At 46.9% G+C, this 260,809-nt stretch overlaps 15 protein-coding genes and 1 pseudogene across 23 annotated transcripts; 8 read left to right on the top strand and 8 right to left on the bottom strand.

Moving 5' to 3' along the window:
• Positions 1–7,076: 7,076 nt before the first annotated feature.
• On the bottom strand, positions 7,077–32,972 carry LOC308417256 (RNA-binding protein 14). Of its 5 annotated transcripts, none has more exons than XM_080912427.1 (4): positions 15,588–16,265; positions 14,368–14,790; positions 9,418–10,097; positions 7,077–7,639 (listed from the first exon to the last, which is right to left on the bottom strand). In XM_080912427.1, the coding sequence occupies exons 2-3, from the start codon at positions 14,777–14,779 to the stop codon at positions 9,424–9,426; spliced, it is 1,086 nt and encodes a 361-aa protein (XP_080768553.1). In that variant the 5' UTR covers positions 14,780–14,790; positions 15,588–16,265; the 3' UTR covers positions 7,077–7,639; positions 9,418–9,423. The 5 variants fall into 5 exon arrangements, with proteins under 5 accessions (XP_080768553.1, XP_080768552.1, XP_080768554.1 ...); XM_080912426.1 differs by having other exon boundaries at positions 15,731–16,265; XM_080912428.1 differs by lacking the exon at positions 9,418–10,097 and having other exon boundaries at positions 15,731–16,265.
• A 6,056-nt stretch (positions 32,973–39,028) lies between these two features.
• CCS (copper chaperone for superoxide dismutase) lies at positions 39,029–57,062 on the bottom strand. 2 transcript variants are annotated; one of them, XM_080911514.1, is made up of 8 exons: positions 56,943–57,062; positions 56,614–56,686; positions 46,255–46,392; positions 45,435–45,612; positions 44,917–44,977; positions 39,706–39,783; positions 39,532–39,635; positions 39,029–39,432 (listed from the first exon to the last, which is right to left on the bottom strand). In XM_080911514.1, exons 1-8 carry the CDS (start codon positions 56,979–56,981, stop codon positions 39,279–39,281), a joined length of 825 nt encoding a protein of 274 aa, XP_080767640.1. In that variant the 5' UTR covers positions 56,982–57,062; the 3' UTR covers positions 39,029–39,278. The 2 variants fall into 2 exon arrangements, with proteins under 2 accessions (XP_080767640.1, XP_080767641.1); XM_080911515.1 differs by having other exon boundaries at positions 56,614–56,680; positions 56,939–57,001.
• A 174-nt stretch (positions 57,063–57,236) lies between these two features.
• On the top strand, positions 57,237–59,798 carry CCDC87 (coiled-coil domain containing 87; the record flags this gene model as incomplete). Its single annotated transcript, XM_080912960.1, has 1 exon — positions 57,237–59,798. The coding sequence occupies one exon, from the start codon at positions 57,237–57,239 to the stop codon at positions 59,796–59,798; it is 2,562 nt and encodes an 853-aa protein (XP_080769086.1).
• A 12,364-nt stretch (positions 59,799–72,162) lies between these two features.
• Positions 72,163–76,525, top strand: CTSF (cathepsin F). 2 transcript variants are annotated; one of them, XM_080913168.1, is made up of 14 exons: positions 72,163–72,462; positions 72,639–72,737; positions 73,007–73,091; positions 73,184–73,245; positions 73,488–73,563; positions 73,644–73,757; positions 73,843–73,988; positions 74,072–74,168; positions 74,248–74,328; positions 75,046–75,165; positions 75,245–75,309; positions 75,403–75,493; positions 75,886–75,944; positions 76,216–76,525. In XM_080913168.1, the coding sequence occupies exons 1-14, from the start codon at positions 72,244–72,246 to the stop codon at positions 76,300–76,302; spliced, it is 1,401 nt and encodes a 466-aa protein (XP_080769294.1). In that variant the 5' UTR covers positions 72,163–72,243; the 3' UTR covers positions 76,303–76,525. The 2 variants fall into 2 exon arrangements, with proteins under 2 accessions (XP_080769294.1, XP_080769295.1); XM_080913169.1 differs by having other exon boundaries at positions 76,024–76,525.
• Positions 76,526–76,830: 305 nt separating this feature from the next.
• ACTN3 (actinin alpha 3) lies at positions 76,831–91,465 on the bottom strand. Its single transcript, XM_080912826.1, has 20 exons — positions 91,278–91,465; positions 86,651–86,765; positions 86,292–86,411; positions 85,891–85,977; positions 85,716–85,803; positions 85,273–85,351; positions 85,108–85,189; positions 84,123–84,208; positions 83,703–83,795; positions 82,900–83,130; positions 82,628–82,775; positions 80,771–80,921; positions 79,975–80,224; positions 79,568–79,750; positions 79,036–79,170; positions 78,768–78,947; positions 77,901–78,047; positions 77,747–77,812; positions 77,196–77,354; positions 76,831–77,114 (listed from the first exon to the last, which is right to left on the bottom strand). Exons 1-20 carry the CDS (start codon positions 91,413–91,415, stop codon positions 76,956–76,958), a joined length of 2,697 nt encoding a protein of 898 aa, XP_080768952.1. The 5' UTR covers positions 91,416–91,465; the 3' UTR covers positions 76,831–76,955.
• Positions 91,466–92,307: 842 nt separating this feature from the next.
• Positions 92,308–98,566, top strand: ZDHHC24 (zDHHC palmitoyltransferase 24; the record flags this gene model as incomplete). The annotated part of the gene is made up of 3 exons (XM_080911654.1): positions 92,308–92,588; positions 93,660–93,937; positions 97,035–98,566. 3 exons carry the CDS (start codon positions 92,308–92,310, stop codon positions 97,328–97,330), a joined length of 855 nt encoding a protein of 284 aa, XP_080767780.1. The 3' UTR covers positions 97,331–98,566.
• A 5,093-nt stretch (positions 98,567–103,659) lies between these two features.
• Positions 103,660–117,432, bottom strand: BBS1 (Bardet-Biedl syndrome 1; the record flags this gene model as incomplete). The annotated part of the gene is made up of 17 exons (XM_080912035.1): positions 103,660–104,268; positions 104,511–104,597; positions 105,206–105,340; positions 106,059–106,192; positions 106,507–106,665; positions 107,149–107,218; positions 108,797–108,955; positions 109,093–109,213; positions 110,178–110,284; positions 111,451–111,582; positions 113,533–113,605; positions 113,705–113,743; positions 113,837–113,883; positions 114,401–114,673; positions 116,868–116,902; positions 117,004–117,080; positions 117,386–117,432. 17 exons carry the CDS (start codon positions 117,430–117,432, stop codon positions 104,182–104,184), a joined length of 1,782 nt encoding a protein of 593 aa, XP_080768161.1. The 3' UTR covers positions 103,660–104,181.
• A 639-nt stretch (positions 117,433–118,071) lies between these two features.
• On the bottom strand, positions 118,072–139,261 carry DPP3 (dipeptidyl peptidase 3). The gene is made up of 18 exons (XM_080911426.1): positions 139,224–139,261; positions 137,802–138,076; positions 135,628–135,717; positions 135,000–135,137; positions 134,251–134,325; positions 133,337–133,430; positions 129,945–130,075; positions 129,719–129,849; positions 129,583–129,641; positions 128,661–128,855; positions 128,389–128,501; positions 127,945–128,037; positions 126,618–126,680; positions 126,397–126,521; positions 126,168–126,288; positions 124,357–124,536; positions 120,865–121,027; positions 118,072–118,632 (listed from the first exon to the last, which is right to left on the bottom strand). The coding sequence occupies exons 2-18, from the start codon at positions 138,069–138,071 to the stop codon at positions 118,457–118,459; spliced, it is 2,217 nt and encodes a 738-aa protein (XP_080767552.1). The 5' UTR covers positions 138,072–138,076; positions 139,224–139,261; the 3' UTR covers positions 118,072–118,456.
• A 4,006-nt stretch (positions 139,262–143,267) lies between these two features.
• Positions 143,268–152,276, bottom strand: PELI3 (pellino E3 ubiquitin protein ligase family member 3; the record flags this gene model as incomplete). 2 transcript variants are annotated; one of them, XM_080911488.1, is made up of 6 exons in its annotated part: positions 143,268–143,837; positions 145,290–145,478; positions 145,743–145,937; positions 147,197–147,298; positions 149,181–149,310; positions 152,128–152,276. In XM_080911488.1, 6 exons carry the CDS (start codon positions 152,274–152,276, stop codon positions 143,268–143,270), a joined length of 1,335 nt encoding a protein of 444 aa, XP_080767614.1. The 2 variants fall into 2 exon arrangements, with proteins under 2 accessions (XP_080767614.1, XP_080767615.1); XM_080911489.1 differs by lacking the exon at positions 147,197–147,298.
• Positions 152,277–167,423: 15,147 nt separating this feature from the next.
• On the top strand, positions 167,424–170,110 carry MRPL11 (mitochondrial ribosomal protein L11). The gene is made up of 5 exons (XM_080912728.1): positions 167,424–167,608; positions 167,947–168,042; positions 168,416–168,509; positions 168,594–168,753; positions 169,862–170,110. The coding sequence occupies exons 1-5, from the start codon at positions 167,486–167,488 to the stop codon at positions 169,965–169,967; spliced, it is 579 nt and encodes a 192-aa protein (XP_080768854.1). The 5' UTR covers positions 167,424–167,485; the 3' UTR covers positions 169,968–170,110.
• A 10,799-nt stretch (positions 170,111–180,909) lies between these two features.
• Positions 180,910–185,639, bottom strand: NPAS4 (neuronal PAS domain protein 4; the record flags this gene model as incomplete). The annotated part of the gene is made up of 8 exons (XM_080911672.1): positions 180,910–180,938; positions 181,574–183,003; positions 183,135–183,270; positions 183,597–183,706; positions 183,894–184,167; positions 184,278–184,380; positions 184,557–184,708; positions 185,465–185,639. The coding sequence occupies 8 exons, from the start codon at positions 185,637–185,639 to the stop codon at positions 180,910–180,912; spliced, it is 2,409 nt and encodes an 802-aa protein (XP_080767798.1).
• Positions 185,640–200,833: 15,194 nt separating this feature from the next.
• Positions 200,834–201,636, bottom strand: LOC308416892 (leucine-rich repeat-containing protein 3B-like; annotated as a pseudogene). The gene has a single exon. The product of its transcript is annotated as a leucine-rich repeat-containing protein 3B-like (transcript).
• Positions 201,637–220,503: 18,867 nt separating this feature from the next.
• Positions 220,504–228,630, top strand: SLC29A2 (solute carrier family 29 member 2). Its single transcript, XM_080912462.1, has 12 exons — positions 220,504–221,737; positions 221,966–222,047; positions 223,251–223,411; positions 223,561–223,700; positions 224,183–224,317; positions 224,511–224,608; positions 224,778–224,862; positions 225,645–225,787; positions 226,028–226,136; positions 226,220–226,305; positions 227,015–227,214; positions 227,664–228,630. The coding sequence occupies exons 1-12, from the start codon at positions 221,709–221,711 to the stop codon at positions 227,773–227,775; spliced, it is 1,380 nt and encodes a 459-aa protein (XP_080768588.1). The 5' UTR covers positions 220,504–221,708; the 3' UTR covers positions 227,776–228,630.
• A 7,737-nt stretch (positions 228,631–236,367) lies between these two features.
• On the top strand, positions 236,368–237,935 carry B4GAT1 (beta-1,4-glucuronyltransferase 1; the record flags this gene model as incomplete). The annotated part of the gene is made up of 2 exons (XM_080911825.1): positions 236,368–237,496; positions 237,744–237,935. The coding sequence occupies exons 1-2, from the start codon at positions 236,441–236,443 to the stop codon at positions 237,933–237,935; spliced, it is 1,248 nt and encodes a 415-aa protein (XP_080767951.1). The 5' UTR covers positions 236,368–236,440.
• A 2,205-nt stretch (positions 237,936–240,140) lies between these two features.
• On the top strand, positions 240,141–246,411 carry BRMS1 (BRMS1 transcriptional repressor and anoikis regulator). The gene is made up of 10 exons (XM_080912959.1): positions 240,141–240,266; positions 242,369–242,577; positions 242,675–242,765; positions 242,919–243,046; positions 243,200–243,279; positions 243,363–243,459; positions 243,943–244,035; positions 244,996–245,111; positions 245,512–245,551; positions 245,930–246,411. Exons 2-10 carry the CDS (start codon positions 242,409–242,411, stop codon positions 245,935–245,937), a joined length of 822 nt encoding a protein of 273 aa, XP_080769085.1. The 5' UTR covers positions 240,141–240,266; positions 242,369–242,408; the 3' UTR covers positions 245,938–246,411.
• Positions 246,412–247,906: 1,495 nt separating this feature from the next.
• Positions 247,907–253,018, top strand: RIN1 (Ras and Rab interactor 1). Its single transcript, XM_080913296.1, has 8 exons — positions 247,907–248,002; positions 248,092–248,164; positions 248,308–248,366; positions 248,502–249,242; positions 249,472–249,777; positions 250,089–250,220; positions 250,355–250,506; positions 251,317–253,018. Exons 2-8 carry the CDS (start codon positions 248,118–248,120, stop codon positions 251,764–251,766), a joined length of 1,887 nt encoding a protein of 628 aa, XP_080769422.1. The 5' UTR covers positions 247,907–248,002; positions 248,092–248,117; the 3' UTR covers positions 251,767–253,018.
• Positions 253,019–260,809: the final 7,791 nt, after the last annotated feature.

Raw genomic sequence — 260,809 nt, 5'->3', positions numbered from 1 at the left:
TATAGCCTGAAGAGATGGTACATACCTTTAATCCCACACTCAGGAGGCAAGAAGGTAGGAGAATTTCTATAGGTTTGAGACCAGCCTGATCTACACAGTGAGCTTTATGACAATTAGAACTGTATAAAGACCCTGTAATCACCACCAACAAGAAAAAGTTAAATTTAAAAAGCACTGGCTGCTTTTACAGAGGAATCAGGGAATCTGACAAACTCTTTGGGCCACCATGGGCACTTCACACACATGGCATATAGACATGCAGATAAAACATAACAGTTTGCAAGGAAGCTCATCATTTAAGGGATAGTTTCCATAAAACATTTACTACCATTTATTTTATGTGTTCCAGGAAATAAAGTGGGGTTGTAAGGGTTGAAACTCAGCAGTAGAAACTTGGATATATGAGGTATACAGCAGAGAATTTTCTGTCTGAGATTTATAAGAATGATCAATGAGTAAGCAAAAAAAATTAAGTACCACAAACTACACAGTCTAAGAAAACTGGTAGCCTTTAAACACAGTCAAATGTCACAGGAGGGTTCAAGCTATACATAAAAACACTGACTTGGAGACTGTAAAAAAAGCTAAGGGTGAACTCTCCAACATATATTCCTGGGACCCCCCAACCCCAGGAAATACATATTTGAGAATGGAGATCAGTCTATTGAATTGCAGTCTCTTGACATAGGGAATGGTAAAACAGTAAAAGGTGAATGTCCAATGTTTAAAAAGGTCAGTGAGATGAACCAGCAGGTAAAAGTACCTGTCACACAAGCCACATGATCTGAGTTCAATCTTTAGAACACACAAGGCAGGACAAAACCAGACCCCCAGGACCTGTCTTCAGACCTCCACGCCTGCACCATTTATACCCCTCCCCGCTCCTCTCCTCTCTCATACATGTAAATAGATGTAGGATGTTTAAAAGACCAAGTGCACAGAGTTATCAACAATCGTAGTTTTGAACAAACAACACCTGGACATGCCATCATACCCATCCAGTGTCAACACTGTCTGAAACACTTCAGCTCTAAGTCCAGACTATTGTGTCTTATGAATTACAGTGCTTTTATGCCTTCATAGAGACACAGTGGTTAATAGAGAAAATGGGCTTTTAATACCTGGCTTATATTGTGCTAGCCTGTTTCCCTCTACAAATGGTTGTTTTGAATTGATGGCTTGAGTTACAGTTTTTAAAACTGATTAAGTAAATGAATTATGGCTTAGGTTTAGGAAAAGTTTTTCTAACAATTTTCTAAAAATTTTTTCTAACAATTGAAATAGCCCCAGTGGTGTCATTTTGTTTTCTGTATTTATACAAAATAGTTAATATATTCATATTCAGCACTGACAGTTAAGAAATCAAAATAGCAAGTAACTGAATTAATATTTAATACTGTTGTTTCACACTTGAATTTTTATGTTAAACATAAAACACATAAAAAACCACAGAACAGGGAGATGGCTCTGCATAGCTAAAATTCCAGCATTCCTACAGCAGAAGAGAGGTGAGCTTGAGGGAGCATCAGAGCAAGCTAGTGCCATGTGCACACCCACAGACATGACAGAAATATATGCAGGCAGGCTAAGAACTATAAAATAAGCACATCTATCTCATCAGCATGCAAATATGCTCACCCATAGTAAACAGACTTATACTTATCTTTATATATCCACATGGTAAGAAATTGTCACCAAAAACAAGGAAAATGTTTAAGTATCCCTGATCTAGATTAATTCACTTTTCTACCTTTATGTGTGTGTAAAATAATTTCAAAGATACAACAGAGAAGGGGGGGAGGCGCACAAAACCATAGCAGCTTCACTGCCTAAAAACTTATCTTTCTTTTCATCTTTTCACCAAGTGAGTTAGGCCTGGTTATGCAGCTCTGTAATTCAAGTTACTCCAAGAGCCTTAGGAGGACTTCGAGTTCATGTCCAGGATAAGTAATTTGCATAAGCATGTGCAGTGACCTACACTTAATCCCCAGACCAGAAAAAAGAAAGCTCAAACTTACTGCTGAAAACAAATCCCTTATCAGGATTACCTAGAGGACTGACAGATCCAAATGCAAAAAGAAAAGGAATCTACCATGTTTTAAAACATCAGTGTAGTGTGCATGAAACAGAATAGTTACCCAGAACTCTCTACTCAGGCATCTATTTTCCTGTCATTCTAAATTTTTGCTAAATTTTATTAAAAATAATTGGACTTCTTTTACTATAAAAGCACAGACATATATATAGTCATTGCTTAAGTTCTCCTCATCCTCTGAACTATAATACACTATAAAACAATGAATACATTCTAACTCACAATTTTATTTACTATGTTCACTTCCTTAATATAAAGCTTATTTGGATGAGGGAAGCTTCCATTACTCTTGGTGGTGAAGACAACATGTAAGACAAACAGGATAGGAAATAATACAGTCTTTTAAAATAAAAAACGGCATGGCTTAGTACAAAACTAACTTTGCATTGGTAGAAATAGAAGCTGGATGAAAATAAGTTTTAAGAGAAAACTGAAGCAAGGAGCTTAGCAAGTAAAGGCACTTGCCATTAATCCTGACAACTTGAGTTCCATCCCCAGGACTCATATGGGATAACCAACTCTTACAAGATGTCCTCCTCTGACCTCCACATGCATCTCTCTCTCTCTCTCTCTCTCTCTCTCACCCACACACACACACACACACACAGTAAAAAAATAAAAAATTAAAAGCAAAAACTGGCTAGCAAACAATGGAAAAGGTTTTACAACAAATAAGTGGAATTAACAAAATTAACTGGTAAGGAAAATATGACCAAACTTTCTCTCTACATGAAGATGACACAATGAAATAATACTGATACACAGGAAAAGAGGAGGAGGCCCAAATATGTGAGTAGAGTGGCCTTATTAAGACTAGCTAATGGGGGCTGGAGAGATGGCTCAGTGGTTAAGAACACTGACTGCTCTTCCCAAGGTCACACACAATTCCCTAGCTATATTGTAGCTATGTGTGTGCTGTGTATGAATGTCAAAGTGTAAATACATGAAGGTCAGAGGACAACTTTCAGTAGCTAATTCTCTCCTTCCACCAAAGGTTCTGGGCATTAAGCTCAAGTTGTCAGTTTTAACTCACTTAAACAGTTCACTACATATTTAAAACCTTTCAACTAAGTAGTCATTTGGAAATCAAACTCTGCTACTCACCTCACACTGCATATCAAGTAAATTTAAAAAGCGGGAATAGAAAGAAGACTCAAGAATTAAACAATTACTGTTCTTGCAGATGACCTGGGGTTTCATTCCCAACATCCCTGTGGTAGCTTACAACGGCTAGTAACTAGATTTAGGGGATACAATACCATCTTTTTCAAGACTTAAGGATAACAGCATGCACATGGTGCACTTTAGATATACATACACAAAAATGTTAAAATGCAAAAAGGGGATCTGGAGAGATGACTCAAGTGGTTAGCACTTGGTGCTCTTGTAGAGGAGCTAGCAACCACGCAGTAGCTCACAATCATCTGTAACTCCAGTTCCAGGGAATCTGATGCCTTTCTTCTAACCTGAATGAAGTAGGCATGAACATGGTACATAAACATACATGCAGGCAAAGCACTCATGTACATAAAACAAAGAGTATTCTTATATTCAAGTGCAAAAAACTTACAATCCAAGACAAAACACTGGTTACCCAAAAAGGCTCAAAACCCAGGTATATTTTTAAACTTCCTTACCTGAAAAATTATGAAGTATCAAAAAGCTTTCATCCATACCCAAGTCATACACACCAATTTATAAACAAGATGGAAGTTTAGACATGAAAAGATAAAAAAGCTAAGCATGCCCACACAGGCCTGTGACTCCTAGCACTTCAGAGACTTAAGCAGGAAGATTACAAGGTTAGCCTGGTTTAAATAGCAAGTTAAGGATAAGCCACAGACAGAGGGAGACCATGTCTCAAAAAACTAAAAGGGGGAAAAGTGGGTGGCATACTCCTACAATCCCAGTACTTCACCAGCAGAAACAAGCTTGCACTTTTAGGCTAGACTGAACTGGACTACATGGTAAGAAACAAAACTCTTTGTCAAATAACCAAAAATACCTAACACTTATCAGTTGGATTTTGAAAATTTTGTTTTATAACATATAAGAATGTTTTAAAAGCAGATGCAGAGGCAAGTAGATCTTAGGAAGTCTGAGGCCAGCCTGGTCCACTTGGCAAATTCCAAGACAGCCAGAGAGCTACATAGAAGAACTGTCTCAAATAGCATACAACCCACACACAGACGCTACTGCAGGCCTGCAAGCCCTTCACAGCCTGATGGATCAGTACTCTCAACTCCAGGTGCATCATGTATGGCGTGTCAGCCTTTACTTTCTCTCCTGTTGGCAGAGTTTTTCAAACTGAATATGCCAAAAAGACCTTCAATTAAAAGATAGTGTGACCATTTCAGTCACCCAGTCTCCTTCCAAGGATAGACCAAATCTCTGTATACCCAAGATTGGAGGGCATGTGGGAAGGGGGAGAGGCAACTAAGGAGGCAAAGTGAGTCAGGTTTGCTGCCCTTATTGACACACAGGGTAAAAAGGGATGATCAGTGGAGTCCAAGGGCCAGCTCACAGATGCTCATTATGCTAGTGAACGAAGGAATAGAAGAGTTCAAAGGAAAATGTGTTTACTATTAAAACAGAATTAGCAGGTCACTCATGCCAGTGCTACCCCTGTCTACTCACACACCAGTGCAGCCTCATGGAATGCTCACTCACTCACTTGAAATAACAGACTAAAATAATTTCAAACCACTATAATGCTGGAAATCATAGTATATGTTAGCCTCTAACTCTGGTTCTTTAACCTGTAGATCACGACTCATTTGTGTTAGAAGAACCTTCCCTTTCACAGGGGCCTCATGACACTAGCAAAATTAGTTATGAAGCAGCAACAAAAATAATTTTTTTGGTTGAGGGTCATCACAACATTGGAAACTGAAAAAGGTTTCAGCATTAAGAATGTTGAAAAACCACACTGCTCTAACTGGTTACATAATTACCAATATAACCTGGGACTCCTGCTTCCACCTCCCCAGTTGTGGACCACCTAAGTACACTACTATATCAGTAGTTTTGCAAGAGCTAGAGATTAGGCCCAGGGCTTCGAGCATGCTGAATATGTTATCAACATAGCTACATCAGCAGCTCCAACTCATCATTTCCAATTTACTGTTTCCCACTGCACTTTATAGTTTTCCAGCATGTCAGTGAGTAGAATTTTGTTTGAACCACATGATGTAATATGGTCAGTCCTTGAATTCTGAATCACTTCAATTTTCAAGTGCTGCTGAGATTACAACAGTATGCCATCATATTCAGCCAACAGCTTTTTCTATGTGCATATGTATGTATGCCAGAGTTATAAGCATGTGGATGTTAAGAGGACACAGTGTAGAAGTTGTTTCTCCACTAAGTGGGTTCCAAGTCATGAGCTTTGCCAACAAGCACCTTCTATCTGAAGCAGACATAGTAAGAGTTCAAAACCAGTCTGGGTACATAAGTAGCAAAAGCATATTTTTTATTTAAGAAAAAGCTCTGATCCAACCCACACTGAGTGATGAAAACATTGCTAAGATGTTAAAGGAACTAGGGACCACCTGACAGACATGGTAAGAAATCACCAAGGTCTATTCTAACATGTCAATAAAAACAATCCATTTAGACAGGATGTTCCATCTGATAAACAATTTTATCTTATTTTTGAGGTTGGGTCTCACTATGCAGCTCTTACTCTTCAGGAACTCAAAACTCAATCTGTAGACCAGGCTGGCCTTGAACTCAAGAGATCTGTCTGTCTCTGCTTTGCAAATGCTTTAGCACAAAAAAGAAAAGAAAAAAATATATATATATACCACCACACCCAGATCTAAGTGCTAAGAGCTAAAAACAAAGCCTGGTTGGTGTATCTTTTATTTCTCCTTCTCACCCTAATCCCCTTAAAAGCTCTAAAATTCCCAGCACCTGGGAATTTGAATATTCCCAGGATACCGTATATGAAAGTATCCTCAAGCCTGTTGAATCAACAAATATTAAGTCTCTATCTTCTGAGACTGTGCCACTCCCAACCATCACATCAAGAAATTGTGCTAAAACTCCAAGTGTACAACGTAATTACATCTATCCTTTAAAGAAAGAGGAACCAACATAGGTATGAACCTCTCCAAGATAGTGGCAAAGAAAACCAACTCGGCCAGAAAGGAAAAATTTGGTTAGAAAAAATTTCCTGGAAAGATTGAAGAACACACATGCATCACCTAGCACAGTATCTCACACTACAAAAAAAATTACCTTTGTCCACAGAGAGCTGTCACAATCCCAGCCATCTATAAATTAAAATGAGTCAATGAGACAGACAGAAGCAGCTAATAGAAAACCTCGAAGTCGCCCAAGACAAGAGCAACTCTTTCATCTCTATCTATCATCTTTATGTCCTTTTATCCTGGCATAACATGGGTATCCAGTAGTGGCCAAGTAAATGATGGCCTTTCATGTTAAAACATGAAAGACAAATTGCTTTTAATAAAAACATGACACTAAGACAGTTGCTCCTCACTGCATTCAAATACTTGTCCTCACTGTTGATAGACTCGGTAAGTTTATCAAGAACTTATAAAGGAGCTGCTGTGCTCTTTACACCTCATCTAAAGGCATGAAGTACAAGCTAAGGGATGCTTGTTGAACTACTCATGTAGTTTCTTGATTTAGCAGAAATATACAAATGGTGAAATGCATCATGAGGTAGTTCTGGCCTATAGAGTAGCTAAATATACTCTGATGGGAGCCATACCTTCATTTTCCCAAAGATGAAAGCTACCTCTTCTTCCTGAAAGTAAGTCAAGGGAGACATGTTTACTGAGAGGTAACACAGATGCAAGTACACATAATGATTATTTCTCCAGCAAGTGAAGAGTTACAGTTCTAAACCACTAGTTAACTGGCTTTATAACAAAAATAGAGCAGTAGGAAATGTCTTCATTGATAAAGAAGCCTACCTGAGTTCTGTATCTTTTTTTATTTTGTACCTAAAGTCATCTACCATTTTAAAAAGCAAAATTTAAAAACCTCTGCAGGGTTAGCCAAAGCTAAGTAGCTTAAACTTTAAACACTCCCCCACCTTCTGTTCACAGTACAAATAAACAAAGAACCCAAAAACAAGCCCAAAGAAGAACTTTCTCAAAGCACACATACCCTAATTTGGAAAACCATTTATTTCACTGGAAAGTGCTCCAAATTTCTAAGTCTAGTCTTTGGGCCAAAAAAGAAAATGGGAGCAGTGATTCTCATCAAGGTCACTCCCAAATCCAATACCCACTGCAGTCAGGAGACAGCACAGCCCCAGCAGTGTCTGTATAGGAGGCATGCTGGGAGAACAGAACTCGAATGGGAAGCTACAGAAGAATAAACAGGAGAACAGGAAACTGAGCAGGAGAGAGAATAGGAAAGAGAAAGAACTTAACAAAGTAAATTAAGGTCCATGGTTCCTGAGGGACTGAATGCTCAGAGCCGAGAACGTCCCGGAGATGGGGTACCACGAAGGGTGTATTCTCATGCACAACCGCAGCTTGGAATTTCAGCCCACACACATCCCACCTGAAAGAGAGCACAGTACAGGGGCTTTACAGCAAAGCTCAAAAGGGCTTTCCCACTTAGAACTTCAAAGAACATCTTACAAAGTCATACCTTGAAACTCACTTTTGCTTGTACCCTTCCCTAGTATCAATAATTTCTAAAAAAAATGAGAACAGCTTGAAGGTCAGAGAATCATTGGGGAGGCTAAAGAGTCCCCAACAAAGGCCTTTCTCCAAATTAAATAGCAAATCTTTCATGATAGTAGGAAGTCATTCTATTACTTTCAATGTTAACATTATCAGCATTCCCAAAATAAGGTAATTCCACAAACTCATCAGAGAACAGAAAACAAACAAACAAACAAACAAAAAACAAAAACAAAAAACAACAAAGTTCCAATTAGCCTCTGGAGTGAAAAGCCAGCAAACAATATGTTTCAATGTAAGAATTACTGCCAAGGACACTGGACATGTTTGAAGGTTTATACATCAACTCTTAAAAGAAGGTGTAAGCTACATCAAGTCACTTAAGTTGTGACTTCCACCACAATCCTAGTCAGTGAAACCAGTCATTTCCTATTCAATGGACCTAGGTAAGCTACATACCTTCTGCCTCAATATGAAAGATGACAAAGTATCTGAACCATAAGACTAAAGATCTATGGCAATATCAGGGACACAGTAAGGCTACTTAAAACTAAAAGAAAATTACCCCAAGTACAACAGCAATCTCAAAAAAAAAAAAAGAGCCTGAACCAAAGCTGACAAGAAGCATCAAAAGAGAATATAGTCAAAACAGAAGCACTACCATGGTGGTGCACACCTATAATTTCAGCACTCAAGACTGTGTTCAAGGCCAGGTTATCCTACAAACTTAGACCTAGTCATGGTCATGGTAAAATGGACACAGATGAAGTTGTTGAGTAATGTCCTTAACTAGTAAGATGAGGGAGTGATGTGCTCATGGTATCATGGTAAAGTTCCTAATCCTAGATTGCAACACTACCAAAGAATATAAATACAGGTGTGCATGCACTTATATTGCCATATTACCTTAAGTGGAAGATATGGAATCCAGGTTCAAAAATTTAAAACCTGAATAAAATAAGAAGCTACAACACAAGAGAATAAAAGATAACAAAAGCAGACTCTTAAGGACATAAAGCTGCACTGAGCAGCGAATTGGACTCTGAAGTTCACGCCAGATTCCTTACTCTTTAAGAAGTGTTTCCTACTTTCTGCCTCAACTTAGCACTAAGTTCTTTAAATGCCTAAGACTAAGAAACCTTTGAGAATATAAGAATATATTCTTCAAGATTAAGATGATGCCATTTTGTAGATCTTCATAGGACTTGAACAATAATAAGTTACAAACTTTATATTAGTGGTCAGACCCTCTCACAGCATAATGGATCACAGCAACTTGAAAAAACTAATTTCGCACGACTAAGAAATTCAACAGACTCTGAGAAGCAGTGTACCTAAGTCTGAATGTCTGGATCCCAGATCAAATAACCAATATGCAGGTTTGACCCAAGATTCATCAGTATACCATTGTTTGTTCTTCCAGACACAATTACAATGAGAACAACCCCCACTGCACTATTAAAAGCCCTGGAAAAAATAAGCAGGAGAGCAAAAGATGTTTATCTCAAACTTAGCACTTAAAAGGATTTGCCTATAAACTGAACCATGCTAGTAACCTCACCCTAGCCCTGCAGTAGCAAGCAAAGCAGCCTAATGGGAACCCTCTGGGCCACAGGAGGGATGGCAAAACCAGATGACACCCCCCACTCTCACCTCACTTTAAAAGGCTGAGTACCGCGCCCGATCCGCATACTGCTCCCGCTCATACCGGGCCATGTCGTACAGCGAATTCCGAGCAGCTGCTGAAGGTTGGGACAACTCACTGTCATGCCCGTAACCGTAGCCCTCTCCAACAGTGGGGACTGGGCCTGTAGCGCGACGCAGGGGGCTCCGATCCCGCCCGTAATATGAAGTAGAAGCTGCAGTACAAGCAGCAGCAGCAGCTGCTGCTGCAGCAGCTCCTGAAGGCGGCAACAGATGTCTATTGTAGGGATCAAGAGAGGTGGAGGTGAGGTGACTGGCCATGGCTGTGTTCTGGACTTGTGGCAGCTGGGACAAAGTCTGCTCTGCATAGTTATTATATGCAGAGGCAGCTGCAGCTGCCACTGCCTCATAGGACCGGGCAGCACGGCAGCGCTTGTAGTAGGCATCGAGCGCTCCGTAAGTGTTGTTGTAATACAATGAATCCCCATAACTCATGGTGTAAGGCGTACGCACTGCTCCATATTGCTCATTATATTGCTCGGTCAAGTCTGCCACGCGGCCCGAACGATCTACTGGACACTCTTTGGACCAGTGCCCCTCTTTCCCGCACCGATAGCAGCCGCTCTGGTCTCCCATCCCGGGCGCAGTCCTAAGCCGGCTGGTGGACAACTGCACGTGCATTCGTTTGCCTTGAAGAAACAGACGCAAGAAGGGTTGCTATCACAAAGTAATAGCCCAAAACCCTACCCCAGCCACTGGTCACCTAAACAACTCTTAATGTATGTGGCAAATTGACAAAGACGTTCTTTGGGGGAGGGGGAAGCCCAAAATGTTGACTTGGCATAAATGACCTGATTTCAAGCAAAGGTCAAGCAGATGAAGAAGAAATATTATAACCTCTGACACCAGCTTGCTAAGGATTCTCCTCCTACCCAGAAAAGAAATTTCATCCACTGCAGACTGTAAAATACTCATCCCAGTGGCCCCATACAAAAGGAACTCAAGCTAGAGTGCTCCAATCTCTCAACTTCTATATCAAGACTATAGAATCCCATTAAACAGGAAAAAGTTGTGAGCCAATGTACCCCAAAATCAAGAGATTCTAAAGTTACCATCTCTTAAGAATGATCAGGATTTGTTCCAAAGCTGAGCCTGGGAGCAAGTTCCAAGCTAGATCTTTAGAATAACCATGAATTAAGGAAGTCTGGGGACACAAGATAAAGTTGAAGTAGTCTTCTTTTTAAACTGTTCTCCCTCATCTGATAATCATCCCAATAGGGATTCTCCAAAATTTGACTCTCCAAGTCAGAGATCAAAAGAAAACAGGAGACTGTCAACACATACACACATAGGAAGTGTATTTTAATAAAAGAGGACAAGAAAGGTACAAAGAATAACCAACAACAATGGTAAGTGAAATAAACTGCTCAGAGTAGCAGAATTAAAGTGCTTTCTCATATAAGAGAAGATGAAAAAAGCTTGACATGGTGGCACATGCCTTACTCCTAGCACTCTGAAGGCTGAGCTTAGAGGATGGTTAAGCTTGAACCCAATTTAACTTATAGCCTGTCTCAAAAACCAAGAATGTGAAATTCTAAGAATGTGCTCCAAATACAACCTTTATTTGAAAATAACAATTGGCATTTTGGAAATGAAAAAATAGTTCTAAAGGTCATAATAAAAAACTTTCAGGATAAAAGTTAAAACTAAATTCTTAATCTTTCACCTAAAATTTTTCTACTAATCATGTCAACCAATTTACTGGCAAATAAATTGAAAAGGGATCTAAGTCCATCAAAATTTTCACAATGTAATGAATGACATACAATGTACCAAACACCCATCTTAAAAGAGGTGAACAGAGAAGGGGCTTAAAAGATGGCACAGAAGATCACTCACTGGATGCTCATCCAGAGAAGCCTGGTTCTAACCCCTGCATTCACACAGATCACAGCCTCCTGTAATTCATTTCTAGGAGACCTGATATTCTCTTCGGACAACACAGTGCCAGGCACAAATGTGGTGCAAGTACATACATGCAGGCACTGATTACAAAATAAAAATCATTTTCAAAAAAGGTGACAAGAGTCAGGCAGTGGTGGCACATACCTTTAATCTCAGCACCTGGAAGGCAGAGGCAGAAATATCTTGAGTTCAAGGCCAGCCAGGTCTACAGAATGAGTTCCAGGGCAGCCAGGACTACACAAAGAAGCCCAGTTTGGGGGGGGGGGGGGGACAGTGACTAGGAAGGTGGGTTCTCTAGCAGAAAAAGTGGTAAACATAATCTCTCATGCAAAATCAAAATTAAATTCTAAAAATTAGAAAAGGGAGTAGAGTAACAAAATACAAAGCCAGTAAATCTCAATAAATTTAGGCTGCAGATCATCAAAAGAAGATAATCAGTATGTACAAACAATAACAACTACCCTGGCATTTGCCCAGGAGACTACTTTTTAGTACATAACAAATTAGAGAAGAGGCATGCAAGCAAGAAACCAACAGACACATTTAAGACATGAAAGTATTTGATCTAATAATTTGTGGATTCTGGTATCCAAAACAGGAACTAAATCTTTTAAATCTAAAACTAATTTTATTTCAAGTAGGCAAACAAAAAAAGAAAATATACCAAATTATAATACACTGAAAAGGAAAAAGATCAGCCAGGTAAATAACATTATTCAACATAAAGGTTTAATCAATTATTTAGAAATGAAATTAATGCTAAGGGTTTGAGGGACACACACTTAAAAGAGGCTGGAGGCAGGAAAATGGCTTGAGCCTAGGAGTTTAAGGACAACTTCGGTAATAAAATGAGGAAAGAAGGGGAGATTGTTTCCAGAGTGTCTCACTTACTAGCATGTAGAATGCCCTGGGCTCATCCATCTGATACCACTTTCTAAAAATGTACTAAGGGAAATATTGCAAAATTAGCCAGACATAGGTAGACATCAGAGTCAGAGTCTCAGACACACAAGAACACTTGCCCTCAAACACACCAGTGTACCCCCTTTATATATGGAACTGCCACCAGCACACACTTCTTTTGTGACTAAAGTGATGAAAAGTCTCCAAAAATTAGGTGTCATGCCACAGCCCTCCACAAAGGCAGTCTTTGCTTCCAATTAAAGTTGTTGACAAAATAACTCTCAGCTTGCCAATTAAAAGAGGAAAGCAAACTAGACCTGAGAGACCTGTGACATTTTTAATAATACAAAACAATGCCCATGACACAGGGCACTTGTCACATGGGGGTGGGGGAGTCAGACTCTCAGAAACATACAATTTAAGTAAAATGAGCAAAGACCGCAGTAAAGCACTGTTCAAAAGTAGTACTGAAGAAAGAACTCACCATCACTTCTATCAAAACAGCCAGAACCCAGGGTCTCTACACACCTTGTGTACATATACACACCAGACACATAAAGTTATATACCTGATTTTAAAAAGAAGAAATACAATTATAGATCTAATAGGGTGACCCAGCAGTTAAGAGTACTTCCTGCTCTTCCAAAGGACCTAGTTCAATTCCTAGCACCAGTACATGGCTCACAACCATCTGACTCTAGTTCCAGGGGATCTGAAACCCCTTTTTCCTGACCTCTAGAGGCCATAAACATAAATATTTCAAATCTGTGTGTGTGTATTTTTCTTCTTCTTACATAGTTACAGGACTATGCTGTGATCTGCATGTTCAAAAACTGTTTTTGATTTTTGGAAACTAAAATGATAAAAGGAGTTGAACAAAGTTCAGCGATCAATTCAACCAATTTTTTTGTTGGTAGTGTTTTGCTTTGCTGTGTTTTTTGGTTTTCTTGAGACAGGTTTCTTTGTGTAGTTTTGGTTGTACTAGAACTAGCTCTGTAGACCAGGCTGGCCTCAATCCACCTGCCTCTGCCTCACAAGTGCTGGGACTGATTAAAGGCATTTGCCACCACCAGCCAGCTTCAACAGTCTTCTTAAATGACACTCTTTAACAAGAAAGTTTTAACCTTAAATCGAAATACCTTCTAAATCAAATGATAACGCACATCAACAAACACCCAAGCAGCCCTCCAGACATAAAAACAATTTGGCTAACCAGTACTCCATGGTAACACCTAAAGTAGTCCAAGATGTCTAAATCAACTGCCCCTATATGCACATGAAACTGAAAGACACACCATTATCTCTCCAAATCCCAATGCCTCCTCCCTATATTCTTTAAAAAAAAAAAAAAATTCTAAGTGGTTTTCAAATGTAACTCCTTGGTACAAATGTACATCAAAATCAAATACAGCCACAACTTTCAAAGCTCATTATTTTTACTAAAAATAACGAAGACAAGAGGGTAATAAACTCAACCCAGAATCCTGTCCCTAAAGTGTCATTTTCTCCTGACCTTCCTCTATCAAGTACAACACAGTGGTGATGCTGTGCTGAGCCAATAAAGCCAGAGTAAAGCACTTTGCAATGTGCTCAAACACCAAAAGCGGAGGGGTTGGGGGGAGGGAACAGCAAAGGAAGTCTTCAGAGAAAGGATTTCAAAACAGGCTCAAAACCTTAAAAGGGTCAACATGAAAACCAATGTTTTACCCGCCTCTAGATCATCATTCTCCATTTTACAAAATTTATCACACATTTCTTGTATTATTTCTGAAGGCGGCACAAAAAAAGAGGTTGAGGGTCAATGAACTTCATTCAAGGAGTAAAAAAGCCCTTGTCACCTAACTTCCTGAGTTCCATCCATGGGACCCACATGGTAGGACAGAACAAACTCACCCAAACTTTCCCATGACCTCTACATGTATGCATGCTGACGAACACACACAAAAATAAATGAATAAACAAAAGCTTTTGTTCAAATGACCCATCCTTCACCAGCCAGCAAAATCCTTCCATCCTAATTCCTTCCTTTTCTCATCCAATCCGTTCTTAATATCCTTGTACTCAGCACTCTACCAAAAGAGAGTGATTCACCTTGAAACTCTGTGTTGTCAAGGCCCCTGATGGCCTCCACCGCATCCTCTGCCCGCTCCATGTGTACAAAGGCATAATCTTTCACGATGTCACATTCGATGACAGGGCCATACTCCTCAAACTTGGCCCGAAGCTCTTGGTTGGTACAAGTGGGGCTGATGTTGCCCACATGTAACTTGGTTGAAGCTTTGCTCTTATTCTTGCTGGCTTCCACATTGATGTTCACTCCGTGCAGCTTGTAGTGGTGCAGGTTGCGTATGGCATCCTCAGCGGCCGTCTTGTCCTCTATGTGCACAAAGCCATAGTTCTTAATGATGTCACATTCCAGCACCTTCCCGTACTGCTCGAAGAGTGAGCGGATCTCCTGCTCTGTGGCCTCCCGGGGCAGATTTCCGATGAACAGCTTCACCATCTCCACACAGCCTGCAAGTAAAGAAACAAGATTTTTAAGGGAAGACCTCAAGTCCATAAAAACTATTTGGAAAAAAAAGGAGGGGGGGGGGCAACTCAAATAAATAACAGAGTTCCAAAAGTTTTCTACAGCCATGCTCTTACATCTCCAAACAATAACGAATGGGGAGTTCAACAAAAGCCTGCTTCTATTCCTCACAATAAGTTCTATAAAAGAGGAAAACTCTAACAAGGCAGACTTTTGTAGACAAAGGGGATTTTGTGGTGCAGTACATTACAGGCAAGTATTCTGCCAGTTACACATCCTCTACCTCTGACAAAAAAGCAATATGCTGTTAAGTTTTGAGCATAAATAAAAAGCTACAGATACTGATAATTTCTACCGACTGTGATGACATTAGAAAACAAGATTCTAACTACTAGACTTGCTAATCACTTCAAATTAGCTATTCCTCTCTTAGCAACCATTTCCAGGAAAGTGGGCCTTACAGTAACTACGTTCAGGAATTTCACTTGGAGTAGTAAATGCTGGGTCAACCAGATAAAAATCATGGGAAATATAAAAAATGCTCGAGTAAGAAAATCCTTTTGGGGAAATGTTATTACAGGCTCCTACAGAAAAACTGGTCAAAGATGGGTGCTACAGTTTGGTAAAGAGAGAACAATGACCTGGGGCATGAAATCTAAGAGTTATCTAGGCAGAAACCCCAAAGTAGGAGATTGAGCAAAGCAGAAGTTAAGGTGGACAAAAGAAGGGTATTCTGGAGGGTAGGGGATGGGGACTTGGAAGAAGGCTGCTTCAGGCTTACCACACTAAGTCGCGGACCGATGTCGGCTCTCAGGGACGGGTGCGCAGGCTGCGACCCCACTAGGACAGCCCTGATGCCCAAGGGAATCAGGTAAGTTTTTAAACAGAGCAAAGAACACAGTAGAAGAACGTGTAGTCTCTCACCGCATGGAAATCTGCAGGTCCTCCTCCTCCTTGCAGCGCAGACAGCTCTGACAAAAACGCTAAAATGGCGGCGACCACAGCAGTGACTCTGGGTAGAAAGAGGGGTGAACCTACCCACCGGATTGGCCGTTCGGTAAAGTAAAAGGCTGGCGTTCCCGGAGATCCTCTTCCTGATTGGTTACCCGGAACGCCAATTACCTGAGAGGCCAGGAAGAGGTGGAAACGTCAGTAACCCGGGAGCTTTTATATGAAAGCCAATGAGCACCCAGCCTAGTGAAACAGAAGCCACTGATTGGGCAAGAGGTCCATCTGAGGGAGGAGCTACAAACGCGGAATTCTTCGAAGCGCTGCCAGCCATTAGGCAGAATGAGCAAGGAGCCTCACTTTGGCAGTCTGTAGCTTTGTGACTCCAATTTTGTTAAGCTTTCATATTTTGCTACTTAACACGTGCACACCCTTACAGGATTCAACTCCCCTATCCATGATCCACACCTCTCTCCAACTGAGCGCCACCACGCCCTGCAACGTGGATGCTGCAGCCAATCCCCTAAACAGACGACCCACAATAAATTGCCAAGCTCCCGCCCCTACTTAAAATTCAACCCCCACTTGGGCAACTTCCAATCTATTCCTAAATCCCAAACTTATTCCAAAACTAAAAATATCTGTAGGTAATATAAAAACTCTTAAAACAGTCAGGATCCAGCTCCGACAACGATATAATGGCCAGACAATAGGCTCATCAGAGACCTAGGAGGCACTGAGGTTAAAGTTCCCTCTAGGAAACAGCCTCCCACATCCCCCAAAAGTGTACAACATGGAGAATGAAAATTGACTCCCACACCAACCTCACCCCACCAAGAGAAGAACCAAAAAAGAAAACAAAAAACGGGAACAGCAAAAGTTTGGTTTTGTTTGGTTTTATTGGGCGCCAATAGCCAAAACTGTAAGTTTAAAACTCCCTAAAACTGACCTTGGAAAAAAAGGCTTTGTCACAATCAGCTGTAAACAAGTACAAACAAACATTCTTCACATGGTCCAATTCCCTCATCACATTTTTCTCACCCACTGGCTGCTTCATATAATTCCATACTCATTGAGCAAGTGATTTTTAGTCATGACCCTTTGCAAAGCAGCTTTTGAAGATGGAGATCAAAGGGAAAGGTGCTGAATGGAGAACTTAAACGTGAACAGGCGGAAAGCAGGGGAACTTCATGAGAACAGGATGTGAAATAACAAATAGAGCATACTACCACCCAAAACTGCCACAAAAGAAAAAAAGAAAGCCTACCAAAATAAAAGGCAGAAGACAGAAAATAAGCTACTAGGTTCAGTAGCAGAAAATTAGGCAATAATTTAAGGCTGGAAAATAGGTCTCTTACAAAGTCACAATATGACATTAAATATGGCCACGGCTCATTTCATTTTGGTGCACCTGAGACTAAGTAAATGCCACCTGAGATCAGTAATAAAAATTCTACTGTCCTCCACAGGCCCTTTCTGAAGGGATCTAACATGTATAACCACAACTCAATATGCATAGGGTACAGAGATTCTTCTCTCAGTTTAATTGTGCCAAAATTCTGGGGGAGAGGAGTTGTGACAGCAAACAAGACCAAAAACATCACTCCACTGAACTAGAATCTCTGCAAGTTTGAAGATTAAGAGACTGGTAACAATTCAAGAAATCACAATTCCTGCCAGTGTGCAAACATCAAGACCACCAGACCTCACTCTATGACCAACCTCAAAATCGAAATCCCTGGTTTAAAAATTACAGGTAAACCAGACAATTCCAGCACTTACATTAAATGCCAGACTAGCCTGTATAGTGTGACTTGGTATAAAATGGGGAGGGGAATTCAAGCTTGTTTGTGGACTAACAAATCTACCCATTCCAGGTTCTTGCTACATTCTCAATCAGCCCTCCAGATAGACTGGCTTTATTACCTTTACCTATTTATAATAGAATATTCTTTCTTCAAAATTTTTACTGGCCAATCCATTAACAAGTAATTACTACCACTTGGAATTCTATCTTGTTCATTTTCTGTATTATATGGCCCCAATGTTGGAACTACCCTGGTAACATGAAAGACACTCAAATACTTGTTAACTAAGAAACTAATGTATGAGATAACTTTCTAATAACCACAAGGGAGGGATTGAATTTTCAGTAACACAGGTAGGTATGCTGCTGGCTGAAAAGGTTATATGCTCAATAAGGGCACTGCCTAAACTGTGGGGTCCTTTGTTTAAAATCCCAGTACTAAGGAAAAAATTATTGGTAACATACTCTTATCCCCTATATCAGCAACTTTCCAATCTCTTCAAAACAAAAAGCTGTTAAGCAAGTCAAAGGTGATTTTTATCATAACTGACAAAAGGTAGCAAAATGAAGCCTTGGGTAAAACGGTTCTATAGCTTGTGTCTTCATATTGATGTCTATTTACCCAAATATAGGTTATTCACAACTATACAAACTTGGTGTTTTCACTTTTAAAAAAATTAAGCCACCTAATTCAAATTATCTTACCCCATGACACCACAGACTGAGCCCCTCACTATCCTGAAATATTTTTAAAAATCACCTTGCCTGTCAGGGGTAGGGATGTAACTTAGTAACAGAATGACTACCTAGCAAGGAGCTGGGTTTGTTACCCAGCAACATGACAAAAAAATTCCTAGATGCCTCTTGTTTGACCTCAAACTCATGATCTTTCTGCCTCAGCTTTTATTGTGCTAAGTAAGAATATAGGCATGGACTAACACATTTATCTAGTAATTTACACTTCTAATGAAAAACTGGCTTTCGGTACAGTAATGAGTTACAAGTCTGATAAAGGTTCAAATTTAAAGCCAGTATCCTTCAAGGATGGTCACAAGGAATCAAAAGGATAACCCCAAACAAGTGTGCCTACCCCAACCCCACTGCAGTCATGCCGCTTCAGTCCCCTTACGTTCAGACTTCTCTCCTGGTAGTGTAAACTTTACTTTAGGTAAGCAAAGAATGTGATCCTAAAGGAGGAGCACCAAAATTGGTGTGACCTAGGAAATTAAATAAGGCTATGCACTACTCATAGCAAAAATTCAGATTTTAATGTATGTGCTGCATTCATGCCTGTATCCCAAGTCCTTTGAATAACTAAGTACTTCACCAGGTCATCTTGGTGTTCCCAGATCTAATGTGTATATGTGTACCTGAGTGAATTTATGCGCACCATGTACAGGGTCTGCAGAGGGCACTGGATGCTCTAAAACTGGAATTAAGGGCTGTTGTGAAAACTAAACCCAGAAGCAGAAAGCACTCTAAACCAACGAGCCATCTCCGTAGTTCTGAGATTTAATACCTGACTATAAAAATATCACTTGCCAGGTGCTCATTCACCCCATCCAACATGACTATGGAATAATAACAAGAGGGGTAACATATAAAAATGACTTTTATCCAGGCAGTGGTGGCCCACACCTTTAATCCCAGCATTTGGGAGGCAGATCTCTTAGCTGGAGGATGGCCTAGTCTACAGAGTTAAGTTCCAGGACAGACAGGGCTACACAGAGAAACCCTGTCTGGGGGCCTGGAGATGGGGTGCTTTTTTTTGGTAATAAAAGTATCCCCTCTTTACAATTCTGAGTCCACTGATATAAAAAAAATATTTTTAAGCAATACTTAGAACCATGATCTTTGTCAGATAAAGAACTAAGGATACAATCCAACTGGCAGAGTGCTCCCTAACAAATGTGAGTCCCTAGAGTCATTCAAATCATGAGCACCACAATAACTGGGCATGGTGGTATTGCAAATAATACCAGTACTTGGGATGTATAAAGACAGAAAGATCTAATTTCAAAGTCATTTTCAGCTACATATGGAGTTGGGAGAAGAACCTGACACAGAAGACCTTATCTTAATAAAATAAAAGAAAGAAAAGGCTGACTGATTATGGTAGTGCATACCTTTAATTTAATGAGACAGGCAGGCAAGCAGCTGAGTATGAGGTCAGCCTGATCTACATACTGAATTCCAGGCCAGCCACTGCTACCTATCGATATCCTATCTCAAATTTAAAAAGAAATGCTAGTTGACAAAATGAGGCAGTAGACATGTTAATCATCTCACAGCTAAGAGACAGCAGAGAGCCTGCATTCAAATCAGTAAAGCAGAGAGAGGTAAGTCTTACTAAAGAATTCTCAAGTTTTTCTGCTAGGTTAACAAAACCAAGCTCTCCCAGTATTGCCATCTCAAGCTTCTCACATAGTTTTAAATGATTCACAGAATTAAACCTGAAATCAATTTTAAGGATTTTTCTTCAGAAAACTCTCATTTAACATCATTTTAAAATAGAATTTAGATAAATATTTAGCTTCCCATGTGCTATCTTCTTTATTATCCAAACTTCTATAAGAACATTAGTCCACCCAAGAGTGGAGGCTTACACCTTTAATTCCAGCACTAGGAAAGAAGTGGGCAGATCTCTGATCTATGAAGTAAATTCCCAGATCATCAGTACTGTTACAGACGCAGTGACCGTGTCCTCAGCATGGCTCTGTGCACCCATGCCACTCTGTTGCTCAATGACTTGGCTTGTTAGGACAAAATGCCTGAAGAACCAACAGATGTGCAGGGACTGACATAGCTGGGGGATGGGAAGGTGTGTGTAGATAGAACTAGAAACGCAGCACCTCTAAGACTGGCTCCTCAATGATAGTCTCATTATCTCTATTGCAAGAAACGGAGCTGCAGGCCACCAAAATAATTTTTTAAAAAAGCCAACCCTCAGAAGAGAGCAGACTGACAAGGCTAGAAACCCCTATACAGTATTGTTCCAGAAATAAACAAACCAACAACTTCTCCAATATGGCCAAGGTATACAATATGGCCATCTATGTAGAATGACCTGAAGACACATTGAAAGCACGGTTCCCTAAAGCACTCATTGCATTTCTGTCCTCCCGTTCACCAAACCCATCTTCCCCAAGTTGTTAAAAACTTGAAATTCAGAAATCTATTAAAAAGCAAAGTATGAGTGGTTTATAGAATTAACACAGTTGGGTTATTTAAATAAAAAGATGTTTTTAAACAATCTGCAAGAGAAAAAAAGTGCCAAGTGGTTTCTCTGTAGCTTCTGGCTTGAGTGAGAACCCCAAGGGCTGAGGCAACAAGGCATGCTGTCTACAGATGGCAGACAATTAGAATGATCCAATAGGCCAAACCACTTGGAAGAGTTTGAGCTGCAATAAAGATCAACAACACTGGTTTTGGGAGCAGAGGGATTTGGTTTGTTTGGTGGTGGTGCTTGGCCTTTTTTTTTTTTTTTTTTTTTTTTTCCGGGAACCATGGTACTGCAAAGGAAAGTGACAAAGGAATATTGCAAATACAAAGGCCACAATCTCAGCCTACATTCAACCCTCTATTTCCCCAGTCACACCAAGCCTGTAACTTGGCCCTCAAGTCATTCTAGCAGCACAGAGAAGTATCAAGAAACCTACCCCCCCCATTCTACCCCGTCCTGCAAAAGAATGAAAATGAGCAGCAAAGCACCTGAAGGCGAGGCGATGAGCAGAAAGAGAAGCAAATAAAAGATCTGACCCTACACAGCCTGAGATTTAACCCACTTAATCACAAGGAAGAACTCGAAATCTTGAGGCATTTTTACATGATGGGCAGAAGGAAGAAGACATCTGGGGCAAGTACTGTCACAGACAAGTTCATCTGAAGCCAATGAAGGAGGCATATATAACCCACCCAATCAACTTGTCAGCTGCGTGCACATGCACACACACATGCATGCACCAATCTCTCACACCCTCCCTTTTGCTAAGGCATCTTCCTTCAGCAAGGTCCAAAAGTATCTCTAAAGCATCGTTCCCCAAGGACTGTCAGGTTCCAGTTATCCTTCCACTTAGCCAGTCTTCTTTCATTTACCCACCAAGTTCATGCCTCCATCTTATCCCTGGTTCAAACTACCCAGGTCTTCCACCTTAAAAGTATAAAAAGAATTCTGGATTCTTCACCCAATCATGGCATCCCTACTTAATAATGTTTGCACCCCGACCCCTTCTCAAGAAAATGTCTATTGTAACACCTTAAAATATAAACTCAGCAAGAAGACATCCAAAACCCATTAATAAATGCAGACAGGGAAAAGGAGTCTCAGGTGCTGTGATGACTGAGCTTGGCAGGACACAGGAAGGATGCTCCATGGTGAAGTTCAACAGGCGAAGTACCAGGATTGGCCAGAACAACCAATATGCTTCAAATTCCCTTTGCCCCTCATTTCTCCAACCACAGGGGAACACCAGATAGTGGTATCACTCCTACCCCATTACAGCTCCTTTCCCAGTTCCCAGGCTCAACACTCCCTCAAGCCCACTGCCCAAAGGATTCATTAGCTCTGTAAACACCAGCAGCCCATTACCCATCCCAGCCAGATCTCAGCCAGAACCATCCTGCTGGACTGTAGTTTTTTTGTTTTGTTTTTCCTGATTTGGGAAAAAATCAGGGACACTGGTCAAACATAAGCAAAGAAAATGGGCATTGTTTACTAAATTTTGATGTGATCAACTAAAATTGTTGCTGAGAAAGTCCAACCACTTGGTCTGAACTCTCCAGTCCCAAAGATGGCATGCTATTTAAGACGATAATAAACTTAATCCCACTGGTTACCAGGAAACCATTCCAATCCCCACATTCAAGCACCTTTCCACACCCAGCCTGGGTCTTCAGGCTGCCTTTCTTCTAGCTGTAATGTCTTCCTGGATGTCAAACTGGCTCACCTGACAGTGCAATCAAGACAATGACAACCAGGTTTCCAAACCACGAATCGCCCCAAGTTTTATTTGCAGTCCATACAAAAGAGAGGAAAAAAAATTAAGATTTCTAACACCACCTACTTGGGGAGATAGGGAATTGGGACTATGCCAGTCACCATCAGCTAAAACATCAGTGGTAAGCAGGGATTTGGACACATACCAACTGACTGTCCCAACAGGATCTCAGTCAACAGTCTCTACAGAAGGACAGTCAGGGCCCCCGGACTGCTGGCATAGCTGGACACACAGGAAATGGTTAAAGTAACCCTTTCCTGGCCTCCCTCACATCTAAAAAGAAAAACGCGCCGCCTGACCTCAGCTGTAGGTTGTATCACCTCCAAACAACCTTAAGTATCGCGCACAAAAATAAAAGGGAGCCAGGAAAAAAATTAAAATATAAAAGAAATTCCCATTCTGGGGAGATGGCTGGGTAGAGGAAAAACCGCAGATCTAAAGCCAGTAGCAAGATGTGCTGCTGAGGCAAAGAAACAAAGCAGGTTACTGCCAAACACAAAAGGGTCCTCTCCTGGGGAAGGCCCACATGATAGAGGGAGGGAATCAAAAGCCACCATTGGGAGAGGTATGAGAGAGGGTGGTGATAACCTGGGTCTACACCCTACCCTACCTCTTCCTCTCTCTCCCTTCCTGTGGTGCCCCATCCCCAGGATAGCCCTACATGCGGCGCTGGTAGCCAGAGTGCATCTGAGCTGCCCGCAGGTAATCATTATAGGAGCCCGAATAGCGTGCGTAATCGGAATGGGCATCGGGCAGGCGACGGTAATCCAGCGAGGACTTTGTCGGCGAGCGGCGGAACGAAAGCTGCGACTCTGATAAACGGCGGTAATCAGAGAGCTCGGCTAAACGCCGGTCGGAACCATACCTAGTCGAGAGAAGAAGACAGTTGGTGAATGAGACAGTTGAGGGGAGGGCTCCAGGTAGGCCTAGGGGAGATGCCATTGGGGACAGGGAGGGTATACCAGATTTGTCTCAAAAAGTTTGGTTTCCCTGTAAGAAGGCTCATTATCCTATCCAGGCCAAGAACTCAAACCTGGGTTCTTCAAGTCAGTGGGAAACCAAGCCCTCTGCTGAAGCTCTCCCTTCCAAACCAGCCAAGGTGAATTCTGGTCTACATTCCCAGTCTATCCCCATTCATGGGCCCTGTACAAAAAGACCTTGGTTTATCAACAGAACGACGGACGAAAGTAGGGTCCCCAACTTCCAGGGTGGACGCACCCCATAAGCATGCCTTCAGCCAGTGAGTGCCAAAAGGACTACTTTCTTTCACATCCGTCCCACCAAAACCAGAACAAGGGAATGAGTTTAAGGATCCTTCAGACAGTGGGGGAAAAAAATCTATGAGCCAATCCTGCAAAAAGTGGCTCCACTGATTCATCAGGCTATCCTAGAATGGTGATGTTCTTGGTATCACCCCAGGCTGAGCACTATGCTCCACCTGAATCCCGATGACCAGAAATGTCAGACACTCACCCTCATGACCTTTGGACATCCCACAGAAGACCAAAGGAGGGGCCAATGGCTCCTGTTTCCCTCCCATGCCAACCTCAGCCCCTTGCCCTAAGCCCCAGCTGGGGGCTGAGGCAGGGGGGGCATACAGTACCTTTTCGACATGGCGACAGCCTTTTTGTAGGGATCGTCGTAGCTGGCCCGGGGTGGGGAGAGGCGGGTACGCTCATAGGGCGGTGGGGTGCTGTTGGCGTTGGCAACGGCCCCCTGGGACATAGACAGGTAGGCTGCTGACGGCTGGCCTGTCCCATCGTAGGCACTGCCCGGCTGGCCACGGTAGGAGGCAGCAGCCTGGGGATGCTGCTGGGCAGCATAGGAAGCAGCCAATGAGGCTGATGACTGAGTGCGGTAAGGGGCTGCCAGGGTGGCAGAAGGCTGAGCCCCATAGGCGGCTGCTGCACCATAGGAGCCAGTGGCCGCGGCAGCAGACTGAGCTCCATATGAACCTGACAGGCCCATAGATGCTTGAGCCCCATAACTATTCAGCTGGGTCTGAACAACTGGTTGAGCCCCATAGGAACCGGCCATTGGGGTAGTGGCTTGTGCAGCATAGGCAGCTGGCTGGCTAGCATAGGCAGCAGCTGTGGCTGGTTGTGCCACATAAGCAGCTGGCTGGGAAGAATAAGAAGCAGCCTGCTGTGCAGCATATGGGGCAGACTGGGCACTATAAGAGGCTGAGGGCTGGGCACTGTAAGATGCTGCCTGGGCTCCATAAGCTAGTGAGGAGGCTGCAGACTGGGCACCATAGGAGGCTGCTTGAGCCCCATAGGAACCTAGGGAAGAAGCTGCTCCCTGTGTGTTATAGGAAGAAGCAGCCGCACGAACTCCATATGAAGAGGCAGCCTGGGCGCCGTAAGATGGCTGGTTACCATAAGAAGCAAGGGAGGAGCCCTGAGCCCCATAGGAGTTAAGCGAAGAAGCTGCAGCTGCCTGACCCCCATAGGTGGAAAGGGCTGAGGCTGAGGGCTGAACTCCACCATATGGGCCAAGCGAGGAAGCTGCAGCAGACTGGGAACTAGGACTAGCCAGCTGACCCCTGTATGGGGCCCCAAGGGAGACAGAGGGCTGAGCACGGTAAGAAGCTGCCTGGGCTGTCATGGGCTGAGTCCGATAGCCGACACCTAAAGAGGCAGAAGGCTGGGCCCTATATGCAGCTCCCAGAGACACTGAGGGTTGGGCCCGGTAGGTGGCTGGCTGGGCCGTCAGAGGAGCCACATAAGAGGCTCGAGGAGGTGAACGGCGCAGGGGGCTGCGGTCGCGACCAAAGAATGGTGGTGTGGGCTGACGGGCTTGCCCATCAAAGCCACCAGTGCTGTTGCCAAAAGCCTGCTGGTAGTCGAAGGTGGCTGAGAAGCCACCAGTTCCAGGGAATGCTGTATCCCCAGCCCCTGGTTTCTTGGTCTTGTCCCCAGACTGGATAGCCAGGGCAGGCCCCTTCTTCTGCCCCTTGGTTGAGAGTTCCACGTTGATGCGCTTGCCCTTCACTTCTTTGCCGTTGAGCTGCGCGATGGCGGCTTTGGCATCTGCTTCCTTCTCCATGTGAACAAACGCGTAGTCTGATAAAGCAGCAGACAGAGGGTTAGCAATTAGGGGGGCAGGGCATGCTACCTGTTGGGTCCCAAACTGGACACACAACAGCACCCAGCTGTTGCCAGCTACATCCAGGTCTCTCTAAACCCTCCACTATGTGAGTATGCCATGAGGTGTGACTGGTGTGTAAAAAACTTTTGACTGCTTCAAGCAGTCACCTTTAACCTTGGCATCTCTTCCCCTGTCACCTCAACCAACTTTCTGGTGAGAAAAGGAAAAAGCAAAGATGATCTACAACTCAGGATAACAATCTTCACAGCTTCTATAAATTGTAAACCAGCAAGCACATAGAAAGTATCCCTATATGACTCACTCAGTTATCTCAACTTGAGCACATCTAATACTGCCCACTGCTCACCTCTGAAGCGAAGAGCTTAACCACTAGAAACCACTTGCATTTTGCCATGACTCACTTCTCAGTCAAGGTGCAATTTAGTAAAAGCAGAGTGACTATAAGAAGCGTTCACAAATCCCTCCAAAGTAGCCTTCCCTTCCAAATCACTATCCAGCTTTCAGTCACTTTCGTACACAGGAAGTCTCAACAACCGTGTGAAGAGAAGACCATTGTCTTCTCTTTCAGGCAACCATGGTCAATGTTTTTATGTGGCTTGCTGTAAATCCATTAATGCCACAACCAAAGCCCAGGTAGCTCCTCCATGCCCATTTGTTTCATCAGTTTTTACCCTGAAAAGTCCACGAACAAGCTTGTGTAATATGACTCAAAATGTTAACTTGGACAGAAGCTAGAACCTGTGAGTGTCAGTAAGATAAGAGAAGAGATATAAGCCCATATTACTTCCTATAGTTCCTCTTTAAGGGGTAGAATACCTTCCCCTTAGAAGACTGTTTACTGTTTTTTCAGGTTTACCATAAGTGGCAAAGTACCATAAGTGGCAGGAAGTAACACAGGAAGACCTCACACATGCTAGTTCATGACTGAGTAATACGACCTATCTAGGCTCTCTCATTAAAGACCCAAGTAAGCTGTGTTAGGAGAAAGTCAAAGACAGGTTATTGATCTGAGAATTCTGACTACCTACAACACACAGGGAAACTTTAAGGGAAGAAATTTTTGGTAACATCCACACCACAAACTATAATGCCATCAGCAGGATCTAAAGAGCAATGATAGGAACTGGTCTTGAGAAATAAGGCTCTGCACTTAATTTTGGACCTGTGGCATCCAAGAGCTAGGATCCAATCTTTGTCATATCAATTTAAGAAATATAAAGTTATCTAGATGAAATTACTAAGGCCCCATTTTTATAAAAACAGAATATTGGAAAGGACACCCAAACACCTCCAAACAAGTACCCTACTTTTAGGACTTTTATTCTGAAATGTCTTATCTGAGCTGTTCCTATACAAGTCATCTTCAGCATTTGAAGACAATGCAACATCCAAAGATAAAAAAGACAAAAGCCAAGTGCAGTATCATGTAAATGATCCTGGGCTAGAAACTAAAAGGCCCAGCTTTATTAGATCCATTCACCACTGACTATTTAAGTGACCTTAGAGAACTTTCCATTTATTTCCTCACTGGAGAAATGTATCCTACCAACCACCTCAAGTTAAAGGGCCAAGTAAGACGACAGACATAAATGCCTAGTGAGGTGTAAATGGATACAGGGTGGTGGTTCTTCAAACCTAAACTAACCACAAGTTTATTTCCCTAGAAAATATTATTGTTAATCTCTAATAAAACATGCCACATTATAACCTGAAAGCTGCTCACCATGCTAAAAGGACAAAATAGACAAGAGTTGGGTCAGCAGTAGTAAAGAGCCCTGGTTCTCTTATACAGGATCCAGGCTTGGGTCTCAGCACCCATAGGGAGGCTCACAACCACTTATATAACTCTAATTCCCAAAGATCACTCATTTCTGACCTATGTAGGCACATATATGCAGGCAGAAATTCATACACATAAAATAATCTACTTTTCGTGGGGAGGGAAGGTTTGAGACAGGCTCTCACTATGTAGCTCTCTGTCTGTCCTATAATTCAGTATGCAGACCAGGCTGATCTCCAAATCACAGATTCTCCTACCTCTGCCTTCCAAGTAAATACTGGATATAGGTGTGGAGCACTATGCCTGGCTTTAAAAAAAAAAAAACAAAAAAGAGTGAATGCCAAGTTTGATGCTCCTAGTTCAACAAAATATAGTCTCCAATGACCCCAATTTTGAAAGGTAAAACATTCATCTAGCCATGGGACATTTCAATTGTCCTTTTGATTGCTGTCTAAGTTGCATCAGCTAAAAATAGCAGATATGGTCTAAAACTTCTTTAAAAACAGAGAGACCAGAGACCAAGAATAGTAAAGCTTGCCTACAACCCCAGCACTCAGGAGGTGAGGCAGATAGAAGATGAGTTAGAGACCAGCAAGAGCTACAAAGTGAGGCACTGCCTCAAAATAAATAAGTAAATGTTTTTTTAAAGGCTAAACTTGACCTCAACCAGGAGAACGTAAAGACAAACAGAAACATCCACTCAAAATGAAAACATCAAGATTAGATAGATGGGGCAGGAAGGTAACGTAGAGATAAACACTATGAAGAACAAAGGAACTTTATTTTTTTCTTGATTTTTTTCCTCCCTCACTATATTATCTCTGGCTGTCCTAGAAATGAATATATACAGATCTAACAAGACTAGCCTCCAACTCACATAGAGATGCCTGCCTGACTCACAAATGCTGAAATTAAAAGGCATGTAATGGGAGCTGCAGATGGCTTAGTGGTTAAGGGTATGCACTGTACTCTCAACTCCCTATAAATCCAAGAGACAGACCTAATCTCCTCTAGTTCTAGACTCCACATATACACATAGTATAAATCAATCAATCAATCAATCAAATCAATCAATGTACCACCAAGACCATCCACCTGTTTATCATTCTGTTCAAAAATGAGCTAGGAAAAACACCTAACAAAAATTTCAATAGGTTTACAAGAGAAATTAGATATCCCACCTACACCTTATACCTGGTTTAGAGTTTAAAAACCAAGTGCTACCCAGCACATGGTAGAATCAGGAGAAAAGACAAGGGGGACAAACCTAGATTACTCAGCAAGGCCCTGTCTCTAGAAGAAAAAAAAAATTTTAAATAAGTGGTGAGCTGGCTCTTTGTTTAAGAACACTAGCTGTTCTTCCAGGTCCTGAGTTCAATTTCCAGCACCCACTTGATGGCTCACAACCATCTATAAATGAGTCCTCTTTTGGCATGAGTTGTACGTATAGACAGAGCACCCCTACATTTTAAAAAATACATAATTAAAACAAGTGGCAAATCAGAAAATTAAGATTTAGGAACTGGCTGATCATAGTGGCGTACATCTTTAATCCCAGCATTTGTGGAACTCTGTGAGTTTGTGGACAGTGAATTCAAGACAGCCAGTGATATACAGTGAGACCCTGTCTCAAAAGGGGGAGGGAGGGACCACAGCAACAATGAAAAGAGATTTAATAACTGGATAGTGTATGTATTACAGGATAAGGCCCTTGGTTTGACTGCACTACGACCACCACAAAAAATAAATAAATAAAAGCAAGGGAGGGAGGAGGAAGGGGGGGGAAGAAAAGAGGAACAGTACTTTCAAGTAAGTAATTCAAATGCCTACCTAAATGAGCTCTAATGAGGGAAGGCCTCTGATACAAATATAGTCATTTTCTACCAGAAGGTTGAGTTTCCAGCCTAATATTAGAAGGAAGTGTGAGCTGGGCATGGCGGTTTACACCTGAAATACCAGCTTCTAAGTGGTAGAGTCAACTGAGATCAGGACTTCAAGGACATCCTCCGCTACATAGCAAGTTCAAAACCAGCCTGGACTGTTTAAGACACTGTTTCAAAAAGGGAAGGAAGACTGGAAAGATGCAGCCTTTGAGAACACCTGCAGCTGTGATAAAGAATCCAGAATCAGTTCCTAGCACTCAACCACGTGGCTCACAACCAACCCCCCATTTTCAGGATATCAGACCTCTTCTGACCTCTGAGCAACAAGCATACATGCAATACACATACATAACATAAATGCAGGCACTCATAACTTAAACTAGATCTAAAGTGTGTGTGAGAGAGAGCACACGCACATGTGCTCACATGTTAGAAGTCCAGGGAGTCTTCTAAGTTACCTAGTTGATGACCTAAGCAAGTCTCATAGCAGTAAGTAGCCAAACTCAGACCTGTCAAAGACACTCAAAAGCCAGCTGACTAATGGAACAATGAAGAACCAGAGTGTAAAGAACTCCAAAGACCCATCTGCCTGGAGAACGGCTTCAGAGAAACCACTACATCAGGAATAGTAAGCCAGGCCCAGCAATGTCACATTCCTTAATCTCTGCATTAGGGAGGCAGAAGCAGGCGATCTCTTAATTTCCTGGGCAGCCAGGGCTACACCAATAAACACTGTCTCAAAGATAGATAGATAGGTAGGTAGGTAGACAGACAGACAAGTATTTTTCAGGACCATCTATGGTGTTATGGCTCCACAATCACTTCACCAACAAGACTAAGAGAATACCAAAAGTTTTCCCAAACGAAGACTAAATACTTTTAAATTAACAAAGCTGTATACAGAAAGAATAGCTGTTGCTCCCCCCAAGTGTTATTTTTCTTTTTTGATATTCCCTTGAAACCTGTATGATTACTGAAACTGTTCTTCTTTGAATATCCAATAGTATATAGCTGTGGAGAATAGTTATCATTGTTGCTATGGAGATTTTTGTTCTACAGATCATACCAAAGTGAAAGTAGCCAAGCAACTATGTGTTTTCCCTGTGAAATAAAGCAGAGCTAGCCATCCTGTTTAAGATCAAGCTTCTGCACTTTTCAAAGACCTGACAGCCTCAACCAAATGCCCATCTTTAGCCTCCCCTCCCAAAAATGAGTAAGCTATTTATAGAATCAGAGCCAGTCTCTTCTACTCCACTTCCAACTTAAAAGCATCAGTAGAAGCATATTCAAATCTCACTAAATCTCTTGTATCAAAGGATAGTCTGTATCATATCAGCCTAGAGTTCTGCTATGTTTTCAAAAGGGGGAAAAATTCACAGCCTTCTCTCACAGGGAATCAAACTAGAGTTCTACATCTCATGTGACATTATTCCCAACCACCGCCCTGTCACTTACTGCCAGTTTCAAACAAATTGAAGCAAATCTCTGACCTACCATCTCAGAAAGTTTACTGACCCATGCAAATTCCAATGTGGTCTGTCCCCTGAGGTACTGATTTCTACTCCCACTCTACTAGCCAGACTACCTAAGAACTACAAAAGAAACTAAATAGGTCAATTAAACTCAAGACTCATAAAAACTCATATATCCCAGACTTTAGCTGACCAAGTACCCAATCTGAGACCTTCCCCACTCTTTTACTCTAAACAGAGCAAAAACTCATAAATCACACAACTTGCTCAAAGTTTGAAATAAAGTCAGATTCCAGATATGACCTGAATTGAGGAAAACAGAACACAGTATTAAGGCAGAATAAAACTTTTGATCCTATTAATGCACACCCTATGTCCCTTCACATACCCCCCTCCTTGAAAAGACAAGGAATGGCCCAAGAGATGTGACTTTCCAGGACAGCAAATGAACCCTTGGATGAGAATGAACAAGCGCCTATACCCACATTTAGTTCCTGTCCTCAAAGTTTATAGAGCACGAAGCAGATATGAATTCAACAACAGCAGAAGTAGGAAATAAACAGGGCCTCACTCCCGGGGTACATTGTTGAAAATGACAGGGCAAAGTTAACTCTGATCAGTAAAACCCACACTGGTCTGGATGTCCCAAAAAATCTTGCCAACACAAAAAACAAAACAAACAAACAAACAAAAAAAAAAAACCAAGCAAGTATTTAGATAAAACCCCAACCTATGAAAATCAATAGGGTCTGAAAAAGACACATTTCCTCAAAGAAAAAGAAAACTAGTGAGCTATTCTAATAATTATTCAAACAATAAAAAGTACTAACTGAATAATGTTGTTAAGTTTAATAGAAGCCTCACAAGCCCCTCTCACATCCCCTCCCCAAGGCCAGAGTATACTCCTTTGCAATCCCACCGCTGTGCCCAGAGGTACCAGTTTAGCAACTAAAGGCTACCTGCGAAAAGGATTAATAGCCCCCTTTCATATGCAAAATAAAAAAAGAAAACCAAGCTTCCACTTGGAAAGACGTAAAACCGAACACAAATTGGGGAATGGGGAGGGAGATAGATAAAAACCGAACACAAATTGGGGAATGGGGGGGGGGGGGGAGAGATAGAATTAAAAAGCACAAAACCGCCAAGGCTAACCCATCAAATACTGAAAGGCCAAAGGAGTTCGGAAGAGGCCCCTCCCATACCCACAAACAGATCCAATCCAGACAAAATACTAAAAGACCGAGCCCGAGAAACCATCAAGGGCCCCCGCTACCTTCCGCTCGTCCGGAGGTTACCCCAGAGCGGCCTTGGGGCTTTAACCCAACCTTTTTCCCTTTCTCCTTGATCTGACCAATATCTGGAGAAGAGGTGGGGAAGTGGCGAAATTTTCCCCGCTCCATAATCCGGCTGGTGCCCTTTCCTTCCTAATTTCATTTAGGTGAAAGGCTCATGCAACCAGGAAAAGGCGCCTCCCCCCAGCCTGGACACTCGCAAATCTCTGGCGCGTCCCCAGCCTGGCGGCTACGGGTTGCAGTAGCCACTGCAACCGCCCAGAGCCAACTCCTCCCACTTGATGAATGCTGCTAAGACCGCAGGGAAGAAGGGTGGCTCTAACCAACTCGCCCCAGGCACCTTAGACCCAGCTCCAGCACACTTCCCCACCGTGCCCAACCCTGAGGACCAACCCCTGGGCGAGGGGCGTGGCTAACAGGCAGAGAGTACCGCGCGTGTCCCCTCCCCCGAGCGCGCTCCCGCGTTACCTTTTACCACGTCACACTCGATGACGCGTCCACGGCGCTCGAAGAGGCTGCGCAATTCCTGGCTTGTGCATGCAGCCGATACATTGCCCACGAAAATCTTCCAAGTGTTCAGGGGCCTCGGGCGCGACATCTCCACCACGAGCGCGCGACCTGGACGCAGCTCGTGGCCATGTAGGGCCTCGATGGCGCGCACCGCGCCAGCGTTCTCGCGCATGTGCACGAAGGCAAACTGTTTCATGACGGCGCAGCTCATGACCGTGCCATAGGGCGCAAAGAGGGCTGCCAGCTCCTCCGGCGTCGTATCCGCCCCATCGACATTACCCACAAAGATCTTCATTTTGCCGCCGCAACCACCTTCTCGGAGAGACGAGACCTCTCCTACAGCGACAGGCAAAACGTCCGAACGACCCGCAGTCCTCCACAGGAATGGCTGGCGAGCGAGAACCCCGCCGCGCAGGCGCTCTAACCTAGCCAATTGGAGGCTGCATCGCGCGAGGATAGCAGCCAATCAAAGAGGTTGAGAACAGATGTCCTTTGACGCAGCCAATCCCAGAGGGCCTGCAGCCCCTTGTTAGCGGAGGGGGTAGAAAAGGCGTAGAGGCGCGCGACCAACCGCCACCATCGGGGGGAGGGGAAAGGAGGGCTGGGGACTGGGGAGCGCGGTCGGGCTGAGTCTGCAGAGGCCTAGACGGAAGAGCTCCTGGCTCGGGTGTGGCGAGCCGGCGGGGCCCCAAGGAAAACTTTGTCCTCTAAGGAAGTTGGAGCTCCCTCAACCAAACCCCGAGTGTTGTGGTGGCAGCCTGAGTGTCTGCGGTAAGCCGCGCCCTGGAGCAACCAGGACAAACCCCTTTAGTGTGGAATTGACCCCCGACCCTACATGCTTGGCGACCGGCGGGGACCAGAGAGGCGCCCCCTCTGGAAAAGCCAGTTATTCGTTCTTTCCAAGACACATTACTTAGACTATCTTAGGCTCTGGAGGATTTTGCAGACAGTGAATACTGAGAGCGCCTGTTTCAACCTAATGGAATTTCGAGAATTACGGAGGTGATCGTTTATTGCATGCAAGAAGTTTAACACAATATAATGTTCCATAAAATAGAAGAGCAGTAATTCTGAGAAAGGCAAAAGTTGGATTTTTAAAAAATACGAGGAGGGGGACAGAGTGGTGGGCACGCTTTTAATCCCAGCACCCTGGAAGCAAACACAGGAGGATTTTTTTCGAGGCCAGCCGGGTCTATATAGTGAATTCCAGAATAGCCAGGGATATATAGAGACCCTGTCTTTAAAAAACAACAACAACAAAAACATAGAAGGGCTGCTCACTGATTAAGAGTTTGCTGCTTTTCCAGAGAACTTGAGTTCAATTCCCAGCACCCACATGGGGGCTTACAACCGGCTAATTCCAGTTCCAGGGGAACTGGCCATTGCACATACGTATGTGGTGCACAGAGAAACAAGCAAAACACCCATACATATAAAATAACTTTAAATTTAAAAACTAAAATATGTAAAAAGGACAAAGCAGCCCACTCCTGTATTCACAGCTTTAAGAGGCAGAAGGATCAGAAGTTGAAAGTCATCCCAGATTGCCTTGGATATGTGAGACCTTATGTCAAATAAATAAATAAATAACCTTGGGAAGGGGTCACTTGAGTCTTGGCGGGTTTCTTTTAATGTTTTATGTATATGAATGTTTGCCTGTATACCACGTGCACTCAGTGCCTGTAGAAGCCAGAAGGGGGCGTCAGATCCCCTGGTGTTTGTAAGCCGCCATGTGGGTGCTGGAACTCAAACCCGTGCCCTGTACTCTTAACTGCTGAGACATCTCTCTATCCCCCTAATAGGTATGTTCATGTGAGCACCTCTTTCCTTCATGGAAAGCATTTTACAATTAAGAGGAACAGCTCCACAACAAAGATGAATATATAACATAAGTGAATCGCCTGTGCTTTCAAGTATATTTACATTGTACAAGCAGAAGCACCATCGGTCACCTGTAACTCTGTGCCTATTAAAACACCTAATCCCTATTTATCCTCTCTCTCCGGTTCCTTGAAACCAACATTTAACTTTCCATAAATTTTAGTGTTTTGGGTACTTCACAGAAGTAAATTATACAAATATTTGTCTTCGAGCTTCACGTTGTAGTTTATCAAGACTCCCTTTCTTTTTAAGACAGAATATTCTATTGCATGCACAACACATTTTCTTCATCCATTTCTCCAGGAGTGGGCACTTTGGTTGTGTTGGAACTGCAGCCATTGTGGATAATGTTGCTAGAACATGAGTGTACAAATATCCTTTGAGGGCCAATAAGATGTCTCCAGTTGGTAAGGGTGCTTACTATCAATCTGATGACCTAATTTTGCTCATGCACATAAAATCAAAAAATTGTAAGCAAAATTGTTTTGAATAAGTGTATAGTTTGTTGTTGATATTTAAATTTAATACTTATTTTATGTACCTTTTATATAAGGGAAAGAAAGGGGGCAAAGAAAGCCCTGCTTTAAGTACCCTTTAAAGGCCAGTGAAGTATCTGAGTTGATATGGATGCTTGCAACCTGTCTGATGACTTGAGTTTACTTCCCAAGACCAAAATGGTGGAAGGAAAGAACTAATTCGTGTTGTTTTTGAAATCCTACAAACAGTTCCCTCCCACACACATACAAATAGATGATACATATATAAATACACATACACACAGTGTTTAAACCCCTGCCTCCTAGATCACAGGTGTGTCCAAGACTTTACCCAAGTTAGGTATGGCCATGTGACACACTCTGGTCAATGAAAGTCAGACATGCTGTTTGTCCTGTCAGGCATAAATTTAAAAGGCTATGGCTTTTTGACTAAGGTTTCTGCCATCCAGGATTACTTCAGTAGACAGAGCCTTCACCTTCATACTGAGCCTAGCATGGGCTGTGCAAACACCTAACCATTATATCCTTTAAAAGAAAAATGCTAATTGAGTGGTTTCATTGCCATTTTACCACTGCTAGTGCTTTCCAAAGTGGGCAATACAATTAAATTCAATGTATTTAGTAAGAATGTTTTGTTTCTAAATGAGATAAACTGGGTTTTACATAGTATTGAGGTTTGGTCTGTTACTATGTATTATAATGCTAAATTCTGTATCCCAAGACTAGTTGCCTCAAGAGGAGAGAATTCTCTGGTACACCAGGTTTTGTTGTGCAAATCTTGCTCTTTAATTTAAAACTATTGGTTGAATAAAGATGTCTACTGGAGAGTAGGCAGAGATTTGGCTCCAGAGTTTGGGGATTTGAGGCAGATACCATGAGTAGATAAGGAAGAAGAAAGAAGGCACAGTGGTGTGAGGGTTTGTGTATGCTTGGCCCAGGGAATGGCACCATTAAGAAGTGTAGTCTTGTTGGAGTAGGTATGGCCTTGTTGGAGTAGGTGTATCACTGTGGGCATAGGCTTTAAGACCCTCATCCTAGCTACCTGGAAGCCAGTCTTCCACTAGCAGCCTTCGGATGAAGATGTAAAGCTCTCAGTTCTTCCTGTACCATGTCTGCCTGGATGCTGCCATGCTCCCACCTGGAAGATAATGAATGGACTGAACCTGTAAGCCAGCCCAATGAAATGTCCTTAATAAGACTTGCCTTGGTCATGGTGTCCGTTCACAAGAGTAAAACCCTAAGACACATGGGGGTAGGTGGATTATGAGCACATAGCAAGGAGGGCTGACTTGATGGAGTAGAAGCAGCCCAAGTGGAAAATGGCAAGTAATATCTCAGGATTACTGACAGAAAAGTAGACAATAGCATAGAACACTAATATCTGCCCAGCTCTAGTATTTTAAGGCTTATTATCAATATAAAAGTTTTGTCTATTTATTTGGAAACTAAATGATCAAAGTAACCAAATTATTAACTGTAACACACAGATTCAGCCAACCACAGATTAATAACATTTAAGAAGAGTGGGTGGGAATAATGTAAATAGAGTACTTGTGTGAAATTCTCAAAAACCAAATGTGAAAAAAAAAATCCTCAGGAAAAAAAAAAGTAAAAATATATGCTAACATTTATATACAAAAGCATCCATTTTATTGGGTGTGATATTAAAGAAAAGTTTCTTAAACTGTAAGTCAAACCTTATATGAGGTCATGTAACTTAATTTAGGGGTAGATCCAGAAATGTTGGCCAGAGGGAAAAGTTTCTAAAAATGCGATGGTCAAAAAGTCAGCTCAAAACCATGAGTCAGACTGAGAGTTCTGGCACACACCTTTTCTCCCTGTGCTTGGGAGTAGAGGCAAGTATGTATCTGAGTTTGAGCCCAGCCTGGTCTACATAGCAAGTTCTTGGCTAGCTAAGGCTACATAGTAAGATCCTGTCTCCAATATTAAAGGGCATACATAGGCTCAATGCAAATAAATATCTTGCCATTTTATATACACACTTGAGCATCCATGAATTTTAATAACTTCCTAGGGTCCTGAATGGGAACCATGTGGATACTGGGAAATTAATCATTACTGTAAATTAAATGCATGTTTCAGCTACATTTAGTAGGTAACTTTACTCAGAAGGGTAACCATAAATGAGAGCATGTAAATGTCCAGAAAGTGGGGAAAGAGATCTTGGGCCCTAAGCTTTACAAGATTGGCTCCCTGGACCCAAGGAGAGATGGAAAACAATCAGCAGAGCAGCTAGAAGGAACAGGCCTGACACTACCAGCAGCCTTGAAGCAGGAGAAAGGCAGGATCTGGGAACTGGGAATAGAGCCAGGAGGTTCTAAGTCAAGGCCAACTGTAAACCACTGCCCAGCTCAAAGCAAAAGGAACAAAGTCTATAGTCTGGCAGCTCATGCAATCATAAAAGCTGCTTTGTCAAGGGTAGACAAGCCTGATGTGCTCCAGGAAATGCTGTTGGGGACAGAACAGATTGAGTAGGAATGCTGGATCTAAGACCCACATGCTATTTCTTAGCAGCCATCTGCCAAGAGTGGATTTTGTTGGGAGTTTCTCCAGTGCTCCATGTAGCCTCAGGAGCTGGGATTAAAGGCATATACCACCACTGCACTGAGACCCCATCTCTAAACCAAAGTATACTGGGGGGTAGAAATAGAAATATATTTTAGTAATCTGAAATGTATATAATATATAATAATATATAATATAAATAATATGTAATAAAAGGGCCAGTGAGATGGTTCAGTGGGTAAAGGCACTTGCCACAAAAATTTGGCAACAAGAGTTAGATTCATTTAAAGATAGAAGGAAAAGAACCAACTCCACAAAGTTATCCTCTGACCTCTACGTACATGCCTTGTCACAAGTGCACACAATAGTAAAAATAGCAATATACAATAATGCACAGCATATTGTAACATTTATATATGTGTGTGTAAAAATATTATAACCAGAGATTTATTCATGATCTTTTTTCTAACCAAATAAAAAATGTTTTATGAAAAAAATTATTAAGTTAATTGAGAGTTAAGATGAGGGCTGGAGAGATAGCTCAGCAGTTAAAAACACTGGCTGCTCTTCCAGAGGCCCTGATTTCAATTCCAAGCACAACATGGAAGCTCACAATTACCTACAATGGGATCCAATGCCCTCTTCTCTTGTGCAGACATACGTGCATACAAAGCACTCATACACATAAGATTCATAAACAAAAAAGTAAAAGGATCTGGAGAGATAGCAATGACTAAAGCTTGAAAACCTAGGTTTGGATTCCCAGCATCCATATAAATGTTGAGTAGTCATGGTGACTACAACTTGAGAGATGGAAATAGGAGTTTTGTGAAACAAACTGGCTTACCCGAATAAACTATCTCTGGGTTCAAATGACAGACCCTGCTTCAATATTTAAGGTAGAAAACAACTGAGAAAGACACTAGATGTCAACTCCCCTCCACATGCATGCAAATACACATGCAAACCCGAATGCATACAGCCATGCACAACACATACACACAGAACAACTCGAGGAAAATTAAGTTTTTTAAAGGGAGGGACATGCATTGCAGGGGGACATAAGTGTACCTCTTGAATCCCAAGACAGGAAACAACTGGCTATATGGTGACCCAATTTGGGGATGGCAGGGTAGCCAGAATTTTGCAGCAGCTCTTAAGTTCTCCCTAGGCATTTGCCTCATTCCTCTGTCTTTTGGACCTGGCTTTTTTATGATACTCAGTTAACGAGAGAGAGAGAGAGGGGGGAGAGAGAGAGAGAGAGAGAGAGAGAGAGAGAGAGAGAGAGAGAGAGAGAAGGGCCACTGTGGTTTCCCTATTTCCCTATATAGGTCCATCCACAAGAAGAAAAGACCTAATGCTAGATCCCTGATCTCTTGGAGACATGGGGCCCAGGAAAGGTCAAGAGTTCTTTTGGTTCTATTCATTAATAATGAGAGATCCAAGGAGACCACACACAGACATGTGACTGCTGTGGTTCTTTATCATGACTCCAAAGAGAATGATGAATACTCAGGATATATGTGGAAGTTTATTTGGTACCAAAGCCAAGAGATAGCTCTGGATGCAGACAGTAGAGAGACTCTACTCACTAAGCCCATTAAAGGACACAGAAACACAGAATGCCATATGAAAGTAAGAATTTAATTTGTTCAGGATGCAACAACGCCTATCTGCCCTGTACATAGGCCTATACAAGCAAGGGCTTGTGGCTCCCTCTGCAAGATGTTCAGCTAGGAGGACTGAATAACTTGACATGAGGCTCTGTTCAGAGGTGAGCAGGGGGCTGGGCTGAGTCCTTTCGGCCTTGACCAGCAATGGGCCGGCCTCGCTCCTCCCAGATAGTGAGGCCATCACAGGAGCAGATCTGCTTGGGATTCTGGAAAAGGCCAGCAGAGCGTGCAATGATACCACAAGCCAACCTGTGGAAGGATGTATTATGGTCAGCATAGGCCTCCTCAGGGCTTCATGTGCCCCACTGGCATATATCACTGCCTCCTGGCAGGGATGGCATAACTCACCTCTTTCCAGAATTCCCTGTGATTTTGGATAAAGGATGGCCTCCCCGGCCTAGGTCATCTTCTCCCTCATCAACAACCAGGCTGCGGCCAATCACATCCCACACCTTTGAAGAGAAACAACAGCCTGGTCTCCATTGACCTTCAAGGAGGGTCCCCACATTCTTCCCATCTTACCTTCAGCTGTTTATCCTCTATCCGGAAGGTAGCTCGGCCGCCAGCTTCAGCTTGGATATTGCCCAGATCTCCCCGGTGCTGAAATGAGACCCCATAGAGAAAAGAAAAACAGACTCAGAGATGACCAGACTCCCTTTCCTAAGAGTGAAACCTTGGGCAGAAAGCCACCATGCTGCAAAGATCCAGCATTCCCAGTCAGACTCAACTCTTGCCCTACAAGACTACTGCCAAGCTTAGCTTCCATCCCCAGCTGAGTTCCTGTGCCTTCCTAATCCCAAATGTTCAGGAGCTCTGGGATCCCTAGGCCAGCCTCCGTTCCCTGAGGCTTACGCTGGCTACACTTAGCTTTTCTTAACTACACAGTGGCCAGCGTTACTTTTCTAACTCCCAGCCTCAAAGAACAAGAGGGGAGAAATATGAGAGGGTGGGCAGAAATGGCTTTGTCTACTTCTCCCTTGAAGATTGGGGGCGGGGGGTAAGGCCATAGGGCTGGGGAGATGGTGCAGTGGAAGTCATGAAAGTATGGGGGCCAGAGCTCAGATTCCCAGCACCCAGGCAAAAGCTGAGCATGGAGGCACATGCCCACAATCCCAGTGCTAGGGGTGCAGACACAGATCCTAGGGGCTCACACTGCTCAGCAAGTCTGGTGAAAACAGCAAGCTTCAATTTCAATGAAGAGACCCTGTCTCAAAAAAACTAAAGTGGAGAACAATAAAGAAAGATAACCAAAATCAACCTCTGGGGCGAGTGTGTGTATAAGTGTGTATACACACACACACACAATGTAAGACATTCTGCCAGGCATACACAACACCCTACTTTTGAGAGCCTGCGGAACAGAGGTCATTAGAGAACAGAGTAGGAAACTGATAATAATAACTGGACCCAAGTATTAAACCTCAGAAACCTACACCTGTACAAATCATTTCCAACTGGATTCATGGGCAGACACAAATGCCTGGGCTAGGATGAGCTGATTCCCACAGTCTCACTACTGAGCAGAGAAGAATGTCAGTGGCTTCTATAGTCATAGTAGCTCATGCCTTTAATCCCAACACTGAGGCACACAGATGTCTATGAGTTTAAGGCCAGCCTAGTCTCCAGAGTGAGTTCCAGAACAGCCAAGGCTACACAGAGGAACCCTGTCTCAAGAAACAAACAAAACAAAGGGAAATTTGGCTTCCACTTATCTTCTATCTTATCTGTAGGCAAGGCTGGCACCAGTGTTGTTGATTTGTTTTGTTTTTTACAATGCCCTAAGCTAAAGACTTTTATGGTGGAAAGCCAAGATGGAGAAGATGACAGGGACCTTGCCAACTGTTTCTGAGGTTGAAGAACAATCCAGGCAGAGTGATTGAAAGCACATCTTGAAAGGGGATTAAGGAAAGGCAGCCTTTTCAATCCTCCCCTAAACACACAGCAGGTAGGCCTGGTCAGATGCCTTCATGTCTGGAGGGTGCTGGGCCCAGCCTATACTCTTGGATCCTGGGAACCAAGAGGAGTTTCACATAGAGCATAGTGTAATGGCTACTCCTGGTTGTCAACTTGATTATATCTGGAATGAACTACAATCCAGAATTGAAAGGCTCACCTGTGATCCGATCTTGAGGCTGGGAGATACAAGTTTCTGACCTGGATCTTGGCATGGAGATCTTGAGGCATAGTGGCTATGAATGCCAGGAAACTAAGGCAGGATCTCTGAATTTAAGGTCATCTGGGACAAAGCAAGTCCTTTAATCTGGGCCATACTTTCTGCTGGAGACCTACTAAGGACATTGGAAGAAGGAAGACTTGCTTTTCTTTGCCTGCTTGCCTTGTAGGACTGAGCAACTACTAGATCCTTGGACTTCCATTCACAGCTGACCATTGTTGGGAGTTGGACTACAGATTGTGAATCATCATAACAAATTCTCTTACCATAGAGAGACTACCCATAAGTTCTGTGACTCTAGAGAACCCTGACTAATACACATAGCAAGTCTCCTTTATGCTTCAGACTAAAGGTGATAGGATGGGATGAGACCTGAGACACTGTTAGTGGGAAAGCATGAGACGGCCAGGCTTGGATGTCCTTTCCCTGCTGACTCTAGTTCCATCTGGATGAAGAAGAAACTTGCTAATCCTGTACTGTCTTCACTACATTCTTGTTCATGTCTTAATTCATTTTCTGGAGACATGGCTCAGTTTTAAAAAGTCAAATAATTTTAGAGTCTTATACATGCTAACATGCTACTCAAATAGACTACATACATAACATTCTGGTTTTTTATTTTTACACTTATTTATTTACTTTTTTAGCGTGTGTGTTATCTGTTTGTCTATGCATGTTCACATACACAGACATGCACATATGGAAATCATACAAGCACTTACAGGAGACAATTCTCTTCATCATGTAGGTTGCTGGGGTCAAACTCAAGTTGTCAGACCTGGAAACAAATGTCTTTATCCCCTGTTTTGCTTTTGGGGGAGTATTTGTTTTTTTTTTTCTTTTAGAGACAAGATGACATATAACCTAGGTAGCCTTGAACTTGCTATGTAGTCAAGGCTGGCCTTAAACACCTAATCTTCTTGTCTCTACCTCCCAAATGTTATGACTACAGGCATGTGTTGCTATAACTGGGGCAATCCTCTTTGTTTCCTTGGTCACTTCTGACCCCTTGTCCCACACAGGGTCTGAGGGTAAGGACACAAAGGCCCAAGGCAGTCTTGCCATTCAGCAACATTTCTACTGTTGTGACTTAGATGGTTTCCTCTGCCAAAGCTACCAACCTGCCTCAGCCTCGTCCAAATGCAGAGCTCATCACCACCCTGCAAAACCCAAGGAGGCAGAAAGTCGATGGACGCCGCCGCCCCCCCCCCCCCCCGTACTCATATTCTGTGTGATTTCCCTGCTTTCATGTGGACTGGAGCAAGTATCATTTCCTGGATTAGATTATAGCATGAACCTTTCTTCCATGTTGGATGCACTCTTATTTTCTTGTGACCTGGGAGACACCAGTTTATGTGTGGCGAACTGCTCTAGGGAGAGGCTCATGTAGCAAAGGACTGTTGTCTAGCCAAGGACACAAGGCCTATCAACAGCAACACTGCCAACTGCCAGTGCCATTGGGGAAACACATCTTTCCCTTGTTGAACTCCATAACAACTCAGGCTCCAAGAGACTAAGCAAGAGGCACCCAGGTATCTGTCCCAGAAAAACTGGGAGATAATTGTTGAGGCCTGCTCCTTTTAACATAACTGTAGTCATTTTGTATTCAGATTCCATGTTACTCACAAGGTGAAATTAAGTTCGTAGTTGTTACTCTAACTGACACTGAATAATGCTACTAATAAGCCAAAAAGTTATGGCTGAGTCACTTGTACCCTGCTATCTCAATGCTGTGAAATTCCCTTGTCCATCACCTGTCCACCTTCCTACCTCACTCGGGACTAATCCCCTTAAAAGTTAGCTGATAGTACTTTGTCTAGTTACCAAAAATGTCATACCACTTCACTGCTTGTGTTCTAACTTGTATTGTTTTGTTTTCTTCTGAGTATCATAAAAGCTTATTATTAAGCTTATTTAGAAAAAAGTTTCATATGAAAATGTACATGACCTAATTCTACATCACAATCAAACAGGCCTTTGGGGAGGGATGTGGACACACTGCTGAACGCTGGTTAGACTCTTTCCAAGGCTTCTAACATGATGATGCTGTTTCCTCAATGACTGGCTGCCGTCTTCACACACTCATCAATCACAAGGTTCATAAAGGAATCAAAGCCCCACAATATTCCTTGTACATGCCTGCCACCCTTTAGCTTCAATGATAACTTCTTGTCCATAAACCGGAGAGTGAGCTTTGCTCATGGCGACTCCTCAGCTGACTCAGCACAATGGTGAAGCTCGTTCTAACTTTTGAACCTGGTTTTTCATATAAAAAGCCTGCCCTGAGCACAGACTAGTGCCACAATTAGGTATTGCCTTCTTGTAGACCTGGACGTTCAATGTGTTCAATAAACTATACTTAACTGAGATTGGTATTCATATGGTGTGAGTGGAAATTTCCTGACCCCAACAATAATAAAATTTATCCCCCAATATTAGTGGCATTAAATTCAAGGCAACATCACTTACAAGCATGGCATTTGGAAATGGACCATTAGAAAGAACAGGTCTATCCCACCTCAGAGCACAGAGGGGTACTTTGACCATTAAAAGAGGACAGAGCTGTTAGAAGCCTAAAGGTTAGTTAGATCCATTAAGAAACATAAACAGGGGATAGGAACCCCACAGGAAGACCAACAGAGTCAACTAACCTGGAGCCCTGGGAGTTCTCTGAGACTGACCTACCAACCAAAGAACAAACACAGGCTGGAACAAGGCCCCCAGCACATATATAGCAGACATGCAACTCATTGTCCATGTGGGTCCCCCAACAACTGGAGCAGAGGCTATCCCTAAAGCTATAGACTGACTGGTATTCATTCTCCAACAGAGATGCCTTGTCTGGTCTCAGTAGGAGAGGATGTGCCTAATCTGGCAGAAACTTGATGTGCCACAGAAGGGGGATGGGGGGGCTACAGGAAAAGAATTCTGTGGTGAAAAAAAATGAAAGCTAAGTGTTGTTGGAAATGAAGCTCAATAGCAGAGGACTTGCAAGTGTGCAAACTAAGGCTCCATGCTGAGCACAAGAGAAAAGGCTAAGGGAAGAAGGGACAGAGGGGACGAAGAATGAAGAACAGAAAATAAAGGAGCCCCAAGGGTCCCTGCCAAGAGTATCTTCCTACATAACCACGGAATTTTCCCTGCTAGAGTGAACTTCCTTAGGGCAGGCACTGGGGTGTACAGTACTGTATCCCTAGGACCCTGATCATAAGACTTAGGTAAGGGGGCTGGAGAGATGGCTCAGTGGTTAAGAGCACTGACTGTTCTTCCAGAGGTCCTGAGTTCAATTCCCAGTAACCACATGGTAGCTCACAACCATCTGAAATGAGATCTGATGCCCTCTGCTGGTGTGTTTGAAGACAGCCACAGTGTACTCAGATACAATAAATAAATCAATCTTTTAAAAAAAAAATTAGGTAAAATTGCTAAGCTAATCAATATCAGATGTAAGGAAAAACCCACACATAAAGCAATCACAGTGCAAGACCCAAGAACTGACTGCCTACCTCTGAGTCCCTGGATTCTCTCTATGCCCAAACCCAGCCCAAACCTACACTTACCCGATCAGTGTCCTGAGGACCCCCATGAGATGCTCCATCAGGGTTAAAATGGTCCCCACAGCTAAGGATGAAAAGTAGCAGATAGGTATCCAAATAATCGTGTCTAGACCCTCCTCTCTGATGGTATATTTTTGTTCTAAATTCATTCACTCATTCCTTTATTTAACAAACAGACCTATTCTGTGCCAGAGTTAGGGCAAAAAAAAAAAAAAAACATAGAAACTAAGCACATGGATTAAGTCTTCTGCTCTAGTAGATGCAGAGGAGTAAACAACCAATCATATTATGAAAGACACCACTAGACACAGGGCCTCTTCCTTCCCTTGTCTAGGAGTCACCCTGTATCTCGAATGTTAATTTACATTCTCTGAAGCATTTCATATGCCACTTATGTCTGTAAGCCTCAGTTTCCTAATCTGTACACCAGGCCTATGTATGCACCCCCACAAGAGCACCTGTGAGGACAGAATGTGAAGTGTATAGCTAAAGACATTACAGGGATGTTAAGGATGACTTACCTATTGCAATCCCTTGTAAGGTCCCCATACTGATGGACATGGAGTCCATGCAGCCCAGGTTCCAGGCCATCAATAGTTCCCTCAATCAGGCAGAGTTCAGAGGACAGCTGTAGGAAGCGGACTACCCCCTGTACGGTGCCACAGCCCTCCAGAATAGCCACTGCTGCTCCCAGATTCTCTGCAAGGTAGGAAATGCTCGCTGTCTCCATCTCACCCAGCCCCTAATGGACCAGCCTAATGGCACTGTTAGATTAAAAGCTATCTGGTTACAAGGCCAAAATAAGTTCATTCCTATTTTCTGTAAAACTTGGGTTTAACCATGTCTTGACATATTTTCTGGAATTTAACAAATTCCCATACCCTATAGCCTAACCTCCTCCCTGGTAAGACAGGGTGCTCTGCCAGATAATTTTGAGATGTTCTGTCACGTTACCAAAAACTCTTAGCAAGCCCCTAGCCTTATAGGGTTGTATTGTTGTTGTTTGTTTTGTTTGGCTATATAAACCCCACTTTTCCTGTGTTCAATGCTATTTTCTCAAACCGTGCTTTGAGGGAGATAGCCCTGTCTAATGGGGAGCGGGGGAGTTTGTTTAATTTGACTAAAAGAATTTGGGTAGTAGCCTTATCTCTTGTTCAGAGGAATCAACATCCATTCCTTTCAGTGGCTCAGGAATAGCAGGGAAGGAATCTCACAAAACTGTGTAACTCCCCAAAGTCAATCCAGCCCAGTCCTGAGACTCCTATGGTTAGATTAATACCAGTTCTTGTTCCCGACCTCCAAACCCAAAGGTCAAGACCAAGACTATAAGCAGTCACTTACGTAATTGGCTGCTGCCCATGCCCTTGAGTACAGCCTGCCTCCCTGTGCTTTCCAGGAGAGCTTGCACCTCCTGACTGGGCAGAGTGGTCTGCACCAACACCATCTGGTTCTCCAACTGAACATCCACATTCTGGACACCTGGCAGAGACAGAGGGGTGGGGTCAGCAGGGGGCTGGCACCACATGTTGGTAGCACAGTGTTTTCCTAGTCCCATTTCTACAAAACTTTGTATGGACAGAAATAAACCTGCAAGCTTCCTTCTAGTATTAAGAACTTGGGTGTGGTATTTTTGTGAGTCATGTGTGTGTGTGTGTGTGTGTGTGTGTGTGTGTGTGTCTGTCTGTCTGTCTGTCTGTCTGTCTGTAAGAGTGAGAGGGAATTGAACTCAAGGCCTCTCACTTACTAGACAAGTTCCCTATCACTGAACTGCACTCCTTTTAGTTCTTATTACACATCAGATATTATTTACTTTTTGGTCTATTGAAACAGGGTCTCACTCTGTAGCCCAAGCTGGTCTAGAACTCAATTATTTAACCCAGGTGAGCTTTGAACTTGAGGTGAATTCTTCTGCTTCAGCTTTCTAAATTCTAGGATTAAAGGCATGTACTATCACCCCAGACTTTTGAAAAATGAAATACTTTTCTTAAAAAAAAATTTTTTTATAAAAGTGGGCTAACCTGGAACTTACATAAAGGTGGAAAAAGAGAACAGACTCCACAAAGTTGTCCTCTGTCCTCCACATATATCTTGTGGCATATGTGTCCCCAACTCAGTAACTAAGTAAAGACATTAAAAGTGGGCTGGCTATATTAGCATTATTGATGACAGCTGGCAGGTGGACACGACCTAAGTGTCCATCAATGGATGACAAGATGTGAGGCACAAACACACTGCAGCACAGATGGGGGAACCATTCTGCTCCCGGAAAGCAGCAGGAATGGCTACATATATTATATAAGACCACTTGCATCAAATGCCCGAGATTGGCAAATCTGTAGACAGGAAATGGGAGAGGACAGAGTGGAAGAACAGAAAGGTGATTAAGGATATGGGATTTCTTTATAAGGTAATGAATATATAGCTAATAGAAATGGCTACACAGCTCAGTAAGTGAATTAACTAAACCATACACTTCAAACTGGTGACTTTTGTAGCATGTGAATTTTAGGACAATAAAGCTCACATTAAGGAGGACCATGGCTGCCATTCTAAGAGCTGACACTGTACCATAGGCTAAGCTCTCTTTTTTCTTTAAGATTTATTGATCATGTGGATGCATACTTTGTCTACCTATGTGTATGTGCACTATTTCATTAAGTGCCTGCGGTGGCCCTAACAGGATGTTGAATCCTGTCTTAGTTAGGGTTCCCCTGGACCATTGTGAGTTGCCATGTGAGTGCTAGAAACCAAAGCCAGGACCTCTGCAAGAGCAGCCATGCTCTTTACAACTAAGCTATCTCTCCAGCCCATTAAGCCCACTTTGGTGTGCTTTATTTGGATTATTCCACTTCATGTCCAGGGTAACCCTGGAAATTTATCTATTTCACAGATAAGGACATCAAGGCACAGAACAAGAAGGCAATGTATTCAAAGTATATAAGTTGTAGAATTGGACCTCAGTCCAGGAAGCCTAGTTACAGAACAAAAACAATTAGTCCAAACCATCTACTCAAGGCATGAAGACCTAGCCCAACCTTCCTGGGTCTCCCCAACTGCACATGCACTCGAAAATACACACATACACACACACTCACACACACACACAGTGTCTACTGCATTCACACTAGAGCTAAACACTAACTCTACTCTGATTACACTCCATTATTTCCCTCACTAGGTTGTCACCTCATTGAGGACTGAAATTATGTGTGGTCCACAGAGGTCAAATTTAAAGTAAGTCTGTGTCTTAGAGTTTTACTGCTGTGAAGAGACACCATGACCAAGGCAACTCTTATAAGGAAAACATTTAGTTGGGGCTGGCTTACAGGTTCAGAGGTTCAGTCCATTATTATCAAGGTAGGAGCATAGCAGCATCCAGGCAGGCATGGTGTAGGCAGAGCTAAGAGTTCTACATCTTCATCTGAAGGCTCTGGCATCTCAAAAAATCTTAAGGTCTCCAAAGCAACTTCAATGTTACAGCTTCTTGTTCCAATGTCCGGAATCCACACATGATCTCCTGGACTCCTCCAAAGGGCTGCATCACTTCTTCCAGCTCTGCTCTTTGTAGCACTTTAAGCTCAGGTTAATTCACTCCACTGTTGCTGCTGTTCTTGGTAATTATTCCATGGTACTGGCATCTCCAAAAAACTAGGGTTTTCTGTTGCAACTAGGCTTCACCAATAGCCTCTTCATGGTGCTAAGCCTCAAGTCCTTTGTATGACCCCTTCAGTCTTGGACCATCAACTGCAACTGAGGCTGCACCTTCACTATTGGCCTTCCATGGCCTCTCACAGTGCCAAACCTCAGCTGCTCTTCATGACCCTTCATGCCTTCAAAGCCAGAACCACTTGGGTGACTCCTATACATTACCAAGTACAGCTGTAACTTGAGATACAACCTTGGATAGGTCTGGAACACAGCTTCTTTGTGCTCTCAGAAAACACTTCCCAGAAGACTTCACCTCAGTGATGCTGGTCTCTTCTTAATCACCACTAATTTCTTAGCTCCAGCTGACCAATATCAACTATCCCAGTAGTATCCTTCTCCTCTTGACTATAAAGCCAGAGACACATGGTCTTTGTAGGAGATGGAACATGCCCTCCTTGTTCTATTACACTATCACTAGCTTCCTCTTTCCCAACTCCTTTATTACCTAATCTTGGCTGTCCTGGACCTTGCCCTGTAGATTGACCTTGAACTCAGAGGTCTGCATACCTTTCTCCTGGGATTAAAGGTATGCACCACCATGCCTAGATCTAAACGTAGCTGGTAGGATCTTGCCCCAAAGTCCTACTCCATTAATTCAATTTAATATCCTCGAACACAGGATTCAGCTCCATTTCACTTCCTGGCATCCCTTTAATACTAGAGCCATATATTTTATATTTTTCCTTTCTCTGATTGCTATGCTTGTTTTAAATGCTCCTCATGAGATTTAGCCTGAGAACAAAGTCTATAATGGGTGTTTCTGAGACTTCCTTTGTCAATGCAATTAATCAGAGTCTCTTCATCTTAGCCTCAGGCAGACTTTTCAGACAAGGGCAAAAAGGAGCCACATTCTTCACCAAAATACCACAAAAACAGTCCTTATGACACATACTGAATTTTTTATCTCTGAAACCACTTGGGGCAGGTCAACACAATTCAAATTATTCTTGGCAACAAAGTCTTCCATATTCCTACTAGGATGGCCCATTAAGTCCCTTTTAAGGCATTCTATTGCTTTCCAAATCCAAAGTCCCAAAATCCACATTCTTCCAAACAAAAGCGTGGTCAGGCCTATCACAGCAAACCCCATTCCTGGTACCAATTTCTGTCTTAGTTAGGATTTTACTGCTGTGAAGAGAAAATCATGACCAAGGCAAGTCTTATAAGAAAAACATTTTAATTGGGGCTAGCCTACAGGTTCAGAGGTTCAGTCCATTATTATCAAGGCAGGAGCATGGCAGCATCCAGGCAGGCATGGTGCAGGCAGAGCTAAGAGTTCTACATCTTCATCTGAAGGCTGCTAGTAGAATACTGACTAGCAAGCAACTAGGAGTAGGGTCTTAAAGCCTACACCCACAGTGACACACATACTCCAGCAAGGTCACACCTTCTAATAGTGCCACTCCTTGGGCCAAGCATATACAAACCATCACAGTGTGTCAGATAAAAGCACCAACAGAGTCCTATTACCCTTTAAATCCCCGAAATCAGTTCATTGTCTGTAATTTTATGAGATAATTCTTACATTCTTATGTAAAGATTTTTACACAACTAATGCCACATTATTCTGAATTATGACTTTTTTAATTTTTTATTAGATACTCTGTATTTACATTTGAGATGTTATCCCTTTACTCAGCCCCACTCCAATCCTCCCTCCCCCTCCATTTGCCTTCACAAAGGTGCACTCCCTCCTGATTACCCTCTTTGCCTTGGCATTACCCTACTTTGGGAAAACATGCCTTTCCTGGACCAAAGGCCTCTTCTCACATTGATGCCAGACACTGCTATCTTCAGCTACATACGAAACTGGATCAATAGGTCTCTCAAAGTGTGCACAAAGGTTGGTGTTTTAGTCCATGGAAGTTTTAGAGGATTTGGTTGGTTGAAAATGTTGTTCTTCCCATGAGGTTGCAACCCTTTTCAGCTCCTTAGGTCCTTTCTTTAGCAACCTCATTGAGGTCCCCGAGTTCAGTCCAATGGTTAGCTGCAAGCATGTTCACCTGTATCTATATTATTCTAGCATAGTCCCTGGTTCCTGCCAGTAAGTACTTTTTGGGATCAGCTATAGTGCTTGGATTTGGTGACTGCATATGTGGTGGATCCCAAGGTGAGGCGGCCTCTGAGTGATCTTTTCTTCAATCCCTGTTCCTCTATTTGCCCTTGCATTTCCTCCCATGAGAGTTTTGTTCTCCCTTCTAAGAAGAACTGAGGCATCCCCATTTTAACCTTCCTTCTTTTTGAGCTTTATAATTTCTGTAAATTGTTTCTTGGGTATTGGGTATTCAGAGCTTTCTGGGGCTAGTATCCACTTATCAGTGAGTGCATACTATGTGTGTTCTTTTGTGACTGGGTTACCTCACTTAGAATGATAGTCTCTAGTTCCATCCATTTGCCTAAAAATTTCATGAAGTCATTGTTTCTAATAGCTAAGTAGTACTCCATTATGTAAATATACCACACTTTCTGTATCCATTCATCTATCGATGGACATCTGGGTTCTTTCCAGCTTCTGGCTATTACAAATAAGGCTGCTATAAACATGGTGGAGCTTGTGTCCTTGTTATATGTTGGAGCATCTTTGGGATATATGCCCAGAAGTAGAACAGCTGGGTTTTCAGGTAGTACTATGTCCAATTTTCTGAGGAACCACCAGACTGATTTCCAGAGTGGTTGTACCAGCTTACAACCCCACCAACAGTTGGAGGAGTGTTCTTCTTGCTCCACATCCTTGCCAGCATCTGCTGTCACCTGAGCTTTTATCTTAACCATTCTAACTGGTGTGAGGTGGAATCTCAGGGTTGTTTTGATTTGCATTTCCCTAATGACTAGGGATGTTGAGCATTTCTTTAGGTGCTTTTAAAAACTTCAGCAAAGTGGCTGGTTATAAAATTAACTCAAACAAATCAACTGCCTTCCTCTACTCAATGGATGAACAGGGTGAGAAAGAAATTAGGGAATCAACACCCTTCACAATAGTCACAAAGACTATAAAATACCTTGGGGTGACCCTAACCAAGCAAGTGAAGGATCTGTATGACAAGAACTTCAAGACTCTGAAGAAGGAAATTGAAGAAGGCCTCAGAAGATGGGAAGATCTCCCATGTTCATGGATTGGAAGGATCAACATTGTAAAAATGGCCATCTTGCCAAAAGAAATCTACAGATTCAATGCAATCCCCATCAAAATTCCAACTCAATCCTTCATAGAGTAGGAAAGAGTAATTTGCAAATTCATCTGGAATAACAAAAAAACCTAGAATAGTGAAAACTATTCTCAAGAATAAAAACACTTCTGGGGGAATCACCAACCCAGATCTCGGTAGATTATCCTGAAGCTGTTTGTATTTAAATGTTAATTCCACTTCACCAAGAAGGGCTGCCTAGTCAAATGACTCCAACTGAACCTTCCCATTCTAATTAGTAAAATAAATGAAAGCCAGTGACTGGGCAGGGCGAGGGAGGTAGAGAGGGCTGAGAGGTCTGAGGAAGTCAGAGGACCGAAGGGGAAGGTCGGGGCAACATGGAGTTTCCCAAGGACCAGCTAGATCCAGGTGGGATTTATTGGTGTTAAAAAGCTATGAACATTAAGGATTTTACAGGTCTAATATCTCATATAGAAGGGCAGTTTGTATCTTTCTCTATTTGATGCAATCTTGTTGTGTAGAGGGTTTGTGGATTGAGAGTTGAATATATAAACCTGTATAAAAAGCTATCGGGGCTGTAGAGTTGTGTTTGTGGGATTTTAGGGTACAGAAACACCTGGAGACAGAGGCAGAGAACAGGCAGTAGAAAACCACCAAGGGAAGGAAATTGCGCCAACAAGTTGGGCCGTGGTGGCAGCACAGACTGGGTGCCAGAGGTGTGCGAGGCTCCGTATCAGGGTCGGGCCTGAGGAGTGAGACCTCTGGGCTGGTAAATAGATAAATCCATATATTTTTTTTAATATTTACTACAACATATCTCAAGCTATATTATAAAGCAATTGTGATTTAAGAAAAAAAACTGCATGGTATCAGTACAGAGATAGGCAGGTAGATCAATACAACAGAGTCGAGGACCCAGAAATGAACCCACACACCTATGGTCACTTGATCTTTGACAAAGGAGCTAAAAACATTCAATGGAAAAAGGACAGCCTCTTCAACAAATGGTGTTGGTTCAACTGCCACTCAGCATGCAGAAGAATGAAAATAGACCCTTTCTTATCTCCTTGTACAAAGTTCAAGTCCAAGTGGATCAAAGATCTCCACATAAAACCAGGTACACTGAAACTATTAGAAGAGAAAGTGGGGAAGAGCTTAGAACACATAGGCACAGAGAAAATTTTCCTGAGCAGAACACCAGTAGCTTATGCTCTAAGATCAAGAATCGACAAATGGGACCTCACGAAATTACAAAGTTTCCATAAGGCTAAGGACACTGTTAAGAAGACAAAACAGCAGCCAACAGATTGGGAAGGGATCTTTACCAATCCTACATCTGATAGAGGGCTAGTATCCAATATATGCAAAGAACTTAGGGAGCTAGACTATAGAGAATCAAATAATCCTATTAAAAATGGGATAAAAGAACTAAACAAAGAATTATGACTTTTAATAAATCTTTTTAACTTTTTTATTTTATGAATGTGAGTGCTTTTCCTCCACATATGTTTGTGCACCACATATGCCTGGTGCCTGTGGAGACTAGAAGAAAGCATCACATCCCTTGGAACTGGGGTTACAGTCAGTTGAGAGCCAGAATACTAGAAATAAGAACCTGGGTCCTTTGGAAGAGCAGCTAGTGCTCATAACTCTTGAGCCATCTCTCTAGCACTTAGGCTTATTTTCTTTTTAATTATTTTTATATGTATGTTGAGGGGTGTATATGCAAGTGCAGGTGCCTTGGAGTCCATAAGAGGGCATAAAATCACCTGAAGCTAAAGTTACGAGTAACTGTGAGCCACCTGGTACGGATCTAGAACCAGACAGGTTCTCTGCAAGAGCAGTAAGTAGCAATCTTAACCACTGAACCATCTCTCAGCTACACACACCTTTTTATGAAACATGGTCTCAATTTGCAACTCAAATTGGCCTTGAATTTACACTCTATCTCAGCCTCTAGAGTGCTAGAATTATAAGCCCATGACAGCTTTCAGGACACTAAAGGGACATATTGTTGAAGCCAGGTTTTCTTGATCTGTGTTTTAGATTGGTAAGTGAAGATTTAATGGAGTTGGAGCCATTCCACTAAAAGTAACATATTCTAGCCAAAGTTTATCCAAGGAGCATTCTTGCTGGGGAAACAGACAGGTGGAACTTTGGTTGGACACAGAGCAATTTCAAGGCTTCTATGGGCTTCTTTGTCACCAAAAGAAGACTTCAGATACCCATGTTTTCTGGTCTCAGTAAGTGAAATCAACTTGGCTTTCTCCTAGCTGAGCAGGAGAGTTTCAGTTTACAGAATACACTGAGGGAAAAAGTTGCCCAAGACCTTGGGAAAGAGAGCTTTATTCTCTTCCCAAAGGTCATGGGAGGAGCTCACCCCTGAAGCCCTTCACAAATGCCCTACAGTAACTACACCCTGTTTTCTCTCCACTGAGCCCTCACTAAAGGCTACTTGGCTATACTCCAAGTCGACCTGCCAAACCACCTGCTACACTGCAGAAGCATGACTTCCTTCTGGTTCACAGTGAAGTTGGGAATTCACAAAGAGCATTCTGCTCTGGCCCTCCCACATCCAGAGCACAGAATTAGCTCCTTCTGGGAGATCCTGGGTCTGGGAATCCATATTATGTCCAGGCCAGACCATCAGGAAACTTTATCTGCTGTGTGTGCAAAATACATCCAGGCCTCAGCACTTATCCTAGACACCTCACTTCTCCTCAGCCTGCTCATGAACCCTATCTATGGGCTCCCCGTATTCTTTGACTCCTTAGTCCAGTGGTTCTCAAGCTTCCTAACACTGGGACCCTTTAATACAGTGCCCCATGTTGTGGTGACCCCACCATAAAATTATTTTTGTTGCTACTTCATAACTGTAATTTTGTTACCATTATGAATCCTAATGTAAATATCTATGGTCTTAGGCAAAACCCAAAGGGGTCTTGACCCAGGTAGGTTGAGAACTGCTGTTTTAGTAACTTTCCACATAGAAGCCAAGGTAATGTTTTTCCAGTGTGTGTGTGTAATGTAGTATGCATACATATATGCATGCATGTTCCTGGGTGTAGGAGCATATATTTGTACAGGTGCATATGGTGGTCACCTGTCTTCCTTAATTACTCTCTACCTTTTATGTTGGGGCAAGTTCTGTCACTTGAACCCAGAGCTCACTGATTTGGCTAGTCTGGCTAGCCAGCTTGCCCTGAGATCCCTTTGTCTGTCCTCTGAAGGCAGGTACTATAGGTGGGCTGCCACACCAGACTGGCATCCACACAGGTGCTGGGAATCTGAACTCGACTCTCGAACTGATGCAGCTATCACTTCTACTGGCTCAGCCATCTTCCTAACCCCTGGCACACACATGGTGCACAGACACATGCAAGCCCAACACCCATACATATAGCAAACAAATTTTAAAAATAAACCTTAAAAGGAATTCATTCCAAGCCAGGCGGGTGAACTGTTCATGTTTGGGGTTGTTGTTATTGTTGTTGTTTATGTGTGTGCACACGTGTTTTTTTTTCTAAGATTTATTTATTGTATGTGAGTACACACACACCAGAAAAGGGCATCAGATCCCATTATAGATGGCTGTGAGCCACCATGTGGTTGCCGGGAATTGAACTCTGGACCTCTGGAAGAGCAGGCAGTGCTCTAAGCCCCAGGTGAACTGTTTTTGTCCACAACTAACAACTGAAAGCTGAGAACCAACTCTGAAGTTGTTCTTGACCTCCCCATGCAAAACCCCCTCCCCAAAGCACATCATACACACACTCACTAAAAAAAAAATCAAATAATACTTCCAGGTCAGGTGGCACACACCTCTCATCTCAGCACACAGGGGTAAAGGCAAGCAGATCTCTGAGAACTGGAGGCCAGCCTGGTCTACATAGTGAGTTCCAGGAAAGCCAGGGCTATGTAGAGAGAGCTTATCTCAAAATAAAACAAAACAAAATACAAAACAAAACAATCAGTTTCCCCAATCTCCCTCCTAAAACATCACCTTTGCCTGTAAGCTCTCCTCCTCTCTCCTCTTACAACCCCCGGAAATTGAGTGGCCTCTCACTACATGCTCAAAACCTGTATCAAGTAATTCACTCCTCATGACAACACTGGGTTATGAACACTGTTCAAACACTGCAGAAGCAGAAGCACAGAAAATAAGCATGAAGTTGTTGTGCTAGCATGTGGCAAAGAGGGCATCTGAATGTAAACAGATCTGACTCCAAAGTGCATCTGCCTCACAGTTACTCACTCCGATCCTCCCCCCCCCCCCCCCCCCCGCCAGTGTCCTGGCTTCAGACCAGTCTCCTTCTTTCCCAATGAAGTGTTCTATGAATACTCCTTTGGCAACGTTTATGACCTTTACCTATGCACAGGAGTAAACATTTTTTCTCAGAAGCCCCCAGTGTCTAAACCAGTGGCTGAAAAGTTGAATGAACATTTAACAGAATCAAAAAAAAAAAAAAAAATGGCCAGTTTCCAGTGTCAGGAAAATGACTCTGCCTTTTATATCTTTCCTCTTTTGCCAGGTCACCTGCCAGGGATGCTGCTTGCTTTCTCAGAACTATACTGTTTCCCATGAAAGACTTCGAGTGTCCCCCAAGAACGCCCTTGGTAGGAGGTGCCCTATACTCTTGCTAGCTCCATGATGCTCAAAGCTGGACAGGCCATGGTAGAAGAGAGCTCTGTCTAGGCAAGCTTGAGGCCTGCACTACAGGCTCGGCTCCCCGAATCCCTGGGACTCTTGAGAAACTTCCTTTCATTCTTTATGCATCTGTACAATGGGAATACTGCTAAACACAAACCCCTGGGCTGATCCCAGAAAGATTTGTTCTGCCCTTACCTGCCACTCCTTTCAGGGACTTGTGCACAGCGTCCACACAGCTCTGACAACTCATCTGCACCGTAAACTCCAGCTGTAAGGGAAGCAAGGCCGGGGAACATGTCAGGCATGATCCTGATTCACCACCTCCCCTATGTCTCTAAGCACACATTACACATGACTTCTCTTCAAATTCCTTCTTCATTATCTCATGAGCAATCCAGGATAGTGGCCCCATTGTGAGGGGCATAGCTACCCTAACCCCGAGTCTGCTCTTTTCGGGCTTCCCAAGATAACAATCACCCCAAGGGCTGAAGTTATGCGAGGCTCCACAAGGAGCTTTCACTAACCGTACACACAGTCTCACCGTCCCCTGACTTCGAAGCCATCCTGGCTGTAGTCGCCAGTCGGGGCCGCACAACCGGTAGGGACCAGAGACCAACACAACTCAGCTTTATGGGATGGGCGGATCCTCGGGGGCCGCCCTATGCTCCACCTCCTTGGCGCGTGCGCTCTCTGGGCGCAGTCCGATGATCGGTCCTGTAGCGGCTACCGGCCGCGCAGGCGCATTGGTGCCTTCGCGCTAGTTTCCTTAGTAACCATTTGGCGTTCTATACCAGCTCAGCGGGAACCACCTAATAAAGATGGAACCACAGAGTCAGGAACCTGACCTCAAGCCGATTTACCACCGGCTGCTGAGTCCGCTGTCGCTCTTCCCCAGAAAGGCAACGCCTCCAGAGCCTCCGAAGCGCGGCTCTCCAGATGTCACGACTTTGCAGTCAATCCCGCTCGCGAAGCTGAAAGTGGGACCACTTTGCCGCCAGGTGTCCAAGAGGCTAGCAAGCAGCGGGCGGGCGGCGCGGGTAACTGCCAAGGACCGACATTGTCTCACCGAGGTTATCCTAGAGGAGCTGAAGTGCAACTGGCAGGAACCTCCAATAGAACCTATTCTGAACTATGAAAACAACCAGAAGCTGCGGAAGCGGCTGGAGTCCTACGTGCTGATCTGTAGTGAGCAGCTCTTCATACGCTACCTGCACCTTCTGGTGACTCTGCCGACCTCTAGAAAGGTCTTCACTGAATCAGCCACCCTGAGCCGGTTGGCAGTCAACCTTGCCAGGGATTGCACAATCTTTCTCACCAGTCCCGATGTCTATCGCTACCTGCTGGCAGATTTTCAGACCCTGCTGAGTTTAAAACTTACCCAGGGAAACATTTACAAGTTGCGTCCCCCTACCTGTCCCCCTGGAACTTTCAAGCTTTGTCCAATCCCCTGGCCTCACAACACCGGCTTGGACCAAGTGCCATGCTCTAGCCTCAACCTGAACTACCTTATCCAACTCAGCCGTCCATATGATTACCCCAGTGAGCCCGAATCTGATCCAGTGAAAGAGTTGAAATCCATCCCCCAGCTGAAGACTAGACAGCAGCTCCTCTGGGTGCCCTCCATGATAAAAGAAAGAGAAATTGAAGCGAGATCCTCGCAAATGGTACAACTGCCTAGCCATTCTCCTCTCAGCAGTGAGATTCGCCCCTTGCCCACCTTACCAGTCCATTCCTGGCTCCAAAGGGGCCAGTCCATGCCCTGTCTTCGTGAGGGGTGGAGTCTGGCAGAAGAGTTGGGCCTTCTTCCTCTCTCCCCTCATCCCCTCACCCCGCTGATCTTGACTTCAGAGAGTAAACCACTGCCATTCCGGGACATAGTGGCTGAGGATCTAAAGCAGAAGATGAAGATCATGACAATGGAATGGAGTCGATACTCCCTGCTGGACTCCGGCCTGCCCCCTCTCCTCGGGGTCCTTACCCGGCGCCTAAATGCCCAGAACCACATGGAGGAACTGAAGCAAATGCTGAAGAAGCTGCAGGAGGAAGAAGCCTCTGGAATGTGGGATCTCCAACCCCCAAGAATCACTCCACTTCACCCACAACCAGTCACTGTTACTTTGAAGGTACTGGATCAAGTCATAGTCCAGGTAGCTACTGTGCAACTCTCTGAAAGATATTTTTCTGACTCTTTCCAAGTTGAGGGGGCTGGAGTCCTATACAACCATCTGACTGGGGAACTAGACTGTAAAGCCATCAAAGAAATGGATGCCGATCGTCTTGTTGGGAATACCACCAAAGAAGTATACAAGGAATTGATAAGCCGAGTCTCTACTAGTCACTTCTCTTTTGAGGAAGGATCCCAAGTTGAGCCATCAGCAGATAAAGATTGGTCCTCCTACTTGGCCTCATCTTTTCTACACCAAGATAAACATATGCCAATCATCAACCATAATCTGGTTGGATTTTACACCAGAAAAAACATTCAGCAGCTGTTCCCTGAGAAGATGTCATCTCTCACATTACCCCAAAAGCACAAAAGCTGGGACAAGCGACCAAACAAGGGTGCATGGATGAACTGGACGAAATCCTCTGTGTCTACAGATGACTACTTCAAGTACCTCGCCACTCAGGAGTCAGATTTCCTCCATGTCATCTTCCAAATGTATGAAGACGAGGCTCCTGTGGAGATTCAAGCCCCCGTCAAGGAGTCCCTAGATATTCAAACCCCCCCTCCCCTGCTGCAAGATGAAGAGCTAGAGTTTGTGCAAGGAAAGTGGGATTGGAGCTCAGCGATGGAGGACAGCTCAAGACTTGGGAAGGCCAACATCCTAAACCTGCAGCATCGTCTAGAACGACTGTGGGTCATGCTGGAAGTCCCTGAACAAAGTCGGCTAGACATGGTCATTAAGTACAGCTCCAATGCACGCCTGCAACAACTACCAGCATTGATCAGGGCTTGGGAGCGGGTCCTGAAGCCCATTCAAAAGCGGGAGTTGTTGCTAGGGAGACTGGAGTGGTTTGAGCGACAAGCCTCCGACCCCAATCGCTTCTTCCAAAAGCCTGATGAAGTGCTGAATCGATTCCTGGAGGAGAATCAGTCCCGTAGCTATCTCCAAAAGAAGCTCAGTCAAATAGAAGCTTCTTTGATTTCCTTGCTGGAAAAGGTAGAGTCAGTCTTTGGGGAGCCAGTGACCTTCAAGGGAAGGAGCTATCTGGAGAAGATGAAGCAGGACAAAGTGGAGATGCTCTACTGGCTCCAGCAGCGGCGGCGGGTTCACAACCTGATCAGGGCCCAGAAAAACTTTCACCAATCGTCCATGTTCACGAGGAGCAATAGCCAGGATTTAATAGCTCCTGGGAACACTCCCACTACTCGCTAAGGGGGCGAAGTGACCCAAAACCCCTCGTCACCCCCAAATGCTCACAAAGACCTCTCAATGTCTTTGGAAGAATTATAGATTATCTTCAAAAAATTGAGATTCTTTTTCTTGATATTCTAAATAAAAGGATCCCCAAACTTGGTATTTTCACGTATGTCAACCATCCTGCGCAATACAACCAAAACCCCATATCCAATTGTCTCTTGGAGTTCGTTATAAAAGTCAGACAGAGCCAGCAGGGATCTTTAAAATAATATAGTTACTATCTCACTACATTGAATTGGCTGATTAGAGCTCCAAATCACTCTGATGTAGGCTCAATAACATAATAATACGTAGTTGCTAGGGCTCTGGAATTAACAGATGTATTAAATCCTACCTGTATGATTTAGAGTAAGTCACCTAACTTCTCTGTGAGGAGCTGGGTCCACGTTGTCTCTTCTAGTGCTTACACATTGTTGGCAGGGCTGAAATGTTCTTTATTAGATTTTTACCTGTTAACAAAAGCACTTGGTATATCAAGCTGTATACTGCAGAGTAAGTTTCCGGGGCTGGGGAGATAGCCTAGTAGTTAAGAAGACATACTGCTCTTGCAGAGGACTGGAGTGGGATTCCCAGGGCCCACATTGGTAGCTTACAAACACCTGTAACGCCAGCACCTCACACCCCTGGTCTCTGTGGACACCTGCACATATCACACAACACACAATTAAAAATAAGAAAAAGATAAAGTTTCCCTCCTACCTCCAACCCTCATTGTTATCAGTTTCTGTATTTAGCAAGTTATGTTGAGGCACCTACAAGGCGTTAAATGCTCTGTATGTTGTTTTCCTCTTCGTTCTTTTTTGATTGATTGGTTGATTTTGTTTTGGACAGAGTCTCACTAAGTAGTAGGCCAGGCTGGGCTCAAACTCACAAAGATCTATCTGCCCTCCACGGCCTCCCAAGTGCCGGGATTATTGGTGTGTACCACCACACCTAGCCTTTACTTCTTTTTCTTGTTGCTGTGACAAAATACTCGAACATAAGTCCATTTACAAAAGGGAAGGTTTGGTTTGTGCTCAGTTCCAGGGACTACAGTCCACCATGGAGGAGGGGGTATGACAGGCACAGGATATGGTGGTCACATTCCATCTGCAGAGAAAGAGGAATGCTAAATATGAGCAAGCTCTCCTCCTCCCCTCCTCCTTCTTCCCTTCTCTTCTTCCTCCTCCTCTCCCTCCTCCTCTTTCCCTTCCTCCTCCTCTTTCTTCTTCCCCTTCCTCCTCCTTTCTCCTCTTCTCTTTCTTCTTCTTCCCCTTCATTTTTTGAGACAGGGTTTCACTATGTAGCCTTGGCTATCCTGAAACTGACTATACAGACCAGGCTGGACTCAAACTCACAAAGATCCTCTGCCTCTTGAGGGTTGGGATTTAAGGTGTGAGCCACCATAGCCGGCCTTCTTTTTATGCAATCTAGGACTCTCACCGATGAAACAATGCTACCACATTTAGCATTGGCCCTTCTACTTCAATCTAATGTAGAAACTCCATCAGACATGTTCAGAGACTTGTCTCTTAGGTGATTTTAGATTCTTTCAAGTTAACCATATTGAAGATAATGCTATCAGTGAGTGGAATAAAAATAGCTCTTTTGTTCACATTCCACTTGGAATAAATGGGCCACAAACATGGCACCAATCACACGAAATAATACAATGTTAGATGGTTGTGAGTACTGTTGAGAAAAAAAATGGTAAGGAAAGGGGAAATTAAAGGCAAGCACCTTTTAATTAATGCTCCAGGAACAGCAGGTGTCCAAGCCAGTAGATATAAGGAAGAGATGAACCAGAAAAGGTCATTAAAGGTGCCAAAAGGCAGAACTGGAAAGATGGCTCAGCAGTTATGAGCACTTACTGCTCTTCCACAGGACCCAAGTTTAGGTCCTGCACATCAGATGGTTACAACCTTCTGTAACTCCAGTTCCTGGGTTCCAATGACCTCTGGCTTCCTTGAGTATCAGGAATGAATACAATGCTCATAAATTCATGAAAACACACACACACACACACACACACACACACACACAAAGTCTTTAAGAATATGTCTTTTAGGGCTGGAGAGATGGCTCAGCGGTTAAGAACACTGACTGCTCTTCCAGAGGTCCTGAGTTCAATTTTCAGCAACCACATGGTGGCTCAAAACCATCTGTAATGGGATCCAATGCCCTTTTCTGGTGTGTCTGAAGACAGCTACAGTATACATAAAATATAAAATAAATAAATCTTTTTTAAAATGTCTTTTTAAAAAATTCCAAACACAAACTAGACTATGTGAGGCCCGATAGACCATTGTAGACACTGTTTCAGAGACAGCCTATACAGGTAGGAAGCATGCATGTATGCATTATGTGCGCAAGTATTTACAGCTACACCAGTTGGAAAATGGTATTATACCTGTTTTCTTTAAGTGCCCTAGGTTCATTCAATAATACATGGCAGGTAGACCTCTGTGCATTGGAAACCAGCCTGGTCAATGTAACAAATTCTAAGTCATTCAGGGATACATCATGAGATTCTGTTTCAAAATAATTATACTTCCTATCTTTAGGACTTAATTGGAGAGTTAAACACTTTAAATTCCTGCATATGATTTTTGGAACATTACTTTTGGCTGAAATAGCCAATAACAAGGGACTAATTAAAATATAGACACAGATTACTATATAACTGGCAAAAGAGTGAAGCAGTGGGTTATGTAGAGAGTTCTAGCCTGGGCTACACAGTAAAAAAGAATATATATATGTATATATATGGAAAAATATATATGGAGAACATATATATGGAGAATATATACGTGGATAATATGTATATGGAGAATATGTATATGTGGAGAATATGCATATATGGAGAATATGCCTATATGGAGAAAATGCCTATATGGAGAATGTGTGTGTATATATATATACATACACATATATATGTGTATATATATATACATATATATGTATATATATATACACATTCTCCATATAGGCATGTATATATATATATATGGAGGGGGAAATAGAGAGTAAGAAAGAGTTAAATTCCCAGGATCTACATGAGTGGAAGGAGAAGAATGATTCCCACAAATTGTTTTTTTGCCTCTGTGAGCACAACTCACACACACACACACACACACACACACACACACACACACACACACTTCCTTTTTTCTGAGACCAGAGGCCAATTTTAAGTCCTCCATTTTGTTTTATGGACTGAATTTATCATTGGCCTGAAGCTCACCAAGTAGATGAGGCTCAGTTTTCCAACTATCTTTACCTCCCTAGCCTATGCCCAGCTTTTTGGAGAAATGCTGGAGACTGAACTCAGATCTTCATGTTTACATGGCAACCCTTTACCAACTGAGCTGTCCTCCAGCCCTGAATTTTCATATTTTGTGTGTTTAAAAGCTTTGCATTTCTGTAAAATATCAATGTCTTTTTTCTTCCCCATTTTTTTTGTCAGTATCTGGCTATGTGTCCTTGACTAGTCTGTAACTCATTGTGTAGATCAGGCTAGCCTCAAAGTTGCAAAGATCTGCCTGTCTCTGCATCCCTAGTGCCGGGATCAAAGATTCATGCTATCACATCCAGCTTGCTACATTTTTTTTGTTAAGGTTGTCATAATGAAACATTTTATTATGTGTACTTACTTTTTATTTCCTTTATTTTTGAGATTATAACATAATTGTATTTCTGCCTTCCTGTTCCTCCCTCCAAACCCTCCCATATAATTCTTTGCTTTCTTTCAAACTCAGCATCATATTTCACTATTAATGTTACATATTTATTTACATATATATGTATATTCCTAAATATAATCTGCTTGGTCTGCATTATGTTAGTTGTTTTATTGTGTATTTTTGAGACCAGGTTTCTCTATTATATAGCTCTGGCTATTCTAAAACTGGCTGTCTTCAAATTCACCGATATCCACCTGCCTCTGCCTCCCAAGTGCTGGGATTAAAAACATACACCACCACACCTGGCTGAATAATGTTGTCTATGTTTTTAGGGCTGACCAATTTAGTAATAGACAACCAGTTGGTGTGCTTTTTCTTGGAAAAAACTGTTTCTCCCTCTCTCAGCATTCCTTCATTTTCTGGTTTTTGTTTTGTTTTGTTTTGTTTTTTAAATGTAGGGCTAGGCTTTGAGGATTTCTTCTATTTACTTCAGCCTGTCTATTAGCATTGTCCTTGTTCAGTTTGTGTTTAGGGGGTCATGGTGGTGAAATTTATGAGTGTAGTTTCTAAGGTTACTAGAAGACACAGTCTCACAGAAAACACTCTAGTCCTCTGCTCTTACAATCTTTTACCCCTTTTCCTAAATATTCCCTGAGCCTTAGGTTGGGAAGTGTTTTGTAAATGTATCCATTGGAACACATCTCTATCCTACTCTACATTTTTATTGGTTGTGACTGTATATTGCTTTCCATCTTTTGCAAGGAGAAGTTTCCTTCATGAGGGGTTCAGACGACACTATCTATGGGCATAAAGACAAATGGGTCATTTGTTGCTAGGGATTATGCTGATTTAGAAAAGTATGGCTGTAAATTCTCCTCCAAGATCCATGACTTCACTAGCCCTGACTAGCCAGCTAAGTTTCCCATTCCAGACATGTTTTGCCTCTTGTTCAGTGGACCTTACATCTAATTAAAGGGTTTTGGATTATCACCAAGGTATACAAGGAATACATGCCACCACGGGAAGGAGGCATTTATGTCTTTTCCACCAACAGGGACTTACCTTCCACTTCTGAGAGGCGATGGATAGCAATAGTCTGTATTCTTCATTTCTATTTTACTTTTTTTTTGCTTTTTTTTTTTCAAGACAGGGAATCTCTGTATGTAGCACTGACTGGCCTGTAACTTACTCTGTAGATCAGGCTGGCCTCAAACTTGGAGATCCACCTGCTTCTGCCTCCCAAGTGCTAGGATTAAAGGTGTGTGCCACTGCTGCCTGGCTGGCTGTGTTTTCTTAATGATTAATTAAATGTTTATAACTTAGTGCTGTGTTAATTAATCACGGTTCTCAAAAGGAACAGAGCTTAGAGAATAAATTTATGTCTTCAAATTTATATATTTATGTCTATGTCTACATCTAGATATAGATAAAGCGATGATAGACAAACAGACAGACAAAGATCTATTAGAATGGCTCTACAAAATGTTCAACAACTAGCTTCCAGCTAGTACAGCAATGACCGTCTACCAACGGAAGGTCCAAGAATCCAGTAGTTGTTTAGTCCATGAGGCTGGATGTTTCAGCTGGTCTTCAGTGTACTCAGGAATCCCAGTGAAGGGATGTTCTTGTGAGAGTGAAGCAAACAAAGACAAGCTTCCTTTATCCATGTCCTTCATATAGGCTGCCAGCAGAAGGAACGGCCCAGATCAGAGGTGGCTCCACCCACCGGAAAACATCTGCACTAAAGATGTGTCTTCCCAAATCAAAGACCCAGATTAGAAATGGATCTTCCCACTTCAAATGATTAATTAGGCAAAAATTCCTTACACGGCACCCAGTCATTTGGGGGGTGGGGTTAGTTAATTCCAGACATAGTCAAGTTGACGTCCAAGAACAGCCATCACAGATATCAACATATTTAAGAACATCAAGAATATCTTAGAGCTAAGTGTATTGAGTGTAACAGTTTTGTCACAGCCCTAGGGAGGCAGAGGCAGATGGATCTTTGTTAGTTCTAGAACTTTGTGAGTTCTAGCCTTGTTTATACACTGAGTTCCAAGACAGCCAGGACTATGTAGAGAGACTCTGTCTAAAAGTGGGAAGGAGGAGATATCTTTTGGGGAACTGGGGCTACAGGTCAGCCAGTGATGTAATGCTTATCTGGTGTGCCGGTTTGGATTCAATTGTCAGTCTTGCAAAAATACTTAAGTGAATGAAGAAATGTCTTAGCTCTTGAGCTAGGAAAATGCTTCAGAAGGTAAAAGCATTAGCTGTGCAAGTCTAACAGCCTGAGACTCCAGAACCCAAGTAAAAGCAATAGGCCAGCCAGCTTGGAGAACATCAGGCAATGGTAGAAATAAAAGAGACCATAAACTGACAAGGTATAAGGCAAAAGCTGACCCCCAGCAATCATCCTCTAACCCCCACAGATGTGTTATGGCATGTACACACCTGTGAACACACACACAGTTAAAAATAGTCATATCTTAGAGCTGAACATGATGGCACAGGCACATGACCCAAGCACTTGGGAGTCTGAGGCAAGAGAATCATGGACAAGTTGAAGACCAGCCTGGACTAGCTACTTAGTAAGAACCTATCTCAAAAATGGGGGTAGGGTAGGCCAGGGATGGAGCTCAGACTTAGAGTCTGACCTAGTAACAAAGGCCTGTAACCTTAGCTACTTAGGCATCTAAAGGAAGAGGTTCACAAATCCAGTGTCTGCCAGGACTACAGAATGAGTTCAAGACCAGACTGGGTAACTTGGTAAGACACAAAAGTTAAAAAAAAAAAAAAAAAGACAGAAGGGTTGCCAAGAAGCTGGCCTGAGATATATAGTGAATTCCAAGTTCAACTGTAGCTATAAGGTAAAAACCCTGGGTTTGTTTGCTTGTTTTTATTTCTAAAAAGATGGCGTTGAAGGACACCTGGACCCTGAGTTCTGAGTCCTGAGCCCTGAACCCTGAGCCTGAGGCCTGAGCTCATTTCACTGAATTTCCCATGCCTTTCTAGATCTATCATAGCTTTGGAGTCTTTTTTTTTTCATTTTTTTTTTTTTTTTTGGTCTTCAAATTGTCCAGTTTCATCTTTTTATATGTAGTGTTAATGGCTAAAGAAGCCATTTTATGCTAGGCATTCATTTTGGTACCTACCAGCCATTTGTCTCTGACTCCAATCCCTGGAAGAGAAGTTCCCAGTAACCCTGACTCAGCAAATCTCTCCACGCACCCAAAAGTGTACAGCTGTGACTATCTACTTGTTATGATATGACTAACTGCTTTTTTTCTGCTTCTGTAACTTGCTTACGCAGATGACCAAAGATTATTTTGAGTTGCTCCAATCACTTAACCTGGCAGAACTGAGCCGTTTTGCTCGCTTGTGTAGATATTGAAGTCCTTCCCCATGCTGCTTCTTCACAGCAACCTCAGATCTGACCCAGTAAGTCTGTTGATTATGATTGGATTGGGTCTATGGTCTTTTCCAAGGACTCTGTAACATCTTTCCCATAAAGAGACTCAAGAGCGTCCTCTAAAAGGACAAATCCATGTTGGTCTTTATTCATTCTGATTTCTCCTGCTTCATGGCTTGTTTTTTCTTACTCAATGTTTTTTATTTCTTTAACCTTTAAAAAAAAATCTCTCTCTCTCTCTCTCTCTCTCTCTCTCTCTCTCTCTCTCTCTCTCTCTGTGTGTGTGTGTGTGTGTGTGTGTGTGTGTGTGTGTATGTGTGTGTGTAGGTTTTGGATGCATGTCTTTATACATGTGTGGTGCCAGAAATGGACATTGAATACTCTGGACTAGGGTTAAAGAAGGTGGTGAGCTGCATGTGGGAGCTGAGAACTAAACCAGGGTCCTTTCCAAGAGCAGCAACTGCTCTTAATCACCAAGCTATCTCTGCCGCCCCCCAAAGTTTTGATTTTTATTTTCTCAGTTTGTCAGAGCTCTTTATATATTCAGGATCCACTACTTACTGATGATCCTGTTTATAGGTTTGATGGGTCTAATATTAATCAAATCAGTGTTTTCCCATGTTTTACCAACTGCAACATGCTTTTCACAATTGCCTCTGTTAAATCTAATTTTTCCTCAAAGCAGAGAATCCATGAGTCTTTGCTTTTGAGACAGAGTTGTCTGTCGCTGAGGCTGGGTTAGAAGTTTCTATGTAGCTCAGATGACCTCTTCTTCTCCATCTCCTCCTTTTTTGTAGTCCTGGCTGTTCTGGAACTCCTTATGTAGCTCATGATAACCTTGAACTCACAGTGATCCCTTACTGGAATTAAAAGTATGTGCCACCACATCTCAAATTTTTTAATCTTTTTTTCCTCTCTCTTTTTTAGGGAAAGCGTGAACATGGTTTCCCACTACTAAAAAATTATGTAGTCAAACTTCCCACATTTGGGGAAATTGCAGGGGTTCACACATTCAGAGTGGAAGTTTCTAATTGTAATCTTCAGGCCTTCAAAGAGTTCCAAGGCTCCTTACAGTGGATGGTGCAGGATCCAATCTCAACAGTGTCACCTTGTGACAGTGAGGAGTCATAGCAGCAGCCGACTTAATAGATTCCACTTGCTCTACCTGAAGGAGAAAACGTCCAATTAAGTGAAAGACTATGAATTGTGGGAAATTTAGAAGTGGGAAGGAAGGGACAATCCTCAAAGAGAAGTTCTACTAGCCAGCAGTCACTTAACTGAAAAACATTAAGTGATGTAAGCCGAGCACAGAAAGTCAAGTCATTGATCACACACTTGCTCTAAAGCCACTGAGCTCAGAACCTGAGAGTAAAACAATGGCTGCCAGAGTGGGGGTGGCGGAGGGGTGTGGGGGATGGGAGAGCTGGGGGATGGGGGAGCTGTGGAAAGGTGAAAATCAAAGGTTATGAAGCTTTAATGGCTTTCTTTAGGAGGTTGTGTAAGCTTCTGGATTTTTTCCCCTTTGAGAAAGGGGAATAATGGCTAATAAGTGCTGTACATTTCCACAGATCAAAGAAAATAAATCTCAAATGTTCTCATCCCCCAAACATCAAATATTTTAGTTGATACATAGGTTAATAGCTTGATTTAATCATTCTATGTTGCATCAAAAGATTATAAATTCACTTCGCACTTTACAAGATATTTAGCTATAATTTGTTTTTTTTTTTTTTTCATTTCTCTTTTGTGTATGTGTATTCGTGTGTGCACGATTGGCTAAGATTACTTTCCTGAGGATGATGCCAGCAATGCCCATTTTAATGTCTACCCTGCTCCTAGAGTCCCAACAGCAAATCAAGATACTATCCCACCAAAGTTCACTCTGTAGAACCGAGTTTAGCGACCTTCCTCAGTGTAGTGGATGAGAGGTTAAGTTAGGAACACCTTAAAGCAGCAAAGTGGAAGCTTTGCACCAGCATGCATGAGACACACTAATTGTTATGAAATACAATGCGACGGCACCTGGGGTAAGAAGTTGCCTGGCAGGCCCACAACAAGGTGTCCCCATGAGAAATCATGCCACAGGACAGACCTGGTATAAGGGAGGTTTATATGGGAAGGGAGAGGAGTGAGGACCTGGAGAAGAGGTTGAAACAGATAGAGCTATGAGGGCAGGGACAGAGAAGGACAGAAAGAGATGCCAGCCAGGAACATGGGGCAGGGTAAGAAGGGGATTGGGGGTGGAGGGCTGGAGTTTTGAGCAGTCCTTTTGGTACCTGGCTAAAACTTGGCAAGCAATGGCATCAGGTCATGAAACAATGTATTGCTAGGACCCTATTGCTAGGTCCTTATTGCTAGGTCTCTGGGAGGAGCCTAGAGGATTTGTATGTAAGCCAATAAGTATGGCTGTGTAAATGAAGCTCTGTTCCTAATCCTTCCTCAACCATATCCTCTAACCAGTGATTCCCAACCTTCCTAAGACTTCCTAATCCTTTAATACATTTCCTCGTGTTGTGGTGACCCCAGCCATAAATTTTTGTTACTACTTTATAACTGTAATTATGCTACTGTTATGAATCATAATGTAAATATCTGATATGCAGAATATTGGGACATGCAAACCCTGTAAGAAGGTCATTGGACCCCCAAATGAGTCTCAAACCATAAGTTGAGAACTACTGTCACAGACTTTCCCAGGGACCAGGAATCCCAGAGACCACGAATACATGTGCAATTAGGATAGAATTGCAAACAACTGGTTGGAAGGATAGCTGAATATTCAGGTAGGGGAGTCTCATGTTGTACCCCCTCCTTCCAAAAGAAACAGAACAGTTGATAGTCCACAAGCCCAGTTGTGATGCTTGGGTTTGTATAAGCTTGGCACTATTAGAAGGTGTAGCCCTGTTGGAATAGGTGAGTCACTGTGGGCATGGGCTTTAAGACCCTCCTCTATCCTGGAAGCCAGTTTTCTGCTAGCAGCCTTCAGATGAAGATGTAGAACTCTCAGCTTCTCCTGCATCAAGCCTGCCTGGATGCCACCTTGTTTCTGCCTTGATAATGGACTGAACCTCTGAACCTGTAAGCCAGCCCCAATTAAATGTTGTCCTTATAAGAGTTGCTTTGGTCATGGTGTCTGTTTACAGCAGTAAAACCCTAACTAAGACAGGGGTTTTATGCACTATGTATTCATTCAGATGCTGGTTACTGTGCCCAGAAAACTGGTTGCAGTGTCGACATTGTCATGATATTTGGAGCATCTCCTGTCTCGATGGTGTATAAAAACTCTTTTCCATTACCTTTGATTGATTAATAAAGAGCTGATTCATCCTAAAGATGGACAGAAGAGAATAAGAGGAGACTTCCAATTCCAGTGGGGGGTGGCAAGCAAAAAGAGAGAAGCAGAGAAGAGAAGAAGAGGAAAAAGATCAGGAGGATTTGCCAGGAGTCACCATGAGGACACACATGGAACAGAACGAGCCAGGACAAGACTCAGATTGCAGGTAAAGGACCATGTGGCTGGGAAGTAGGCAGCCATAGAGAGTTAGAATAGATGAGTGCCTGCCCAGAATTGTGCCTGCATCTTATTAATACATTTATTAGGTCTCTGAGTCATTTATTTGGGAGCTAAAATGGGCTAGAGAAGGCTTAGAAATACCCTGTTGTTACTTGAGAGCAAAAGGGTGAAGAAAAGCTCCCAGATTAACATCTTTACTGTAGTGATCTTTGGAACAGGCCCAGAACTCCTCAGGATGATGACAGTTTGGCTCAGAGGATAATAGTCCTGTACAAGAACATCTATGGGCAGGCCAGATGAAAACTTTGGATGTTATCCACCCATGTGTGTGCATGTGTATGTGTGTGCGTGTGTGTATGTGTGTACATATGCACATGTTTTCTCACTGACCTCAAACAATTAGGCTACACTGGATGATGGATGGCCCGTGAGCCCCAAGGATCTTCTTGCCTTTACCTCCAGGCAAAGAGATTACAGTGAGTGTCCCATACGTAGCTTTTTTGTTTGTTTGTTTAATGTGGGTGCTGGGGATTGAACTTATCAAGCTTGCAAGGTAAGTCTTTACCAATTAAGACATCCCTTAGCTTGCCTTGGCAGTATATGCCTTTAATCTTAGCACTAGGGAGGCAGTGAGGCAGGTGGATCTCTATGAGTTCGAAGCCAGCCTGGTCTACGTAGTGAGGCCCTGTCTTGAAGACAAGCAAACCAAAAGAACTATCTCAAAGACTTCAAAACATTCCTTCATGTATACTTTGCACACGCCTCACATAAGCACAAGCTTTCTGTGGCTTATTTTAACAGCTTTAGACAAGATACTCCTGGCAGCAGCTCCTCCAATGAGCTGAGGATAATTTCTGCCTCTCTGATCCAAACCAGTGGCTTTTTATATCTAAACAGTTAGTGGAAATTTCCCTTTTAGTAATAAAAGCCCTTCTTTCCAGTAACTCTCCAAGTGTACCAGAGGCATTTAAAAAATGCATCTTAGTTTATGATTCACTTTTTAATTCCTACATACATTTTTACAATTTGCAGATTTTTTTTCACCCTCTGTTTTCAGTTATGAGGCTGTTCCCTGGCAGCCCTGGAACACAGTGCTTAAGTGATTTAAGGTATAATCCCTTTCTTCCCACAGTTTTGTTGATTATATGTATAGATGTCTTTCATGTAGCCTAGGCTTAAATTCTCTGTGTCCAAGAATGATCTTGAACTTTAGAACTTTCTGTCTTCCTGAATGCTGGAATTACAGATGTGCCTCACCATGCTAGGGATGGTGATACACAGGGCATTTGTGAGAGCTAGGCAAGCACTATCCACTGAACTACATACATCCTCTGATCCCTAGAACCCATATATTACTGACCATCTCTTGAATGGCAATAGGGGACTCAAAGAAGAGATCACACTGCAAAGGCAGGCTCAGGAACCAATTGCCTGGGTTCAAGTTTAAGTCCTCTCAGAGCCATCTGTAAGCTTCTTTTTCCTTATCTACGAAACGGGGACAGCACCTATTTCACACGTCTGCCATGGTTAAAGGGATCTGACTTTTCCTGATAGAAAAGATCGGAGATTCTTGTTTTATTTTCAACCTAGTGTCTTCTCTCCTTACTCCCTCCCCCATCCTCCCACTTGGTCCACGTGCCTCGCGTAAATAAGCGAGCGCGCAAGCGCCAGGAATCGGTGCCCATTGGCCGCCCCAGCATTCCCCAGGGGTTATAGGGAGACACTCTGTGGTCTTTGAAGGCAGGCTCCGCCTCTGATCGCTTGATCAGCGAGTTTGTGGGTCAGTGAGTCGGGGCGAGCAGCTTCGGCATCGCTATGGCGCCCCTGCTGCAGCTTCTGTGTCTGCTGACGCTGATCCCGACTGTGACCCTGAGCCCGGTCCCCGCCAAGCCCTGGGCGGATGACGAGCAGGCCTGGAACTTGTCCTCCCAGGAGCTGCTGGCGCCCGCCCGCTTCGCGCTGGACATGTACAATTACGGCCGTGCTGCGGGGACAAGGGCCGTGCTAGGGGCCGTACACGGGCGCGTCCGCCGGGTGAGGATGTGCGGGGAGCGGGTGCAAGGTGGGGTTTGTCTTAAATTTGGGGTGATGGCCTGGACGGGGAAGGAAGGATCTATACAGACTAAGAGGAGGTCGGCAATAGTCGCTAAAGAGGATGGGGTGGGGGGCGCGAGGATGGCTTTGCCAGCCCCACCTTCTCCTCTGTCTAGGCGGGTCGGGGCTCTCTGTTCTCCCTGGAAGCCACACTAGAGGAGCCGCCTTGCACCGATCCCCTGGTGTGCCTGCTCCCTGAGACGAAGAAAACAATGGTGAGTGAAGGGGTCAGCTATTGTCCTTAGCTGGCAAGCAGCTGAAATGATGGGTCCTGTGGAGGCATTGCTTAATCCTGAAATACCAATTGGAGACCAATATTTTCTGAAAGGGTGGGTGTTTGGGTGCTGGGTGTCTGCTGCTGGCCTTCCTCTTTCACCAAGTTATGGTTGCCTTTCATGGGGCTCTCCTTTGAAGAGCTTCTAGCTGCTCTTGCTGGGACCTTGTTCCAAACTGTCCCCAGACTGTCTTCTTTCTTTCCCTCCAGCTCTGCAGTTTTGAAGTCCTGGAAGAGCTAAAAGAACACTTGCTGCTGAGGAGGGACTGTAGCCCAGTGAATACCAAGGTTACAGGTGCTGGGATAGCTCAAGGAGACTGGGATAGCCCAGACCATACTTGACTCAGAATTCAGCCTTGATTACTTCTCTGTTCCAACCCTATCCAGAGTATAGAAATGAGACTTTCCGCTCATTCCTTCCGTTGTTGGACAAGGATCCCCTGCCCCAGGTGAGAAGCCTGTGTCTAGGAGAAACAATAGCCCCTTACTCCCGTTTGCTTTCTCTCTCTCTCTCTCTCTCTCTCTCTCTCTCTCTCTCTCTCTCTCTCTCTCTTTCTCTGTGTGCCCTGTCGCTCTCTTCCCCCTCACTTCCTCTTCCCATGGTGACTTCCCTGTCTTGATTCTCCAGGGTAGAGCTCTCAATTAGTGTACTTGGCTGAACTTGTAGATGAGCACCCTTTTGCCCTCCTAGGACATTTCTGTGAAGATGGCTACACTCTTCAAGGACTTCATGACTACCTATAACCGGACTTACGAGTCAAGGGAAGGTAGGCCCCAGCCTTGTCTACACCTGTCCCAGTCAGACTTGGGCCTTCTGCTATCATGGCTCCTTCTTTTTGGTTCTCAGAAGCCCAGTGGCGCTTCACTGTCTTTGCCAGAAATTTGGTGCGAGCACAGAAGATTCAGGCCCTGGACCGTGGCACAGCTCAGTATGGGATCACCAAGTTCAGTGACCTCACAGGTGGGGATGGTGACCACAGAACTCGTGCTCATCATGAGGGCTTAAAATACTCATTCCTCTCTCCCCTGCCCATCTCTACCTACAGAGGAGGAATTCCACACCATCTACCTGAATCCCCTCTTACAAAAGGAGTCTGGCGGGAAGATGCGTCAAGCCAAGTCCATAAATGATCTCGCTCCTCCTGAATGGGACTGGAGGAAGAAAGGGGCTGTCACTGAAGTGAAGGACCAGGTTGGAGTCCCAGAAGTGGTAATAGGAGGGCAGACTACATGGGGCCGGAAGATAGAGCCTTGACTATGTCCATTGTCTTGCAGGGCATGTGTGGCTCCTGCTGGGCCTTCTCTGTCACAGGCAACGTGGAGGGCCAATGGTTCCTGAACCGGGGGACTCTGCTCTCCCTGTCAGAGCAGGGTGAGCATCCTGCTCTAGTCCCCTTGCCCAAGGCCAGCCCCTACAGAGGGCCCCTTGGAACCAGCCTTCTGTCTCCTAGAGCTTTTGGACTGCGACAAGATGGACAAGGCCTGCTTGGGTGGATTGCCCTCCAACGCCTACACGGCCATAAAGAATTTGGGTATGTGTTAATTTGGATAGGCCGGGCAGCAGGTACCACCTCTTTGCAAGAGGGCAAGAGAGTCACACAAAACTGGGTCCTGGTCTTTATGCTGACCCTTTCTGACTGAAGACCTCTTACAGTAAGTCCGTTTTGCCAGAGCCTCAGTTATCTTAACTGTGAAATGGGATATACAGTGTCCACTCTGTAGGATGGTCTCCAATGGCAAGTGACATGGTGAACGGACGTTAAGATTCTGATGCATGGCAAGCATCCAGAGAATCTTGGTGTTTTCACTTCCTGGAAGTCTATGTTCTTATCATTCTGCCAAACTAGATCGCAGCACATCTCTCTCCTGAGGGGAAGCATTAAATTCAGCCACGGGCTGCAGTGGTAGGAGGATGGTGAGCTAAGGGACTGAAGTAACTTAGGAAGGAGCCAGCCCAGGAGCCTTCAAGGGTCTGAGCAGTAGACTGTCAGAGCAGGACAAGCAGCGAGGGCAGAGGCAGCCTGACATAAGGCCTGGGCAAGGACACAGAGGTGGGAGTGCCTGTCCATGCTGATGCTGTAGCTTCTTCCCCATACCCTCTCATCGCTAGTCTGAGGAGATTCCTCAGAGGGGTGCCGGGGCCCTGGGGGTATGTAAGGAACATGTGACGTCATGTCTGTGGGATGCCTGGCGTCTTCTGTCTGGGAGAACATGAGTAAGTGATAAAGAGGAGTCTACTCATTCCCCAGGAGGGCTGGAAACAGAGGATGACTACGGCTACCAGGGCCACGTTCAGGCATGTAACTTCTCAGCACAGATGGCAAAAGTCTACATCAACGATTCAGTGGAGCTGAGCCGGAATGAGAATAGTGAGTTGGGGGCACTGCGGGTGGGTCCAGGTCGATGCTGCTGGGCAAAGTTACCAGTGGCACTGTCTTTCCCTTTCAGAGATAGCAGCCTGGCTGGCCCAGAAAGGACCGATCTCAGTGGCTATTAATGCTTTCGGCATGCAGGTGAGGTCCTGACCTCTGGGTCCCCCCATCTCTTGTCTGTGCCTTCCTCACTTTTCCCTTAAGCTGGAATCCTGCTCCCTGTTTTCTTCTCAGTTCTATCGTCACGGGATTGCTCACCCACTCCGGCCCCTCTGCAGCCCTTGGTTCATCGACCACGCTGTGTTGCTGGTGGGCTATGGAAACCGTGAGTTCCATTGGCCTCCTGCTTCCCTTACTTCTAACTCAGGCCCCAATCAGAGGCTAGATAGCAACTTCTCGGGCCTTCTGAGGGGGATCATCCTGGTAATGCCTGAGAACCTCATCCTGAACGTCAGCCTCAGCAAAACGCCCATGTGTTTTGTAGATGGGAAAGCTGGGAAGGTTGAAGGGTTATTCTAGAGAAAATCAGGTAAGTGCTTTCAAGCCTGATAGGTGCCTGAGGTCTCCGTGAGGATGGTAGGTGGGCCTTACCAGATCTTTGCTGTTGACCTGCTTCCCATTACACCGAATGCCCACTGAGGATATTTGAAGGGTGCAGTGTGTGAATCTCGAGCGGAGAAGATCCTCTGACTTCTTGTACTCTGTATTGTTCCCCAGGCTCCAACATTCCTTATTGGGCCATCAAGAACAGCTGGGGCAGTGACTGGGGTGAGGAGGTGAGTTTTGCCTGGTTGGGCCCTGACTCTCCAGCCTCACCCGTACCTCACCCTCTAACCAAGCCCCACTGTCTCGCAGGGCTACTACTACTTATATCGTGGGTCCGGGGCCTGTGGTGTGAATACCATGGCCAGCTCGGCAGTGGTGAACTGAGAGACTTGCGGGCCTGGGGCCTGATGTTGACCTCAGCGGCCCCTCCCTTAGCCTGACTCATGCCCAGGCCCCTCCTCAGGAGACAGATGTCTGAGGAACATGCACTTTGTACCTCAGGGTGAGCAGCGGGCCCTGGGCCCCTTCTTCCCTCCTTCTCATGCTTACCTGAAGTTCCTCAGCTGCATCTCTGTTGGATTGTGGTAGCTAGGAGGATCCTGAGGCTTTCATGGAAAGTCAACGCTGGAACAAGACCCCTGGGCTACAGTATGATGCGGAATGAAAATAAGCTTGTCATAAAACTTGATTTGTCTTCAGCAGGCTCTGTCTTTCTTCTTTGGTGTTCCTCAGTCTGATGCTGTACATTTTCTGGTCCCTTCCACATCCAGGAAAGTTGTAACCAGCCTTCTCTAAGAGCAATAAAAAAGTAGCCTGCTTCCCTTGTGTGGTGTGTTTAGTCTCTGAAGGAAACTGATGGGTCTTAGGGACCCCTGGTGGGTCAGGGTTGGGTAGCAGGTCCTGCCAAGGAGCTCCCTTAAGAACCAAAAGCAGGGCTGGAGAGATGGCTCAGCAGTTAAGAGCTCTGAGAGGTTCTGAGTTCAATTCCCAGCAACCACATGGTGGCTCACAACCATCTGTAATGGGATCTGATGCCCTCTTCTGGTGTGTCTGAAGACAGCACAGTGTACTCATAAAATTAAAAAATCTTGAAAGAAAGAAAAAGAACCAAAAGCAGATGGGAGAGGCCCACAGCCTGATCTTTATTCAGAAACATGGTACTGGATGATTTGAAGCCCTTGCTCTGAGAAACAGTGGAATCCACCCCAAGAAGTGCCCCCTCTCCTTCTCCACTAAGAATGTCAGAGGTCACTCTCTCCATAGAGGGCACTAGAGAAAGCCACGTAGTCCAGTGCCCCGGATGGAGCCCCAGATCCTTTGTAGGGCGTCATCCGACGGATGCAGTACTCTGCCTGCTCGGCTGGGAGCTCTCTCCGCAGCTCTTCTGGGGTAATGTAGTTCTAGAAGAGAGGAGACATTAAGGGCCCATGGGTCTTGGGTCAGGTCCTAGCCTTCCAGCCCCTCCACTGAGTGAGATTCACCTTGTCTCCTGCCAGGATTTTGAAGGAGGCTACAACTTGTTCAGCCGTGTCTGTCTCTGCAGTCTCTCGGGTCATGAAGTCAATGAAGGCTTGGAAGGTCACAACCCCAGCTGCATTGGGGTCCACCATGGTCATGATTCGAGCAAACTCCACTTCTCCCTGCAGAGGTAGAGGTCAGGCACTGTGTCCATACATGCTAAAGACAAGAGGTCTTGCTCTTCACAACATGACATGACGTCACATGTTCCTTACATATCCCCAGGGCCCTGGTACCCCTCTGAGGAATCTCCTCAGACTAGTGATGAGAGGGTGTGGGGAAGAAGCTACAGTATCAACACGGACAGACATTCCCACCTCTGTGTCCTTGCCCAGGCCTTAAGTCAGGTCTTTCTGTTATAGAAAATAATCCAAGCTAAGACCTTGAGGTCATATATGACTAGTTAATTTACCTCTCCATGTCTTAGATAGCCTTTTTGTGAGTGTGATAAGCAGAGGGGGCCAGGCAGAAGGAGGGGACCTGATGATACTTCTGAAGTGGTCATGGGACTCACCAGATCGTAACCCATGGAGATAAGACAAGCTCGGAAATCATCCGGCTCCATCATCCCATTCCGTTTCTGTTGAGGGCAAATGGATATCAGGCTTGGTCTGGAAATCCCACTACCTCCCAAATCTCTTAGCCCGCAGGACTTAGCCCCCACTGACCCTGTCAAAGTGGTTGAAGGATGCCCGGAACTCGTTGAGCTGTTCCTGGCTCAGGCCCTTGGCATCTCGGGTCAGTACCTGGTTCTCTACCTCATTGATGGTTCGGGCAATGGAGGTGAGCAACTGCTCCCAGCCCACACGAATGTGCTAGAAAGTGAGAGACAGGGCAGTCAGTGAATGGCCAGGTCTTGGTTCTTACTCCAGTTTTACTCCTTTTTTTTTTTTTTTTTTTTTTTTTTTTTTTGTCTGTTTCTTTTGTTCTCTATGTAGCCCTGGCTGTCCTGGAACTCTATGTAGATCAGGCTGGCCAAGCTCATGGAGATCCATCTGCCCTTGCATCCCAAATGCTGTGATTAAAGACGTGCCCCACTGTACCTGGCTGTCCAGTTGATTGTACTCTTAATCACTGTGTGTCATTTGGCAAATCCTTCCCTTTACTGGACTTCTTAACCCCACTTCAGGGTTTACTTAAGTGACTCTAAGCAGCCCTTTTAATCTTACAGTTTGATTAAGTATTGATTGACCAGCATGGCCAATCCTGAATTTAAAATGCTTTGTGACTTTGAACAGGTCTCTTTTCTTCCTCCTTCCCTCCTTCCTTGCATCATAAAACCCAAGCTGACCTTAAATTTGCTACATAGCAGAGGATGGCCTGATCCTCAAGCTTCTCAAGGGACGGCTTAAGAGATATGCATCACCACACCTAGCCTTAACAAGTCCCTTTCCATTGCAGGATAGCCAGATTGCCATAGGGACATTGTAAAAGATTGCCAGGCTGAACTGGCGACCTTCCTGGGACAGACCGGCTCTATCCAGCTGTGATCAGGCCAGGCTTCCCTTCCCTTTCTCCCAAGGGTGAGACCCCACCTCCATGCTGTAGACTGTGTGTTTGTTGTCAAAGACTAGGCCCTCCTGCAGCAGCTGGTGGTCACCCTCCAGCCGGTCGATGTTGCTCTTGTAATTGATGATGTTCTGTTCCTGCTGTCGCAGACCTGCCATCTGCTCCTCCAGAGTGCCAGCCAGCCCAGCTGCCAGACGCCCTACTTCCTGCAAGGGTACCCGTCAGGATAAGAACTCTCAACTCCCTGTGGGTTCATCCCAATCCCTGAGTTGGCCTAGCTCTCCAAGCCCTTACCTCCACCTTTCCCTGGATCCAGGGTCCTATGGCATTGGCCTGGGCTGCAAATTGTCGCCGGAGCCTCTCATTCACCTGCTGCCGGGCCAGCTCCTCCTGCAGTGTCTGGTCACGGCTGGGTACCAGCTTTCTGACCTGGGAAGGAGAGTGGTCATACCATAGCCAACTGTGGGGGCCAGGAGATAGTGTTGAGGGAAGATAGCCTTCAGGCCCTCAAACCTCAGTAATTGTTCTCATGAGCCATATGTGGGTAAACTCCAAGGCAAATGCCTTCATATTTATAGACTCCAGATTCCCCATCTGTAAAATGGGGCCAATGACATATAGGTGGGCTTGTGGATGGTATGTAAATATTCTATATGTCTGTCAGTTCTGACAGAGGAATAATGTTGGAGGCTTGTCCAATGCCATGTGGAAACCGCACATGGAGGGAGGTGGGTTTTATTCCACAAATCTTGGGACATCAGAGACTTCATTGATTCAAATGTATAAGAACAAGTGGGAGCCACACAGGGCTGCTGGTTGCACTCACTGTGTCCCATTTATTGTTGATGTCCTGTGAGCTGAGGGTGATGTAGGGGTTGCTAGACTTTGGCCGCAGCCCATATGTTTGACAGATCTTCTGGATCTCTCCTTGAATGCCCAGGATGGCACCTCGCTCTCGATCAGCCTCAGGCAACGTTGCCTTGAACTGTTCATGTGCTGTTAGCAGGCTCTGGGGAAAACAGGAAGAACCAGCCAGTGTACCCTTTTACCACAGGCAACAGAGGGGCAGAACAGGGAGCTAGAACACATAGTAGTTAGTTCAGGACTGGTCCTATGCCTCTTGCCTCTCACCCAGAACTCTATAACTGGATTATTTGGTCGTCCCCCCCCCCCCGCCCTGGTTCCTATTTCTGTTATCCAGGAACCCAAAGGTTTGGACATGGGGTGTGAGACCTGGGTCTCTTCCACAGAGTGCACTAGCCACACATCCTGCAGGTCCTCAATAGCCCCGTCCAGCCAGTTGTTGAAGGGTGCTGCCCGCCGTGCAAACTCCAGCTGCAGCTGGTCAATGGTTTCCAGGAGCTTCTCCATCCTCTCTAGTGCATCTCTCCTCTTCTGGGTCAGTGTACCCAAGTTATCCCACTGGTCACAGATGGCTTGGCAGCGGCTATTCACCGACACTGCCTCGTGGTAGTCCAGCTCACTGATGGGGCAAAAGGGGAATGAGGGTAGAGGCAGACCCTGGTGGAACCCAAGGCAAGGTGAGGGTGCGGGAGTGCAGCCAGAGCAAGCATAGGGCAGAGGAGCTATTCTTCCAGGGGTCTCAGTGTGTTCCTTCAGGTAGACTGGCACCCAGGACCCTCAGCTCCAGTCCCTGGAGGTATCCTGATGTGGCTCCTGGTGTTTCAGAAGTAGGGTTGTGGGAGAAGGGAAACGGGAGGTTGTGGATGATGGGATGATGAGGTCAAGGCTGACTGGGGTGATGGGCTAATATGCTGAGGTGTAGGGGGTTTCCAGTTTGTGAGGGACAGGTCTCCCCATGGAGTGGGACAGATGAGCGTCAGTGGATAAGTGTACGGGCAGCAGAGTGAGTAAGGAGCTGGGGATGGTGTTTCAGGAAGGGCGTAAGCAAGTAATGGCGTGAGTGAGAGGAAACAGGACGCAACCACTTGTTTACCAAGGGTCTGACAGAGAAGAAGGGCGGGGCTCAAAGAGGAGGGGGTGGGGCAGGGTCTCTGGCCACGCCTACTTGAGTTCCTGGGCCAGAGCTGCAATGTGTTCCACTCTGTCTTGGTGCGCAGCCAGGTCGCTCTCAAAGGCCTCGTGGCGCCGCAGGAGCGCACGCACCTCCTGCAGCGAAGCTGACTCGTAGTCATGCTGATTTAACATTTCCTCTTTGCCTGCACGAGAAGAAAACAGTGTCCTGCCACCCAGAGGTCGCTACAGCTGGAGTTTAGGTTTCCCAGCATACCCTGAGATGCCAGCCTGAACTTTGGCTTTGCTGGTTGGTGATATCAGTGTTCCCTGACCCAGCATGGGCTAGGATGACCCTTGCTACAAGGAATTTCTTGATATTGAGCCCCCACTTTGTTGTTAGTTTTTGGTTTGTTGTTTATTTTTTGGTTTGGTTGGCTGGTTGGCTTGAGACAGGGACTCTATGTAGTCCTGGAGTACTGGAACTTGCTATTTTGACCAGGTTGACCTTGAACTCAGAGATCCGCCAGCCTCTGCCATCACCGCCCGCCTTTGAACTACTCCATTCCTCTGTGAACCCCTCAGTCTTTCGACCTGGCCTCATTTGCACACCACTGCTTCCCCAGCACATGACACAGTGCCTGACAACTTGGTGAGTGACAGACCCTCCATGAAAAATTACTGTATGAATGAATACTAAATGTAACAGCGTGCACGTGTGTAAATGGTTTATATTACTATAATATTACAAATAAAGAACATCATCCTCATCACAACAGTGTAGGAACACTTCATTACAGGCACCAGCATTTTGCAGGAAGTGACAGGTATAAATGTTCAGAGATTGCCCCAGGGTACCTAAGCTGTAAATTTCAGAAATTCTTTGTTTGTTTTTGAGACAGGGTCTCTCTACTGCTATCCTAGAACTCACTATATAGACCAGGCTGGCCTCAAACTCAAGAGTCTGCCTTCCTCTGTCTCCCCATTCTGGGGTTAAACGAGTTTGCCACCATAACTTCAGAAATTCTTATAAAAATGTCTAAACTATTGTTAATCACTATGCCGTAATCCATCCTGAATGCTTGTTTATTTTAACAGAACAGATTGGTTTTTAAGGAGTCGTTCTTTTTAACCTTTATTTGTATGTGTATGAGTGTTTTGTCTACACACACACACACACACACACATATATGTGCAATACGTACATGTCTGGTGCGTAAGGGGGCCAGAAGAGTGTTCTGGATGCCCTGGAACTGGAGTTACAGATGGCTGTGAATGACCATCTAGGTGCTAGAAATTGAATCCAGGACTTTTGCAAGAGCAGTCAATGCTCTTAGCCACTGAGCCATTTCTCATGAGCTCATCACCTCAAGGACTCATTCTTTTGTAGGACTGAAATCTCTGACAGACTCCTGAGTGGGAGTTATGGAGAGTGGTGTATATGACTCACGCAGTATTCTGTATCAATGTACTTGGAATATGCCGGTGATGTTGAGATTAGGGATAGGCTTGTCTTTGGACACCTGTTTCATATACAGAAGCTAAGAGACAGATTAGTCAGAGAGGAGCACAGAGGACCAGAGCCTGGGAGGAGGGAGGTTAAGTTTATAGATAACTAGTCCCAAGAGGAGCCCAGACTGCATAGCAGGAAGTCAGGATGGAATGAAAAATCTGATCTCCAGGTGGGTTCGGTAGCTCATGTCTTTGATCCCAGCACTTGGGAGACAGGCAGGTGAATCTCTGCCTGGTCTACATAGCGAGTTCCAAGTTAGTTAGCATTAACTATATAGTGAGGGAATTCCTGAAGTGGGGATTGGGGGAAAAAACTTCTCTCCAGTTCCCTGCAGAGCATCTGCCTGCATCCTGTACATTTTGTCCCGGGAAAGAGTCTAGCCCTATGAAATACACCTACCCCGGGTCCAAGCTTCATGCAGGGAAGCCTTCTGTTGAAATTTCTCAGCCAGGTGCTGAAGCCTCTGCAGACGCCTGATCTCTGAAAGCAGCCAGTCTTCATAGCCCTTCTCCACCTGCTCCAGTCCCCGCCATGCATTGGCTATGTCCTGTGTGGAAGACAAAGGTGGCCTTCATCACGCTTCACCCCTTATGCAGATGAGATTTAAGAACCCAAGGCCACCCGGGACTTATGGGCAAAGCTAGAGCACCATCATGCCTAGCCTAGCTCACCGAAACCAGCTTGCCCTCAGAGGGCATGAAAGCAGGACGGTGGCTCAGGCGCAGCTTGGTCTGCAGGGTGTTGAAGTTGATCTCCAGCTGACACTTCTCCTGCACACGGGGAGGCTTGTGCAGGCGTCTATAGTCTCGGAAGTCCTCCAGCTTGCGCTGCATGGCACTCATGCTGGGTTCACCCGTGCGGTTCTCTAGCCATGGGACAGTGCGGCGGATCCACTCCAACAGCTGTCAGGATCAGAGCAAGAGTTCCGAGCCGACCTTCACACCTCACCCTGCCCATCTCCACGCCACACTTGGACTGTGGCCAGAGGGTCAGGCCTCAGATACATGGAAGGGACTTTCAAAACTATGGAGCACAGAACAGGGTAGTCTGTCCTTACTAGTCTGAGAAGAAATGAAATATTTAAGCATTTAAGCGTGTGTGTTGGAGGGGTGAGAGGTGGTGGTAGGGATTGAATCTAAGGTTTCCCATAGTCTAGACTCCGCCACTGAGCCACATCACAATTCTAGGACAGTCTCTGAATCTGGGGGTAGGGGGGCAAAGGTTGGCACAGAGACAAAGGCCATGTGGCTGCCTAAATGAAAGGGACGAAGTCAGTGAATGAATGAACAATGAGTGAATCAGCAATGACCAGGGGAATTTTGGGTGACAGAAGGGCAGGAGATGGTGGGGAGGCAGGGCCAGAGAGTAGCTGGAAGGAAGCTCTGCAGACCCCACAGAGGTTAGAGAGGTTGGGAGGGTCAGCAAGGACAGGTGAGGAGCATGGGAGGAAGGGGCGCTCTGGCCCTTGCCTCACCTCACTAGCCAGTTTCTCATACTCCTCCATCAGCTTCTCATTTTCCTGGTTCACAGCTAAGACCTTGCAGATTCTGTTGGCAGCAGTCTCTGCCTGTAGTGTTGGAGACAGCAAGAGGGCTTCGGATGGCTACCCCAGACACCCCAACCTCCCTCGTTCTGTAAAGCCCTTAAAAACCTGGCCCATGTACAAATTGAGAAGGACAGGTAAGTACATCTTTAAGGTAAGAGGACACTCTCTGGACAAAGGCTTCTGCCCCACCCCCAGCTCCCTGAAAACCATTGTCTAAAACTGAGACAGTGCCCCCCGCCGTTATATGCTTTGACACCTCCAAATGTGGGGCTAACACCGAGGTTGGGCCATTGGGCCCTACCTAGGCAGCAATGCCCCCAGTGGGGCAGCAATGAGGTCGTCCTTTACCTGCTCAGCCCCAGCAAACGCATGGTAGAAGCAGGAAACATAGGTCATGATGGCTTTCTCATCTGGTTTGGGGGTGTTCACGATATCTGGGGGAGGACAGCAAGGTGGTATTTGTTTGTTTGTTTTGAGGCACTGGGAATCAAACCCAGGGTTTTTCTTATGATAGGTAAATGCTCTACCACTTAGCTACATCTTCAACTCTTCTCTTATAAGGTGCATGTTGACCAAAGCCAGAGTGGGAAATAAATTCAAGACTCTCCCCTCTATGCAGAGAATACCCTCAGAATGATGGGAAGCCCTCAACGATCACCCCAGGGCCTGGTGTGAGACCAGGCATGAGTGTGCAGCCACTGAGTCCCCCCATCCCCCGCGAATCAATGCATACTACCTGATGTTCCTAGGCAGTCTGTACCTGAGTCTCTCTGCCTTTTCTCTAAGTCTTATGATTTCCTTGGGGTGAGGATGGGAGGATGAAAGCAGTTGTCTGTGGTACACAAGCACCCAAGGTACCATGCAGCATTGCTTAGAAAATACTTCCTGCTTCTGTGACTGAACATTGCATGGGCCCAGGGTCCACAGGCAGAATGTGCCCCAGAGAGGCTTCTGGTCATGAGAACCAATATTATCCTGGATAATTAGGGGGCTGGGATATGAGATAGAGCAAATCCATTCCATAGAGAAAAGCCAGGAGAGGGTAGGCAGTGGGGAGTGTAATGGAAAGCTCATGGCGAAGAGGGATGATGGCAGAAAACATTGTAGCACATGTCTATAATTATGGCACTTGGGTGTGGTGGAAGCAGTAAAGTCAGTAGTTCAAGACCAGCCTGAGCTATGTGAGACTCTGTCTCAAAAAACGTAAGATCTTGAAAAGAAAGAAGGATGGGGTAGAGTAAGAGGCAGGGGGGAGGAGGGGAGAGCAGGGCACTGTGCAGAGGTTGGACTGGGTCTAGTGAATACTTGATGCTGCTCTCATGCATTGACCTACCTTCAGCATCCAGCATCTTAGGGATGTCCAGGTATTTCTCTGCCACCTCGAAGGCAGTGTTCAGGTTTCCGACTGGGTCATCCTAGATAGGCATGAGGGGGAAAGGTGAAAGGTCAGCTAAAGGCAGAGCCTGCAGAGTTGGGTCTGTAAGTTATAGAGGCCCACCTTGCGCAGCTTTGCATAATCGATGAGGTCTGGCCGGTGGCGGTGGATGAGAGCACAGAGGGCCAGGCCATCCTTCCAGCTGGACAGAGAGAAAGGGTTGTCAGGCCTCAGTTCAGGCTGAAGCCATATTCCACTCTCAGCCTAGAAGTACTCCTGCAGGGCAGCCTTTTCTGTGAGACCCAGTCAAGTGCAAATTCCTCCCTGCACCCCAACTTCCAGCTTCTTCCAGCTCCTCGTGACCCCTTCCCACGGCTCAGACCAGACCAATTTCTACAACTTCTAGATGTAGGATCTACATGTCTTCTCTGGCTGAAATATATTTTCTGGAAGCGCTGAGGCTGTTCCAAGAACTGAATCAACTGCTGAGGTTTGGGATGGGGACAGTCTACACACTCACAGACCAAGGCTGCTCACTGTTGTCCCCTTGAGGCCATCAAACAGACCTGGTATGGAAGTTCTGTACATTGACATTGCGGTATGGTGCTGTTTTCCGCTGACACCAGAGAAGCAAGCCTTCTTTGGCTGAGGTCTCTGGGTGGCAAAGGGGCAGAAGTGTTAACTAGGAAAGTGGGAAAGGGTCTGATCTTGTCCTCTCCACATGGCTCCTCCTCTTCTCACCTTCTACAGAGATGTCCTGAATGGCAAAGCGGAGGATGATGGTCCAGATCATGCCCAGGGTCATTTTCAGGTTTCCATCAACAATTTCTACGAGGGAGAGGGGTCAGGGTTGGACTCCAGGCCTTTGTGTCCTGGCCTCAGCTCATGACCCTCTAGCTAAACCTCCTGACCCTTGTGTCCCACCCAAGACCTAGTAGCCAGTAAGTAAATACCTAAGCAGCACATAGTAGTCAGATAGTGTATTTTAGAATGACTTGTTGAACACCTGCTAGGTACCAGGTGCTGGGCTAGCATTTTGGGTACATTTGCTTCTGACAGGTATCTCCACTGGGTCTTATAGGTAGAAGAAACCTCTTGACTCTCCCGAGTCTTTGCCAAGACTCCTCTTTTCCTCTCCTCACCTTCAGCACCGATGGACACTAGCTTAACTCCTTTGCTGGCAATGAAGTCCAGGGCTTTATTCACGTTGGCGATTTTGTGGAAACGCATCTTGCCTTTGTCTGGCCTGGGCAGCCTCTCTCCTGAGAATAAAAAGCGTGGGTAAGGGTCAAAGGTCACGAGAGGAAGCCTGGAATGTACCTCAGTAATAGAGTGTTTGTCTAGCCCGACTTCAGCTCTGAGTTTGATTCTTAGCAATAAATAAATGATTAATTAAAAATTAAAAGTGCTATTCCCAAGCTCCCCCTTCTCCAAGTCCCTTCCAGCTGCCACCATTCCCAAAGGTCTCCAGATTCCCCTGACCACTGCTATATGTCCTCACCGGAGATGACCTCCAGGAGCAGCATGAGCTTCAGGCCATTGCGAAAGTCCTCTTCGATGTTCTCGATCTGTGTCCCTGCCTTGCGCAGATGTGAGTTGCACCATGCAGTGAAGGTCTAGGGACAGAGGATAGTGATTGGACTGTAGGACTGGATCTCCGGAAAGGGATGCCTGAGACTGAATCTGGTACACACAGACCTGGCTCCTCCGTTAGGATAGGTCTTAGAATGTAAATCCTGGTTCAGCCACTGGCTTCTATGTATCCTCTCTTTTTTCTCCTGAAGATTTAGTTCTCCTGAGAAATGGCACTGGGGCCTCTGTGGGTACCAGTTTGGATTTGGGCCCTCCCTGTATCAGCTCTCCACTTTATCTAATCTTAATCACTGGAGATGGGACTAGGAAACTTTAACACACTTCCAAGTGTGGAGTTCCCTGAGGTCCAGGCAGCCTAGAGATATGCTCTCTAAACTGAGAGTTCCTCAAGGGATCCACATCTAGATGAGAAGTGGGAATCACCTACCAGGGAGACTCTGGACAGAAGAGCATTGCACAGATGATCAACAGTCTACTGTTGTTTCATAACGACTCATTAGGCACCTAATTATCCCTACAGGGTCTCATAGAAGTGACTTGTTGATGCCCAGGTTCTGCAATCCACATGATCCCCTTCCCTACAGCCTCAGCTTCCACCTGAGACAAGAGGACTGTATCTGTTAGGAATGGGGGTGTTCTATGACTGCACATAACACTTGCCAACCTGCCAGGTCTTCAAACCCTGAGCACTACCAGCTCTGGTTCCTTGATGGAGTCCACAACTGGGTTCCAATCTCAGCGGTTATCCATCTCCATGACCTACGGCCAGCCCTTTCTGTTGTTAGGTTTCCGTATTCATCCAAGTAAAGGGCAGGGTATCATCTACAATATCTCTGGTCATTCTTCCTCTGACCTGGAAGGATCCTGGAATTCAGATCATTTCTTCCACCACAAAACAGATGCTCCTAAGAGGTATCCTAGAAGCCAGTTGGAATTCTCTCCTCGGGCGGATTTCCAGGTATACTGGGGGCTGGAGTAGAAGAGGATGCTATAAATATGGGACAGCTGTTATTGCTAAGCAGACTTGGTGAGCTTCTGCCACGGGGTGGGTATGTAAGTGGGTCCTTAGTCGATAGGGACCAAGCACAAGAGACTGCATTTATATTTACTACAGTTGCTTCAGATACTGGAGTCTGGATGTCCTGAGTCTACAAATAGCAGGGGGATAGGCAGCTTGGTGAGGGGGGCAGAAAAGAAGAAGTTTTTGTTTTTTTAAGACCGAGTCTTATGTCTCCCAGGGTTTCGTGTATTTTTTTTTAACTTACTAGGTAGCCAGTGGTGACAAGAAACTTCTGCTCCTCCTATCTCTGTCTCTTAAGTCCTGGGATTACAGACATGCACCACCACAGCCAGTTTCTCTGATACTGGGGAGCCAAGCTAGGTCTTCATTCATGCTAAACTAAGTCAAAAACTTTATTAGCAACTGAGCTACATCCTCAGGGCCAAATGTGAGTTTTAATAAGATGTAGTCCCGCCCTGAAGGAGTTCACAGCCAATCAGAGCCATGTTAGTCTCTGAGGTGTATTGACAGAGACTTGCAGAGGAATCTGGGGTGGAGGGGGACTGTCTCAACTAGGTGGAACTTTCTTGATGTAGGCTCACATTAGATCAGAGCAGTGATGAAAAAGCAGGAGCTTGTGCGGGCCCAGGAAGGGCAGACAAGGGCATGCCAGGCAGAGGCAGACACAAGGAAAAAGTGTGTAGTGAGAAACAGTTGTTCTGTTTATGAACTGCACTGTGGCACCGCTGGAATGAAGCTGGGGGTGTTGGGCTATCAGTGGCAAGAGACAGACCGGAGGGGTGGAAGGGGCCAGGTCATGCATGATCCTGGGTGCTAAGCCAGGAATTTTAAACTTGATCCCGAGAGCTACAGAGAGTTGGCAAAGCTTCAGGCAAGAGAAAGGCACCAGAACTTCATTAATTATTTTTGAGACAAGCCTCTCCGTGCAGCCCCAGCTATCCTGGAATTTATTATGTGGAACAGGTTAACTGACAGAGATCTGCCTGCCTCTGTCTCCCAAATGTAGTCTAGAACAGTGCATTTAAAGGCTCACTCTGGTTGCAGAGCAGGGATGATGGCTATCAAAACAGAAGGGAAAAATGAGGGGGTGGGATGGATACAAGGGATGGCAAGAGATGGGAGTGGGAATGAGGAGGTGGAGTATTTGTATTATTCTGATCCCAGACTTCTTATGGCCTATCTATGGGGCTTGAGCAGTGGTAAGATTACTGGTTTTCTTCTGAAGAACCCAGATTAGATTCCCAGTACTCATGTCAGGAGGCTTATAACTGCTTGTAACTCCAGGTCCAGATATCTGACACCTTCTTCTGGTCTCCATGTACATACACATAAATAAAAATAAATCTTTAATGGAAATTTTGACATGTATCTGGGTTGGTGGAGCGACTGCCTTGTACACAAGAAGCCCTGGGCTTGACTCCTAGCACCACTTCAGACCTGATGCGGCAGTGCATATCTGCACCCTCCACGTAGAAAGCAGAGAAAAAGCTGGAGAGCGCGCTCAGTGACTAAGAGGACTTGTTGCTCTTGCAGAAGACCCAGGTTCAATTCTCAGCATCTGTTTGGTGGCTTATTACCACCCATAACTCCAGATCCAGGGATTCTGACCTCCTCAGGCACCAAACATGGATGTAATACCCATACATATATGCAGGCAAGACACACATAAATAAGATGAATAAATCTCACAGCTTTTTGTTTTTAAAGAGGAGGCTGAGGATCAGAAGTTTAAAGTTATCCTTGGTTACATGGCAAATTCAAGACCATCTCAGGGTGGGGTACATGAGACCTTTAAAAAGCTTAGGAATGTTTATGAACCATTTTTGTTTTTAGTACTATCAACTGAAGAGGACTCTGGTATCAGGGGATAACAGAGTGTTCCAAAGGTGGAGACCAGTAAGTGGGGCAGCATGCAGGAGCAGGGATGGATGGGGCAGGGCGGTACCTGCTGTACCACAAGGATGTTACAGGTGTGAGATAACGTGGAATGAGGAGGAAAAACCCACATGTCCATCTCCAGGATGTGCTCACTGGTTTTCAGAGCATCTACCCTGTTCTATTGATGGATTAATGGTGGACTTGGGTTGCTGGTGGACATTGTTGACAAACATGGATGGCTAGAAACTGACGTGAAAGGATGTTTCTGATATTTTAAATGACAGAGGTAAGAAAAAGACTGACAGGTGTAATGATAAGACACACAGACTTTGACCTGGGAGAGGGATGGATGGCTGGCAGTAGGGGCAAGGGTTTGTTGAGGGGCAAATGGCAGCTGGAGCCAGGGGCAGGGATGACATCACCCCGGGGATTGCAGGAACTCAGGACTACAGCCATGCTTGGAGACAGGTGCAAGAGAGGGGGTTGGGGGTTGGGGAGAGGGGGTTGGGTGGAGGGTGGATCATCTGAGGCATCATTCCATTCAGCTTAGGCTCCTCACCCCTGCAGTCAGCGCCTGTCATCTAACACAGCAGAAATTATCTGGTTGTAAATTCTGGGGGTTCTCAGAACCTGCAAAGTCCTCTACTTTCCTGAAAGCATGCCAATGGCTTCATGGTGCCCACCCTAAGCCTGGCCTGCAGATCCTCAACTATTTCTCAGCTCGGATGGAATCATGTTCTCTTCAGGGAACCCAGGTGTCCTACTCCCTCTGCTGGGGAGCTAGGAGTGAAAATAATTCAGGGAAGGAGGGGGCAGTGCCCTACAAGGCTGGGCCTGGGCAACAGCTGCCCACATGGCTCCCATAAAGGCGCTGCTTCAGCACAAGTGTCCAAGTGGGAGCCTGGGTTAAGTTACTGGTAAGGGGACCCAGGGCTCCCCTCCTCCTGACCTTTTGGCCTTTTCAGCAGACTCAGGGCTTCTAAGACAGGGAAGAGTATCTTGAGAAAAAGTAGGGCTGGGCAAGGAACAAAGATGGGGGCATTCTTTTCTTCCTCACAGTATATAACAGGCTGCCTATCTTTGCCCTATTCTGGGCCTCAGTTTTCTCAATTGTCAAGCCAGTAGAGGGACTGTGGACACCACCCTGAGCAGAAGACATGAGAAAGAATATGAGATGGTTCTTCTCTCCTACACCCCCAAATCCACTGGTTGTGTGTCTGCCATGTTCTCCTCAGGATGGAGTCTAAAGATAATTAACTAGAGAATAGGGTGGGTATGTAGAGGAACATAACTTCCCTAAAACCCCTCACCTCCCACCCAAGAACAAGTTAGGAGGTCTCTTAGACCTTTTCCAAAATCTACCTTCACCATTACAAGAGGGGCAGTGGGCTTAAAGGAGTTGGGCAGTCACTGAGGGACTCCACAGCGTCCTTGACATCCTAAATCCCTCATGAGAACTCCCAGCCTTTCCTCTAATCTCTGAGGACAGCAGATAGCTGGTGGGTAGAGTCTGGTTTGGGGAGTTGCAGTCTAGATTACAGGCAGGCTCTGTCTTTAAACTGTCCAGATGCCCGGGGAAGAACTGTCTGGCCTCCCAGCCTCAGTTTTTGCCTTTGGTAAATGGGCGAACACTCACTTTCCGCTGCTGTTTCTCCCAGGCTGGGTCCAATAGCAAGTCGCGGTCCCAGTCCTCCTCTTGTTCCATGTACTCGCCGCCCCCAGAGAAGGGCCCCTCCCCAGCCCCCAGACCCTCGGGCTGCATAACCATCATCATCTTGCTCAGGCTCTTGGCTCCGTTCTGCTCCACTGGGCGAGCTCCTGCTCGCTCAGGCTGGGTTAAGTAGGGCCCAGCCCAGCTCCAGATCGGGTTCGTACTAAATATGGGGGAGGTGGGTGGGGCCAGATAGGGGGCAAGGGAGGTTGGATCTGGACCAGAGAAAAGATAGTGCTGGAGTCAAAGATTGCAGAATTGCGGGGGATGCTGGAGCGACTACTGGTCTATATAGCGGGTTCGAATTTCAGCTCTCCTGTTAGCTTGCTGCGTGGTCCTGGGGCAGCCATGGACCTTGTCTGCTTCCTCATCTATAAAGTGGAGTCCAAGTGGTGCTGCGGGCTATCCTAAAGGCTGCCCCTTGGACCTGAGTTTGACTCTTTTAAGCATTTCGCGCGAGAAACAGACCCCTATTTCTATTTCACAGTCTGTTACACCAAGGCAAGAAGTTGTTTGGGAAGTTTTCTAGTTTGATGGAGATACCCGAGCATGGGGAAGGGCTGGAGGCCAGATGATAGGGCCAGCCAGGTCTATTAATATCGGGGCGGCTGTAGAGGAGTGTAAGGAGAATGTGCTGATCCGGGAAACCCCGACGGCCCCGGGGGTTGCAACTCAATCCTCTCGGAGCAGCAGCAAACTACACGGGTGTGGGGGGGGGACGTCTGCGGGATGACTGCTTCTTTTTGACACCTGGGCGGCAGCACCAACCGGATTTCAAACATCTGGTCAGTCAGCCAATCACTTCTCTGTATTTGTGGCGCCTCCCTATAAGTCTGGCGCTCAACGCACTCCTGCAGAGCTCTTATTGGTCGCGGCAGACATCAGTCCGCTGCTATGCCCTCCCCAATACGGAAGCAGTGGGATCCCAGCGATCCGAAAGCCGGTGGGTCGGACCATGGGAGAGCCCTGGGCAGCTACGGGAGCAGAAGGAGCGCCCACGCGGATGCCAGTGGTGCTCACCGCACTGTGGGCCGCCGTTGTGGTCCTGGAGCTGGCCTACGTGATGGTGCTGGGGCCTGGGCCACCCCCGCTGGGACCACTGGCCCGGGCCTTGCAACTGGCGCTGGCTGCTTATCAGCTGCTCAATCTGCTGGGCAACATGGGGCTCTTCCTGCGTTCGGATCCCAGCATTCGAGGAGTGATGCTGGCTGGCCGCGGCCTGGGCCAGGGCTGGGCGTGAGTGTCGAGCTCGGGGGTCCCTGGGCAGAAGCGGGGGGGTTGGGAGGCGCAAAACTTGAGGTGTCAGAAACTAGATGACGTTAGCATCCGGGTTGTTAGAGCCCTAGAACTCCTTTAGAACCTGGCATCCGCTACTTATTCAGATATTGAGCAGGCACTGTTCTGAGGACGAAAGTGAAGACAGATGCCCTACCTCCTGCGATTGATTTCAGCGGAAGGGCCAGATAATAAAGATAATAAGAAGCCAATAAAAAAAGCAAATTGCATAAAATAGATGGTAAAGGATGATACGGAAACAAAAAATAGAGCAGGGTAAAGAAGGCGAGAAGGGCAAATTTCAGTTATTTTTATTATTTTTGCCTGTATGCATGACGGGTGTCTTGAGTCCAGGCACGCATGCCGAGGCACACGTAGAAATAGGAGGACAACTTTCGGGAGTTGGTTCTTTCCTACCACGAGGGTTCAGAAGAGTGAACAGATTATCAGGCCTGTGAAGCAAATGTCTTTAACCACTGAGCCATCTCCCCAGCACAAAGTTTCAATTTTAAATAGATGGTCAATTTGCTGCACAAGACTTTTAGATGATGGAATTGTTAGGTTGATTAATTAATTTACATTTTACTAAAAAGTCATAGCATCTGCAAATATATTAAGACTAACTTGTCCATTTCAACTAAAAACTAAAAATAAATAAGTGGCCATTTGCGCAAAGCCTTGAGGTGGTGGAGTCAGCCACTTAGAAAATTTTGGACTGGTTTTTGGAAGAAGGAAGCAGACCAAGAAAAGGCAGAAGCCACTGTATGGCCAGAATATTACAGAACCACAAGCTCAGTGACCAGAGTGGAGAGGGAGAAAGAGATGTGAGTGGCGGAAGTACTTCCAAGCCTTTGAAAAGTTGCTTTTCAGAGGGCATGTCACAGGAGGCAGCCAGTAGTTGGAAGTGCCTGGCAAAGACAATGACTGTTCTTGCTTTCCCAAGATGATTTCTGAGGCTGAGGTTGGGCATGGTCTGGGGCGTTGAGAGCTATTGGGGGCACTGACCTGTGTCCCTGCCCCCACCCCCTGCAGTTACTGTTACCAGTGCCAAAGCCAGGTGCCACCACGCAGTGGGCACTGCTCTGCCTGTCGTGTGTGTATCCTACGCCGTGACCACCACTGTCGCCTACTGGGCCGCTGTGTGGGCTTCCATAATTACCGGCCATTCCTGTGCCTCCTGCTTCATGCTGCTGGTGTCCTGCTCCACATCTCAGTGCTGCTAAGCCCTGCCCTGTCAGCCTTGCTGCAGGCTCACTCAGCCCTCTACACGGTGGCTCTCCTGCTGTTGCCCTGGCTCATGCTACTCACAGGTGGGGAGCCTTCTGAACCTTCTGGGAGCCAGAGACCCTTGCACTGGGCTGGGGAGCAAGGCCCCTTCCTGTGGGAGTGTGGTGTCCAGCTGGTTCTCTTCGCCAGTGTTTTGGGGATCCAGTCACAGTGCCATTTAAGGAGAGAGGGAAGCTCAGTACTTAGCTGAGTGTGAAGTACTGTATCTGGAGCTCCAAGGGAAGAGCAAAGTTCTGGCCCCCAGAATCAAGAAGGACTCCAGGGCTTGCTACAGAAGAGGAAAGGCCAATTTGAGAGCCCATGGGTTGTTGGGATGCTAGAAGGTTATCTTAAGGGAGATGGACCTAATGCTCCAAATATCGCCCCCCCCCCATTAACACACACACATACAGAGAAGGAGTGTCATTGCATGTACACAAACCCTGAAAGAGACAAAAGCAATTTCGTGGACACAGTGAGAACTGGGGCTAGGATGACTAGTCAGGACTGGGTGGTAGAGGCCATGAATGCTAGGGTGAGAGGTGAGTCTGATTGAACGGGGCAGTGGGAGCCAGTGAAAGTTATAGGCAGGGAAGTCGCATGGATTTGTGTATATTTTTGTTCCTTCTGGCCAGAACACTTTGGGCTTTGTTTCCTGAATCCTTCCTCCCGACCTTTCTACTGTCCTGTTAACCTTGTTCTGCAACCTCCCTGGCCATTCTGAGAAATCACCATGGCACCTCATCCTATTGAATCCCACCTCTGTCCCAAATACCTGCTAACACGAACAACACAAGCATGCACGCACAGACAGACATGTGCATGCACAAGCGCTCTTCTCTGTGGCTCTTGTTTTCCGAGGCTGGGTGCTTTCCTACAGTTATAGCTTATCTCACTGTCCCTAGACGCTGACTTGGGCTCCCAGCCTCTCAGCCCCAGGATCTGTTGAAACCAAAAGCACCAACTGCCAGCTGTACTACCCATGCCCAGAAAGCTTGCTTGGATATTCCTCTCTTCCTCTCTTCTCTACCTCCTTTCTTCTTTCCTTCCTGGCCTTGAACGCATCTGCTTCCTCAACTCTCCAAATACTGGGGCTTACAGCCATGTGCTCACTTCTGGCTTCCATTTCTTGGCCTGTGTTTTCATTCCCCCAACTCTCACAACCACACTTACTTCTTGTCAGAGTCCAGAATGGGTCGCTATTCATCTTGCCTTTTCCATTTTTACTGCTCCCATCTAGCCTAGCGCCCTTCACTTCCACCTTTTTCTTTTTTTAAAGAATTATTTATTTTATGTATATGAGTACACTGTTACTGTCTTCAGACACACCAGAAGAGGGCATCAGATCCCATTACAGATGGTTGTGAGCCACCATGTGGTTGCTGGGATTTGAACTCAGGACCTCTGGAAGAGCAGTCAGTGCTCTTAACCACTGAGCCATCTCTGCAGCCCCCACTTCCACCTCTCCAACATCTCAAGCATCCTAGCTCAACTTTCCTCCCCTGGCTGTATATATCAGATATACGTGATGTCGTGTTCATGCCCTGGTTCACCTTATTCTCCATATGAAACCCAGGTTGGCAGGAGCACTAGAATTTGTGGGTAACCTGTGTTACATATGGAGCTATAGGTGAGCCTGAGCTATTTTTTTGTCTGAAAAACAAAAGAAAATGTTTCTGTGTTCACCTCTCCCATGGGGGTGGGGGAGCTTTTGAAAGCTGGTGTCCCCTAGATGGAGGCCTCTGCATATCTTGTCTACTCCTGTTCCTGTACCCCACTCTCTTCACTGGTGTTCCTGGGGGTCCCCTTCACCTCCTTATATTGCCTTCTTTCAAAGGACTTGTACAGGCTTACAGCTGCTTTCTTCTTGCTCATTCTTCTCCTGGTCTCTGCCCCGCCCTTTCTCCTAGGGTAGCACAAGTCAGTCTGTCTAGAAACTCCAGCTCTCTCCTTGCTTTAGGGACCTCTCAGTTTAGATGCTTCCAGTGGCATTCTTAACAGCTTTGCCCTTGGCATCACCTGCAGCTCAGGCTTTGGTATTCTCACCTCTACCTTCTGTTTTGGTCTCCACAGACTTGATAACTTGTACTCAGTATAGGGAACCTCTTCTCTCACTCTGGCATGTCCTGCTGTTCTTGGAGCCCCTCCTGTCAGGTTTCCACTGCATACAGTCCACAGCCACAGGACTTCTTAAACTGCCAGACCATTAGCACTGTCTCCTAGGAGAGTCTCTTCTGGATGGATGTTCTCTCTGTGTTATCAAAATAGTGAAGTCTATTTTCTCTACTCTCAGTATTTTATACATATTTGGGAATGGGTGTGTGCGTGCATGTGTGCTTGTACTGGCAAAGGTCAGAAGACAGTCTTGGACATCTTTCACCTTCTGTTTGAGACAGTATCTCATTGGCTTGGAACTTTGCCAACTAGGCCAGGCCAGCTAGTCTGAGATACACCTGTGTCTTCCTCCCATCCATTCATGGCTGGGATTACAGGCATATGTCACCACATCCTGATGTTTATGTGGGTCTTGTGGATCTGAAGCTAGAGCCTCGTACTTGCAAACACTTTACTAAATGAGCCATTTGCGCAGACCAAGAACTCTTTTATTGATTCAAAACACATCATTTTAGCCAGTCGGAGGTGTACAGCTTAGTAGATTTTAGTATATATCTAAATATACTAAATGTCTATATTTAGTATATAGTATAGTACAGTCATTACCCCTATCTAATTGCAGAACACTTTCATTCCAAAGAGGAATGCTGTGTCCAGTAAGAGCCCCGCTCACAACCCCCTAAATTCCCTCAGCCCTGACCATCATTAATATGCTTCTGTGCATGCATTTTGCCTATTCAAGACAAACATTCACAGAAAGCATATCCCACAACCCATGGCCCTTCATACCTGGCTTCTTTCACTTAGCAGTGTTTCATGGCCTCTGGAGGTCAGCTAATCATTCAGCAGGAACTAGCTACCTGCTGAGGCCAAGATGGCAAATTATACTTTTCTGTGTAACACAGATTCCAGGCGTAACTAAGTGATGAATTTGCAGAATGGAGGCATGAGCTTCTTTGGTGGGGGGAGGGCAGGATTGGGGTCAACTGCTGTTCCTTGAGACCCTTTCTGTTTTCTCCCCCACAGGTAAAGTGTCTCTGGCCCAGTTCGCCCTAGCCTTTGTGGTGGACACATGTGTGGCCGGTGCGCTGCTGTGCGCTGCTGGGCTGCTTTTCCATGGGATGCTGCTGCTTCGGGGCCAGACCACCTGGGAGTGGGCTCGGGGTCAACACTCCTATGACCTGGGCACTTGCCACAACCTGCAGGCAGCCCTGGGGCCTCGCTGGGCTCTCGTCTGGTTCTGGCCTTTTCTAGCCTCTCCTTTGCCTGGAGATGGGATCACTTTCCAGACTCCAACTAATGTGGGTCTTGCGACTTCCTGAGTCCAGTAGAGCCTGAACTGAACAGGGCAGAAGGGAGCAGAGGAGCGAACTGAGAACTTAGCTTCATGCCAGCACAGGAAGGAGGCCCCTTCATGTGTGGAGTGGGAAGCTCTAGCTCTTTTGAACCTGTCCAATGTGGGCTCTTTTATCTCTATAGTTGGCCCTTTTGGCAGAGGAAGGTTTAGCAAGGGGGCCTCCTTGGCCCCTCCACAGGGTAGTAAAGTGCCTACCTGGTTCTTGGCCTCCCTCATCTTTGCTAGGTTCCTGTCCCTCACTTTGTTGTTTTGGTTGCTGTTTTCCAGTTCCCATGGCAGTCCTGGAGACTACAGAAGGCCTGAGATCCCAATGGGCCAGGCCTCTGCCTCCTCTGGCCCTGGCAGGGTGTGGTAAGATCCAGGCAAGGAGAATCCACTCATGCTTTAGAGACTAGCACTCCATAGAAATGTCTGCAGCAGGGGGTTTGAGGAAGCTCTTGTAGCTCACCTGTATGTGGGGCCACAGTTAGGCTCTTTGTTCTGAAAGAAACAAAAAAGCCCTGCTAGACCACATGACAAGATTGTGGGGTAGAAATATAGACCTTACTGGTCTCAAATGCAAGGAAATCCACTGGCTTTTCCTTTCAAGGAAATTTCACTGTGCTAAGATTAAAGACATTCACTACCATGAGTGGCCTAAGAGGTGGTATTTTAACCCAGGTCTTTGAATCTGCTTTACTTTTGCACAGATGAAGTGAAAAGGGGGAACATCCGGTCCAAAATAACTAGCTTCCAAGCATTCCAGAGTTCACGAAGGGTGATTTAATCTCTCTCTCTCTCTTTGTTCTCTGTCTGTCTGTCTCTCTCTTTCTCTCTCTCTCTGTGTATGTGTGTGTGTGTGAGTGTGGTTGTGTGCATGCATGGGCATATATATGTGGGTACCCATGGAGATAAGAAGAGGACATATTGTTTGTGTCCAAGTTATTGCATTTAGTGGTACAGTACTCTTTTTTTCTTCCACATGACCGTCTGAATATACCACAACCAAACATTTTCTATTTTCTTCCACTGGTCATTTTTCTACACTGCCCCCACCCCATGAACACTCCCCCCACTCAGTGGGAATCATCCCCTAGAAGCCCTTGCTCTCCCATACCAATCTGAGAATCAGCTCTTTGGATTTTACCAATGAAAGCCCACCTTGAAATAAGTAGAACCCAATGAACTGTATATTAGCCTGGAGAAACCAGAGTCTATGTGAGATCCAACTTTTCAGATCATGAACATGGTCTATCTCCTCAAGGAATATTTTTATTTTTTGAGACAAGGTCTCACTTTGTAGCTGTGGTTAGCCTAGAAATTACTATTCAGACCAGGCTGGCCTCGAACTTAGAGATTTGCCTGTCTCTTCTTCCTAAGCACTGGGATTAAAAGTGTGTACCACCATGCCAGCTGTAAATATTTTCAATAAAGCTTTTTCTTTCTAACAAAGATCATGTCTTTTGAGTAGATTTATTTTTATATGTTAATGCTATTATAAAGGCTTTAGGAAGAGCTTGTTGAGCATACATCAAGAGCACTAGATTGTTTAAAAATTAAATTTTCTTTTGTGTGCATGGAGAGGCATACCTGTGCCATACCACGTGTATGGAGGTCTGAGGGTAACTTGGTTCTTCACACCACATGGGAACTGGAATTGGACTCAGGTTACCAGGTTGGGGAGTGGATGTTTTCGCTTGCTGGGCTGTCTCAATGGCCCCCCATTGTAAAGTCTTTTGTTTACTCTATTTATAATCATAACATCTTTATTTTTCCTCTAAAAAACTATTTGGTGGAGACAGCTGTTCAGACTGACCCGGAGCTACGTAGCTCAGGATGGCTTTGAACTTTGACATTCCTGCCTCACATTTCTCAATTCTGGGCTTAGAGGTGTGAGCCACCACATCTGGATTCCTTTAAATTCAAAATATTTTTATAAGGGTCTGGAGAGATGGTTTAGTGGTTAAAGGGCATTGACTGTTCTTCCAGAAGATGAGGGTTTGATTCCTAGTATCCACATGGCAGCTCACAACTGTAACTTCAAGACCTGACACCCTCACACAGACATACATGCGGGTAAAACACCAATAAGGAATAAAAATAAATTATCTAAAAATATTTGTATGGTTCTTGCTTCTCTACATGGGTGAGATCACTCTGCAATCAATGTAGAATGTACCTTCACTTTTTTTTTTACTTTATTTTAAACTTTTTATTTTATTCTTATGTGTACCTACATGTTTGTATGAACCATGTGGGTGCCAAAAGGGGTGGTCTGATCCCCGGGAACTGGAACCACAGGCAATCGTGACTCATGCCATGTGGGTGCTGGGAACTGAGCCCAGATCCTCTGCAAGGTCAGCAACTGTTCTTCATCTCTGAGCCATCCTTCCCCATGGACTGTTTTATTAAATAAATTCATTATGAAATTCTATGTTGTAAAGAGAATAAAGGACCCAATCTTGGGCCTGAAGGGAGAGGGCAGACCACAGGAATCTCAGGCTGTGCCCCTTGGGGGCTCTGCTGAGGCTGCAGGTGGCCCTGCCCACCATCTATACAGAGTGGCCTGGGTTTGTGCAAAAACAAAACCTTGTCCTTCCCCTCTTCCCACCCCAGATGAAGGACTCTATTTTTGCCTTACTCTCTGGCCTCCAGTTCAATATCAACTAAAGCCCTTGAGTGCTTCCTATCACTACCCCCCACACAATAAAAATAAATTGAGTTTTTGTTTAATTAGATGTTGCTTGACTACACACACACAACTAAGTGCAGAACTTAAAGATAAGAAAACATAAGGACTGAACAGAGAAGTGGAGAACTAAGAAAAACAGTTTGAAACTTAAGAAAAGCTTACAAAATTCTCATTCTCAGAAAAAGCAAAAGGATGACCATGGAAGAAGGGAGAAAAAAATTAGGATCGATTTTATCCTCTCAGGAGCAACCATTTGTCGGATGTTGGGTTTAAATGGAGTCCCAGAGAGAGAAGAGGTTAGCTCTGAGAATGAATGCCCACTTACCCCCACCTCAAAGCAACATTAGGACCAAGCACAGAAGACCTGGGAGCTTTGTCTATAGGAAAACTATTCCTAGCTTTGTTTTACTACCCAAACTGTCACTGTGAGCAGAATACAGCAGTGTCCAGTCAAGCTGTGGTATAAAAACTTCGGTGGTGTCTTGGTCAGGGTTCTTTAGAGTCACAGAATTTATAGAATGTCTCTCTCTATATTTTTTTTAATTTATTCTTAATTTTATTTGTTTATATTTCTTTTTTTGAACAACTTTATTTTAAAAACAAAGATAAATGAACAAATTTTAAGCATTTTTGCATAAAAGTATACGAATACATTTTTGTCAGTGCTTGGCTTTTTTTTTTTCAAAGGTTTGATAGTGTGTATTAAGGTCTTACTAGTTACAATGAGCATAAAGTACATGTAAAACAGGATGTAACCCGGAATTAGTCAAAGTTTTCTTGGTGTGTAAGGACTGAGCACAATGGTTTTTTCTTTTCTTTTCTTTTTCTTGAACCTCACACAGTCTGTGAGTTGTTTCTGGGGTGTTCAGAGCTTTCTGGGGTTAGTATCCCATTATTATGCATATTATGTCTGTTCTTTTGTGACTGGGTTATCTCACTCAGGATGATATTATGTCTCTATATATTAAGGAACTTTATTAGAATGACTTACAGGCTGCAATCCAACTAACCCAACAATGAACAGCTGTGAATCTGAAGTCCAAGAGTCTAGTAGTTGCTCAGTCCCATGAGGCTGGATATTTCAGATCTTCTGTATAAGCTGGAATCCTGAAGAAGTGGGTTCCAACAGATGTGCTAACTGTAAGCAGGCAAAGAAGCAAGCCTTCCTTCTTCCATTGTCCTTATGTAGGCCTCCAGCAGAAGGTGTGGCCCAGATTAAAGGTGTGTCCACCATGGCTAGACTTAAACTGTTCTTTACTTGGAATTTGTTCTGTCCCAGGCTGGCTTGAATTTAGAGATCTGCTTGCCTCTGTCTCCTGGGATTAAAAGCATGACTCACCTTCCCTGGCCCTAAGCTTTTCATGGTCACTATGCTTCAAGATCCAGATCAAAAGCCTGTGTCTTCTGGCTTCAAGATTTGGATCACAGGTGTGCCTTCCATTTCTGGATTGTAGTTTGGGCCAAATATAGTCAAGTTGACAACTGGGAATAGACATCACAGGTAGGTTTTAAAATGAAGTTACCCTTGGATATGCTTTACCCAATGAGGGCAGAAAAAGAAGACACAGAACCCAAGAATCAGGGTATCTATCCCTGGGATAACTGGTAGGGGAATTCTCTTACAGAGGAGTCTACACAGGAGCAAGGTATGAAGGAAGTGTCCCAAGAAAAGAACAGAGACTGCATGGGAGAATTTTCAATGATATATTTGAAAACTACGCAAGTGCCAATTCCATGAAAACATCTAAAAGTTCAAAAATGGTTATTTATAGTTAATTCTCAGCTTTATTAAGACTTTCACAAGCCAATATAAACAGCAATGTAAACAGTAAAGACTCATTACCTAAAGCATGGAGAGCAGGGAAAGCATCTCAGGAGCACCAAAGACTCATCTGTTACAACAGGGAGTCAACAGATGGATGGCTGAAGCAAGAGTATGGGGCTGGAGAGGGGGTCCTTACTCTCACCAAGGACCCGGGTGTGGCTGCCAGCATCCATACTTGGTAGCTCACACCCACCCGTAACTCCAGCTCCTGGGGATCTAACGCCCTTGGGCACTGTACTCACTGGCGTACCTCCAACACACGCATAATTTTAAAAGAATATTTCTATATATATATATATATATATATATATATATTTTTTTTTTTTTTAAAATAGTTAATGAGAATGGCTGTTGTACAGGAGTGGTCCCGTGGAAAGGGAAGAGGGCATTTTATTTTAAAGTCTATTCCCAATCACTACATAGGTGTGTTTCCCATCCTTAAGGGTCACACTTTCTTAGAGCTCTCACTCCTGTGAGTACTGGACACTCTGCACTGTTTATGCTTCATGTTCTTTTATGTGCATAAGGTGATGTCATACATCTGTTACTAGGCAGGCACAGAACGACATGTGTTCATGGTAGGGCCTGGGCATGTCTCACCCCTTGTATAATCATGAACAGCTATGGGGAGAGCACACATCAGATAATTTTGTTCTGATTTCACAGCTTGACCTGAGGGAAAGGGACTGGAATGTCATGACCCAACACACAGCCTTCCCGATAGCACAGCCCCACTCACAGAGCACCAGTAACAGGGCTCAACACTTTGGGCAGAACTTCCCTGTTTAGTGCTGCAGGTTTCTGACTCACAGCAACACTCCCACCTCCACTTAGACCTCCCACTCAGTCCAGCTGTGCCTCCGCTGGCTGATGCACAAGAGCCCTTTGCTATGCTTGCTCAGGTAGTGCTGTCTTGAGGGGGATGGGCAATGTGAGAAGGAGGATGGGCTATTTCTTTGGTCTAAGCCCACTGTCTCTTAGCCTGACCCCTGAAATACCCTTTGAAAGGGTCAAGGTGGGCAGTATCACCCTGGTCCCCGAGTGGGCACAGAGGCTGTTACTGGGCAGTGGTGATCAGCTTGGAGACACTGGTTTTGTGGACAAAAGCCGTGCAGTTAAGTATCACCTTCTTGGACCAATTCTTTTTTCCCTCCTGAGGAACTGCCATGCTCTAATGGTGCTAGAACTCACAACGGTTTAGAATGAGTCCAGACAAACTTCTTATACTGGAGAGGTGGAAGCTTGCAAGTCTGAGCTGGGTGCCACACACCAGGCTGAACCTGAGGAGACTGGAGAAAATGTTGCTCTCTGTGGAGCAGGGCTCCTGACTTTCAAGTGAGTCATAAGTCTGAGGAGGGCCAGGGGTCCTGGCACATGAGATCTGAACACATCTTCCTTACTCAGCTTCATTCCATGCCCCTGCTGTCTCCTTTTCAGTGACCTCAGGCATATTCTGGCCACTGCACAGTAAACATTCCACCCTCAGGACCATCTCGGGCTCCTGAACCTAAGTGCGTTCTGACAGGCACTTGTCGGCTCTCCCCCTTAGGTCACTTCCCAGGTCCCAGAAACACCTCTCCAAGTGCCACCAGCCCCAGCTCTGCTCTCTGGCTTGGCATTCCATTTCAGAACACTATCTCTGGATATGGGACATGGGCATCCATGTCAGAAGCAGCTGCTGTGTGAATCTAGCTCCTCCCATTGATCCCTTCTACTTCAGTACCACCTCCTCTGGCAATCTCTGTGGCTACTCTAAGACCTGGAGACTAAGCCCTGTGACTCCTGGGCTTTGGGGTAGAAAGTGGAGTCCCTCTTCAGCTGAGGAAGCCAAGCACATGTGCCTGTAAACTAAGCTGGCAGTGTCCATGTTCCTGAAACCTCAAAGGGCAACAGAGGGATCAGTACCAGCCAACATCTGGAGCCCTTTATCAACTGTGGCCTTGATGTGAAATAGATGAGTGAAAGGAAGGAAGGAAGGAAGGAAGGAAGGAAGGAAGGATGGATGGACTGGGGCTATGCTCACCTTGATCTCCTCAGATCACCTCCTAACACCTGGGAAGATGTCTTTCAAGAGCTGAGGAGAGTGGTAGGCAGCAGGAACTGAGGGACAGTCATTGGGTGGGTTCTGAGGGAGGAGGAGCTGATTCTGAACACTCCATGTCTTGTTGCTCAGCCCACTGGCTGAGGCGGGGAGCAAGGGACTGTCAGAGAGGAACAGATGTCTCACTACACTGCTGTTGGGGGAAGTAGTCTGGTGACACTGAAAGTTACTGGATGTGACTGGCTCCATTTTGTGGAGGCTTGAATGCTGGTCCAGGGCTCAGGCAGCTGCCAGACCCTCACTCACAGGCATGTTGATGTGGGCACTCAGCAGGGGCGCACTCTGGCCTTCCCGGAGCACTAGAACCTAGGGAGGAGAAGATATGGCAGACGGGGCACACAACTTGACCTCTCTCTTTACTAACAGCAAATCTGTCTGTGATGGCTCAAGTGATAGGCTCCCAGTATATCTGTCAAAGGGATGGGAAGGCTGGGAGGTCTCTGCTGTGCTAACATACTCCATCACAGCCCAGGGCCCCAACAGTGTTGTCCACCTCATCCTACTGGCTTCCCCGGGGTCCCACTTGCCTCTCTGAAATAGCAACCTACCTTGATCATGTCTGAAATGCCCTTGCTACTGAGACTCTCCACAAAGGTCTCCAGTGGGTAACTGAGTCCTGGTACCAGCAAGGGAACCTGTTTGGGGAACATAAATAGATTAGCTCTCAAAGCCCATGTACCTAGACAGCATCTAGCAGATTACAAAACATGGCTGCACCTCAGGATGCTTTAGCCTAGGCAAGTATGACTAACTAGATCCAGGGATCAAGGTGTTGGGAGGGTAAGTGCACACCTGGGGCCCCATGTCTGTGGCTAAACCTAGACCCTTTGACGTCTACTAAAACGGACTCCTCCATGTTCGAGAGTTTTGATTATTGCTTCTCCCAACTTGAGAACACCTTAGCCCTGGGGGAACTGGGTCCTTTGCTTCTGTTGTAATTGGAGCAGAGAGTGGCGCCTCTTCTTCAGCAGGGACAGTGAGGCATCATCAGTTCTGGCGCCCCCTACCCTCTCCAATCAGGGGCGCAGAGGAAAAACTCATACAGCTATTTCCTAGTTCCTTCTGTGTGGCTTCCTGGCATCTCTTTGGCTAGAAGAAAGGCAGTGGAGGCAAGGGCTGAGTCTGGGCTCTGGCTTGTATTGGTTTACTGGCCACTCCCTTATTCTTACTGCAATCTAGAAGGGGCACTTCATCAGTCCCAGCTCTGACTATTAGAGTCCACATCAGCATGGAGATCTAGTACCTTAAAGAAGGCCCGTGGCAAGGCATAGAGTGCCTCGTTGTACAGGAAGCAGACCTGCAGCCCCAGTACTGGCCGAGCTGTGGAGGTATTCTGCAGGTGAAGTGTGAGCTTAAAGGTGGGACCCAAGCCTTGAACCTGTAGAGAGAGTAAGGTAGAGAGGCCCTTAGACCCAGTGGCCTTGAACCTGAATACCACCATCTTGTGTGCTGCTTCTCCATCCAGGGCCTCAAGATCCCCTTCTTCAGTTCCACCTATCTGCTTCTTAAAGGGTGCAGAAGCAGAGAGATGGCAAAGGCACAGATCAGGGACATGTTCAGGACTGCAGCTGTGCTCATCGCTGAGCCCAGCATGGGAACAATTGCCTTCCTTTCCCATCCTGGTGACTCGATTTTAAAGGCCACCTCCTCTCATTCTAAGTGGCTCAGATCTCTAAGTTTGAGGCCAGCCTGGTCTACAGAGCAGACCTTCCCTGTACCAGGCAGTCCTAATTCTGTAGGCTGTCCACACCAACAGACATCACTCTCTGCCTTCATCTGTGGCCTGAAGAATCCCTCCAGGTTCCTAGGATGTACAATGTCCCACTGTAACTTATACCCCACTCCAGCCTAGGAGTTTGTTTGAAGTACAGCATGGAACAAAAGAGCATGTCCTCCTCTGTAGCAGCCATAGAAGAGGAGAGTATAGGAGGCTGAGCAGCCCTCTCACGAGGACAAGGACCTCAGACTCTAGATCTGTAGGGAAGTGAGATGGAGCACGGGGCTCAGTGGTTTGGCAGTGGCTCTGGTGCTTACCTGTGCAGCAGGGAGGATGTCATTGACCCCTATCCCTAATGTCCCTACACCTGGACACTTACCACAGCATGCAGCTTGAGTGGCTCCCGAGCTGTGGTTGACATGGGGCTGAGGCTGGACTCCAGGGCCTGAACATAGGCTCTGGCAGCTCGCAGGCGCAGCAGGTAGAGGTCAGTCTGGAAGGTTCGGTGCATGGCTGCAGAGAGACATGAAGGCTGAAGCAGTTCAGGGTGAGAGTACTCTAGCTTAGATTATATGAGAAAAAATAGAAACGAAAGGCATTATGGGATAGGCAGGGCAAGACCTGCAGATCCTGGAAAAATTGGAATAGGGAGAAACATGCTGGATCTAACCTCTGGGCTAAGGGCCCCGGTTCTCACCAGCACCCCCTCTGCCATGAGGATTAGTTTGTAACCCAATGACAGTAGACCCCAACCTTCCCCACTGGCTAAGATCTCATTTATGCCCAAGGCACCCCATGGGATTCTCAGTGTTCTTCCTAAATCTCACCTGTGCCGGCTTCTCGCTCCCGCAGGGTCTGATCCACATACAGCCTGGTCTTTCGGGGCACATTAAGTTTTGTTGTCTGTGCTAGTGGTGGGCCCACCTCACCTGTCCCTTCCACAAACACTGCTGTGCGCTTCAGGATCTTGATGATCAAGCCGCCACCTGAGAAGTGGGCAAGCAAAAATAACCCATTCCCTGTCCTACCACATGCCCATTCTTCCCAAAACAACTGCACTTTTGTCCAAACAAGCCTGTCTTGACCTCCCTTTGTGTTGGAACATGACCTTGAACTCCTGATCCACCTGCCTTTCCAAGTCTGCTATTACAGTTGTGTGACAGAACACTTGGCTGCAGCAGTCTTTTATCACTCACTCAGTCTTTCATTCCTTCACTCAGCAGCTGTTAATGAAGAACTGTGATGTTCCTGGCACTTGGGTGGATGTGAAGGCACAGGCTGGAGAGGCACAGCCTGACCAGGTTTAGCTCCCAGGCAAGAAATCCAACTACTATGATCTGCTCCAATCTTACACAGGGTGTGTCCACAGGCCTAGGGTCCCACCTGTCTATATCCAAGACCCTCCTTCCCCACAGAATCTCGTCCTCCTCACTCAAGCCCCACTGTCCTTCCCAGATCTGAGTCCTCACCTCTAGTAGTCATGACGAGGGTGTTGTCTTCTCGCCCATATCGACCAAAGCACAGGCTGCTTACTGCATCCTACACGGGGAAACCAGACTTCAGCTGGAAAAATACCTTGAGAAGGAAAGCAAGGGGGCTGGAGGGGAGCCCAGATGAGAGTTAAAATAGGTAAGGTGTGAGGAGACATTGTAGCAATGTTGCCTTGGGGATATTCTTGGATTATCCATATCCCTTCTAATCTCCTGGCTGTGCAGAAGTTCTACACTAAACACCCTTCCCCTCCCCTGGGGTGGCCTTCTAGTGAGTCTCCCAGGCTACTGAACCTGCCTGCACTGGGTCTTGGCTACCTTTGCTGCCCTTCAAGACCACAAACCTCCAACGGCTTTTCCTTTTTTTAGCAAGATTTTTCAGGTCTTCCACATCAGATTCCAGTCCATCCTACCCAGTTTCTCCTCAGTTCTCCCAACCCCATACTTTCTCAGTACCTCAGATTTTATACAGTGGCCATCAGACTCCAGTAGGGAGTTACATTCTATGAGGTGAGATGGTTTGGAGAGTAAGAAGCTGAGTTCAGTCCCCAGAACCCTGGAGGAAGGAACCCGTTCTTAATACTTGTCCTCTCATCCCCACAGGCGTGCTGTGGCACATGCACATGCACAAAACATATTATAAATGCCCTTTAAAAATATACTATAAATAAAAAAGTCCTGGAACTGGAGAGATGGATCAGGAGTTAAAGGCACTGGCTGCTTGAGCAGAGGACCCTGGTTCAAATCTCATATCTGCATGGTAGCCCCAGATCCAGGGGATCCTATGTCCTTTTCTAACCTCCATGGAAATTATACACACGTGGTGCACAGACATGCATGCAAAGTTATGTAGATCTCTGTGACTTGAGGCCAACCTGGTCCATATAGTGAATTCCAGGCCAGCTAGAGCTACACAGTGAGATCATATCTGTAAAAACAAAGAACTTCTATGCCCCTCAGCCTTTGTTCATGCTACTCCTGGTCTAGAATGTTTCTGCCATTCATCCTCTTGGCAAACTGATTTGGCTCCAGTCACTCCGCCCCTCTGCTTCCTAGTGTTGTGCTCTGCTCCCTCTGCTGTGTTCATTAGTCTCTGGCCAGCTGTCACCACGTGTCAATTCTCTGGAATCAAAGGCACACTCATTTGTATGCTCTTTTCCCTGTCATGTGGCAACGGAACACATGAGGGTTTCAACCAGTGTTTCTAAGGCCCATCCTTACAGGGCCAGGAGAGGCAGTAAAGAAGCAGGGCTGGACGGGAGGAACACCCACTGCGGCCCCACCTGAGCTAAGGAGCTATGTCCGTTAACACGGCTGGAGGCAGGAGACTCATTTTTATGCAGGGGTGTTGCCACCAGTAAGTTGGCCATGACCCAGTAAATAAACCCACCCCATACACATGTAAACAGCCCTAAATAAACTCAATGGATTATATTAATGAGGCAGACCTGTTGGGGGAAAGGGTATCACAGGGAGTTGGGGGGCAGATAAGAAGGGAATGTGGGTGAATGGGATCAACTACATTCAAGTATGAAACTACCAAAGATTAAATAGCAAAACTACAAAAGAAAAACAAAATAGGGCTGGGGTATGGAAGAGCCAGCAGCAGGGCTGGAGGCAAGCTCACAGGGGCACGGATGACATTAAGCAGTGCCTTGTCTCGGTAAATTCGGACTTCCCCGTTGGCCAGAGCAGCCATGACAGCTTGCAGGCCTCGGGATCGCTGCTCCAAGAGGTTCATGGTCAGGATGGCTGCAGGCATCTGCACTGTCCACAGCTTCTTACCCTGACAAGAAACAGCCAGTGTCTGCAGGGAGCTCAGGGCTCCATATGGAAATAAGGGGTGGTTAGAGCGGCAAGTAATGGACAGCTTTGGGCTCAGGGCAGACAGTGTGGAGGGGAGAAGCTTGACAGAGACCACACCTTGTGGGTGAAGCCATGCAGACTCTCTTGGGTACTGCCCACCACCAGGATCTTGTGTACCCGGACCAGCCCCACAGGCTGGGCACTCAACTCGATACAGTACTTGGGGTGTTTGGAGTCTCTGTGGATTAAAAACACGATCCCTCTGCTCAGAGAAGTCTATGTATAACTCCCTGGCTGACCCATCCCTTCTCAGCCCCTCAGATTTACCCAAGAGCACCCCTGGTCCTGAGCAGATGATGAGACCATATGCATCTCACTGACTTCTGGGCTCTGGGAATTCTTCCTTCCTAGCCTTCCAAATGTTGGGACCATAGGTGCCCACCCCCTTCAAGACACCAACCCAGATGTTTCTTTTCCCACTGAGTCTCTACTTCTCATCAAACTTACATTTTTACTGTATGTCTTCCCCATAAAGGCAGGAACCATATTTACAGCATTCCACTTAGCAGTGAGTCTCCAACCCCCTGTACAGTGCTGAATGCATAGTATGTCCAGTTAAAAGACTGTCTGGAGGGTTGGAGAGCTGGCTCAGAGGTTCAATTCCCAGCATCCATATCATTGCTCACAGTTACTTGAAAATCTCGTCCCAGGAGGTTGATGACCTTTTCTAGCCTCTGGCTATCACATGCATGTGGCATACAGACATGCACATGGGCAAAATAAACATAATATAATTCAGCTGGGCAGTGGTGGCACACACCTTTAATCCCATCACTCAGGAGGCAGAGGCATGCTGATCTCTGTGAGTTCGAGGCTACAGAGGTCTACAGAGCAAGTTCCAGGATAGCCAGGGCTACACAGAGAAAACCTGTCTTGAAAAAACAAATGAACAAACAAACAAAACTGTCTGGAATATCAAACTAATATAATAAATACATAAATTATATCTGCTTCCTCCACCCTCTGACTGTTTGGCTCTCGACTGCTGCCCTCAGGCTAGGCTCCTCTTCCCTTCTATCCTCTAAAGTTCAGCCTCCTTTACAAAATTCTCCTCTTTTCAATCCTAAATTCCAGCCTAAACCACCTGTTCATCTTGCAAGCCTCTAAAACCACCAGGTGTCTGAGGCCACATCTGTAGCTACCTTCTCAGGATATAGATGTTTCCATTTCGGCAGGCAGCAGTCAATCGGAATTCCACATCAAACTGGCCGGAAACCTCCAGGAAGACAGGGACACTGGGCAGGCTCATCTGCAGAGACAATGACTCAAACCTACTGACCATGGTTGGAAGAAACTTACTTCTTAGCTAAAATCCTGATCTCCTTGTTCACTTCCTACTGGTCACAGCTTAAATTCCTTTGCAGCTTTAAGTCTACACCATTTGGCCAAACCCTGTCACCTCCAGCAAAGCATGAGTTATGTAAATAGACACACAGAGGTGTGTGAACAAGGATGACCACTGACGCAGCATTAATAGTTAAGACATTTAAGTGGACACCAAGTGGCCAGGTAAATACATGTTTGTATATATTTACATATATAACCACATAGAGAATACAGAGCCTTTAAAAGGGTTGATATGAATCTGAAGTGGTGGTACCCCATACTACCAGCACATGGAAAACAAGCAGAAAGAACACAAGTTCAAGGCTATTCTGGGCTACACTGCAAAAAAAAAAAAAAAAAAAGAGCAAAGAATAACAACAAAAAATAGACATGGATTTGTGAACAAAGGGAGACACTGACGTTATACAGTAATGTGAGAAGAATGAGTTGTTGGATTCTGCACCTGAGCTGTCTAAGGACACGGTACCTCGTGCACTCAGTATCAACGTAGCAAACCCTACACTCGTCGGATAGGAGTTTCGGCTGAGGAGATGCCTAGGTCAGGTTGCACTGACTGTCTTGATTGTTAATTGAAGTCCAAGGCAGATCTTGAATGTGGGTAAAATGAATTCACTGGCTGGGCCCTGAGAAGAAAGCCAGTGCTGGCAGACAGCATGAGTGTTCCTTCCTCTGCTCCCCACTGTGGACATGCTGTGACTGGCTACTTGAACTCCTGTCTCACCTCTTTGAAATGGTAGCTGTAACCCAGAGTTGTCAGTCAGTCAAGCTGTCCTTCCTGAGTTGCTCTTGGTCAGAGTGTTTTACCACAGCAGCACTAATGAACTAGAAATGTACCTCTGTAGAACACAGCAATGTTTGAACCAAGCTAGACAACTATTCCACCCAGGGGAACATTTGGAAGCATCCATGCTGAACCTTTCACACCAGACTTAGGAGTGCTAAGCTTTTGGGACATCTAATCTTTCTTTATGCTTAGCTATACTTTTGAACAGACACTACCCATACTGGGAGAACAAGAGGAACACAGCCTGGACCTTGTATATAGGTAGGGACAGACCTGATACTGACCTTGGCCAGAATGGTGAAGGCCTCAGGGTCCAGAACTAGGAGTTCCTTGTTCTCGGTGCCTAGCACCAGACAGGACACTGCGTCCTCATCTGCCAGGTTCTTCTTCAGGGTGGTCATGGTGGTGATGACTGTCTGCAGAAGACCCCATCATATCCCCAGATAACCCAGAGCCAGAGGAAGGGAGGGAGAGGGCAAAAGAGGAACAAGCATAAGAATTGTGCCTGAATGTCGATGGCAAAGGTGTTCCTGCAACAAACCTAAATGCCTAACAGTAAGTACTGTCTAAGCCACTTATGAGCCATTCACTTAGTCAGAACCAAGACAGCCACACATTTAAGAGCGGATGTGACTCACACCTGTAGTCAAAGAATTGAGGCAGCAGGAGCTGGAGGATTGCTGCATGTTCAAGACCAGCTTGGCCTGAAACTCCAGGACCAGGCTAGCCCAAACTGCTAGGCCAAAAGGCAAGGCCTTGCCTCAAACAAACACTCCAAACAACAAAACAACACGTTTTAAAAGAAGCTCCAATGACATAGGCACCTACAGGCAGCAGACACACATGCAGTACACATGTGTATATGCAGGCAAACATTCATACACATAAAATGTATCTTTTAAAAATGTCTATAATTCAGGAGTGGTAGTACAAACTTTTAATCCCAGTAGTAGGAGACACAGACAGGTGAATCTCTGTAAATGCAAGGCTAGCCTGGTCCACACAAGAAGCTCCAGGACAGCTGGGACTACATTGTGAGACCTTGTCTCAAAAACAAAACAAAATAAAGTAATATATGTGAACATAGAAACATGCTAGAAGCTAAACCCTCAAGCACAGACACTGGTTCTCTCTGAGCTGTGAGACCAGAGCTTTTCTGGAACTTCTAGAGTAGACACCTGTTCATTCTGTAACTATAACAGGACATTAATAAGGAAGGCTTCGGGGCTGGAGAGATGGCTCAGTGGTTAAGGGCACTGACTGCTCTTCCAGAGGGCCTGAGTTCAAATCCCAGCAACCACATGGTGGCTCATAACCATCTGTAATGGGTGTAATGGGATCGATGCCCTCTTCTAGTATACATGAAGAGAGTGACAGTGTACTCACATACATATCTCTTTCTCCATGAGAACTGGCAGAAGCAAAATGTTTTCCTTTGAACGACTGCACTGTATACCGTACACATCAATACAAGTGCAGAGGGTGCGGAGGGGTGGTGTACACGGTGAAGCACCAAGGGTGCTGGTGCAGGCCTGCAAACTCAGCACTGGGAGGCAGAGCAAGAGGCTCAGAGCAAAGCCAAACTCAACTAATGAGATGCCGTCACAAAAAAAGCAACGAGCCAAAACAAACAAATGGAAACAGCCATAACCAACTAAATAATTAATGAACTACTAAAATTAAGAGTTCTCAGAGGCTATCTTAGGCTCAAAATATGGTCTTCTCAAAATGTTACTCAAGGAAGGCAGCATAAAATTCACGTTTGTGAAGGAAATGTTCAGAAATGGTAAGAAGTGGGTGTCTCTAGGTAGTGAAATCATCTTTTATCTTTACCCTGGAGAATATAAGTGTGATAATGTTATGTCATAGCTGCTCCATAGCCATCACTTCTGTTAGCTAGAAATGTACGAGGCTTTGAGACCCTGGACATGCAGTGCCCCTGGCTAGGCTCAGTGTTAGAATTAACTCCTGACTACAGGGTCTTTTTTTTTTTAATGGGAGGGTATGGAGCTGGAGATACAGTTTTGTTAAAACTATATCTGATAAAGTGCTTGCCTGGCAAGCAGGAGCTAAGTTTGATCCCCAGAAGCCATGCGAGAAATGCCAGGCATGGTGACACATCTCTGTAAAACCAGCGCTGGGGAGGCAGATGGATCCCTGGGCCTCCTGGTTGGCTAATGTAGCCTAATTGGTGAGCTCTTTGCCAAGAGAAACCTTATCTCAAAGGAGATGGATGGCATTCCTACGGATGACACCTGAGGTCCTCCTCTGCCTCCCACACCCATGTACACACACACACACGCACCTGTCTGCATATGAACACACAGTTTTTAAAATGTAAGCAATAAGAAGAGATAGGGCATTACCTGACGCCTGATAACCCTGGACTTGTGCTGGTTCACAAACGCCTCCATTTCACTCAGCTCCAGCTGTAGAAACCTGCACCCACACAGAACAGGCACTGACATGCCATGGCCTGGCTGCCTCTGGTGACAATCCACAGACATCCCCTCCACCCTGCACCCAAAGGACTCCTACCTGAGTGACTGCACAGACAAAGGCACCTCTGCCTTTTCCCTGCAACGAGAGTGGCCAACATGGCAGCTTACATGAGGGTTCACAGGAGAGCTTCAGGATGAAGGAGTGCAAAGTGGGGAAGTGGGCTCTCACCTAATGTCCTCCAGCATCTCCTTCAGGGTTAAGGGATCAATCCGGTCCTGTGTTAGCATGAGGAGAAGGGAGAGCCTGTGAGCTCTAGCAGCCAGTCCCTAGCCAGCTCACTATGTCTATACTCGGGCTTGAGGGGCAGGTCTTCCTCTTCACCTTCTTCCCAATGGCCTGGCACTCAACCCCAAAGCTGAGATCTTGCTTTGAATCTGTCTCAGGATCATGTCCACACCTGTCATCCTCTTTACTGTTGTCTCATATGTCCTTACTCTCCAGAATCCTCCCCGACTCACTAAGGTGAGCCTTTTCCTTCTTTGGTTCCTCTTTCTCCACAGGTAGGAAGGGATGTAGTTACTGCAGAGAGATCTTATGGCTTCTGTTCTCCAAAGGACATGGCTTAGCATCTTTCTGGAAGCTACTACTCAGGGGCAAGCACAGTATCTTCCTGTTGCTGCGAGAGCTGGGACATGACCTGCCTTCCATTACTGTGAGCCCACTCTCCAGAGAGTCTGGTTCTCCGCCTTCAGTGGCTGCTGTCTCTGAGTTCTTGTTTGCTATGTCACCTACCTCTTTGGCTTGGTTCCAAAGGTCTTGTTCCAAAGGGTTTGGAGGTAACTGGGGCAGGCTGAACTTGAAGTAGGGTCTAAGGTTCTTATAAACATAGACACAAGGTCCTGAAGCAAGTGCTAGGGCAGGTGTCCTGGGCTCGTGCTGGTCCATGAGGAAGGTGGCAGCTGAGGCCGGCAGGGCAGGCAGTGGGCTTTCTGTCAACACTGTGGGTCCTTTGAGCACCTTCAGGCGGGGCTGCTGTCCACCTGGGCCAAGGTCTCCCACCACCAGCTGCAGGGAGAAGAGACCATTCTGCATAAGGGCCATCTCACTTACACTTTTTGTTGGTGTTTACTAATCTATCCTCACATTCACCAAGGTTTTTCCATGAGGCTTAAAAGAGGAATCCCCTTAGGAAAGTTACTTAACTATTCTGAACTCAGGTTTCTCTCTTGCAAATGGGAATGCCTACCTCATGACACCTGGAGGAAAATCAAATAAAATCCTGAATGATAGGGTCTTGCTAGTGCTCAGGGGTGAATGAGGGGTTTATCTGTTCATTATTCATTCCTTTCCTTTTCCTATGGTAATGGGGATTGAGCTTGGGACTTTGAATATGGCTGTAATGTTCTTCTCAGTTATGATGCTAAGATATATTAATTTTATATTTGCATGAAATACTTTTTTATTAAGGAAATTTTCTTATTATAAAGAAATATAGAGAGAAAATTATTACAGACCCTCATAATATTATCAGCCTCTATGATCACCAGCCTCTTGATAACCTATGTCCTCTTGAGAAATGGAAAAATCTCACTTCTCTGAGGTTTCTTTTCCCCTTCACATCCTAACTTACATATATTTACATGGGTGTGAGGACATCCATGGCACAGCACATGTGTGAAGATCAGAGGGCAACTTTAGAGGGTTGGTTTTTTCCTGCTATCCTATTCATCCAAGGGATTGAACTCAGGTCATCAGGTTTAGCAGCAAGCACCTTTACCCAATGAGACTCTAATGCCTATTTCCAATCAAAGTATTTTCCCTTACACCAAAGAATCATGTCACAGTATTAAAACTAAGAGGTTGTATGTATTTAAACTGGAAGTAAGTAAATTACAACAAAATGTCCCTTTTTTAGTGGTGGTGAGTTCCAGAGCATGTTGAGCTTCTTTGTAAACTTAGCACATACACTAAATTGTCAATGATACAGTGAAGATTATTAACATGGTCTCTACTCAAAGATGACACACAGAAACTGGGCACAGTGGCCCATGCATTTAATTCCAGCACTGGAAGGTAGAGGCTGGTGAATCTCGGTGAGTTTGAGGCCAGGCTTGGGCTACATACTGAGTTCCAGAACAGCCAAGGCTACTACATAGAAAAACTTTGACTAAAGAAAGAAAAAGAAGGGCTGGAGAGATGGCTCAGTGGTTAAGAGCACTGACTGCTATTTCAGAGGTCCTGAGTTCAAATCCCAGCAACCACATGGTGGCTCACAACCATCTGTAATGGGATCTGATGCCTTCTTTTGGTGTGTCTGAAGACAGCTACAGTGCATTCATATATGTGAAGAAAATAAATATAAAAAGAAAAATACACACAGCTTTGTGGACCATTTCACATTGTAAGCCCATTATTTTGTATTATAAACTAAAAAGTTAAGCAACGATTAGACATAAAGAATTGGGATCCACAGTGGGTAAAAGTGCTTGTCACCGTGTCTGATGGTATAAGATCAGTCACTGGAACCTACATGATGGGAGAAAACCGACTCTCAAAAGTTGTTACCTGACCTCCACACGTCATGCATTCTTCTACACACTAGATAAATACATAAATGTCTCCAAATTAATTTTGTTTGGGGATGAGGATTGCTTTATTAATTAGCTTTGGTCTTTGTTTTAGATACAGTCTCATTAAGTAGACCTGGCTGGCCTTAAACTTCACAGGTCAGCCTCAGACTTAGAGATCTCCCTGTTTCTGTTGTCCAAGTGCTGCAATTAAAGGCATGCACCACCTCTCCTGGCCCCCAAATTATTGTTTTTAGAGAATATGTCCCCGTACTATAAATCCACAATATCTTGCTTTCTGTTTTATTTCTACAGATCATGTTATAAAATTAATGCTCACTTTCCAAAATTACAAAGAAATTCTAGGGTTAGAGAGATGGCCCAGCAGTTAAGAGCACTTGCTGCCCTTCCAGAAGATCCTGGTTCAATCCTCAACACCCACAAGGCAGCTTTCAACTGTCTGTAAATCCTGTTCTAAGGGATCTGACACCCTTACACAGCACATGTGTAAGCAAAGCACCAATGCACATAAAGATGAACAAATCATTGAAAGAAAGAAAGGAAGGAAGGAAGGAAGAAAGAAAGAAAGAAGTTACAACAAAATGTGCCTTCTTAGTAGTGGTGAGTTCCAAAGTATGTTGAGCCTCTGTAAATCTCACGAGTTTTCCCCACTCAACTTTTTGACTACCTACCTTGTACTCCCCGTCGCCGTGCAAATCTGCCAGTGCTAGAAAACACAAGAGGGTGGTAAATGAGTCTCAGAATTTCAAAGGTTTCTTCATGAAACCGTTACCTGTTCCTCCCATCCTCCTAGGTCTGGAGACTCACCCAAGCAGGAGGAGAAGGTGTGGATGTTGGCCATGGGGTCGTAGTGAGCGTCCAGCCATTTCGAATTGGCTTCGTTGCTGAGAAGAAAATAGTTGGAAAGTGAATCCCAAGGCAAAGAAAAAGAAGCTCTAAGCGAAATGACGCCTGAAAGTGAGAGCACAAACTCCGAAAGGATAATACAGTAAGTCTAGATCTGGGTTTAATTGGCGCCAGGAATGATCCGCCAATCACAAACACTTCTCGGCCATCGGTTTTCTTATCTGATTTCTAAAGGACACTTCCAGAACTTCCACCGCTGCTCGAAAGCAAGAGCCCAGGACCCGCTACCAAGCACCATCTATTCATCTGAGGGAAAGGAGATGGTGAGGACCCGGGAATTAACCTGTCTGGTCGCCCGCTGTCGGAATCCGATGAAGACGCCGCAGCCATCTTCCCTGACGTCGCCTTGGCAACCAGCTCAGCCGTCGTGCAACGCCCAATAGCACCCGGGCACCCGAAAGCACAGGAACAAAGGTTCCGGGATGAAATTGTCCCTGCTGGGACCAATAAGGTAAGTGCTGGTTTTCTTGTCCTATGCAGCATTGACTTATGTATGGTTTCTGCATCAAAAACAGGGGCCTTGGCTTTGAGGCCTGGAGAGGAGTCCCTTTTAAGAGTTAAAACCAGGCTGAGAAACAAATGAAAGGTTGGGATCTCATGTTAGTGCATTCTAGTTCTTAAGCTCCTGAAAAATTTTAAAGTACAAGAATGCTTGCTGCTCTTGCAGAGGACCTTGGACTGCTTCTCAGCACCCAAATGACAGCTCAAAATTCTGTAACTAAAGTTCCAGGGAATCTGATGTTTGTCTTCTGGCCTCCGCTGGCACCAGCATACACGTGGAGAAAATACATACACACACACATACAAATCTTAAAAAAATGTATGTCACAAAGGAGAGCTCCAGAACCCATGCTGTGGGTTTGTGCCCTCCTCTGGAAATGATATCAAAATCTTATTGTGGAGTGGAAGCCAAAAGTGATGTACTGTGCTTTGAATCGAAAGGAGAAGAAAACACACACACTGCAAAGATGGTGTTGTCATATTTATTTTTCTGGCTATAAAAGTAATACACGAAGAGCGCTGGATTTGGTGAGAATGCTTTGAGCCCTGGCTCTGTCACAAGCCGCCTGCCGGATCTAGAACAGTCACTTCTCGGAACTGCCACCTTCCCATGTGGAAAACCAGACTAGGCACCTTGTTGAGCTCCTGCCATAGATGGCAGTCCAGATCCAGGAACTGAGGACATACGGTAAACTGAAAAGTGCTGACACATGGAAGGGGTTAGCATCACCACCCTCAGCTGAGGTAGCACCAAAGTCCAAGCTCCTGCCCCTCCCCCAACTCCTAAACACACACAATGCAGGGCCACTGATAGTCCTGCTTTGACAAAAGGGGAGAGACCACACAGATCTTCTCAGGCCTGGCCAGATGGGGCCTCCTGGACCTGGTCCCTCCAGAATCGAGCATCTGCTTTGGCCAGCTGGATAAGAACCTCCTCCAACTCAGGCCCATCCTCGGGAAACCGCTCACAGAAAGATCGGATGAGACCAGCGGCTGAGGCCTCATACTCTACAAGTTGTACTTCTGAGCCTGGAAGGAGATGGAGAGAAAACAGCAGCACAGAAAGATGTGGTTACATAGTAACATTTGTAGGGGCAGCAAGTTCTGACTGAGCTCTACTGTTCAATGTTCAGGCTAATTATCCAGTTAAGGCATCAAAATAACCCTTTGAGGAAGGCAGAATTGCATGGGGAGGGGGCCCACACGACCAACAACCACGACATGACTAGACTTAAATAAACTGCCACCTGCTCTCATCCTTCTCTTAAGATTTAAATCAAGTCTGGCATGGTAGCACACACCATACCTCCAGCACTAAAGGGCCTGGGGTAAAAGGATCATTAATTTTAAGGCTAGCCTAGGAAATCCTGGCCTCAAAAAAGCCAACATAGCCCCAACAATCACTAATAAAAATGACTGATAAAAGTGCTATGTCAGGGCCTGGAGTGATAGCTCATGGGCTGAGTACTTGTTGCTCTTGTTGGAGACCCAGGCTACTCTTAGCTTGACCTCTAGCACCCACATCTGTAATTCTACTCACAAGTGATCCAACGCCCTCTTGTGGCTTCCAAGGGCACTGCATGCACATGGTGCACACACATACATATGCAGGTAAAACACACATCAAATAAATCTGAAATCAATTTTCAAGTGCTGTACTAGATCAAACAAGATAGTCTTCTGTCTCCTGAAACTCATGGTGCAGCGCCTGCTTCATATGTCTAGACCAGGGGCAATTTTCCCAGCTGCCCCAAGCCTCAGTGCCTTGTGGGTAAAGTGGGGAATGAACACAATACCTCTTCTCCTGTGCTATGGGATTGTAGGTGCTAGAGCATTAGTGGGGTGCTCAGCAGTGGTTCTGAGCAGCTGACCTGTTAAAAAGGCCTGTCTCAGGGTCCCTGGATTCTGGTGGGAATCATCCCCTTCTTGATCACTCTTCAGCTGCTCAACCTTTGCACTCTGTGTGGCACGTGGCACTGAGAGGTGTACAATAGCTAAGAGTGTTTCAGGCTAACATGGCCTAAGTTCAAGTCCTGTCCTTGTGAAGACCATTTGGGTGCATTTCAGTTCCCAAATGAAAACTGGTGAGGGGATATGGTAACCGGTTATTCTTCATTAGGCTTGGGAATTCATTCTTGAAAAGTTCCTCACCCTCCCCCCCCCCCCCATGTCCCAGTACTGGATGGAACCTAGAACTTTATGTGGCAGTGCAAAGCCTGCTGCCCGTGGGTTACAATCCCAGCCTGTTGTGAAAACACTTCACCTAGAGCCTGCAAGTTCTTTACCACCACCACCTCCACTACTACCAACTACCAAAGTGCTGGGGGTAGAACCAGGGCCAGTGTTCTACCATGGACCACACCCCGGCTCACCACTACCTTTGAAAACTCCAACCTTTTCCTCAGGCCTAGTTCCTCCCACCACTTCCTTCCAAGACCTTTCCTGGATACTCTGAAGCTGGTCTTTATCCAAGTCTTCAGAGCACTGTTAGTATCCTTTAAACACGAGGAACTAATATCTTTGAGTTTTCATTCCTAATGGGCTCTGAACTACTTCAGGAAATGGCCTCAGTTCCATCCACTGTTTTATCTCTCAGTGCCCCTCCCCCAGCTCTGTGTATCAAAACACAAAGAAAATGAGGCCGAGAGAGAAGGGATTGAAGGGGTTATTTCATGTTGAGGGGCTGGAGATGGCATGTCTCAGGAAGGTGCCATTAACAGGAACTGACCAACAAGAAGAATCAGACAGGCACAGATCTGAGGGACACTGTGCCAAGCAGAGAGAACAGTATGTACAAAGGCTATGAGGTACAGTGGCCTTGGTGCACTGGAGAGATAGAGCACACAAGGTACCAAGCACCATGCAGGCAGGAGCAGGGATTCTGAAAATGGAAATGCTACTTGAGAAGGAGGAATGATCCAGGACATCTCCATTCTGAATGTTGCTGATTCAAATTCTCTTAGGTCCTAGGACTATGCAGTCCCAGCTCATTGCCTGACTTTACCTCCTTCTAGGACCTTCCACAGTCAGGATCCTCCATGGCCTGGCCTGGTCTCTACAAGATCTGACTCTGTTGGCTTTCCTGAGACCTATTGCTGCTGTCTGACAACAAGTGTCCCTGTGTGTGTGTGAGATGGGAAATGCCAAGGACTGAGGTCTGTTGGGAAGATGGCGGCAGAGGGAGCCCTCCCCGAACCAATGCATTGTCTGTTCTCTGGAGAGACCTTAGGTAGTTCCACCAAATGGTGTAACATCTGTTACCTTGCAGGCGAGTGTTGGGCTGAACAATAAGCTTCCGGGACTCCTTTCGTAGCAGCACTGTATCCCTCAAGGTGAGGAAGCACTCTGGGGGTGTGTCAGTGACCGCTGCATAGCCCTCGTACAGGGCCCGCCCTGCAACCACATCCCCTGTGGACTTCAGCACCTGTAGGAAGGAGGAATTAAGTGCCTAAGATGGGCACTCACCTTGCATCCACAGGACTCTGTCAAGCAGCCATGGCCAGATGTATCTAGCTCTAGATATGGTGTGCTATGGTTTGTCCTTTATAAAACTTCAGAGCTGCAAACCTGATGGCTAAGATGGGGATGGTGGCACCTATAATCCCAGCACTTGGAAGATCAATCAACAGTTCAGAGTCATCCTTGGCAACACAGGGAGTACAGCCTGAGCTACAATATCCTAGATGGCTATATATATATTTTTTAAAGATACTCTTGATAAATAGACCAGTCAGGCCTTGAACTCACAAGAGACTTGCCTGCTTCTGCCTCCTGAGTGCTGAGATTTAAAAAGGTATGCAGCAGAATGTCTAACAGCTCAATTTTTTCAAAAGGCTAGTATATATTAAGAAGTTAGGTTTGGGGATTAAGAGATGGCGCAGTGGGTAAGAACCACAAGCATGAGTTCAAATCCTGAGCACTCATGTAAAAAGCTAGGCACTGACATGTGGGCCTGTAATCCCAGTGCTGGGGGCGGGGCACAAGTCACTGGGGTTTGCTAGCTGCCGGTCGGTGATTCAGGAAGAATAGACTCCTGGGAATGGGTTCCATACCCTAAATGGATCACAAAATCTTAAAGTCTCTAATCCAAAATGGTGTGCTATTTGCATCTTCTGATATAGCATATTTTGAATGACATTTAATTTATTACACATTTAAAAAATGTATGTATATGTTTGTGTTTGATGGATGTGCACATGTGTGTTTGGTGTGTGCAGAGAAAACCACAGAAAGGCATTTGGGCTCCTATTTTATCATTCTCCACCTTATTCCCTTGAAACAACGAAGTTTTCACAATTCTGGAGCCAGAGAACTCCAACAATCTTACCTCCATGGTGTTAATGTTACAGGGGTATGCAACCAGGTCTGGCTTTGTACATAAGGACTGGGGATTTGAACTCTGGTCTTCAGGCTTATGAGGCAAACGTTATTACCTACTTTTTTTTTTTTTTTTTTTGGAGACTCATTATGTAGTGAAGGATGAACCTAAACTATCCTCCAGCCTCCACTCCTGAGTGCTGGGATCACAGGTATGAGCCAACAGGACCCAGGGCTCCGTGTACACTACACAAGCACTCTATGAGGCCTGATAGATAGCCCAGGCCCTTAGATTAGCTATAATACCCAATGCAATACTATGCAATTAGTTCTTAATCCATACTGTTTAGGGAATGACAAGAAAAAAGATGTTATGGATGTCCAGTACAAATGAAATGATTCTCCTAAATATTTGTGTGTGTGTGTTTTGTGTGTGTGTGTGTGTGTGTGTGTGCGTGCGTGCATGTGTGCAGCTGATTGAATTCATGAATATGGAATTGGGGGCTCCTGAAAGAAGACTATAGAAATAACAGGAATCATTTGTCCCCAGGCAAAATGAAAAGCCCATGTCATGTGTGAATGCGGGGCTGCCACACTTCCAGTCACATAGGAATTGAGCCCGCTGTTGCCAGACCTTCCAAGAAGCCACAAATATATATTCACACCTAATCTTTTCTAACACTAGTAAAACAAAAACAAAAACAGAAACAAACAAACAAAAAAACCCAAACATGGCTGACACAATAAACAGCTGCATCAAAGATGATGTCATCTTCTGTTTTTATAAAATTCTGCTGAGGAGACTGAACAGGACGAGCTAAGATTGCCCTGTGCAAGGACCAAGCAGGGCCACTCAGTGAGCATGCCTTTATGCCAGCACTAGGGAGACAGAAGCAGGTCAATCTCTTTGAATTTGAGGCTATCCTGGTCTACACAGAGAGTTGTAGGCCAGCAACAGTTATAGTGAGACCCTGCTCAAATTTAAAACAAACAAACAGACAAACAGACAAACAAACAGACCAGCTGGCTTAGTCTCTGCGAGGGGCTGATTCAATATTGCCTAGGAGCTGGTAGATTTGATTCTTATACCTAAATGCTCTGACAACAGCATTTGCCACTTGCAGCAAAAATCTTTGATTCATAGAAATGTTGCAAAGATGGTAGTGAGCTTCCAGAAGCTGCCAACACAGCTTGCCTGCCACCAATTCATAATTAATCAAACCTTTACTACCGACTAGACTCCAGACCCCACCCAGGTCTGTCTCATCAGCTTTGCCAATAGTGCCCTTCCTATCTCAGAATCTACCAAGGACACTGTGTTTCTCATCTAGTGGCTTTTATCCTAATTTACATTTTTGGTAGCAGAGAGATGAAACCCAGGCTCTCACATGTATTAAGCACATATTCTACCTCCAGCCCCTAATTTAATTTTATTTAACTTTACAAACAAGTGTTTTAGTGGGGCATCGCAGCACACACCTATAATCTCAGCACTTGGGAGGCAGAGACAGAAGCAGGAGGAAGACATGAGTTGAAGGCTAGCCTGGTCTAACATAGTAAGGTCTAGGCCATCCAAGGATACATGGAAGACTGTCTCAAAATGTTTAAAAAATTTTATCTGACGACCTCAGCAGATAAATACACTTGTTGCACAGTCTGTTCACCTGAATTTGAGCCTAAAATCTACATGAGAGCATGAGAGATGCAATTCCACCAGTTATCTCTAACGCCATATACACCGTGACAAACACACAACCCCTCAGGAGCACACAGTCAGACAGTCAGACAGACACACACACACACACAATTATAAAGCAAAAAGACCCCCAACTCACACACATTTTACAAAAAGATGTTTCGATCCTTCTTGGAAACAGATGGGCACATAATCATGAAGATATACTTTGATTCATAATTCAAGCAATCATAACTTTATGGTTTATGATATGCAAATTGTTGGAAACACCCAGTAGAGCTCTATTCTTATAGAAAGTACTACACCATAAAGGTAGGTTTCCTCATGGAGCTGGAGAAATGGCTCAGTGGTTGTGAGCACTCTTCCAGAGGACCTGGGTTTGATTCCCCCCACCCACATGGTGGCTCACAACCATCTGTAACCCAGATGCAAGGGACTCAATGCCCTCTTCGGCCACTGCAAGCACCAGGCCTTCCTCTCCACTCTTGCTCATCATCACACGCAGTAGGGTTACTGCCAATCAGCTCCTGTCATGGTCTAAAGGCATCCTGTTTACTTTTTTCCCCTGCTTGCTGTCTGCATTCCTTCATGTTCATGTGAGAAACTACTCACAGCTTATTCTGACACTAGAAAGACTTGCTGGATGAAGGAACCGTCCAGGAAGTTATGAGGTATTGACAGGAGAGAGAAAGGGATAGAAAAGAGGCTGCTAGAAGCCAAGATGAGAGACCTTCACTTACCTGGAGTCTCCGGAGGAACCGCTCCAAGGCGGGTCTGCCCACTGACCGGATCTTGCTGCGGTCCAGGTGGACACGAGCATCTGGGCGCCCATCAGAGCCTGTGGTGGGAGTGACGGTAACGAGTCCTTCGCCAGCTTCCAGCAAAACCCTCAGGATCACAAACCGGGCCTGCATGTGGGCCTGCCAGGGCCAGGGGAAAGAGGTAATGTGTAGCCAATGTTGAGTGCTTGGTGCAATGTGTTAATGTGTTCAACATGCTGTCATTATATGTTTATTCCCTCTTACCCTGGGGGTTCATTCTGCCCAGTGCTCTCTCTCTCCCCTCAATATCTTCCTTTCTCCCGTGTTCACTGAGGCGAGTTGTATGAGCAGAACCTGGTACTCCATTCCTCCTCCTCATTTGTCCCGCCTCTCAATGCTCCAGACAGCTGCTACCCATGGAGTCCCCTTCCTAAAGACCTAGAGGACTTTTTTCCCCAATCTTTTTTGTGCTCAACAATGGAACCAAGTAGGTATCATTTTTCCCACTTTTACATAACAAAACACTGAGACCCAGAGAAGTACCAGGTTCAAGGTCACACAGCAGCCAAGGGAGTCAGGAGTCAAACCTTAGTCCAAACTCTAAAATGTGTGTTTTCTTTTATGTATGTGTGTACACAATTTTCTAAGTTTTTAAAAATTTATTTCATTTTTATATGTATGGGTCTTTTGCTTACATGTATGTGCACCACCTATATGCAGTGTCTGTGGAGTCCAGAAGGTGTTGTATTCATTGGAACTGGAGTTACACACAATTTTATTAGCTGTCACTTGGGTGCTGGAATTGAACCCAGGACCTCTGGAAGAGCAGCCAGTGTTCATAATTACTGAGCCATCTCTCCAGCCCTCTTTTTTTCTTTTGAGATGGGATCTTGCTATGTTGCCCAGGCTTCTCAGGAATTTCTGGAAACCCCCTGCAAGGCTTTATAGTGTATACCCCTTGATGACATATGATGACTCCTCAAAATGTATTTATTTGATTTTTGTTAAAAAGTAAAAATAAGGGCTGGAGAGATGGTTCAGTGGTTAAGAGCACCAGCTGTTACTCCAGAGGTCCTGAGTTCAAATCCCAGCAACCACATGGTGGCTCACAACCATCTGTAATGGGATCTGATGTCCTCTTCTGGTGTGTCTGAAGACAGTTGCAGTGAACTTACATATAATAAGTAAATCTTCAAAAAGGCGGTGAAATTAACTGACAAGTGAAGCATTTGCCATGCAGGATTCAAAATGGAAGAAAACCAGCTCCACAAAACTGTTCTGTGGCACACACACACACACACACACACACACACACAAAACCCCCACAATATAAGTTAAAAAAAAAATTAAACCACTGTTGGTTACCATAGTTTCAAACTACATGTGGATATGTTGGCCAGGTATGGTGGTGCACATCTTTAACCCTAGAACTAAGGAGGAAGAGGGATCTCTGTGAGTTCAAGGCCAGCCTGGTCTACAGAGTGTGTTCCAGAACAGCCAGGGCTACACAACAGCCAGGGCTACACAGAGAAACACTGTCTAGAAAAGCGCAAAACAAAACAACAACAAAAACCTATTTGTCGCAACTGAGTGGCTGAGTCCAATGGCTAAGAAGGAAGACTACCTGAGTTTGAATCCTGACTCTTTTCCAGCAGAAATGTGATATAGCTTCCCCACAGTAGAGTCTATGGTTAGAGTTTAAGTTTATCTGCCCTAAGGGCTACACTTGTCCCATCCCTGCACTCAGAATCCTGACTGTAGCCACAGGACAGGCTCCTTTCTGGTCCCACCTGTCGCCAGTTGGCTGCCTCTGGGGTGTAGAACTCCAAAGCCAACAGCCCGGCCCGAACCATGTTGAGCCAGTTCACATAGATTACATCTTCTGCATCCGCTCCCTCAAAGCCAAAGATCCTGGTGGAGCAGAGACAAGGATAATCAGATTCGAGCTATGCTCCAGCACCTTCAGAGCTGTACAATGTGGGGACTCAGCCCACCGCCCCTCCAGCCCACTGTTCCTACTCCAGCACTTGGGGGTTGAGACAGAGGTAGAGGCCCACACTTTCCGCCCGGCACTCTTCATAGCTGGAAGCAATGGTGCTGAATTTGCTATCCCATGTCTCTCCACTCCGGTACCAGCTCTTGATCTAGAAGGATGACCCAGGACCCGAGAATCAGGACCTGCCTGTGTCTCCCCTTCCCACTTCCCAGCCTCCTCTTGGCTCCACAGAGGCTCTCCTTACCTGTTCCCCAGTCTCTGGGTTGATCACTGTCTCCTGGTCAAAGTTGAAAGCACCTTTCTCATCCTGTAGAAGAAAGGCTGTAAATGTGGGCTGGGTTAGGGGACAGTGTCCCTGGGCAGAATCTAAGTGGCTCAGAAAGATAAGGAAGGGGATGCCAACCACTTCCTCAGATCCTTCAGCCATTAGGAACAACCCACGCACTTCACTGTACAGGGGGAAACTGGGGTCCAGACAAGGGAGAGACCACCTGGAACTGTGTGGGAACTCACTCTCCAGAGCTGTGGAAGAGACCCCAGTGTAGACCGATAAGTATGGCTGCTTTTCCCCAGGTGCCTCCTGGTGCCACCACTCATGCTACCAACATGGCCTCCTCAGCCCACCATGCCAAGCGACTTTCACGGTCACCTCCTGAGGAAGGCTCTATCACCACACACATTGCCAGTGGGAAATGGAGGCTCAGAGACCAAGAGCCCCAAACTGGAATCAGCCTGAGTAACCTCAGTGCCTCCCAGATACGAACATGTGCTCCAACCCCACTGTGCCAGGGCTGACACTTCACCTTCCCTTTTCTTCACAGTAGTTCATACGATGGCGTCAGGAACCCCATAGGACAGATGGGTCCACTGGGGCCCAGCCAGGAGAAAAGATGTATTTATTCAGTCATGGCCTGAATAAAAGACTGGATGACACACCTTGCTAGGCTGCTGCCCCTTCTGCTGCTCTCTGAATTCTCTTGACTTACCAGGTACAGCTCCATTCCTCCCTCATCTAGAGAGCAAGCCCAGCCCAGAACCCCATTCTCACCGATGGTCCTCACTCTCCCATGGTTGGTTCATCTATGTGGCTCCACGCTGGGAGCCTGCAAGTCTTGGCATACTGTAAAGACTATCAGCCTTCCCATGTTACCCGAATACAAGCCAAGGGCTCCAAGCATTGTGGCCAATGGGGAAGAAGTACTCTGGGGAGACAGTCGTTTAAGCAGAAAAGACTTGAACTGACCTCTCTGCAAAATGTTCCAGAAACCCAAAGACATGAATGGGTAAACAGAGTTCTCCACGATAGCTCAACTGGTGGCTGCTGACCAAGAGGGATTGCTGGGCTCAGGCTGGAGAAGCTCCCCTTTAAAAGTATGCCTCAGGTGGCCCCTAAACAGAGACTAGGAGGGGCCAGTCTCTGCCACTGCCCGCGCCAAGGCTGTAGGCACTGTCTGTCTCTGTACCTTGAGCCTGTACTTTTCCAGGTACTGAAGGGAGCCATGGCTCCCTAGAAATGGACAGCTTCACCTAAGGGTGGGACAGGTCAGGGGGTCCCTGCTGGCCCTCCTCACCTGTACAAAGAGCTTGCCGCTGCCGTGGCCCAACAGCTCATGTAACCCCACCTGCACATCAAAGGACGGTCCCTTCCAGCGGATATATAGGTCCTGTCAAGACAAACAAGGGCCCCATTGACCACCACCATCTCACTGTGGACACATAGGAAACCAGTCTTCCCAGCAAGGCCCACGTGGGGAATGTGTTTTCTGGAAGTCAAACTCATTTCATTCCATGCATGTGGAGCAACTCATCTCACCCCCACAATGACCCAGCACAACGACTCTCCACATTGCACCCGATAAGGAAATGGAAGCTCCCCATGGCAAAGGGTCAGTCACACGGCAGGAAAATGGCCAAGCCAGAACCAAAGCTGGACTCTGATTTCACCACAGTACTGAACAACGTGCCTTTCCAGACTAGTATAGCCTAGCCCCAAGCCTCAGGTAGCCAGTACCCACCTTGTCTTCTTCCTCCAAGAATGTGAGTTTCTCCCGCTTTGTGGCATAGGCCACAGCCAGCACATTCCCCAGGGACACATTCTTAAAGCCTTCTGTTTGTCTTAGGTCATCATCTAGAAGACAGGGAAGAAGGGCAGAGGTCAAGAGGCACTGATGGAAGGCTGAGGGGCAAAGGTCAGTTTGTGGCCAGAAACACGTGTGGAGGGGGAGGAGTATACAGGGTAGGGGTGGAAGATGGCTTATTGAGTTGGGAGGATATGAAGGAAGCTCACAGTTGGGGATGTTGATGCCTGCAGGGATGCCAGAGCCAGCAAAGGTGAGGACATCCAGGGAAGTGAAGTCAGGGGTGAGGAACTTGTCCTTCTCAAAGGCAGGAGGCCAGGGCAGCTCCTTCAGCAGCTGCTCAGCACTTGCAACCAGCCGCTCGAACTTCGCACTCATGGCTTTGTTTACCATGGCCACGAAGCCTGTGGGGAGGTGGGGATGTGGTTTGGAAGCATCCTGGGATCCCATTGCACCCTTCCCAGTTCATCCATGAATCCCAATTATACTGAACACAGCTGTCTGCAGCAGCCTGTGCTGGCTCCTGGGCACAAGCCCCAGGCCCCAGGCAGGAGAACAACAGGCCCTATGCACGGCTGGCACTTTCTCTCCTCCTGCCAGGCTAATCTCTGGATTTAGCAATGGAGAGAGTGAGAGTAGGCAAAGTCTGAACCCTCTGGCAACGGCTCGCCTGTGGGGTGATAATGAAGCAGTCTGCTGTCAACCGGGGATGAAAGCGACCACAGGATCACAGGTGTGGCGCATTCACTCCTACTTGCTGAGCACATCACTGCACACACGACCCTGTGGTGCTCAGAACTCTGACCACCTGGATTATGATCACAGAATGGATGATGGGCAATCCAGGCTAAGAATTCATGTTTGCCTGCCTCCCAAGAACCTTGTCAGGTCAGCCACAAAAGGCATAACAGCCGAATGGCTCAAAGTCGGGGGAACTGGGCTCAGCCACCACTACAGTAAATCCTCAGGTTAACTTTGTACTATAAGGTGCCTGGGACATTATAAGTAAACTGTCCCAGAATGCTGTTATTACTTCTAGGAGGAAGGACAGAACCCTCAAGGAAGAACTGGAGAGAGAACTTGGACCTGTGCAAAGGGATTTCCACCCAACCTCCCCTCTCCACAAGTTACCTTCAAACTCTCCTCGGGAGCCAAAGGGGTCACGGTAGCTCTCAATAAAGCCAATGTAACTAGGGAGAAAAGGGGAGAGATAAAGGCGACATGGCAGAAGGAAGGCATGGAGGGGGAGCAGAGGCTGGCACCTCACCTCTCTACAATGGGACCTTTGTCCTGAATCCAGAAGCGGGAGCCCCTCTTATGGGCCTCAATGGAGCCCTGGGTGAAGCTTTCCACGTACTGGGCCAGCATTTGCTCCTGGTGGCTGTTGGCTGCATAAGCCTAGAGGTAAAAGGGACTTTGGTCAGCCTTGACCCATCCACTTTTGCTGCCCAGAGGGGTTTTGAATACCCCCCTTAGTCTCCAGCCAGCCCTACCTTAGCTTTCTCCAAGTGTTCTACCACCTTCTGGAGGATGGGGGCATAGTCCCCCCGCGTGACCTGGAAATGGTTCCCTTGGAACTCATAGCTCTTCAGCTTGGAAGTCAATTCAGAGTCGAGAGCAGGGTCTAAGGAATGAGGCAACACTCAGGGAAAAGGCAAGTATAGGAACAGGGCACCCCAGCAGGCTTTTCACTCTGGCTCACTAAGAACTTTAATTAAAGGCTAGGGATATGTCTCAATAGATAGACATGCACAAAGCCCCAGATTTGATACTAGCGCTGCATAAACCAGGTATGATGGTGCACACCTGTAATCTTGGCACTTAGGGGTGGAGACAAGAGGATTACGCTGAGGACAGCCTGAGCTAGAATAAGACCATATCTCAAAATACACAGGAACTAGAGGTATGGCTCTGAGGGTACAGGTTCTAACCATCAAGACAGACTGAGGGTAGTCTCTAAGTCCTCCACAGGGTAAAAGGACAGAATCAACTTTTGTAGATCATCTTCTGGTTTCTATTCCAGGATATTCATGCACAGGATAAATATAAAGAAAGAAAGGAAGGAAGGAAGGAAGGAAGGAAGGAAGGAAGGAAGGAAGGAAAGAAGGAAAGAAGGAAGGGAAGAAGAAAGGAAGAAAGGAAGGAAGAAAGAGCACGCAAGCGAGCAAACAAACAGCAGGGCACAGTACTGTATACCAAAGCACCACCGGATGAGAAATAGATGTAGTGAGATAAAGAGTTCAAGATCATCCCAGATACATACACAATGAGTTTAGGGAGGCCCCAAAGATTACAGAAGGCATTAACTCAAACAAAACAAAACAAAAATCTCCACAAAAAACCAATACTCTAGCTAGACAGTATATCTTTAATCCCAGCAGTAGGAAGGCAAAGGCAAGAGGATCTCTGTGAGTTCAAGGCCAGCCTGTGGGGCAATTGGTGGGTGGTAAAGATACCCTGGTTTTCAGTCGAGATAAGTGAAACCCCTGGAATGTTAAGTGAGACAGTAGGAAGCTTTCTAGTCTCCCGAGAATCAAGTACCACACTGTCCCTTGGGGCGTCGGCCATGCCCCAAGTCCTTCCTCCACAGGTGAAGACTGACCAGGGGTTACGTAGGCTCCAGGCAGAAGCAAGACCACCCCCAAATATATAGAGAAGGTCTTCCCAAGACCTCAGGCCAAGCCAATAGGAAGTACCTGTTGTCAGACTCCAAACTATTTCAAAAACTGTATATATATATGGGGGAGTTGCTCAAGAGTAAAGGTGTGCAAGAATCATTACACCATCTGAGAGCTTCTGTTATAAGAGCTGTTAACACTGCCGTTTGGGAAGAGATTTCCTCTACCAAAGCTTCTTCTACCCCACACTGGAGCCTCAGCCCAGCTTGGCGCCTTGTGGCAGCAGCAGAAACGGGGACAGGCCGAACCCAGCAGCAGAAGTGGCGGGATCGGTTTCCCCTTCCCTGTTCGGGGCTTCTCCCCTTTGCCTGAACCCATGAGCCCAGCCAGACTCAGCAGCGGAGATGGCAGAAGCCACTCCAATCTCTGACCAGGGATCTGTGTGGGGCTTCTGGCACCAAGCCTGGTTCAAAGTTCCACACAGCCTTGTCTACATATTGAGTTTCAGGCCAGCCAAAGTTACACAGAAACCCTGTCTTGAAAAGCAAAAAACAAACAAACAAACAACAAAAAGCTCAATACTCTATACATACACCAAGAGTTATGACGGGCAGATCTCTAAGTCCAAAGCCGGCTTGGTCTACAGAGTGAGTTTAGGACAGCCAGGGCTACACAGAGAAACTATGCCTTGGGGCATGGGGAGATGAAAGCACATTTTGTTCTTGCAAAAGACCCAGGTTCAGTTCCCAGCACCCACATCAGGTGTCTCACAGCCATCAGTAACTCCAGTCCCACAGGGTCTCTCACCCTCTCCTAGTCTCCAGCACTTGCAAATACAAGGTACACATAAGCTCACACAGGCACACAGACTATACACATAAAAATAAATCTTCAAAAAGAAAAAGGAGGAAGAAATCAATCCTTGAAAATAGGAAAAAATAAAAAATAAAAAAAAGTCACATCTCAAAAACTATGAAAGCTGAGTGTAACTAGGGAACAGAAGCTGGTGATAGGAGTTTGTGTGACACAAGGAAGGGACCACTAGCCAAGGACGAGAGATACTGAGGCAGTCTCTAGAAGCTGGAAAAGAAACACTTTCCAGTATGTGGAAGAGAATCCAGGGTCTTGAACACTCGAGGTCACATTGCCAGCCCACTGTGTTGAACACTCAAGGTCACATTGCCAGCTCCAAAGCCACTCCTGGACACTGTCATACCCAGCAGTCCGTGCTGTGAGCACAGGATCTATTTCAGCATCCACTGCAGCAGGATCCTCTTCTGTTTCCCAGACCCGTGTCTTTTCTTTCTTTTCTAAAGATTTGTTTTTATTTTGTGTATATGTATGAATGTGTGTATATCTATGATGTATGTATGAATGTGTGTATGAATCTAGATATCTACACACACACATGCACTATATTCATGCCTGGTACCTAGGATGCTGGTAACCTAACCCAGGTCGTCTAGAAGAACAAGAAGTACTCTTAACTGCTGAGCTATCTCTCTAGTTGATGTGTCCCTTGTTTGTCAAAACAGACTTTGTGCTGTCCCCTGCGTTTTGCTATCACCCTGTTGCAGCTCATACTGTCCCTCGGTCTGGAGTGCATGTGGCATGTTCATTTACTACGTGCCCCCACATTTCCACATTGAGTACCTGAGTATTACCAAGCCGTGGGTACTGGGAAAGACTCTGACAGAAACACATAGCTCATTTAGCAGAGGGCTTGTCATCAGGACACTAATGGGAGCGCTGGATGAATCCCTCAAAAGGAGTCATCCACATCCTTTTGGAGAGGAGCTGGCTGGGTAAACAAGATGGGCTCACAGCTGTTCTGGGCAGGAAGTCTATATGAAGACTTGGTGATGAGATGTAGGAACCAAAAGCTATAGAACGTGACTAGAGCTGGAGGCTCGGACTGACTAGGGATGTGGCTGGGTGAAAAAGAGCTAGCAGAGGGTGACACAGAGGCCCAACTGTATTCACTACCCTTGCTTTATAACAGGTCCCAGCTGCCACTCTCTGAGTGAGTGAGGACAGGCTAAGTTTACTCTGGGCTGGGCTTGAAACCAGTTAGAGCCAATCAGAGACCCATGCCCACCCATAAGTATTGGCTCACATTAATAAAGGACTCCAGAGAGTCAAGAGCCACTCTTGGTGTATGAAGAAAGAACTGACATCAAAAAAATCTTTCTGCTGGAACTGGGCTGCTGCCCTGAGCTACCTGATTCACTGGGTGGCTGACATTAGACATTAGGGCCTGAGCGCACCTGTGTTGAGTACTGAAGCCAGTCGCACCTCATAGCGGGACTTCCCTTCCTGGCCGACCACCTTGAAGAGCCGTGTGTTGTATGCACTGAGGTTCTGGAGGAAAAAAAAAAAAGCAGAGCAGGGTTTGGAGGATGGTGAGATCAAGGACACTGAGGAGTGAGGCAAAGTAGGCTTAGGGCCTCTCTGAGGAATCTTCCCAAGCCAATAGAGGAGGGCAAGGGATGACTGTCATGCCTTATGCCACACATTAAATGCTAATTTCTTTTTAAATTGTTGGTGCACGCCTTTAATCCCAGCAGAGGAAGCAAAGGCAAGCAGATCTCTGTGTGTTCAAGACCAGCCTGGTCTACATAGTGAGACCTTGTCTCAAAAAGATGAAATAATATACTGGGGTTAAGAGGTGGTCCAGCAGTTAAGAGTGCTTACTGCACTGTTCTTGCAAAGGACCCAAGCTTTCCATATGTAGATCCTGGAAGATCAAAGTCATGCCATTGGGCTTACCGGCAAGCGCCTTTGCACATCAATCCATCCACTAGCCTCATGAGCTCTAATTTTCACAGCTTGACTGTGTGAGACACAGAACCACCTCAGTTAACTCTTAACTATATGAGACGGACTTGGAAAAAAGCCATATAGCTGCCATGTGGCTGAGGAACACAGGATCCAGGAGCCCCGTTTTGGAAATGTGGGAAGGACAGGGTGGATGCATCCTGGCACATAGGTGACAACTGTCTTTCTGACTAGCACATGCTTACGCACAAAGAATTCTTACGCCTTTTCCTTCTTAAGGACCCAAGGTGCCCGCCCATATGTCTTTGAGTTCAAGCTGGGACCCAAAGGCAGGTGGCAGTGGTGAAGGGGTGGGGACAAGAAGCCCCATCAAGTTAGTGTCCCAAATTGCCAATTCTCAAACCTGAGAGTCCAGAAAGTCCTGGGCCAGCTTAGCATCTTCCATGGTACAGTCCCCAGAGAAATAGGTGGTGACTCCCTGTTGGGAAAGAGACGGTGAGAGAGAAGGTACTCAAGAGAGACAAGAGCCTGGAGTTACTGAGGATGCAGGGCAGACCCTATGAGGCAGCTGACGGTTTCCTGCTTAGGTTCTGCATGTCCTCCCAGCACCTCCACCCTGTCCCATCTATTTCTAGGGGGAAAGGTTGTAAAACAGATTTTCATCTTGGACATTTTCAATATTTTCTTCTCAAGATTGAGTTTCTTCACATTATGTAGTCCCACACTGGCCTCAAACTCACACCCACCACAACTCACCCTCCTGAGGGCTACAATTACAGGTGTGTGCCACCATGCCTCAGTCTTTCCCCCACTCTTCCTCTCTAGCTGACCCACTCCTAAGGTTTGCCATGGTTTCCTTCCATGCAACCTGAGCATGACCCTTGATCCCCCCACATTATTCTCTCCTAGATTCCTTCTTCTCTCCTCCCAGCTCTTCTCACCTTCCCTCTTTGTGCACCTATATCCTGCCAGGACAGACCTGGAAGAACATTCTAGAAACACTCCATTGCAGTTCTCTGTGGTGCCAAGTGGCTTTAGCTTGAGAGTAGGAGGAAGGGCCTCCTGTCTCCCATCACCAGCTGGCCTTTCATGAATACCAAGCAACCTCAAGGATGCCTCCATTTTACCAAGTTCTTAGAGGGTGAGGCTCACCTCCTTCCCCAGTCCAAGATGTCGAAGCCTTGGTTCTAGGGAGAACATGAGCTCCCCACAGGTCTGCCAAAGGTCCCTGACTTCTTCTGGCTGCTGTTGAGCAGCCTTACTCCCCAGGATCACACGTTCCAGCTTTTCCTGCAAGGAGAAAGAAAGTCATTGGTCTGGCCATGTGTCCTTCAGACTCCCAGAGCCTCCCTCTTCTTGAACCTAAGACCTCATGGTATAGCCCAGGAAACAGCAGCAGCAGCCAGCCCTGAGGAGAGTTGAACCTCAGAATTACTCAACCAGACACTGCATTCAACATTACCGGGCCACTAGTATGGTAGCTAACATCTGAGGCATCACAGTGTGCAGACTTTGCCTATTCCCAGTGATAAGCAGCAGGCATCTAACAGTTCACATGTGCATAACCTGCACTTGCTTGACAGCCGTCTGAAAAGACTGTGCTTTTCCTCTCTGTGCACATATGCAGCACCTAGGGATGCCGAGTGACACCACGGTCATAGTGTCCCAGTGACAGGGTTATGGGGTCATTGTACACCTTTGACTCCAACAACGGTCTCTTCTTTATTCTCAAACCACAGTCCATGGCTGCCTCCTTGACACCCCACCCTCCCCAACTTACCTTGGGCAGGTTAGGAACAAACTTGGTGTCACCAAAGGACTTATAGTTGCCCATGTTGGAGTAGACCCCTGCAGCGTAGACCAGGAATGCCTGGGGGGGGGGGGGGTGACAAAAATATAGTATCAAACATAGGGGACTACTTCCTTTTCGTTTCAGGAAAAGGTCTGCCTTTTTTTCCCAGGGCATTCCAGTATGGGAGAGGCTGAGAAATCACAGGGCAGAACCCTGATCCTAGGAGGCCCCAGTCCAGCTGAATTTGTTGTCATAGATTAATTTTTACCCCTACCCTACTAGGTAGCCTGAGTAACTCCATTTTACACAGATCTCAGCCTAGGTTTCTTTTTCCCACAGTAAAGGCCTTTTCCCAGAAAATAGGTGATCTCACTTTTGGTCAGGTAGTTAGCCCAGTAGAACATACCCAGACAACGGATACTGCTTGGCAGAACATTCCCTCCTGCACCTAGGTTGTTCCCCTCCTCAAGTAATTCTTCACAAAGGGTACTGTGAGAAATCCTTTAACCAGAAAGTTCCCTTAGTCCCATGCCTTACTTTCCCATGCCTTATTTCCTTCTACCTGTATAAAACTAGCATGTGAAAAAATAAAAATTCGTCAGCTTGATCAGACTACTTGACTTGCTGGCCTTCTTAGCGCCTCTTGTTCCCCCATTCTCTCCTAGGTGATCCCTGTTGACTGTCCTGAGGGTCAGGGATACTAATTTGATGACAATGTACACTGCCTTAGAGTGTGTCACAGCCAATAAAAGGGAATGGATATATACTCCGTGGAAATTCTCGGTATGCAGAACACTGAGAACATGATGTAAGAGGCTAGACAGGGTTGGGGAGAGGCTTCAGTGTGAGAGCACTTGCTGCACAAGCATGGGGACCTGAGTCTGAATCTGCAGCACTCACATAAAAAGGTCAGGCATGCCATGCGCGCATGTAACCTCAGCACTGGGAAGATGGGTGTGAGCACAGGCCATCATGGGGACTTGATAGCCAGTCAGCCTTTTCAGAACAAGCTTCAGGTTCACTATAAGACCCGGTCTGGGGACTAAAGAGACGGCTTAGTAATCGAGAGCTCTTTCTGAGGACCCACGTTCAGTTCCCAGCACCATGTTGAGTGGATCCTATGCCTCTTGCCTCTGTAGGCAACATGCACTGACACATACACAGAATAAAACAAATCTTTGTAAAAAAGACCTGTTTCAACAGAGTGCATTTCTCTTCTGGTATCTGTACGTTTGACACTTGCACATACACACACAAGACAGTCATTTTTTTTAAAGATTTATTCATTTATTATATATAAGTATGCTGTAGCTGTCTTCAGACACACCAGAAGAAGGCATCGGATCTTAATACAGATGGTGTGAACCACCATGTGGTTGCTGGGATTTGAACTCAGGACCTCTGCAAGAACAGTCAGTGCTCTTAACCTCTGAGCCATCTCTCCAGCCCAAGACAGTCATTTTATGTTTTAAAAATGTCAGTTAAGCTGGGCAGTGATGGCACACCTTTAATCCCAGCACTTAGGAGACAGAGGCAGGTTGGTCTCTGTGTTCAAGGCCAGCCTGGTCTATAGAGTGAGTTCCAGGTAAGTTAAATGGGAGTCTGATATACTGTGCACATACAAGTATCAGTATCCAAAGCACTCACACAGAATAGAAAAGGACCAGCCACTGTGCCTACCTCGGAAGACTGCACGTTTTCTAAGTTTCTGAACACTGCAATGTACTAAGACTTAAGTATGCTATGTGGCCAACACATCCACAGACAAGAACTAAAAGACAAACAGAACATTCTACCAAGAACTATGGCCGGACTCAAACTCACAGCAACCTTTCTGCCTCAGACTCTCAAGTGCAGGAATTAAAGGTGTGTGCCACCATGCTTGGCTTGCTTCCCTGTATCTTGAAGCAGGCACTGTTCTAAATAGGTCAACACAATACTAAGGGAAAACCATGTGTATAGTCTACAGAAAACAAACCTAAAGCTACAGGGGTCTGTGTGTGTGTGTGTGTGTGTGTGTGTGTGTGTGTGTGTGTGTGAGCTAGCACCCTTTAGTCTGACCCTCTACCTATTTGGAGAGAGAGATCTGTGCCCCTTGATCCTGGTCCTTCGCACCCTTCTAGAAGCCCCTCAGGAAACCAGGCTGGCCTGTGAGAACTGACCTGATACTCTTCTTCAGTAAGGCCCTCAGCCAGGGCATGTTGGCGCAGCTGGTCAGGGTCCTGAGCACGGAAGAGGCGGCTAAGCAGGGCATAGATGTAGGGCGCTTCAGGAGATGTCTGGAGCAGCACCGCCAGGCCTCCATACCAAGCGGCTCTAGACAGGTGATGGGCATAGAGACGCTCTGTGGGTGACAGCAGGCGGAATGCCTCACGGCAGTCCAGGCTAGACACTCCGATGTCATTGGGCAGGATGTACTGGGTATCTGCCATGAGACCTGCAAGAACACATCACAGCCATCTCAGAGAACACGCCATCTTCACAGCTGATCTGAAATCTCAAGAGCTAACTAACTTCTGCCACCCAAAAGTCCAGGAGGGAGTTATCCAGTAGCACCCATTCACCTGAAATGATAAATTTCAAATACTTAGTGGGCCAGCTTTGGCCTGTGGCCTCTTGGACTTAAAGTCTGAATCCAGCTACCTCATATTACAGACGGGGAAAATGAGGCTCAAAGATGCCAAGCATACGAAGGGAGAACCAGCAGAACAGAGACTCCTGGCCCTGGCCACTCCCTGCCTAATCTCTACCTTCTCGAACTTTCTAGTCTCTGTTCAGAATTTCCCAACACCTCTAGCTCATCACAACTACTGACAAAGGCTTCATGCTGGATATCCACCCCACTGTTCCAACCCTGTTCCACCAAAGGGTCTAAAAACCAAGCCAGCTGCTTCACTTCCCTGCATCTGTCTTTCCTCCTCTGTAAAACTGATTGTGAATATGACACCAAGCTCAACAGCTGGGTATGAAAATCAGAAAAGGCCTTTCCAGGACAGGGATGTAACGCAGTTGGTAGTTTGCCCAGACAACAACCAGGCCCTGGGTTAGATTCCAAGGTAAGTCCAGGGTATATGAAACCCTGTCAAAAAATAAGTAAACCAACGAGTAGTGATGCTTCTCCCCAACTTTTCCTTCCCAGCATCTGCCCCAGTCTCATCTCTTTTTCTTCAACCCTTCATTATCTTCTATTGCTCTGTTGGGAAGCCATATAAGGTCACAACCCATTTTCTAGATAGGAACCATGATACTTGGAAAGCAAGCAACTTATCCAAAGATTTTCAGTCTAGTTGGGACTCGGAATTCCGAACCCACCACATTCTCCACGCTCCGCCCCTGACTAAGGACACGTTTCCACCCTCCGAACTCCTTATTCGCGCGGCTCCGCCCCATCTACCCCTTCGCTCGAAAAGAGGTGTTAACTCTTTACTGCCTGGAAATTCTCCTTGCCCGAAAGCTGGGAGAGATTTGGAAAAGGCACTGAAGGGTGAGCAGAAAGAGGGTGATCTTGCATGCACAGCCAGGCCTCGCTCTGATCTCCTGAAGATGACACAACGTGACCACAAATCTAGGGCGCTGGACCTCACCTGCTGCAGCTGCTCCGTTCGCAAACTCACTTCCTGCTTCCGGCTCCCCGCCCCATTCATTGGGACACAAGCCCCGCCCCTGCCGACCAATAGTTTGACCCCAGGGATCAGACTGGCAGCAGCTACAGCCAGTAGACAGCACCTCCTCTCAACTTCCCGCCCCCAGGCGCTACGGGCAGTGCTTGCTTGCAAAGACCGTGAGGCCTTGGCCTTTTGTCTGCTGGCCTTCACCGCACAGAGGAGTGACATTGGGCGAAGGTTGGTGAAGTAGTTTGAGTATCACGGTAACCCCACGAGGCTGCTGATAGGTATCGACAGAGGGGACTAACAAGGTCCCCAAACATAAGGGCCCCTATACATTGGGAGTTTCCACACAGTAGCTGGGAACCTGCTCTCTTCGGGGTTTCACCTCCAGTGTCCCTCCCCTGGGCTTGGCAGTTAGCAATCTCCACTTACAGAAAGTGAAGAGTATAGCAATGTGGATCCCCCTCCTCTCTGGATGTAGGTTCTGGGGATGCTATTTGGAGACTACAAAACTCTTGCAAAGAGTGTAGGCTGTGCAAATAGTAGTGCCACCCACCCAGGGGTGCAGGAAAATGCTACAGGTGCTCCATTGGGTTGCCAAGGGCCTAGAAGCAGTCCTTAAAACATTAGGAGCCCCCGTTTCCTCAACACACCCAAAGTCGAGGCTAGCTAGTAGCTAGCATTTTCTTGGTGCGGCCATTTGCCAGCTAGAATAGAAAAGCAGTCTCCAGTGACTCTAGAGCAGCCCAGGATGCAGGCAAGCATGTTGTCCACTCTTGGTAGTCAGGGAGGTAGGTATCTTTCTCTATGACCTGTGGCTCTTGCAAGTAACTGCTGACTGATGTGGTAAGCACTGTGAAGAGCTTGGGTTAGATTGGGACCAGACTTAGGTTGTCTACAGTCAGATCAGGTGCCTCCTACCAGCTGTGTGACTTTAGAGGGGTCACTTCTCTTACTCTGGAACATGGTCAGCTTTACTTCAGGACTAATAAATGAGTGTACTCCAAGGGATAGGCAACCATCAAGAGGTAGTGCTGTCCCCTATGGCTGTGTGGGAGGTAGTGTCTGAAATCCAACACATCTTCCTTACCGTGCTTATTTATAGGGAGGGCCCAGCGCAACCAGTGCCCCAACACAGACACCAGTTTCTCATTCACAAAGGTGCTTAAGGCCAGGCTTGTCACCACAGCGCTAGTAGCTGTTGGTTCTGATTTGTGAGTGTCATTATAAGGGAGAATTCTGTAAAAACGTGTCCTGAAAAAAAGTCCTCTCCTTTCCCTTTGCCTGTTCTTGTTGTTTTTAGATGATGTATAAAGTTGTCTGATTTAGATCAAATTGAAATAACCAGGCAGAATCAGAGTTATCTAAAGCCACCAAGGGCTAGTTCAAGCAAGTGAAAGATCCCAGTACCCAAGACCCCTCACCCAAGCTGCATGACGCCATTTTATAATCTCAATTAATAGGAGTGCATATTAAATGAAGCCCTTTACCAGCAGCTTGCCGTATAGAATCTCATTTAATTCTTGCAAAAACCCTGAGATAGCATATCACTGTTGTAGCAATTGCACAGGTAAGAAAACCTTTAATTTTCTAAGACCTTCCACTATACTGTTTCCAACTCCTGCACCAACACACACACATTCTCTCTCTCTCTCTCTCTCTCTCTCTCTCTCTCTCTCTCTCTCTCATACACACACACACACACAGAGCACAGCACAGCACATTCTATTTTAATGGATCATGGCTTTTCTGTATGTTTACATCCATCTGATAATGAAAATACCTTTTGTTTTTGTTTGTTTGAGAAAGAGTCTTTCTTGCCTTGTAGGCCAGGCTAGCATTGAACACAAAATTCTCTTTCCTTAGTCTACCAAATGCTGGAATTACAAGCACATGTCACCATGCTTGGCTTTAGAGATTGTCATTCCATTGAACAATCCTGGAATCTGAAGGTCCATGAGCTGGCTCCCACCACCAGCCTGAGTTCTTCCCAGAGCCCATTCAAGTACCTTTTGTTTGTTCTTTCTCCCAGAGTCTGAAATTCAACACCAGAAATGAGATCAGAATGTGTTCTCCTGCCTGGAGCCCAACAGGACCACTAGCAAGAACTGGGTGGAGTTACACTTCTGATGTTTTGGGGGAGGGTTGAAATGTTCCCATCATACTCTGGCACCCCTTCTGCCCTGCTTCCCACTGTAGCTATATGATGCTTAGACTACTCTGTGATGGCTGCCTTCTGTCCTTTCAACAGCCCATCTTGTCTTTATGGCCTCACTCAGCAGCTGTGTGGCCTTGGGCATGTTCCTATGGAATCTTTGTCCCTAAGGCTCTGGCTTCTATCTTGCTCTGAGGACAACATTCACTCAGAGTCACCTCCATATATATATATAGTCTACTTGTTTTCCTGGTTCATTTTTCCTTGTATGGTCAGGGGAAAACCCCAGCTCAGCCCTTGACTCAAAGGAAGCCCTGACTCATACAGGAGGAACAGGGAGAGGCTCAGCACTGACTTGATTCCCATAGTCACCAAGGCCCACCAGGCCCCAGCCTACCTGATCCCTTTTTCTGCTGACCTACATATTGCTGTGAAGCCTTCCCCCTGCCCTTCTGTGTTAGTGCCTTCTACACCCCATCCTGCCTCTACAGTGTCCGCCATTCAAGATGTGGCTCTGGTTTTAGGCCATCCAAGTTCTCAGAACAACCTCAGCACATACAGATGGCCAGCAGGATGTGGTAATCAGCCTCTGGCAATAGTCCCATAGGTCTCTCCTCTGACTAGAAGCCCTTGCTCATTGGGGCTCTTGTGACAGTAGGCACTGAGCAGGTGGATATCTACCTGTCTACTCTTCAGCTTGTCCATGAAGCAGACTTTAACCTGCCTTGCCTTGGTCTTGCCTAGCCTTAGTGTGATCTGACAGCGGCAGTCATGGCTTCCGATAAGAGCTTCCAACTAGATGATAATTCTCTAAGAACCCAAGTAGGGACATCTCCCTTCCTGGATCACTGCGAGGATTAAATAATAAATTCTTCGAGAAGCAGAGCCCCGGTACCTAATGAATGCTGCTGTGCTGACTGTTAAGATGGGGTGGGGTACACAGTGAATCTTCAGCAGTGGTAGCCCTTGTTTCAGAGACAGTGCTGTGGAGCCCTCTCCCAGCTTTGACTCCTGACTGTCCATAAATGAGGATCTGAATTCACCACCAGGCATAGCCACACCCCGTGCTCCCTTTAATCTGTTTCTCTGCCCTTGCTTCTTTACCCTGAACCTGTGTCAAGAGAGCACAGAGCCCTTACCCTGGAAGATTCCAAGCCACCTGGAGGCTGAACTCCTGTCTTACCACCTTCATGAAGCCTCTTACTCTCCCAAACCCAGCAAGAGACCTAGAATTCCCTGATCCAGGCAAACATGAAGCTGTCCACCCTCCACTAGGTTGTGAACACCACTAGGTAGAGAACCTGACTATCCATGTGTCCCCCACTTCTCTCTCTCCTGCCTGTACTGGAAGTCAGCAAATGCTGAGCTCAGCCTGCCTGTCCACTGTTACTTAGTCACCAGGGGCTGGAGGGGATGCATGCATTTGGGACATGTGGATCTTTAAGGGCAGCTGAACAGCAAGGTTTATAGAGTAACCCACAGCAGCAGCAGGAGGGATAGCTGTTACTGGATTGGCAGGTTCAGGGCACAACCAGTTTGAACTAGAAGTCAGGGGCCATTGGCCCCTTCATTCCCCCAGGGGCACAGTGTATGTTTAGGCATGATGTAGGGTACCCCAGGGAGGACAGGGGCATGGGGTGCCCTCCATCAGCCTGGGGTAGAGCTGGTACTAAAATCCCTATCAGTATGATTGGGTTAGAGATCTCAGGGGTCCCTCTTAGAGGCTAGAGTTGAGGGGAGGAACATAGTCCGTCCAGTGCATCCAACTGGTGTGGTTATTGCCAGCAGGCAGAGCTCCCTCCGAACAGCAGGAGATGGGGGACCTGGGTGGGCAGGCAGGCATGGCATCAAGGACCCTGGAGAGCCTAGTCCAGTGGCCCCTGGAAAATTAGGCGGACACAGCCAAGCTCACCAGTGAGCCAAGCCCCACAAAAGGGGCAGGCCGCATGAAAAGCGTGGGTGCCATGCGGCAGTGGTGTCTGGGCCCAATAGCGGGCAGTCTTCTCAGAACACACGTGGCCACAGGGTGCAAAAGCGTGGCTGGGAGGCCCAGGGTCCAGGCAGAGACCGGCTTCCTGGCCAAGCCACAGGGGCACATAGGGTCCCACAAGGCGGCAGAGAGGACACTCGCGCTCCTGGGGGCCTCGCTCCCTCCGGCAGCCCCAGCCATGATAGCCATGGACGTGACCACAACGGACGTAGACCCAGGGCTGCTGCTTGTCGGGTGCTGTGCGGCCGCGGGCTGGACTGGGGAAGGCCAAAGTGCTGAGGCCCACAGGACACTGGGGCCGTGCTGCGTTGGCCTCCTGTCGCTGGGCCTCCAGTTGTTTCAGTGTGGGTGCCCTCAGCAACCCTGCCGGAGTGCGCCACAACAGTGTGGCCCCACACAGGTCGATGAGCGAACCATCTTGCAGGACGTTGGACTCGTTTTCCACCTGCCGGAGGCAGCAGAAGGCCTTAGCCCAAGAGCTCTCTGTCTCTACCTTCAGGCAGCCTCACCCCAGAGAAGCCACCTATCTGGCCTGTGACATTCCCTGAAGAGAACACCCTAGGCCATCAGGAAACAAGGAAGACAGATGCCCCCAAATACATACAGCCCCTTACTCTCAGCAGGACCCGGGCTTTGGTATCTCCACAGGTCAAATCAGGAGGTCTGGCTCAAAGTTTTTTCTGAACTGTTTTCCAAAGCAGAATACGGCCAAGAAAACAAATACCTCCCATGGGGAATATGGGTACTGAGCCCAAAGTGGCTGTCTCTCAGGTCATAGATCACAGCAAGAACTCTAGAGCCAGAGAGCCTCAGTTTGAATCCTGATCTTGCCATTCACTTACTCAGTGTTACCAAGAAAATAATTTAACTTCTGTATCTTGGTCTCCTGGACCTCAAAGTAAATTCCATATCTCAAGTGGGCCTTATGAAGATTAAATAAGTCAACTGAAATAAACATGGACCGATGTCTGGTATACAGTGGGCATATAACAAGCAAATGTCTGTGTAACATTCATGTGCATGGTTTGTTTTGTTTTGTTTCTTTAATTTTTAACTCTATGGGTGTTTTGCCTGCACATATATCTGTGTGTTACATGCCATGGAAAAGGGTGTCGGATCCTCTTGGTCTAGAGTTATGGATGGCTGTGAGCCGCCATGTGGGTGCTAGGAATGAAACCTGGGTCCTCTGGAAGAGCAGCCAGTGCTTTTACCACTGAGCCATCTCTCTAGCCCCTGGTTTGATTTTGAGACAGTCTCTTGCTGTGTGCCCAGGCTGGCTGAGAACTCATGATCTTCCCATGTGCTAACTAACACCCTAACACCTGGGGAGAATTTTGTGGTCTGGTCAATGAATATAGCTATACGGCCCTATTTTTTTCCTAGAACTTACTCCCAGCTCCCAACATTAGTGCTCTAAGAAGCACCAAAGGAGCACTTCTGGAGCAGCAATGTCAGAACTACTCCAAAGGCCCTTTTACTGCTGCTGGAAAAGAATCACACCCTCCCTAAATGTGACAGACATACTACAAGCTGCCAACATTCTGGGCTATAAGCTGCTCAGGCGCAGGCCAAGTGTCATCCTGGGAGGAGGGTGTGATTTTCTAAGCTGCTGGCAGCCTCAGAGCCATTTGGTTTTGCACAGTGCATTCGCATGGTTCTATCATATCACCTGCTGGGTCCCCGGCAGTACAGAAGTATATCTAGGGACCTTGCTCTGGTGCTATCTGTGGAGTAAGTGACAAGTGTCAGGAACTGCCTGAGCCTGGGGCTCACCAAGCAGAGCCTAGTGGGACTCCCTAGGAGAGAAGTGCTGTAGATCATCTCCCAGCAAGGAAAGGCTAAGGAATTGGTGATGGGGGTCTCAGGAGGGTGGGGAGAAAGGGAGGAGGCTACCTACCAGCTTCCCCCGCTGCTGAGCCGATCGGCTATCCCGCAGTGTGTACACATTCCCGCAGACAGAAATTTCTCTCCAGACACCTGGGGCAGAGTCCTCAGAGAAGCCACCTGCTGGGTGCATCACCAGAACCCCATTGGTTGTCAGGCCATCCATCAGACCATCAGGAGTCCTCCACTTGGCTGCCCGCTCCTAGGACCACATGAAGGATAAGTTCACAACTCCAAGAGTTCCCAAAAGGCTGCATGCAAGAGATGGTGTCCTCTCACTTTTGAGGTCTGGTTTGACCTCTTTGTTCATCGCTTTGCTTTTTCAAGAAATGGTCTGCTAAACCTTACAAGAGAGTGGTACAAAGGATGGTTATGTACTGGCCCATCTCTCCAGGATGTAGCATCTCCCCAGCCTCCCAGCCTCCATCCTCTCTGTTGAAGGGCTATCCATGCTTGGGTCACTCACTCCAAGAAAGATGTTGCTAGAGGCATCAAAGCCAGCAGCATAGATGCGTGCAATATAGGGTGGCCGGCGGTCACAGAGGATTCGGCAGGCGTAGCGAGAGATGGTACTTTGGGCAGAAGGGCCCTCGGTAGCCCCTCCACCAGGAGATGTGTCTGTTACCACAAAGTCAATCATGTTCTCAGTAGAGCGGCCAATCTGTAAGGAGAGGAGAGCCAGAACACACGAACAGACAAGAATTTCAGTTTTCTCCCCTCAGGGTCTCAGCAGCCACCAAAAAATTAAATGTTAGTCCCAAAGAGAATAGTGCACACTGCCACTCTCTAGAGTCTAGACCCTGTTGCATGCATGCAGGTTTCTTACATCTGATCAGTAGTGGTATGAGCCAGTTTCTGCTCTGTGACCCCACAGCTCTGAGAAATACTCCACTCAGTAAAATCTAGCTCATCTGCTGATGATAGGCCAATTAAAAGGTGACACCCTGGAACATTAGCAGTAAATTAAGTTTTAGTAAGAATGTATCTATCATAGGATAAGCTTTTTCTTTAAAAATGATTTTTTTTTTCTTTTTGAGACAGGGCTTCCCTATGTGTATTCCTGGCTATCCTGGAACTCACTCTGTAGACCAGAATAGCCTCAAACTCAAGACATCTGCCTGCCTCTACCTCCCATGTCCTAGGATTAAAGGTATGCACCACCACCCAGCTCTTGTTGCCATTGCTTTTGTTAAGCGGGGCCTCACTGTGTAGCCTGCACTGGCTTCGACCTTGCTATGTAGAACAAGCTAGCATCAAATTCACTTATCTCTACCTCCCAAGTGCTACTATGTAAGCTACCACATTCTGCCTAGTATGTTTGCATAAGTATGTGTTTCTGAGTGACATTATTGTGCCACATGTGTAAAGCACCTATGCAGGCCAGAGAGCATGGGATCCCCTGGAATTGAGTAACCGGCAGGTGTAAGCCAGCAGATGTGGGTGCTGAGAACTGAACCCTTTGCAAGAGCAAGAAGTGCTCTTAACTTCTAACCTAGCTCTCTGGGCCTAAGCTAAGCATTTTATGTACAAGACCTCAGTCACTCTTCTCATGGGGGGAGGCGACTATGGGCCTCATTTTACAGATGAGGAAAACGAGACTCAGAGATGTTAAATGACTCTTGCCCAAAGTCACACAATGGTAAGTGTACAGAGCTAGCACCTAAACCTAGGCATGATGAGGCTTAACCCTAGACTGAGAATTTCAAAGCCTCATAACCTCCTACCCTCTAGGGGTCTTGACTCTGAGGGCTGCTGAACTGCTATTGACTGCAAAGCCAGCAACCCAGTCTAAGACACACTACTTTTCCATCTGAAGAACAATCCACTAAAATGAGTGCTCAGACACATCTTCCCAGGCCCAGTGAGCCTGTGGCCTGACCCAACACCTGCAGAGCACAGAGGTAGTGAAGCTGAACATACCTGGAACATGTCTTTGTCGCTGTCATGTGTGTACTCCACTATGACTGAGTGGCTCCGGGACAGTGTGTATGAAATGCTGTGCTGGCCTCGGTTACTCAGGGCCTGGTGGAGAGAAGGCAGTCACTTCCCAGGGTACAGGATAGGTATAAACTTCTGAGTCAGAGGCCAGCTCCAGGCCCAGTATCTACTCCCAGGAAGGAGCAGCTCTGTCCTGTACAGAGGAGACTTGTATAGGAGCTCTTAGCTGGTTCTCTTGTTTAATCCTCCAGTTACCTCAAAGAAAATGTGCCTACTGTTCCATTTTTACTGTTGGAAATTACAAATCAGAACTGGCTCTCAGTCACATCATTGCAAACAGCAGAGACTCAGCTTCCATACCAACTCTCTGAAGCCCAAGGTTTCTCTGTGGTGTTGTGTGTAGGGGCTGTTCTTAGTTGTCAACTTGACTGTATCTGGAATGAACTAAAAACCAACGACTAGACACACCTGTGAGGGACTTTTGCTTAATTAAATCATTTGAAGTGGTGAGACCTGCTTTTTAAAGGTTTATTTATTTATTATATATAAGTACACTGCAGCTGTCTTCAGACACACCAGAAGAGGGCATCAGATCTCATTACAGATGGTTGTGAGCCACCATGTGGCTGCTGGGATTTGAACTCAGGACCTCTGAAAGAGCAGCCAGTGCTCTTAACCACTGACCATCTCTCCAGCTCGTGAGGCATATGTTTAATCAGGATATTTGAGGTGGGAAAACAACCCTTTAATCAAGATCTTATCCAGACCACCTTTAATCTGGCTACACCTTCTGCTGGCTGCCTAAACATAAAGGAGATAAAGGAAAGAAGTTCTCTTTTTGCCCGCTTGCTTTCCCTCCCTCTGCAAGTCCATTCCTTCACTGGCATTGCAGCCCCCTTTGGGGGGATTCAGGTATATATTCAGGTGAAGACCAGCTGAGACATCCATTCTTATACACTAAACAACTACAGGATTCTCAGACCTTCAATTGGCAGATAGCCATTGTTGGATTAGCTGGACCACAGCCTGTAAGCTATTCTAATAAATTCCGCATGAACAGACACAGACAGACGGATGGACAGACAGACAGACAGAGATTCATTCTATGTGTTCTATTTCCCTAGGGAACCTTGACTAACACATTGTGTGAACATCACCTCCCACTCTTGCAGCCTTGCCTACATCTAAAATGATGCTGATAGGTGCTAAGAGAGATGACTCGGTGATTAGGATCACTGGCTGCTCTTGCAGTGAGCCCTGGTTTGATTCCCAACACCCATATAGCAGCTCACAAGGGTTTAATCTCTAGGTCCATACCTTCTGCTGGCCTCCACAGTCACTGCATGCTTACAGTGCATAGACATCCATGCAGGCAAAACCATACACATAAAAATAAATTTTAATAATTTCCAGTAAGTAAAATTCCTAACCAGTGAATGGGTATGGCAGCCAAGGAAACATTTGAAGGCTGTTAAGGGTTGGACACCGTGCAGAGAATGTCTGTAATCACCATTTTGGGGTGCATCTGTTCTGTGGTACATGTGTATGTGTGCATGGGTGTGCACAAAAGGCCATTGGGTGTCCACTATCACTGATTTATGTCTCTCACTGAACCTGGAGCTTCTGGTTTGGGTTAGGATGAGGGCCAGCAAGCTTCAGCTAGCCTCCTGTCTTTGCCTTCAGCAGTCCTGGGGTTATAGGCACACATGCTTTTAATTTATGAGTGCTGGGGGTCCAAACTCAAACCCTCATGCTTGCATAGCAAGCCCTCTTACCCTACTGAGCCATCATCTCTCCAGACCCATCACCACCATTTCTTTGCTGAGCCAACAGGCAGGGAGCAAGTAATAACACGGTGGGCTCCCCTGCCCCACAAGGGCCCTGGCAGGTGGGCCAGGAACACTGAAGACTAGGCCTGAGCACAAAGAACGGGATGGCATTCAGTCCACTGTGATGAGCAGCTTGCCTTGGAGACGAGCGGTGTGGAAATGTGGTGCATGACATCTGGCTTCACTCCGTTGGCATGTGGCCGGCGGCTCAGTGCCAGGCGACTTCGGCGGCGGCCTTTGTCCCCACTTGCCAGACACCCATTGTAGCTGTGGATGTGGTGGTGGTGGGGAGATAGTGGGAAGAGAGAAAGGAGGAGAGAGTGAGCTCTTAGAAGACCTGAAGGAAACTGCCAACTTGGGGCAGACTCTACCTTGATGAACAAGGGCTAGAACTCTCTAAAGCTAGAAAAACCCAGAATAGCAAATGGCTGAATTGAGAGGTAGGAGGTGGGGTCCCTCCTTCAGTGAGCCAAGTGTTCCCTGCATGCTTCTGCTGTAACAGCAGGTACTAGAGGTAGAGCTGATGCACCACAGCCATGCTCAGGGGAGGAAAGGACTCAGCTTCTCAAGGAACCCAGACACAAGTACACTCAAGGCCCAGTGGGAGGAAGTGGGAACAATCCCAGGATCAGGATTCCAGGAGAGGAAACACCTATATCAGGCCTTGAAGAACTGTAAAGACTTCATCTGCAGCAAATGAGTTCTCATCACACAACAACCATAAATGACCAAGAAGAAGAAAACAGCTTCTAACTCCACCCCCTCCATTATCTTCACCTATGTCTAATTTCCACCTTCCTTTCCAGCCTTTATCCAGGGGCAATGACTATGAGAAGCAAGGATGAGGTGATGCCTTGGTTGCTGCCGTGGTTGGCTGTTCCGTTCCTGGTCCTTCATGTTTTTAATTACCTAATGGAATCTGCAAAATGTCCTGCCAGGCAAGTGTCTTTCTTCCTATTTTATAAATTAGACAAGTCAAGGCCCAGGAAGGGAAAATGAGTTGTCCCGAGCTAAGAAGCAAAAACAATAACAACCAAAAAGGCCAGACAGTGTGTGGTCACTGGACTGTAGTCACACTCACCTAGATTTGCCAAAGTCCTGCAAGTTACTGGGTTCTGAGGCACAGCCCTGAGACCGGCAGAGATAGTGAGACTAGGATTTAGACTTGGGTGATATAGTGATATGCTAAGGATGCTTTCCTTTAAGTAATGGGGAAGCGCAGAAAGCTTTGGAGAAGGACATAGGCCCTTGCCAAGTACAGGACTGAGAATGTAGCTTGGTGGGTATAGCACTTGCCTAGCATGCACAAGACCCTGGGTTCAGTTCCCAGAAGCACATACGTGCAGTCTGGTGGCACATGCCTGTAATCCCAGCACTTGGGAGGAATGAAGATGAGGAGCTCAAGGTCATCCTCAGCTCCATAGAGAGAATGAAAACAGGAGAAAATAAGATGACAAATACAAGACCACTTAGAATGTCCTAGTGAGTTTGTTAAAATCCACATTCTCTAGACCTATTCAGAGAATCTATCTCTTGAGGTATGGAGTTCTTCTTTATATCTCCTATCTTCTTTTCTCTTTTCTCTCTCCCTAATTCTCTCTCTTCTTTTTATTGATTTGGGGAACAAGGTCTCAGGCAACCCAGGTTGCTCCCTCCTGAGTGCTAGGATTACAGGTGTGTGCACTACAGCACACTGTGTGATTTCCATGTGTTCCCCAGAAGCTCTGATACACAGTGAGGCTTCCCTGATCTTCTTAGGACAGAGAGCTGCCTTGCACCCAGATAGAAACACAGCCCTTCCCTCTGTCCGAACATGAAGCAGCTGCTTTTCAGATATCAGCTCCTCTGTGAGGAACATCTTTTATATTCTTCTGCACATGTCTCACACACTGGCAGCAGCAAATCTAGAGGGAGTCTCATCACACAACCTCTATAAAATGGGACTCACTTGTCAGGACCTCCTTGGAATGTTGGTTTTGAGAACTAAACAAGATAAAGTGCTTTAAAATGCTTGGCAGAGTTTGCCACAGTTATAGCAAGCAAGGACTTGATATGAGTTAGCTATAATGGTCATTTGGGGGGAGGAAGGCAGCAGGGTGGCACATAAAAGTCACCAAATGACAGTATTGTTATGTATTATTGATCTCCATCATGATCCAACAGCTGATCGGGAGAGGAAGATAGAGCTGTGTCTGGGGAAGAGTATCATGGGAGATGCAGGTATCCAGGCAGGAAAAGACCAGAAAGAGAAAGGGCCCGTCCAACTATCAAGTCCCCTAAATTTCTCTCTAATAACCTCCACTTTCTCATCTGTAACATGAGGGTGAGCTGCAGTTTAGTGATAGTGTGCTAGATCTACAGTTAGGAAGATCTGGGTTCAAACCCCAGCCCTCCCATTTACCAGCTGTGTGCCCTTGAGCCAGTCACTTCCCCTCTCTGAGCCTCACTTACCTTACCTCATTCCTCACAGCATCTTTGTGAGAACTGAAATGAAATAATGCCCATAAGAAGGCTTGGCACTACTGCTTTCCAGATGCTGGGTACAAGCTGGGTACAAGTCTATGTACTTTACAAAAATCCCTTTTCTCCTTTCCTTCCTTCAGATAACCGTTGGGAGGTTAGCATCAACCCTGTCTTCAAAATGGGGACACAAAGGCACAGGAAAGTTTGGCAACTTGCCCAAGTAGAATTGGAACAAAGCAGTTTTGTTCAGAATCAGAATTCTTTACTCCACACTTACACACAGTAGGTGTTTTACAGACTTTCTTTTTTCTGCTATTCTTTTTCTCAGCTGATTACAAACTGTGGTGAGCAGTTTGAAGAACTGTCTCAGTACTGCGGAGGCAGAGGCAGGTGGATCTCTGAGTTCAAGGCTAGCCTGGTCTACCGAGTTCCAGGACAAGGCTACACAGAGAAACACTGTCTCCAAAACAAAACAACAGAAATGGGTTTGATCAATTTTGTTCTTCATCTGGGAAAGTGACAAGAAGCAAAGAATCCTGGGAAGAGCAGCTGGTGCACACTGTGGTCTTGGCTGACCTGAGAGGGGTCAAGGCCCATCACTCCTGGGCTAGGGAGGCTCACCCCAGAACGATGAGTTCACCATACTTGATGGGTTCCTTGCCTGGCAGTGCTTCTTCACCAGAAGAGAGGATGCAAGAGCCCTTGTTTCCCGGGTGCTGGAGGTCTGAGGTTCGGGGGGATCCCACTTCAGGGTTTCCTTCCAGCACCATTCTGAGCAGAGTTGGAGAAAAGAAAAGAACTTCGCAACTTCCCACACCAACTCCTCTCAAGCTCTGGCTAGACGCAAGGCCCTTTAGGCCAAGGCAAGAGTGGCCTTCCAACACTTGTTATTATAACTACTTCTGTTTCCCCTAAATGGTGAGGTTGCTGGCATACCATGGAGGGAGACTGGAGAGACAGGACCAAGAAAGAAATGGCAAGAAGAGTATTTGGTTGGTTAGAGCAATATACCAACTTTGGGTGGAATGTGGTTGTCAGAGAGGAAGCCAGGATTTAAGAGACCTTACCTCTAGACACAGACTTAATTCCTGGCTTAAACTCATTTACGCCCTCTGTCAGGTTCTTGGGTCTATGTCTTCACTCTAATCTTATTGCCCTTTTTGCAGGGCTAGGCCTCTGTCAGTCTGTCCTCAATGACTCTCTGTCCTCCCAGTCCGTCCTTTCTGCCTTTTCTTTCCCCACTCTGCTCCCTTCTTCTATCCACCTGCCTTCCTCTATCTGTCTGCCTTTCTCTCACCACCCACTGACTCAGTCTCCCCATCTTGACCTGGCACTGCAGGCAGGCCCCCAGATTCCTCCCTCCCTCCCTCAGGTGTCTGTCTGCGGTCCTCAGGCCGCTTCGGTCTCGGGAGGCCTGTGGGAGCGGCGCTCCCCAGTCGGGCACCCCCTGCAGCAGAGCGGGTCTCCTGCAGGCTGCCTACTTAACAACCCCAACGTTGGAGGGTCTGCGCAGAGGCAGGCTCATACCCCGTGCTCAGGAAGGGCACAGTGACAGCCCAGCGCCAACGCATATACACACCAGGCGGCCCCTCACAATTACGCGCGCGCACGCAGTCAGTCCCGCACACCCCTAGCACCGCGGGCAGTGCCCAGACGGGCGCAGCATACCCAAGACCCGCTACGGCAGAGACGCGCCTACGCGCTAACAACCACTGGCGCCAGCCCTCAAACCCGCTCCCTTAACCCCGCCACCCCAAGACACTCAAACACGCCCCCAGCGCACGCCCAGCACAGCCCCTCTACCCTCCACCTCGCCGACCTCACCTAGTGGCGTTCCGAGGCTCCCTGTGCGCTGCTGGGCCCCACCCGCCTCACCTCTACTGCGCCCCGGGACTGCTGCTGCGGGATGGGCCAGGCCCGCGGCTGCTCCGTGCAGCCTCGTCACGGGGACACCCGGGGCCGAAGGAGGAGGGATGTGCACACAAACCTCCACGCTCCACCCCGTGCCCCACGCCCCGCCCCCGGCTCCGCCCCCACAGGGCCCCGCCTTACCCCTAGATTCCGCCTCCTGCGGCTTAGCCTAGCTAGTTGTAGTCTATGAAGCTAAAGAGGTTTTCAGGAACCCTAGCCCCTTTCTGAGTCCGGCCCCTGGAACCAAAGAAGTTCCGCTCGCGATTCCCACTGTGGGAGTACCTATCTCTCCTGGCTGGTTGAGGCACTCCCCTTGGTCTACAAGGCCCATCTCTTATTCCAGGCTCCAGACATCTCACTCTCATTCCAGGGTCTCCTGGGTTCCCGAGACCGGAGCCTCCTTTCACACCAGTAATCTAGAGGCTCCTTTTCCCAACCTAAGACTGACGACCCCCCTCTCCTGCTCCAAGACCCCGCCTTCCATATGGTGAAACCTCGGGATTACAGAAGCCCAGAGTGAACAGAGGGAAGGAAACTACTAGAAGAGACATCGGAAGAAGGTGCGTCACCCGCGGAGGCTGAGGAAAGCCACTGCAATTGTCTTGAGTGTAACTCTGTCTTCCAATTCAGATCAACCACTTTCTCTCTGTGCAACAATAAGTGAGCTCCTTGGTGTCCAGAGACACGCACCGACTCCTATCCTTTGCAAAGCTTCAAAGGAAAGCCGACTTTTGAGTCCTCGGTCCCTCAGGGCCACAGGCTTTCAAAAAAAATTTTTTTTCTTCTGTCTGTACCAGGTTCTCTGGGTTGAATTTGAGCAAAATTAAGTCCTGTAATCCCCGGGAAGCTGGTACAATAATTGTGTCCCATCACCCCCGCCCCCAACGACATGAAACAGATTTACAGAAATGGCTTGCTAAGGAACCAAGAGAGGCTTCATACAGCTCGCCAAGCGCCAAGCACTTTACCAACATCTCCAGCCCTCGAACTTCTCACTTTATTTTTGTTGTTGTCTGTTTTGTTTAAAATTTACACACACACACACACACACACACACATATACACACACATATATATACACACACATACACACACAAACATATATACACACACATACACATATATAGACACACACATACACACACATATACACACACACACATATATATACACACACACATACACACATATACACACACATATATATATACACACATACACACACACATATATATATACATACACACACACATATATATATATACACACACACATACACACACACACACATATATATACACACACATACACACACACACATATATGCTTTGCTTGCCTGTGTGTCTGCACCACTTGTATGTCTGCCTGGTGCCAGCAGAGGCCAAAAACTCGGATTCCCTGGGACTGGAGTTACAAACAGTTGTTAGCAGATCCTCTAAAAGAGCAGCCATTGCACTTTACCACTGAGCCATCTCTCTAGGCCCTTACTTTGTCACTGTGCGGCCCCGAATGACCTGGAGCTCACCACGCACATCATCAGGCTGGACTCCTGAGCAGCTCGAGGCTGCTTTCCTCTGCCTCCCCAAAGCTGGAATTAAAAGCAAGGGACGCCAAGCCCGAGGAAGTCCTGACTTTGAGAGATGCCATGAACTAGAGACGAAAGGATAAAGGCTCAGATGTGGTCTCTTCTTCTTAGTATCTCCCGGTCTGGAACAATTTCTCAGGGGCTAATTAATCCCTGAATTTGTTCATTTGTTTTGAGGCAGGGTTCTATGTGGTTCAGGCTACCCTTGAACTCAAGCTCAGGAGATGACCTTCTAAGTCCCCTGCCTCCACTTTCCAAGTGTTGGGATTTCCAGTGTGAGCCACCACACCTAGCTGATTTGGTGTCTGGGATCAAACACAGTGATTCATAGGTGCTAGGCTAGCGCTCTACCAGCTGAGCCACACCTCTGCCCTAACCCCTGACTTGAAATTCGTTTTATAAAGAAATCAAGGACCTATGCGCAGAGGACGTGGCCTGTGACCTCTGCCACAGAGGATGAGTGGAAGTTGGCCCACTCACTCCTAAAAGGGGGCAAATGCAGTCTCACTCCCAAATTCCCAGACTCTCTAAGCCCCACATTCACTCCACCAACTCCCTTTGCCAACTGTTTTGAGGCCCAGCAGCCAAAGAAACTCCCTCATTGGTTGTTCAGAACCTTCTAGATGCCACCTAGAAAGCCACACAAATTCCTCACTGGAGGATGGTTTCATGAAGGCCTATAGAATGGAGGCAGTCCTCCTCTTGTATCCCAACATGTTGTCTACCAGAGAAGCCCCTCATGACCATGTACAGAACTATTATAATTGACTTCAGTTTACATACAGGAAATGGAGCCCCAGAGAGGGAGGGGCAAGCTCCATGTTCCACAAGTACAGAGCCAACAACCAGAACTCCCATTGTTACCACCCAACAGCAGAGTACGGTAAAGGACTGAGAGTTTGCCAAGACTCAAAAGCTTCTTTTAGGTTACAGTTTCCTGGTACACCTGACACCAGTGCAGTCCAGGTAGGGAGGGGAAGGGCTCCAACACCACTAATTTTTTTTCCAGCATTCAAGAGGAATCAGCAAGTGGATTTCTGTACATTCAAAGCCATCCTGGTCTACACAGTGAGTTCCGGGCTAGCCAGTTCCAAGGTTACAAACAAGATGTTGTCTCAAGACAAAATGAGGATCTGGAGAGATGGCTTAGCAGTCTAATCCCCAGCATCAAAAAAAAAAAAAAAAAAAAAAAAAGGCAGCTCACAACTGCCTACATCTCCAGCTCCAGGAGATCTGACATCCTCTTAAGGCCTCTGTGGGCACTTGCATGCACATGGATGTACGTACACACACAGACACGTAAAATAAAATAAGCAACAGCAGCAAACTCCTGGCTGGGCATTTGTAAGCAACAAGGGAGAACTGAATGACCCATCCTTAGGCTTACAGTGGAGGCCAGAGGGTGGGCTTGGAAAAGACAGGCTTCTCTGCTGTGGATTGCCCTGGTGCTATTCGTATTTTGATGCTAATCCTGCCCCTGAAGAGGAGGGATCACATACTCAGGTGATTCCATATGAACCTGCTCCCTGTTTTAACTGGCCAAAAAAAAAGGCTAGAGCCTGTGGTTGGGCAGTGAAAAGGAAAGGTGAGGCTGGGAGTTTTTGAGAAGGAGGGAGAGGAAGGAAGAGGGAGAAACAGGGCAGGAGGGGGGAAGGGGAGAAACAGAGGAAGACAAAGGGAGTGGAAGATGGAGCAGAACCACATGGCCTGGAGGAGCCACAAGTAGCAAGGGCTCTCATAGCTGGGAACAGAGTGATGTGGTGGTAAATCTGCAGTTTATAAATATTATAACTGAGTACTGTGTTCTTCACACCACCTTATTGGGGTTGGAGATTTACCAATACAATCTGGCTAGTATTAAATATTAAGGCTGACTGGTGTTTTCCATTTGCAAAGATTTAGGTGGGCAAGAGAGAGGGCGAAGTTGTGGAGAGGTCATTGGTAGTTGGTGTAGCCGGGGTGGTTAGTCTGTGATCATGAGCATTCTCAGGAAGGACAGGTTTGGGAGGCTCAGCAAGCCAGCCTCAGGATCTGATGGCCATTTTTGGCATCAAGCAAGGAGGAACGGGCAGCTACTGATTCTAGAGTCTAGCCAGAGCTAGTTTGGAGTTTTAAAATTACACGCATCACCAATCAGATGGATTTGGGGATCCAAAGCAGAGGCAATCTGGCCTTACATGGTATCACTCTGTCAAGAATCCATCAGGGCAGGGTGACAGCAGTGTATGCTGTATCCACCATAGCTAATCAAGGTTATTATTGACATGGAAAGCCTTGGAGTTTATATGCTTCAGAAGATTGAGAAAGGCTAGGAGGTCCCCCAAGGGACTCACAGCTAAGAAGGCCAAGGGTGTTGTGAAAAGATGACGTCCCAGGTTTCAGCACCAATGTTAGGGGAAGGATGAAGAGAGTGGGGGCATATGGCCCATGGAGGTGCGGCGAGGCCTGGGGGCAAAGGAGATGCCTCTAGGGGGCCCATGTTGGGAATTCCTTCCCTCTGAGGGACCAGCCACACAACAGTATAGTACAGAATAGAGTTTATTTAGGTCATGGGAGAGTTAAGAGGGTGGTAGAGGCAGAGAGAGAGAGAGAGACAGAGAGAGACAGAGAGAGAGAGAGAGAGGAATAGACAAGTAGAGGCCAGCCATGAGCATATGGAGGGAGAGGGAGGAAGGGAAGGGTAAGAGGAGGGGTGGGGTGGGAGCCAAGGCTGCAAGCGCAAGAGCAAGAGAGAGAAGAGGGGGTCGAGCAGCTCCTTTTATAGTGTCAGGTCACTGGGGCGGAGCAGACCTGGCTACTGCCAGGTAATTGAGGGGTGGGGTATACCTGGCTATTGCTAGGGAACTGAGGGGTGGGGATTACAGAATCCCAACAAAGGGTACCTGAATTTGACAAGCAGAACAGCAAAATGCAAGTATCTTTGTAGAATCTAACAGGGAAAACAGGTAGGTTCTTGAGACACTGGTGTCCAAGCCTCTGGCTCACCCCAGTGCTATGACTCAGATCAACAAGGTCACCACAAGTATGAGAGAAGACAGATACTGAGCTGAGGTGCTGAGCTGAGGTGCTGGAAAGATGGCTCATGGTTAAGAACACTTGTTGCTCTTGCAGAGGACCCAAGTTCAGTCCCCAGAACACATATGATGGCTCACAACCATCAGTCACTTGAGTTCCAAGGGAACCAATGTCCTCTTCTGATCTTTACAGGCATCAGATGTGTTTGTGGTACGCATGCCTACATACAAGCAAAACACCAATACACATAAAAATAAATAAACCCCAAAAAATCATTGCAGGGCTTTCAGGGGTCCCACTTGGGCTTTAAGAACAAAAACATGGACACACACACACACACACACACACACACACACACATATAGTGCAAATCTGTTGGCCTGTTTGCTGGGGCAGTCCCTCAGCTAGCCCACCAGACTCAGCCCGACTTCCCAGCCTCCATGCGGCTCTCTCTGCTCTCCCTCTTTACCCTGCTCTCATTCTGATCTCACTTCCTGTGCCTCAGCTTCAGCCCCCAGCACTTTATTGCTCAAATGCCTGGCTTCCTTCTCATACAAAAAAGCTATTAGCACAGTGGGAGCGATTCCATAGCTTACTCTAGGGGGAGAGTTATCCCAATGTCTTCCCCTTTTAGTCCAAGAAGTGGCTTTATCTCTAACATCAATAAAATATATACAATAAGAAGTTATGAGAACTATGAGGGTCAGAATTATATTTACAATGTCCAGTCCATTTGTATATGGCAGCTTTGAAGAAAATATTCCAGTATCTATCTAAAACCTCTCACTCTTTATATATATCTTAAATCACTTTCTTATCACCATTCTGTGTCCTTCAACCTTCATATCTTGCATTTACCAACTTTCTTAAACCCTAAACCACTTTCTTAAACCTTCACAACTTGGGCTTCTTATCTTTTCTGAGTCTGGTAATGAGGTAGACTGTAAGTCAGACATACAGCTGTAGGAGAGTGAGGCCCGTGGCCTGATTTTTACACAGGAAGAGAATCGAGAAGGCAGCTGAAGCCTTGGTTTCTGCTGTTAAACGGATAAAACTATAACTAGTCTTCAACTTCAGTGGAGACCTGAGAAGAATGAATTTCATCTGAGTAAACAGGAAGTGCAGAGCAAAGCAGCCTTCAAATCTAATAAAAATGACAGGATCTACTGACTACTGGACAGTCACCCAAGGTTCCTCTGTGTCAGTGGGGAGCATCAGTCTTCAGTCATCAGGCCCAGAAGATCTGACGGACTGTTTTAGTGAAGCAGGAGCCTGGGAGTACTGTCCTATCTCGCCTATGGGAAGTGGGACCATTGACTCCTCAGTGTCCAGCTTGCCCACAGTTTGGATGGCGTGCTATCGGCAGTCAAGGTAAAGGGTTGATTATAGCCCAATGGCCAGCTTTGCCACATTTAAAGCAAACTCCAGATGGTAAGCTTCTGTGCCCAGCATCATCTTTGGAGAAGATTAAGAGTGCTGCCAGAAGCTGATGTGTCGTCTATCATGAAAGGTTTTTTTATTAAAATTTCAGGTGCCATATTCTGCAGATTTCTGCAGTGTTTGAGGATCATCTATCTATTTAAACTAGATCCAAATAAACAAACTTAGCTTGTTTCTAGTTACTTACTTTTTGTTTAATGCTGAAAACATATATAGGAGGCCAAATAAAGTCTATCCCTATATTACTACCTTGCATAACCGCAAGTATAGTTCTGAATGCATTAAAGGATATGATTATCAAATATAGTTTATTTGTCAAATATATGCTGTTACTTAACTAAATTTTTGTAGCTCAGTGTTGAACAATAAGCAAAGACATGCATCTTAAATTAGCTTTTGTTAATCTGGATAGATCTTCATAACTTTAAATTTTCTATCATCATATAAAAACCCATACTAATCTAAAGTATCTGAGACTTGTTGCTTTTTTAGTCTAAAAGTAGAGATAAAATCCACCCTTCATTTCCCCTTCACTTCCCTTTTCCCCTTCTGGTTTCACCTGTAACTAGATATAAGAAAGAAAGAAGGATTAGGAAAAAAGAGATCTCTGAATCTAATCTTTTCTTTTGTCCCTTCCCTGACCACAACAAACTGCAAACAACCTCACTAACTGACCAACAACAGACAACAACCACCCACCCTACCTCTCACAGGAATGAGGGCTTTGTGTTCTTTAGACTGTGTTCTTGTTGCTGAGGGTAACAACATCTTTGGGGACCCCAAGAAAACTGGGATGCTGACCCAGTCCTGGGTGAGCTGGATGTTTCATTCATTGTCCGGTCCTGGTGGGATCATCTGGATCTAGAAAAGTGCAGGCCTTGCTGAGACAGACTGTGAGGCTGGAAGACCTGGGGCTAGCCACTTTGAAGCTGTCCTGGATGCAGATTTTTGGGAAACATCTGGATCTGGCAGGACGCTGGAACAGATACGCATCTCAGCATTCTCGGGGATGAATCTCGTCAGGGCCACTTTAACTTCACTGGTGTCTGGTCATTTTGTTCTGAAAGCACACAAACTTTTAAAACAAATACTGTAGGGATGCTTATGTATTAACACCTGTATGAAATGTGTGTTGTGCACAAGTCACCTAATGTTGATTCTCTGATCTATGCCTGAGCACATGAAAGGCATCTGCCAATCTCTATAAGTCAATTTGAACTGCAGGACCAAAATGTAATAGGGGCTTATAAATCCCCATCATACCAGATACAGGATAGCTTGTCACATAAGTCACAAAGACAAGGTAACCAAAAAGACTCATGGGCTATTGAGGAGACATTAATAATTGGGAATACAGGGACACACCTTCAGGACACACACCAGTTGACACAATATGTGTGTGGGGGGTTAAGACAACAAAAAATTAAAATAAAGAAGACCCAGTTGAAATCAGAAACGACTGGAAAAGTCAAAATGAACTGAGCTATGCTGTCCCCCAAGAGGTATCAAAAGGATGAAAAGAGGGTGTCCTATTGCAGAACCGGCCTGAGAAACTACAGCAGACAAAGCAAGTCCACCGTGTTGCCTGCTTTTGTATATAATACTTTTTAAATGTTTGTATTATTGTTAATTATGTGTACACATTGTGTGGACATGCTCACAGGAATGTGGGCACCTCAGAGGCCAGAGAAGTTGAATCCCCCAAGAGCTGGAGTTACAGATGATTTTGATCTGCCTGGTGTGGGTGTTGGAACTGGACTCTGGTCCTCTGTAACCACTGAACAATCTCTCCACCCACTGTGAAGAATGCTTTTGTTGTTATGTAGTCATGCCTCTTAACTTGTTGTATGTGCCTGTTGTCAAAGATACCCAAGACTGGGTACTTGTGCGATGTCGAAGAGTTCTCCAGTCTAAAACTGTTGATGGATGGACCCTTAAAAACTTGGCTGAATTCTGTTTTTAGAAGATGATGGATGTTATAATTTATATCTCCCTTTTACACTGAAAATGCAAAGGTTTCTGCAAATGGCTTGTCTGATGCCCCATGGGAGGTCACAGTGACGATTAAACACAAATATTGCTGGGAACAGCTCAGCTCAGCGTCTGACTGTATTACTTATTAACTGCTTTATAACAGCATCAGCCAGGTGCTGTTACTGAAACTTTTAGAATCTGGGCTCCTGGCAGTTCCAGTAATCTAGACTCTGTCCTCCTCCCTCAACATGCTAACTAAAAAGAAAAATAACAGTAAAAAAGTACAGAAAGAAGACTTATCCATGTGACCACATTAAGGAAAGAAACAGTGACTCTCAAGTCCAAGCTTCAAGTACTACCATGAGGTTTAGGTTTAAATATAGGGCAAGAGATATTCGTGACTAAGTGGTCCTGGTCAAGGTTTGTCCCCACCCAGCACTGACACATAATGTGGAGGGTCAGATCTGTCCTGCCAGGTGACCTGATAACTTGTCAGAACTCCATAAAATCTCCTCATGGGAGGCAGGCAGGCTCCAGGCTTCAGCCTTTCCCTTCTTCTAGCAAAAGATTCCTGGAGAAATTGTAATTGTTTGGAGTCCACTATTTTAATAGTTTGATAGGACAAGTATCTCTACCTAAAATATCTTCCCTTCTGACATGATAGTTACAGTGAGGTGGTGCATGCCCCGAATCCTAGCTCTAGAGAAGCTGAACTTGAAGGATTGTGAGCTGGAGACCACCCTGGTCCACACAGTGAGTCCATGCCTTCTGACGTGTGTAGTATGACTCCGTCTTAAAACAAGCAAACAAACAAAATGTCCAAACCGAACTTTTGTTTTTGTACACACTTGGAAGGCACAAGAAGGCAGAAGCGGGTGGGTCTCTGTGAGTTCAAGGCTAACCTGGGTGGCATAGTGAGACCTTGTCTTAAAACAACGAATTTAACAACTGAAGTAAGAAGCACTTACGCCCGCACCAGCGGCACAGCGCTACCATCCCAGTTATTCACCTGAGAGGCTGAAGCAGGGGGATGGCAATTCCATGCCTGCCCAAGATAGAGACATTCCAGGCCACCCTGGGAAATTTAGTGAGAGTGAGTCTCGTGATAAAAAGTGGAAAAGAAAGGTGGGACACAGCCCAGTGATGAAGTGCCTGGTGTGTAAGGCCTAAATTCAAGCTCCCAGTACCATTAAATACATCAAATAAAATCACAGGTGTTTATTATATTATCTACTTTCTTTTTTCTCCGTTTAGTTTTTTTGGTCTTGGCTATTTGACAGTTCACAGGGTGCCTCAAGTCAGGTCCAGCCACCCATCCTCAATAAACCAATTAAACATGGAAAGGCAACGAAGATTTATTCAATGTTAGCCACACTGGGGATAGGGACAAAGAACTCCACTGAAGCCCTCAAGTCTCTATTTTGAGTCCTGAAATGAGATTGAAATTGAAATAGAGGAGCAAGGAGATGCATGCACGTGTGACCCATCCCAATCGGGTTTCACCCCACCCCCACCCGGCCAACATCATCTGGGCTTCAGTCTCCTCATGGAAGGTGGTCTGGAAGATGAGAACTTAGTGAAATCTCTTATTGGGAGGTCAGTTCCCCTCTAACTGATGCCTTTTCCTTCTCCCTGCATGAAGTTCTTGGGGAACAATTCCATGTCTTTTGGGTCAAATGTTTTAATAGTCTGATAGTCAAATTGAGAATTACAGATTTCTCTTTGAAATATCTTCATTTCTGCCAGGCCTATTACAGGGCCTCAAACATAGCCTATTCTGACTAGAACTCACTGTAAAGCTAAGAATGACTTTGACCGCCTTATCTTCTGCCTCTGCCTCCCAAATAACAGGATTACGGGTGGCATCCAGCCCAGTCCTCATAGTCTTGACATCAATTTCCTGTCACAATTGAAAATAATCTTTTTTCCTCGTCCTCCTCCTTCTCCTCTTCCTCCTCCTCTTCTTCCTCTCCTCCTCCTCTTCTTCCTCTTCTTCTCTTCCTCTTCCTGTTTCTCTTCCTCCTCTTCCTGTTCCTCTTCCTCCTCTTCCTTCTCCTGTTTCTCTTCTTCTTCCTCTTCCTCCTCCTCTTCTTTTTCTCCTTCTTTATCTTTTCCCAGATGCTGTTTGAGGGCTGGAGAGCCAGGAATTTCTCAATCTTACTTCTCTTTAGTTTGGCTCTGCCTTTAGCAGCTCACATCTAATATTTAAACTAAGCAAGAATCAAAATGGGGCGATACTTTCAAATTTTCTCGTAGGAACTCCCGTGCCAAGTCTCACAGTACCTCAGGCACATCCACTTGTACATTGTCATGGGTGACAGTGTTGCTACATTTGCTTGTCCTGAGATCCAGTGATGGATTCATTTCCTTTTAGTCTTGACTGTCAGCCCTGCCAAAGGCCATCAGAGATTTACTGACAGTATCCTAAAGGCTATCTGAGACAGGGTCTTCAGGCAGCCCCCACAGCCTTTGCTCTCTGGTACCCACTCCCTTGTACAGTTCCTGCACCTTGAGTGTGAGAGATGTTACTTGCTTCTGACCAAAAGTATAGGAAAAGTTGATGAGGTCATGCACATGGTGTAATCGTGTACCTAAGCACTTGTCTTGAAAGAGTCCTCCTCATTGAGGAAGGGAGCTGCTGTTGTCAGGAACAAGGGTTAAGTACCTAAAAGTCTCTCTCATTGTTCTGATGAAAGGAAATTCTGCTTCTGGAAAGGCTGTCTGGGTCTCTTTTATTTCCAAATTGCCTTCACCAATCCTGATATAACAAGGGGCTCCAGGTATTAAAAAACAAACAAACAAACAAAAACCAGAGGTAAAGCCAGGTGTGCTGGCACACACCTTTGATCCTAGCACCTGAGAAGCCAAGGCAAGAAAAACTGTGAATTCAAGGCCACATAGTGAGATCCTATCTCAAAAACACAAAACAAAACAAAACAAAGAAAAAAAATTGTCAAAGAGCTAATGGCTTTCAGCCAGTAGCTAACAGGAAGAAAAGTTGTCAGCCCTAACACCACCAGAGAAGACGACAGTCCCAGCCTATGTCATTCATAAGATTCCGTGAGCCCCTAAGTAGAGCATCCTGGTGAATGAGTTTTCTTTTGGGGAAGTGTTGATGTAGCAGTTCTGGCTGTCTTGCTAGTCACTATATAGACACATAAAGATCTGCTTGCCTCTATCTCACAAGTGCTGGGATTAAAAGTGTGTACCATAGCTGGACATAGTGGTGCGCACCTTTAATCCCAGCATTATGAAGGCAGAGGCAGAGTTAGAGGTCAGCTTGGTCTACATGGTGAGTTCTAGGAAAGTCAGGGCTACACAGAGAAACGGTGTTTCAAACAAACAAACAAACACAATAAAACAAAAACAAGTGTGTTTGATCATATCCAGTTGCATGTCCATGTGTGCTGCTTACATGTATGTCTACACATCATGTGTGTACCTGGTGCCTACAGAAGTCAGAAAAGGGGATCTGATCCCCTGGAACTGGATTTACTTAGGACTGGGAATCAAACCTGGGTCCTCTGGAAAAGCAGCCACTGCAATCTTGCTAGCTCCAGTTTATATTAATTCATTGATTTTATTGTAGACTTATGATCATATAAAATAGAATCGTGCTAAGTGGAGAGTGGTAACCTTCGGGAAAATACAGTTGTCCTTAATTATCTACTGCCCAGTAAATTACCCATAATAAACTCACCCACACATCAACATGCCATTGAGTCCTTCAGGCTGTTGGCGCCACCTTAAACTCCTCATAAAAATCATACAACAGCTATTTATTGTAGGATAACAAATCACACAGAATCACACATCTCACCGCAATGAACACTTGTAACTGCTCAGTTTACAAGGAATAAAAATTCAGGAACAGTTTGGCTGTGTGGTTCTGGCTCAGAGTAACAAAGTAGTCAGACTTATGCTGGAGGATGCAAAGGAACTTTCAGGGACTTGAAGCTGCTGGGTCCCTTTTCTATCGAGTGGCTGGGGTGTCTCTTAGGGTGACATACTACTCCTGCCAACACCACAGCACTGGCTCAGGGACTTCATGGTGATAAAAATGAGGCCTTTAGATCCCTACACAAAGGACCTTTCTTTGCAGCAGGTTGTGGAGACGTTCAAGTCTATGAAAGTTTCCTTTTTTCTTTTCAACTTTTTAAAAGAATTGTTTATTTATTTATGTGTGTGAGTACACTGTAACTGTCTTCAGACACACCAGAAGAGAGCATCAGATGCCATTACAGATGGTTGTGAGCCACCATGTGGTTGCTGGGAATTGAACTCAGGACCTCTGGAACAGCAGTCAGTGCTCTTAACCGCTGAGACATCTCTCCAGCCCCGAACATTTCAAAAACAGCAGTGGGATGGGGTTAGGAGATGGCTCAGTGATTAAAGTGTTTCTTGCAAAAGAGTCAGGGCCAGAGGCTAGATCTTAAGAAACCCAGATAAATGCCATCTGGGCATAGTGACTTCCCTGTAATTTCAGGCCAAAATAAGAACCCCAGAGCAAGCTGGTTAACAAGATGGACCATATTGGCAAGCTCTCGGTTTGAATAAGAGACCCTACCTTGAAAGAGCGATGGAAGAGGATCTTAACATCAACCTTAGCCTTCTGTGTGTGCACACATGTGCAAATGCACCTACGCAATTCACCTACATACATGCAAAAACATTGCACACACAAGGAAATGGAAGAGGAAAATAAAAAGTGGAGGATTGTGGGAGGTGGTTTAGAGGAAGATGATTGAATCCAGAGAGGTAGGTATGCTACATAACAGGCTGCCTGGTTGGCTGGAGAGGAATTGTTAAAAGGAGGAGGAGGAAAGAAAGAAATGAGGAAGGAAGGAAGGAAGGAAGGAAGGAAGGAAGGAAGGAAGGAAGGAAGGAAGGAAGGAAGGAAGGAAGGAAGGAAGAGAAACTGGAGAATTCTGGAATCCAAAGGATCTCAAACATTAGTGGATAGTTCCTTCAAAGTAATCTCAGTCTGGAGACTGGATCAGCTTTTGGAAAACCTTATATCCTGGACTGTTGTAGAAAATAATGGAGCATTCACCCTACAATTAGTGGAGGAGCTTTACAGCCACGTGTGCTCAGGGAGAGTCTGTCAGTGAGAGTCCTACCAAGGCCATTCCTATCCCAAAGTGCCTAGGTACACAAGGTTGCTCCAAGGAGTGATAACAAAGACTTCAAACACCTCTTGGTTCAAATGCTATTCCCTAAAAAGCAAGTACTGAAATCATCTGCTTCCAATAAAACCATGAAAGACAAGGAAGCAATAAAGTAAGCCTAATCAGCTAGTGGGAAATCAGGTTTGACTGGAATGAGGGCTCAGAGACTGCATTTCAAAGGCGCCGGGAAGATGTCTTCCCTTTGTACAGATAGCGGCAATGCCTTCTTGGTTCCAGTGTTGTTACTGAGCTGTCACAATAATTCTGAAAGGTACCTATATCCATGGTGCCGAACATGAAATAGGTAACAGAAACGGTAACCAGACCCTAGCCCTAACTCTTTGTCTGGTTCATAGCTAAAGCAGCAGCCTGCCGTTTCGTTTCTATAATCATATTGCCTTTCATGTAAAAACAAAACAAAACAAAACAAGAAGAAACAAAGGACTCAAGGGACTCCCACTTTGACTAACTTGCTCCATTTCAAACACTAAGATATCACTGTCCAGCAGATGGCAACCCAGAGCACAGCCAAGAGCAAGCGCAGGGTAAAGAGCTGAAACTACATACCCACAATGCTGTGCGGAGACGCAAAGTCCCGCATTCCTGTTTAGCTGTCTAAGGTGATGCCTGTGGGCACTGCTGAGGGAATGTGTGCACTGAAACCGTATAGTTTCTCTTCCTGCCTTCAGAGCGCAAAGTTCAATTCATTTCTAAATCCCGTAACTCGTCTTTAGTTGGAGAGCTGTATGCCTGAAACAAGACTGCTTCTTTTTGGCCTCACTTACCCTAGCCCAACACAAGGGCCCTTGACCTCTGACCCAAAATGACAGCGCTCAGACCGTAGTTCTTTGCTTCTCCGAGGCGAACTAAGATTGAAATCTTACATTATGTCGAAGCTAAGCCGGGCGACCCGGGCCCTCAAGAAGCCCGAGGCCGGCGGCGTCATCCGGTCCATCGTGCGAGCAGGCCAAGCTATTCCTGGGCCTCCACTAGGTCCCATCCTGGGTCAGGTGCGGTGTCGGCCTGGGAGACGTGGGAGACTGTTCTGGAGCCGGGGAGGCCTCCTTTATAAACGAGTCTCCGCTATTCACACCTTCAGGCCTTATGTCCTTGTATTACTTACGTACCCTCTTTTGACCTCAGCATCCATGACCCCCAAGTTGGCTAGTTGCTGATTAAGTAGCACCTTGTGGACGAATTGCCTGGCACCCAAAGCTGTAGTTGAACCTGGGTAGAAGAAATATAGGAACACAAAGAAATGAAAATGAAGGGGGGACGGGACTGTGGCTCCTGGTTGGTAGGAAGCATTCAGCTCCCATAGTTACCTTTGTATATGCTTTCCTCATAGCGAGGTGTCTCTATCAACCAGTTCTGCAAAGAGTTCAACGAGAAGACAAAGGACATCAAAGAAGGCATTCCCTTGCCTACAAAAATTTTTATAAAGGTACAGAGACTCGTTCTTTCATATGCTTCCTTGTCACTTGAAACTACTCACCCTGGTTGCTTCTCTGTCCCTAACTTGGTTGCCAACTTCCACTTCTAATTTACACAGAAGCCTAGCTAATAATTTCTCTGAACTAGCTTGATTCTGCCAACTTGTGGTTCTTATCTCTCATCTCACTGGGGCTTCTAGAGGAGAGTTGGTCTAGAAATAAAAATGACAGGGATGTGTGCCGTAGATTTGCTTTTTCTGTCCTCTGTGGTGTTAAAGAGGATGCCACAGGAATGCAAGTTGATGGGAGAAGTTAAGGGAAATTAGAAATGTCTTGGACCGGATAGAAAAATCAAGAAACTCTCATGTATCCTTTTCTGTTAAGCCCGACAGAACATTTGAGCTCAAGATTGGGCAGCCTACTATTTCCTACTTTTTGAAGGCAGCTGCCGGGATTGAGAAGGGGGCCCGGCAAACGGGTAAGGACTACAGTGGGCACCTCAGATTCTGGTGTATCGAGAGAAACAGTGGTGCTTGAAGAATAACTTGTTCCTTCTTCCCAGGGAAAGAGGTGGCAGGTCTGGTGAGTTTGAAGCACATATATGAGATTGCCTGTGTCAAAGCTAAGGACGATGCTTTTGTCATGCAAGATGTGCCCCTGTCTTCTGTTGTCCGGTCCATCATTGGATCTGCCCGTTCCCTGGGCATTCGTGTGGTGAAGGAGTGAGTACCTTGAGAGGAATGGGGTACAACGGAAACCCGGGAAGTGCTTGATTGGGGAGTAAAGCTGAGAAGGCCTGTTACAGTGAAATAAATACTCAGGTTTTAAATTCATAGAGTGTTCTAGTTATGCATGTTAACCTTCATGGTGACATTTTCAGACATTTCTAGCAGATTCTAGAAGAAGGATGTTGTTGAAGCCTCACCCTTGATCATGGATGAGCACCTTTTCTGTACTAGACATGGTGAGGACACTGGATAGAACCAGGAAGGAACAGTAGTGCTTGACCACTCTGGAGAGATGTGTAGTCCTAAACTAGAGGCAGATCCATACATAGAGGCTGAGGCTGATAGGTGGTCAATGTTGTAAAATCAGTGGATGTCATGAGAGCAGAGAGGAGAGTCCCTGCCTTTACCTGTGGTGTCATTGACGACTCTGAGTGAGGTGACACCAAGACCAGAAAAAGGAGGATAAAAGCAAATGTTCCAAAAAGTGGAAAAATTGCAGGGAACAATGAGAGGTAAGGAGCTACAGCTAAGTTCATGGTGGTCTAGGAGTCTTGTCTGAGTCAGATGGGATATGGCCTGAGGGAGGGACCAGACCAAAGGGCCTTTTGAGTTGTTGTACATTCAGACTCAATCCTGAGGCCAACAACCACCCCAGTCAGCCGACTTTACATGATCTCAAGAATTGTTTCTTTGAGGTAACTTGTCAAGTAGGAGAGTATTTGGCCCAGAGCACAGCAGAGACAGGAGCTGGGACAGTCATCACCGGCCGTGTGCTGCTAGTGTCAGCTGTTCCTCACGGGGTGAGGTTAGAACACAGTCCACCCGGATGTTTTTTCAAATCCTTAAAGTATGTACATCTGTGACTCCCTCGTTTGAAGTGTTTGTGGCTCAATCCCAATGGTCTAGTAGAGGCCACAGGTTAAGTAGGACTTTAGGGTAGAGGTTATGGTAGAGGAAGGTAGGGTGTGTGGGCTGTGGTTCCAGGCAGAGAAATCACATGAGCAGAGTTATGAAAGTCGGAAAGTACAGGGAGGGAGGTGGGCAAGGCAGCTGGGGTCAGCGCCAGGACCCACCCTCACTGACCACCTGTCTCTACCTGTAGCCTCACTGCAGAGGAACTGGCAGCATTCCAGAAGGAACGAGCTGTGTTTTTGGCTGCTCAGAAAGAGACAGATTTGGCAGCCCAGGCAGAAGCTGCAAAGAAGTGACCTCAACCTTCTACACTCTGAAGTGAGAGGCTGAGAAGGGGGCCCACTGAGGAAGCTGAGCCAAAGGACTCCATGGCAACTGGATTTATAGTTTCCAGACATATCTCTATACATATGCTGTGCCTAGGGATCAAGCCTGAATAAACATCCTTTGTCATAAACTCTCAACTTCTTTCCTGGGACCTCAGAGATGGGGACTAATACTGACAGTTAGCAGCCTTCACAGGTGTGAGCTGTCCCACAAGTGAACAGGAATCTTAATGCTTCTCCTTGTGTGAACACAGGCGGCTCAACCAAGCAAGTTATCATACCCAGTGGCTTGGTCAGCCTGGTATTGTTATATCAAAATAACCAAAGCTCGGTACTTTATAAAGAAAAGGTATTTATTTGTCTTCTGGTTCATGGTTCTGGTGTCTCTCAAGGGCTCACTTGGCTGCATCACAGCATGGTAAAGTGGGAATAGTCACATGTATAGGGCCATCTGTGTGAGGTAGCCTCACCTGGAACAGTCCCCTCCTTAAAGCCAACATTAATGAAGGTTGGATTCCCAGCACCCTCCACTACACCACACTTAAAACTTGGATTTATTCATTTTCTTTTATATGTGACTGTTTTGCCTGCATGTATGTATGTGCACCATATGTATGCTTAGTGTCTGTTAGAAGAGGGTATTGGATCCCCTGGAACTGGATTTTTTTAAAAAATACTATTTATTTAACATATATGAGTACACTGTAGTTGTCTTCAAATACACACACCAGAAGAGGGCACCAGATCCCATTACAGATGGTTGTGAGCTGCCATGTGGTTGCTGGGAATTGAACTCATGACCTCTGGAAGAGTAGTCAGTGCTCTTAACTGCTGAGCCATCTCTCCAGCCCCCCTGGAACTGGATTTATGGGTAGTTGTGAACCAGTATGTGAATGCTGGGACTTGAACCTCGGTTCTCTGTAAGAGCAAACAAATAAGTGGTCTTAACTGCTGAGCCACCTCACCACCCCCGACTCCCCCCTTTTGAGATAGGATCTCACTATGCAACTCTGGATGTCCTTGAACTCACAGGAATCCACTTGCCTCTGCCTCCCAAACTGCTGGAATTAAAGGTGTGTACCACCATACAGGGCATAGACCCCACTTCTTAAGGACTCCACCACCTACCGCATTGTTCAGCACATGAGCCTCTGGGGAATGTGGCACAACATTCAGGCTCTGAGTAGGTACAATGGGAGTGGAGGCCAGGGAGAGATCCTATGTTCAGGGTTGAAGATGGGGTGTCCTGGGAGAGCTGCTGCTTATGCAAAGCCCCGTTTTCTATCCCCAGCATTTCAAAACAGTTTATGCTGTGTTCTTCCCTCAGGGACAAGAGAAGGCAGAGTTGGTGGGGTCCACAGACACTAAAGGCTTGGGCATGTTGCTCATCATTCCTTAGTATAAATGTTGGTGAGTTTCTACCTAAGAAACAGGATCCTGTCAGAGAATGAAGATCATAGATAGGGTTATACCTAGAAGTAGGGGCAACCACTGGCCTCCCTACTGAGTTCACATGTTTTGTTTTTGAAGCAGGATCTCATTCTGTATCCTCGGCTGGCCTGAAACTGGCTGGCTATACACACCAGGCTGGCCCCAAAGGTCTGCCTGCCTCTGCTTCTCAGTGCTTGGGTTAAAGGGTGCATTATCACACCCAGGTCCTTACTAACGTTGGTTATTTATTTGCTCTTTAAAAACTTGCCATTTGGGGACTAGAGAGATAGCTCAGTGGTTAAGAGCATTAGCTGCTCTTCCAAAGGTCCTGAGTTCAGTTCCCAGCAACCACATGGTAGCTCACAACCATCTATAATAAGATCTGGTGCCTTCTTCTGGCCTGCGGGTATGCATGCAGGCAAAACACTGTGTATATAATAAATATATCTTTAAAACAAAACCTGCTGGGTTTTTTTGGTTTTTTATGCAGTGGAGATGAAATCCAGGGCCTTATCCAACCAGAGCCAGAGCTGTGTTGCTCTCAGCTCTGCCTCTAACAAGTTCTCAATCTACCTTGGGTCAGGGAGAACACCTGAATCACAGCCCTAGACCCGCGTAAGTGACGTTCCAGTAGATGCTTGCCTGAGAAGTCCTTGAGGACCCTTGACCTGTTTCCCCATTTTTCAGAACATCAAGTGTTCTCTCAGAAGAGAGGCAGAAGTGACAGGGAAGATGAAATTTGTGTTTGCCATGTGCTACAGGCTGGACATTATTGTTACAGGCTGGACATTATTGTTACAGGCTGGACATTATTGTTACAGGCTGGACATTATTGTTACAGGCTGGACATTATTGTAACAGCCTGGACATTATTGTTACAGGCTGGACATTATTGTAACAGGCTGGACATTATTGTTACAGGCTGGATGTTATTGTAACAGACTGGACGTTATTGTTACAGGCTGGACGTTATTGTAACAGGCTGGACGTTATTGTAACAGGCTGGACATTATTGTTACAGGCTGGACATTATTGTAACAGGCTGGACATTATTGTTACAGGCTGGACATTATTGTTACAGGCTGGACATTATTGTAACAGGCTGGACATTATTGTTACAGGCTGGACATTTTTTGTTTGTCAACATTTTAGACAACAGTTTAGTCAATTTTTCACATAGTATTAATAGTTAAACATTGTTTGCTAATACTGTTTTATTACATTGAAGAATCTAATGTGTGTGTGTGTGTGTGTGTGTGTGTGTATATATATATTATTGTTGAGACTAATATAATTACATTATTTCCCCCTCCCAATCCTCTCATATTCCCCTCTTTGCTCTTTTACATTCATGGCCTCTTTTTTCATCAGTTATTATTTGCATATATGCATATACATACATATTTCTAAATATAACCAGTTCAGTCTGTACTATGTTACTTGTATGTACATTTTCAGGGTCTGACCACTTGGTACTGGATAACAAATTGACGTGCTTGTCCCTAGAGAAGACTCTTAGCATTCTTTAGTTGCCTTTGATTGTTTGTGTCAGGTTGAACCTCACAGGCTTTCCCACATCCACCTTGGTATGTCTGTTGTGTTGTCTTTGTTTGGCTCTGGTTTAGGCAGTCATGTTGGGGAGACTTGGGTATAGCTTCTGAGGTTACTAGAAGACACATCTCATAGTAAACTTCATGGCCCTCTGGCTTTTACAACATTTTTACCCCTCTTCTTCTTCTTTTTAAAGATGTATTTATTCTGTGGATATGAGTACACTGTAGCTATCTTCAGACACACCAGAAGAGGGCATCAGATCCCATTACAGATGGTTGTGAGCCACCATGTGTTTGCTGGGAATTGAACTCAGGACCTCTGGAAAAGCAGTCAGTGCTCTTAACCACTGAGCCATCTCTCCAGCCCCTTCATCCCACTTCTGAAACATTCCCTGAGCCTTAGCTAAAGAATGTTTTGTAGATGTGTCCATTGGTACTGGACTCCACAACTACCTTTAGGTTGGTTGTGATTTTCTGTACTGGCTTCTGTCTTACAACTGTAAGATTCCTTGATAAGGGATGAGGACAACATTCTATGTGGGCATAAGAATAAATGTCTAAAGTGTTGTTAGGGATCGTGCTGGTTTAGTAAAGGAGTGGTTGTAAAGTCTACTCAAGAGCCATGACTTCACTAGCCCTGAGTAGTTGGCTAAGTTTCCAGTACCAGGCATTGCTTCCCTCTTGTTGACTGGGGCTTAAGTCCAATGAGAGTCCTTGGTTACCACCAAGGAAGAGGTGCTACTATTGCGCCCTTGGCTCTGCCTTGATGTTTATTGAGGTTGTTCATAGGTGTCCTAGGGCTGGGGAGAACCATTAGTTGTTTCTCTCCCTGGAAGCTGTTACCATGAAAGCCGATCCTCAGGAAGGATGTTTTCAGTTCATACTGGAGACACGTTCACACTGGAGAAAATTTGGAAAGTGTTATAAAGTGCCTATAAAGAAATAAAACTAAGAGCTGGAAAGATGGCTCAGTGGTTAAGAGCACTGACTGCTTTTCCAGAGGTCCTGAGTTCAAATCCCAGCATTCACATTTGTAATGAGATCTGATGCCCTCTTCTGGTGTTTCTGAAGACAGCTACAGTGTACTTATGTATAATAAATAAATCTTTAAAAAGAAAAAGAAAACTAAGCTGTCTCAGACTGTACAAGCATGAGAATCTGAATTCAATCACCAGAACCCACATGAAAAAGTAGATTGTAGGGCTGGAGAGATGGTTCTGGGGTTAAGAGCACTGGCTACTCCTCCAGAGGTTCAATTCCCAACAACCACATGGTAATTTCCAACAATCTATGGGATCTGATGCCCTCTTCTGGCATAGAAGTGTATATGCAGATAGAGCACTCATACAAAAATAAATAAATCTTAAAAAGAAAAGAAAAAAAAGTTTAATTTGCTGGGCAATGGTAGTACCTTTAGTCCCAGCACTTGGAAGGCAGAGGCAGGCAGATCTCTGTGATTAAGTCTGGCCTGGTCTACAGAGTGAGTCTCAGGACTGCACAGAGAAATCCTGTGTTGAAAAATGGAGGAAAAAAAGGAAGAAGAGGTTGCTTGTGAGTAATCCTGGTGCTGTCAGCCACCAGGAAAGCAGAATCGGAGTTCCCTTGCTAACCATACTGTCAATGAGTCTACAGCCATGAACAATCTCTGGGTTCTGTGAGAGACCCTGACTCAAAAGAAAAAAAAAGGTAGAGATGAGGTTGGAGAAATGGCTCAGCGATTAAGAGCACTGGTTGTATTGTAAGTACTGGAGTTCTGAGCCTGGCACCCACATAATTTCTGAATCAAAATGTAGCACATGTCTGTAACCCTAGCTCTGAAGAAGGGGACAGAGACAGGAGGATTGTTGAGCTTGATTGCCTCCAGCCTTGGCAAGAAAAGAGCCCCAGAATTAGGAGAGCCCGTTTCAAAGGGAGAGTGCAAAATGGTAAAGGAGCAACACAAGGCCCTCGTCTGGACTTCATGTGTGCAGTCCTGTGTGCCTGAGCACATATGTACATGCATGTGCAGTCCTGTGTGTCTGAGCACATATGTACATGCATGTGCAGTCCTGTGTGTCTGAGCACATATGTACATGCATGTGCAGTCCTGTGTGCCTGAGCACATATGTACATACATGTGCAGTCCTGTGTGCCTGAGCACATATGTACATGCATGTGCAGTCCTGTGTGCCTGAGCACATATGTACATGCATGTGCAGTCCTGTGTGCCTGAGCACATATGTACATGCATGTGCAGTCCTGTGAGCACATATGTACATGCATGTGCAGTCCTGTGTGCCTGAGCACATATGTACATGCATGTGCAGTCCTGTGAGCACATATGCACATACACATAGGTTGAAAACTCAAACATTTCAACCTAAGAGGAATGGAGAGATTGCTCAGGGATTAAGCACTGGCTGTTCTTTCAGGGGTCCTGAGTTCAATTCCCAGCAACCACATGGCTCACAGCTGTCTATATTTGTAGTTCCATAGTATACAATGCCCTCTTCTGGTGTACAGATGTACATGCAGACAAAAACACCTGAGTACATAAATAAATAAAAACTAAAATAGAGAAAAGACATCTAATGTTGACCTCTGGTCTCCACATGCACGGAGAAAGCAGGCTGAGCAAGCCAGAGGAAGCAAACCAGTAAGCAACATCCCTCCATGGCCTCTGCATCAGCTCCTGCTTCCTGACCTGCTTGAGTTCCAGTCCTGACTTCCTCTGGTGATGAACAGCAATGCGGAAGTATAAGCTGAATAAACCCTTTGCTCCCCAATCTGCTTTTTGGTCATGATGTTTTGTGCAGGAATAGAAACCCTGACTAAGGGGCAGGAGGGATGGTTCAGCAGTTAAGAGCACTGACTGCTCTTCAGAGGTCCTGAGTTCAAATCCCAGCAACCACATGGTGGCTCACAATCATCTGTGATAAGATCTGATGCCCTCTTCTGGTGTGTCTGAAGACAGCTACAGTGTACTTATATATAATAAATAAATCTTTAAAAAAGATTCACTTTATTTTATTTATATAAGCGCTTATATGTTTCTCTGTGTTTGTATCTGCTATGAGCACAGTGCACACAGAGGCCAGAAGACACATTGGCTCTCCTGGAGCTGTAGTTACAGACTGTGTTGTGAGCCACCTGACGTGGATGCTAGGATCTCAACCCTGGTCCTCTACAAAAGCAGTACGTGATCTTAACTGCTGAGCCAGATCTCCGGCTGCTGGCTACACTTCTGTCTACTTGACTGGAGCTATAGTCAGTCATTCATCTAAGAGGAAGAAACTTCCATTGAGAAGATGCCTCCATGAGATTGAACTGTAGGCAAGCCTGTAGGACATTTTCTTAGTGATTGTTGGGAGTGGCCCCAGCTCATTGTGTGTGGGGCTATCACTAGGCTGTCGGATCTGAAATCTATAAGAAAGCAGGCTGCACAAGCCATGGAGAGCAAGCCAGTAAGTGGCACCCCTCCATGACCTCTTTATCAGCTTCTGCCTCCAGGCTCCTGCATTGCTCGGGTTCCTGTGCTGGATTCCTTCAGTGATGGACTATGATGTGGAAGTACAAGCAAATAAACCCTTTCCTCCCCAGTTTGCTTTTGATCATGGTGTTTTATCAAAGCAATAGTAACCCTGACTAGGACACCAGCACTTCAGTTTTTAGTTTGGGTTTTTGATGTTGTTATTGTTGTTGTTTGCAGTTTTTTAAGACAGTGTCTTTCTATGTGGCCCAGGTTGTCCAAGAGCTCATGATTCTCCACTCTCAGACTTTTGAGTGCTGGGTTTACAGGTGTGTGGTGCCACACTCAGCTAGAATAAAACCTAGACATTGTATCGGCATCTAGAAGTTCGGGGCAACCCTCCCTCCTGCTTCTCTTCTGCTTGTCTCAGCCCACAGAACCTCCTTTGCATTTCTTAAGCAAGTCAAACATTCTCCCATGTTAATGTCCTTACAGAAGCTTCCTTTAGATTTGACTGTTCTCTGTTCTCATCTATTAGGTGTTAGCTCGGCGTCACCTTTTCGGAAAGTGGCACTGTAAATTAGCCCCCCATTATTCTGTCACGATCCTCTACTCAGGGCTTTTCTTACCTTCTGTTTTGTCCCCAGTTAGAGTACAGCTCTCTGGCCTCATCAATCTTGTTTGCCCAGTTTTCCCAGAACCAAGGACTGCTCCTGACTCAAGCAAGTGTCATGAATGATCGATCACAGGAAAAATATAAAAGAGTGGAACCAACCCTCAGGTTCAGTCTTTCCTTTTGATGGTGTGTGTGTGAGCATATGAGAATCATGGTGTGCACAAGTCAGAGGATAGCTTACTGGAACCATCTACCATGGAGAGCCTAGGGATTGAGCTCAGGTTTTCAGACTTGGCAGCTAGCACCTTTATCCACTATCCCCTTTGGCCCCTGAGTTCAGTCTTTCTGGTCCCCAAAGCCATTCATTATGGTTTAGATAACAATGGTCCCCGTAGACTCATATATTTGAACGCTTACTCTGCATTTGGACTATTTAGGAAGGATCAGGAAGGGTTTGTTGTTGAAGGAGGTGTGGACTTTGAGGTTTTTCTCTGCCTCTATCTTGTGGATCAGATGTAAGCTCTTAACTATTTTTCCAGAGGTATGTCTACCTGTATACTCTCATTGTCTCTGCTGTGATGGTCAATCCTTCTGAAACTCTAAGCAAGTCCCCAACTAAATGCTTTATTTTATAAGCTGTCTTGGTCATGGTGTCTCTTCACAGCAACAGTACAGTGGTTAATACACCTTATCTCATGCACTCTATTCCCAGAACAGCATTCCCTTTCAGATCCTGAAGTCCTTTTCTTTTCTAGGGACTCAGTTTACCTGTCTATTCTAAGGTGAAGATTCTCTGAGCTGCAAGGGCCTCAGCAGCCAGGAATGGAGCAGCTCCTTCTCCTTCCAGCAGGTGGCGATATTGCCTCCTGGATTTTATTTTTCTCACGCAGGACCAGGTGGTCTGGGCTCTTCTGTAATCCTAGCACTGTGAGGCTGAGGCAGGGGGATTTGCAAAAGTCTGTGACCAGCTTGAACTACACAATGAACTCCAGATTGGCCTGGGCTGAAGAATGATATGCTGTCTCAGAAAAACAAAAGTAAAAACAAAACAAACAAAAAATTCACCACCACCACCACCACAACAAAAATAAACCAAAGACAAGAGGGCACAAAGATCTGAGGTATGATGTAAAGACAATGCACATCTGTAATTTTATTTTTAAAAAAACCCTACAAACTTTAATCCCAACACTCGAGAGGCAGAAGCAAGCAGATCTCTGTGAGTTCAAGGCCAAAGTGGTCTACAGGGTTCCAGGACAGTTAAGGCTACACAAAGAAACCTTGTCCCCCAAGATGAAAATAAATTAACTTCATTTAATTTAAACATTTAAGTGCTCAGGAGGCAGAGGCAGTTTACAACAAACAAGCAAAAAATATCAAAAGCAAAATAAATAAAAAATTATATAATAAACAAAAACAAACAAAGCATATACTATTACTACCCACCACCAAATATCAGGGAAGTCTTTATTTTCACAAAAATTTCATTTGCTAAATCCACCCAATTTCTTAATTTTTATTATTTTCTATTAGTAGTATATGTGGTGTATATGTGTGTGCAGCATGTGTGTGTGATATATGTATGTAGTGGTTGGTGTGTGTGTAGTTTGTGTGTGTTATATGTATGTGTGACATGTATAGTGTGTATGTGGTATATGTATGTGTAACATATGTAGTGTGTATAGTGTATGTATGTGATATATGTGTGTGTGAAGCTTGTGTGTGAAGTGTGTGTGAGTATGTGTGTATAGTGTGTGTGGTACATATGTGTATGTAATGTATGTAGTGTATGTAGTCTGTGGGGGGTGAGTGCGCACATACAGGCATAAGTATGTCCTGGAGTGCAGTTTCAGGGCAGAGGACAACTTTCAGGGGTCTGTCACCTCCTTCGATCAAGGATCAAATACAGATCATCATTCTTGGCATAAGACCTTCACCTTTATCCATCTCTCCATCTCCATGTCCCTGTGCTGAGGAGGGAACAGAGCCAGGACAGATTCCTCTTGGGGATGACAGGGAAGCTCTTGGCTCCACCCATCAAAGAAGGGACAGGTCCCTGTGAATAGCTTCCTTTCTGTGAACAAAGGACCCTCTGCAGGGCCTGTCTCCACAGCTGGGCCCTGAATGAGTGGAGACTAGAGGGTTTTCAGGGCTGTATCTTGTGTTACTGTGGATAGACTAGAGCCTGGAGGTGTTGTCCTTTTCTTGAGGAAGAGGCTTTCACTACTGACCTGGAGGTCAAAATGACTTGAATCTTTGCTGCACTTCTTGAGTTGGAAGAGACTTTTGTTCTGTCCCAACAGTGCCTCCTGGTTGCTGCCTTCCTGTTACCTGTGAGGAAGTGGATGCTTCCAATGCACTCCAAAAATAAGTAGTGGGGTTGTGATTGGATCGTTTTTCTACCTCCTAACTTTCATTTGTCCCCCACTAACCACACTCTGTGGGATTGATCCTTTGAGTTTGGAGTCAAACACCACTTTCTGATTCCAGTGACTGTTCAACTAGACTTTGCAGACTTGGAGGGGTCAAAGGAGAGGACTACTTGGTACCTGCTCCAACCAACACCGCTTTTCTTGGGGAGTTTGTGATGAGATGGTCTAAGAAGGTTGGTTATTTGCTAGCTCTGAGAGTTAGGAGGCCAGCCCAGACTTGGAGGAATGGTTGGTGTGTTTCCCACCTGTAACTGTGGGGAAACACCCATCATCCAGTTGCTTTATCAATGAAATCAAGCTTTATTGCAGCAGATTAGATATTTGCTAACTGAAAGGCCCTATGCAAGGATAACAGGTTTCAGCTTCTGGTTTTAAAATCTAAGCCTCTACGAGGAAATCAATATCCTGAAAGATCAGGTAAGAAAACTTTAAACCCTATCCAAGACCAGTGTCAAGACCAGCCCTAGGCTCTCCCCTCCCCACCACACTGTAAACACTGTAAATCCAGGGCAGAGAGAAGGTGCCAGTGTCTTTGGTGTGGTGTCTGTTTCTGACAAGTGCTCAGTCTTCTAGAGCAGTGTGGGCCAAACAGTCAAATGGAGATATGAACAAGTTCACTTAGAGAGACCCGTGTCTCCTATCTAGGCTCTCTCCTCCCCTCCCTTAAGCTCTCTCCTCCCCTCCCTTCCGTTTCACAATAGTGCACAACACCAGAAGTACCAAAAAGGCAAACTGGACTTTATTATAAAGTTGGCTACAAAGTCACCGCAGCACCACGAGGTGGCCACCTGGGCAAGCCTAGGCGGTCTGGCGGCCGGGTGAGTCCCGCACCAGGTACACGCACTCGTGCAAGCACACGTGTGACGGCAGATCTGCCTTCCTCCATCGGAAAGGAATGTAGCGTCTCTTCGCGCCCCCCACCCCAGGCGCGGGGCACAAAAGTCACAGGAAGGGCCGCCAGGGCGGCAGAGTCCATCGGAATTGAAATCCCGTTACTGGTTTGTAGAGAATTCTACTTGTGTGTCAAGAGCCCCTCAGGGCACAGGCTAGCCCCAGGTGGGCCATGCCTTTCCCCCACCAAAGCCCAGGGGTGGCTTGGCCCCTAGGAGTGGAGAACTGGCCCAGGCCCATGGGGCAGCGCGGTGGGGAAGTGAGACTCCCCCATTCTCCGCTTGAAATCCATTCAAGGAAGCTCACTACGAGTGAATACAGATTGAAATGGAAACTGGGATCGTTCGAAGTCCCTTGATTTTAAAAAGTTGCTCCCCTCCCTTGCCCTCCCACCTCCCCCCTAAGTCCTTCAGGGCCTGGAGAATCAGATATATCCCCCTCTGGCCCCCAGAATCCCCCCAACAGTCCCGGGGGGGTGGAGAGCGGCTCCACGTCTTGATGACAATATGCCATACTTGACGACGTTAAGTCACAGACTTATTCAAAACGTTGGTTCCCCTCCACTTCCATCTGTGGGAAAAGAGAGGGAGAAAGGAGAGAGAGAGAGAGTCAGTCAAGCTTATTAAGGAAAAGGGTCCTTGGGCTCAAGCTGTGGTACAATATTGGTATATTCTATGGACTTCAAATGTGTCAGCCAAATGAAACTATCCCCAGGGTGTCAGCAGATAAGAGGCAATTTGGACATATGGAAGGAAACTGTGGCCACAGTTTGGACAAATAGCACAGGAGCTAGGAGTTTGGCACTGTTCTTTCTTTCTCCTGATTTTAACCAACTGTTGCTCTGTGTCCCTTTAGGGGAAGCAACAACTTCCACCAAGTTTGTATGACTTAAAGTTTATTTAATTCTGGGGCCTTGATTAGTTTTGTCTATAAAATGGGGGTGTTGTCTGGTCTGGGTCTTGCAGAGCTTTCAAGTGTTTGCCTGGGGATTGTCTATCACATTATCCCATATCACCCCACCCACCCACCATGTTCACTCATCTTTCATACAAAGTTTTGCTTTGTTCTTAACCTCACTACTCTCCTTAGTAGGAGGTAAAGTTGTTCTCTTAATAAAATAGAGTTCTAGAGGGGGAACTGATTCACCCAATCTATGCAGTGTCTGATTAGAGGGCCAGGGCTCCTGGGCATTAGGCTGGACTTACCTTCATGGAAGCTGTCTTGAACTTGGCTCTGGAGTTGATGCAACTCATCAGCAAACCCTTCGTAGGGGAATGTTGAGACACCTGTCTCAAAGGCGGTTTCATAGGTGGCCAAGTCCTCCAGGAAGCTGTGATCTTCTGGGGACAGGTTGTTGCAAGGTGACAGGGTCCCTCCTGGGACCTCTGCCTCAGGATCCCCTGAACCCCACTCCCCATTGGGGTCTGGAGTAGAAAGATCCATGAAGATGTCTTCCACTGGCGTCTCTTCCAGGAATAAATTATCAGGGTCGACCAGGAAGTCCAGCTCCTGGCATTTCCAGGGTTTAAGATCCAGGCTAAGCACAGGGGGTCCAGCCCCTGACAGAGACAGGTTGGGGTTCAGGGGCTCCAGTCCTCCAAGTGGCTCCAGCCCCCCAGTGCCAGCCTCAGCTGAGAAGGGCCTGTCCATGCCCTGAGCCAACTGGCTGATCTGCTGGATGAGACGATCTATCTCATTTTGCTCTTTTTCTGTGTAGTGGAAGAAACTTTGCTTGACTGGAGAGGCCTCGGGTGTGAGTAGGCCTTCAGGCACCAGGGGGACGTCCACAGAGAGGGGGCCCCGGAGCTGAGCTAGGGCCAGGAGTGTACAGTCCCCATTACCAGGGCTGCTAGGACTTGGGGGCAACTTCTCATAGAGAAAACTGCATCCCTCCTGGGCGAAGTAAGTCTTGGTAGGATTGGGGCTCATTTGCTCTGGGAAAGTTTGGCTAGGACTGTTCAGATGTGCTTGGAATGCTGTGCTGGGAGGGGTCAGCTGCTCATGGGTGGGGCTACCCAGGGGTTCTGGGAATGAGGCAGTGCTGGGAAGCAGCTGGTCAGGGAAGGTGGAGGTGCATGGAGTCAATTGGTCTTCAAAGCTTCTGGCTGAGCTTTCAGTCAACTGTCCTTGTAGTGAACTGGTTAGTGGGTCTGGGAAGGTTGCACTGCTGGGTGTCAACTGTTCGGAGAAAGTCACTGTGCTTGGTGTCAGCTGTTCTTGGAGAGAGCTGGGTGGAGGGGGCAAGTGAGTCTGGAAGGGTTCATGGAGGCTGAAGAGGAAGGCACAGCCTCCTGGCTGGTGGGGTGTGTAAGGTGGAGTACACACCAAATCCTTGCTCAAGTCTGCTTGGAGGGAAGGCTCAGGCCTAGCAGGGAATGGCAGGTAACCGAAGTCCAGCTCTTTGGATGGTTGGGGAAGCTCTTCTGATGTTGAGATCACACCTAGTTCAGGAGCCCTGGGAAAGCTGGCACTTCTAGGAGTCCCCAGGGCTGGTGTAAAGAGTGGAGTAGAGCATTGCTCCTGGGAGAAGACATTCTCAGAGATTGAGGGTAGCACAGCTGGGGTTCCTAGGACATAGGCTGCCTGGGTGTCTTCAGAGTTTAGCTGCTGGCGGAGGCTCCAGGCTTCTGTGTCACTGGAGAGGAAAGAAGCAGCAGCTTGTAAGGATTTGCTGTCCGTTACCAGAGTAGTTTTCTTCACTGCATTCCCTCTATGCTGACCTCGACTCCTCCTCCCCTCTCTACCATTTTATATCTTACAACTTACCTGATAGGGTAGTTATTGGCAGTAATAGGGCCTTCTGGACCTTCTGAGTATAGCATGCAGTAAATCCATGTCCAGCCTCCATGCTTGGCTTGAAGTCTCACCACCATTTCAGCCTGAATATCTCCACTTTCTGCCACTGGGGAGAAAGAGGGATACAGGATTAGAAGGTCCATCAAACAACACCACCTACACACCCACCTTTCTCACCTCTACACTGAATTGAGGGAGCCGTAACATATTCTCTTCTGACTACCCTAACCTGTACCTCTAGGCTCCCCATCTTGACCTTATCACCAGTGTTTCCTAACTCTGTCCTATTCTTGCCTTGACTTCTTACTTTCAAGTTCACTCTGTAGCCTCCAAAACTCCTTAGCATCAGTTTGGACCACAGCCCATTCCTGGTCTGTCTCCCATTCTTTCTCCCAGCTTCCTGTGTTATGCACAGCCTCTCAGGACACTCACACAGGCGGTAGTGTTGAGAAGAAGCGTGAGCCAGGTCCTCGGGATGCAGCAGTCCATACCATGATTTACAGAGCAGTTCGCTGCGCTCAAAGCCCAGGTAGATTAGGACACTGGGAAGGTGGAAATGGTGAGGTCAACTTTCTGTTTTTCTTACTCAGCATGCATGCACTTCACTCCCTCCCAGGTTCTCTGCCCACCTAAGCCCCATCCTCCCTGCCCTGAAGCTAAGATCAAGAATCTAAGGTTCCCTTCTTTCTGTCCTCCCTTCTTACTGGAGTTTGAACACTTTGGGCTTACCTTTCAGAAATGTCCAGTAGGGCTAGGTCCTTAGCATGCCGGCTCTGGAACATGGCCAGGAAGAGAGAAGCAGGACCAGGGCCAGGGCCAGGGCCAGGGCCAGGGCGGGGTCTTGGCTCCAGTGGGGCACAGAAAGCTGTGAACACGGGATTTCCTGCCCAGTAGGCTCCGGGTGGATGAGCATGGAATCGACCTCGAATAAGCACCAGTTTGTTGCCTGCACTCTGGCGCCGGAGGGACTTGGATGTGTTAAATCGACAACGGAAAAGGCGATCTAGGTGAGCAAAAGGAAAAACTAACTAAGAGGGTGGGCATCAGAAGAAAGTAGATGGTCATAAAAGGGCAGCAGAGGAATGGACTGAAGAAGAGAGAAGAGGTTCTTACCAGCATCCAGAGCAGAGGGCATGGTGAGCTGCTGGCGCACAGTAAGATGGTCAGCAGGGTCGATGATATCGTAGATACTGTCACCCTGGGCAACCAGGTCCACCTAGAAAGGAGAAGTGATCATTAGTGAAGGCAGCAAGAGCCAACCTGCAACCAATGACTTTTCTCAAGGAAGAATCTCCCACCCCCGCCTCCAGTAACTCTCTGTTTTCAGTAGTGAAAGGCTCATTTTATCCTACATATGCCCCTACCTGAGATGCAAGGACTTTCGGTACTTACCATAGAGTGACCCAGATGCTCGCTCACACTCTCCGACAGGTATAGCAACTTCCCCTCAGCCGTGAACACAAGCAGAAATCCAGGTAGTGCTGCCACGATGTCTTCAAGCTCTTGAGCAGAGAGAAGCCCCGTGGGGCCAGCCAAAGGAGTGCCTGTAGGGCGAGAAGATGTGATGAGTCAGTATGAGACTCATGGACAACACAGAAATGAAGAGAACATCTTCTGAGTCTCAGAGAAGACAACGGGAAATTCTCACAGACCTACTTCTGCAAACACCTGTTGACCCTATGCTGTGGATCTTGGCCAGGAGACCTGTTGCTAGAACTATCTAGCCAGGGAGTCCTTGGACTTCCAAGGCTGGTGGGAACCTCAGCAGCCCTCAGCTGTCAGCACTGTGGACAGAACTCTCCCGAAAGGACTGGGGTTCAGCACCGCGGACAGCGCTTGTGGACGCGAGGTTGCGGTCATTTCAGCACCACGGACAGCGCCAATGAAGGCGGTGGCTTCAGGACGTCGGACAGCGCTCTAGAGAGCCTAGAAAGACCCTCTCAGCATTTCCTAGCCCACGCTGCTCTTCCCTATACTTCCCTGTGCAGGCTTTCCCTGCAGCGCGCCAGGCTTCCTTCCTTACACTCCCCGGATTCCTGGAGTGCCTCTGAGGCAATGGGAATACGAACTATTCTGTTTTAGCGCTCTATCTCTCACAAATCCGGTGCTAGGACTATCGTTCATGCAAGTCTAGATGGAGCTCAGAAGGAAAAGTAAGAGTCCGGGGTCCCCTTAAGTCCCTTTTCTGCACAGGCTTCCAGCACGCTGTCCTAGACAAGCGGCAGTCTCAGCGCGTTCCCTTAGCTCCTCTATGCCTGGTCCCTGTCAGCTCTGGTCTCCGGTAGCCCAAGCTCACTCACCTCCAGCAAAGAAGACACCCTTGCGAGTGTAGATGCAGGCAAGGCTCATGATGTGCAGGTAGGACAGCCGGACCTTGTCCGCTTCAGCCAACGGCAGCAGTTCCTTCAGGTTCCGAATCTCGGCGTTGATCTGGTCGCGGCGTGCCTTGGAGGCGCCCTTGGTGGATCGGTACATGACTGCCGGCTGTGGAGCTCCAGCTCAGGCTCCCGAACACCTGCGGTCCTTTCCCGATGCACCGGAGGCTTCCTCTTCCTTGCTTCGCGGTCTTTTCGCTCAGGCTCTTGCTCGCTCGCTCCACTCCTGGGCTCCGCTCAGCAGCGCTGCCCCCCTCGCCTGCCTCGATCCGCCTTATATAGCTCCTGACAGGCGTGGGGGGCTCGTTTTAGAGACGGGGGGGGGAGCGGGAGGCGGGAGGCTGGGCTAAAGCAAGCTGCAGCGGGAGCCACTGGCTGTGGAGGGGGGTGCTTCTCCTCCCTCCCTGGCTTCCGACGTCATCTCGTGACGTCGAACGGGAGAGGGAGGGGGCGGGGGAAGGGGCAGAAGGAAGGGTGCGGAGGGGGCCGGCTGGCAAGAGCTGTGCAGAGCCAGGAATGGGGTGCGGGGACCCAGGTTTTCCATTTTATTCTATTGAGAGAAGGAACGGTACATGGGTTAGGGTGGTCTGAAGCCCTTATCAGGAGAGTTTGTAGAAGGCAAGGAGGGGCTGCTATCAACACTGATTTTTCTAAGGAGGCAAAGAATAAGAAGGGGGCTTGGTCCTCTGCCAACTTGCCGCCATCTGCCAGGCAGGGGTCAAAATCACATGAGGGACTTTCATTGGCTTTGGGGGCAGGGTTAGGTCACAACTGGGGGGGTCTTTTCTGGGGTTTATTCAATCTGAAAGTCCCTTAATCAGTTTCAAATAAATAATTCATTCTTCGCCTCCAAGCCCTGGCTTGAGGGTCTAAATCTCCAGGATAGGGTGAAATGGTGGTCCTGTGGAGAAGAGACCCCCTGAATTCGGCCTTGGTCATATTTCCTCAGCAGAAGAGAAACACAAACATCTCCACTGTGGTCTGCTGTGATTCCTCCTTCCTCTATTAGTTAATCTTAGCCCCCTGTCAGGGAAACTGAGGCAGAGACCCAGGGCCTGGTGAGGATCTGGATGTGTTTTTGGACCTTTCTCAGGATCCCCTCCCGCTTGCCAGCCCCCAAGGCGAGCTGTTCCCCGCCCTCTTGAGAGCCCCAGTCTCTCCGGCGGGCTGGGGGCGGGGGCGGGGCCGGGGGAATCCCAGCTCCATATTAGGACAGGAATCCTCCGGCGGCTGCGGCGGCGGCAGCGGCGGGCGGGGCCTACCGGCCTCCGCACTGCTCTAGAAAGCTCTCCCCACCGCTTCGGCTGACCGGGAAGAGGGGGAGGCTGCCAAGAAGCCAGAGTCTGCTGACCCCTCCGTGACTGCTGCACCTACACAAGACCCTTTAGTTCCGCCAGAGTCCCCTCCCCATCTCTCTCCAGTTCTTGTTCCATCTTTAGCGCCAAGTCTCCTCATTCTGCCTGTCCATTTGTCACTGTGCGCGCACACACACATACACCTTTCTTTCTTTTTTTAAATTTACTTCCTTCATTTAACGTTGGTCAGTCTGTCACGGCTTTGTGGACCCCACCCCTAACCCCTGTAATTTGCACCATTGGTTTAATCACCTGTCCTGTCAGGCTTGTCTAGGTAGTGTGATCTCTGTATCACCCTCCCCCCACAACCATTTCCCAAAGGACTAGAAAAACTTTTTGACTGAAATCTTACTTAGAGTAGGAACATATAAAAGTACTTTTGGGGGGGGGGGAGAGACCATTTAAAAAGTTGGGGAAGAGGGACAGAACTGGCTGCAGAAAGTCACAGAAGGAGAGATGAACTTTGACATCAAGGAGAAAAGTTTGTAGTCAAGAAAACCCCCGTTCTTCATGGAAAGGGATGGTAGCAAGAGAGGCCAAATGGAGTGATAAAAGGGGGTATGGGAAGAGGGTGCTTTTGGGGATGGGGCCATGGCTTAGTAATAGTCCATACTACTAGCATGTCCAGGCTTCAATCCCTAGTAATACCAAGAGGAGTGGGGAGGGAAGGAAGACGTATGTGGTTGTAGAGACCGGAACCTCATATTTTGTATCATTTTAGTACATATCAAAAGCATCTACATAAACAACCATGTAACCGGTGGTACAGCTGAGATTGAGAAAATGGTGTGTGTCTGCATGATACTGTCTCCATTCTTATGGGTGACAGAGAAAGGGTCTCTTCAGGATGTATGTCTCCCTTGCATTCTTCATCTTATTAACTCTGATATCCCCATTTGACACCCCCCCCCCGGTTCCATTCTCTCCCTTGGTCTTTGGATTCTCTTTCCGTATGCAAATCCAAGATGGAGTTTCTAGATTTGTTTGTTTGTTTCCCAAAGCTGAGGATGAAAACCGGGCTTTGTGCATGCTAGACGATTATTCTATCTCTGGGGCTCATCTCTGCCCTGTCTTCCTCACAGATGCCTCAAGCCCTGGCCAGGAGACATTCTTGATATCTCCTCCACAATAAGTTGCATCTCGCTGGTCTCCAAGCAGTTTAAGCAGACCTGCTGGAAAGAAAGGGATGGTTGCCACTGTCCGTGGTGCTGAACATTGCCTTGCCCCTCAGAATGGCCATCCGCCTGTAGCATCAAAGCAGAGCTGGGCCTCGGGAGAGATGAGGAGGGCAGCCTTATGTCTTATGATGCCCTCCTCATCGTTGAGAATACATATGGGCTATTTACAGGTGTGGGGGTCAAGACTCCTGGGCCCGAGGAATTAGTTAAGCTCAGGAAGAAATGGGCTCAAGGGAAGAATCCTTGGATTTTTCCAGGAGAATAAACTAGGGGTAAGGAACTTTAGAAGGGGAGAAGGGTCTAGAAAGGGACAAGGGAGGGAGTAGAGAAGAGATCATCTTAGTTAGACTACTCTGATTCAAGTTGAGAAGCTCTGTGTGCCCCCAATGTCTCCTCTCCCTAGGCCAACTCCCACTCCTCTTGCCTCCCACTTCCATGAAACTATTTTTAACTGTGCAGAACCAAAAATAGCCTGGCAGCAGCTTCAGGCCGTGGGAGAAGAGCTATTTATATCACCAGTGACGGTTCCGAAATAGCAAGCAGGAGGAGGGGGGCGGCTGGCACGCTAGAGAGCTCCTGGCCGCTGCTAAAAATACTGTCAGTGTGAGTCATCCTGGCCTGGCTGAGTCACCCCACTCTCTCCCCCTCAAGCGGCAGGCGGCGGCAGCAGCAGCAAAACAGAATTGGAAGCCTGAGATGGGGGAGGTATCACAGCCTTTGGTTATGGAAAAGTGTGCAAGGAATGAGTTGGGAGAGGGGCTTTGGGGTCTCTCTCTCTCTCTCTCTCTCTCTGTGTGTGTGTGTGTGTGTGTGTGTAAGCAATAGGTGGGGTTACAAGATATTCACAGCCAACCTTACTGGGTGAACATGCAGCATTTGCAGCTCTGCCCTCCTGCTATAGGATGCTTGAATAACTGGAAGAGGAAGTGGTGTGTGTGTGTGTGTGTGTGTGTGTGTGTGCGCGCACGCGCGCGCACACGAGCATGCACTTGAATGAGGCTGTACTGCATATTCTGTGTCTGCATCCAAACCCATCTGTCTGGACCCACTTATCTATCTGCACTCATGCATCTGTTTGAATGTGGTTTGTAGTTAGGGTCCGCAGCCTTGTGTCTCTATATATTTGCCAGTACCTGAATCTGTGTTTTTTATTTGTGCTTTATTCTTCTAAGTCTCTGCCTTTCTGTGTTGTCTGCAGTTTTGTGGGTTTTGCTTAATACATTTATTTTTATGACTCTGTGGGTCTGTGTCCATATATGAGTCTGCCTTGAGCCTTTCCTCACGGCGTTAGATGGTTTGTGTTGATTGCATGCGTCCAGAAACTCAGTGCACCTCTGCCCACTAGGACACCACTTGCTGGGCTTTGCACCATGATCCTTTGCTCTCTTTTCTCCACCAAACATCTTCTTTTTCTAACTCTTAGCCTCTGATGGTTTTCAAAGGCCTCTCTGCTGCATGCAATCTCTGCAATGGAGGAAATTGGAATTTCATAGGAATTTCAAGTTCATAGGAATACCCCTTCTCAGGAATCATCCAGAATCTTCTCTGGCCTGCAGGATTAAGTGGTTTTCCATCATTCCATATTTGGGGAACTGAGAGAAGGGCTTTCTTTAGTTCTAAAAAAAAAATGCTGGTGTGGGCATAGGCATGTGTAGCACGCACATACACACAGACACACACACAACTGAGAGAATGAGAGAGAAAAAATATCAAGGTCCCTTCTTTACTGAGCACAGCTCGCATCTGTTGCCATGGAAACCCACCCACTCCTTCCCCGAAAAACCACCAAGAAGAGGTGATGGCATCGTGAAGGGATTGGCTGATTCCTTTCTTTATTTTTTTTTCCCAAAAAGGCCTTTTTATAGCAAGAGCAGACCATGAGGTCCTCTGCCCCTTTCTTGCATGGCTTTATTGGGGCTCTAGAGGGACATCACCCCTCAACCCCTATTAGAGAAATGATGCATCTTTTTCAGAGATGTTTCTGGAGGAAGACCTCCTGAGCAGTTGGAATGGAGGATTTGATTCTTAAGAATATAATGGAGACTCCTGGTTCTTTTTCTCAAAGAATTGGAGCAAGGATGTTGGCAGGGGACTGTCAGCATACATGTGATGTTTGTCTGCAGAAGTATGCCTATGAGGAAAGGAAGGAAGAATGAAGCAAAGGGAAGGAGATGGAAGGGGAAGAGTGACAGAATGAGAGAATGAATGAATCACTTGCTAGGGCTTCAGAAATAAACCAGTGCTGAAGAATGCACCACTCAGAGATCATCTGAGCAGATGAGCAAGATGGCCGCCACTTCCACTTTATGATGCAGTAGGTGGGGCTGCATGTTCCCTGGGGACCACAACTGTGGCTGCTTCATGAAGGCTCCAGGGAAGCTGGAACCAGAGCTGAATGTTCTAGGAGAACTCAGAGCTTTCTGTTCCTGACTCTGATCCCAGCCTGAGTCTTGAAGGCCTCTTGCAAGGTCTGGCACCAGCCACTGCAGCCATGTTGCTCCCTTGAGTGAACTCTAGCACCCTGCCAAATGCTTGGATGGTGAAGAGGAAGAGAGGTTCCTTGTTGCCTCCTGTTCTTGTCTTGTTCCAGAAATGAGGTCACTGAGGACTGCATGTTAGAAAAACAGACCAAGAATCTGACTCTAATGAAAGATTTGTCTCCATCCAAGAAGGCAGACAAGGGTGTGGCCTCATGTAGTAGACTTAGTGCCACTCACAGGGATGGAGAAGAAGGATAAACAGACTTGCTCTGATCTCTTAGACACTTTTTGGCATTTTTTTAAATTTATTATGTGAGGAGGACACACATGGGTCATGGTGTCTGTGTGTTTGGAGGTCAAAGGATAACTTACAGGTGCCAATTCTTCCATTCTGACCATAACTTTCCTATCCACTCCTGAGGAGAATTCTCAGGACTAATGATTGACATTATTACATTCATTCTATAGTGGATGAGGTTAAGATCAGAAATGAAGAACGACTTAAAGTCAGACAGCAAGGGGCTGGCAGTGCTGTGTGTAAGCTTCAGTCCTTCCCACTTAAACCTGTTCTCTTGCCACGGAGAACTAGCCTAGGCCTATACACGATGCCCCCTCCTGAATAAAATCTGTTACACCATTTCTTTCCATGAATGAAGTTTTACTGGGACACATTCAAAACATTTGTTTACTTATGGCTAATGTTCATCCCATCTTCACATGGAGAATTAAGTGCAGAAGGGACCAGAGCCCACCCAGCCCAAACACCTACTACCCGAGTCTTCACAGAAAGGCTTGTCATCTTAGATAGAGCAGAAGGCAAAGAAATAGCTTTTCCCCTCTCTCTTTGACTCTCCCAAGTCTTTCTCTCTCCCCCCCCCTCATCTCAGAACAAACTAACCTGTCACTTTCTCTCTCTACTCCCTTTACCTATCTTAGGGAGAAAAACTTGGGAAGTCCTTCCTAATGTCTAGCCTTCTTTGTAACCACGAATATATGGTCTCCTCATGCAAGAATGATTGTGCACAACCCATTCCCAAGATATGAGTTCCAATTGACAATGAAAAGGCAGGTTACCCCATTCCAGCCTTAGTGTTTGGGACCACATTTTGGGAAAACAAATTGTCCCATATTGGAGGTTATGTTGTAATCAGGAAGATCAATTTTAAGAGGGGAAAATTAGCATTTTATATGACTGATGTCTCTAGTCTGACTCAAGGGACAAATGTGCTCCTTGCCAGAGAGGGTGAGCAACGTGCCCAGAATCACACAGCCAGGATGAGACAAGTTCAGGATAAAAATCCACGTTTCTTGGCTTCCACGTTGTTTTCTTTTTAAGTCTAGATTTTCTTAATATATTTTCTTTTTAAACGGATAGACTTGCAGTCTCATACATGTTTTCCAGAAGGTTCTCTGGTAGTCTTCAGTTCTGTACCTATGGTTCACCTCTTATGCAACAGCAAGCTAGCCCTCAGGTTGTGCTGCACCGAGCTGGTTCCAGCTATGTCTCCACAGGCTGTTTTCCTTCTCCTACGGCCTCTTCACTGTGTGTTCACTCCCTCAATTCTACTCGCTCATGGGAGCACTCAGAACATTTTATCTATTTATGGTTATGAAATCAACAAATCTCCTGTGAAGAGGGTACACGCTGGTACCCACGCATAGAAACGGTCAGAGCCAGGGGAGTGGGCTGAGCAGAGGTGAGGGACAAGAAGGGATGGGGAGGGATGGAGTGGGTAGGAGGTATGGGGAGGGATGGGGAGGGATGGGGTGGGTAGGAGGGAAAGACTGGAACCTGGATGGGAATATTGAAGGTATCTAGACAAGGCTCAAGAACAGGGCTGAATGGAAGGGTCTGCTCTAAAGAGGAGAGGAAAATAAATTCATGAACCACAGTTAAACTTCAGACCAGGGACCCTATGTTCCTCAGTGGCATAAAGATAGAACCCCAGGGTATGGCCCCGCCCTCTAGATCTGCCCTCACAAGCTCATGTCTGATCTTCCTCAGCAAGGGAACTCTGTCCTGCTGATCTAGTGGTGACTAGCTGCCCCCTCTGCCCTCACACCTGACCTTTGCCTCTTCTTCAATATGCATTTTTTTAATTGGAGAAAGAGTCTCATGGATCCTAACCCAACCTCTCTATATAACAGAGGATAATCCTGAACTTTTGATCCTCCTGTCTCTACCTCACAAATGCTAGTAATACAGGTGTGTCTGGTTTGTCACATTTATCAGTCTTCACTGTTACACTGGTTCCTTGCCCACCACCCCTACCAGGACCTAAAGCTGGCCACCATATTGCCAGCATCCATCACAGGGATGGGCAGGAATCAGGGACTGAGGGACTGGATGTCATGTCATGCTCACTACACATAGTTGTGGGATGAATTGAGCCTCTCTGGTGGATGCTGACAATGGGAGGGGAGACAGAGCTTGCTTTTAACATCAGGGACTCTTCTACACTGGTAAGAGGAAGACAATACCAGCAGGCCATTTGAATGGGATACTGTCATGAAAGGGCCATCTGGGGTTCTTGGGGGCTGAAACAAGGGAAGATCAAGCAAAGGGATCTGGCAGAGGAATTCCTAGGGAGCTGTGTTGCTTGGGAGTCAAGTGGCCAGCGACTATCTTGTCTGTGCTGGGCGAGTGGGGTAAGGTGGGATAAACTGGAGCATGGTCTCAAGGCTTTATAAGGTGTGGTGGGTAGCAGTAGCCAAGGTAAAAGCTTCATCAATTAGATGGAAACAAGGCAGTGCTGTGGAGGAGGGGAGGCTGAGGCTCCTTTAACCATCAGATATGGTTGCAGGAGCTATGCTGGGAAAAGGCCTGAGAGGAAGTAGCCAGGCTCAAGATGTCAAGAAGCGTGAGGAGCAACCTAGACCCCCTCACAGGCTGTACTCTGGTGACTTTCCACCTCCCCTGCCTCCTTCCTCCCCTTCCCTCTCTTCTAGCCATAGGCAGCTTCTTCCATTGTGTCCTTTGCAGCCCCTGTGCACACGTGCACACCCTTTGCCTCTCCCTGCACCTGATTCTCATTTTCCGAAATATCTTGACTCAAATATCAAGCCAGAAAGTCTTCTCTATCAGGTCAAATCTCCAGCTACAGGTCCCCAGGGTCCCAGTGCTTCTGCTACCAATTGTGACGATGACAAGTTTATACTTTGTCCCATTGATGAGTTTGGCCACTGTCTTCGCTGGCTTGTATTGGGGCCCTCTGGATAGAAACTGTAACCTTCGCCTACCATCAGCTCTGAGCAAAGAATTCCCTGCATATTTGTAGGAAAAAATTTAGAAGATAGAAAGAATGAAGGTAATTCTTCTCAGGGAAGAGAAGGGTGAAAGGGTGTGGTTTGTCATATTCAGAATGCAAGGGCCAGCAAGAAGGGACTGGGGTGGGGGTGGGGGGGACACAGCAAGACGGCTCAGCAGGTAAAGGTACCTGCTGCCAAGCCTGACAACCTAACTTCGATCCTCAGGACCCTCGTGGTGGAAGAAGAGAACTGAAACCCATAAGTTGTCGTCTGACTACCACGGAACATACCCACTCACACGACATAAATAAAAAGGTGATTAAAAATATAAGGGAAGGTTTGAACAGATAGGATCTTCACATAGAGTTTGGAAGACAGCCAGCGCAGGGTAGGCAAGAGGGTGAGGACTGGAGGGAGGTCTTGCTTCCATTACAGACTGTAACACTGGTGAGTTAAAAAAAAAAAAAAAAACTTAGCTTCACCTGCCTCCGTTTACCAGTGTATTAAAGAAAAACATGAAGAGGATAATAAAATGTTAAAGCTTTGACAAAGAGATAGGTGAACAAATTTGTCAAAACACTCAGAACAAAGCCTCAGGTACAGAAGGAACAGGGTGAGTGTTGGATAACGCAGTGGGAATAGCTACTATCCTAAGGAAAACACAGTCTTGAGTAAGGCCAAACAGAAGTGGCTCATTGGGGTCACAACCCTATGTGCTTCTTGCAGCCTCGGTCTGTGAGTACCTTATGGAGGTGGCCAGAGTAGGTGCAAAGAAGTCAGTGAGCCTTGGGGAAACTGAGGTATGCACACCTAGTAACCCTGAGGGTGTGGGTTCAGACCCTTCCTGTGTATCGGTGGGCATCCCATATCCCTCTAGTACAGAATGGAACATCCAAGACCTGTCCTGGTATATTCGTCAGGAGTCAAACAATTGGAACCCTTGGCCATCTTTCATGTTCTTACCCATCTTAAATTCTGGCTCCTGTTTCTCAAAGTTGCCTCTGACTAGTACCCCCTCACTTCCTCTTCTCCCTAGGTACACAGACAGAACTGCAGGCCACCACAGACTGAAGCTTCATACATGTTTGTTATATCACCTGAGTGTGCCCGTGATGTGGAGTTTACAGGTGAGCAGATACCCATGCCTTGTGTATCTGTGGTGGGGGGGGTCAGCTCATTAGAACCCCCAGAGCAGACATGACATGTGGGATGATCACTCTGCCCTAAGTATGCAGAGGAGGCACCTTCAGGGACCCCAAGAGAGGCCAGGAAAGACAGAGGGGTTTTAAAACTCAGATCAGAAACATCTAATAGGCCTGGTCCAGAGTCAGAAAGAAAACCCTGGGAGTAACCAAGAAGAGACTCCAAGAGCAGAGAGCTGGGGACACCCCCACCCCTGCAAATGTTGCAACCATAGTTGGCTGAGCCATGGCAAGAAGCAGAGAAGCAGCTGTTATGGCCGATTGCTGGAGAAGCTTCTGGAACTAGGAAGAGATGATCACGATGTGGGGGAGGAGGGGACACCAGGAAGCTGCGGAGGAAAGGACCATCTGGTGAAGGGGAAGCTTCTGAATGGCCCAGCCCTGGCTGAGGATTCCTCTGCCAAGGATTCAGAGATCTGGGATGAAGAGGAAGTGAGCTTAGCCTCAGTGCCAGAAGATTGTGTTTGAGGCAGAGTCCCAGGCAGGAAAGTCAAGAGACATGGATTCTGGACCTAACTCTTTCCACTGGGAGTATCCTGCAAGCCCCTTCTCCTCACTGGGGGTATCCTGCAAGCCCCTTCTCCTCACTGGGGGTATCTTGCAAGCCTCTTCTCCTATGGGCTTCCCTTCCCTATTTGCAATGTGAAAGAGCATCAGGGCGCTTGGTCTTAAAGAATTATTTTCCTGTATCTGGTCTCCTGAGCATAGCCTATCCAGGTTCCACTTGGCACCATTCCCTTTGGGCTTTGGAATTTGAATACTGCAATACTAAAACCCAGTTTTGGGTGGAGACAAGCCTATGTGCTCAGCAAAAGGGTCTGAAAGAGCCTAAAGTCTTCCAGGGGACCATGCCTCCCAGCAGGTCATCTGGGATTCCTGAACAACAGGATTGTCTAGACTTAGGGAAATGAACTTTCTGAGGCTGTGGCTCAATGGAAAGCAAGCAGTTCACTGACTCCCCCCCCCATTAGATCCAACCCAGCCAGGGTCATTCTTCTAGGTCTGTGCCTACTTCATCAGGGGACTCACCATTGGAGGAATCTGATGGGGTCCAAAATGCACAAAATAGACCCCTGGTCATCCTCAGAGCAGTCTTCACGGCCTGTGCCTGAAGTAACTATTGCCTGTAGGTTCCTTAACTTCAGTCTTGTGGAAGACAATCCTCTCAGCATGGTCCCTCAGCCAGCCCAAACACCTATTTTCAGAGAATCTCAGAAGCCCAACTGAAGAGGGAGTTCCTTTGAGGCCATCTTTCTTGGGTAACTGAGGGCTAGTACAGAGTAAACTAACCCAAGGGTCATGTCCACACTGGAGAGGTAGCTCCTGAAACAGGTCTCTGGTTCACACACAGCACAGTGGCCCTAAGTATTTTTCAAAAGCTGGACTCTGAGGTGAGGAGGCAGAATTCTGGGTTCTAATCTCAGGAACGAATATACTGTCTTGCCTTGTGACTCCAGCAAGTGATGTCTCCTCGAAGACTGCCTTAGTTCCCCTCTTTGTGCACTGAAGGCGTGACCCTGGTGATAGGTGCCCCTTGGAAGCACCATTCAAGCTCCAGAGAGCTGCACCCAGAACCACAGATGTTGATCTGAGTCCCTAACCCTGGTCCAGAATGGAGACCTGCCAATGTCTGGAAATTGCACATCTCCTCCGGAATGGCCAAGAATGTCATGTCCCTGTCAGGTTATCATCAGGACTGGGCAGAGGGTCCAAGGGGCTGGGTCCACATGGCTCTCGGGAGTGTCCGTCAGGGCCACGTTTCCATACAGAAACCAAGTGGCCAAGTGGCACTTGCAGACTATCTGGGAGAGGTTTGACTCCAGAAAGTTTCAGAGAGCTGGTGGGTTGCAAGAAGCCTTCGATGGAAGCAAATGTTTGTAAGCAGCAACCTGGTTGTCTGGTCCTGAAGTCCATGGGATCCAGAAGTTTGTCCAGAATGGTCATTGGTCCAGAAAACCCACCTAAGATCTGAAAAGATAGCGTCGCTGGTACCAAGGTGGAATCGCCTAGCCCTTGGCTGGGTGCAGGACGAGAGCAAAGATAAACTGTGTTATCTGTAGTCACAGGTGACTGACCTAGGGACAAGAAGCCAGGCCTCTTAAATGCCTCCAAGAACTAGCCGTGTGACTCTAGCCAATCATTACGCTTCTCTGTGCCTCGGTTTCCCTTTCAGTTTAATGAGAAGGTTGCGTTTTCCTGAGATCCCAATCTACTTTAGACTAAGCCCTGGGCTTAATCAGAAAACTGAAGGGAGGCCCGAGGGCCTTCAGTCCTCACCTGGCGTTGTCCCTCTGTGGCCTTGTCCGTAGTAGGCTCTCCAAGCACGGATAGGCCTGGCATCTTGTTTGCTTCCAAGGTTTCTATAAGACAGTCTCCTCTTTTGGGGGCAGGGGGCAAGGGGTTAAGGGCAAGACCTCCTCTCTTCAAGGTTGAAATGTCCCCCACAATGGTGGATGGCATTAGGGTGGGCATGGGGTAGGGCGATGGCTCCGGGGGGGCTTCCAAGGCCGACCAGGACTCTACCGCTCAGGGGCGGGGGCAGCTCCTGAGCTCTGGCGAAGCCGCCACTCTGCCAGTTGCCTTAAAAAGGCGCCAGCGCGCGCGCATCAGCAGAAGGGCTGCGGCTTTCTTCCAAAATAGGCAAGAACTGGGAGGCCGGGAGAGAAGAGCTGCGAGGAGCGCAGACGTCACGCAGGGCCTCCCTCCTCCGGGCCACCCCACTCCGTCTGCATCACGTTGCCATGGCAACAGAGTGTGTCGCGGTTAGCAGATGAATGAGCTGCAGCGAGCAGAGGAGCCCGCAGAGACGTGCGCCCCCTCCACGGTCAAATAACACAACTGCAGAGTGAATGCAGACACTACCCAAAAAGAAAGAGTGCTGGGACCCACTCATTCCCCACTGCTCCTACTGTGACCCGGAGGCCTGGGGGCTATTGGGTCTAGGCATCTATGGCCTTATAGTTCACTGCTCCTCTTTTCCCAGGGTTCTCCTTTCCTCACTCAATTTCCCAAGTCTGTGGAAAACCTGACAGCCTGTCTCCTAGCGCCCCTGTGTGGCGGATCATGATACTGCGGCAAATGTTTTGTAACTGGTGTTCTCGCCGTCTATGTCGTCCTCTGGCGTTCGCGCGGGAGAAAACATAGGAGTAGCGGGTCAATTTAATGAAGCTGTGGGGAGGATTCATAGGTAAGGAATGGCATACAGTACGATGGTAAGCACTTTTCCATACTGCTTCATTTCATTCTCAAGTCATCTCTAATGCGGATTACTATTATTGTTACCATTTTACAGAGGAGAAAAATCAAAGCTGAGAGAGCGGGCAAGTTTGTGCAAGAAACTACAGCATCAAGGGGCGGTGCCCAGAACTCATCACAGGAATTAAAAAGTGCTTGTGACCCTCTTACTTTCACATCTACGGTCTCTTGACCATCCTCACACACAGTCCCTTGGGATAAGCAAGACAGGACTCCTTAAAAGTATTCCCGTTTCACCTGTAAGACCAAGACTCCGTGAAGTGAATGGCTTGCTGGAGAGGGTAGAGCCCAGGTCTCTTAGACTACTAATCTCAGAATTGTGGACCAGGAAACTGAATGATGTCTACCATTTCTGAGAGATGTTATCCCCTAGGAAAGAGGGTGAACAGTTCTGTTATTAATAATGCAGAGCTCTGATCAGAAGAGGGGCAGGGAACTCTTTTTCCTCCTTCCATGGAGGGCATCAGATCTCATTACAGATGGTGTGAGCCACCATGTGGTTGCTGGGAATTGAACTCAGAGCCTCTGGAAGAGCAGCCAGTGCTCTAACCACTGAGCCATCTCTCCAGCCCTCACGTGCCCTATTTTAGTGTGGTTGTTTTACAATGCTACCTTCCTGCTTACCCTGAACGATCTACAGGGCCCTTCCTTCCATCGAATGATGCTTTGAGCAGGCCTAGATACCCATGGGTAACTCCTCCAGAGCTGAACACTTCCTTGCTATTTCTGCACAGACACTGATTCTAGTCTCTGGATTTGTTCTTACCAACTTCTATTTGGAGTCATCCAGTTTTGTTGTAAACTTTGGTCATGTGATTGGGGCTTTTATTGTCTAGTTAGGGTTGGAAGTGGGGATTCATAGAGACGCAAACCCATTGCCTTCCTTGGTGCCTCCCAGATTTTGTTTGTTAAGTTACCCTGCCTGTCCTGGCACCCACTATGTAGACCAGGCTGGCCACAAACTCAGAGCTCCACCTGCCTCTGCCTCCTGAGTGCTGGGATTAAAGGTGTGTGTCACCATTCCTGGCTTCCCCCATTGATTTGTAAATGTTATATTTAAAAGTGTACCATAGAGGGTCAGAAGAGGGCGTAAGATGAAACTGGACAGTTGAGAGTCATCCTGTGTATGTTAGCAAACATGAGCCCTGGAGGAAGCCAGCAATATTCCCCCATGGCTTCTACATTGGGTTCCTATCTTGAGTTTCTGCCCTGACTTCCTCAATGATGTACTGGGACCTGGAAGTGTGGGCTTCTCCTAAATTGCTTTTGGGCAGAGTATTTTATCACAACAGAAAGAAAAGTGAAACAGAGTTCCTGGCAGGGAAGGAATGCTCATGGTTACAGTGTATCATCAGTCAGGAATCCTAAAGTTTGGCCTGGAACCAAAGTCAGGTTACAACCCAAAAGGCCCATAGGACTGACTTCTTCCAGGTAGAGCCCTCTTCCTAAAGGTTCCACAATCTCCCAGAACAGTGCCATGAGATTGTGTCCAAATATCTGAGTCCTAGATAGGATAAATATACTAAAACCAAATCACAATAATGTGTTTTGGCTGTGATTGCTTAGTTCAAGTTTCTACCAGCAGGGCCTGGGCTAACCATTGTCAGTACAATCATGTCTAGTAAATTCTTACAATCCAACTGTTATGAGCCAACATGTTGCAGTTAGATGCTGGTTAGAGACTATTTTTTCCATATTATACCTGCAATCAGTTGGCCAATATCTGTGTCACTAGGCAATTTAGATATGTTAGTTACTGAGTTTTGTATCAGTTAGCTATGGCTTTGTAACAAGTACCCCTGCCACAATATAGTAGCTTAAAATTCTTCTGATTTTTGTTTGTTTTTAGTTAGTTGGTTGATTTTTGGTTTTTCAAGACAGGGTTTCCCTGTGTAGCTTTGGATGACTTACAACTTTCTCTGTAGATCAGGCTAGCCTAGAACTTTTCCACCTGCCATTGTCTCCTGAGTACTGGGATTAAAGGCAGGCACCACTGCTGCCCAGCCAAAATTCTATACATTTTTCCCTACATGTAAACCAGCAAATTAACTATGAAAATTTTCTAGTCTTAGATATATTCACTGTGGTCAGTTGTGCATTGGCTAGGGTCTCAGCAGGTGTTTAGGCTTCTGCTGGCTGTAGGCTGTTCTGGCAATGTGATGGTTTGTATATGCTTGACTCCAGGGAGTAGCACTATTAGGAGGTGTGGCCTTGTTGAAGTGGGTGTGGCCTTGTTGGAGTGGGTGTGTCACTGTGGGCATGGGCTTTTTTTTTTTTTTCAAAGTTAAGCTTTTATTCAGTTTTAAATTAAAAAAAATAAATTTCATTATTAAATAGTGAGATGGGTCTAACTAACGTTCAGAGAGTTTGTTACTCAGGAACCAGGAGTCACAATTAATGGGGGAAGATCATCTAAACTAAAATTAATAGAGTTGTATTTGTGAAAAGTTCAACAGTGGCATGATTGCAAAGAAACTAAAATACAAAGTTTTCAATGTATACAATGGAGGGAGAACTGGACCACTTATTTTACTACAACCAGAAGCTTCCTTCCCAATGCCAGCCAGCGCAGTTACTATACCACAGTGCTAATGTCATCAGGCTCATCTGCCTTTTTTTTTTTTTTTTTTTTTTTTGCCTGCTGGGTAGGGATTTCAAGTATTCAAGGTGTCTCCGGGCATCCTCTTGATTCTGCCTCACATACATAGTACACCACATAAGAGATCACCATGGTGAACCGACCAAACATGGTGACGAGCACAGCATAGTCAGTAGTCTTTTTGGGGAGGTTACAAAGGTCAGCGTCATCGGCAGGACTGAGGAATGGTCTCCCAGCATGCTCATCCAACACCAAAGTCTTGCGAATGACATTGTGCCCTGTCTCGTGATTGGATCCCATGCTCCTCAGAACTTGCTGAAGAGTACAGTCACAATGCCACGGGTTATTGGCAATTCTAGCCCTGGCCTTCAGATTATTGAAGGCATTTTTGTGCGTGCTTTGAATCCTGTTGTCAGACAAGTCCAGGGTCTGCAAGGTTTCTGTTACTCTTTTGAATGCATGCTCGTCAATAAACTCGATGCCCTTTTTTGGACAAGGTTTAGAACTCTCAGTTGATGGAGGTCTTTAAAAATCTCTTTGGGGATGGATGTGATCTGATTGGAGTCCAGATACAGCAGAACCGTTTCAGGAGGGAGATCTCAGGGTATTTCCTTGAGGTTTGCATTGCTACAGGTGACATTTAACCCCCCAGAAGAAGAGCAAAGGCAGCCCTTGGGACACATATTGGCAGAATGAAAATACAGTATAATCAGGACAAAGCTTTGGAGGAGGAGACACATGGAGAGAGAACGGGACAGCCACAGGTCGACCAGATTCATCCTGGAACCTCTGCATAATCACGAGTCCATTCCTCATTCACTCCAAGTGTTGCAAAGGTTCTGCCTCTGACCACACTCTGAATTTCCCTCCTGGGTGTTCAAAAGGATGTAGCTAGCACACAGCCTTCTTCATTATTTCTGACCTTGCTTGGGAACCTTGCGCCAGTCCTGGATTGGGATGGCTGCTCCATCCTCGTGGCGCAGGGAGGAGGCTTTTGGTGGGTATGCCTAGGGGTGTGCACGCTGCTAGGGCTGCAGCAGCCACCAGCTCCAGAAGACTGCAAACTGGGCTACCCACTCTGACCCAACCCGCTGGCCCGGCTCCGCTCCGGCATGGGCTTTAAGATCCTCATCCTAGCTGCCTAGAAGTCAGTCTTCTAGCTGCCACAAGAGGTGAAACTCCAGCCCCATATCTGTCTGGATGCTGCCATGCTCCCACCTTGATGATAATGGACCGAACATCTGAACCTATAAGCCAACCCTAATTAAATGCTGTCCTTTATAAAAGTTGCCTTGGTCATGGTGTCTGTTCACAAAACCCTAACTAAACCAGGCAGTCTAGGGATAAGACAACTGAATTCTCCTCTATGTGGTTTCTCTTCCTTCAGTGGCTTAAGGAGACCTTATCCACATGGAGAGACATGGCTACTAGGAACAAGTAACATACAAAGTAACATTTGAAGCCAATGAATAAGACCAGCACAATATCACTTTTTCACATTATATTGACCTTACAAGTCATAGGTTTAGCCCAGAGTCTGAGTAAGACAAAAGTATGCAGATAAAACAAATAGCATGAGTTTGATTAATCCACCACAGACCTGATATGTTTTCCTAGGCAGCTGACGATGCTGACAGTAAAGTATCAATCTTGGATCTGCAGTGGGGTCATTCTTCTGTCCCACTGGAGTGCTATCTGCCAACATACTTTGAATATATTTTATACTTATTTATTTATCTATGTATTTAGTGTGTGTGATGGTTTGTATATGCTTGGCTCAGGGAGTGGCACTATTAGAAGGTGTGGCCCTGTTAGAGTAAGTGTTGTCACTGTGGGTGTTGGCTATAAAACTTTTCATCCTAGCTGCTTGGAAGCCAGTATTCTACTAGCAGCCTTCAGATGAAGATGTAGAACTCTCAGCTCCTGTACTCTGTCTGCCTGGATGCTGCCCTGCTCCTGCCTTGACGATACTGGACTGAGCCTCTGAACCTATAAGACAGGTCCAATTAAATGCTGTCCTTTTTTAACAAAAGATTTATTTATTATATATAAGTACACTGTAGCTGTATTCAGACACCAGAAGAAGGCATCGGATCCCGTTACAGATGATTGTGAGCCACCATGTGGTTGCTGGGATTTGAATTCAGGACCTCTAGAAGAACAATCAGTGCTCTTAACCACTGAGCCATCTCTCCAGATTTGCCTTGCCTTGGTCATGGTGTCTGTTCACAGCAGTAAAACCCTAAGACAGTGTGTGAATGCACAAGGCACAGTGCACTTATGGAAGTCAGAGGACACCTTGTGGGAATTGGTCCATTCCTTTCACTACATAGGTTCCAGGTGAAGCCATTGAATCACCTTGCTGGCCGAATACTTACTGATATATCCACAGAACTTAATCATTAGCAACTGAACCTCACTGCATGTAGCTTGGCGCTATCTATGCCCCTTGCCCTTAGTTGCAAACAACAGAAAACCACCCTAAGGTGGCTTTTTAAAAAATTAAATGAGGGGAGAATAGTTACATGGTTAATGCTTGTCTGTCTGTATGTTTGTGTGCACTGACTTTCATCTGTGTGTTTCACTGCTGCTCTTTGCTTTCTTTTGTGGGTGAGGAGGTGCAGTGTTTTGCTTGCATATATCTCTCTACCATGCCCATAGCGGCCAGCAAAGGCATCAGAACCATAGAACTGGAGTTACAGATAGTTGTGAACTACCACGTAGATGCTGGGAATAGAACACAGGTCTCTGGAAAAGGGGGGAGGGTGCTCTTAGCTTCTGAACCATCTCTCCAGCCTTATTTATTATTATTATTATTATTATTATTATTATTATTATTATTATTATTATTAGACCCGAGGTTTCTTACTGAACCTGAAGTTCACAGTTCTGGCTGAACTTCAGCTGGTCAGAGAGTCTCCAGGATCCTCGTATCTCTGGCTACCCAGTTCCAGAGTGATACATATGTGCTGCTGTGCCCAGCTCTCTTTTGTGTGCTTGGGATTCGAACTCAGATCCTTACAATTGCACAGCAAGCGCTCCATCCATTGAGCCACCTCCCCAGCTCCATCCCTTGATACTTACCTTTAATTAAAAAAAAAATAATTTAAGAATGATTTTATCTCACAGGTGTGGGTGTTTTGCTTGCAGGTATGTCTGTGCACCATCTGCACGTCAGGCCTCACAGAGGCCAGAGGAAGGTGTTGGATCCACTGGAAATGCAAATACAGACAGTTGTGGGCTGCCTTATGGGTTCTGAGACTCAAACTTGGGTTCTCTAAAAAAAATTAATTTAAAGAGAGAGAGAGAGAGAGAGATCCACCCCTCTTCACCGATGAGCTAGCTACCTCACCAGGCCATGCATTTTGTGTGAGTACCACAGCGCGTATGTGGATGTCAGAAAACAACTCGTAGTCAGTTCTCTCCTTCTACCATGTTCTGGGGTCTGGAGATGAAATTCCAGTTGTCAGGCTTCACAGGACCTTCCCTTGCTGAGTCATCATCTCACCTGGCCCTCCCAGGTCTCCTTCTTATAAGAGGGGACTTTCTTTTGAAGATACTGCAAACTGGCTGTTTGACATTGCATCGTTAGACCTATGCTGTGGCCACTAAATGCTCGCCAGGAGCATCAGGGGATTGTTTGTTGCCAGGTGATGTGTCCCACATTAGTAAGAGCCTGCATGCAACAGGAAAGGGAAGTGGAGGCCTTTTCAGCACTGGCTCTACTCCTGCTGGGCTGCCGTGGATTGCTGGTGTTTCTTCACAGACGCAGAGCTCCTGCTGGGCACCCCTGTCCATGGAGCCGGCTGAGGAGATGTCAAAGGCATCAGGTATAGCTAGTTTGGCCCTTGTTTGTCTACGTTGGTACATTTGTTGATCATCTCTTTGCCCTCTTTGACATGCCATCTACTTTCCACAGCCCCCTGAATGGTGCCCTTTCCTACAAATTCTTCCTAATGGCTCCTTGGTTAGAACTGACCCAGAAGTTCATTCCTGAATCCAAACAAAATAGCAGGGAATAGTTGTGGCCAATGATTGTAGAAAAATGACAGTAATGGAAAATTCATACTTAGGGTTTTATTGCTGTGAACAGACACCATGACCAAGGCAAGTCTTATAAATGATAACATTTAATTGGGGCTGGCTTATAGACTCAGTGGTTCAGCCCATTATCATCAAGGTGAGAACATGGCAGCATCCAGGCAGGTATGGTGCAGGAGGAGCTGAGAGTTCTACATCTTCATCCAAAGGAAGCCAGGAACAGACTGAGTGTCCTTAGGCAGCTATGAGGAATGTCTCCAAGCCCACCCCCAGAGTGACACACTTCTTCCAACAAGGCCACACCTTCTAATAGTGCCACTCCCTGAGCCAAGCATATGCAAACCATCATACATACATAAATCCAACATAGTCAATATCGCTAGAGAAAGGATGAGAAAATGTGCAGAAGTTAAAATATAAAAAGATAGGGGCTGGGAAGAAGGCTCAGCGGTTAAGAACCCTGACTGCTCTTCCAGAGGTTCTGAGTTCAAATCCCAGCAACTACATGGTGGCCCACAACCATCTGTAATGGGATCTGATGTCCTCTTCTGGTGTGTCTGAGGACAGCTACAGTATACTCACATATATAAAATAAATAAATCTTTTAAAAAATATAAAAAGATAGAGCTGCTCTGTGGCACTCACCTTTGACCCCCAGCAGAAGCAGAAGCAGGCAGATCTCTGAGTTCAAGGCCAGCCTCATCTACAGAGTAAATTCCAGGACATTCAAAGCTACACCAAAAAAAAAAAAAAAAAAAAAAAAAAAAAAAAAAAAAAAAAATCATTTCTGGGGATGTGGAGAAAAAAAAACAAAATATAAGATAAAAGAATGACTGGGAGGGGCTGGAGAGATGGCTCAGTGGTTAAGAGCAGTGACTACTCTTCCAGAGGTCCTGAGTTCAAATCCCAGCAACCACATGGTGGCTCACAACCATCTGTAAAGGGATCCAATGCACTCTTCTGGTCTGTCTGAAGATAGTGACAATGTACTCACATACATACAATAAATAAATCTTAAAAAAAAAAAAAAAGAATGGCTTTGTAAAGTGACATCAAAAGCCAAAAGAGCTGAAGAAGCCTATGACCCCAGAACTCTGAAGAAGAAAAGCCAGGTGAATCTGTGAGTCTGAAGCCAGGCCAGTCTGCACAGCAATTCCAAGACAGTCAGGGAGAGACAATGAGACCCTGTCTCAAAAAGTAAAAAATATAAAAAGGAGTGAAAAAAGAAAGTAAGAAGTAAAGAAAAGAGAAAAGTCGTGCATAGCCCCCATGGGAGGAAAGGGATCCCATGAAGGGAGCAAAGATGCAACCTGCGGGCCCTACAGTTTAACCTCACAGAAAGATGCCCATGCATCTTGGTTGGGGATGCGAGATGGCTAAGCAAGTAATGGTGCTTGCTGCCAAGCCTAATGACCCAAGTTCCATTCCCAAGACCCCCAAGGAGGAATAAGAAAACCAGCTCCCGAGAGTTTTCCTCTGACCTTCACATGTGAACCCCGCCTTCTCAGGCATCTTCTGTCTCCACCCACCCCTCACACACACACACACACACACACACACACACACACACACATGAATGTTTGAAAGAACCCAGTGTCCACAAACACAAAACCACAAAATCTAAGACATTCCTCATGCAAATGCAAAGACACTATCCAATCTTTTAATACATATTTATTCAAAAGCCTACTCAAGATAAACATAGAGTATAAATCAGATAAAAGTCTCCACCTTTAAAGAATGTATGTTTTAATGTGGGATACGAAGTTCATGGAAAAAGGGAAAATAGAGTAAGGTTATCAAAGTGGACATTTTGAGAGACCTTTTATGTTGTACCCAGTGTCTTTCTTTTAAATGTGAACACTCAATAACCTTTTGTTAAGTACATCATTACCTCTGAAGCCAAATGCATTATACAGCTTTGAGGAACCAGACTAAACACATGCATACACACACATACACACCCACATACCACACACATGCACACTCACACGCACATGCACACGCACACACACTACAGTAGTGGTTAATCTATTGGCAGTCCCAGTCTGGTGCTACAGTCCCTAAGGATTCCTGGAAAGTGGCAGACCTCCAGGCTGTGTTGAAATCCTAAAGACACTGGTTCTGATACAAGCAAGTGAATGCCTGAGCAACAGGATAGGTGAACTGGCCAGCAGGAATGAGGCAAGTGGGCAAACATCAAAGGCTTTCTTCTTCCGTTGTGAAGAATTCCTCACACAAGTGCACAGCAGTTTTTAGTTGGTTTTTAGTTGATTCTAGCTGTAGTCAAGTTGGTATCCAAGATCAGCCAACACAGTAGCCAAGAATGGTTGTAAATGTCTCATCCACCTGCCTCTACCTCCCTAGAGCCGATACCAGAGGCGTGTGCCACCATACCTGGCTCTGAATACAATAGTTTTATAGTTCAGATTAAATAAACCTACTGATATGATCCATTCTACACCAACCATGGTGCACAAGCCTGTCATCCTAGCATTTGGGAAGCTGAGTCAGGAGGTTGCAGTGAGTCTGAGGCCAGCCTGATACACAAAGTGAGACCCAGTTTCAACCAGAAAAAACATGGAGAAGAGAGAGAAAAGAGAAGAGAGACCCACAGAACCCAGGCTTCCTCATTGTGTCTGTACTTACCGGAGGGCAGGTAAGAGTTTAGCTTACTGTTCGGCCCTCACGATGGCTGCCGACCATCATGGAGCTCCTTCTTCACCTTCCTCAGTGAATTCAGCACAGTAACGTGACAGAGCAAAGGTCCCTCCACCTGGTATCACCTGGAGCCATCTTTAATTTAACAGGAAACTGACCTGCCCATTTTCCCATCCCTGCTGTGAACAATCCTGTGGAAAAGCACCCACTCCTGCTCTAGAAACTCGGACTCAAAACACCCAGCTAACGCCATGGCTCTGATTTATATGAAACCGGCGCTAGCTTTCTCCACTTCCCGCTGTGACTGCCAACCCAGATGTAGTTTTTCTGTGTTCTTTGCCTTTCAACACTCTCTGTAACATGCACTTGTGGCTGCTCTGTGAGAAGTGTTTCTCTCCCGGCAGTCACCTGCCAGCTTAGCACAGACTCTCAGCTCAGATTCTGGAGGTGCTGAGTGGTCTTTGGATCTCTACCCTGAGACAGTAATGAACCTATGGGCCATGAACTCCAAAACAAAGATGCTAGCACCTCCAGGTGAATCAACACCCTTGGCACCATCTGGAAGGCACTGTGTGGCTTGTGCTCTACCAGGCTTCTGACCCTGCCTAGTAGCAGGTGCATTCCGGTGTATTCCATCACCCAAGCGCGTTCTAGCCCCAACTGGTGCCCCGGCATCTTTTCTCTGAAGGTGAAACACCAGCCGTTTCATCTCAACCATTTTAAGCCATCAAATGGCAGACGGGTTTACTTTAAAGGAGCAGCCCCAGCGTGTTAGTCAGCTTTGCGTCAGCATGACAGGGCCTGAGATATCAACCACGTTAATCAGCCTTCCGTTGCTGTGACAAAGTGCTTGAGGAATCGGCTGTAATTAGGAATAATTTATTTTTGGTTCACAGTTGGCTTGTTTCTGGTCCTGTGGTGAGACAGTCATGATGGCAGGGGGAGACGTGAAGTTACTCAGCTCACAGTGGACAGAAAGCAGGAGAGAAAGAAGAGGCCGGCAAGAAAACAGAGGCTTGAAGGGCACCATCCCAGTAACTTACTTGCTCCATCTCTGTCCACCTTCTGAGTCCCTCCCATCTCCTAGTAGCTCACTGAGCTAGGAATCCTCACAAGGGTCAGTCCAGTCCTGAAGTCAGAGCCCTCGTGACCCCATGTCTAAACACAAGTGCTGTGGGGAGTAAGCCTTCACTTAACATCCAGCTCATACTAGCAGTGTTCAAGGATGGAAGGCCATCTCAGCTCACATGTTCTGAGGTTTCAGTCTGCGTCTGTTTGGCTCTAGCTTTAGACTGGGATGGCTCGGTGTGCTATGGTGAGTGTGCACATAGTGGGGGTGGGGGCCTCTACATCTCACGGTAGCAGGGAGACAAACTGAGAAACACAGTGAGGTGCTAGAGTTCCCATACCCCCTTAAGGGCATCGCCTCAGTGACATACCTCTGTAACTTCATATATGTAAATATATATATATATATTTAATTTTTAATGATTTATTTTTGTTTGTATGAGGATGTTGGATCCCTGGAGTTACAGGCAGTTGTGAGCTGTCATGTGGGTGCTGGGAATATAACTCAGGTTCTGCATTTTCCCATTTTGGCCTCCCAGGATCTGATGCTTGCCCTTTCTCCCTTGTTTTTTTTTTTTTTTTTTTTGTTTTTGTTTTTTTTTGTTTTTTTGTTTTTTTTAAATGAAATTACTTATTGAGTCCCAGAATTCTGTAACAACAGCACCTGGGAGCTGAAATCAAGTAATCTTTATGAGTGGAGGTCAGCCTGGGCTACAGAGTGAGTTTCAAGTCAGCCTCTGTAGGGAGAGACTCTGACTCAAAAAGAAACAAAGCGGGAGTGGGAGGGTGGGTGGGTGAGTAATCACCCTTATAGGTGCAGGGGTAGAGGGTTTGGAGTTTCCAAAGGGGAAACTGGAAAAGGGGATAACATTTGAAATCTAAATAAATAAAATACCCAATAAAAATCATAAAAAATAATCATAAAACTAATCATTGAGGTGAAAGGGTCTAGCCCATTGTGGGCCATGCCACTTGGGCAGATGGTACTGGTTTGTATAAAAAAAAAAAAAATCAGGCTGAGAAAGCTATGAAAAGGAAACCAGTAAACAGTATCTCTCCATAGCTAATATGGCTTCTGCTTCAGTGCCTGCCCTGACTTCCCGGGATGATTAAATACGCCCTTTGCTTAAAAAAAAAAAAAAAGCTGCTGGTGCTGGAAATCCTGTCCCATGTCTTTCCAGTAGAGGGCGCTGGGGAGACACTGCTGGCATCCACAATCCCACAAGTCTTTGTCCTGGTCCCTTTTGTTTAGATGTAGCAAAATCCACAATAGAATATTAGAGAGGGGTCATCCTCAGTAGCTACCAAACCTACTAATCTCTGTCTCGAAAGTTGACACCCCAAGCCATTTAAGAAGTGGGCTAAGGCCAGGTGTGGTGGGGCATGACTTCAATCCCAGCAGGGGGTGTAAAAAGAGGTAGAGGCAAGCAGACCTCCGTGAGTTCAAGGTCAGCCTGGTCTACAAATCGGGTCCAGGACAGGCAGGGCTGGTACTAAGAGACCCTGTCTGGAAAAATAAGAGATGGGGAAGGATTAAAATGTGGGAATAGAAGGGTTTGGGGTCTCCACTCTTCTGACTTTCAGAAAGGGGAAGATGACCACAGGGACCCAAATCAAAGGTGTGAGACCCAGAGCAGCAAGAACATCTGAGCATATCTCCTGCCAACACACACACACACACACACACACACACACACACACACACACACACACACACAAATATGTAAACCATACAGAATACATGAGCCATAAATGAGAAGAGAGAAAACTAGACAGCAGTCCAGGACACAAAATCCAAGGCGAACAGGCTTGCTCCCATTGTTGGTGTTATTTTAGTAGAAGTGTTGGGAAGCCATATTTCCAGTGTGACACAGGGGCACACCACCACCGTGAAATAACAAGGCAACTTACCTTTACCAAAAGGAGCAAGACCACCCAAAGGGTGAGCAGGCGAAGGGACTGGAGGCTCGCATAGTTTCATCCCAAGGTAGGGGAACAACTGTGTCTTACCCCACTGTTGGGAGCTAGAGCTGGACCTCAGAAGCTTATTTATAACTGGTTAAAAACAACAACAAAAGGAAGGTGTGATAGAGTCAAGGCTCAGGAATGCCTGGCATCCAGGGTTGGGATAAACAGATGGGAAGGTTTGTAGAATACTCGCCTTTGATTAGATAGCTAGCTGTCTTTAAAAAAAAGACTTATGATTTATTTATTTATAATGTGTAAGTCCACTGTAGCTGTTTTCAGACACACCAGAAGAGGGCATCAGATCTCTCTGCAGATGGTTGTGAGCCACCATGTGGTTGCCAGAACTGATTGAACTCAGGACCTCTGGAAGAGCAGTCAGTGGTCTTAACCACTGAGCCATCTCTCCAGTCCTAGCTATCTGTCTTTAATGGAAAGACTGTCTCTTACACATATAACCCATCTATACCATGAAATCCCAGAGATACAGTTCAGACATGCTCACCAAAAGTGCCGAAGGCCTGAAGTGGAAACCATCAAAACCAGCTTCTAGGAAGCTGTGTCAAAAAAAATAAATAACAAGAAACAGACCAAATGCTGGGCATGTGGTGCATGCCTTTAATCCCAGCACTTGGGAGGCAGAGGCAAATGGACAGCTGTGCGGTTGAGGCCAGCCTGACATACAGAGTAAGTTCCAGGACAGCCGGGGATACACAGAGAAAAAACAAAATAAAAACAGACTAGAAACTAGAGCCTCTGCCTCTTACCCCCACCACACACACACACACACACATCCCCACACCCCGGTATTTCTGGTATTTTCTAGCATCTTGCCAGATTGAGAATCAGATTAGTTTTTGGGCTGGGTCTGGTGCTACACACCATTAGCCCCATCACTTAGGAAGCAGAGATAGGTGGGTCTCTCTGTGTTAAGGGCCAGCTTGGTTTATATAGTGAGTTCCAGGCCAGACAGAACTGTACAGTGGAACCCTATTAAAAATTAATGGTGTTGGGGGGAATGAGTTGGAGTCACTCACTTTTGGGGTTTCTGTCTTAAAACTGTGCAATCAGTTTATATCTTCTCATCATTTTTTTTTTTTTTTGTTTCGTTTTTAGTTTTTACAATGCGGCCGAAACTCACCTTGAGTAATGAATCCTTTGGGTTACAGCATGGTGACCACATCGGGCATTCACTGTGAAAGTGGAGTCAGGTAAGAGCTTCAGGAGATTATGAGGGCTCTGTCCTCCTGCTGGATTAACAGGTCAGTGAATCTGTGGACTTTTGTGACTGATGGAACTAAGATCTGTGGCTGATATCAAGGTGAGGGCAGGCACAAGATAAGGCAAAGCCTGTGATTGGGCAATGAAAAAGTAAGGTGGGGACAGAGTTTTGGAAAGGAGGAGAGATAGAGGAGAGGGGAGGAAGCCAAGATGGAGGTGGAAGAAGATGACACATCTTCATGTAGCTTCAAATAGCCACAGGTAGCTATGAATATCTTAGGAGGGATTGATGATTACAGGACAGTTTGTCTTATTTAGGTGGGCAGTTTATACCAATATCAATTGTCTCTGAGTTTATGGTGTGGAGGTTTTGTGGAGTGGGAATTTATTGATAAGAGTCTCGATTTTACCTGGTTGCTGGGAATGTGAGCAGAGTCCACAGCAGGGAGCCTTAGGAGGGTAGCTGCCGCTCAGGCCAGAGAGTAGCCAGCAGCAGACCAGGATGGGAACTGAGATTTAGAGTTGGGTGGAGACCTTTTGCTGTTTGAGATGAAAATACCCCACAAATGCCATGTGGCTACATGATGTCAGCAATAGCGAGGGCTGGTGGTTCTTTTTATAATATTCACTGCTACAGAGCTCTCTCGGGCTTGCTTTATTTCTCCACTCAGTATCTACAGAAGGCCATGACTCAGCAGACCCATACCAGGTAGCAAGCATGTACTGGCACCATGCTCTTGGACCTCTGAAATGGGAGCTGAGTTAGCGGCTTAATTCAGGCATGGCAGCACACGCCGCAGTCCTGGAGACAAGACAATCAGGAGTTTAAGGAGTTCACAAGTTTCACAGTGACTTTAAGGCCAGCCTGGGCTACACAGAACCTTGTCTGGAAATATGCATATATGTAAATTAGTTAATTACCCAGTCTTAGGTATTCAGTTACAGCAATAGAAAAAATTGGATCCAGGCAGTGGTGGTGAATGTCTTTAACCCCAACACTTTAGAGACAGAGGCAGGTGGATTTCTGCTGCCTGCACAGGACTACACAGAGAAATCCTATCTCAAACAAACAAACCAACAAACAAAAGAATTTTGTTCTTGGGGCTGGAAAGATGGCTCAAAGGTTAAGAGCACTGACTGTTCTTCCAGAGGTCCTGAGTTCAATTCCCAGCAACCACATGGTGGCTCACAACCATCTGTAATGGGATCTGATGCCCTCTTCTGGTGTGTCTGAAGAAAGGTGACAATGTACTCACATATATAAAATAAATTAATCTTTATTTTAAAAAACAGAGTTCTATTCTTGACTCTCGTGACTTAATTACTTCTCCAGCCGTGCCACACCTCCCTTACCATTACACTGGTGATTGGGGTGCCAGCCAATGAATGGGAAAGGACGCCAGCATTCTGGCTTAGTGGTACCTAAGGCAAAGGAAATGACTGGAATTGTTGTGACACTTTCTCTGAGGCAGTTTCCCACATAGCTGGCTGGTTCATGCTCACACTGCCCTAGTCCAGTTATAGCAGGCTTCTTGGTCACCATTCTAAACCTGTGGGAAGTTTATGTATTAGTTTTCCTTGCATGGAGATCACAGAGCATTAGGGTTCCTAGTGTTCTTTTTCTGGTCTTGTCCTCTGAGGCTGGTGAGCTATTCAGGAACTCATTCCTAAATAAACCTGGATTTTTATACTTTTAAAATTCGGCTCGGATTGGCTTATTTCTTCATCGGAGAAAACCTATTACCTAACTTTCTGCAAAGTTCTCTTTCCTAACTCATTTATTCCCTCTTAAAACTGGAGAACGTTTCACATGCCTTCCAGAATGTGGTTAAAAACCAAGGCTTGGGCTAGAGAGATTGTCAATGCTCAGTGATTAAGAAAGAGCACTGACTGCTCTTCTAGAGGTCCTGAGTTCAATTTCCAGCAACCACATGGTGGCTCACAACTATCTGTAATGGGATACATTGCCCTCTTCTGGTGTGTCTGAAGAGAGCTACAGTGTACTTATATAATAAGTAAATCTTAAAGAAAGAAAGAAAAAAGGCTTTTTGCAGTCTGCAAGCTAATGTTAGGCTGCCCTCCTGTGGCGACCACAGACAGCACTGACACGACCTTTTTATAGAACAGCAGGCATTAAGAAACCAGGGGGTTTCCATTTTGGATGTGTTCTAACCTCAAGATGTACCTCCCCAAACCCCCCACTCATGCAACACACACACACACACACACACACACACACACACACACACACATGCACACACAAATCAAAGAACATAAATAAACAAATTAGAAAGCATCTCATGGGGGCTGAAGAGATGGCTCAGTGGTTAAGAGCACTGACTGCTCTTCCAAAGATCATAAGTTCAATTCCCAGAAACCACATGGTGGCTCACAACCATCTGTAATGAGATCTGATGCCCTCTTCTGGTGTGTCTGAGGACAGCTACAGTGTACTTATATGTAATAAGTAAGTAAGTAAGTAAATAAATAAATAGATCTTTAAAAAAAAAAGAAAGAAAGAAAAGAAAGAAAACATCTCCTTTAAACAAAAATAGGCCAGGTGGTAGGGCACATACCTTCAATCCCAGCCCTGGGAAGGCAGAGGCAGGCAGATATTTTGAGAGTTTGAGGCCAGCTTTGGGTTGGTCTACAGTGTGAGTTCCAGGGCAATCAAAGCTGTTACACAGTGAAACTTATGCCTCAGTCACTCACAGCACTGGTTGTTCTTCCAGAGGATCTGGGTTCTCACTAAAATATATATATATATATATATATATATATATATAAAATCATTTTTATAGCAAAATTAAAAAAAGAACCCCCACAACTTCTGGGCTGAGTGACACACAAGTAACTGGTGTGGAGCCCCTAAGTTATGATATATGATCTCCCTTACCCAAAATTCTTAGGATCAGAGGTATTTGGGATTTTGAAATATTTGTATTACATAACGAGATATCTTGAGGATCAGAAATTTATATCTGTAGTATATACACCTGTACACAAAGCCTAAAGTTAATTTAATGAAATATTTTTAAATAAAGTTTTTATTTGCTTATTTATTACCTATGTGGAGTGAGTGTGTGTGTGTGTGTGTGTGTGCCTGTGCTACAAGTGCAGAGGTCAGAGGACAACTTGTGGATGTTGATTCTCTCTTTCCACTGTGTGGATCCCAGAACTGAACTTGGGTCATCAAGCCTGGTGAGAAGGGCCTTTATCCAGTGAGCCATCTCACCAGGCTTTGAGAGAATATGTGTTTTTTGGTTTTTTTTTTTTAAAGTGATATGTATGTGAGTGTGACACATGAATGTGGTAGTTCTTGAAGGGCAAAAGAGGGTGTCAGATTCCCTGGAGCTAGAGTTACAGCTGGTTGTGAGCTGCCTACTGTGTGCCTTACTGAAGGGAACTGAACAGTACAGGCTCTTGGCCTCTGAGACATCTCTCCATCCCCCACCAGTGCCTGCATAGAAAATAAACAAACTTTGAGCCTTCCTCCTCCTAGTCCAAGCTCTCAACAGGAAGAGCTGTGCACAGCTGGAGGGGTAAAAACAGTGGTGTGGTCTGGATAAAACCCATGTATTGCACACTTAATCCCAGAGGTATTTGAGGTGTGGGATTTATGGGAAGTGTTTGAGTCACAAGGGCTCTGCCCTAAGAAACAGATTCATCTACTTAGAGATGAACGGATTAGAGGTTTCTCTGGGAAGTGGCTTTGACATATGAGCAGCCTCCTCTGACACACCTTGCACTGTCTCACCCAGCGATGGCTTTACTAAGTTCTGACACAGTGAGACACTCAAATCAATGCCAGTAACAAGCTCTTGAACTCCCCCCCCCCCACCTTCCCAGAACTGTGAGCTAAATAAACCTTTATTATTTATAAATTACCTGGTATCAGGTATTTTGTTATGGCAACAGGAATCGATGCAGACAACAGACATTTCCTGGCTCTATGCAGGGGTCTCTCAGAGGGCCTATGTCTTCTCATTTTTTTCCTCATCACTGTGGAAATTTGTAGTAATCAGTCAGGTGTACTGGGTTTGAGTCCTGACTCTGCTACTTTCAGAGAACACAGACAAGTACCTTAATTTTTCTGTGTTTCAGTTTCCTCATAGTCAAGACAGCATCTCTTGCCAAAGCCCTTAGGGATTAGATGAGTAGATGCTGATAAAGAGCTCAGAACACTGACACCAAGGAAGCACCCCGTAAATGCTATTTTTAAGCCCCTAAAGCAACAGTTCCCAACATGTAGGTTGCCACCCTTTGTGAGTCACATATCAGATATCCTGTATAGGGAGATCTACATTACAATTCATAACAGCAGCAAAATTAATTATGAAGTAACAACAAGAATAATTTTATAGTTGTGAGCAAAAGCAACAAAGTAACAAACTGCCAAGATTCCACCCACAGCCCCTGGGGCCACCCGCCTGCCTGCACACGTCTTTCAAACTACACCTTTAGATGCTGGAAGGGTAAATGTGTGGCACATGGTGTGTCATAACAGCATGTACCCAGATGTACAACTCCAAGAGTGAACTCTAATAGAAGCTGTGGATTTGGGGTAATACCGACTGACAGGAAGTCTGCCAGGGGGCAGCTCTCATGAGAAGTGTGTGGGGATTCTTTGTACCCTTCCATTTTGTTGTGAACTCAGCAAGTTCTGTAGAAAAGGGAAGCTTGAACTGGGAAGATGACTCAGTGGTTAAAGTGCTTGCTGTGCAAACAAGAAACTGAAGGTGGAACCCACATAAATGCTATGCAGATGTGGTAGCTCTCCTGTAACTCAAGCCCTCAGAAGCCAGAGAAGGGATCCTGGGAACTAGTGAGACTAGCTGAATTAACGAGTTCTAAGTTTGATTGAGAGACTCTGACTCAAAGAGTAAGGAGATTTTTGAGAAAGATTCCTGACTTTAACCTTGAATCTCTACATACACAGGCATACACATGCATATATGTAGACCCACACACATGCAAACATGAATAAACATATGCATACCATGAACACATGCATATGCAAAAAAGATTATTAATTCAGAAAACAAGTTAACTGCTAGTAGAAAGTCAGTTCTGAGAAAATAAAGGGAATTAAGTGGGCACGAGCTTACTTATTTTTATCTTCATAGTTTTTTTTTGTTTGTTTGTTTTTAATGTGTTTGAGTGTTTTACCTGTGAAATGGGAAGCAGGAAGGCATTGGTTTTACTGGAACTGGGATTTATAGATGGTTGTGAGCTGTCGTGTGGACTCTGGGAAATGAATAAATCTTGGTCTTCTGCTGGGGGGCCAGCCCTCCTCCAAACAGGGCCAAGTACTGAGGTGGGACCAAGGCCAAAGGCTGATGACCTCTGACATTTAACTCTCACTGTTCAGGGGGCCTGAGGCTGATGGCTCTGGCAATTTAATTCTTACTGTTATGGGCCCAAAAGCTAATGGTTTCTGGCAATTTAACTTGCTATTCTGTGGTCAAAAGCTGATGACTTTTGGCAATTACACAGAGAAAGGGAAAGGAAGGAAGGAAGGAAGGAAGGAAGGACGGAAGGAAGGAAGGAAGCTCTTGCCCTCTTACTTTCTTGCTCCCAGTCTGTCCTCTTTCCCCATCCCCCACCTTCATCCTCTGTCTCTCACATGTTCATGGTTGGCCTCTACTTTTCTACTCCTCTCCTCTCTCTCTCTCTCTCTCTCTCTGCCTCTCTCTGTCTCCACTACCCTCTCAACTCTCACCCCCCTGCACTCTAAATAAATTCTATTCTATACTAAAACAAAATAAAAGGAAGGAAGGATGGAAGGAAGAAAGGCGCACATGCTCACACACACACACACACACACACACACACACACACACACACTGGATGAAGCAGAAAAGGGCTACACCCAACTTTATTATTGCTTTCAGCTTTTTATAGCTTTTTAAACAAAAATAATTCTATGTAAGAAAAAATTACTGTACTGGCTGGTTTTGTGTCAACTTGACACAAGCTGGAGTTATCACAGAGAAAGGAGCCTCAGTTGAGGAAATGCCTCCATGAGATCCAGCTGTAAGGCATTTTCTCAACTAGTGATCTAGGGGGAGGGCCCAGCCCATTGTGGATGGTGCCATCCTGGGCTGGGAGACTTAGGTTCTATAAGAAAGCAGGCTGAGCAAGCCAGGGGAAGCAAGCCAGTAAGTAACATCCCTCCATGGCCTCTGCATCAGCTCCTGCTTCCTGACCTGCTTGAGTTCTAGTCCTGACTTCCTTTGGTGATGAACAGCAATATGGAAGTGTAAGCTGAATAAACCCTTTCCTCCCCAACTTGCTTCTTGGTCATGATGTTTGTGCACGAATGGAAACCCTGACTAAGACAATTACCTAGTAGATAAAATGCTACATAAAAGGAGAGTTACAGAAATATGTCAATAGTAAGTTCAGAGCAGTGTTTCATTCTAAAAGCTCATTATAAGTTCAAAGCAACAGTTTTCACATAGCCTTGTTTTATCACAGTGCACACCAGTAGCCTCATCCTTGAACCTGACCAAAATGAATGTTTTTCCTTGATCACAAATCTGTCTCAAGCCAATTTTTCTTCTTAGTGTTGTTTATGAAAGCTCACTGTACTCCTTATTAAACAGCCTTTACTTACTAGTCTGTGAGGGGGGGCACATTCTAATTATATCTTTCTGGCAAAGCAACTACAACCATCTCCTTAAACTTTCTTCCTAAAATTATTTGAATCAAAGCAGGAATTCTATCAAGTCATTATTTCACTGAAACAGCATTAATTCATGAAAGTTAATCTTCACGTTGATCTGTAGGAAATGTATCCCATAGAGCTGGCTGTCAACCAGGAAGTAACCACACCAGGCTATAGGCAGGGAGGGTCTCCTGGTGTCCACTCACACCAAGCCAAATAAGTGAGGACGATGACAAAGACAAACATGAGAAAACACATCAGTAGCAAGAAGCAATCCTGGGACAAAGTCTCAGGCTGTGCCTCACTAGAGGGCACCCACCAAAGCTGAGCAAGATGGTGGGCCATCTCCAAGGAGCTCACTTGTCTGCTGCAAGTTTAGAGATTTAGTCCATTATCACGGCGGGGAGAACGGCAGCATGCAGGCAGACATGGTGCTGCAGCAGGAGCTGTGTCATGGTTGTGCCACATTAACACAGGCTTTGAATGAGGGAAACTGAGTCGTAATTGCAGCTAGTACATAGAACTCTGTCCTGTTTGCTCAGCCATTCTGTAAGTCTAAAACTGTACTAAAGAATAAAACCGGGCTGGAGAGATGGCTCAGTGGTTAAGAGCACAGACTGCTCTTCCAGAGGTCCTGAGTTCAAATCCCAGCAACCACACAGTGGCTCACAACCATCTGTAATGAGATCTGATGCTTCTGGTGTGTCTGAAGACAGCTACAGTGTATTTATATATAATAAATAAATAATAATTAAAAGAATAAAACCAATTATTTTTTTAAAACCATCCCGATAATTTTCTGAGCCTGGGCTGTAAATGCACTCAACATGCAGACACGGTGTATTTACCTGTAAGGTTTAAATACACACAGCACTGCCCAGCGACTCAGCCACCGTCTGCGGAGCAGCAGCTGCATTGTTTCATTTGGAGTTTCCCCAAGCCTTGGTCACCATTCCAGAACAGCACGTCCTCAAGACCACCAGCGGCCTTTCAGAGACAGCTTTTCGGTGCCTCTGCTGTGTGTTTATAACTGGCTGTATAAAGAGGGCGGAACATGTGACTGCTTCCTGTGTCTGAGCACTAACTATTCCCATACTTATTTCATTACTACGTGCTTTCCTTTCTCGCCTCCCCTAGGATATCACTGTGCCATCAGAATGCTCCCTGTCTGGGTCCTGTTACGCACACAATTTCACCACAGAATAAAAGCAAAATATTGGTTAGTTACAGATCCCCAGTCTGACTGAGCTGAGAACCTGAAGTAAAATCCAACTCCAGGGAGGCTCTGGCTCCTCCCAGCCAAAGGGATCTATTAGTATGTCCCACAGTGTGCCAGCACTCTCCTGTCCCCAGTCCTGGGACAGACTGTTCTTTCTCTGAAATGCCTCATCCTCCTCCATCCCAGCCAAAACAAACAAAATGCACTGCTCCCCAGACCCCCATTTCCATTTTTGTCTTCAAGACGGCGCCAGGGCTATGTCCCCACCCCCTGTCCCACTTTGACTCATTTTCCTATTACTGTCAAGTAGGAAACCAGGTCAATAGTAATTATTAGAATAAGCATGAGTAAAATGCAAGTGATTAACTTGCCTGTAGGTAAAATTATCAAGAGATGCCCCAAGGCAGAGGGAATGATAAGGCCTTGAAGACCTGTTTGAAATGAATTCAGACTGTCCCTCTTGGCATACTGAAAGGCTGGAAGGAAAGCTTAAAGAATAACTGTCTTTTCCAGTGTAACTGAATTCTGTCCTCTCCCTAAAGTCGCCAGCTAGAGCTGTGGATGCATCCCAGGGGTAAGAGTGTTTGCCTCACACGCATAGGGTTCTGAGTTGGGTTCCCAGTACCACCTGCATCCACCATGGTCTAAGTCACCACCTTTGATGAACCAAGGCTAGATTCTGGGAACAGAACAGAAGTAGCAGTAGCATGGTCTGGCTGGCACGTAGGCAGAGCATTCTAAAAATAACTGTATTCTCTAAAACACACATTTGTGGTACTTTATATATTTATATATTCACATTTATTTACATTTGTTATTTGGAAGCAAGAGTGCCACCGTGCTTGTGTGGAGGTCAGAGAACAATCCGCTGGGGTCATTTCAGTCTTTCCAACATATGGGTCCTGGGGCTTGACCTCAGGTCATCAGGCTCGGCAGTAAACACTCACCAGCACAGACAAATATATTCTTAATTTAGAAAGACAGTAAGTCTCACTTCCCCATGCCAGAGAAACCATACCCATGCATAAATTATAAGATTGTAACTTGCAATCTTATCAGTTTTCTCGAGGTGGCAGTAATAGTAGAAGGTGGACGCCTTCTAACTAAAAGTTGTCTAGAGATAACATTTAAAGAGGTGTGGCTTGGAACCGCAGGAAGATTAGGTTTTTAAGCACATGTGGTGGTGGCCGGAAGCGACTACAGGGGAGGGAGCCGAATATCACCCCCTGGGCCAAGATTCCCTCCGGAGCCTTTGTTCAACTCCCCTTGTTGGACCCAGGTACCGCAGAAGAGCCTGTCTGTCAGTCTTCCATATATGTTGGGGAGCTTCGTTTGCAAAAATACCTTGCGACCTCCTCGACCTCTGGGGAAACTCCCTCAGGGCACCGCGCCGGGACCTTCTGCGACTATAGGAGACGCTGGCTTCCTCCTCCTGGTTGGGCTTTCTGATCTGCTGACTGGATAGCAGCAAGTTTAGAGGGCTCCAAACCTTAGACGGTGCAAACGCTGCTCCACCTCGCAACATGCCAAGAGGAAGAACCTCCCAGCTAGGTCGGCTGTGTCCAACTACCAACGGACCCTTGCCCTCCTGTGCAGTCCTTGTCCTCCTCCCCAGAGATTCCGGACACGTGCCCAAGGAGAAGACAGGGGTGTGAGGGGAAGGGACGGCAAAGAGACACTGCTACACAAGTGGAAGGAAGCAAGAAGCCGGAACCCAATATCCCAAAGACAGCCACCAGCGAGGCGGAGTCTGGAGAGCGGGAGTTCGGGGGAGGGGTACAGTGGCTCTTTGTCCCCGCCCTGGAGGCGGAGCCGAAGTCCGAGCCTGAAAAAAACGTGGTCCACATTGTAACCCAACCCGGACCCTCTCACTGGCTACAGCGCTGCGACCTTGGGATTCCCGGACACCGGCCAGCGTTGCTGTCCTTCGGCCTCCCAGCCCTGCCTGAGTAGGCGCAGGTGCAACCGCCCTGCAGTAGATCTGGCGCATTAGGACTGCGGCAGCCATGGCGCGCGGAAACGCCCCTCGGGACAGGTGAGGCGGGAACCCATGTGGTGCGTATCAGGGCCCAGTTGGTCATAAGCCTGCGAATTCCCGCTAGATGCTCCTCGGCGCCAAGACCAATGGGACTACAATTCCCATCATCCGATTCCCATGGCTGCCTGAACCAGGGTGATGGGGATTGTAGTCCGTTCTACTGAGGGGTGGCTAGGGCGGCCCAGGCGTACGTCCTCGGGGTGACCTTCTGATTGATCCCCACAGCTATCACCTGGTCGGGATCAGCTTCTTCATTCTGGGGCTGGGCACCCTCCTCCCCTGGAACTTCTTCATTACCGCCATCCCGGTGAGACCCGCGGCCGATGGGCGACCACATGGCCACAAATCTCCATCCCTCCAGTCGTCTTGGACTGCGGTTCAGTACCCACTTTCCTCACCAGGCCACCTACTACAACTCACCTGTCAGCGAAAGCATCAAGCCTCATAGAGGGAACCGCCTCTTGCCTGGCTAGGCAAACTTTTAGGAATGTCCAGATCCCAGAGGGGCAGGGTCATCATCGCAGGGAGTTGGACAAGCAAAGGAGCTACCATCCCATGTCCTTTGTCGTTATTTCTAGCCAGTCACTCTAAAAGTGGTTTTCCCAAGTCTTTGGCTTTCTTTGCAATGACATGAATTACATTCATTCAATCAATACTTAATGTTCAACTACTGTAGACCAGGCATTGCAGATGTGGAGGAGCCATTAAGAGGAAGGCCCTATTCCCCAAAGCATGCATTCTTTTATGGAAAGGCAGAAATAAATGGCTTATGTTTTCTTTGGGATAGGGTTATTCAAACATATTCAGTGGGTTAACTTTCCAGCTGCCTGTGGAGTGCCTGGATCAGTTCTGGACCCTGGATACCCAAAGATGAATCAGCTACTGAGTTTGAGATCCATTAATAATGTAACATGGCACGTGCCTTCCTGTTCCTGCCTGAAGCAGAATGCTAAAGGTTCTCAGAAGAAATTTCTTCTGCTTCATAGAAGAGACTTGTAAACTAGGAATGAGCAGACAAAGGGTGGGTGAGAATTCAGAGTGGCAGTAAAGAAAGATGTTTAGAGAAAGATCTGCAGCCTGCTGCTTACCAGAATGGATCAGAGGGAAGTCTAGTCTGGGATCAGATTCTAAAGGATCCAAAACCATGAGGGTCTGCCTTGCAGGCCATGGGCAGTTCAAGCGGAAGAGTGCTAGGATATGTGTGCCTGAGAGAATGTATTGGCTTAGTTCCCAAGCTGAAGTAGGTGTTCAGTAAATACGTGTTCAGGTTGTTAGAGTGGTGGGAATGGACACTGAAGAGGAGATGGGACCAGAGATGAAGCAAGGCCTTGGGCTCAGGTGCAGCAGCCATTTAATCCAGTGTATACACATCTAGCTCCAGCTGTGTGCCAGGTGCTAGGAACAGTGCAAAGACAGTCCCACAGATTTTAACCAAACAAAATGTTAACCAAGTATGGGGAGGTAGAGAGAAGGCTGTTTCCTGACCCTACACTGTCTCCCTATGTGGCAGTACTTCCAGGGTCGGTTGGCAGGGACCAACAGCAGCGCTGAGAACCGGAGCGCCAACCACACCAGTCCCACAGACGCTTTCAACTTCAACAACTGGGTGACATTGCTGTCCCAGCTGCCTCTACTGCTCTTCACGCTCCTCAACTCCTTCCTGTATCAGTGGTGAGAACTTGGGGAGACAGTCACAGAGGTCGGGGACACCTCCTGCTCCCCCTTCCCTGTTCCTACCCCATCACTCCAGCTTCACTGCCCTGCCCCGTGCCCATCTGCTCCTGGTGGCCCCCTGATGTCCTCTGCCCCCTTCTGAGCAGCATCCCTGAGTCGGTGCGGATTCTGGGCAGCCTGTTGGCCATACTACTACTCTTTGCCCTGACAGCAGCGTTGGTGAAGGTGGACTTGAGCCCCGGGCTGTTCTTTTCCATCACCATGGCATCTGTCTGGTTCATCAACTGTAAGCATATCTCCCTCCAACTTCCCCTCCTCTCCCTTGTGCCAGATCAGCCCAGGAGATCCTTTAAGGGAAGGCAATACCATTATTGCCCATATCCCCAGAGGAGAAAATGAGTCCAAAGAGGAAAAAGTCACTTGTTTAAGACCCATAGTGACCCAGGGAGACCTCCTAGTCAGAATCTCCACAGACCAATGGTTATATCTCAAAAGAGAAATAGGCTGGGTATGGTGGTGCATAACTTTAATCCTAGCAGTTAAGAGGCAGACAGATCTCTATGAGTTCAAGACTATCCTGGTTACATGATGACTCCAGGCTAGCAGAGAGAGAGAGAGAGAGAGAGAGAGAGAGAGAGAGGAAAAATAGATAGGGGTGTTCTACCAGACTGCTCAAAGTCCCCAGAAAAACCCACACTTGCATAGACTATAGCTCCCATGCACCGTGTGGATACTTTCTCTCAGAAGCTGCTCCATGTCTCTCCACAGCCTTCTGTGCAGTGCTTCAAGGCAGCCTCTTTGGGCAGCTGGGTACCATGCCTTCTACCTACAGCACCCTCTTCCTCAGTGGTCAGGGCCTGGCTGGGATCTTCGCTGCCCTTGCTATGCTCATGTCTTTGGCCAGTGAGTGGACCTGAGGGGCTGGAGGGCTGGGTAGCCTCTAGAATTTGGGGGAGACCAGACAGAGGAGGAAGATGCCTGGGTTATGGGGTAGAGACTGAGGCACAGGGCCCTTGGGCTTTGCACTGAGGTGACGCTACAGAAAATGGGGACTTTGAGATCTGTGCCTCCTCTGCAGCTAAAGTTTCTGTCACAGGTGGCGTGGATGCCCAGACCTCTGCCCTTGGGTACTTCATCACACCCTGTGTGGGCATTCTCCTCTCCATCATATGTTACCTCAGCCTGCCCCATCTGGTAAGCCTGCCACTGGGATAGATGCACACCGTAGGGGATTTTGAACAAAACCCTAGAAGAGGTGAAGAAAGAGAAGTTGACTGAGGACCCCAGCCCCCCCCCCAGCCAAGGGTGTAGAGGGGGATACACAGAAGCCTTGCACAGGACTGACTTGCTGATCCTTCTGCAGGAGTTTGCCCGTTACTACCTGACCAAGAAGCTGTCTCAGGCCCCAGCTCAGGAGGTGGAGACCAAAGCTGAGCTCCTTCAAGCTGGTAAGCCCCAGGACATGCATGGGAAGTGGGAGAGACACAGAAAGTTCAGGTATACTCTCCTGGGAAGTGTCCCCTTCTGCCACCCCCCCCCCCCAGCTTATCCCTTTGAGCCTCATTTGAGCAAAAGCAGGCCATGAAGGGAGACTATCTGCGCAACCCTGTGGTTCAGTTTCCTCTTGAACAAAATGGAGAAGCAGCAGGAAAGCACTTTGGATCCACAATCTCTAAGCCTTGGGCAGATCACTTGATTGCTCTAGGCTCCATTTCTTTGTTGTTGTTATTGTTGATTTTGGAAACAGGGTCTTTCTACATAGGCCAGACTGGCCTCAGATTCAGAAATCTGCTCTACCTCTGCTTCCTGGGTGCTGAGACTAAAGGTGTTTGCTACCATGCCTGACTTTAGGATCCATTTCTTCATTGCAAAGTGACAATTAGAGAACTATGGGAGATGCTTAACTCATTGCCTGGCACGTGCACAGGGAAAAAGTAAGTCAGAGGTCAGGCTAGGTAACAGAGGCTAGGCCAGTCTGGACTAGAAAGAGATCCTATCTTCAAAAACAAACAACAAAAACATGTGAGTGCTCAGACTTAATTCAGTCACTTGTCTAACAGGCCATGGAACCGTGGGTCAATCCCCAACACAGCAATAAACAGACTGTCACCGCTGCTAATCGCCTTTTCCTATACTTAGGCTGGAAAGAGTCACTTTTTCAACACTAAGGACTTCCTTGCTTTTGGAAATTTGAGTCATGGGCCTGACCCCAGCCTTTCCTCTCCCCTAGATGAGAAGAATGGGATTCCCGTCAGCCCCCAGCAGGCAGGCCCAACTCTAGATCTTGACCCCGAGAAGGAGCCGGAGCTGGAGCTGGAGCTGGAGGAACCACAGAAGCCAGGCAAACCTTCAGTCTTTGTTGTCTTCCGGAAGGTTCGTTGTCTTTTTGAAGGTTCAGCTAAGAGATAGCTTCTAACCGACCATCAAGGGATCTTCTCCAGCCTGGGGACTCCATGAGACCAGGATTGGACCTTGTGATTATTCCCTCCATTCATTGGCTCATGGTGGCTTAGGGAGAGAGTGGGCGGGGCTGCAGCAGCAGGGCTGGAGTGGGGACTGCATGACTGACATGGGGCTTCCCTGCCCACTCACACCCCTGCCTCCGGCTCCCAGATCTGGCTGACGGCGCTGTGCCTTGTGTTGGTCTTCACAGTCACCCTGTCGGTCTTTCCCGCCATCACAGCCATGGTGACTACCAGCTCCAATAACCCCGGGAAGTGGGGTGAGTGTTGGATTAAATCAGGGGCTGGGGGAGTGAAGGAAGGGGGCAGATGGGCATCAGGCTGACTATCGGCTCTCCCCCAGGTCAGTTCTTCAACCCTATCTGTTGCTTTCTGCTCTTCAACGTCATGGATTGGCTGGGCCGGAGCCTGACTTCCTACTTCCTGTGGGTGAGCTTGTCTGGGTTAAACCAGGCTGAAGTTTGGGAAGTAACTGGAGACCAAAGGGAGGGGAGGAGGAACATAGAAAGGTGACTTTCAGTAGTTCCCCTAACCTGACATTGGAACAGCAGTAAGTGACTGTCCCCTGGAATGGGCCAGCCAGGCTGGTGGTGAGTTCCTCTAAAACAGAAGTCACTACATGTAGTGGAGCACCATGTCCCCAGCAACCAGCCCCAGCCCAGCCCTTCCCTGCATGAAGGCTCATGTACCTGATAAGGAACTGAGCATGATTCTTAAGGGATTGTTGTCAGTGGGGTATTGTTTCCTTATGTGAAAGCTCTCTGGAAGTGTAACAGGTATAGCTTCAGCAACCTAAGTGGAGACACAGCCTGGAAACCCAGCCTCCTACCTCCTTGGAATCCAATCCAGGAGAGTTGGCCAATGGGTTCTAGTTGTAGTTAGTCTGGAGGAATACATGCCGGTGCTCTGATGCACGTGACCGAAGATGTGTGTTTCATGAAAGCAGGAGGACAGGATTTTGAGTGTTCTTATTATAAAGATAAGGGGCAAGAGTGATGGCCCAGTGGCTAAAAGCTTTTCCAGAACTGAGTCTAGTTCTCAGCATACATGTAACTCTAGCTCCATTGGGCACCAACACACAAACACACACACCCTACCTAGCTGCAGGGGCCCACACTCACCTGAGCCTCTGTCACAGCCAGATGAGGACAGCCAGCTGCTGCCCCTGCTGGTATGCCTGCGTTTCCTGTTTGTTCCGCTCTTCATGCTGTGCCATGTGCCCCAGCGCGCCCGCCTGCCCATCATCTTCTGGCAGGATGCCTACTTCATCACGTTCATGCTGCTCTTCGCCATTTCCAACGGCTACTTGGTGTCTCTCACCATGTGCCTGGCACCCAGGTCTGGGAAGCAAAGGGTTGGGGGATGGGCATGGGGAGGGCCTAGTTGTTTGAGTGCCATCCTATGGGACAGGTCTTCGCTGTGGCACTTGTCCCGGGCTAGGAACTGAGGAGGTTACCTGCCCAGGTAGCCTAGCTGTTTTCTACAGGGGCAGTAAGGCTGGGACTCTCAGGAGACTGAACGTGACAGGAAGGACCAGTTGGGGATATGTTGTTGAGAAATGAAGCAGTTGAATCTAGATCCCTATAAAGCTGGACCCTAAAGGTCCGGAAAGATGCTCTTTTGCAGCAACTTCATTTTACAGAGGAGACTGAGCCCAGAGAAAGGCCAGGTTATAACGACACAGGATGGAGTCAGACCCAGACTAGAACTCCAGTGCTGAGGGACAGAAGCTGTGTCTAAGGTTAAGCCTAGCATTCTCTATAAGTTCCTGTCTCTATGTGTTCTAGGCAAGTACTGCCCCATGAGAGGGAGGTGGCCGGAGCCCTCATGACCTTCTTCCTGGCCCTGGGACTCTCCTGCGGAGCCTCTCTCTCCTTCCTCTTCAAGGCTTTACTCTGAGGACCATCAGTGCTCCACACAGTCCTCCCCTCACTGCTGCTTCTGGAGCTGGGACATTCCCGGGGAAGGACCTCTGCTGTGCCAGGTCTTGGTCTGTGGTGCCAGGAGAGGGCAGAAACTACCTTGGCTAATAGCCACATTGTGTATGGTGAGGAAGAATCCACTATTGGCCATCTGCCTCTCAGCTAGGAGTGAAACGGGACAGAAAAAACATGGAGCTCACTGAGATGCACAAAAGAGCATATTGGAAGGCAACAATCAGGGGAAAGAGTACAGGGCCGGAGCCTGAGCCATTCACTGCCGTCCGGACTACATCTGTTCATCAAACCACCCACTGACTCCAGGAGCAAAGCCACTGTAGGTCTTGCTTAGGACACCCTGATGGTCTCTACCTCGGCTCAGAGTGGGAACTGGGCTCAGCCCCAGAGCAACAGCTTCCCCCTACTCACCCACAAGGCCCTGAGTAGGGCATGAGTGTCATGGAAATTGAGGGGAAGAGAAAGCTCAAAGGACCTCTGAGCCTCCAACAGGGTTTTCTCACAGCCGGCTCCCCTAAAATCCAGATGGGCCTGTCTAACAGAAAGGCAGTTAGCCTGCATGTGTTATGCACTGCACTTTACAGTTTGCAAAGTTTTTCCACAACCACTCACAGAAGCCTCTGTGAGGCCTTTGGAACGGGATGGGCAGGGATCGTCCCCCGGTGGGATTCGACTGGTCCATGGAAGAGGAAGGCTACAGCCTTCCTCTCCCTCCTTGTAGGTGCTGACCCTGTGGCCCACAGCTTGCTTTGTTTCCTCAGTGGTCCCCAGGCAGGTGCCCTCAGTACTTGCTACCATCTTTTCACCCCATTTCTCCTCTGACCCTGTTTCCGCATCCAATAAAAACTGTTAATTTCTATGATGGATTCTTGGAGTGTTTAATTCTAAAGTCCTGCTCTTGCTATTGGCCTCAGGAAACTGGGTAGGGCAGGGATGGTTGTAACCACATGACAGATTGAGGGGGGCTGGTTCTGAGAGGTGCAGAGATCTGTATGCTGGCTCTCTGAACCTCTTGACAGCTGAGGAGGCCAAATGGTCCTTGTAGGGTAACCAGGGTTTGATTCCCAGCACTCACTCCAGTTCCAGGGAATCCAACACCCTCTTATGAGCACCAGGCACATACATATATAATTGTTTTAATTACCCAATATTTATAGCAATAAAGGCATGGGAGGTATAAATAGAATTAACCTGCTATCTCAGTGAGGTAACTTTATTTTCTGAACTACATACGAAATAACACTTTACAAGCCTGATTCTACAACTAAACGACCAGCTCTTTAGAAATCTCCTATGTTGGGGCTGGTGAGATGGCTCAGTGGTTAAGAGTACTGATTGCTCTTCCAGAGGTCCTGAGTTTGATTCCCAGCAACCACGTGGTGGCTCACAACCATCTGTAATGGGATCTGATGTCCTCTTCTGGTGTGTCTGAAGAAAGTGACAGTGTACTCATACATAAATAATTTTTTTATATCTCTGTTATTCTACAGAGCTAGTTTCCCTTTCTCTTGAGTGCCTCCAAATTCATTAGCTCTCTTTCCTAGAATACTGTTTGTTCTGGAGAGTGTGCTTTATTCCAATTGCTTATAAAAGTCTCTAGCTCCTTCTCCCTACACCCTTGGCGAGATGAACCAACACACTGTCATGGGGAGGGGCCTCCCAGCCAAATCAGTAGGGGCCATTTCACCTTTACAGTGGGGTAGCTCCAGGTACCTCCAGTCATGGATCAAAGACCACAGACCTCTCTCAAGCAACTTGCCTTAAAATAGGCAGGAACTTCTGGTTCTTTAAGGTTCTAATTTAAGCCTGTATATCTTGCTAACAATTAGGTTTTCTATGTATAACAACCAGATATCCTGTGACATCCATACGTGCAGGCAAATACTCCTTACATACAATACAGGTAAATAGAATGCAGGAAGCAGTAGCTTTGTGGTCATAAGAAGAGCGCTTGGCTGAATAGCTACGTCTTGCTACTCCCCTTCTTGAGCCCCCAGCTCTCCTCTGCATCCGCTTCCTCTCCCAGGGATGCTCAGTCTCAGTTATTCTAACCTCAGAGACGCTCAGCCTGAGCAGGGTCCCTGACAGATGGAGAAGTGGACTCCTTCATCTTTGCACACATGTGCCCCCTGTTCTGCCCAGTAAGGTTCTCTACCCTCCGCCTTGCATGGACATTCACGCTCACATCATATACCAGAGGCTGAGCCAACACGGGGCACTTGCTTACACCACAGGCTCTTGGTGTCTTAGAGGATGGTAAAGTAAGCTATGACTCTGGAAGCAGGAATAAGCTACAAGGCAGACCTCAAGTAAAGGCCAAGACTTTCTGATTGAGGCTGGTGGACTGGATCCCAATGCTTGCTGAGTCTTCTCCCGAGAATCCTCTAGGCCCAGCTGGCTGGGTCAGGAAAATATCCCTCCCTCCAGGTACAGGTCAGGCAGTCTCAGGAAATCCACAAGAGCCACTGTCAACTGGAACATGCCAGAAGGAGGCTGGCTTAAAAAAAATTTTTTTTTATTTTAAAAAATGTATGTGTGGGGCTGGAGAGATGCCTCAGTGGTTAAGGGCACTGACTGCTCTTCTAGAGGTCCTGAGTTCAATTCCCTGCAATCACATGGTGGCTCACAACCATCTGTAATGAAATCCGATGCCCTCTTCTGGTGAGTCTGAAGACAGTGATAGTGTGCTCATATACATTAAATAAATAAATAAATAAATAAATAAATAAATAAGATATGAGTGACATCTTGGTTGGGTTCTCTTGCTGTGAAGAAACCATGACCACAGTGTGCAGGCAGACATGGTGCTGGAGCGGTAGCTGAGAGCTCTATATCTGGATCTGTTGGCAACAGGGAGAGACCATGAGCCACTACACTTGGCTTGAGTTCCAACAAGGCCATTCCTCCAATGCTACTCCCTATGAGTCTATGAGGGCCATTTCATTCTGTACTGGTTGGGGTGTGTGTGTGTGTGTGTGTGTGTGCATGTGTGTGTGTGTGCATGTGTGTGTGTATGTGTGTGCATGTGTGTGTGTGTGCATGTGTGTGTGTGTGTGTGTGTTGTCCACAGAGACCAGAGAAGTGTCACATCCCCTGACACTGGAATAAGGGTTGATATGGGTGCTGGGAACACACACATCTAAGAACAAAACCTGGGTGCAGTTCAAAAGTAGTCAGTGCTCCTAACTGCTGAACTGTCTCTCTGGTCCATATCCCCCACCCCTCCCTTTTGTAAGACAGGGTCTCATGAGGCTGGCCTTGAACTCACAGAGATATGCCTGCTTCTGTCTTCCAAATGCTGGGATTAAAGATGTACATACCATACCCAAAGGACGCTGCTTTCAGTGTTAGGACAAATGCTTGAATAGAAGGGTTGCCCCTGTGTAACTGTGATAAAGAGATGTAGGTTTATATTTGTTTTTGAATGCCTAGGCCTCATGCTAAGCTTGTCCCCAACTGGCTCATAACTCAGTTCTCCCATTTATACTAGTCTAGGTTCTGCTAGATTGGTTGGTTACCTCTCTTCAATATCTGCAGTTCAGTCTCTCTCCTCTACATCTTAGCTGCTAAATCTCCCAAGCCACCCTCTTTCCCAGAGTTCCTCTCTCTGCCCAGAAGTCCTACCTTACTATTCTGCCTTTTGCTGTAGACCATAGGCTTTTTATTTTAACCAATCAAAAGGTGCAGGCAGGCAAAGAAGGACAAAGACACATCTTCACACAGTGCACAAAGCATCCCTCCAACACGCCTGTCTGTCCGTTTCCTGCTGCCCAGTGTTGCTCCTACCACCTCCTCAGCCCTGATACAGTTCTGCCAGCAGACTCTGCCTCACCTCAAAGCAGCCCATTCCCTCCAGCAAGCCCTTGGAAGTATCAGTATGGAGAGAACCAAGCCAGCTTCATTGGAAGGACACAGGCACTTGAAGCTCAGTCTTGACCCTAAAGTTGCTGAACCTTTTATAAGGAGGCTGGGTAGCCCTGGCTACAATTCTACACATGAGAAGCACTTAGCAGTGGGGTAGGTGCCTGCCTGTAATCTCAGGACTTGGAAGGTGCAGGAGGATCAGGAGCTCAAAATCATCTTTGGCCACATAGGGAATTTGAGGTCAGCATGGACTTCAGGAGGCCCTGTCTCAAAAAGAAACAAACAGGGCTGGAGAGATGGCTCAGAGGTTAAGAGCACTCGCTGCTCTTCCAGAGTGCCGGTGCTCACATTACGGTTAGCAACTGTCTGTAACTTCAGTTCCTGGGTACCCGACACCCTCTTCTGACCTGTCCATGTAGTGCACACACATACATGCAGGTATATACACATAAAATAATATGTAAAAATGGTTAGAAGGTGGAGTTTAAAAACTAAACAATAATAATAAAAACATCAGAGAATTATCTGACACGTGAATTGGTGAGCTCCTTCCCTGGCCACTCACCACAGCCATGGTCTCTGCTTTGGATAGTGCTGAAACCTTGGTCTGGTTAGGGTCACTAGGCTAAGACTGGGTCTAGATGTTTTGCCTACATGTATGTCTGTGTATCACATGTGTGCATGGTGCCCTTAGAAGTCAGAAGAGAGCGTGAGACACCCTGAAACTGGAGTTGCAGATGTCTGTGACCATCTTGTGGGTGCTGGGAATTGAACCTGGGTCTTCTAGAGCAGCCAGTACTCTTAACTGCTGAACCAGCCCTTGAGCTGAGTTTTGAGCAAGGACCAGGTACCAATTAGTTGACCCTTATGATATGGCCTGATCCATCTTCCTTTGTGAGAGGATCCAATTGACTCATTCCTCATGGGAGAGCACAGCCATGTAACATGGAAAGATATTTTGAGGTAGTCAGCCTACTATAAGGAATCAATGAGGGGACATCAGAGCATGACAGAACAGGGCATGCCTCTGTAGTCATAGCTGTTGCCATGATACTGTGGGTGGACCTGGATGGTGTCCTGTTGTTTTTTTTTTTCTCAGGGTTTGGCTGAAGTCACCTGACTAAGCCTAGGGCATTCTCAACCTTCCTACTGTTGTGTCCCTTTAATACAGCTCATGTTGTGGTGACTCCCAATCATAAAATTACTTTTGCTGCTACTTCTTAACTATAATTTTGCTACTGTTATGAATTATAATGCAAATATCTGTTTCCTGATGGTCTTGGGCAACCCCTGTGAAAGGACTGTTTGACCCTCAAAGGGGTCTTGACCCACGGGTTAAGAACCACTAAAGACTGGAGTTGGTTAGCAGGTGCCTCCTAGTCCTGCTTTGGTTTGTTTATTTGTTTGAAGTTCTAAAGACTTTCGACAATAAATCTTAAAAAAAAAATTCTGGCAAAAAAATTTTAAGGCAACGAAAAGTAATAAATCTTTGCAGTATTTTTGTCTCTGTCTCTCTCCCCTTCTGGGTTTGTTGGTTGGTTGTTCCAGTTTGGATCTTAAATGTTTTCAAGGATTATGTGTTGAGTCTCTATTTGGGTTTTCCGTTTGTCTGTTTTATTTTGAGACAGGATTTCTCTGTGTAGCCCTAGCTGTTCTGGGAGTCACTCCTCTATGTGAGTTTTTAATCTTTGGGATTTTCCTACAGCCACAAAAAAAATCAATTCACACGAGGACCCACGTGATTGGCTCAAGAGGGAGGGAAAGTGGGCCTTGCTAGAAAAGAATTGCCTTTATCTGTCTCAACACATCCACATCGGGGAACAGCCAGAAGGGCTGAGGCCAAGCGTAGCTCAGAGATCTCAGGAGGGAGCTGATCTAGTCAAGGGGCGGTCTCTAAGACCTGAGAGACACAGTAATGCCCCAGCAGCTGTCTGGAGTAAGGATCACAGTGGAGGCGTCTGGCAGGAAAAAATCTGGAAGGGATTTTTTTGTGGTGAACTGAAAAGTTCCCTCAAATTTCAAAGAATTTACAAAGTCATGTGCATACACAGGGAGGTGCCTGTTCAGAATTGGCCTGAGAAGATCCTGTGTGTCACCTGAGCAGGTCCTTAGAGTGGGGAGAGGTTATGGCCGGGTTGCATGCAGCTTGGCTGATGCTGAAGACAATTCTCAGCACAGAGCTAGAAGCCATGCTTTCTCTGGACAACTGTTACCAGTGGTAGTGTCAGTCATATCATCCAAACTTTAAGACAGAAATTGAGCTAGCCATGGTAGGCATGCCTGGAGTCCCACCAATGGAGGACACAAAGCAGGAGAACCACTTGAAGACAACCCTGGGTTCCATACTAAGATAGGCCAGACTCGATGGTGCACACTGTACCAGATACCCAGGAGGCAAACTGGAATCTCATGAGTCGGAAGCCAGCCTGTTTTACATAGTGAATTCCTGGATTGCCAAGACTACAGAGAGACCCTGTCTCAAAAACAGACAACAAAATCCCCACACCCTCTATCTCAATACCACAAACAATAAACTAACGGTAATGGAGCATCCAGATGTGCTGGTGCACACTTCTGATTCCAGCACTCCAGAGGTGGTTTACAAGTTCAAGCCCATCCTGGACTTCAATATCAAGGTACTCTTTAAAATATAATGATGATGATAATGATAATAATATAATAAGAAACAGGGTCACCCAGGGTAAAGTAGAGCTGTACCAGTACCCACTCCACCACATTCCTATTTTATTTTCCTCACTATAGCCCTTTCTCAGCTCATAAAAGCCACCAAGGGTTTCCTTCATATAAAATATATTTATTTTAAAGTTCTGTTTTAGTAGTGTTTATTTTGTGAAGTCTATTATTCTAAGAGTTCTGTTGGTGAAGAAAAAAATTAAAAACAGAATTACTGAGCTATATATCGGTAAGAAAAAAAAAAGTGAGGGAAGATATGCCCGCCCCCACCCGGTCCCCAGGATTTCTCTGTGTAGCCCTGGCTGTCCTGGAACTAGCTCTATAGACCAGGACTCGAATCTACCTGCCTCTGTCTCCCTAGTGCGTGCCCCACTATGGCCCAGTAGAAGTTGTTATTTTTATTAATTATTGACCAGGTTATAAAAAAACGAAACAAAACAAAACAAAGCCGGACGATGGTGGCGCACGCCTTTAATGCCCGTACTTGAGAGGCAGAGGCAGATGGATTTCTGACCACGAATCCAGCCTGGTCTACACAGAGAAACCCTGTCTCGAAAAACTAAAACCAGACCAAACAAAAGTTCTCACAGTGCAGCAAGTCTGATTTCCGAGCCCTCTGTCTACAAACCCGGGGCTGAAAGTTCTGAACCTCTCCTCTCCTGCTCTCTTCTCTACCAGTATATGCAAGGTTCCCTATCCCAGTGCCTAACATAGCCTTGGCAGAGAGCTGGCGCCCCTGAGGATTACTGTATTCATCTGTGAAATGGAGGTATCCTGAATGTTAATGACCCTACAGCCTGTGGAAGTCACCCACCCACCCAATCCAACCCTGCCGCTTAGTGTCCTTCCTAGTGTACCCCAGCGCTGTGTTCTGCCCTAACCCAATCTCTTGACTTGGTTAAAAAGAAAGTCAAGTATTTTTAAGTCAGTTGATGAAGCGGTGTAGGACCACCCTTCCCCCACACTTGTGCTAACCGGTTTCCATTCATCCACAAACACTAAGTGGCTGCTGTGGGGCTATTCGAAACCTACTGTTTCAGCGCATGCGATGGGCCAAGGAGTGCGTAAATAAGATGTTTCCATCCTGAAGGAAGCGAGAGGAAACAGCAGAGATTTAAACAATCACACTCCTGTAGAGAACATTAAGTGAGGTCCTGCTGGTCAAAATCCGAGTTCTAATCTTAGAGGCAAAAACCTCTACGCTGTACTTAGGAGAAAAAAAAGGGGGGGCGGGGTAGAGCTTATCACCATCCAGGTTCTGAAAGCTGTAGTACAGACCTACTGGAAACATGGGCTGTGGGTAAATAGTTTGAAGAGAGTCGGACCCCGGGATTTTTCACTTTGCTGCTCACAACAGGCAGAATGTGGAAAATTAAGAATCCTTCTCCCCATAAAACATGACCGACGAGGATGGGATTCGAACCCACGCGTGCAAAGCACAATGGATTAGCAGTCCATCGCCTTAACCACTCGGCCACCTCGTCCCACATACTATAGGCCTTTCTACATTCCCATATCTTCCATCTCCTGCGCACCTCCATATTTTCATGCATGGCTCCAGGGCTCATACGGAAACGTTCAGAATAAAAAGAAACAGTAACAAAGAGTTCTTAAAATTTCCTCTACGAAGACTTCAACCGAGAACCGCGCCATCACGCTAGAGATGCACAAGCTCTGCCGGGGTTCCATTCCCCAAGACCAGGCGAGCGCACCGAAGTTTCCGGACACGCTAGAGCTGGGGGTGGGGTGGGAGTATCTGCGCCCAGTTCCCCAGGGAGAGAAAGGCGTCCCGGGGTCCCCGACCACGCGCAGAGATTGCGGCTAGGTTCAGCGTTTGCACAGCGCGCACCGAACAACCACGGCTGCAGTAGCTCCTCCTCTCTCACAGAGGGCGAGCTGGCACGCGCCTCCACCAAGCGGGCGGATGGTGGGCGGGGCTGCGCGTAGGGCTCGGCTGGCCTCGGCTGGCCTCGGCAGCGCTCGGGAGGTTGCGGTAAATCCGGGCTTGCGGTGGCTGGCAGAGGCTACGGCCCGGTGGTCCCTGCTTCGTGCCGGGATCCCCGAGAGCCATGCAAATGTCCTACGCCATCCGATGCGCCTTCTACCAGCTGCTGCTGGCCGCGCTCATGTTGGTAGCGATGCTGCAGCTGCTCTACCTATCGCTGCTCTCCGGACTGCACGGCCAGGAGGAGCAGGAACAGTATTTCGAGTTCTTCCCGCCGTCTCCGCGATCCGTAGACCAGGTAAAGTCTCAACTCCGCACCGCACTGGCCTCCGGAGGCGTTCTGGATGCCAGCGGCGATTATCGGGTCTACAGGGGTCTACTGAAGACCACCATGGACCCCAACGATGTCATCTTGGCCACGCATGCCAGCGTGGACAACCTAATGCACCTGTCCGGACTTCTGGAGCGCTGGGAGGGTCCGCTCTCCGTTTCAGTGTTCGCGGCCACTAAAGAAGAGGCGCAGCTGGCCACGGTGCTGGCCTACGCGCTGAGCAGCCACTGCCCCGAGATGCGCGCCAGGGTCGCCATGCATCTAGTGTGCCCCTCGCGTTATGAGGCCGCTGTGCCCGACCCCCGAGAGCCTGGGGAGTTTGCCCTGCTGCGGTCCTGCCAAGAGGTCTTTGACAAGCTAGCCAGGGTGGCCCAGCCTGGGATTAATTATGCACTGGGGACCAACATCTCTTATCCCAATAACCTGTTAAGAAATCTGGCTCGAGAAGAGGCCAACTATGCCCTGGTGATCGATGTGGACATGGTGCCCAGCGAAGGGCTGTGGAGAAGCCTAAGGGAAATGTTGGATCAGAGTAACCATTGGGATGGCAGAGCCCTAGTGGTGCCTGCGTTTGAAATCCGCCGAGCCCGCCGGATGCCAATGAGCAAGAACGAGCTAGTGCAGCTCTATCAGGTGGGCGAAGTCCGGCCCTTCTATTATGGGCTGTGCACGCCTTGCCACGCGCCCACCAACTACTCCCGCTGGGTTAACCTGCCAGAAGAGAGCTTGCTGAGACCTGCCTACGTGGTGCCCTGGAGGGACCCCTGGGAACCATTTTATGTGGCTGGAGGAAAGGTGCCCACGTTTGATGAACGCTTTCGGCAGTATGGTTTCAATCGAATCAGCCAGGTACGTAAAAGGGAGAGGGCATGTGGGACTGGGATGGATGTGTGTCAGGGGTAGAGTGACCATTTGATGAACCAAGAAGAAAGTGGTTGGATGGTGTAGAACTGAGGAGGGTGGAGTGATGCTTTAGGGGCGATCATTTTGGCTCTGGGGATAGTATTAAATTATGACCTCTCTCTGTCTCCCTCTTCCTGTCTTCCCTCTCCCCTCCTCCATCTCTCCCCTTCTCCCCCTCCCCACCTCTCTCCAGGCTTGTGAACTGCACATAGCAGGGTTTAATTTCGAGGTGCTGAACGAAGGTTTTCTGGTTCATAAGGGATTCAAGGAAGCATTGAAGTTCCATCCCCAAAAGGAGGCTGAAAACCAGCGCAATAAGATCCTTTACCGACAGTTCAAACAGGAGTTGAAGGCTAGGTACCCCAACTCTCCCCACCGATGCTGAGTCCTTTTCTTCCATGGTCGGAGAATTTTCAGCATGTGGCCCTTCAGGCCTGATGGGGTAAGGACATGCCTTCACTTTACAGAGGTAGCTGTGGTTTTGGAACACTGGACTTGACTATGGGGTGCTGGGAGCAAGTCTCAGCTTTACCACTAACTAGCTGTGTGGCCTTGAGCAAATCCTATTACTTCTCTGAGCCTCCACTACCCCGTCTGTAAAAAGGGAGGTTGAAAACCTACCTCACAGAACTGTTGGCTCAGATGAGACGCTGTATTTGAAAACATCCTGGAAACTTCGTACAAATGTGAAGTATTGTTAATATCGCTACAGTGTTATTATTATGATATTGATATTATTAACAATGTTGGGTGGATAGCGGCAGAGCAAAAAGTATGAATTGGCTAGAGGTGAGAAGCTTGAGTATTTAATAAAACGAACCTTTTGGAAAGAAAGATGAAAACATAGAATGTAGTGCTCAGAACTGGGGTAGAACGTAAGCTTCCCCGTTCTTTCATGCCTTCGCCCTCTGCCCTCCGATATCCCTGAAGGAGGAAGGGGTCTGTAGGCCCTGGGGGTTAAAGTCCCAGATCTGTGCCCTCCAGTAGGTTGGGCTACTCATTTGCCTTCGGATGAGTGTATAAATAAACGAGTGTTACACCCACAGCTGGCTCTGTTACTCTCCTAAGCTGATGGGTGGTGGGCCAGAGCATCGTGTTATACAGTGGTGGACCCAAGGACACAGACCACAATACTAGGACAGGCTGAAGGCCTGATAGACTGTGGACCGGTTGCTATGGAGACCCGTCCGCCATATCCCGGCATGCCTGGACACCGGTGGTTCCATTGTAAGCGTCACAATGGGCGCCTCCTGATGACGCACACGGAAGCGTCGACACCTCCAGGAGAAAGAGGGTCCTGCGCAGCTCTGTCCGGGAGACCAACGGCGGCGGCGTTCACGTCCTAGGTCCGACAGCTCCCCGGGAGTCTCTGACGTGAGGCCGGAGACCCCAGTCCCTGCGGTGCGTATGACCACGCCTGGCGCTGGGTTGGCCGTCCCGGGTCGGAGCCAAAGCAGAGACTTAGTCGGCCCTGCTCCCGCGCTGGCCTGAGAGGAGCCCGCGGTTCTGAGGGTGGATCGGGGTTGGATGCTCCATTGCGCTGCAGAGTTTGTTCCCAGTGTTTGGTGGGGGTTGGGGTCTGCTTTCCCTGGTGGTTTGCTCTGGGGTTGCTTATACGTCTGTAAAGAGAAATTTCATGTACTCCGCACTTTACAATGTGCCTCTTCCACTCCCTTAGCAACGGTATACCCCCTATTTGTACCCGGGATAAGGAGGGACAGTTGTGACTTCATTTAACGAATTCACCCTGCGTTTTACAAAGCATATATACCACGGTGAAAAGGAATTGTCAGTGCGGAGGGGATCTGAGGCTTGAGAAGGGGAACGATGAGATTGTTTTGAAGATCTGGATTTTCAAAGCAGGAGGAAATGCTACTAAACGCTCCTGCAGCTCTGGCACTATAATTACTTGAATGGGTGTGAAGGAGCGTTGGCCACCACACCAAGAAGTGTTACCAAGAAGTAAAAGCCAATTTCTGTACTACAAAGGTTTCTTTGTTTAATTCATGTTTAGAAATCTCCAGTCATCAAATGAGCTGGTACTGCACTAGGTGAATAGGACAGGTTTCAGCCCCTGTCCTGATGAAACACCCACATTTCACCAGGTGGACAGACAAGAGAATGGGAGAAGATGAGATTAAAAAAAAAAAAACTTTCTGGGGGAGGGAGTGTGTACCTACCTGACGGGGAACACTTACAGAGCAGCAACCAGAGATGTAGAAATATCACCAGTAACACCAGTATGAACTAGAAGCTTCTACATCCAAGATGGTTTATTCTCTCTCAGGTGATCTGACAGCATCGATCTCTCATGTCTCTTCATTCTGAAAATACCTTCCACCCTAACTTTTGGATTTTTCAATCTACTCTACAGAGGTTTCTCCCCCTGCCTCCTTTGTTGATCTTGGGAATTCCAACAAAGACCTTGTCTCACGTTTCTGTCTGACTAGTCAGAACACAAAGCCTAAACAACTTGCCATATGTAGGTAGTGGAGCCTAGGTCTAGTGGAGGCTTATACACCCATGTCCCTGGTCCCTTTTCTCACTTCTAGGTCTTAGTACTTGTTCTTCACTCTGCCAGGAATGTTCCTGTCGGCCTGGTCCTCACCTAGTCTGTCTCCCTCTGGAAGCTGTCACTGTAGCAGCAAGCTTCAGATCCTGTGTAGACACTTCTCCCATAGCACCTTAGTTTGAATCTCTTCACACCATTATAAAGGTCTGTTTCTTTGCCTTCTCTCCCGGGAATTTGTTATTTCTTCAAGGCCAAAGACTGTGTCTGTCATACAGTATAGCATCTGCCACAATCCACTGCTGGTCCCTGGCATATATTAGGTGTTTAGTAAATACTAGATAAGCAAGAAAAAAGGTGGAGGGAGTGGCTTAGCAGAGTTTATTGTTTCTGAAAGGTCTAAGGCAAGCACTGAAAAATGTTGGCTTGGGCTACAAGGAAGCTGATGTGATCTGCCGCAGTGGTTTTTAGTGTGAGTTCTGGGTATCCAAATGCTGAGAGTCAGGACAGCTAGTGTGCAGACAGCCCAGAGAACAGTAAGAAATGAAGTAAACTGGGCCGGGTTTAACATTTCTGCATTCATTCTTTGATCTACTCATTCATTTGGAATAAATAAGTTTCTGATACAGCCTCACCAGCTATTGCCAGCCTGAAACTAACTCTGTATTTCTGGCTGGGTTTGAACTTGTAGTAATCCTCCTGCCTCTGATTGCTAAAATAACAGGCCTATACCACCACACCTGGCTTTATTTTGTTTGTTTTATTTCCAAAGGGATCTAGCCCAGCCAGGTACCTCTTCAAGCAGCTCTACCGCTGACCTCTGCCCCAGACAGACTGCTCTTGTGTTTAAGACAGAGCATCACTATCTAACCCAGAATGGCCTAGAACTTTTGCAGACCTGCAAGTGTGTAGAAGGTTGGGATTATGTGTATGAAACTCCTCAGGCTCAGTACTGGGAATTGAGACCAAGACCTCATATAAGCTAGAAACCTTCTCAGACTTCCCTGCTTTTCCCTCTCCACCCCCAGAAGGGTTTACCCTGGCTGTCCTGGAACTTACTCTGTAGGCTAAGCTGGCCTTGAACTCAGAGATCCACCTGCCTTTGCCTCCAGAGCACTGGGATTAAATGCATGCACTACTAACACCTGGCTTCTCTTTTTTTTTCCTTTTATGTATGAGTACACTGTAGCTGTCTTCAGACACACCAGAAGAGGGCATCAGATCTCATTACAGATGGTTGTGAGCCACCATGTGGTTGCTGGGATTGAATTCAGGACCTCAGGAAGAGAAGTCAGTGTTCTTACCCGCTGAGCCATGTCACTGGCTGGTCTTCCAGAGGACCCAGGTTCCATTCCCAGTCCCAACATGGCAGCTCACAACTATCTGCAATTCTAGTTCTAAGAGATCTGATACTTTCTTTGCAGACACTGCACACATGGTGCAAAGACACAGGTATAGGCAAAACACTCATACACATAATGTAAAAACTATGTATTTCTTAGAGTCCTAGGGCTGGGAAGACAAGGTTGATGAGCCTGTGTCTCACGAGAATCTTTTTGCTAGAGCACCTCATTTAAGGAGGTGGAGGAGAAAGGCTCATTTTTTCAGGAACCCTCTGTTGATTAAGGCCATAAGTACACTAGAGGGCAGACCTCATCATCCAAACATCCAATCTTGGGCTAACCAAATGGTTCAGCAGGTAAAAGCAACTGCCACCAGTGTTCAGTCCAAGAATCCACATGATAGGAGTTGTACAAGTTGTCCTCAGACCTCTGTATATGCCCTCTTCTCCCTCTTCCTCCCCACCCCGTGTGTACACATGTGTGTATGTGCATGTGCGAGTGCGCGTATTCTGAAGGTCTCATCTCTAAACACTTGCACATTAAACTTCCCAGTATGGGCCAGAAAGGAGCTGAAAACCATAGGCAGAAGAAATACTGAGGACAGGAGAAGGCCAGGGGACTGTGGGACAACACTGGGAAGCAAAGCCAAGGACATTGTGGGTAGAATAATAACATGGGCAAAGAATGGGGATGGGGTGAGAACTGGCCACTTAGTACGGTAAAGGAGCTGAACTTACAGTTCAAGTGCAGTCTATGAAGGGTCTTGTTGGAACCAGTCCAGTCAGAAGCTTGGGTCCAGTCCCATCCACAGTGGGGAACCTTTCCCATTGTGACTCATAGCCTTGGTCAGCATTCCCATGCATCCCAGAATTCTGTAAGAGGAGCAAATTCCATCAAGTGTGTGTGTGTTCAGTGTGGTAATGCTAGTCATTTCCCCTCTCTCATTTGAGGCTTGTGTTTTGTCAGCTCCCTGCTTGGCTGCTCCAGTAGTGAATAGTGGCTAGTAATGGCCCATACTCCCTCTCCCAGAGCCCAGATGCCCATCCAGCCTTCAGGCAAAGAAACAGAAGAGATGGAGGCAGAAGGCGATTCAGCAGCTGAGATGAATGGGGAGGCAGATGAGAGTGAGGAGGAACGGAGCGGCAGCCAGACTGAATCAGAGGAGGAGAGCTCAGGTGAGCCCCTGCAAGCCCTGTCTGTCTGTCTGTCTGTCTCGCACACGAGCAGCAGCCTGCCCCTGCAGAACCCATCCTAATTGCCCTCTCACCTCAGAGATGGATGATGAGGACTATGAGCGCCGCCGCAGTGAGTGTGTCAGTGAGATGCTAGACCTGGAAAAGCAGTTCTCGGAGCTGAAGGAAAAGTGAGTGTGGGAGTGCTGGCGGGCCTTTGTGCAGCTGGGGTGTAGGTGCCCATAGTGTGAGCAGAAAGGGGGGCAGGTGTTTGGCAGTTTGACAGGCACTTGCAAGTAACCACTGGAGAAGCCGGGGGCACACAGCTGCCTTTTCACTTCCAGGTTGTTCAGGGAACGGCTGAGCCAGCTACGCTTACGACTGGAGGAAGTGGGGGCTGAGAGAGCCCCAGAATACACAGAGCCCCTTGGAGGGCTGCAGCAGAGCCTAAAGATTCGTATTCAGGTGGCAGGTCTGTAGCTGCCCTGTTCTGCTCCCAAAACTAGCCCTCTGTCACCTTCCACTTTGCCCCTGCCCCGTTCACCCTATTATTGTGGCTCTTCTTTTTGGGGACACTAGGGCCTCTGGCCAAACAGAGGCCAAAAAAAGCCTCTCCCTTTTGCAGGGATCTACAAGGGCTTCTGTCTAGATGTGATCAGAAATAAGTATGAATGTGAACTCCAGGGAGCCAAACAACACCTGGAGGTGAGCCAGTGTGGGCCCCATGGGAAGGTAGGTGAGGCTGAGGTCTAGCAGTTCCCATGGCTGAGTGGCTATCCCCCTCCCAGAGCGAGAAGCTGCTGCTGTATGACACACTGCTTGGGGAGCTGCAGGAGCGGATCCAGAGGCTGGAGGAGGACCGACAGAGCCTGGACATCAGCTCTGGTGAGGCGGGGACCCGAGCCTGAAGTGCCCCACCCCTTTCTGGACCTCAGTTTTCCAGGCTGCACAAGGGGAGTCAAACAGCCCACTTCATGGAGTCAGGAAAGGGTCTAGCTCAGTATTTCATATATAGTTGGGGCTCAAGCAGAGTGGGTTCCCTGCTTGCCCCCTATTCAGGGTGGGGACAATATAAAAAACCATAGTCTCCAGGTAGTGGCGTCTGTGTTCATATGGGGTCAGGAAATTTCTTCCATCCCCTGTCTACAGAGCAAATGGAAAACCTGAGGCTTAAGCAAGAAGGGTAATGTTCTTCCCCCAGGCTGCACCAGGGCACCACGAGGCTGCTAGCCTTAACCCAGGGTTGGGGCAACTGTCCTGCTGGTGATGGGGAAAGGAGGGAAGGCCAGGCTGCCCATGATAGAACCACAGGGGTGGCAGGAATTGGTTGTGGGTTACTGTCGTGGCCCTGACTGTATCTCTGCACAGAATGGTGGGACGACAAACTACATAGCAGGGGCAGCTCAAAGACCTGGGACTCGGTGCCACCCAGCAAGAGGAAGAAGGCACCCCTCGTTTCCGGTATCCTTCCGCTCAAGGTTGCCTGACACTGGGCAGGATGACACAGGCCCTAGACTCAGGGAGATTAGAATGATCATGTGGGACAGAGTCAAGCTACCGTCATTTGTGGCCATTTGATGAAAGTGTCCGTTTGTCAGAATTTTCTTTGCATTCTAAGTCCTCCTGAGACCAGCAGTCCCGAAAGAAACAGCAAGCTCAGCTCATTAACTCCTAATAATTTCCTGAGGAAAGATCAGCATTGGAAACCCCTCTGCTTCCCGTCCATGTCCTGGTGCCCCATGCTGTCTCAGCCATTCCTACCCAGGCCTTGCTCATCCCCTTTGTCACAATTACCTGTCTTGTTTCATGGTGTTATGTCAGGTGCTATCTCTAAAGTCTCTCCTGATCCATTTCCCCCACCCCTACCCCCACGCCTGTGGTTCCTTTCTGTGCTGAGCGTGCTGAGGGACACACTGTCTTTGACACTTCTGTGCTGCACAGCATAGTACTGAGGTCCTCCATTGCCTTAGTGTTAGCCCTGGGACCACCTCAGGATGGAGGCGGGAAGGAGAGACATTGAACCACTGTGGGTAGAAGTAGATTTCAGATACAGAGCTCAGACAGTGTTACCGGGAGGGAAGAGGCCAGGATCCACTTTTAGGTGAGGAAGGGTCCAGTAAGCCGGGTATTGATAGCCAGTAACTGTCAGTAACAGGTGCAGGGGCCCTAAGGGTGGGCTGGGCCTTGGTAAGCTGAAAGAGTGAGAATGAGGACAATGGGTAGGGTTTCATGCCTAATACAGTTCTCACACTGGCCAAGAACTAGAGTCCCTGAGGCAGGAGGCAGAGGCCAGCCAGGACCAGGACCACAAAGACCATGTCTCAAAAAAAAAAAAAAAACAAAAAAACAAAAAAGGCTCCAGCACCACCTCCAGGGGCTCCAAGTGCCAGCTCTATTAAGTAGTGGGTGCATGGCCTGCAGGGGAGCCTGTTGCGTTTCTGCGGTCGTCCTGCTTCCTTGACCCGTGTGTGGGCCCATACATTGTGTACATGCTGCAGGAGATCGACATCCTGGAAGACTGGACGGCCATCAAAAAGGTAGGTCCACTGCTGCCTGCTTACACCACCCCGCTCTGCCCCTCCCAACCCTATCCTCCCCACTCCCCACTCCTTTCACCCGGCCCCTGTGCCAGCGCTAGTATCCAAGGATGCCCAGACAGTTTTCTGCTTGCTCCTCAGCAACATCTCAGCCCAGGTACCCTGACTCTGTGGAAGCTTATGGTCCTAGAGGAAGGATGTTTGTGCCAGCCCTGTTCCTGTCTCCTCTCAGAGGAGAGGGGGGCTGCTGGGTAGACCTCCAAGCAGAAACACCTTGGGGCTTGGTACAGAAAAAAAATTTTATACCTCATGACTCAGAGCAGCTTTTATCCTGGACTGTGGGGAGGCAGTTTCGGCAAGCTAAAATGGACTCTAAGGGACCTTTCTTCTCTCCACCCAGGCCAGGGCAGCAGTGTCCCCTCAGAAGAGAAAAGCAGACGGTAAGAACCACAGACATGGTCCTGTCAGAAGTGGTAGCCAGATCTGACTTGGAGGGTTTTGTGGGAGTTTGGAGACTAGGAACCAGGTTGGAGAAGCTCTTGGCTGAGGGAGCAAGGACATGGAGAGGTAGGAAGGATGCAGCGCAGTGGACATGTAGCTCAGTGGTAGTGTGCTTGCCTAGCATGGGCAAGAACCCAGTCCCAAGCTCAACACAAGAAAGCAAACGTGCCTGGAGCCCCAGGCAGGGTGATGAGAGAGGGCTGGAAGAAGAAACCCTTATGGATGAGGGGAGCAAGGCACTTCCCTCAGTGCCTTCAGGAGGTGGTGGGTGTCATTTTGGTTCAGCTTCCTTCAGCAATTTTCCTGTTATCTACTAGGACCCTGACCCTGCATTTATTCTTGGAGGGCCCTTGGAGCAGCTGGTACCACACACAGGATTAACATCTCTCTGCAAAGGCAGGGGGTTGCCTAGTAGCTCTCCAGTGTTACTGCTGTCCCCTGACCCACCCTCTGCCACCACTGGCCTGGACTCCTCTCCTTGGCATCTGTATAACTGTGGCCCTGAAGCTGACCTGGACAAGCAAGACTGTTGTCTCCATCCCTGACCAGCCCACACCCACCCGAAGAGTAACTTCCTCAGGCCTCATCCAGAGTTGAAGAAGCCACCCTCCTGACTTTCAACCCTGGCCCTCAGCCACTGAGCCAGGAGCCAGGCCCTACTGCAGGAAGGACTCTGGAGCCAGAGACATGTTGAGTCTTGCCCATCCTAACTGCTGCTGGGGATGATGGCTTCCCAGGCTTTCTCAGGGCCATTTCTGGTGTCTGCCTCTCAGATTCCAAAAACTGGAATAAAACTTATCCTGGGACCTTGATATGACTGGTGTGTGGCTGCTGCATCTTACAAGGGAATCAAGGCTTTTGTGGAAAGCACCTAAGACAGACTTTTCTGGGGTCCCTGTAGTTTGGGACATTGTGACTTAGAGAAAAGCCTAGGGAGAGGAAGTTGGGACCAGAGCAGGAAGTTACACATGGCAGAGGCAAAGAGGTGAAGCACGTGGCCTTGGGTGGTGAAGGAGCTTTTGCACATGCCTGGAGACCAGGTTATGTCTGCACCTGCCCCAGACACTTGGCAGATTGGCAAGGCAGGCTAGCTAGCAGGGCCTGTGTGTGGGAGGCAGCTAGCAGCAGCACCATGTGCTGTCGACCTCACAGCCACACTCCCCCTCTGGCTAACAGTGAGTGTCAGAACCACCCCCAGAACCTCAGTTAAGCAAAGAGCTTAGTTTCCATGGAGACACAGCATCCTTTCTCCATAGCAACCTAAAATCACAAAACCCAAGTTAGGTTCAAGAATGAGTCATCTGTAACCAGTAGGGGGTGCTCTCCCACAGGCTGACCTTCTCCCCACCCCCACCCCCAAGGCTGGAGCAGATGAGCCAGTGACCACAGACTTCTTAAGGTGACCCAGAGGTGCGGCTTGGGCCTGTGGGAACTTGGTTGGCCCTGCTTAACCCCTCCCTACCCCACTGCATAGTGTGAGGAGGCTGCAGAAAGTGCTATGTGGAGGTGGTCCTCCCACAGCTGGGGCCCTGATAATGACACTAGCATAGAGGGCTGGCTCCTACCACTGAAGACTGGGCCAAGAGTAGAAGAGGTGGACACTGGCTACATGGAGTGGACATACAAGGGTTAACTGGCGGGGTGTGACAGGGCGAACCGCCTTCAGGAAGTGTTACTCACCAGGAATGTGCACGCCTGTGCCTTGGGGGTTGGATTCTCTTCCTGAGTCCCAGGAGAAGCTGAAGGAGCTCCCAGCCATGGAAGACCCTGGTGAGACCGGAGCACACCCTCTGGGAGCCACCAGCCTGAACTGTGTACCTGGGTACCAACAGAAAGAAAAGTTAGTAAAGTTGGGAGATCAGCCAGGTGCCGGTGGGGGGCGGGGGTGAGGGCAGTTATAGGAGAAGCTGGTAAGGGCAGGATAGATGGGAAGCCCAAAATGGGGAGAGGTGTTCACCCCAGACCCCTGCTCAGGTCTGGGTGTCTGCCCCCCAGGCCTTCTCCAGACCCCCTGTATGACACACCTGATGCCAGAGGGGTGCAGGTAGGCGGGTCCCAGCCACCAGCACGTACTGTGAGCCTGCGGGAGCGGCTGCTGATCACCCGGCCTGTGTGGTTACAGTTGCGGGCCAACGCTGCAGCCGCACTGCACGTGCTGAGGACAGAGCCTCCGGGGGTGAGTCTCTCCCTTTCCTCAGAGTCTAGCCGGCCAAGGATGGGAGGGAAAGGGCCTGGGCATGGAGGTCCTGAGCCTCCTAATCTTGTTCACTCGCAGACCTTTCTGGTGCGGAAATCTAACACTCGCCAGTGCCAGGCACTGTGTGTGCGGCTGCCAGAAGCTAGTGGCCCCTCTTTTGTCTCCAGCCACTATATCCAAGAGAGTCCTGGCGGTGAGGAGGGTGGCCTTGAGGGAAGGGGCTGGAAGACAGGCAGGGGAGGGAGGTCCCCAGAGAACAGCCTCACTCCCGGTGTCTCTCAGGCGTCTCTTTGGAGGGCTCAGAGCTTATGTTCCCGGACCTGGTCCAGCTCATCTGTGCTTACTGCCATACCAGGTGAGTCTGCCTTCAGGGCACCTGGTGACCCCTGGACCTGCCTCCAGGGACTGCCCACCCTCTGTGTCTGAGCACCACTCACTCTTGACTGCTCCTTGCTCTGACCTTAGGGACATTCTTCTCCTCCCTCTCCGACTCCCCAGAGCCATTCACCAGGCAGCCACCCACAAAGAGCTGGAGGCCATCTCCCATCTGGGCATGGGTAAGGGTTCCCCGTAGCCTTTTACACAGATGGACACATAGAAGCCAAATGGGGAAAGAAAGAGCAACCAAGATTTTTCTTTGTGGGCACCCTCCAGAGCCAGCTCTGAGGCCCCGACTGGTTTCTGATTGATAGAGTTCTGGAGTTCCTCTCTCAACACCAAGAACCAACAGAGGCCTCCGGAAGCTCCGCAGATACCCCGGCTGAAGGCTCGCTCCCCTCAAGAGCTGGATCAGGGCACTGGTGCTGCCCTCTGCTTCTTCAACCCCCTCTTTCCCGGGGATCTGGGCCCCACCAAACGTGAGAAATTCAAGAGGAGTTTCAAAGTGCGTGTGTCCACAGAGACCTCCAGCCCCCTGTCTCCACCTGCTGTGCCGCCTCCCCCAGTCCCGGAACTGCCAGGGACATCTTCCAACCAAACGGAAAGACTGCCCCCTCGACAGCTGCAGCAGAGGGAGAGCTCAGTGGGGTATCGTGTGCCAGGAAGTGCTGCTGGCCCTAGTCTTCCTCCCCTACCTTCACTTCAGGAGGTGGACTGCTGCTCCCCAAGCAGCTCAGAGGAAGAGGGTTCTTCAGGAAGCCCTACCACCTCCCCACGCCTAAGCCGCCCAAGGCACCGGCGGCCTCTGCTCCGGTCCATGAGTTCTGCTTTCTGCTCTCTGCTGGCACCGGAGAGGCAGGTGGGCCGGGCAGCCACAATGCTAATGCAAAACCGATACACAGCTGTGGGTCAGCTAGTGCAGGACCTACTGACCCAGGTTCGGGCTGGTCCCGAGCCCCGGGAGTTGCAGGGCATCCGCCAGGCCCTGAGCAGAGCACGGGCCATGCTGAGCGCTGAGCTGGGCCCTGAGAAGCTGCTACCACCGGAGCGGCTGGGTAAGGCCGAGCCCTGGTCTCCACGGGTTCATATCCCTTGCTCTCCATCCTTTCTTGTCTCCATCTCTCCTTGCCTTGGGCGCCTAATGAAGGCAGTGCTGCTTCCCCTGCGCCCCACCCCCGCCCCTTCTCAGAATTCCATCTCTCCCTCCCCACCTCCTGTCTTGCCCAAGGGACTCCTGCTCTTCCAGGCTTCTTTCCCCTGACTGCAACTACTCTCCTCTGGCAGAATTGGTCCTGGAGAAGTCCCTGCATCGCTCTGTTCTCAAACCTCTTCGACCCATTCTAGCTGCCCGCCTGCGGCGCCGGCTTTCCACCGACGGTTCCCTTAGCCGCCTAGCTGAGGGCTTCCACGTGGCTCGGACCCAGGGCCCTGGAGCCTTCGGGTCCCACCAGAACCTTTCTTCCCCAGTGGAGACCGAACAGGTGCGGCAGAAGCTGCTGCAGCTCCTTCGGGCCTACTCACCTAGTGCCCAGATCAAGTGGCTTCTGCAGGCCTGCAAGTTGCTATACACAGCCCTGAAAACCCAGGCAGGTATGACCCCCCCACTACAACCTTCCCCTGCTCCACTCTTTCAGAGTATAGGCTGTGCACTACCACAGGGAGCCGGTCCCAGAACCCCAGAGCTGCAAACGACATAGGAGGATCCAGTTCTCCATTCCAGGAACTCTAGAAAATGTTGTCTTTCTTCCCTGTAACCTTCTCTGAGGTTGCTACGATGGTCCTGATCTGTTACCTAGTTACCTAGGGTATAGCAGGCGGAGGGGAGGGGTCACTGTCTAGCATGGATATTGGACTTTTGGGCCTCTTGAGGCTGGAACTTCCTTCTTCCCTTGTCTCCACAGGGGAGAATGCAGGCGCTGATGAGTTCCTGCCTCTGCTGAGCCTTGTTTTGGCCCAGTGCGACCTTCCTGACCTCCTGTTAGAAGCTGAGTATATGTCGGAGCTCCTGGAACCCACCCTGCTCACTGGAGAAAGTAAGGGTTCCCTCACTTCCTATCTGGGTGAAACTGGGGCTTCTTAGCTGCTACCAAGTCCTTAGTAATCAAGGAAGGAAAGGCAGGACACCCTGCCCCAACCTGAGGTGCATTTTATGTATCCTGTGTCCCAGGCGGCTACTACCTGACCAGCCTCTCAGCCAGCCTGGCCTTGTTGGGTGGCCTCAGCCAGGCCCGCGCACTGCCACTCAGCCCCGCACAGGAGCTCCAGCGCTCTCTGGCCCTCTGGGAACAGCGCCGCCTGCCGGCCACCCACAACTTTCAGGTAAGGGGCCCTGCCCCACAGCTTTCCCCGACTGGCCATGCTCTGAGAGAATCTGACATTACCCAGCACAGTTCCTCTAGCCTTGCATCAGCCTACAACAGAAATAAAGGGCTGAGTATCAGAGCAGTCCCCCAGGAGAATGTGTTCCATGGGACAGGCACTGGACTGAGTTTCAGGGCAGCCTCCTTGAATCGTCACAGAAACTGCAGGAACAGGGTCGTTGTTTTTCTCATTTTACAGATGAGGAGATAGAAACTGTCAGCAGAGTGACAGCTACTTCCTGGGCCCTAGCACCAGCTAAGGCTCAACCTTCCTTGTCCTTGAACTTCAGTCTGTGCTCCCATTTGGATCTTGGCCAGGGTACACCATTCCTGACCTTCAACCTGCTCAGTCTTGCTTATGAATCCAGAGTTTGTAGCCAGATCCCAGATTCACTTTTTTGTCTATGCCTTGGTTTTCTCATCTCTAAAATGGGCACCTGGGTTGCCATGAAGGGTAGGTGTACTGATGAACTATGAGGGAATAGTTCTAGGCAGGTAGCTCCAGGAACAGTTATGGAGAGAGCTAAGCACACAGTGGACTCTTCTCATAAATCTTTCCTTAAAGTTCCCTCTGGCTGGCTTTGTACCTATACCACTAGCCCAAACACATTTCTCCCTGCCCCAATGTCCCCCTCGGAGCCCACAAGTCAGTCAGATCTACCATGGATGTGCACCACCCCACTATCACTGCACCGCTTTCAGCCCGTTCCCTGTGCTTTGGAGGTGACAACTAAACAGAGCTGAGGACTTGTTCTTGCTTTCCGCACAGCACCTCCTCCGAGTAGCCTACCAGGACCCCAGCACAGGTTGCACCTCCAAGACCTTGGCTGTGCCCCCAGGGTCTTCGATTGCCACCTTGAGCCAACTCTGTGCCACCAAGTTCCGAGTGACCCAACCGGATGCATTTGGCCTCTTCCTCTACAAGGACCAGGGGTACCATCGCCTGCCCCCTGAAGCCCTGGCCCACAGGCTTCCTGCAACTGGCTACCTCATCTATCGCCGGGCAGAGCGCCCCGAGACCCAGAAGGCTGCAAGAGAGAAGGCAAAGACAGGCAGTGAGAGGCCAGAGGCAGGAGCATGGGAGGAAGAGAAAGGGGGTCCAGATGGTGAGGGGAAACCTGAGAAAACTATTGACCAAGAAGGTAAGGATCTGGCCAGAGGGAGTCACATGCAACCAGAAGAGCAAAAGGCAGAGGGAAAACAGGCTTTGGAAGAGTAGCTAGGAGGAGCCAAAAGGGTTACCTGGGCCTCCAGGAGCCTCTAAGTCCACACTGCCCAGTGCCAAGCTTCCTTTACCACCCACACACAGTTCTCTGTGGCGTCTGCCACTGCCCCTAGCCCATCCAGCAGAATGGCAGCAAAGTTCCCCAAACCAACAGCTCTTCCCAGACATAGCATCTGCTGTGCCAAGAAGGAGTATGACTGCCGCTCTGCAGGGCTCCTGGAGTGACCCAGGACCTACATGGCTGGATGGCAGCTCAGCTTAGGCAGGGGAAAGAGGAAAGAAGGGGTGTTAGCAGTCATGGCGGTCCGTAGGGTGCCTCCCTCACCTGTGACTTCTTCCCCAGTCAGAGATGGTCATTGCTCTGGAGGTCAGACCACAGGAGGGAAAGCATCTGTGTTCGTCTTTTTTCAAGATCAAAAATATGCTGAGGCCCTAAAGTATTTCTGGGAAGTTGGACCCTGAAAAATAATGCATACTAGCAGGAAGAGATGTTTTCAGAACAGAGAAAGGTGCTCCACAAACATTGCCTTTGTATCCCGCTCCTTGGGCCCTTTCTAAAGCTTGATAACGAGGCATGGTGTAGCTTGTGGGGTCCCACTGCAGTGCAAGATGGGTAATTCCCAAGACGTCCCAGCAAACTAGCCCTCCAGGCCAGGGCAACGAGCCCTAGAGGGAAACCCACTCCGAATCTGAGCAGAGAAAAATACCCACCAATAGCCACAAGAGGGCGTATACAGCCCAAGAAGCTGCAGAGAGTCACCCACTCCCTTCACTCCCCAACCCCGCCTGGAGCGGTGGGAGAGGTGCGGCTAGAGGGACTGTAGACAGTCACCGGCCTTACGTTCTTACCTCGGCTTGGGAAGTGCAGGGCAGAGACCACTTGCAGTCAGAAAGTCTTAGGAAAGAATTGTTTCCAGACAAAGAAGGAGGACCACAGCCGGTCTCAGAGGTGCTCTCCTGGGCCTCTGAGCACCAGGGCACCAACTTACATGTAATACGTGTACCAACAGGGAGGTACACTTTCAGATCCACATCTAGCCAGTGTAGGATTCCAAGCTAGCCACTAGGCCGCCAATGTTCCTTCCCCACTCTATGCCCCACCTCAGGAGGGAAAAGTGTGTGATAAGGGGCAAGTTTTTCTGGTCCCTAACACCTGGAGGGTGGCCTGGTTCTTTTTTCCTTTTCTCTACCAGCCAGGAGAAGCCACAGATACATCTGCTGGATCTTCAAGGCTCTGAACAAGATGGCCCCTTATTTGTTATGTTTATTCCCTTCCTCCCTAATCCTTTGTACAAGATGGAGCACTCGACAGGTGCTCAATAAAAGGTGTCCACTGACTGAGGCTTGATAATTAGAAACCAGGGACTGGGGTGGGGTGGGGTAGGAAGGCCGTTCCTGGGACTGAGACACAGGATGTGTAGCACTCAGTCCCAGGGGAAGGATCTGGAATGTCTGCAGGAGGTACTAAGACAACCCCAGGGACAGGATATGGAGCTCCTCTCATGGGAACCAGGTTCCTGGGACCTCCACAGGCCCTTCCTTCTTGTGGTCAGTTCTAATTTTGGGCTCCTAGAAGTCAGCCATGGCTCAAAGGAGCACTGCTGGCCCTGCCTGCTTTTTGGACCTTTTCTTCTATCAAAGCCAAATCACTATGAGCACAGTTCAGTGGCAGACCCACCAGGCAGGGGTGGTGGTAATATCTTAGATACTATCTTAGTTAATATCCCCACCTTGTTTTTTTCCTGCTGATGTCTCCATGATATAAAATAGGAACCTGAGGCCTTCCTCAGGTAAGTGGCTTGTTACAGAACTTAAAACTCCAACACATGCCTTCCAGAGAGAAAGAATCATTTATCCTTACTCTCAACAAACAAAGTCATGCATGATAGCACACATCTGTAATCCTTGTACTTGGGAGACTGAGACAGAAGAATCAGGAGTTTAGGGACATCCTTGGCTACATAATTGGAAACCAGCCTGGGTTACATAGTAAGATCCTTGCCCCTTCCTCCCCATCTCAAAAGAGGAGTATGTGTATTTTGTGGCATAAGGAGAGATTCAGTACCAAGTGTTGTGATCTGGCAGGTAACTGAACCACTGCATCCTGAGGACTCCATCCTTCCTACATCTCCCGTGCCCTAGAATTCAAAGCTCTGAGCTGTGCTGCACCTCGTCCAGTGTCCACTGCTGTGGTGCAGGTCAGGGACATTGACCAGTAGCTTGGGTGTCTTGAAAGCAAACACATCACTTCCTTGCATGGTAATGTTCCATTTGTCATCTTAAAGTCACCCCAGTTATACGTGTGAGTTTCTTATTGTCTGTCTTCCTCACTAATGTGCCAAAGCCAAACAGGCCTCCTTCCCCGAAGGCCTTGGAGACCTAGAACAATGCCTTGGCCGGAACTGGCACTTGTAAGACTGTGTGTGGGATGACGCAGAATGGTCTGGGAAGACTTCACAGAGACCTGTTCTCTCTGCTCCTTCCTGGTGCTGGCTCATTTTTTTCTACTGTTCTACTGTGGGGTGTGTGCACCCCACTTCAGCCTTACACCAGGAGCTCTTCTCGGCTGATGCTGCCCCAAGGCATGAATGGCCAACTGGTGATAAAAGACACCAGGCATCACTGGAAAGGGGGCTCAGGAATAGGGTGAAGAAAGGGCTGCTTGCTCAGGTTCCTGTGAGATGATCTGAGGGGTGGAGTAAACAGCAGTCACTGAGACTCAAGTCTGACCCACCCTCCTCCCCCTCCTTAACTTCCTACTGTGGCCTTGTGAGCTGTGTTCACACCCACAGCTTAGAGCATGGTAACACTCTGACCCACATTCCAAAGCAAAGCAGTGCTGCTATCCCAGGTGGTAAGCATAGTGCCCAGGCATTCCCAAGATTAACAGGCACACCCAGACACCACTAGGACACACATGGGGATGGTGTGCCACCAACACACACGTCACCACTCAGACACAGTTACATCCAAGCTCCTAGAGACATACCAATAGCTTCTACTTCCTGCTCCTGAACCCTGGAAGTGTAAACACCCCCACAACATACACAACTCACATGTTTTTATACTCTGGAGCAGGAACAGGAGATCCAACCCCAATCTCCTAATATCTCCTACCCAGCCTAGCCTATCCTGGCCTCAGTTCCCCACACAGCCCTTGGTGGGGCCCCCTGAGAAGACTGAATTGCTGGGAAGACCCTTGAAAGGGTGCGGTGACCTCACGGGCTAGGCAGGAGCTGAGGCAGGCAGGCTGGGCGGGGCAGCCTGAGCTCATCAGATTCCAGCCTGATTCACTAGAGAAGCTGGAGGATGGGGCAGAACACTGGAGGAGATGGAGCTCTGGGGACCTGAGTGGGGTTTGGATCCGAGTGTCATGGTGGTGGCCCTTCCTGGAGTTCCCCTGGGTAGGACTTAGGCCCCTAGGCTGAGCTGTGGAATGAGACAATCAGCCCTGCCCTCCAGGCCTGAATCCCCCCCACACCCCGCTTTAGCAGCTGGATGTCTTTAGCTGGGGAGGTGACCTTCAGTCCGTCTTGGATCCTCCAGGCTCAGGCTGGCAGGCTGCTTGGTGGATTCTAAAGGTTAGGAAAGGCCAGACTTGCCTGGTCCCATTACATGGGGCTGGGAGGGTTACAGACCCACGCTGCCTGCCCTGCCGGGAAAAGCCTTTGCTGCAAAGTGAGAATGCATGAGCTGCCTGCCGGGGGCCTGAGATGGTTACTCCTGCCATCGCCAGAAATCCATGTGTTCCCAACTGAGGGATGCTTACAGGGGGGTGGGGGAAACCAAGCTGCCCAGACTCAGCTGCAGGGTGACAGGAAGAAAGAGTGGGGGCAGGGTGAGGGTACAGGAAGTGCCTTTCTTGGAACGCTGCACCAAAATAGACCATTCCATCCCTACTCTGGGTCTGGAGTCCCACGGGGGAGGTGTGTGTCACCAAGGAGACCCTCACTGGGGAGGAGCATGATCTGACCTCAGTCTGGCTTTTGCTTGCCAGCCCCCCTCCACCCCCACCACAGCCTGGGCTCCACTTTGAAGTCCCAACGTAAATATCATGTCTGCTTGGGTTCTCCTTCCTGGCCTTGGTCACAGACCCCAGACCTGGCTTCCAACCCAGCCAACCCCCAGGATACAGTACAGAGGGAGAGGAGGGAGGCTAGACCACCCAAGGGATGGTGGCAAGATAGAGACACTGCTACACTGATGGGAGATGCAGAGACGGGGGAAGCTGAAAGCAATGAGACCCAAGACCAATAGGGGGACAATTCTTAGGGCAGGAGACCCCTGACACAGAGGAAACAGAGGCATAAGCAGGAGAGGTGGAGGCTGGGATCCTGGGGATGAGAGTGTAGGAGAAAGGGGTGTGATGTAGGAAGAGACAGGGAAAAGTAAATCCTTCTGGAGAATGTTCTGAACGTGGCGGAGATCAGAAAAGTTGTGGCGGGTAACTGGAGAAAGATGTGACAAAAAGAAACTTGTCCTGTGGCAACGGACCCGTCGCCTCGTTTACCCAGGCCTGGGGTGTGTGATCCGATCAGTGTGAGGACCTAGGAGCTGGGACTGAAGTCAGAGACATCCTCAACAAACTGGGCCGTAAGCAGAGAGCCTACCCCCACAGGTGCCCTTGCACAGGCTTCAGAATTGCTGCCTGCAAAACTCAGGCAGGGCTGGCCCTTCCAGCCTAGACCCGGGTTCCAGGTTCCTTTCTTGAGGGCAGATGTAGCCAGATGTTCAGGTCAGGCATCTGCTAGGAGAGAGAACTGGGCTCCCAGCTGGACCCAGGCTGGATGTTCTGAGGAGCCGTTTGCTTCATTTTTGCAGCTGTGGGCACAGGTGTGAACTTGCTGGGACACCCAGCTGTGTACATGTGTAGCCATGCCAAGGCCGTGCAAACACATGTGTATGCATGGTCCTGTGCATGCGAGCACATTGTCCTGTAACCACAATGCATGTAAGGTCTCTATGACTAAGGCCCAGCTCTACCCTCAGCTACCCCCAGCTGTCAGAATTCTTTGGCTTCAAGGATGCTGAGGAGGGCCAAAACCCCTTCTTCCCAGTTTGAGTTCTCCAAACCTCTGTCTCCCACCCATCCTGTCCCCAGCAGCATCACCCCCTCCCTGCAGGGCTGTCTTGCCAGAAGCACAAAGGGCGTGGCCCCAACAGTGGGGAGGGGAGGAGGTTGCAAATGTCCTCTTTCCTCCTCCACTGCTGCCCAGGGTAAACCTCTCCCACCCACCCACCTTGGCTCTCACCCAAGACTGGGTGCCTCCCGCCCTTGCTGGGCCCTTCCTCCTGACAGCCTGAAAGCTTCGATGGTTTGAGAAGAGTTTAGACAGGGACTGAGGTGGGGGTGGGGACAAGTGAGAGAAGGAGGTGATTTGCACACAAAGCAATGTGCTGGCTCAGCAGGCCACCATGCCAAAGGCTCTTAAGGATTCCTACCCGGGGGGCGCCCCCAGTCTTACCCAATCCCCCCATCCAACTGATCTGTGGGGCCTTTCTCTGGGCCAGCTATTCTTTAGACCACCTTTCCCCTTCCCCTCTGCGCCTACAGATTGCATCCAAACCTTCTCCCTCTTGCATGTCCTGGACAAGTTTTTCTGGGAATACAGGCTGGACCACTATCACAGCAGGGAGACCCAGCCTTCAGTCTCCCACCGAGAGCAGAATTTGAGATGGTACACCCTGCCACCCACCCACCTCCAGTCCAGCCAGGAAAACACACTGGCCTCAGGCCCCAGTAAAGAACACGTTTTTGTGGGGACTTGTCTCATTTGTTCATTGCAGTGGTAACCCAAGCTGTCCCTATCTTGGATTGTCCTCCTGCAGAGATGTAGAGATACGTTCTCCGTGTATGCCACTCAGCAGAGTGGCTGCCAGTGACAACTCAGGCCCTTTCTTACATCCTCTATCAAACAATGCATCCAAATGTTTTATAAACAAGGTGATAAAAGCTGCAATCCTAGCACTTGGTGATAAAGGCAGAGATCATAACTTCAAGGTCATCCTTGGCTACATAGTAGTTTGAAGCTAGCCTGAGCAACATGAGACTCTGTCTCAAAAAAAAAAAAAAAATCCACATATATATCTACCTACCTACCCACCCATCCATTTACACATATGTGCATACATACATACTGCATATGTACACACTACATAATTCATCCATCCACCTTCCTCTCTCCTAACTATCCTTGCTTTCATTCATTCAGCTATGTGTGTGGCAAGCCATGTCCCCATGTGTCCATCTCCCTCTCATCTCTCTGTGTATCTACCCACGTACTCACACTGCACACCATTCACCCGTGTGTATCACCCATGTGTATGACTACCCATCATCTATCTGCCTGTATATCTATCCAACCATCCCCCGATGTATCTATATGTCTGTCCATCATAGGCCCGAGCAGCCATTCACACATCGACCATGGAAGCTTTAATCACTTGTCATATCAGTTAGCATCTTTTCCGTGTAATGAGTGAACAATATGAGTCAGGCTCATTCTCCCAACCTGGAGGAGGGCTGGGCACCCAACCTGGGCACTGAAGTATGTCGCCAACTCTTACTTTTGATCTACTGAATCTTTGTTTGTTGAAGCCAGAGGCATGCCCTCATCCACCTCTCAGCCCCTTTCCTGCTTTGGCTTCCCTCCACTTAGAAGTAGGTCTAGCTAGTACATCTGGAAGTTGACCTTTGACCTTCCTCCTTCTACTTACTTTGCCTGCTCCCCCAGCCTTTCACCCCACTGAAACTGGGGTCCTGACCTCTGATCCGATCCACCCACTTGCCAGACATCCTACAGCCTCTTCTCAGACGCCCAGCACTGGCCATTGCCCGAAGCATGACTGGGCTCACCACACCCTTGGACCAGGCTCAGAACCGCCCCCAAGGAACCTCCAGAGGCTGCCTCCCCCAGCCCGGCCCGCCCTGTAGCCCAGCTCTCCAAGCCAGATCCCTTCCCTTTCCCAGATGATTGCAACAGTCTAACTGGTCCTTGGCCTTGGGTCCCATCCACCCACCATCTACCAACCTTGGGGTTCCCTCGCCCTGACTCTCTTCCCATGGCATCCACAGTGAAGCTTCTGTCTGTCAGGGCAGCTTCAAAGCCTCCCATGCCAGGCCTCCCCTCTCTGCCTGTATTCTTTCTCTGTCCCTCACTTTCCTCTCAGGCCAGGAAAGGAAGTCCTTTGCATCTTCCAAACCCATCTGAGCTCTCAGCCCAAGCCGTCATCCTGCTGTGCCAGCACTCATCCTGAAAGACAAGCAGAGTGAGAATCAGGGTCCTGGGTTCAAGTCCGAGCCCTGCCATTAATTCCCTCTAAGACTCTCACCGATTCAGTTTCCCCATCTACAAAAAGACATGCACACTGCCAGGAAAGCTCCACTTGTGGGATGACCCAGCATCAACAGGGTAGCTAGCAAGTGTGGAGAGCAAGCCAGCGTTGGCTCCAGGTAAATCCCAGCCTCCCTGTTCAGAGCCAGGCTCTTCTTTCTCTGGGCTCCTTCAGTCATTTAACAAATTCCCACCACCAACAACCCTTTGTTTGTTTGTTTACTTATTTATTTTGAGACAGGGTTTCTCTGTGTAGACCTGGTTTTCCTGAAACCCACAAACTCAGAGGTCTGCCTGCCTCTTGACCTCCCAAGTGCTGGGACTAAAGGCAAGCACCATTATTCTGGGTTCTTTTGTTTGTTTTTAAAGATTTATTTTATGTATATGAGTGCACTGTAGCTGTCTTCAGACACATCAGAAGAGGGCATTGGATTCTATTACAGATGGTTGTGAGCCACCATGTGGTTGCTGGAAATTGAACTCAGGACCTCTGGAAGAGCAATCAGTGCTCTTAACCACTGAGGTATCTCTCCAGGCCCCGTTGTTGTTGTTTGGTTTTGTTTTAACAGGGTTTATCTTTTTACATCTATCCTGGCCTGAAACTCACTATGCATCTAAGGATCACCTTGAATTTCTAATCCTCTGCCTCTACCTCTGAAGTGCTGGGATTTCAGGCACTTCTTACTAATTCTTACTTACAGTTCTTATACTAAGCTAAGGCTCTGGGCCCGGAGGCTCCAAGGCACAGTAGGGCTCACTATGAGTCTGCTGCCATGGAACAGTCCCCCAGGATGGGAGTTCTCCACTGGGCACATGATACTTGGCAGTAACTGGAGATGTGTTTTTGTTGTCCTAACTGGAAGGATGCTATTAACGTATAGGTCAAAGCCAGGACACAGGACAAACCACTCATAACTATATATCTCAGAGTGTCAATAACACCAGCTAGGATTGACGGATTCTGGGTAGGATTAAGGTCACAAGGGGGTTCAAGTCAACAACAAAGGATATACCATGACAGAGAGTAATTGGTGAGGGGTGGGAAGTAGGGGGAGACCCCAGAGAGAGAGTAGAGTTGTGGAAGAGTTTTGGTTAGGGTTTTTGCTGCTTCAACTGAGACCTGAGAAAGTAAAAGGCAGAAAAGGCATTTAGATTTAGATGTTGAAGACAGGAGAGAATATGGGATCAAAATTCCTAAACTCAGTGCCTGGTGGGCCTAAGGCATGGTACAGACAAGGCCAGAGTGGCTAGAAAAAATAGAAGGACCAAGGAAGAAAGAGGGGGCAGGGGGGCCTGAGCATTAGAGACAGATCACAAACCAGAACTTTGGCTATCTCTGAATGAGAGACGTGGCCCTAGAGGATTGTGAGCAGGATCGGCTGGATCTGGCCAGGTTTGTTTTTTCCCTGTGTGTGTGTGCGCGTAAGATTATTTTATCAGTGTTTTGCCTACATATACTGTATGCACTACATGTGTGTCCAGTGTATGGAAGAGGTCAGAAGAGGGTATCCAGAATTACCCGGAACTGGAGTTACAGATGGTTATGAGCCTCCATGTGGGTACTGGGAAACCAGCCCTGGCTCTTGCCACTCTTAACCACTGAGCCAGCCCTCCAGCCCTCCTGTTTTCCCCATACAGGAGAAAAGGAGGTAGAGGAAGAGGCAAAAGAGAGTGGGGGGAGGGAGGGAGAGAAAGATTACAGG

This window comes from Micromys minutus (assembly GCF_963924665.1).
Source record: "Micromys minutus genome assembly, chromosome: 2".
Taxonomy (NCBI): domain Eukaryota; kingdom Metazoa; phylum Chordata; class Mammalia; order Rodentia; family Muridae; genus Micromys; species Micromys minutus.
This window is presented reverse-complemented; position numbering and strand designations above follow the sequence as displayed.

What these genes read in the sequence shown, in the direction of transcription:
- RIN1 (XM_080913296.1), top strand. Translation starts at nt 248,118, where the DNA reads ATGTTCCCGGACCTGGTCCAGCTCATCTGTGCTTACTGCCATACCAG. An exon ending in GCTACCACCGGAGCGGCTGG is followed by an intron (nt 249,243 to 249,471) that starts GTAAGGCCGAGC and finishes CTCCTCTGGCAG; the next exon opens with AATTGGTCCTGGAGAAGTCC. An exon ending in CGGCCACCCACAACTTTCAG is followed by an intron (nt 250,507 to 251,316) that starts GTAAGGGGCCCT and finishes CTTTCCGCACAG; the next exon opens with CACCTCCTCCGAGTAGCCTA.
- CTSF (XM_080913168.1), top strand. Translation starts at nt 72,244, where the DNA reads ATGGCGCCCCTGCTGCAGCTTCTGTGTCTGCTGACGCTGATCCCGACT. An exon ending in GCTGAGCCGGAATGAGAATA is followed by an intron (nt 75,166 to 75,244) that starts GTGAGTTGGGGG and finishes TTTCCCTTTCAG; the next exon opens with AGATAGCAGCCTGGCTGGCC. An exon ending in GCTGGTGGGCTATGGAAACC is followed by an intron (nt 75,494 to 75,885) that starts GTGAGTTCCATT and finishes ATTGTTCCCCAG; the next exon opens with GCTCCAACATTCCTTATTGG.
- LOC308417256 (XM_080912425.1), bottom strand. Translation starts at nt 32,901, where the DNA reads ATGAAGATCTTTGTGGGTAATGTCGATGGGGCGGATACGACGCCGGAG. An exon ending in CGAGTGTGACGTGGTAAAAG is followed by an intron (nt 25,624 to 32,564) that starts GTAACGCGGGAG and finishes CTGCTTTATCAG; the next exon opens with ACTACGCGTTTGTTCACATG. An exon ending in GCTGTCGCCATGTCGAAAAG is followed by an intron (nt 23,424 to 24,161) that starts GTACTGTATGCC and finishes TCTCTCGACTAG; the next exon opens with GTATGGTTCCGACCGGCGTT.
- BRMS1 (XM_080912959.1), top strand. Translation starts at nt 242,409, where the DNA reads ATGGCCCATACTCCCTCTCCCAGAGCCCAGATGCCCATCCAGCCTTCA. An exon ending in TTCTCGGAGCTGAAGGAAAA is followed by an intron (nt 242,766 to 242,918) that starts GTGAGTGTGGGA and finishes TTTCACTTCCAG; the next exon opens with GTTGTTCAGGGAACGGCTGA. An exon ending in GAAGGCACCCCTCGTTTCCG is followed by an intron (nt 244,036 to 244,995) that starts GTATCCTTCCGC and finishes CATGGCCTGCAG; the next exon opens with GGGAGCCTGTTGCGTTTCTG.
- DPP3 (XM_080911426.1), bottom strand. Translation starts at nt 138,071, where the DNA reads ATGGCAGATACCCAGTACATCCTGCCCAATGACATCGGAGTGTCTAGC. An exon ending in TTGTTCCTAACCTGCCCAAG is followed by an intron (nt 135,138 to 135,627) that starts GTAAGTTGGGGA and finishes TTCTCCTTGCAG; the next exon opens with GAAAAGCTGGAACGTGTGAT. An exon ending in AGGCATCAACATCCCCAACT is followed by an intron (nt 128,502 to 128,660) that starts GTGAGCTTCCTT and finishes CCTGTCTTCTAG; the next exon opens with ATGATGACCTAAGACAAACA.
- ACTN3 (XM_080912826.1), bottom strand. Translation starts at nt 91,415, where the DNA reads ATGATGATGGTTATGCAGCCCGAGGGTCTGGGGGCTGGGGAGGGGCCC. An exon ending in GGGAGAAACAGCAGCGGAAA is followed by an intron (nt 86,766 to 91,277) that starts GTGAGTGTTCGC and finishes CTCTGTCCCTAG; the next exon opens with ACCTTCACTGCATGGTGCAA. An exon ending in AAATCCTGGCAGGAGACAAG is followed by an intron (nt 77,115 to 77,195) that starts GTGAATCTCACT and finishes CCTCTCTTCTAG; the next exon opens with AACTACATTACCCCAGAAGA.
- CCS (XM_080911514.1), bottom strand. Translation starts at nt 56,981, where the DNA reads ATGGCTTCGAAGTCAGGGGACGGTGAGACTGTGTGTACG. An exon ending in CTTACAAGGGATTGCAATAG is followed by an intron (nt 44,978 to 45,434) that starts GTAAGTCATCCT and finishes TTTCATCCTTAG; the next exon opens with CTGTGGGGACCATTTTAACC. An exon ending in ACAGGGAATTCTGGAAAGAG is followed by an intron (nt 39,433 to 39,531) that starts GTGAGTTATGCC and finishes ATCCTTCCACAG; the next exon opens with GTTGGCTTGTGGTATCATTG.
- MRPL11 (XM_080912728.1), top strand. Translation starts at nt 167,486, where the DNA reads ATGTCGAAGCTAAGCCGGGCGACCCGGGCCCTCAAGAAGCCCGAGGCC. An exon ending in GAAGGGGGCCCGGCAAACGG is followed by an intron (nt 168,510 to 168,593) that starts GTAAGGACTACA and finishes CCTTCTTCCCAG; the next exon opens with GGAAAGAGGTGGCAGGTCTG. An exon ending in GGCATTCGTGTGGTGAAGGA is followed by an intron (nt 168,754 to 169,861) that starts GTGAGTACCTTG and finishes CTCTACCTGTAG; the next exon opens with CCTCACTGCAGAGGAACTGG.
- SLC29A2 (XM_080912462.1), top strand. Translation starts at nt 221,709, where the DNA reads ATGGCGCGCGGAAACGCCCCTCGGGACAG. An exon ending in GGAAACGCCCCTCGGGACAG is followed by an intron (nt 221,738 to 221,965) that starts GTGAGGCGGGAA and finishes TGATCCCCACAG; the next exon opens with CTATCACCTGGTCGGGATCA. An exon ending in TGACTTCCTACTTCCTGTGG is followed by an intron (nt 226,306 to 227,014) that starts GTGAGCTTGTCT and finishes CCTCTGTCACAG; the next exon opens with CCAGATGAGGACAGCCAGCT.